Consider the following 204,690-nt stretch of genomic DNA (forward strand, 5'->3'; position numbering starts at 1 on the left):
TACCTTGACAACAGCAACTTAAGCAATAAAGAGTTCGTTTTGGCTTACAACTGAAGAGGGATACAGCCCGTCATGGTAGACAAGACACGACAGTGAGCAGGAAAGGCATAGTAGCAGAAGTAGGGAGGCAGATGGTCACATGCTATCCACATTCAGGAGGCGGAGACTTACCAGGAAGTGGGGCTGGGTTATAAAGTCTTAAGGTTCATCCCCAGTGACTCACTTCCTCCACTTCCTCAACATTCCCCCAGCCTTCTTCACCAGTCACCTGAGCCAATAGGAGACACTTCCCATTCAACCAACAGCACCAGGCTCTCTTTTAGGCCTATGCCTAGACTATTACAACATTTGCCTTCATACCACCCAAGTCACATAGCCTTCTCAAGCCTAGAACTGAAACTGCCACTAGTCACCTTCCCTATGCCAAGTCCCAAGCATGTATAGGTCTGGGGGCCCTCTTACCTTAAGGTAGAGCAGACAACCATAGCTGCTGGATCTACCATAGTACCCCATGGCAATATCAATAGTACCCCATGGCACTGAGCCACAGCTAGGAAATCACTAGGGATCATTCAGCTCAACATCTTCTGCTACCCTGTCCTGCTGTTCCTCTGCCCCTTCTGTTGGGCATGCTTCTGCAGGGAGGTGCTTGCTCAGGAAGCTCTATCTTGGGTGTGCTGGAGCACATTAGGAATGCATGGTATATAAGTGGTCAAAGAGACCAACACCAAGACTAGGATTCAAAGGTACACATCCGGTCAGGCAGGGGCAGAGGAGAGGTACCCTGAGACCTGTGGTCCATGTCACATAGTTATGAAGCTCCTGAGGTCTCCACCTATGGGAAACACAAGACAGGTAGAAAGAGATGATGCCTGCATTGTGAGCATCTTATGATTGAAGGGAGGAGAAGAGAGAAAGCAACTCAGGGTGATTGATGACCAGTTGAGTCAAGTGACAGCATTTAAATATACCCTCACCTCCCTAAACTATGAGAAACCTGGTCCAGGACCTTGGAGGTAGCTGGATTCACAGCCTTAGCAGTACTGAGGCAGAGTCAGGGTCCTGATGGGAAAGGGATAGGCCCCACTCAGAAGATTCCTGGTTGAGCAAAAGGGAACTTCTCTCATGGGCAAAACTTCAGGCAATAGAGCTGGTCCCTCGCTTTGAAGAAGAGAAGACACCCAAGCTTAAATATTTAATTGAAGTAGAAAATGGCTTCACTGTTTGTTTGTGACCTAAGAAACAAGACTGGGTATTCCATAATGTGGCTTTCACACAGTAGACAGAGCCATGAGAGCATGAGAGTAGGTATCATGTGACGAGGGCTCATCTGATGGATGACTACCACTGTTTGTCCTTGGGACGCTAACCACTGTCACACGGGACCTGAGAAGAGTCAGAAGAAGGGTGTGCTTACCAGCAGAGTTGGGGCTGCTAGCACAGTGGGGCTGGCTAAACATTTATCATTGCTAAGGAGAGATATCTCTCTTGCTATCACTGGTCCGAGATCCTGACAGGATCTTTGGAAAAGACCAAACAGCTTATCTGAGTCTCCAGAGGATTCTACAACACAAGAAGAGGGCTAGTGAAATGGCTTAGCAGGTCAAGACGTGTGTGGCCAAAGCTGATGACCTGAGTTGGACCCACCTCATAAAGAGAGAGGACTGACTCCCACGAGTCGCCTCTGACCTCCACGCACATGCTGTATTGTGTGTGCATTCACATGAATTAATTTAATTATTTTATTAGTTAAAAAATAAAACAACAAACTGAATGGCTTATGCACAACAGACATCTGTCTCTCATAGTTCTAGAAGCTGGAAAGTTCAAGATCAAGGTGGAAGCAGATTTGGTGTCTGGTCTTCGTGCTTTGCCAATGGCCTGCCTTTGCACTGTGTCCTACATGAAGAGAAAACTAGCCGAAGCAAACCCCTATAATGATGCTAATCAAATTCTTTCAGGATCCTCCTTTATTACCTAATCACCCCTCTAAGGCCACCCTAATACCAGCATTCTGGGGTTTAGGTTTCAGCCTATGGATATTGTGGGCATACAACATTCAGACCAAATCATAGATCGTAGCAAAGCCTTCAGTAACACAAAAAAGATAGTTCATGCAGGCATGAAATGAATAGCAGCCGAATCAGCAGACTGGAGACAAGGTTGAAAACTAGCGTCTTAGGACTAAGGAGAGGGCTCATCAGTTAAGCACATGAGTTGCTCTTGCAGAGGACCCAGGTTTAATTCCCAGCACCAAGGTGGCAGTTCAAAGCCATCTGTAACTCCCATTCTAGGGGATCCAATGCCCTCCAAAGACAGGCAAAACACCCATACATATAAAATTTAAAATAATGATAATGATTTAGAAATTAGAACAAAAACCTAGAGTATATTGGTTATACAGGAAGTCAGGTTGTCCCCAGGAAGACCTTGCAACACTGTCACAGTTATGTGCTGTAATCTTCCCCCCATAGTTCCTCCCTGTAAATGCCTTTGGCCCTTTACTAGGAATAATGTGCACTGGGATAAGGGAAATGTCAAAATCTTTTAGGGACTTTCAGACATGGGCTCTAAAATGACATTAAGCCTGAGGACATGTTTAGAAAATCCTTAGATGAACAAAAGGTCACCAAGGTAGTTCATGGTAGTCAGGAGGCATTTGCCCCAAGCCTGGAACATTACCCAGAAGTCACTCCCAGTTCTGATGCTTGTGACAGATAGACATTCAAAGCCCCTCACTCTCTCCATAGGCCCTCCCGACCTATGGTCAAGGGCCAGCACTGTAGCGATGCAGTGTTTTTAGTTAGACAAGACCTTTCTCCAAAGCCTTGTTGTATATAACCCAAGATGCCAGACGCTCACAGCCATCAAAATTGATCTAGGACAGTGGCTCCAAGTTCATTGTCTCGTTCCAAAGAAAATTAATAGCACAGCTCTTCGTGGGAGTATGCAAAACAGAACCAGGCTTGATGAAGAATTATTACATAAAAGTGAGAAATTGAGGAAAAGCGAGAAATTAAGTGTGGGAAAAAACTGTGAGAAACTCCCAAGAGTTGGGAGGGGTTTCAAGGAAGGAGAAGAAACTTGGATCCCTTCTGCCTAGCATCTCTATAGAGCAAGGGAAGAAAGTGGACAAAGGCTAAGGCTTTACAGATTGGTTAATCTCTGGACTATCATGGACCAAGCCAGTGGAAGGAAGTGTCCACATGCTCTGCGGTATTCATGTACTGCTCATGAGCTGCCCACTCAGCTAAGAATAGTTGAAGCCATGCTTAGTCCACCTTTGGCTTCAAGGTTGACGTCAATGTCTGTTAGCTCTTAGTCACTTGGCCAGCATTACTTGCCCTACCTTGCAGGTGTCTCAAGTCCTGGTTTCGTTGTCACATTTACGGAACCAGCATGTAGCTTAATCAGGCATGGCAGAAAGTTAACTCTATCCCAGTCTCCAGGATATAGCCTCAGCCCTTCTCGTTATGTCAAATACAGTTCCTTGTCTAGGGGATGGTCAGGGATGGTGTCCTACATAGAAACTTCTTGTTAACAGCCATCCCTACAGTGGAGCCTGTCACCATGAGCTGCATTAGAAGCAATGATGCGTAGAAAGACCAGAGTGCCTAATATATGTCCCTTGGGGGCTTTGAGGGACAGCTGGTCTGTTTACCATTGGCTCAGAGCCCTGTCCCTCCTGTTATCTGTTTAGCTTGATTATCTCACTCCCTGCTATAGTCCTCTTATTTATTTTTCCCAGTGCTCCAGATTCTGATGTTTTAACCCCTAATCTTCCTTTTAATCCCAGCCTCTGTTTGCACTACAAAATATGTGAACAGCTTGCAGCTTTCACTGTGGGCCCTCTTACAGAAAACAAGCTCCTGCCTTGGTAGAAGGGCAGACCAAGGTACCCACCCCCAACCCTCCCACCCCGAGAACACACACAAGGAAGCTGCGGCGATCTCTGTTACTGGAATGAGAATGGTCTGATGTGAGAATGGGCTAGCTGTTCCTTCCCACCTGATTTGGCTTTGCTCTGGAGAGATGTCTTATGAGACCTGGAGAATGACAAGGGACTTCTGTACATTTGATATAACTTCAACTGCACCTGTTGTTACAGATGTGGTTCCAGAACATGCCAGATGCTTCCAGACTACAGCATACAACATGGTCCCTGGCACCTGGTCCGCTTTGCATTACTTAACTGTTTGTTTCTCTCATTCCCTCCTGTGATGGAACATGTGAACATCTTAAGTTCCAAGCAAAACTATAGCTGGGTCACCATGATCATGTCCTGGCTGGCTGGTGGGATTTTCCCACCCTTGGGAACAGCAGAGGGGTAGGAATGAGCTGCACAGGGTCTCTTTGTTATTCCTCTGGGACTACTCTGCCCCCTTTCCTACTGTAGCCATGAAGATGACCTATGGGCTCTAAGCCAGTTGGAGTTTTGCCAACTTGATACAAAGGGGAACCCTCAATTGAAAAAATTGAATACCTCCATCAGATTGGCCTTTAGGTAGGTCCATGGGACATTTTCAGCACTAATTAATGTGGATGGTTCCATCTCTGAGTAGTGTTTCTGAGTTGTGCAAGAAAGCAGAATGAGCAAGTGATGAAGAGTAAGCCAATAAGCATTCTTCCATGAGTCCTGCTTCAGTTTCTGCCATCAGGTTCCTTCCTTAAATTGAGGTCCCACCTTCCTGCAATGATGGATCATGGCATAGTAACCCAAATAAACCCTTTCCTCCCCTAGTTGTTTTTGGTGATGGCATTTTATCACAGCAATAGAAAGCAAACTAGGACAGGCTTCTAGCCCACTGTTTGGTTTGCCTGGTGGGAAATATTGTAAGAAGACAGGGGAATTGAAGAGAGTGGTATTGGGTTTCTCCCTAACTTTTGTTCTTCATATAGAGCACATGAATTGGCCATGTGCTCTTGCTAGCCTATAGACATTGCCCTATAGCCCTTTCCCATAGCTTCCAGTCTCACTGGGTTCCAGATAGAAAGTATTCCCCTTCCTCTCTCCTTTAGGACTTGGGTGCCAATGGCTGCTCAGTGCTGCTAACACCAGGGTGTAGTCCTTTGGGCTTTTAGCTCCAACCTATTTTTGCTAATAATATTTTCACTAAATTTTCCTTTTCTATCTCATCTGAAAGTACCACAGTCTTCCTACTGATACCTTGACTTACACAATTCTGAAGACAATAACTCAATCTATTCACCTAGAATTTATTTGGCATTATTATCTAAATGAATCAGGGTTTTCAGAAAGACAGAGTCAGTAGATAGGAGAGGGAACTGAAGAAGAGGAGGAATAGAAAAAAAGGGAAGGAGAAGCGATATGGGACATATGAGGGGAAGTGGCTCCTGTGACTATGGAGGCTGATCATTCCACACAGGCCAGCTAGGAACCTGGGATGTGGGTCATATCACTGTTAAACAGCTTCAGAATTGTGGAGGCTGAAGGAAGAGTTTCTATAGTGTGCCGTAATTCCTTTTAGTTGAAGTGTCCTATCCTGGACCAAGGCTTATTAAAACTCATACATAAAAAAAGTACATAAAAATAGATTGGCAAAGTAAGCAACTCACAAGTCTCAGGAAGTTCCTGAAACAGCCAAGATTCACAATTTCCATCATTAAGATTATGTGAGCAGTAAGAACTGCTGAGGAGGAAAGATTGTTTGGGCAGTCAAAGTGACTTTGAGTCTTGCCTGTGGGTCCAACAAAAGAGCGTTTGTGAGTTATCATTCATGCTGCAGTGGGCTTTCAGTGATGCAGTTGATCCTGAGTCATCCATGCTCCTCAATGTAGCCTGTGGCCTATGTCCTTGTAGGTAGCCCCTATAAGACCACTGGTTCATGACTCTGGACTCTAGTTGAGTCATTCATTTGATCTTCTATTGGAGACTTAAGTCATACAACGTGTAAGTCTGGATCTCTGGTGCCTAAGGCAGGAGAGTGCTTTAGAGAGCCCAATACCCTTCCTATGTGTGTATTCTCTACGGTCCCTGGCAGGCTGGATGCCACTCACTCACACTGAAGAGATATCTTCCCCATTTAGTCCAGTGACTCAACCATTGTAAATGGACCTTCACAGACACTTCCAGAGATGAATGCCACCTCTGGGTATTCCACCCCTGGTCTACTAGGCACCTGAAATAAACCATCACACCATGCAATCTGTGTTAGGCTCACTGCCTTGAGCTTTGTGGGATAGATGGGCATAAATGCAAAAGTTACTCAAACAGAGAGAAATGACAAATGAGGCAAACACAGGAGGAATGGCTCCATGTTAGGAAGATTCTGGGTGGGAGAGGGGACTGTGCTGCAGGAAGGAGGGACATCATGAACAGAATTGTCCAAAAGTACATCACATAAGGAATGTAAAGAAAGTACCGCATGGTAGAAGCTGGAGAAACTGAAGGGGTGGCGGTGGTGGCCGGGAGTAGGCCAGACCTATACAGCCTTAGCAAAACACTTTATCCTGATGAAGGACATAGGAAGCCATTTGGGCTCATGCCTTCTGAGACCCATGTCCTTCCCTTTGAGTGTAGTGACCCTCTAACTTAATCCCAAGTAATGGAATCTAGCAACAGTGATGGGGTGGTCCTTTTGATTCTGGGTTTCATGAGTGGACTATGGCTTCTGTTTGGGGTTGTCTTCCATTCTCCCCTCTTGCTGTCCAGCTGCCACACTGAGAAAGCACTCAGGCCACATAGGTGATGCCCCCTCTTACGTGCAGGCCTAATGGCATCACGAGTGTGAACCTGATGACCCACATTTATAAGCTTAACTCTCCAGTGGCTGTCACAGCACCCTCTGTGACCAAACTGCCATCTCTTGAGAGACGGAAGTCATGGGCACTAACCAAGCCATGCCCAGCCAAGACAGCCATGGCCAGGCCACTGTCTCACAGAAAATGGTGATAATAAATATTGGTTCTTTTGAGTTGTCAAATTTGGGAGTACCTCTTTAAAAAACAATTTTTCATCAATTCTTTGTGAGTTCATATCATGTACTTCAGTCCACTCATATGCACCCTCTGCCCTTGTAATCCTCCCCAAAATAAAACACACACACACACACACACACACACACACACACACACACACACCAAACAATAACCACAAAGCATAGAAAACATCTCCTCACAGAAGCTGTAGCATGCCCCAGTGTGTCCCAGAGTGTATCCCTCTGTCCACACATCTTTCCTTGCAAGTGTTGATTGCAATGTGTCATTGGTCTGGTTCGAGGTCTCTGGCTTCTGTGACATCGTCAATATTTGATCCTCACAGGGACTCCTACCAGTTATCCTGCTGTTGCCCTGTGTCATGGAGATCCTTTGGATCAGCAGGACTGGCCCTTTTGAGTGCCCCAACGGTTCACAGATGATGTAGATTTTGGTGTGGGCCAACTCAAACCCTGGATCTGGGCCTGGGTGGCAGCTGAGCGGGTCACCCTGCCAATTCTGAGAGCGACATTTTATGCAAAGAATTATGCTGGAAAATAATGGAGACCATCAACTTACAGGGCTGAGAGGTTTATTTGGGCCCAGAGTTTTACAGATTCCACCTGTGACTAACTGCCTCAGCCATTAGGGGCGTGTGGCGGGGCAGTGTAGCATGGCGGGGAGCATGGTGACCACACATGGTTCGTCTCCTGGAGGCCGGAAAGTGAAGAGAAAGACAGAAAGGATCCTCAAATCCCTTGTTCCCAGTAGTACCCTCGGCTGGCAGTCAGGCCTGGAGCAAATGCACCTGAAATCACAGTAGTGGCTAGCTACAAGCATGCGCTCCATAGGGGGAGAGCATGTTGTCCATTCGTCCATTCAACAAATAGTGAGGCACCGTTAAGCGCCAGGTACCTGGTCAGTGCTGACAGCATGTACTGAAATGGCGTGTGTAACGCGTTGGAACAGGTAGCACAGGAGTTTGGTTGGAAGTTCTGAAGGAGCAACAGAGGATGTGATGAGAGGTCTCCTCCCCCTGAGTGACTGGCTAGCTTGTTAGCGCTTTATGTCACCGGGCCCTATTGTTTCCCTCAGAATAGCCTGGTTAAAAGGTATGTAGGTTCACACCACCCTTCCAAAGTTGCTTTTTCACATACCCATATATGGTAAGGAACACAGAGGATGTCTTTGGGTGTTTTTACAGCTCTATAGAATTCCATGAGCAGATGCGCCCTCCACCCAGCACCTCGTGATTCACTGTTAGATTGTTTATACCCACGTGCATGACGAACTGTTGTCATCATCAACACTCCACCCTGTAAGTACCCAGAAGTGGGTCAAGCCATATCAGGATGTGTAACTTGGACCAAACTTGCCAATTACCATAGCAACAGTATTGTGGGCCAGAAACCTTCCCATTTACAGACCATGATTCATAGAACAGTGTCTGCTGACCACTCCCACCCCCTTCCCCCCCACCCCCAACCATCAACAGTGTTATAAAACCATTCTCATCTCTGCCAATCTGGTCAGTAAGAAATGGCAGCTCAGGGTGCCCTGAAGCCAGTCTGCTTCACCGTACGTGAGGCAGAGAATCTTTTGCTCTGCTTCTGTGATGCTGATAGCATAGGCGGGCTTTAGATAGATAGATAGATAGATAGATAGATAGATAGATAGATAGATAGATAGATAGATAGACAGACAGACAGACAGATAGATACACACACACACACACACACACACACGCACGTGCATAACACTCTTTTTGCCAAGTGCAGAACAGATTGTGGGGACCAGAGCGGATGCTGCAAGCCCAGATGAAGGGGGATGGGGAAGATAGCGGATGGCAGATGGACTGAGAGCTAAAGAAAGAGGCCTTTGTCAGCTGCCTCTGTGTGTGTGTGTGTGTGTGTGTGTGTGTGTGTGTGTGTGTGTGTGTGTGTGTGCATGCTCTTAGCGGGAGGTCTGCTGAGGGAGCAGCCCTGCCAGGATTCCTCTCCATTCCCTGGCTTGTGCACTGAGAGGGAAGATGGTGGCCTTCCTGGAGACAGGCAAAGCTGAAGGAGGGCCAGGTTGAGGAGGAGGGTGCTCCAATATGTTTCCATGGTTGCTATGAGAACCCTGAACTTGCATTTACTATATCCTGTGTCTTCCTCCTACACCTTAGTGGAGTTTCACATTTTAACACATGTTTGAGATTTAACATATTTCAAATACCAAGCCAGTAAACCACACACAGAGATCTACCAGGCCATCTATAGTGTATGATTTGCAAGGACTCATTTGCATAAGAAGGCAGTGGGTGGACGTTAGGATCACCAGAGGGACCTCTGGACCTAGATGCAGTAACTCCTGCTAACCGAGGGTACAGAGAGGCAGGCTGCCTGGAATTGGTTTCCTCCATCTCTGCCCACTTGAGATATCTGAAGTTCTTTGATCTTCCTCTTTTGAGGTCCTTCTGAGCCCCAGAGTGTGACATTTGTGTTCTCTGGGTGTCTGCACCAGATTCCAGCTAAGTCCTAGAGTCTACTCCGGGTAGTGAGAAAAACAACTACAGAGAAGAAAACATATCGGTCACAATGACATGGTTTATCTATTGAAACAGCAGGCTCTCGCCTCCCAACAGCGGCAGCTAAGTTAGATGGGTGATCTTGTACCTGTCCATGTGGTATTTCCCTGGAACCCCACACTTCTCCCCATGCACCAGCTCAGATTATTGGCTCTGAGTACCATCCCCAAGTTGGCAAAGATCAGAGCATAAACAATTTCCTGGCTTCAAATTTGCTTCAATTAACGCTTCAGAAATGAAAGACAAAAGGGAAAAAAAAGTGAGCTGCATGCATTTGGTTGCCTTGGTCAGTGCGTTTCACACTGCTTCCCAATCGGCAGCATGACCATCGCCTCACAGCTGATACCACAGACAAAAATCCCAGACCTCACCCCAGAGCTGCTGACCCAAAAATTCTCAGTGCAATGCAATCTTTAACTGGGCTACCAGCCCACTGGTGATTCTGACATAGACTCAGGGCTGGGATACGCTGGTCTTTGAGAGCCTCCGAGAGCCAATGGCTGGGTGCGCTCTACAGACGGCTCACGGAAGAGAAGGATGGCTGCTGAGGAACTAGCTACGGCTGCCATAACCAAGTAATGGAGACTTGGTATTTTAGAAAGAAAATGGGCTCTCTTTCCTCGCGGTTGTTGACATCCAAGGAGGCAGCAAAACCTTCATGGCAGATAGCATCACGCAGAAGGGGAAGCAGGGAAGACACTGTGCTGCAGGACTAGAGAGAAAGTAAGAGAGCAGGGAGGAGCCAGGCTCAGTCATAGGCGCCTGATGTATGGAATTTCCTGAGACCTGCCTCCGTCCTCACACAAAGGCACTTCTATGCAATCACCTACAAGGTTCTAGCTTTTAAAGGCCCCACCACATTTCAGTTCTATCACAGTGGGGACAAAACTTTCATCACATAAACCCTTGGGAGACAAACCACAGGAGGGCTCGTCAAAACACCCTGAGGAGAGAAGCCTGGTGGACGCAGTCACCACCCAGGTGAGAGCTCTGGGTTGAGCACAAGTCGGGGATGAGACATACAGAGATGCAGCAGAAGCCCGGGACACAGGGTACCACAATAGGCACTAGTATGGAGGACTTCGGACAGAATAGACCCTCACAAAGGTGCCGGAACGAGCCCATGGACCCAGCGAGGGCCCAGGACACTGAGCCTCCTCCCCACTCTGGTCTGCATTGGCCCCTGGCCTGGGAGCTGGCCTGTGAAACTTTTCTACTCTATGGAGTCATGAAGTATCTGCTATAGCACAACATTGTGTTCACATAATAAAATCACTCCCTCTAGGGGACAGCAGAGGTGTGGCAAATACAGTTAAAGGAAAGTAGTGATTCATGCTTGAGACTATCGACAAAAAACAGAATCCTGAGGCCAGGTGGGGTGGCGTGCACCCTTGATTTAGCATAGAGGAGGCAGAGGCAGGTGGGTCTCTAAGTGTGGGGCCAACCCTCTCTAAATGTTGAGTTTCAAAACAGCCAGGGCTAGATGGAGAGACCCTGTCACAAAAAGGAGAGGAGGAGGAAGAGGAGGAGGCGGGGGGGGGGAGGTCCTCCTTGGACTTAAAATAGTAATTTTCTTCTTTAAAGAAGAAGATGAGCGGACATGGTGGCACATGCCTGTGATCCCAGCACTTCAGAGACTGAGGCAAGGGGATAGTAGTGAGTTCAAGGCCAGCCTGGGCTACATAAAGAAACTCTCACGTCAGGCAGCTGACAAGCATCTGTAACCCCAGATCCAGTGATCTGGCACCTTCGTCTAACCTCTGTCGACAACTGCACACACAAGGTGCACATAAATGCTGTTGTCTGCTCTCTCTCTCTCTCTCTCTCTCTCTCTCTCTCTCTCTCTCTCAAAAGAAAACAAAACAACAGACAAGACAATGCCTATCAAAATCAGCATGGTCTACTTTCAGTTCAAAATACACTTCACAGATCTCTCCAGGGGACCAAGGACACATAAACAAATTAGCAAATGCAGTGTTTTTAGAATTGGATATTCTAATATAATTTGGTAATTAAGTAATTATCAAATTATACAATTATTAAAGATTGTTTAATTAGTATACCTATTTGCAGATGATACATAGAATTCAAAGACACACACACACACACACACACACACACACACGAGAAGCTAGAGAGATAGCTTAGAGGATAAGACCACTAACTGTTCTTTCAGAGGAGCCAGGATCAACTCCCAGCACCCACATGGCAAAACACAAACACCTATAACCTCAGTCCCAGGGGATCCAATGGTCCCTTCTGGACTCCAAGGGTCCCAGGCCATGGTGCATAGACATATATGCAGACAAGGAACTCACCCATTCAAATAAAATTAAATTTAAAAAATTTTAAGCAGTACATGTTCTAACACTGTTACTTATATTAACAATATAAGGACAATATTGTTAAAAATCAACCATAATTCTCTATAGTATCAGAAACAATTGGGTAAATTTTCGCAATCATTCTACTTTATCTTAAAATGTTTTTTTAATTTTTATTTTAATTAATTAATTAATTTGCTTTACATTCTGGCCACAGTTTTCCCTCCCTCCTCTCCTCTCAGTCAACCCTCCCCAGTCTACTCCTCTTCAGAAAAAGGGAGACTTCCCATAGATTGTAACCGCCTTGGCATATCAAGTTACAGTAGACTAGGTACATCCTCTGTTGAGGCTGGAAGGGACAGCCCGAGAGTGGGAAAGAGACCCAAGGCAGGCAACAGAGTCAGAGACAGGCCCTGCTCCCACTGATAGTGGTGCCACATGAGGACCAAGTTACACAACTGTTACCTATGTGTGGAGGGCCTAGGTCAGTCCCATGCATGCTTGCTGGTGGGCGGTTCAGTCTCCCTGAGCCTCTATGGACCCTGATTAGTTGATTCTGTATGTTTTCTTGTGGTGTCCTTGACCTCTCGGGCTCCTACAATCCTTCCTCCCCGTCTTCTACAGGACTCACCAAGCTCCACCTAACATTTGCTGTGGGTTTCTCCATCTGTTTCTCTCAGTTTCTGGGTAAAGCCTCTCTGATGACAGTTACGCCAGCTAGGCACCTGTCTGTACGTGTAGCAGAATAGCATTAACCGTGTCAGGCGTGGGCTCTCTCTCATGACATGGGTCTCAAGCTGGACCAATAATTGGTTGGCCATACCCTCAATTTCTGCTCTGCCATTACCCATGTACATCTTGAAGGCAAGACAAATTGTAGATCGAAGGTTTTGTGTCTGAGTTAGTATCACCATCCCCTCTTTGGAAGTCTTGCAGGAGACGGCTGGTTCAGGCTCCATGTCCCCCATGGCAAGGAGTCTTAGCTATGGTCACCCTCATAGATGCCTAGGAGTTTCCATTGCCCTGGGCTTCTAGCTCATTGCAGAGAATCCCATCCCCCATTTCAATTGTCAGGGAAATGCAAATCAAAATGACCCTGAGATTCCACCTTACATGTATCAGAATGGCTAAGATTTAAAAAAAACAAAACAAAACAAACAAACAAACAAAAAAAAACCCTCAAACGATAGCTCGTGCTGGCGAGGACATAGAGCAAGAGGAGCGCTCCTCCATTGCTGGTGGGAGTGCTACACAGTCACTTTGGAAGTCAATTTGACAGTGGCCTATTACTAAGCTATTAAAAACAATGACATAATGAAATTGTAGGCAAATGGGTGGATCATCCTGAGTGAGGTAACCCAGACCCAGAAAGACAAACACGGTATGTACTCACTTCTAAGTGGCTATTAGCAGTAAGTGAAGGATAATCACCCTACAATCCACAGACCCAAAGAAGTGAAATAACAAGAAGGGATAATGGGGAACATGTGAATCTCACTGAGAAGGGGAAATAGAATAGACATAGTGGGTGCATGGAGGGGGAGGAGGCTGGGCGGGGGAGGGGATGGGGAGAGAAATCAGGGGGATTGGGTGTGGGGAGGACAGAGGGAGAGAGTGCTGGGAGAGACGACTGGAATAATTCCATTTTTAATAGCATCAACAACGATCCCATACATAGGAATAAACTTGAGTGACTATGTGGAGATTGTAAGCTATAGAGTTATGTGATATCATCTGAGGGATTCAGTAGAATTCAACCAAAATCCAGGTAGTCGTGTGTGGGCGTGTGAAACACACACATGTATACTGACACGCTAGTTATAGGAAGTGCAAAGGGCCAAAACTATAACAATCTGTAACCCAGTCAGCGTGTCAGTGATCGTAAGCACAGTGGATCTGTATGATAGAGGGCAAGTCCAGAAGTAGATCGCACATCTGAAAGCATTCAGTTGTCTCTAGAAAAGAATGCTGCAGGAGATAGTGGGTGCATGGAGGGGGAGGAGGCTAGTGGGGGAGGGGAGATCGTTCTAGTGAAGTCGATGATATTCAGTCAGCTGTGGAAAAGTAAGCTCTCTCCATTTGTACCACACACAAGCATTAATTCCATTTGTAGCTGTAAACCAGCAAACAATAGAAATCATTTTAAAACGTTAAACTAAGCCATATTCCTTTAATCCCAGCATTTGGGAGGCAAAGGTAGGCAAATTTCTCCATAAGGTTGAGTGAGTCCAGCCTGGTCTACAGAGTGAGTTCCACGATATCTAGAGCTAAACAGAGAAACCCTAACTTGGAAAAATAAAATAAAATAATGTAAAATAAAAACAATTCTTCACAGTGTTGAGGTAGGTAGAACCTCTCTCATCCTGTGTACACATAGACAGTTCTGATCATTTGAATGGGAGGACTGGTGTTGGTCAGAAAATCATCACTCAAGAAGAGACAGGCAAGGCACAGAGTGACATAGGTGTCACACTTGAGATTTATAGATAGACTGCAAATTCAAGAAAAAGAAAACAGATACTCAATAGGAAAAACCAGGAAAAAAAGACTGGACAGGCACATAAAAGCAAAAGAATGGTCAAAATATTAGAAACACACAAGATGGCACTTGTGCATAAAAATCAGTGAAGTGTACATTAAAGCCACAATGTCAGGCTGCAGGTGTGCCCCTGTGGTGGTGTGACTGCCTATGTGTGCAAGGCCCTGTGCAGTGACTTCTCCTCTGACACTGCAAAGGCAAGCAAAGCCCATGTTGAGACATTCACTTTTCAGGACAACTAAAATCAAAGAGACAGATAACAAACACCAAGTGCTAGCCAGGACATGAATCAAGTGAAGCCCTAAACCGTACTCGGCTAGAGGATGAACGCCTACAATAATTTTGGGGGTGGGTTGCATTGTGAACATAGGGTGTGCGTGCACATGTGTGTGAGTGTGCATGCCTATGCACTTAGAGAAGCCAAAGGAGGATCCCAGTGTCCTGCTCTCTCTCTCTCTCTCTCTCTCTCTCTCTCTCTCTCTCTCTCTCTCTGCCGTATTCTCCAGAGGCAGGATCTTTCACTAAACCTGGAGCAAGGCTGGCAGCCAGCAAACCGGAGGGATCCTCCTGGCTCTGCCTCACATCCCTTACAGAAGAAGCACATGCATCCGGACCTAACACGTTTGATATGGGTGCTAGGATCCCAACTCAGGTCTTCATGCTTGCACAACAAGTATTCTTACCCACTAAGCCATCTCCCTAACCCTCCTACCGTAGGGCTATTTAATAAATAATTTAATGTTTTACAAAACCGAACTGTTTGCCAATATCTGTGAAAGCCAAAGACTCACATATCCTATAACTCAAACTATGTATGTGTGTGTGGGGGGATGTTGGTACTGTTATTAATTATAATATTTGTGATTTAAGAACAGCCTAAGTGGCGAGTAGCAAGTATTGATGAATTTTCTATCATGAACTATTATACAGGAATGAAAACGGACAAGCTGAAGCGTTACATGGTAACAAGGGTGAAGCCCACAATCATGATGAACAAAAGAAACCATGCACACTGTGTGCTGTTCTGTAAAATTACAAGGAGTTAAAACTCAAAATAAAGCAGAGTTCATGAGTGGTAATAGAAGTCGGTCACCTCGAAACCTGGCGAAGAACCCAGGGAGAACTGGGAGAAGTCATTAGGAGGACGCAGTTGGATTTGCTTTGTGGAATTTCTTAAAGTGTATGATATGTGCATACCTCACAAAAGTGATTATTAAAAATGAAAGTTGTGTTAGAGGACCAAATGTGTTTCTTTCATCCCAAAAATGTGAAGATAGCATCACATTATAAAATTTATGACACAATAAAAGCAATCCCACTGCTGTTATTAGAAACAAAACGACTTAGTGATCAATCAGAATAAGCAAGATTGCTGAGCCGGCGTAGGGCATGCTTCACCTGAAAGCAGCCTTCTGACAGAACTGTGAGTCACTGATATGCTATCTCTCTCCTTTCCTCCTTATTACAGATGAGGCCACCATGTAGTTTAAAAACACTCATTTTCAAGTAGGCAAGAATGCTACCACGACAAAGCTCCAACCAAAAGATGAAAATTAAAGTACAACCGTGAAACACGTGAACTTGTCAGACGGCGAGGAAGCATGCCTATTGACTCTCCCCTTCTCCGTGTCTACAACATAACCTCAGGGGCCACCCTGCCCTCGTAAAAACGGGAGCCCCTAGAACAGAACAAGAACACTGCAAAGCCTCCACAGCCCTCCACACACCAGCAAAACAGACACCCAACCTGTACTTCTACATGACGTTTGAGTGAGTTTCCTAGTCATTTGGTTATGCAGGTCTAACTGATAAACCCACCAAAGATCTATAGCAAGTATCACGCTTAGTGAAAATAAAAATAACAAAAATCTCCATGTAAGGGTCCGTGAGTCACCAAAGGCTGACACCGCAGATTCAAATAGTATGCAAAAACAAAGACATTTATTCTGCATAAATCCAGCGTTCAGGGATCTGCCACTCATCAAAACGGCAACCCTGGGATGAGCTTGCAGGCTCAATTTAAAGACAATTAGGGAAGGTTCAGGTAGTAGGCGATTTTTATCCTGATTGGTTGGCTCTATCCATAGGGGTATGGGTGGCTCTGGGATTGGTCAGGGATTTAGGGGCTTTCCAAAACCATTGCTGGGGGCCTGAGTACTTTCTAGAACCGTTTGCTGACTGAACTATTCTTGCTCAGGCCAGATGGTGAGCTATGATTTTTCCTGGAACTGGTTTGCTCAGTTTTGGGGAACAGAAACTTAGAGCTAGTCCCCTGAACTGGCATTCTGTGATGGAGTCAGACTGACTGGACTCTCTCACCCCGAGTCAGGAATAACGCAGCGATGCTGGTTTTCGGTGCTGTCAACTATCATCGTATTTGTAATCAAGCAAGAAAAGGAGTTGGCGAATGAATATTTGAAAGGAAGGTGGGGAACTTTTTATTATTCACAGGCAATAGCTTCCCTGGAAATCTTAAGAAAACCAACAAACAACTATCAGATGAATTCAGTAAGATGATCCAATACAATACCAGATATGTAATTCAAAAGTATTATGTACTACATGTATGATTAATGAAAAATAAGATAAAAGAAGGCACAGTAATAGAACCTATGCTAACTAAGGCCACAAAGACAGCCTGGTGAATGGCTGTGGTGGTTTGAATAAAAGTGGCCCCCATAGGTTCATTAGGAGCTGTGGCCTTGTTGTAGTGGGTGTGTCACTAGGAGTTGAGCTTTGAGGTCTCAGAGGCACTAGTTACTGTCACTTCCTGCTTCCTGCAGATCCAGATGAAGAACTCTTTAACTACCTTTCCATGTCTGCCTGCATGCTACCATGCTGCCTGCCATGATAATAATGGACTAAATCTCAGAATCTGTAAGCCAGCCCAATTAAATGTTGTCCTTTATAGGAGTTGCCATGGCCATGGTGTCTCCTCACAGTAATAAAACCCTAGTTAAGACAGTGGCCTGGACAGTGGCACTGTGTCCAAGCCAGAAGCATCTGCTTTGTGAGATCAATGGCCTTGGCGTTCATCCACATCTTATTTTTTTAAGATTTATTCATTTATTATATATAAGTACACTGTAGCTGTCTTCAGACACACCAGAAGAGGGCATTGGATCTCTTTACAGATGGTTGTGAGCCACCATGTGGTTGCTGGGAATTGAACTCAGGACCTCTGGAAGAGCAGTAGGTGCTGTTAACCGCTGAGCCATCTCTCCAGCCCCTCATCCACATCTCAATGCAACCACAGTCAAGATTCAGTGGATTTGTGTGGAACAATTTATCTACAGCAGTCACCTTGAAAGTGCATCCAAGAATAGTTGCTCTGATTCTGAGAAATGGGTTTACCAACTTGGTCTCAAGACTCACTACATCCCTTATTGTTGTTGTTGTTGTTGCTGCTGCTGCTGCTGCTGCTGCTCCTGCTGCTCCTGCTGCTTTTGGGAGTCATGTTGGGAATTAAAACCAAGACTTCATGAATGCTAAGCACTTACTATATCACTGTGCTACACACTCTAACCTTATCACAGACATTAACTAAATGCTATAATACTAACTCAGGGACAGGATGGGCCAATGGAAAATGTTAAATAAAACAATAGCAGAGAGATGTTATTATTTTAGCTACTGGAAAGAATATTTGGAATCAGTAGACAAATAACTTGTTATCTAGTAAACAGTACAGGGAAAATTGGCTGAACCACGTAGAAAATAATTTAAGGTGAAATTCAGAGAAAAAAATCCATAGAAGTCATTTTAAATAATTAGAAAAAATACAGGAGAGCGTCTTTAAGCTCATTAAGGAGACAGCTAAACCCAACTGCACAAAGAAAGTGCCTTCACATGCAGGACACTTTGTACGATAACAATGGGAAAAGGCTGCGTTACTGAAGCTTACTATCCCAAAGCCTTAAACTGTGGTCATGAGATAGAGTCTTCCCTTTGCAGCAGATAGAGACCATCTCGGAAATCCACAACTGGCCAAAATGCAGATAGCAGCTGACCGTGGCGTGCCTAGCCCCATTGGCTATGTCTATGACACGACTTCTGCACCAAGGCTCAGGGAACGTCTCAGAAGAGGGGGCAGAAAGACTGTAAGAGCCAGGGTGCCAGGAAGTCTAATATGAAGTTGTGTCTACAAGAAGTGACAGGGAACCCTTCATAATGGTGCACACTGTCAGGCCAGCACTAGGGAGGCAGAGGCAAGCCGATGTCCCCAAGTTCCAAGCCAGCTTGCCTGCATGGTTCCAGGCTGGCCAGGGCCACACAGTGAGACCTGTCTCAAAAACAAACAAACAAACAAACAAACAAACAAACACATGACAGGAAAGCTACATTCATGATACCTGAACAACATGGTTCCCTAAATAAGACCTGAATGGTGACACCACCAACAGACATACTTATGTGGAAGGGGAATGTTACCTCATCCCACCCCTGAGGGACAAAGGTATACGAGCTCTAAAGACGGCTGAAAGAGGTACAACCAGTCTTCCCCAGTATTGAGCCTCCTAAGTGGTTATCCAATATGAAGTGGTTAGCCCTGGAATTATACACACGCACTAACCACACTAGATAGACTCAGCAGATTGAATGTATATATGCATATAACATACACACACATATATAATATATACATATATACGACATATACATTATATATATTATATGCGTATATAAATACAACTTGCTGAGTCCATCTAATATACGCACAACACATACACACACACATATATACTCATACACGTATGTATGCATGTGTATGTTTTTAATAATGATAATAAAATAAAAAGAGGCTATGGGAGGGCTTGGGTGGAGAAAAGGGAATGGGAAAGTGATATAATTATATTTTCATTAAAAATAAAATTCTAAAAAAAATTAAAAAGAGCTTCAGTGTGCCAGCAAGCACACTAAAGTAAATGATAAAAATCACAAACAGAAATACTTCAAAATACTTCCCAAGCCCGTAATTAGGGTGGCAATCACAGCGCTAACTCCTGTCAGTCAGCAGGAAAAGGAAAGCCTGCTGGTGGGGGGAAAATGTCCAAGAACGAGGCTGGTAATTAACAACAACAGCAAAACAAGCAAACAGCCACAGGCCTGGTCAGCAGTCTTACACACAGCAGCTGCTACAAGTGGGGGTAGAGAGGCAGTGCCCAGCATGCATAAGCCTGGGTTTAACCATAACCGGAGCAAAACAGGGTGATTGAGCCTTCCCAGTAATCACAGAAATTAACATTAAAATAAACTGCCACTTCCCGCCATCACAGTAGCACATTAGTAACTCAGGTAGCACCACATCTTGGTAAGATTTTCAGTAAAACAAGTAGTTCTTTCTATCGACGGCAGTTAGGAATGCAGAGGTGGCATTAACAAGAATGTGTATGTTGTAAATTCTGCCGTCGGTGGCTCCTTCTCTGGAGATCTGCTCTAGGAGAAGGAGCTGAGGGTGATGCCCTCTACAGCATTCATGCCACAGAGGGAGCTTGGAATTGACCTGCTGCTTGCGTGGAAATTGGGACGGACTAGCCTAACACCGAGGAAGCCACACTGAGCTCACCCACAAGGCTTAGAATGACGTCAAAGGACCGTGTCTATTTGGGATTGATTTCTTTGTAAAGTCCGTTCCCACATCTCCTTCCTTTGTCTTTCCTTCGCATGTGCAGATGTGGTCGCTGTACAGCTGTGTGCTGATCATGGAGAGAGGCTGGGGAATGGCTCACGGAGTCATGGATTCTCTCAGTCATTGCCTTCAGATGTGTACCTCATGCTACCTGAGACGTTAACCTCCATTTCTGCAAACCCCTTCAGAGTTTCTCTCACCTGCAACTGAAACCATTCCTAACTGACTCAGCGTGTTTTCAATAGCGTGACTGCTGTGGTCTGACTATGAAATGTCCCCCCATAGGCTTCTGTGTTTGGTCCCCAGCTGCTGAGGACCTTTGGGAAGGCCATGGCACCTACAGGACTTGCTAGACGAAATAAGTCATTAGGGGTAGGACTTGAGGCTGTGTAGTCTGGTCCTACTTCCTGTCCTCTGTATGCTTCCAGACTGCTGACGAGTATAACAGAGTCCTCGTGTTCAGGCAGCCATCCTTTCAAACCACGATGGACTGGGTCTCCTAGGGTATCTTTGAGACAAAATAAACCCCAGAGACACACAGAGCCCTGCCTGCTGTCCGGAAGTGCAGTGCTGGAGGAGGAAGAAGCCAGAGACCTGATTGCAGCAGTAGACACACAGCGGACCATCTGCTGCTACATCTCATATCTCTGAGTTTCTAATTTTATGAAGCTTGTTTACCAGCTATTTCTTCTATGATTCATGCATTAATATATTGCCCGAAACCCTCGCTGAGCCCAAGGTCACAGTTTCACCTTAGGAATCTAGAACTTTTATGAGTTTAGATTTTACATTTAGATGCGTGGTCTATTTGAGTTCATTGCCATGTCCTGTTGCAGGATATTTGATCACACTGATTTTTTTTTATTTACATGAAATTATGTTTGGAAGATGGGAAAATGGAATATTGGAAGAAAGGGTGAGGGGAGGAGGGAGTAAGTGGGTGTCCAGGAAGAGATAGAAAGACAGAAAAGGTTACCTTTCACAGTGGGGGCTCAATAGAAAACGCTGAGCATTGAGAAGTGACTGGCAAGGCTGGAGAAAGTCACGTCGCAGCCCGAGCGAGGGACAATACCAAGCTTTTTCACAATGTTCACACCAGACACAATTTCAGACTCAGAAGTTATTTATTTTGGAAATGTTCTATTTACTGTTTTCATGCTGGGGTAGAGTGTGGATAAAGTGATTACTATATTTCAGAAACAGTGCTTATAACAAAGCTTGCTTTTTTCTTCAAGTAACCAGCTAATTAGTAAAGCGTGCTGGTCCATCCCATATCGTTAAACCAGAGCAGTGTTTGTATCTGTTGGAACATGGGCCAAGAATGGAGCCGGTTAAGAATTCTGAGTGCTTGTGAGTAACTCTAACAGACTAAGGCAAGGGTCTTATGACCTCAGCCCCTTCAAAACCATGGAACTGTTCTTAGGTCATGCTTCCGTGCTCCTCCCCGGTGGCATGGAGGACAGTGAGCTTACTTCAGATTATTCATTACACTGGGCATTGTTATTTGTTTATGTGCCTCTATGCAAAAGCATGTTCTTGCCACCTGTGGCTTGCCCTTGTGACTGGACGCTTTACTTGGGTGACTCTCCTAACCTTCGGTGTATAAATTATTTGTTGCTCTGAATGAAGTTGGCTTTGGCATGAGACTTTAGTCTGCCTCACTTATCGGCTCCATTCTCCCAGGTCGCATTGCCTCCCGAGAGCAAGGGACAGTATCAGCGTTGAGCGGGGTGCCTTGCCTCGGGGTACAGACACAGCACGATCTCACTTACATGAGGAGGGACTACAACAGCCAATAGAGCTCCGGAACACAAGGCTGGGTGCTTTATGTTGTCTTAGTTCAAGTGTATTCTTAGTATTTTTGTCAGGGATGGTGGCCTATGCCTTTAACTGGCATTTAGGAGGCAGAGGCAGGCAGATTTTGGTGAGTTCAAGGTTAGCATGGTCTATAGTTCCAAGCCAGCCAAGGCTACATAGTGAGACCCACAAAATAAAAGAAAAGAGTGGGGGGGGGGTAAAAATAAAAAGTATGTTTTAGAAACATGACGAAGCTGACAGAAATTATGCAGGACATAAGGACAGAGAGACAGAGAGGCCAACAAACCCAAATACAGTCCCCATATGGAACCACACATCTACAGGCACTGGTCTGTGTGTGTCCGTCTGTCTCTGTCTCTCACTGTGTGTGTATATCTGTTTCTTTTTCTGTCTATGTCTTTCTGTGTGTCTTGGTTACTTTCTCTCTCTCAGTCTCTCTATCTCTTGTTCTGTCTCTGTCTCTGTCTCTCTGTCTCTTTCTCTCTCTCTCTCTGTCTTTCTCTCTCTCTCTTTCTCTCTCTCTCTCTCTCTCGTGTGTGTGTGTGTGTGTGTGTGTGTGTGTGTGTGTGTGTGTGTGCGTGTGTGTGTGCGCGCGCCCACAGGAGCAAATACAAAGGCCAGCCCTCCTCACCTTATCACCTTATTTCTGAGACACACAGGGTGTTCCACTCTCGAGATGGAGCTGTCTAGTCCAGCCACACTGGCTGGTCAACAAGTCCCCGGATCCACCAGTCTATACTTCCCCTGGTAGATAATGAGTGTTTTACAAAAAAAAAAAATGTGTATCTGGCTCTCTCATTGTTGGTGGGATTGCAGACTGGTACAACCATTCTGAAATCAGTCTGGAGGTTCCTCAGAAAATTGGACATTGAACTACCTGAGGACCCAGCTAGACCTCTCTTGGGCATATACCCAAAAGATGCCCCAACATATAAAAAAGACATGTGCTCCACTATGTTCACAGCAGCCTTATTTATAATAGCCAGAAGCTGGAAAGAACCCAGATGCCCTTCAACAGAGGAATGGATACAGAAAATGTGGTACATCTACACAATGGAATATTACTCAGCTATCAAAAACAATGACTTTATGAAATTCATAGGAAAATGGTTGGAACTGGAAAATATCATCCTGAGTGAGGTAACCCAATCACAGAAAAACACACATGGTATGTACTCATTGATAAGTGGCTATTAGCCCAAATGCTTGAATTACCCTAATTGCACAGAACACATGAAACTCAAGAAGGATGACCAAAATGCGAACGCTTCACTCCTTCTTTAAAAGGGGAACAAGAATACCCTTGGCAGGGAATAGGGAGGCAAAGATTATGACAGAGGCAGAAGGAACACCCATTCAGAGCCTGCCCCACATGTGGCCGATACATATACAGCCACCTAATTAGACAAGATGGATGAAGCAAAGAAGTGCAGGCCGACAGGAACCGGATGTAGATCTCTCCTGAGAGACACAGTCAGAATACAGCAAATATATAGGTGAATGCCAGCAGCAAAACACTGAAGTGAGATCGGGAACCCCGTTGAAGGAATCAGAGAAAGGACTGGAAGAGCTTGAAGGGGCTCGAGACCCCATATGAACAACAATGCCAACCAACCAGAGCTTCCAGGGACTAAGCCACTACCCAAAGACTATACATGGACTGACCCTGGACTCCAACCTCATAGGTAGCAATGAATAGCCTAGTAAGAGCACCAGTGGAAGGGGAAGCCCTTGGTCCTGCCAAGACTAAACCCCCAGTGAACGTGATTGTTGTGGGGAGGGCGGTAATGGGGGGAGGATGGAGAGGGGAACACCCATAAAGAAGGGGAGGAGGAAGGGGATGTTGGCCCGGAAACCGGGAAGGGGAATAACATTCAAAATGTAAATAAGAAATACTCACGTTAATAGAGAAAAAACGGGGAAAAAAAAGATACTAGAACTTCAAAAAAAAAATGTGTATCTATATACAAAATGTATACAGGCTTTAAGAGATATCATGTACTGTACATTATGTTTAAAACAAAAATCTCAATCGTTTGATTTTACCAAGAAGACTTAGGAGCCAGATGCTGGGGTGAAAGCCCAGGGAGGCAGAGAAAGTACCTAGCTGACCCTCCTCCTCAACCACATCCCAGAAGGAAATGCTCCTTCTCCTTCTCCACAGTCTTTAAAACCCTTCAAACTGAATGCCCCTCCTTTCTACTTCCCGCGCATCTGTCTATCCTGCTGACTTCCTCCCACTCTCTATGGTTTTTCACCTCATGTTCAATTCCTGACAACTGCTGGCTTGCCGGTTATTAAAGTCTTGACCTATGGTTGACTTTATTTAATAAACAGAGAGCTCTTGGATTAAAGGTGTATGCTACAGCTGAGCCACACCACACTAGAAACAGTTTTCCAGGATATAATCTCAGGGTTCACAGTGTGATCAAATACCGTGCATCAGGACATGGCAATGAACTCAAATAGACCACGCATCTAAATGCAAAATGTAAACTCATAAAAGTTCTAGATTCCTAAGGTAAAACTGTGACCTTGGGCTCAGCGAGGGTTTCGGGCAATATAGTAATGCACGAATCATAGAAGAAATAGCCAATAAACAAGCTTCAGAGGAACGAGAAACTCAGAGACACACAGAGCCCCGCCTGCTGCCACACAGGGCAGTGCTGGAGGAGGAAGAGTCCAGAGACCTGCCTGAACAGCAGACGAGGACCACCTGCTGCCGCACCACGTGGTGTGGGAGGGGTAGACATTCTTAGACCTGGGCGGCCACCACGTCATCCGGGTGTGCTATAGATAACTAGAGAACCACAAGCTGCCACGCCTTGCTGCAGGGGCAGAGGAGGTCACCCAGAGGCCTGCCAGCCACATGGCCCACCTGCATGGGAGCCGCTGCAACGTGCAAATGTGTGGTGGACAGATGAGAGAGAAAGCGAAGCATAACGGTTTGAGCACTATGAAGCGAGATGAACTGGAGATAAGAGGGATGAGAGGAACAGCCTGCTGTGAGGAGCTAGCCCCGACAGACACCTGAGGCTATGAAGTCCCTGCCACTGGGGTCCGTGTCTGGGTCCGTAGCTATGCAGCAGCAGAGGTCAGTGTAGATGTCTGTGGTTCATATTACTATGAGAGACCTTGGGACGCTCCTGGTCTGGGCAGCTGCCTGGGTCTACATTGATGTCCGAGCAGAACTTGCCTTGCCCTCACTGGAGACCCCATCCTACCTCTCAATGGTGGCAGTGCTCGGGAGAGCAGGCTCTGTGTAGCACCCTGGAGCTGGCCCGGGTGACAGGAGCAAGGGAGAGCCAGCCCCGAAGGTTTGGGTATAGGAGAGCTTACCCTGCCATTCATCTGCTGTGGGGCGGTGGAGGTGTGGAGGTGATGCCCTCCTCACCCTTCTTGGCCCACATCACCTCTGGCAGTAGGGAGAGCTGGCCCTGCCCCTCAAACGAGACTCACCTGGACAGCAAAGCACAGCTGGCCCTGATGGGGACGTCTCAGGTGAGCCAGCCTCAAGGTCATGAGAGCCGGAAAGCTGGCTCAGACCCTTGAGGGCTGCAGCATTTGAGAGAATGTACCCAAGCCTTAACCGGACAGCAGAACAGAGCTAGATCTGGAGGAGTGGGTGCTGGTGAGCCAGCCCTGAGGGCAGGAGAACAGGAGAGCTGACCCTGCCTCATGCCAATGGCAGCACTGGGGGGCCTAGCTAGAGCAGTGCTGGAGAGCCCAGTCTAGTGACTGAGATAAGGGAGAGCCTATGGGCTGACCTTCTCATCTACCACCCAGGCTCAGATCCAGGGCTCTGAGTGTGCCCACCCCAGAGTCTGCATCATCTGTGAACTGTTGGGGCCCAGGAAAGGGCTGGTCTTGATGGTTCAAAGCTGCAAGATCTCCATGACACAGGCCAACAACAGGATAACCAGCAGTAGTCCCAGTGAAGATCTGATATTGATGCTTAGAGCCAGAGGCCTCTAAGCAGACCAATGCAATGACTCATAGCAATGAACATTTACAAGTGAAGATGTATGGACAGAGGGATACACTGGGGGACATACTGGGACACACTGCAGCTTCTGTGAGGAGATGTGTGCTATGCTGTGTGTGTGTGTGTGTGTGTGTGTGTGTGTGTGTGTGTGTGTGCGCTTGATTTTGAAGGGGAGGTTATGAGCATGTAGTGTGGATGTGAGGAGATGGGAAAATCACAAAGACTCAATAAAAAGTTTTAAAAACTGAGAAACTCTGCTCCACAATAGACATTGTTAAGAGGATTAAAAGACAAGACACAGAAATGGAAGAGAAATACTTAAAAATCATCTATCCGATAGGACATTTGTTTCCAGAAGAAAACATACCTATGAGATTATACACCATTTCTTATAAACCCATACTAGTGAAGCTGTTTTAAAATGAATGTTGAAGTTCTGTCCTGACGTTGAAATCTGTGTGGTTAGAAAAACCAGCACTGTTGTAATAATAAAGTTTGAAACCCATAGGTAATGCATGGGGGCTGTGCAACAACGATATCTTCTCTCACCAGATAGCTACATAAGCAGCAAAGAGTACAAAGGACCATGGGAGGAAGAGTCTGGAAACAGGTCAGCAGAGAGCTGAGCACCAGAACCAGGAGATGCAGAAGCTGAGGTGACAGCATTGCTTTCTCTGAGAACATGCAAGGATTTGTCACGAGGGCTGGGCTTCTGCTAAGTGGTAAATCTACGGACAACACCTTCAGTTTAAACCTTAGGAAGCAGGACATGCATTGTTATTAAAGCACAAAACAAACTAACCACAGGATGGGAAAACAAGCCAAGTCACAATGAGGCATCAGAGGTCTTTGCTGACCCAGGGACAGATAACCTGTAGGTCCAATACCCGGGTGAAAACAACCTACTTTAAAAGACAGAGAGTAGAGGGGCCGATGGTGGCAAAGTGTCTCCCCATTCCACTTCAGCCTGACTGGAGCTTTTCACTTAGCAAGAGAAACTCTCACACTGCAGTATAGTTTGGCCCTCAATAAAGTCTCCAGTCTGCTGTGCCTTTGCAATGCACTAGACCACCCTACCAGAACAGCAGGTCAAATTTTCATCCAAAAGTTGAAACAAGGAGCTGGGGGACAGCCCCAGTGGTAAATCACTTGCATCTTAAGCGTGAGAACCTGGGTTCCACCCCCTGGAATCCATGCAAAAGGCTAGATGTGGAGACTGCACTTGTAATCTCAGCACTGGGAAGGCAGAGGAGGTGGATCGCCGGTGTCCTCTGGCCAATCAGATTTGCAGAATCAGCAAGCTTCAGGTCCCAATGAGGAGCCTCTTCCCGGTAAAACAAAGCTGAGCATCTTTTAAGGAACAGCACTGAGGTTAACCTCTGACCTCCACAGAGGAATGAACACATGTGTATCTACATATCAGCGTGCATGCACACCAGTGTAAAAATAGAATCCAAGATGGTGGATGACACTCAAGCAGAGAGTGGAGTCTCCAGGAAATAATCTGGGGGAAACCGAAAAATAAATTATCGGGAAAGTAATGAACACCCCAAGAAGCTGAGGAAAATCTCTTGTCCAGGTCGGCTGCAATAATAGAAGATTGAGAAGTCAAAAATTCCTCCCCGCTGTCACTGGCCACCAAAAAAAGCATACTAAATGACCTCTAAGGCAGCTGGAGACATTTAGTAACCATGCTCTGGAGAAACTCAAACCAAGTGCGAAACTTTAATTATTTTCAAAAGCTATTTTTAATGATGGTTCTTAAATGCTTTAACCTCCCTTGTAGCCCACCACGAACCAGAGGTAGTGGAAAAGAAATAGTATGGGGGTAGGGGTTGGGGGAGAGTGGAACTGTTTAGAAAGGTTCTTTGGAGCACCTCCCCTCTGTGTTGTCAGGAAATTGGAGGTTCAGTTCACAGGTAAGCAGGCAACAGCAACTGGCAAACACCTCCCGGATACTCAGTGGGGGCACTGCCTACCAGAGACAGCCAGGCCTCGGCCTCAGCATGAGTCAGCCAGAGGGACCAGGAGGAATGCCAGGAGAAGTCCTTGGCTGTGCCTCTCTCAGGGAAGTGAAGATCAGGGAAGATGCGAGACCCACGGGCATTACACAGCGAGCTCTATAAACAAGCCCAGCTCGGCCTCCATCACTGTACGCCAAGTCCTATTTATACTCCCTCCAAACATCACATGTCCTCCATGGGTCTTGCCTCAGCATGCGTGTCTGTCTCAGCTGACAGCGCTCTGCCAATCAGCCTGAGTCCTCGGAAGTGGCAAGAAACTGCAGCACACCACCAGAAGTTTTTTGGTGCGTTTCTCTCTCTATGGCATCCTGACAAATGCAGCTCAACTATGCAATGTAAAGTTGACTGATACATGTGTGTCGTTAGCAAAGAATCCTTCATCAGGTGTCCTTATGTGTGCTTGCTTTAGCAGAACATCCTTTCCCCTGTATCTGCTTCAGCCAAACATTCCTTCACAAGTCTTCCTTAGTCTTTCACCCTGTGTCCACTTCAGCTATAAGTTCCTTCATGTGTTTGCCCCCAGCAAAACACCATCCAACCGACTTCCAAAGAACCCTTAAGATCCCACTTCAAAGTGGGAAAGGAGTAAACTCTGAAACCCTGGCAAGCAAAACTTGTCCAGACTGCAGAAAACTATAGTAGGAACCTAAGTCACATGGAACTTTTACACCCGCTCCAATCAGCATGGAGGACAATAGTGAGAGGTGCACAAGGTGGTGCCATCATTGACACCCAGCTCCCAGAAGGAATTTGTAGAGATTCTGAGCCTCCACCCATGAAGCACTGCCAGGGACTGGACAACAGCACTCTATGACCCAAAAGTCAACTCACCACAGAGGTTGCTGGGCTCCAGACACAATCACAGTCAGTCCCACTTAGCTCTCGCTCCATCTGACCCATCTGAATTCAATACCCAAGGCCAAATTGGCCCTGCTCTGTTCTTTGATTTTTATTATTTTGCAATTCCTTCCTCCACTTTTTTCCTTAATCTTTTCCTTTGACTTTTCTCTTCCAAAACAAAACGAAACAAAACATAGTCTGATTAGGTTCTCAGGGTCCCTGTTTCAGCCTCCCAGGATGTTCCATATTATCTCATAACCTCTCTGTGTGTCTCTACTCTGATTTTCTCTGTGTCTGTGTCTCTGTATCTCTCTCTGTTTCTCTCTCATCTTTAGCCTGAATTCCCTCACCTCCTTTTTAAATCTTACAGTTCTGCCTCCTATCCACACCTCCTCCTCTATTCTCTCTCTGTCATCCCAATACTAATCACTTGTCTCACTGTGTCTATTTCTTCTCTTTTCTTTTTCTTTCCACATATGCCCACATAGCTAGTATGCTAGTGTGTATAATGCTATCGCTTTCTTTTCCTCCCTAAAATGATTGGCACTTTGCGGGGCATTTTTGTACAGTTGGCTATTATTTTGCTTTAAAGTGGATTTATCCCCTGGTAGTAACTGTTGTAACAGTTAGGAGGTAGGATGAAGTCCTCTGATACTGGTCTTACAGAGGAAAATAACACCCCAATCCTACTATCACCTACTTCCTACAGAACAGCACAAATACTTCCAACTGAAAGGAAAAAGGTAACTTAAATAATTTTTAAATAATTCATCCAGTGGTCTAACTCCTGACACAACAAATCCTTATCCAGAATCAGAATGAACATGGAAAACAAAGACAGCATGTCACCTATAAGATCTACAGAAGTCAGCGTAAACGTCCCCAGTGAGAACGGCTTAGATAAAAGTACAAAGAATTCAGAAGATGGATAGAAAACTATATTCAAAGACATGAAAGAATTCCTGATTTAGTCTAAAAAGAAAACAGGGAAATAAAATAGGGAAGTCAATGTGGGATATTAAAATAGAGTTCTAGGGCTGGAGAGATGACTCAGTGGTTAAGAGCACTGACTGCTCTTCCAGAGGTCCTGAGTTCAAATCCCAGCAACCACATGGTGTCTCACAACCATCTGTAAAGAGATTCGATGCCCTCTTTTGGTGTATCTGAAGACAGCTACAGTGTACTTATATATAATAAATGAATAAAAAAATTAAATAAAATAGAGTTCTATAAAGAGACAGAAATACTGAAAACCCCAAAGTGAAATTATGCTGAAAATGAAATTTTCAATAAATCAAATAAAAACGGGTCAGAGGAAGCCCCACCAATCAGGGCATCATCGGAAGAAATACTGGGGCCTGAAGATAAGGTGGAGAAACTGGAACATTTCGTCAGGGGCAATAAATTCAAAGACACACAGGAATGCAATATGCAAGAGCTGGGACAAAAGACCAATCCATGAATCATGGACATAGAAAGAGAACGCTATGCAAAAAGTATAGAACATATTTTCAATACAATCATAGCAGAAATTTCCTGAATCTAGGGAAAGGGAGACTCATCCTTGTATTAAGATATGTATAGAATACCAAAATAGGCAGGATCTGAAAAAAATGCACATCATATTATATTATGTATACAGAGTAAAATAGTGTTTTGAGAGCTACATTAGGGAAACACTAACTCACACATAGAGGCAAGTCCATCGGAATAACAGTTGGTCCTCTCAATACAAACTTTAAAAGCCATAGAGGTAATGAAAGATGTATTTCAAGTCCTAAAGATGGCCAACCCAAGATACAATACCCAGCAAAGCTATCACAACTGATGGAAAAATAAAAATATTCCATGATAAAAGACTAAAGGAGCACATAACCATTAAGCTAGTATTCCATGGAAAATTGGCAGGAAATGTTCATATCAAAGAGAATAAAAAGCACATTAAGGAGGGTACACGGAAGAAATAAAAGATGCTAAAATTATCATAAAACAAAAGGGGATTAGGAAAAAAAGCTAAACACTACAAAATCAACAAGTTGGTAGGAATTAACACATACCTTTCTATGATATCTCTGAATATTAATGGTCTCAGTTCCCCAATTCAAAAGTCATAGACTAGGAAAATGGATTTTAAGACAGGAGCCATCCATTACCTGCCTTCAAGAAATCTATCCTGCCTTCAAAAGCAAAAACACCGTGGGAAGAATGGAAGGACAAAGGCAACCTACACAAATGGACCTAAGAAAGAAGCAGGTGCCGCTGTTCTAACATCTGAAGAAATAGCTGTCAATCGGAAACTAGTAAGGAGAGAGAAAGAAGGTCGCTTCATAGCAATTAAAGGGAAGACCCTTGAAGATGGACTCACAGTTCTAAACATATCCACATCAAACTCGGGTCACTCCGTTTCATAAAGCTATGCTGTGAAATACAAAGCCACAGGTTAACCCAGCACAAAAGCAGTGCGTGACATTAATACTCTACACTCACCAGCAGACAGAACAGCCTGACAAAAACTAAACAGGAAATGTTGGTTTTAAATGGATCAAATGGACGTGACAGACTTATATAGACTACGTTGTCCAAACGCCACAGAACATACATTCTTCTCAGCAGCACACCGAACGTTCTCTAAAATTGATCGTGTCTTAGGACACAAAGCAAGCCCCAACACATACAGAAAAACTGAAAATCTTCACATTTACAGAAATCTGGCTCCAAATGGACTCACTGCAGCATTCTGGGAAGGCTTTACAGTGTGAGGTGTTACCTTGATACCAAAGCCAGAAACCGACACTGTTAATCCCACTGGTCAAGAATAAGACATCTACCACAATTTAAAACCAACTTTGAAGCAAGTTTTAATTAAATACTGGCCAGAAGGATGGACTCTGACCAGGTCCATCGTTGGATTCCCAGAAAATAGTCACAGGTCACATTTTGCAGGGGCTTAAAAAGGCAAAAGTATTAGGCCACCATATTTCGCATCAGGTCCACTCAGGAACAAGCATATATCCTGACGTACTTCCTGCCTCTGTACTGCCTACATCCAATCAGGTGCAAGCATATATCCTGACGTATTTCCTGCCCACAAGCCTCCCGCCTACACGTGATTAAACACTTCGGGTGCAGATGGGTCAAACAAACATCGGACAAACAGGAACTTACTCTTACTGGGAAACAGACATCTTAACTTGTAAGATACATGTTTCCCATGTTGGTCTCCCATTAACTTGCAAAGTGTATGGTTCTTGTTCCTGTTTGAGTTTCACAACACAACAACAACAAAAGAAAAATTACAGACCAATCTTCCTGATGAGCGTAGTCATGAAAGTTCTCAGTAAATATATGCAAACCAAATTCAAGAACTAATCCAAAAGATCGTTTCTAAGACCAAGTTGGCTCCATTCCAGAGGTGTAGGGCTGGCGCAGCATAAGGAAATCAGTAAATATAATCCATCACATGAATTGACTCAAAGACAGAAGTCACATGATCGTGTCAATAAATGCAGAAAAGGCTTTTGACAACATCCAGCAGCGTTTGCAATAAATAGCAAGAAGGGAAAAGGAAGAACAGTGTTTCAGTACAGTAAAGGCTACTCACAATAAACCTACAGCCCATGTCATAGGCACAAGAGCAAAGTTCTGGTCCTCGGCAAAGATTGTTCATGGTCTTTTTAAGGTAGATGATAGAGGGGTTTGCTCACAGATCACACTGTTGTTGAAGGGTTTAACAGGCAAACATGGCACTGGCAGGTCCTGCCCTCCCCCTTCCCTCTCCCTTGCTGAACCATTAGATTCCTTCATTAGGCACCTCCACGTGCCTAAAGCTGGTTGGCCTGCAAGGCCCATCTCCTTATTTTTGCCACTTCCTTAAGCCTGACTCTTTCCTGAGGCTATTCCCCAAGGTCCAGCAGTCAAAATTCCCTGTTTGGCTATACTCACTAATGTGTCCAATCAGAACCTAGCTCATCCTAAAATGGACCTTCCCCCTTTCCCCTTTTAAAAAAAATCACACCAGCAAAGCTATTTGCTGATGTTTCTGATTCAGCCATTGTGACTCTGTTTTGATTAATAAAAGATTCCTTTGTATTGTAAACTGGTGTTTTGATGTGGCCTGTATCTAGTTGGGGGTTCAGAAGGGAGCACCCCACAGTGCATGGATCCCTTCAGTTGTTGCTGTAATAAGCAACCTAAAACAGGCTAACTGTCTTTGTTTAGCTCTGTGCTTTGATGATATGAGTTCAAACAGTATGAGTCAGTCTTCATCGAGGTCCCCATTAGCAGCCAGACTCCTGAAGATGATCATAACAGGAAACTGCTGTAGTGTGGAGGGAAGGGATCACCTCTCTTTAGAGTCCTGACATTTTTTTCCTGAGAGAGCACCGGAATCACCCATGGGTCTTCCACTGCACTGAGAACTAATCCTTAATACAAGAACCTTTGTGGGACTAGCTTAAGCCGCCTCTACACTCTAGCAATTTCCTGCCTGTTAAAATTATGGTCTTAAGTGTAAAAAGACAAATCCACTTCAGTTTAAAAAGACAGATTTATAGTATTCAAAAAAAAATCATCGACTGTACAATTGTTTGAACATGTGATTAAAAAGATGCGTGCCAGCCACTGTACACAAAGGTCAGAGGACAGCTCTCTCTGGTTCTCTCCTGCCACCTTGTGGGATCCAGATGGAAGTCAGGTCACAAGGCAGGAGCAGAAGGCCCTCTAAAGGATAAAATACACGGCCAGCTTTTTCCTGGTGGTTTTATGAGGTATGTAGTTTGGAGGCTGCTGTTCCAAACCATATTCCGCTGCTGGCTTTCTGGAGGAATCCCTTACTTGTCTCCGTGGTGCCACAGAGCAGACACTCTCAAAGCCTCTAGGGGCCCTAGCCAAAGTGCTTACCACAGCCACTGAGCTGTGTCTCTGACCTCTGTGCTTCTCCCCAGGGATTCCCTAATGGAGGAGCCCGGCCTCCCCTCTGGCGTTTCTTCTCTCAAGGGGTGTAACCCAGGTCCCAGAGGGTGACATTCTTATTTTCTTTCCGGTGGATCCAGGATTCCCGGTGCCTTAAACAACTGCTTTTTCCTGGTGTGTTCTGGTACTATACCATTAGTACCAGAGAGACACTTGCCGGGAAGACGTTTGAGTATGTTCTGTACCAATCGCTGAGATGGACTGGAGGACATATGAATTCTAGAAGTACCAAGAGCTTTCGTAAAGCAGGAATTTCTTTTCAGGTTTTGCCACCAGGCAAGGCTAGATTGCATAGACTACGGTAAAATAAATGACCTATTTGTCTTTGCCATACATAAGCAGGCATCAGTAGCACATTTTTGCTGAACCGACATCCTGAAGCACTCCTGTAGTATCACCCACAATCACTGCTAATCAAGCATTTAAAATCAGGTTTCAAAAGATAGTATGTAATTTAGAGCCCATTTGCAGACACTACATGAAGCAATATTTCCAGGTTCTTGCCCTTGTTGGAGAACTTTTGACTTAATCAGTATGGGTGATGGGTCTTTTCAACTGGGGTTTGCGTGCTTCATGTTTGCATAATTAGAATCTTTTTAGTTTCCGGCAACAGAAGTTTCAACTCTGGTTGGCTGTAAAATTAAAGAAATTGTGTAGGCCAAATGGCTCAGCAGGTAAAGGCTTTATCCGAAAGGTCTGTGGGCCTCACGTGGTAGACGTCCACAAACACAGCCTTTGTCACTAGTATACAGACACATGCATGCATGCACACCTCCATGCACACAATCAAAAAGCAAGAAAAAAGAGTATCAACGGGCTCGTATAAACAGTAGTTCAACGTTGACTACAATAGATGAGTCAGGGCAACAATAAGTTTTTTATTATAATGTTTTTATTCTTCAGAATACAAAACAATATGTGACTATATCCACCAGCACCCCATTTCATCCCTCAACCTTCCCAATATCTCCCTGAACGTATCCTCCTCCCAGGTTCTTCATGTCCATTTTTTTTTTAAACCCAGTGAGTTCCATCAGTACAGCCCATACAAGGATTGGGGTGGGGCATCTACTGTGACATGGGAATCCTATCGGTGGCCACACACTCAAAGGATAATGGTTCTCTTTCCTCAGAAATTGTCTACAGCTAATGGTGTCTATGTAAGGGGTGGGGGTTGCTGAAATTTGGGCTGGCTTCATCTTTGAGGCCCACCTGAACCTCACAGAAGCTTCAAGCCAAATGAGCTGCATAGTGTAGCCCTGTTTCAAAGTCATCTATTCGGCATTTTTTATTGTATTGTATTGTTGTGTGTGGGGTGTTTTGCCTTTATCTATGTCTGTGTGCCATAGTCATATCTCAGTACTGCAGACTCCAGAAGAGGACATTGAATCCCCAGGAGCTGGAGTTACAGATGATTGTGAGCCACCATATGGGACCAGGAACCAAGCCCAGGTCCCGTGAAAGAGCAGCCAGTGCTTTTAACATCACTCTGGACTTCCAAAGCAATTTTAAAGGTAGTTTAAAAACACATGCTTCAGAAATGAATGATCTAGTGGTATAAAGGGACTTTGAAGACTGCAGACTTCAGATTTTGAAATGAAATGCAGGACTTGGTGCTGCCAGTATACCCTAAGAATCGAAACGCTGAACGAATGGAGAATCCACAAACACAAATGGGAACAACTGAGACAATGTGCAGCCTCCGGAATCCAGGAGCCCTGCTGCAAGGGGCGCTGAGGAACACAATGTGGCTGAAGCCTAAGACGGTGGCCTCAAAACAGCAATTGCGACTGTGCCCGTGGGCCTCAGAGAGGACATGAGCAGACCCCTCAGTGAAGTCTGCGGAAAAAAACAAAACAATCCAAAGCACGGAAGTGAAACCTAACAAAGGCATAGGGTCACTGAGAGAACCCAACCTGGAATAAAGCTGGAAATAAAAAACTTAGGAGGTCAAACAAAACCCCGAGAAGTAAAGCCTCACCAATAGATTACGAGACATGAGTGAATCTCAATATTGAAGACAAGATAGAATAGTCCAGTCAAAGAAAAAAGTATTCAATTTACATTTATATACATATATACACACTTGCACACACACACACACACACATATACATATACATATACATGTGTGTGTGTATATCCAGGCACAAAACAACCAGGAAATCTGTGACGCCAGTGAAAAGAGCAAGCCTATAAATACAAGATGTAGAGGAAGGAAAAGAAACCTAAGTATCTTTTCTAAGTTTTAAACAAATCCATAAAAGAAAATTTCCCCAATCTAAAGAAACAGATGCCTATCAAGGCACAAGAAGCATACAGAAGACCCAATAAACAGGAACAGAAAAGAAATTGTCCAGGACACATAACCATCAGAACATTAAATAAACAGAACAAAGAGAGGATATTAAAAACTGCAAAGAAAATAGTCCAAGTCACATATTAAGGCAGGCCCATTAGAATAACACCTGACTTTGCAATGGAGACTCTGAAAGACAGAGGAGGGTGGATAAGAGGGAGAAGGGATGGATCTGAGAGGAGTGGTGGGAAGGCAAAATATGGTCAAAATGTATTGTATGAAAAAAGTCATAAAATTTCAAAGATAGTAAATAAGAAATATTCAAACCATCCACACCCAGGTAACTAGTTGAGGTGATGGGTATGCTAACTGTCTTGGTTGCAGCACTCATTTCACAGTGTGTACATATGTCGAAACATCGTGCTGCACACCTCGAATAATCTAACTTTATCAGCCATGCCCCAGCAAGGCTGACGGTAGGGAGAAAGAAAGAGGAGTCAGACAAGCTGCTAATGCTATTACCAACGGCAGGACCATTGCTAAGAAAGTTTCAAAGGGTATCATTGGTACCTAAGAAGGGAGAAACTAAGAAAATAGAACTAAAAATGTTTTACTAAAGCCGCAAAAAGTATAAAAATTATAAAAGAGAAAAGTAAATGAGAAAACCAGCAACAAATAGAAAACAGCCTGTAAGGTAGACTGCACTTTCTAACCACACTGATGGTCATTCAGACACACAGCTAACAGACTCAGAAGAGAATAACAACCAACTCAACTACATGTTGTCTGTAAGAAACCTGCCTTAAACGTGCAGAAACCTTCCCAGTCCAAGGAGAGTTACAGAGAAGACAGGCATGCCGATGTCAACCGTAAGAACCCTGAACAGAGGTATTAACTTCAGGCAGCGAAGACTGTAAAGCAAGGGAAACTCTCAGAGATAGAGAGGTCTGTTCAGAATGACGAAACAGCAGGGTAATTCCCCAAGAACACACAGTCTCCATTGTCTGTGTGGCTAAGAGCAGAGCATCAATATGTGAGAGGAAATCTGATTGTTTTAAAACGAGGCCAAAAAGACAAATAATACTATGATAAAAGAGTTTAACCGAGCAGGCCGAACATCAGCAAACATAAACTCGATAGCACTCATCAGCTGGAGCTAATTGACATCTGTCACCCTTCATTCGACAGCAGAGTCCACGTTCGCCCACAACCCGCACGGAATTGTCACCAGAGCATGCTCTGTACCAGGACACAGGGCAGGGCACGTTTAGATGGAGAATCATAGCCGAAGCTCTCAGATCAATGCAAGCTAGAAACCAGTGACAGAAATAATTAGTAAGCACCAAACTGCTTAGTGATTAAATGTGGCACTTCTAAATATCACAGATGGGCGAGGAAATGACAAATTTAAAAATACTCAGAGCTAATAAAAATGCTGCAATTAGGTTGAAATATATGGCATTGGATGAATGTGTTAGGGGGAACCACACCAAAACCTCTAAAACTAACGGTCTACGCTTCCACCTTAGGACCTGGTCAAGAAGAGCTCATTGAACAGAGCAAGCACAACAAAGGAGGAGAACTGGGTTCATTTTCTGCATGGAAAACCAGAAGACAATCGAAGGAGTAAATCTTAGAGCAGAAGTGAGTGACGTCACAAACAGGAGATGGAAAGGGAATACAAAGTCAATCAAGTTAAAAGACGATTCTGCAAGATGATCAACAAAATTGGTGAGTTCTACTCAGACTCGTCATGAGGGCATGGCAGGTGTTATTGATATCAGAAACGAGAGAGAGGCATCACTACAGATCCCTTGGACATTAAAAGTATTCAAAAGGAGGCGACTCCTCTTGTGAGAAGGCCATACCTGCATCAAGTGTGTGTGGACTGTCATTTTCTTATGCATCCTGGGCTACACAGTGAATTCTAGGCCACTGTCAGATCCTGTCTAAAGTAAAAAAATAAAATAAAATATAACAAAGGAGGGAGGGAAGGAAGAAAGGAAGGAAGGAAGGAAGGAAGGGAAGGAAGAGAGGGAGGAAGGGAGGGAAGGGAGGGAGGAAGGGAGGGAGGAAGGGAGGGAGGGAGGAAGGGGGGGAGGAAGGTATGGGGGGGGGGGAAGGAAGGAGGGGAGGAAGGAGGGAGGGAGGAGGGAGAAGGGGAGGGAGGGAGGAAGGAAGGAGGAAGGGAGGGGAGAAGGAAGGAGGGGAGGAGGAAGGGAGGGAGGGAGGGAGGAAGGAGGGAAGGGAGGAGGGAGGAAGGGAGGGGAGGGAGGAAGGGAGGGAGGGAGGAAGGGAGGAAGGGAGGAAGGGAGGGAGGAAGGAAGGGAGGGAGGGAGGACGGGAGGGAGGGAGGGAGGCAGGAAGGTAGGAAGGAAGGAGGAGGGAAGGGAGGAAGGAGGGGAGGGAGGGAAGGAGGAAGGGAGGGAGGGAAGGGGGGAGGGAAGGAAGGAAGGAGGGAGGGAGGAAGGGGGGAGGAAGGAAGGAGGGAGGGAGGAAGGGAGGAAGGAAGGGAGGGAGGAAGGAAGGAGGAGGAGGAAGGAAGGAGGAAGGGAGGAGGAAGGAAGGAGGAAGGGAGGAGGAAGGAAGGGAGGGAGGAAGGAAGGGCGGGCTATGAAGATTTAAAACAATCAGCTGCTAATAGGTTGGACAGGACAGGAGCTGGACAGATAAGCACGGAGGACGTTCAGGCCTGAGCCTTTCTGTATACCTTAGTGGGAGGTACATGTCATCATCCAAACGTCCAATCCATATAACATGGTCCTCACAGAAGCTGGCACTGACTGCTGTCGCAGTGCAGGTGCAGTTGTAAAGAACAAAATTCTCCTCTTTGGGGAGAGGCTGGCAGTGATGAGGCTACCCTGTCGAGCAGAGCAGAGCGAGGCTGAAACTCCTTTCTGCCGAATTTTGCTCTAAGCCCCAAACTGCCCTAGAATGAAAAGACTATTTGAAAAGAAGAAGTATATGGTATCAAAAAAAAAAAAAAAAGAAAAAAGAAAAGAAGAAGTATATGGTATCTATGTAGACAGAGTTAATTATTTAGATATCAACGATTTCAACATATTAACTATAAACTGTCATTAAAAACAAAAATATAAACCATGTTATTTTTAAAGTTATATTCCTGTTGTTGAGAGCTGCTCCTTTTAACATAACTGTAGCCATTTTGTGTTCAGTCCCCATTTTGCTCATGAGGTGAAATTAAGTTCAGGTTCTTAGACTCAGAAGTAATTATCCACAGCTAACATTGATAACTGGGAAAAGTTATGGTTGAATTACTATGGTTGAATTATGCTCTGTTATCTAATGTACCGGAATTCAGACTCGCTGATAATGCTTTGTCTAGATAGCCAAAATGTTGGGCTGCTCCCCTCCTTGCCTTTGAAATTTTTGAACTTGGATTTTCCTATAAAAAGCCTGCTGTCAGGACAGATGGGTGCCACAATTAGGCTTCCGAGTCCTTTTTGTGGTCTGAATGTTCAGTCTTGGGATATGCACTCAATAAACTATTCTTGCTTAACTGGGATTGGTGTTCCTACGGTTTGTGTGGTGATTCCTGAACCCCAACACCTATATTGAATCTTTCAGAAAAGTGTAAGAATGAGCGAACAGGATATGGCTAAGGTACTTATTAAGGTGTAATTATTTTGCTCATTTTATTTTTAATGTTCAAAGAATCCTAATGAAGCTTTTTAAAATTATGTAAATGTATTGGATAATTAGCATTTTAAGAAATGATGTTGCTGGAAATTTTTTTCTTAATTTTAAACATCTCACAAATATAACTAAATTAATTTTCTATTCAATACTAAACACATTTTTAAATGTCAGCTTTTTCACATTACCCTGCCAACAAGGATAATTACTCTCATTTTTTCATGGTGTTGGGTGGTTGCTAGTAGCAACCATAGATATCTGTCTCCCTGTTCACCTCTGATCTGAGAAGCTAACCTCTTCCCCTTCTACCCTTCTTACTTAGGAGTAGAAGAGGGCATTTGCCGATCCTTTTAGGGAATTTTTTTCTTCCCTGTTTTGTCCAGGCATAGATGATCCGATCTTAATTCTACCACTGGCAAGAATGATGGAATTAAAGTTTAATAGGGAGGACTTCCTGAGGCTGCAGATCCGTGGGTAGGGATAAAGATGGGTATCTAACAAATTCATGAAAAGGGAAGGTACTGGGATGCTACAACACTGCGCATACACACAATTTTGTGCATATTGTTAACTAAATTCTATTCATAAAAGCTTCGGAAATTTATAAGTTAACTTATGCATTTTATAAAATAATTGTTGCATTTCCACCTTCATTCATGTCCCATGAATGTTGCTTCATCTCAATGTGTAAACTACTGCAGCATCACTGTTGTCTGCTACTGACACAATTTGACTCAGTTGGAACTAGGATATGCTCTCCCGGCTCTCACTAGCTTCGTAGTTTCACTAATGTGTTGTTGATGATTTCACTAATTCTATGAATGATGTTTGATGATAGCAGAGAGCTCCCTCATGTGCACAAAGGAAAGCATGTTCAGCATCAGGAGGTGGTACAGTTCAGTTCTTTATAGGGTTGTTTGCTCTGCTTAGGGTTTTTATACCTTCTTAGAAAGGATCATTGATGATACAAACGGTTACTACGTTGATATTTTTATCGTGTCGATTTTGAGTTCTGTGTTTCCAGTTGTATCCTTTGGTTTACACAATTTTAGTATTTTGTCATCCTGTGCTTGGAGCATTCTATACCATTACATAATGTATTTTTCTCTTCCTGGTATTTTGTGTGTTCTGAGGTCTACTCACCTTTGCAAGAACATTGCTACTCCAGTCATCCTTGAACATGTGTTTGCATGACAGTTATTCTTCTGATCTTTACTGTTAACCTATTAACATATCATATATTTTAAGTAAGTTTCTTATGGTGGGGTTAGGTTGGGCCACTTGTTGAAGATGATATTTTTCCAGCTTTTTGGCATTGTTGTTAAATATTAAATGGCTGAAGTTATGTGTATTCATGTTTGGGCCTATGATTTTATTCTGTTGGTCAATATGATGGTTTTGTGACAAGTCTCGCATTATTATTTTTACTGCTTTGGTTCTGTAAAATATCTTAAGATCTTCATGATAATTCCTTCAGCATTGTTCTTTTTTGCTTGAGATTGTCTCTCTTGGATCTTTTGTAGTTCCATATGAATTTTAGGATGTTTTCTTTTTCTATTTCTGTGATGAATGACATAGGGATTTTGATTCGGATTTCATTGAATATGTCAATAACTTTTGGTAAAATGGTCATTTTCATAATATTAATTCTACCAATTGATGGGCAAGGGATGTCTTTCCATTTTCTAGTGCCTTTCTCTACCATTCTTCAGAGGTTTAAAGTTTTTATTGTGGAAGTCCTTCACTTTCTTCATTAGATTTGATCATAGATTTTTTTTTCCTTTGAGGCTACTGTGAATACAGTATGTTCATGACTCCCTTCTCTGTACACTTTTTGGTTGATGTTTAGAAAAACTATTGATTTGGGCAAGTTAATTCTGTATCCTGACAAATTACTGACTTTGGTTAGCATTTCTAGAATTTTTCTGTTAGAATTTTGGGGATCTCTAATGTATAGTATCATGGTATCTGCAAGTAGGAATAGTTCAATTTATTTACCTTTAATTTCCCTTTCTTGTCTTATTGCTGTAGGTTGTCCTTAGAGAGCAATATTGAAAAGGAGTGGGGATAGTGGTCATCCTGGGTTTATTTCTGACTTTGTTGGGATTGCTTTGAGCTCTTTCCATTTAGGATGACGTTGGCTGTTTCTTGTATATAACTTTCATCATGTCCAGGTTATGCTCCCTCTAGCCCTTCATCCTCTAGAACAGTTATTGTGAAAATCTGCTTGATATTGTCAAACACCTTTTCTGCATTTATGGACATGATAAAGCTTTTAATTCCATTTATGTGATTTGTTAAGTGTATTTATTGTCCCGTATATGTTAAACCATCCTTGCATTTCAAGGATAAAGCCTATGTATTCTGTTTGCAAGTATTTTATTGAGCACTTGTGAATCTAGATTTGTCAGGGATATTGGCCTGTAGTTTTTGTTATTGTGCCTTTACCTGGTTTGGATATTAGTGTGATACTGACTTTGTAGAAATTCCCCCCTCCCTCCCTCCTCCTCCTCCTTCTCTTGCCCTTCTCCTCTTTCTCCCTCTCCCTCTCTCCCTCCATTCCCCTTCCTTATCTCCCTCTTCCCCCTCCAGTCTCCTACTCCCTCTCCCCTTTTCTGTGATGGTTTGTATATGCTTGCCCTGGGGAGTGGCACTATTAGGTGTGGCCCTGTTGGAGTGGGTGTGGCCTCGTTGGAGTTGGCTTGTCTTTGTAGGCTTTAAGTACCTCATACCAGCTGCCTGGAAGCCAGTACTGCTAGCATCCTTCAGAGAAGATGTAGAAGTCTCAGCTCCTCCTGCACCATGCCTGTCAGGATGCTGCTGTGTTCCCACCCCGGTGATAATGGACTGAACCATCTCAACCTGTAAGCCAGCCCCAATTAAATGCTGTCCTTTATAAGACTTGCCTTGTCCATGGTGTCTGCTCACAGCAGTAAAACCCTAAGACATTCTCAGAAGGAATGGCTGTAAATCCTCTTTGAGTCTGGTGCGATTTTGTTGTGAATCCATTTGGGCCTGGACTTTCTTTTTTAAGCTGGAAGGTTTCTTTTTTTTAATTACTTTTTCAAACTCTTCATTTGTTATGGGTTTGTTCAGGCTTTGACTTCTGATTTAATTTTGATGGTTTGACTGAATCTAGAAAGTCATTAGTTTCTTTTATATTTCCAGCTTAATGGAGGACATCATCTCTTTCTCTTGGTTAGTCAGACTAAGGGTCTGTCAATCCTTTTGACTTCTCAAAACAGTAACTCAAAAGATCCATTGATTTTTTTTTGTGTCGTTCTGATTTTATTTCACTGACTTCTACTCTAATTTTTATTATTTCTTACCAGTAACTGGGTTTGGATTTGACTTGTTTCTGTTTTTCCAACTTTTTGAGTTGTGTTGTTAAGCCATTATTTGTGCCCTAATTTTTTAAATGTGCACATTTAGAGATATGAATTCCCTTCCTAGGACTGCTTTCAAAATATCTCAGAAGTTTTGTCATGTTTTTATTTTCATGTAGCTTCTTGGTTTTTCTCATGTCTCATTCAGTAGTGAGTTAATAATCATGAGTTTGTAAGTTTACTAGAGGTTTGTTGGCTGTCAATTTTAAGTTGTATTACACTGTGAGAAGATTCAAGGAGTGGTTTTAATCTTTTTTGAATTTGTAAAGATTTGCTTTGTGTTCTGAGATGTGATCTATTTCAGAAAAGTTTCTGAATGCTGCTGAGTAGAGTGTCATCCTGTACAAGTCTGTGAAGAACATTTGATGTGTGGTGTCAGTTAATTCTGATGTCTCTGTTTATTTTGTCCAGATCATTTGTCTATGGAGAGAGTGGCATTCTGAAATCACTTACTATTTATGGATTGATGTGAATTTCTGTCCTTAAATCCAATAGTTCTTAAAAATATGCTATTGGGCACCCCTGAGATTGGTGAATATATGCTTAGCATAGTAATGTCTTCTTGGTTAACTGTTCCCTTGATTAGAATGAAGTGCCCCACTCAATCTCTTCTGACCAGTCATAGTTTGAAATCTATTTTGTCATATATTAAGGTAAATATGCCTTTTTGCTTCCTGGTGCCATTTAATTGGAGTACTTCTTTTACTTGTCTTTAAAGCTAAAATGTGGAATTTTTAATAGACAATAAATAGAGGTATTTTGTTTCTTAATCTACCCAGTCAGTCTTTGTTTTATTCTTTTTTTGATTTGAGAATTGAGGCTACTGGTATTTTAAATTATTATTGAAGTGTGTGTTAATTGTGGTCATTATGTTGATTTTTTTTCATGTTGTGTTCTCAGAGCTTTTTTTGTGTGTTAATAATTAAGGTCTCATATTTCTTTCCACTGTCTCTCTGCTGTACTCATTTCTCTTTTAAGCCTGAAATACTGTTTCCTGTATTTTCTGTAGGGTTAGTGTATTAGATATACATTTTTAAAAGCTGTTTATATTGAGGAAATAATTTATTTCTCCTTCAATTATGGAAGATAGTTTTGCTGGGTATATTAGTCTAGGTTGGCAGCCATAGTCTGATAGGACTTGGGATGCATTGCTCCAGGCTCTTTTGACTTTCTAAGTTTTCATTGAGAAATCAGCTGTCATTCTGATGAGTTTTTCTTTAGATGTGGCCTTTTTTTCCTCTCAAACCTTTCAATACACTTTCCATGTTATGTAAACTTAATGTTTAAACATAATTGGCTGTGGGGATCTTCTTTATTATCTTAAGTATTTGGTGTCTGGGTGCTTCTGGTTTCTATATGAGCATCTGTTCTTAGCTTGGGGATGTTTCCTTGTATGATCTTGGTGAAGATATGGTCTACGCCATTGACTTGGGATTATTCTCTCTTGTCTATGCCTATAATTCAAAGGTTTGGATTTTCATGGTGTCCCATTCCTGTGTTCTCCTCTTTTGTTTTTGGATGGTTGGTTTTGTGAAGTACGCATATTCCTTGCTTATTTGGGCTTAATCTTCTACTTTATTTCCAAGTACTGATATTCTGTCTTTTGCTTGATTCACTCGACACGTATGGCTTTTCTTTAGATTTTTTTTAGTTAAAATTAAGTTATTGGGTGTTTCAATTCCATCTTCATTTCATTGAGTCCTTGTCAATGATTCTGTTTCCTTATTCAATTCCATTCTCAAATCCTGGATTGCTGTTGCCCTGTCCATCAGCCTTGCATTAGTATTTTCTTGGGCGTCACTCAGGTTTTTATTCTCCTAAAGTTCTTTCTCTTTTAAATTTGTATCTTTTTTAAACTCCTTAAATTATTTGATAAAGTTTATGGTTGTTGTTCTTTTTTGTTTTAAGATTTATTTATTTTATGTATGTGAGTACACTGTTGCTTTCTTCAGACACACCAGAAGAGAGCAGCAGATCTCATTACAGATGGTTGTGAGCCATCATGTGGTTGCTGGGAATTGAACTCAGGACCTCAGGAAGAGCCGTCAGTGCTCTTAACCACTGTGTATCCTATAGTTCATCTAGGAAATTCTCACTGCTGCACATTTCTACAGGGCCAGCAGGTTATGGAGAAAGGATATTGGCTGGATCTTTCATACTGTTGGTATTTCTGCAATGGAATTTGGACACGTGGGTTTCTTTGGCTACTTGTAAATCTGATATGAACAGAGCAGGTTGGGGCAGATAAGAGGATGTTGGGGGGAATGGTTTTCATAGTTATTGGAGGTGGATTGAGTGGAATAATTCAGGTGGACCAAAGGGACTGGGGTGATTTATGGGATGTTCCTCCTCATCCAAGCTAGTGGTGTGGAGATAGATATGGCTGGGTACAAAGGTTGGATGTGGTATGGGAGGGGCCTGTGAGTTGGAACATAGGCAGGACCATCAAAGCAAAAGCCTAGAAATCAGTTACAGGGCAGGCAGAAGAGACCTGACTAAGTTGAGAAACTCAATACAGGACCTGGGCTGGATCTGGTGGGTTGGGAAGAAGGTGTGAATGGAGACGAACAGGGAGACTCACTGGACTAGACTCTGGAGAAGTATGTGGGAGATCTGTTTGAGTGGAGAGGTTGGATCAGGTGCCTATGAATATGATTTTAACAATGCCAAGTACTTGGTAATTAATATTTCATCCAATTTCAATAACAAATACATGTATGTATATACATGCGCATATAATTAAAGTTTTAAAGTAGTGGAAATAGTAGCCTAATACATCTGATAGTATTGATAAGGGTTACTTGGGCTGATTAATTAAGTTTATCACAATTATAAATCATGCTTGCTCCAGTTCTACAAGGACCCCACCACAGTCTTTGGGATGGAGGAAAATCACGGGTTTCCCATGTGCTCCTATTTTGGCCTCATCACTCAGACTGCGGATCTTCTGTTTCTTCAGATCCATCACAGCTGCATTTATGTTGTCCACCTGGGAAAAGGAGAAAAATATATCTGAGATCACAAAATACCAAATGCTACTGTATGGCTTGAGTTCATGCCATCTGCTTCCTCTGCCTTTGGACTGGACTATGCTTAAATCATCACACGTGCTGGGGTAGGGTAGCTCAGATATGAAGCACTTGCCTCGAGTAAAGGGAGCCAGCTCTGAGTTCCATCCTTAGCACCGAGAGAGAGAGAGAGAGAGAGAGAGAGAGAGAGAGAGAGAGAACAACAACAACAACAACGAAAACAAACAAACAAAAAAACCCAAAAAACAAAAATAAGCCTAATTTTTTTTCTCTTTTTTTTTTTTTTTTTGGTTCTTTTTTTTTTCGGAGCTGGGGACCTTCCCCAGGGCCTTACACTTCCTAGGCAAGCGCTCTACCACTGAGCTAAATCCCCAACCCTGCCTAATTTTTTTCAGTGGAAAAAATATGAAAATTGCAACACAAGATAATTTTTATATTGGTGGATGTTCCTTTCTGGAACCTATATTTCATATATTATACTCCATGGATTTCTTTTAATATTGAACAAACTTTTTCTGAGGGAGTTGGGTTTCTTATCTATAATGAAAAAAAGAGGAGGTTGTTAAGTATGGACTTAAGTTCCCCAAAGATTCCTTAGTAAACACTTACTCCCCAGGTTGGTGCTGTTGGACGATAGTGAGCCTTTAGTAAGCAGGCCTTAGAGGGATGTCTCTGGCCATTATAGCTATGCCTTTGAAGAAGACGGTGGGGCCACAGATGGCCCCCTTCCTGGTGTTCTTTGCTCCTGCCATGGTGTGCTGTCTTATCCTAAGCAAGGAGGACAATAAGTCATAGATGAGGACCTCAAGTCAGTGAGTCAGAATAAACCTTTCATCTTTCTAAGTTCATTGTCTCTGCTATTTCTCAAAGTGAAGGAAATCTACTAGCACAAACATCTACTATGTGAATTGACTAGAGATTAAAATGAGATGACCAATAGGATCTTGGCAGTCTGCACATAGTAGGTACTCAGCAAATATGATTTTCTGACCCCACCCTCCACAGAACTCCTACCCGGTTATGACCTTTGTGATTAAAACTATAAATGACAAAGCTGTTATCAAAATGCTGCTCTCCATCACAGGACCCCAAACTCGTACAGTTCTCTGCTGAGTCTCTCCGATATGACTTATGTTTATTTGCAGTGTAGGAAAGGAGGATCAGACAAGTGATGGGGACAGCAGGAGCTTCACATGAGACTGGATCAAGCTGCAGGTGCCAGGGAGAGTTTATGCAATTTTGAATGACAACTCATGTATTCTGCAGGGTTACATACAGAAATACAGTATGGTGGTTCGAATATGCTTGTCCGAGGGAGTGGCACTATTAGGAAGTGTGGTCTCATTGGAGGAAGTTTGTCATTGTGGGTGGGCAATGAGACCCTCCTCCTAACCATGTGAGAGCCAGTCGTCTATTGGCCTTTAGATAAAGATATAGAACTCTCAGCTCCTCCTGCACCATGCCTGCCTGGATGCTGCCATGCTCCCCCTTTGATGATAATGGACCGAACCTCTGAATCTGTAAGCCAGCCCCAATTAAATGTCATTCTTATAAGAGTTGCCTTGGTCATGGTGTCTGTCTGTTCACAGCAGTACAAGCCTAACTAAGACATATATCCATGTGGAATCAATAATACTTACACAGAAACAAGCACACCCAGAAACAGTTGTGAGCTGAGATGTGGAATAGAAACAGAGTCCAACAGGAGAGCAATCAGTACTCTTAACTGCCAAACAACCTCTCCAACCTCAGGTAATAGAAAGTGTTTTTTAAAAATGGTGTGGTATGTCCACCCACATAGATCTAAGTAGTCCCAAGAGCTTAAGCTATAGCCATAAGTTGAGGTTGATGCAACTTTCTACTTATTAAGTAGGACTTTGCATGACAGCTACTTTCCAAAGAGAGAATGTGGTGGGTAAAAAAGAATGGCTACTTTACAGTGGTAAAAATAGACTGACTTCTCAGGTAGATGGGCAAGGTTAATGTCAAAAATGACACTAACAGTGTCTTGTTGACTGTGTCCTATTTATTGACGTGAGACAGTGAGAATAACATTCATCTTTCCAAATCAACACTCTCAGTCCAACCAGGAGGAAAAGAGCAGGTTCCTCTCAATGACAGACAGTTTAAAAGCTTTTCTGTGTCAAGGCCATCGCCAACAAGCAAAGTCTGAGAAAATGTCATGGACAGGAGGAGTCCAAGGGGACATGGCAGCTAAATTTAATATGAGACTCTGGAACAACAAAAACAAAAAGTACTCTGAAGCCGGGCATGGTGGCACACACCTTTCATCCTAGTACTCGGGAGGCAGAAGTAGGTGGATCTCTGTGAGTTCAAGGCCAGCCTGGTCCTCAGAGTGAGTTCCAGGACAGCCAAGGCTACATAGAGAAACCCTGTTTTGAATAAACAAAAACAAAAGCGAAAAGGGCTCTGGATAAAAGTATGAAAGTCTGGACCAAATCAAGACTTCACTAATAGCGGCTGAACCTTGGTTCATTTAGCCTAACACGCGTATCACACTCACATTAGGAAGTTCCTTAACACAAACAATGTGAAGAAATCAGTACCATGTGTAATGACTGAATCTTGTTCAGAGAAGTCAACAGTAAAATGACATCTATAGCTCGACTTTCTAGTTTGACTTATAGATTGTAGATAGATGCTCATTTCAGAGAGCTGCCTTCAATTCTGATTGGCATAATGTCATCTAACGAGCACCTGTTTGATAGTTAAAGGCGAAATGGCACGGTGGAAAATTACTTTGCGATGGTTTAACAAAGAAACAAGACGTGACGAGATCTTAATAACTGTTAGATCTGGGTGGTAAGAATTTAGGGGTTCTTACAGAGCAATAGTGATAAAACTGCATGGTATTGGTACAGAGACAGACAGATAGACCAATGGAACAGAATTGAAGACCCAGAAATGAACCCACACACCTATGGGCACTTGATTTTTGACAAAGGAGCCAAATCCATCCAATGGAAAAAGATAGCATTTTCAGCAAATGGTGCTGGTTCAACTGGAGGTCAACATGTAGAAGAATGCAGATCGATCCATGCTTATCACCCTGTACAAAGCTTAAGTCCAAGTGGATCAAGGACCTCCACATCAAACCAGACACACTCAAACTAATAGAAGAAAAACTAGGTAAGCATCTGGAACACATGGGCACTGGAAAAAATTTCCTGAACAAAACACCAATGGCTTATGCTCTAAGATCAAGAATCGACAAATGGGATCTCATAAAACTACAAAGCTTCTGTAAGGCAAAGGACACTGTGGTTAGGACAAAACGGCAACCAACAGATTGGGAAAAGATCTTTACCAATCCTACAACAGATAGAGGCCTTATATCCAAAATATACAAAGAACTCAAAAAGTTAGACCGCAGGGAGACAAATAACCCTATTAAAAAATGGGGTTCAGAGCTAAACAAAGAATTCACAGCTGAGGAATGCCGAATGGCTGAGAAACACCTAAAGAAATGTTCAACATCTTTAGTCATCAGGGAAATGCAAATCAAAACAACCCTGAGATTTCACCTCACACCAGTGAGAATGGCTAAAATCAAAACTCAGGTGACAGCAAATGCTGGCGAGGATGTGGAGAAAGAGGAACACTCCTCCATTGTTGGTGGGATTGCAGACTGGTACAACCATTCTGGAAATCAGTCTGGAGGTTCCTCAGAAAATTGGACATTGAACTGCCTGAGGATCCAGCTATACCTCTCTTGGGCATATACCCAAAAGATGCCCCAACATATAAAAAAGACACGTGCTCCACTATGTTCATCGCAGCCTTATTTATAATAGCCAGAAGCTGGAAAGAACCCAGATGCCCTTCAACAGAGGAATGGATACAGAAAATGTGGTACATCTACACAATGGAATATTACTCAGCTATCAAAAACAACGACTTTATGAAATTCAGAGGCAAATGGTTGAACTGGAAACTATCATCCTGAGTGAGCTAACCCAATCACAGAAAGACATACATGGTATGCACTCACTGATAAGTGGCTATTAGCCCAAATGCTTGAATTACCCTAGATGCCTAGAACAAATGAAACTCAAGACGGATGATCAAAATGTGAATGCTTCACTCCTTCTTTAAAAGGGGAACAAGAATACCCTTGGCAGGGAAGAGAGAGGCAAAGATTAAAACAGAGACTGAAGGGACACCCATTCAGAGCCTGCCCCACATGTGGCCCATATATATACAGCCACCCAATTAGATAAGATGGATGAAGCAAAGTAGTGCAGAAGTGTAGATCGCTCCTGAGAGACACAGCCAGAATACAGCAAATACAGAGGCGAATGCCAGCAGCAAACCACTGAACTGAGAACGGGACCCCTGTTGAAGGAATCAGAGAATGAACTGGAAGAGCTTGAAGGGGCTCGAGACCCCATATGTACAACAATGCCAAGCAACCAGAGCTTCCAGGGACTAAGCCACTACCTAAAGACTATACATGGACTGACCTTGGACTCTGACCTCATAGGAAGCAATGAATATCCTAGTAAGAGCACCAGTGGAAGGGAAGCCCTGGGTCCTGCTAAGACTGAACCCCCAGTGAACTAGACTGTTGGGGGAGGGCAGCAATGGGGGAGGGTGGGGAGGGAACACCCATAAGGAAGGGGGGGGGGAGGGGATGTTTGCCCGAAACGGGAAAGGAATAACACTTTCGAAATGTATATAAGAAATATTCAAGTTAATAAAAAAAAAAAAAGAGTTACAGAGACCAGGAAGGGAGACAACATTTGAAATGTAAATAAATAAAACAACCAATAAAAGAAAAAAACAAAAACAACAAAAAAAAAGAATTTAGGGGTTCATTATTTTCCTACTTCCTATGTTGAAATATTATAATGTTAAGTATATGCCTTTTGACAACTTCTATTCAAACTATGACAAAATTTATAGAACATTCTACCCTAGCACAAATATCTACAGTTTAGATGTTGTAACCTAGTGTGCTAGTTAATTGCCCGTAATCCAGGGCGTAATCCTAAACTAAATGCTTTAGTTAGCTTTCGTTCGTTGAGATAAAATATCATGACCAAAAGCTGCTTGTGGAAGAAAGGGTCTGTTTCCTCTTACAGCTCACAGATCACTCTGTTACTGAGGAAGTCAGGACAGGAACACTGCTTTCTAGCTTGCTCCTCCTGCCTTGTTTTCTGGTTGAGACTAATCCAAGTCTTTCCAGAGGCTCTGATGAAAGGACAAAGGGAATAGTAGTTCAGTGTCTGATTCAGCTTTCTGCTGACCTTGGTCAGTTATACAAGACTTCCTCCTCCCAGGTTTGCTTTTGTCTTCTTATTTATTTATTTATATCCTTAACACCTCACTCACTGGGACTCCCATTCTCGAGGGTTTGGGTCATTTTCTTAAACACCTTGGGACTACCTGCCTGGATGTGGCACCATTCACAACGCTCCAGGTCCTCACACATCAATCGTTAACTAGGAAATACTGCAAAGGTTTGCCTTCAGGCTGATCTTAGGGAGGCGTTTCCTCGGTTGAGGTTTCTTCCTCGCAAGTGACTCTAGTTGACGAAAACATAGCCAGCACACTAGCAAACACTTCTAAAATGTAACAGTTACGTTTAAAAGGAATCTTAATATTGGACCAGCATCTATTTCTAATACTAATTCATTCATTGGCTTGTTTTCATTTTAAAGATTTTGTGGTATATCTGTCTATTATGTTGCTGTGAAATTGTCAATTCTTTTTTATATTAATTTGTTTTTAATTATATGTCTGAGTGTAGTATGCGCATGGGCGTGCAGGTGCCCGCAGGTCTTCTGGAGTGGATTTACAGGAGATTGTAAATGGTTCTGACAACCAAACTCAAGTCTTCTGTAAGAGCAGCAAATACTATTAACCACTGAAGCATCTCTCTAGACCAGGAGTTCTCAAGCTTCCTAGTGTTGCAACCCTTTAATAGAGTTTATCATTTTATGGTAACCCCAACTATACAATTATTTTTATTGGTACTTCATAACTGTAATTTTACTTCTTTTATGAATTATGATGTAAATACCTGTGTTTTCCCATGGTCTTAGGCGACCCTGGTGAATGGTCATTCGACGCCTCTGTAGGGATTAAGACTACAGGTTGAGAACCACTGCTCTAGCTCCAAATGTACAATTCTTTACGAATACTATGGATTTGTGTTTGACAATTACAAAAGTGTTGAGGCCTTTTGTTCCACACCTGCTAGCTATTTCATATTGTGGCTGTAACATGCCTGCCGGTCATTGACACAAAAAATAACTTAATTCAGAGCAGGGTCATGCTGACCATGTACCCTGTTATATTCTGTATGTTATGAGGTTTGTTAATCTTGAGAAATCCTACAACTATAAGCCTCACCAAATTAAAGGTCAATATGAACTGTTATGTATGTCTAAAATGGCTTGAGTCAGGGCCAACCAGTGGGCAGCATTTGCAGCACCTGCGTTTGAGCTCATTGTAGTTTTTGTGGTTTTAGCCTTTATAAGCTGGCCCTGAGAAACGTCCAGAGCACAGGTTTGAACTGTTGCCCTGGTCAATCAGTCTTTAGGTATATGTTCGATAAACTATCCCTGTATAACTGAGATCTCTATCCCTGTGATTTGTGGGGTGACTCCAGGACTCCAACAAAAAGAATAAAATAAAACTCTTTTTCATTTTCTAATTGAAAGTACTTGTAGTAACTATGTAAGAAATGTAAACAAAACAGCAATGAAACAAACTTGCTTTGGGAAACGAATTCTTGCCCCATAAGTAATAAAAACATGGTCAATAGCAATGCATTTTTAAAAGCGTCTTTGCTGTCCTGAAAGCACTTGCAGATCTGTCTCAGTTAGCTCCCTGGGGTCCTGCGCGTCAGTACAATAAACCTGGGCTATCTGATCCCCACGTTAGCTTCTTACCGGCAACTGAGTGTGTTAATGTGAGTATGGAGCGGAGGTTGATTTCCCCATTTTGTGCTGAGTTAAGAATGACCATCATCAATGCTTTAAAATGTTTGGGTTATCATAATTAGGATTCAAAATATTCAGGTAAGTTTTCATCACCTTAAGTGCTCAGTGGTCACACTTAAAAATGACAGTGTGGGGCTGGAGAGAAGGCTCAGTGGTTAGAGCACTTGTTCTAGCACAGGACCTGGTTTTGGTTCCCAGCACCCAAGTGGCGGTTCACAACCATTAGTAACTCCAGTTCCAAGGGAATCTAATACCCTCTTCTGACCTCTGTGGTACCAGGCAAGCAAGTCGTACACATACAAACATGCCAGTAAACACTCGTAAAATAAATCTAAAAAAATTAAACAGCAATGATATTTTCTTTCTTTTTGTTCTTTTTTTCTTTTTTCGGAGCTGGGAACCGAACCCAGGGCCTTGCGCTTGCTAGGCAAGTGCTCTACCACCGAGCTAAATCCCCAACCCAATGATATTTTCTTTACCTAGTACCCTTAAGGCGCATAAGTCTCGGTCTGACAAACAAGCAAAATTGTCTGAACAAGTAACAATGTGCCACTTTTAATAGTTCATGTTAGTTTGATCGATTTAACAAGAGACTTCGTTTTACATAAAAATATAATGTTGCTAATTGCTCTCAATAATAAATGAATTCAATCTTCAACCTGATTTAAATCTATTAGAGCGAAGTGGGAAGTCTGGATTAAACATTTATGTTTCAATCCTACCCTAAAGGCTAGATCTAAGTGAAATGCACAAACATAACATTATTCTGACTAGGGCAGGAGTGCTCAGCAGTTAAGAGAGCAAACTGCTTTTCTAGAACTCCCAAGCTCTGTTCCCAGAGTTCGGTTCCCAGCACTCATGCTGGGTGGCTCAGCACCACCTGGAAATCCAGCTCCATGAGACCCAGTGTCCCCTTCTGGCCTCCTCAGGCCCCTAGAATAATCAATGTTTTAAATATCATTTCTGCAGAGGCTTCCTGTGTATTCCTAGGACCACTTCAGATGACGCCCATTACTTGAGCTTCCTTATTTGCCGTAAAGCCTGCTAGAGGCTCTGTACATGCTGAGTCCACCGGTTGACAGCGAAACACTCTTTATGCCTCTATTTAAGGACAGGTGCTACAGTTTTGCTCTTCCCCCCAGAAGCCTGATCTCCAGCACATAGGAGGCAGAGGAACCTGTAGGAGGTGGGACCGTATGGGAGGAAGTTGGCTCGGTGGGGTTATGCTCTTGAGGGATGATGGCATACTGCCCTTTCACCTCTTTCTGTAATAAAATACACTGATAGAACAATGTTGGTATGAAGTGAACCCTCACCAAACTGTGCACCTGTTTGTCTGCTTTGCACCATTCGCTGTAAATGTTTCTGTCCCATGAAATCTCCACATCTAGGAGACTGTGACACAATCCTATTGCGGAAGGATTTCCTGAGGAAGGTTGGTGCCAAAAAGAAAACAGACTTTTAAAAAGCTATTTCACCATGTTGCACACACTATCCTTGAGCGGGTAGGGTTAAGTGATGCTCCTACCTTAGCATCTAGTGTGGATGGGAAAACAGGTGTGTGACACCACTGGACTAGACCGACATTATTATCCATGTGGCCATATGCAGGTCAGAGGTCAATGTCTTCTTCAATCACTCTCTACCTCTTTTTGAGGCAGGGTTTCTTATGGCCCTGGAGTTCACAGATAAGTCTAGGCTAGCAGACCAGTGAATCCCAGGGACACCCCTGTCTCTGCTCAGTATTGGGATGGTAAACAAGCCACACTGGCTTTACAAGGAGCTGGGGGTCAGGTTCATGTCCTCAAGCTTGTGTGTCACACTTACTAAGCTATCTTTCTAGAATTTTTGAAAGTAGACTTTCTCTCTCATTGGTTGAAGAACATTCTCAGGATGTTATCAGGGGTAAGTTATCTTGCTACCCTTTTACATTAAAATCCCATAACTTTCATAAGGCATATATGGTTCAATGAAAAAGGGTCTGTTAAACACAATACATAAATAGGAAAACAGCCCATCTATTACGTGACCATGCCAACATCAAAAGTATAACTGGTGCTGCATATCTTAAGCATTTACCTATCTAACAAAAGTAATAGTTTTCTTATATACTTTTTCTCATCAACCTACAAAAGTAAGATAACCTTTAAATCAAACCTAATATTCTTCCTGAATAAACACCTGGTCCCCATTACTGCCACTCACCTGCCAACCCCTTTGAGGCTACCAGGCTCCCTTCCCCAGCAATGTCTATACCAAACTGCTCCCCCACTCATCATGCTACTACACACCTCCCCTGCATGGAAGCATCTCTCTCTGATAGTGTAGACTCTCCTTATCCAGTTTGTTTCTTCCCAATATCTGCCCAATGAATCTACCCCATGGCCAACACACACTCAGGTGCTCCATACTATGCCAACTCACATGAGGTCACACATCTCATACCACTTGGTCTTTTGCTCCCTAGCTAATCTCCACATCCTCCTGCAATGATCTACACTACATATGACTAGCCCTGAGCCTCCCTGGTAGCCAAAACCCTCCCCAAATACATACACACGCACACACACACACACACACACACACACACACACACACACACACATCTGTCACTGCTCTTCCTCAAACCACAGAGGTTTCCTGTGTGGACCTCTCAATATGTATGGCTTCCACTCACTGTACAGAGCTGTGTCTCATCTGTTCAAGCTGTGTCACATGGTAACAGAGCCTGGACATGTTACAATCAATAGATGTTGACTGCACACACTTCCAGAGCCATAAAGTGTGCCCACATCAGACACTACACAATCAGAGGTTTCAAATGAAGTCCCAGTGAGAAAGAACATATCTGACACTAAACAGAAGAAATCCAATTCTCCAGTGAGTGGGCTGATGATAACAAAAGAAAGGATGGTATTATGAAAGAAACGGCAAAAGACATAGTACACTAGAGAACTATGAACACCTACAGAAGTGTAGTTCTTCACATCCCACCCAGAGTGACTCCATTTTATGGCCAGCTGCTTTAATCTGTCTATAATCCAGACTGCAGAAAAACAAAGGCATCGTCCATGGGACAATGATTTCTGAGGCCAACAGAAGCCCCAGTAAGAGCAAGAACAGACTGCGCGTAAGTCTAACTTTGCTGGCTCTGTGTTCGCTTGTGTCTTGTTATCTAAGCCCACAGTCACTTCTACTGCTTTAGTACTAGGGGGTGCTCTAAGTCTCTGGCATTGGTTCTGCTGTAGAACAATTATTATAAAATAAGGGTTTGGTAGACAGGGTACTGGCAATTTTGCAATTAGATGCTGTTCTCCTTAGCCGTCCGCCACCTGGTAAGTGAACCCCAATTAAACCCATTCTACTCATCAAGGTGGGGTTGGGTGTTATTCTTTGGGCTATTGAAACTCTTGAAGGACAGAAATTTCTTTCATGTCGCCCCAGAAAAGTCATGTAATAAAAAAGACACATATGTCTTAAGGTGTATATGACCAAAATGCTAGAGAAAGCTGAGGGAAAACACGTTGTGATGTGGTGCTTATGAACCTTCTACCTTGTCGAGTTTCAATCCTCTTGAATCTCCTCACATTCACGAGGGCATCTAAGGGCATCTATTACGTTCACAAGGGTCATCTATGTAGCTGCTTCGTGTCTATGTGAATACTGCTGGTCCCAACTTCCTCTTTTCTGGTAATTTGAAATTCAAATCATTTTAGAGCTTTGAAAATTTTCCACATTATCCTTTCCCTCAGAACACATTCATGGTTATAGCTCTTTGAAAACATGGCTCTTCCCATAAGAGTCAGGGTCTGGGAGCTAGCGAGATGACTAAGCAGTTAACAGTTGGCTACTCTTCCAGAAGTTCCATTTCCAGCACCCACATGGCAGATCACAATCATCTGTAATTAAAGTTACAGGGGATTCGGTGCCCTCTCTGCCCTCTTCTGTCCTCTTTTGTTACCAGGTACATATATACATATGTAGGCAAAACACTTATACATACTTTAAAAAAAATAATAGTCAGGATCTAGGGCTTGGTCTCAAAAAAGGCCTGCTTTAAACCAGCAGGCAATGGCAGAAGGCTCCATCAGAAGGGACCACAAAGTCATCCCTGGTTTTGTGCAGATAGACATATATATACTCAGAAAGAAAGAAATCCAGCTATCCTCAGGACTACGCTTAGCCTGCCAAGCCAAAGAGGTCTCCAATAGGCCCTCCTATTAAAAAAAAAGTTCAGCTGAGCTCCCAGATGTAAGAGTGCCCTCAGATAGTCACATGAGTGAGGCATCTGGGACAGCACGTGTGTCACATGAGAAACTTCGAGCAGGAACTGTGCCACAGAGCTCCAGCTCCCTGACTCATTCTCCTGGGCAAGCTAAGTACTGCCCATTCCACTCCACACCATGGCCGGGGGAACTGGACCAGTGACCACAGAGGAGGCTCTTTCTGAATGGACATTATCACATTTTTATAATTTAGAAGACAGCTCAAGACCCAAGTCCTTCAGCCAGAGTAGACTGGCTATAGTCCTGTGATACACTGAGTGAAATCTCAACATTTACACTCGCAAATATGCTTTTTGTTCAAGGAAAGGCAAGAACTTTTGCTTGGCATTCTCTAAGGAACCAAGCGCCTTCCGCCTTGCGACACCACTATCTAAGAATGCCACAGCTCTGAGAGAAATAAATAACGACCCTTCAACATCTTCACCTTGCAGTATCTGTCTATTCAGAAAGAAGGGGAGGCTGTCTTTGCAATTCCTCTTTTCTAAAACTGCCAAGTTGGGGCTGGAGAGAGAGGACTCAGTGGTTGCTGCTCTCCCAGAGTCCTGGAGCTCAGTTCTCAGCACTCGTGTTGTGGTTCACAACTATGAGCATAACAACCCCAGTCACAAGGGATCTTATGCCCTCTTCTGGCCTCCACAGGCACTGCAAGCATGCATGATGTAGTGCACAGACATACATGCAGGCAAAACACCTATACACATAAAATAAATCCTAAGACATAAATAAATAAGAGCAGAGACATAAATAAATATTGCAGAGATTGATAGCCAAGTCTGGCCCAGATGGATGCTCTCCGTCTTCCTTCCAGAAGTCTTTCTTATTTCAGCAGCACATGGAGCTGCCTAGACATAGACTACATATCCTAGTTTCTCTTGTGGTCAAACGGACCATTGGATTAAGTTCAGGTCAGTGGGATATGAGTTGAAGTGACAGATAAATGCCTAAGTGACCTCATAGTCACTGGCCTTTTTCTCGCTCTGATTTCCCTTCCTGTTGGCTGCTGAACAACAATTCTCGAGGCCGACCAATACACCATGAGTGACCATTCAGGACCAGAAAATAAAATCCATGTAATTAAGCCCCTTTAGTGTGTGGCAACTTCAGGTCAGCGGATGAGTGTCCGACTGTAGTAGTGACTGAGTACTTTCTACGCTGTCACCTACCTTCATTTTACGCTCATAACATTTCTATTCCCCTCTTCCAATCTCCACTTGTGAATCTGCTGCTACTTTACTGGACTCCCACTTTACTCTGCTGAACTTCTGACTCACAGCTGGCCTCCTTTGATGACATGAGCTCCCTTGATGTGGAGCGTAGACCACACAGTGTAGGAGAAAGGAGAGTAGACTCAAAGGCAGATGGTCCAGCTTTTCATCCTGGGGGGGCTTCCACCATCCACTGACAAAATGTACAGCCAAAGTAATCTCCCAAGAATGAAAGAAATGGTAGGCATCAGGCCTGTGTAGTCTCTGGTCTCGTGTAGATGGCTTCCCCAACCTCAGCTTATAAGATCTGATCATACAATAAAGGCATCTGGCCTCATGGCTAAGATCGCACTCTGGAAATAGAACAAATCTGGGTTTGAACCCAAGCCCTGCCCTGTACGTCTAATGTCACTGTGGGCACGTTAACCAAGTCTTGGTTTTTGCACCCATCATATGGGTCAGTAGCATCCTAACAGAGCAACTATGAGAGGGAAAGAAAGGGGTGTGCATAAGTACGTCATATATGCCAAAGGCTATGTCATATATTTTCGAGCTCTTAGGAAGGCTCTCAGCCTTTTCCCCATGCTAGTCCCTCTGTAGTAGCAGCTCTCTCCTCCTAGCCTCTGGGGAATTCCTTCAGTCACATAGCAATGCCCCGTGATACCATCTAGCTCCTTGACCTGAGCAATCACCTTCAACTCACTTGCATTACCGAGAAGTCACACATCTTAATTCCCATATCATAGCACAGTCCTCTTGACTGTTCAAATACCCCCTCTTCACTGGGGACATGCTATATACTTTGCTGAATTCCAGGTACTTGGCAGAACATAGACACTCATGTATGAATACATCCTTGACTTCATTCTAATCAACCTAGCCCTCCTCTGCATTAGGACTGGGGTTTTTACCATTAACTTTCTGATTATGTTCAGCCAATGAATTGTCCTATCAAATTATTTTAAACTAAAACCTAATCGGCATCGCTGGTTAGTCTAACAGTCAACTATCCAAACACGATCCATCTACAGATAACTATTCTTTAATGAGAATGCTTTGGTCAAACATCTCTTCGTGTTTTCTCAAACACTGTTGGCAAAGTGCAGTTTAAGAGATATTAAAATTCAGGGCCCCGGGAGACAGTGCAGTGAGTCAACGTGCTTGTCACTGGTCCTGATGACCTGAGTTTGAATCCCAGAGCGCACACGACAAAAGCAGAGAGCTGATGTGTGAAAGCTGTCCTCTGACTTACATATGCACGGCATGGTGTTGGGAGTGCGGTCATTTAAAAAAAAAATGTAACTAAAAATTATTTTGTTTTATGATAAGCAATAAGTTATTCGGCTTTTTAAGGATAGGACAGAATTATAAGTACACTTTGGCTGGGATGTAGCTCAGGGTCTAGCACAGGCTTAGCCTACATGAGGCCCTCAGTTCAGTCCCTGGCTCTGCAACCAAAACCTTGCCAAGTTGATGAAATTCCTATTTAGCAAACTTTCTCCATGTGCCTAATTGCCTCACAGCGACGGTGAAAAAGCACTTATATTCCTGTAAGAATAGCCACAAGAGAGGCCACATTCAATCCCTACAACCACTTCGGTGGCCTGTTTTACATCTACTGGATCTAGTTGTCCTCAAAACTCATCAATACTATTGTTATAGTTTCCTAAAAGGAAAGAGAATGAGTGTGTGTGTGTGTGTGTGTGTGTGTGTGTGTGTGTGTGTGTGTGTGTGTGTGTGTGTGATAAGAGTACTGTTCCTTTAAAAATGCAATAAAAGATTCTGGTCAAATGTAATCTTCAACAGCACAAAGAGCATGTGTGCGTGAGAGATTTCAAACAGCAGACATTAAGATGATAGGCTACCTCGATGCAGACGTGATGCATTCCTCCAGCCTTGTTCTTCTGCAGGAAGCCTGCGATCGGACTATCACTCCCCAGTGGATGAAGCAGTTCCATCTTGGTATTTCCCAGGTTGACAAAAACCACAGATACTCCATGTTCCGGAAGAGGGACCGCCTCACTCACCTGGGCCCCTAGAACATCCCTGTAAAATGACGAGGCCTTTTCCAAATCTGGTACTGCTATGGCCACATGATTGAGTCGACCCAGCTTCCACACAGGACTGGATGCTTGATGCTGGGACGGTGCTGTGGAAAAACTTCTCCCTGCTGCAACTGGAGTCTGGACTCTGGAGAAAAGCCCTGGAAAACCAAACAGCGACGGATAGCTCTCTTTTGAGAATTAATGTCCTTCTGAATATAATTTTAAAAACTAATCAAAGGGCTGTAAAACCCATTCTTTACGCTATCTATACTTTTTATTTGATGTTAATTGGAAAAACTTGTGTGAAAACAACTCGCCCTCCTCTTCCAAGAATTAAAAAGCCATGCAGTCACCCAGGCCTGGGGGCATAGATCTATAATCCCAGCTACTCTGGAAGTACCGGCAGGAGGGGGGTGGAAGCTCAAGAGTAAGCTGCAGAGTGAGTTCAAGGCCAGCAGGGGCAGATTAGTGAGACTATCTCCAAATTAAAAATAAAGAGGGCTGAGACTACTCAGAGGGCTGAATGGTAGAGTGGTTACTTATTAAGCATGAGGCTTTGGGTTTAAACTGCAGTTGGAGGGGCGGTTATTTGTCTAGAATTACAATCTAATGCTAATTTAGAGGTTAGAGTGCACTCGCTGCCCTGGTAGACCTAAGTTCAGTGTCCAGTACCCTAAGTTCAGTGTCAACTGTTGAGCAGTTAATAACTACCTGGGATGCCAGCTCCAGGGAGATCCGATGCTTCTGACCTCCAAGGGCACCTACACAAGTACACAAACCCACAACCAGATCCAAACACATACACATAATTAAAAGTAATAAAATACATTTTAGAACTCCAGTTCTGAGCTTCGCTTTCACTCGGAATGAAGAACGCCAATTTTCATAGTAATGTATGTGTATTCTAACGCGTAGTGGCAATGGTATACTAGGCAACTCAGTGATGCTCGCGTTTTACATAAATCTGAGTGTGACAGTGAGCAACACACACGCAGTGAGAAGGACGGGCGGTTTTCTTCTCAGTCTGCACACTTTTTGTTTGTTTGTTTCATGCCATGGAGTGGGCTCACAAAAGGCACATGCCTTTTGTGTACATTTTATTAATGCAGCTTTTAAAAACCTAACTTTTGGCGGAGAACTAGATCAAGTTGTATGCAACATGTTGGGATTTCTTCCGAGCCAGGGTTTTACATTATTTCTTTATATAATTTGACAGAATAGAAGCAGAACTATTCCGGGTGGTGAAGAAACCCTCTTCGGTGTGCTGGATGGTTTTATGACAACCTGACATATGGTAGAGTCATTTGGGAAGTGGAAACCTTAATTGAGAAAATGCTCTCACCAGATGGGCTTTTGGGGAAACATGTGGTCCATCTTCCTAGTTAATGACTGATGTGGGAGAGTCCAGCCTATTGTGGGCTTTGCCATTCCCCAGCTAGTGGTCCTAGGTGCTATAAGGAAGCAGACTGAGCAAGCCATGAGAGGCAGGCCAAGAGTTCCTGCCTTGTGTTTCCTCTGTGATGGACCATTACCTGAAGGGTAAGATAGAATAAGCCATTATATCCTCAAGTTGCTTTGTGCCGTGGTGTTTGTCACAGTAATTGAGACCTGACCAAGACCTTCAGCAACTGAAGAAGAATGGCGTTATTCTGAAGATGCCTGTCATTCTGCTTCCGTACTTCCTAAACACTAGGCTTTAAGAGCCAGACTCGACAGAATGAAAACTGTATACATACGATGAGGTTACTGAGTTGTAAAAATACACTACTTGATTTAGCTTAGGAAGGTCTCCTTCTACATCTTGGTTTGCGTGAAAATTACTAGAATACCCAAAAGTGCTCCTCATCAACAGTTAATGTGGTCCAGTGCTATGCACTCTATGTTATCATAAAATCCAAGTGTATAAATACCCAAGATACACAAATAGAAGTGTACAATTAAAACTCAATCCCTGCAAAGAGAACATCCAATCTTTACAATGTAAAAATGCCCTGATGTTTTCTATTCTATCTGTTTTCAAAACATAGCAGGCCCATCAACTAATTATTTAATTTTCTGGCTCAGTGTGAAGAGTATACAGATGGAGCCAAAACCATAACTCACACAAACACTTAGAGGGGGCACAGAGTGAATTCTCAAATTCTCACTGCTCAGTACTGGGAACCACACCAACCCAAGGCCTTCACACAGGCCATTATAGAAGGACAAAGGGATACTTGTTCTATGTCCTTGTCCAGAGGCAGAACTGATGAGATCTGGCTCTGGGACCAGATTCAGTACCTTCATGGAGTTCATGTTTCAGTCCTGGAACCTGAATTTCTCCCCTGAAGGGTTGTGGTTATTAGTCCTTCTCTTTGTGTTCTCTTACTCAATATTGTTTGGTGAACTTTCTGCTCACCATGGCCCGTTCTCACCCTAAAAATAGTACATAATATTTTGTACTTCTTCATAAGCTTCCTTGGCATAAGTTATCAGCTTGTGCAAGGCCTCCTGGCCCCAGATCCCTGTCTTCTGTATTTTCTCATCCCTGGTCCTCCCTCTCAATACCTCACCAGTTGGGATACTTACTCAGAATTGGGTCAGCTGAGGACATACACTGATGGCTTGCCAATGAACTGCATGAACATTTTCTATAAACCTACTTCAAGAGGGCACAGTATTACAAATGTGTGGTGGATGGAATGGAGTCCTGAGTAAATGTGTTTTGTTGACATGGGCACAGCCATGTCAAGGACCCCAATGGTGACCCATGGGGATGACCAAGCCTTCCTCTGGTCCAACTAGGAGTGTGTTTAGGAACAACTGACCAATGTGTGCCAAATCTAGCAACAGCAGCTGCCTCCCCCCAGATGACTGCAATCTCAATCTGACCCCTTATAGAGACCTCCATCTACCCCTTTCTTGCTGTAAAAAAAAAAAAAAAAAAACAAAAAAACACACGCTGAGTTTCCAGGTTGTGTTGCTGCCCTCCATCAGAGCGAGCACAGTCTACTCCATCCTAGTTTTTCTGTATGTGTGTCTGTCCTTTCTTTAGTCCTGAGTCACCCCCGTCAGGTTCCCAGGATCAGCAGAAGAGGACAATGCACATAGGCTAGCAGCTTCTTTAGTCAAACTTCTCCTCCCCTTCTGTGCACATCTCCTGAGGGTACTAGTTCGCAATGGGTTCAATACAGTGGTTTTAAAACAATATAGATGGATAATGTCAGTGAGCTTTCCAGATAGTGTGTGTAGTAAGAAACTATAGGGAAGGTAAAAAAAAAAAAAAAAAAAAGTCCACATCCCATCTCTGATGTCCTACTGAAATAGGAGCATACAGAAATGTCAAGGGAGCAAATGATAGAATGGTCAAGTGAAAGCACCCTTTAATAACCCATACATTCTGCTCTAAGGACAACACGCACTCCGGCTGCCAAAGGAAGCGCAGGCAGCAGTTACTGGAGCTCTCTCTGGAGCTCCTTCTCTGTCATTTGGTTCCACAGAATGCCTCATTCTTTTGATTCTATAGAAACAAACTTTCTTTAATATGGGAGAAAGACAACAGTATCTTTATGTTGTAGTTGCTAAGCTTTTGACACTATCTTTTCTCTAGAAATAAGTGACAACTGGATTCTCTAGAGATGAGAAAGCTAATTTGAGGGGGAAAATTTTCTTTTTATTGGCTTTCTCTGTTCCTTAAAACATATATTTTAGGAATGTTGTAAAAGGTCACCGTGACCCCAGTGGAAACTCAGTGACAGAGTTTACTTAAAAATGGAGACAGGGATGGCATGAGGAACACTCCTTCAATTCCGACACTCAGGAGTTCACAGCCAGCCAGATCTACATAGCAGTTCCAGGCCTGCCAGAACTACATAGCAAGACCTTACCTCAGATAGATAGATAGATAGATAGATAGATAGATAGATAGATAGATAGATAGATAGATAGATGGATGGATGGATGGATGGATGGATGGATGGATGGATGGATGGATGGATGGATGGATGGATGGATGGATGGGTGCTGGATGGATGGATGGATGGAATGGATGGACGGACAGATACGTAAGTAGACAGACCAACAGAAAGGATAGGATACAAAAATAGTCAACAGGTACATCAAATGCTCAGTGTTGGTGAGTAGCATCTGTGATTGTCAGGGAAGGCAAGTGAAATACACAGTGAAATGCACTGCTTTACATCCAACGAAAGCAAGGGCAAAAAGAAATTGAAAATCTTGTACAATGTTGAACAAAGGCTAAAATGGTGTAGCTGTCATGCAAGGGTTCGGCAATTCCACAAATCAAAAATTAAACACAGAATTATCACAGCACCCAATATCTACTCCGAAGTACTCAAGACAAACAAACAGACGGGCCTGCAAAGTAAAACTCAAACAGAATGCATACCCTGATGTTCACAGCAGCCATGTTCCCACAGACAAACCACGGTCTATCATTGAACCTTACTGACGCTCCAACAAGGAAGAACCTCTAAAGGAGAAGAGCTGGACATACACAGTATGATGCCATTTATATCAAGCATCGAGAAGTTCACAGCACAGAGACAGGCAGAACAGGATTACCAAAGGCTGGAAGGAAGAGAGACTGGGGATTGAGGGGCTCTGAATGAGAATGGCTCCAATAGGCCCACATATTTGAATGCTTGCTTCCCAGTTGGTAGAACTGTATGGGAATGGTTAGGAGGTGTGATCTTGTTGGAGTTACGCCAGTGGGAGTGGACTTGAGGTTTCAGAAGTCTACACTGTTCCTAGTATCTTTCTCTGCTATACTTGCTGATAAGTAAGCAAGCTCTAAGCTACTGCTCCAGCACAGTGCCTGCCTCCCTGCCTGCCGCTAGCCATTGTATCCTTATTATAATGGTCGTGGACTCACTCTCTGGAACTAAAGGGCCCAATAAAGTCTTTCTTCTCTAAGTTGCCTTGGTTGCGGTGTGCTATTTCATAGCAATAAAAATATAACTGAGACAGAGAGAGACTGTTTAATACATGTGGGCTTCCTTTTGGGTTATAAAAACACTTACAGGATGACCAAGGTGACACACCTGTACAGCATGACGAATCTAATAAATGTTGTATTTTTTAAAAGTAATGTGAACTTTATCAAAAGGAGGAAAAGGTATGACTCTTCAGTAAGAGTCTGTGGATAAAATCTTGTAGGCTGAGCAACTGCAAATAAAAAGTTTAAATTAATGTGATTCCTCTGCCAGTTTTATTGAGGTATGATCGACGAATATAAATCGTATAAATCGTGTACAATGAAAATTTACAATGTGATGTTCTGATATCTGTGTGTGTATTATGGATTAGCATACATCAAGCCAAGTGTGTGTGTGTGTGTGTGCGTGTGTGTGTGTGTGTGTGTGTGTGTGTGTGTGTGTGTGTGTGTGTGTGTATTCACAAAGACCAGAGGATGAAATTAGGTATCCTCTTTGTTATCCTTATATATTTGCTTTTGAGACAAGCCTCTAAATGAACCCCAGGGCTTGACTGGCGGGTGAGCTCTGGAGAGCTGCCTGTACTCCTTCCCCAGTGCTACAACTAGGACCTGTGTGTGCGATCATGCCGGACTTTTTTTTACACGTGTGTGCTGGGGACCAGAACTCAGCAATCACACTTGTAGATGTTTTACTGACTGGGCCATCCCCCAGCCCGAAGCTCACTTTTCAGAGATAAAAATTGTATTCAGACTCTTGGGAAGTCACAACAGTTTCTCTGCCTAATCTCAATCTCAGAAGGTATAACAGAGTCTCAGTCCTCTGACCTACAGAATACTTAACTTGTTATTATTCCAATAAGGAAGAATGGCTTTGCTAAAATAAACTACAATGCGCACTTATCCATGAATAAACCTGTTAGACACTTATAAACCTGAGGGTAAAAGACAGGAGTGCAAAGATGTCTACAAGAGATAGAAGCTGGTAGCATAAAGCATTAAAGGGGGAATAATGACATAGGAAGGGTTAAAGTGACTGGGGTGGGAGGGAACATGGTGAGAGGTAATGAGCACTAAAGAGCATATAGAAACCCACTACTACAGAAGCTTCCATGTACATATTGTATGTTCATACACAACACACACACACACACACAAACACACACATACTTCTTAATGGTGGTATATACTTCAGTGATACAACATTTGCCTAGCATTCACAAAACTCTAGGTTTGATCTCCTGCCTCACAAGAAAACAAAGCACCTCTTATTCATGTATATTTCTCATGACCGTTTCTTTAGTGGGGAAACTTCTTTTCGCATCATCTAGAAATGGAAACTAAACAATAAATCTGTCTCTCAGCAACCTATAAACCAGTTTTCTCCCAATTCTATATGCTAGGATATATATATGTGATATTATATATATTATATATAATAATTGAAATTATAAATGTTATACATATATGATAATTATATATGTATATGATATAACTTAATTGGAATTGCCCTATGATGGGGCAACGATGCCTTTACTTGATACATAGGATAATAAGCAAAAAAGCCTAGTGCCAAGAATGGATTGTCCCTTTTGGAACTGTTGGCCCAATAAATACCATAGATTCCCCAAACTATGAGCTATTGCCAATGCTACTAGTTACCCTCCAGAACTCCTGTTGCTGATGATACCACATACTTAAGGCACAGGACATGGGAAACTGAAGCTGGTATTCACTGTGAGCTTCATCAGTGCTGGCTATCTTTCATACGCTGGAAGGTGCTATGCACACCACTGGAGGAGGAAGGTAATCTTCACATCTTACCTAAGTGTGAACTCTGGCAGGCACATTCACCACCTTGATAAGATACGCCCACTGATGCAAGAGGGGCGGAAATCAACAGCGTTCTGATTGGATTTAAAGCCCCACTCCATAAGTTCAGCCCATACACGACATCATTATCAATGAATAAAACTGTGGCTAGATAGGTCATAGGCCCTACTACTATTAGTCTGCTAAATGGGCTTAGTGTTAAAGTCACTTTTAATGACTTATTATTATACCCATACATTAGTCCACCTCTCAACCCTCATCAGAGAAGCTTCTGTTTAAGTAGATGTTGTTTAACACAGACTTGAAAGTCGTCAAGGTACAGAAAGGAAGGTACTGCTCAGTCCTAAATAGAGCATATATATTATATATATCACATCCCCTCCTCAGGGATTACTGTGGGGGGGGAGTGTAAAAGCCAGAAGCAGTGGATGACTACAAAGAATATGGCAGTGCAGCTCACATGTTAATTCCTTAGGACAGCGTACAAAAGACCTGCAAAAAAGTCAATCCAGAGAAGATCCCAACTTGGATAGCAAGGTGGGCATGAAGTCCCACCTCTGGCTGACGAGTATTGGTGACTGATAGCGGGGAGGAGAGGGACTGCTATTTTTCTCTGAGGGTGTCACCCTGGGACCTCACTCCAGTGGCAGGCCACATGTCCTCTTGCCTCCACCTCCCAAACTTCTAAGATCCCAGGCACTTCCCACCAGTCCCTAACTGGTCTTTTCCTTTTGGAAGATGTATCCTGAGGGGTACGGTTTTAGAAATGGCTGAAGGTATTCAAGAATTTTCTGACTCCTGACATGTTGATGGAGTCCACCTCTGTGTTTGCTTTTTGCTAAAGGGACACACATTACAGTTTTGGAGTTAAAAGCTGCTTCTTATAACCCTCCGGCTCTGACAGGGTGGATAGCTCAGCGACAGAGCACTTGCTTAGCATGAGAAAGCTTTGCGTTTGGTCTCCAGCCTCACGACAAAACTGTTGTGACTCACATATATGACTTATGACCATTTTATCACATGGGGACCTTTCCTAGTCTACAGAAATGGAGACTAAACAATAAATCTACTTTTGAGCAATATATAAACCAGCTAGCTCCTCCTACCCACTGCTCAGTTACTCTATGCCTCAGTTATAGAAATCCCCGCCCCCAATGTTTTCCCAACCACTACGATTCAACAGCAGAGGACAGAATTGGAAGACTCATGTTGGATTCTACCCTTTCCCTAGTACAGACCTATGGTTTTATTTCACCTCTATATTTACACATCAATCGTTATGAAACCTTGCCATAGCCATTGTCCTTCCAAACTACATTGCAAAAGCACAAATGCCAAAGTGGGGGAGGGGCACGGTACCATAGCATGGCTTTGCCTTTTAGTCTGCGTGACCACAAAATAGAGATAATGATACAGGCACCCTGAATACCTGTGTTATTTAATCTTTACTGTGACCCTGTGGGTTGGATAATATGGAATTAGGCCTCTAGAGACTAGGTTCTTTTCCTCAACATCACTTTAAGCGGCAAAGCAGGGCCTTGAGCCCGGGTTTGACAGACATCAGAGTTGATGTTGAGAAACTATTATGTTCAGCTCATTCCTCTACGGCGCTCTTCCTTTCCTTTTTCATCCATGATGGGAATCGAACTTACGGCCTTGCATATGCTTGACCAGTATTACTCCATGAAACTATACCCAGAATCTTTTGCAGCTCCTTTCTTCTCAATTAAAAAGAATCTTACGTTACTTTGAGATAGTCTCATGAATCTTGGGTGGCCCTCAGACATGGTTGTGCCTGAGGATGGATCTGAACTTTTTGATCCCGTGTCTACTTCCCAAGTGCTGTGATTACAGGTGTGTGCCACTCTGCTGGTTCATGTGGGAATGAAGACTGAACCCAGGCTTTGTGTGCGCTGGGAAAGCGCTCTAGCATCTCTGCTAGTCTCAGCCCAGATTCTCAATGTTTAATACCATTAGTAATATGTCTGACGAGCAGGGCCTAATTTCTAAGAGAGAGCTTGATAAGGGAAAATGGGTGATTCTGCTATAGTATTTACATAATAACGACGTATGATGGGTGAGCTAAGAAGGTGGCTTCTATTTGATCTATTTGATCATATAGAAAACTATGACAACTGGGAGTGCTAGCAAAACTTCAGCATTAACTGTTAATCAGAAAATCATAGGGGTTGGGGATTTAGCTCAGTGGTAGAGCACTTGCCTAGCAAGCGCAAGGCCCTCGGTTCAGTCCCCAGCTCTGAAAAAAAAAAAAGAGAAAAAAAAAAAAAAAAGAAAGAAAGAAAGAAAGAAAGAAAAAATCATTTCCACTTTTGTGCTCTGGCTTTCACTACTATATTTTCTCTCTTACAAACATACATACACACAGTTGTACTAAGGTGTTATGTTGTTTTGGGGGGGTTGGCTTTTTTTATTTTTTGGCTTGTGGCTCATGATTTTGCCTTGGGGCCTTGTTTGTTAGGGCAGACAGGGAATTTTGTGATTGGCTGGAAAGACTGGAGGGTTCCACAAAAACCAAATTCGGTTTGAGAGCAGACTTTGAAAGATGACTAGTTTCAATAGAGGAGCAGACAGAACTTTCCAGGCTAATGGATTTGTCACAAATGTAACAGGAACTCTGGAATGATACTGCCTTACACTTTCTTCCAAGTTGAAAATCTCAGAAGGAGGGCAGTAACTGCCACCATGAAGAAAGGAAAGAAAATGGAAGAGAAAGTGAGACAGTTAGAAAAGTTGGGCATTTGTCATCAAGATTCTGCTTCTCGATTAATGAGATGGAGGTCGAAAGAACTCAAGGAACTTACAAATCCTTCTGCTTGCTTCTTTCCTGCTCATGTCAGATGAAAAAATTGAGTGTGGTACGTGTATAAAACTGGCTTGGACTGAGACTTTCAGGACTCGCCACTTTGCTCTTTTCTCCTATCTCTTAGAGTAGGCATTTAATAACTCGAGTCTCCTCCAGCTTTATTGCAAGTCCTGCCTTGCCTGTGCTCCTAGGCAGATTACCTGTCTGGTCCATGTTTGCCAAGGGCAACCCTTGAGCACAGAGAAGGACAATAAGGAACTCCCGTGCTAAAAGGAGCGCAGCTCCAGGAGCCCAACACTTCAGACCCAGGCCTTGGCCTCCCGCAGCCTCCCGTGCCCCGCACCCGGCGCCCCTGATGGTGCCCGGTATTCACCTGTAGCGCCTGCAGCCAACGCAGCGGCCTTCACTACCCGCCTCATCTCCTGAAGCTACAAGCTTGCACAGCGACCCAGGGCAAAGACAACTAGGAGAGTGGGCCGGGGGCGGCCCCGGGCGTGTCAAAGCTGAAGTGGGCGTGGAAAACAGGACAGGGGTGGGGCGCGAAGGCAGGGTGCCCCAATACCCTTTAGGGAGCTAGACGGCTGAAGGGAGGTGGGGATGTGGGGGAAAGAGAGCAAGGGGCGGGGCGTGAGGCCTGGGGCGGGGTCACAAGACTCGGAGCTTGACTGACGGCTACAGAGGGTGGGAAAAACGGGGCAGTGGCGGACGCGGCATAGGGCGACCTTCTTTTCCGTTACATTAAAATACTTATTGTATCGAATGCAAAAGCAGAAAGCGACCACGCGACACCACTGCGGTTCTCTTAGAAATACAAAACATTTGGAGAAAGAGCCAAGACGCTTGACATGACCAATAGCCCTTTTCGGTGGTCGGCTCCACCCCTACGCATGCCCAGTAGAAGCGTTTGCTGCTTAGGGGCCGGAACCTGTGTGTGGCGGAACCTTAGGCTCTGAGCTGCAGGTTGCTTAAGGCAAGTGTTTGCGGTACGACTTCCGGCCGGTTCCCAGCCCTCGTGTGGCGCCGTAGTGTATAGCTATGGCGCCCCGCGTGTTTCGTCGACAGACCCTTGAACGGTGTCTGAGGGAAGTCAGGAAAGCCACCAACCGACCCGAGTGTTTCCTCACGTAAGTGCAGATCCAGCTCTGGCAGAGAGCGGCCCGCATCACACCGGTGCTAGGCCGGCCGGCATCCGTCAACTTCTGAAAGCCAGGAAGTGAAGTACAGGTCGCTCAGTCCCAACTTCAGTTTTTTAACAGTAAAAGCGGTTCAGTGTAGATTTCCTAGTTGTGCACTATTGAACTAAGTGCAGTTAATTCGCGTCCAGAGAAGCGTATTGCGTGCGGAATACGCTTTCTGAATTTGTGTCCCCCAAATACACACCGCTTACCTGTCATTGAGCTTTATTGAAAGTACGTACTTGTTGCTTTTCAGTGTATTTTCACAACTGAGCTTGCAGAGACCCAAGCAGTAGAGGAAGCTCGGAGAAGCCTGAGGAAGGGGGTTGGGGAATGACTGTAGGAGGCATAGGGGTCCAGGACACCACAAGAACACGGCCCACCTAATCAACTAATCAGGGTTTATGGAGGGCCCCACAGAGACTTTATTGGCTATCACGGAGCCTGCGTTGATCCTCTGCATATATGTTGTGGTTGTTTAGCTTGGGGTTTTTGTGGAACTCCTAACAGTGGAATAGCGGCGTTTCTGATTCTTTCACTCTTGGGGCCCTTTTACCCCTCCTGGGTTGCTTTGTCTAATCTTGATATGAGAATTTGTGTTCGGTTGAAGCCTACTTTTTTTGAAGGGAAACCGAGGAGCAGTGTGGATCCGGGGGAGGTGGGGAGGGAGAAGAGGCTGCAATTAGAATGTTTTGTGTGAAAGAATAAAAACAAATTAGGAGAGACTTCTTTCTTCCCAGCATTTTGATTAAGTTCTGTAAAATTATGACTCTGACTTATATTGAAAATTTTAGCAATAGCATCACATCATTATGTCCAAAATAGAGCTCCCCTCCCCTCCCCTCCTGTATTCTCCTCTCCCCTGAAGTCATTTCCCCGTTTCCATTACCTTAGCTTACTTTTACTGCCCCACTAAATGGCAGTTCTATCATTTCATTTATTCAGATTCAACTAGTCTACTTCCTTGATGCTTCCTTTTTGTCGTACTTTCTCCAACCCTTTAGCATCCTCAGAATCCTATCTACAATATATTTAGACACTGATTCCTAATTGTCATACTTCTGCCGTGTCTCTGACATAAAAATCCTTTGCGTCAGCTTTCTAACAACCTTTAACATTCTTTCTCTCTCCAAATTGTAAATCATCATCACATATTACTCTTTTAAGTGACAAATTCCTATCTCAGAACCCAGTTTCTATAACCTCAGCCACCCACTGTGCCTCCTCAGCCACACTACAGCTGTCTTGGTCTTTCTGTTCTTCGCATTGTCTGAACTCATCTCTTTGCTTCTAAATATTTCTTATAACCAGAATATGTGTTTCCACATCTGTACTAGACACTCTGTTTTTTCTGTAGGCCTCAATCTGTAGATCCCATTTCGGTTATCATATCCTTAGAGAATTTTCCTCAAACTTAAAGCCAAGTGGCAATCACTTGCCAAATGACTAATAATTGCAGAGTGTGTGTAATGCAGGTTTGAGGATTTAAGGCTGACTTCAGAGGAGTAGTGATCCAGCCTTTATATATACAGAGCAAAGTCAGATACCTATGGTCGGACTCATCAGCAAGATACTGTTGGGAACAAGAATCTGTACTTAAAACTGATGTCCATTTACATTTTAATTTGTAAATAAGTTATGGCTTTTATTTCTTCTTTTATTTAAGAATGCTTGATGTTATTGTGTATAATTCATCTCACTTAATCTCCTTTCCTAATAGGATTCAAAATGGACTAGCATCAAACCTCACTTCATTAACAAAAGTTCTGTATGATTTTAATAAAATATTAGAGCATGGCCGAATCTCCGGAAGTCCTTTGCAGAAACTTGAGATAAAGAGTTTTGATGATGAGCAGATTTGGCAACAACTAGAACTGCAGAATGAACCAGTCTTACAGTACTTCCAGGATGCGGTTAGTGAGGCGGTTGAGGATGAAGATCTCAGCCTTCTCCCAGAGTGTGAGGATGAGGAGTGTGAAGAGGATGCCTCAGAGGTGGAGGCTGACAACCAGGAGAACGTAGAGACAGACGTGGAGGATGAACCACTGTCAGACGAGGGTGGCGATGTTCCTAAAGGGAGTGACAGAGTCGAAAGCTCAAGGAAACCTGACCCGAGGAAAAGTCCTGCTTTCAGCGATGAGGACTCTGACCTTGACTTTGATATTAGCAAGTTGGAGCAGCAGACCAAGATGCAGATCAAACCACCTAGAAAGCCAAGGGAAAAGTCTGTAGTAGATGATAAGTTCTTCAAACTATCCGAAATGGAGAGCTTTTTAGAAAAAGTGGAAAAAGAAGAGGAAAAAACACCTGATGGTGAAGAGGAGGAAGAGGAAGACATTGACCTTTTTGAAGACATTGATTCAGATGAAAATGAGGGAGGGCTATTTGGGAAGCAAAAGATTAAGGTAAGGTTTTGGGAGAAGAAACTGTTTCTTTAAAGTACAAGTCATGTTTTCCTAAGGAGAAATTTAATGTGCCTCACTTATTTGACCCCAAGTGACATATGGAAAAAGGAGCAAACGTGAAGAATCGGACTAAGAGCTGAGCCAGTAGTGCAGGAGTCTAGTAAGCCTCAGGAGTGGGAGGCTGAGGCAAGAAGATGTCTCCTCAAAACCAGCCTGGCCTACATTTGCTTTGGTTGTCCTTAGATTTCTATGGTGGTTAACTAGTTGCCAGTTTCCCTAACAACTATTTTTGGCTGGCGTAGTGGTAATGTTAGAAAACAGTTTGTACAGGTGTATAATATACCTATGTATATACATGAGAATTTTTATACAATTTTCTATCTTTAAACTTCAAAATGTTTTTATTTTAGTCAAATAAAAGTAGCAGAAATCTGAAATACAAGGACTTCTTTGATCCAGTTGAAAGCGATGAAGAAATGACTGGTGTGGAAGGCGAGCTGGGGTCAGACGAAGAGGAAGGGCTCCCTGAGGAAGCAGCAGAAAGCATGTCTGAAACGTGAGCATTTCAAATCCATCTTGAGTTTGTAAGCAGGAGTGATCCATTCAGAACTGTAAGGTATTTCTCAGGGTTGTCAAGTACGTAACCAAGTAACTTCCAAATCTCGTAGAGGGTTCTGTGCTATCAGCAGCTAGAAAATGTCTCTGAATTTCAAGGACATTGGAGATCATTTAAAGAATAAAATTTGCACCACCAGGAGCAGCTTTTTATTTTATTTATTAGTTTTTCTGAGACAAGGTTTCTTGTGTAGCCTTGGATGTCCTATAACTGGTTCTGTGGAGCAGGCTGGCCCCAAACTCACAGCCTCTGCCTCCTGCGTGCTGGGATCAAAAGTGTGCATTATCATAGACCAGCTAGTCTTGCTATTAGAAAGAAGGAGCGTGCATGGGTTTTTGCCAATAAAACATTACTTTTTTTAAAAAGTATTTAAAATTTGAATACTTTGTGTGAGTGTTTTGTTTACATGTATATTCGCACACCACATGTGTGTTTGGTGCCTGCAAAGGCTAGAATAGGGTGTCAAATCCCCTGGGGCTCTATACAGAGCCACCAGACAGTTGTGAGCCACCATGTGGCTTCTGGGAATTGATCCTCTTGTAGAGCAGCCAGTGTTCTTAGCAATCTTTCCAGTTCCCAGTGTTCTGTGTGTAAGTAAGCATTTGTGTATTTGGTATAAGTGCTTTTTTTTCCTGTTTCCCCATAGCAGGTATTTCACCTAAAGAATATCTTTCTTAGCCAGGTATAATGATGTATACCTTTAATCATATTGTACAGCTTTAGTCATAGCACTTGGAAGGCAGAGGTGGGTTTCTGTGAGATTTAGTCCAGTTTAGTTGACCAGCAGTTTGAAGACAGCCAGGGCTACATAGAGAGAGACCCTGTTTCAAAAAAATACTTAAACTGTAAAGGGGGGGATGGGAATCTATCTTCCTTTTGGGTCAGTGAGATGGCTCAGTAGATAAAAGGACTTGCCGTATGAGCCTTGTGACTTAAGTGATCAGAAAATTTGATCCTCTAAACTCACTGAAATTGTTCTCTGACCTATACATTTATGATAACCTCTACATTGTGGGCTACACTTATGCCCACACATGTAATGTATGGAAAATAACAGTAAATAAAATTAAAAAAACAAAAGCATGTCTTTTGTTCCATAGAAACTTAGTGCTATTGAATGACAGAAGGTATTAAAAAGTACTTTATTATTGGATGTTTATCTTTGTGTTTCTAGTGCCCTGTAGTAATTTTCCTTTGATTCATCTTGGTATTATAGGGATGAAGATAATGACTTCGAAGAAGATGAGAGTAGTGGTCAACAGAAAGGCTTGAAAAGAGTGACATTTGCTTTGCCTGATGATGAGGCTGAAGATACGAGTTCCTTAGCTGTAAAGCAAGAATCCGATGAAGTTAAATCCTCTTTTGAAAAAAGACAGGAGAAGGTAAGCCTCAGGAATGGTGTTGTATTTTAACACGGTAGGAACTCAAACAACTAACCTATCCTTTGAAAAGCAGAGACCTTGCTCCCTGAAGATTATGTATACTGAGCTAGGCATTATGTTGTATTGCTGTAAACCCAGCATTTGGAAGGCTTAGTCAGGAAGATTATGTCAAGTTCAGGGCCAGTTTGGGCTACATAGTGAGCAGCAAGCCATAGCTGACCTTCTCTCACAAAGTAGAGATAGTAATAGCAGCACTGTATGCTGTGTTTAGATACCACATGGAGAGAGTCCCGTGACGTGGATAGGCTGGTAGCCTTCATTTGGAGCCTGCCATGTAAAATCTGTTTTCCTGTCTGTGTGTGCTTCTGCTTGGCCACACTGTGACCCTCTTACCTGTGTGAGCTGCTCTAGGAGGTACTCTCTATTGAGTGCCAGACAATGATATTATGCAACTAATTGTAGCAACTTTAGTTTGACCCTTGTCCTTTGGTTCTGTCATTAATTCATCTTAAAGTGACATCACACAGAAGTGAGAACAAGTAGAAAGTGAATATTACAATTACCTAAAGAATTATTTTTCAAAAGTAATTTAAACTAAGTCCAGGATTGACACCTTGTTCCTAGAAGAGATAGAAAGTCTAAAAGAAGTAACTTTATAATATGTTGCTACCTTAATGTCTTCCCAACTCACTCCTTCTCTCCATATCCCAAAAAATATTTGGTTTCACAGAGGAATTATACAGAACTCTGAGGAATAAATAATTAATGTTTAGTTGATAGCCACATATAAAGAATAAAGCAGAATTTATACACGGGACTAACTAAACCTCACTTAGCACATAAGTAACTACATCGTCTTGAGCCTCATTCTCGAGTAGTGAAGCAAGAATCCAAAATAACTTGGTGAGAGCATCGCCACAAAGTCACATGGGCCTCATGCTTTTAAGTCAGTATTAGGGAATCAAGCATAATCCTTATTTTAGAGATTTAGGTCATTTTGGTAAAACATGGTCTGCTGCAGGTCTGCCAGGGAGATTTGACCACAGTTTACTCCTTTTTGAATTCAGTGAACTACACATGTATCAGGTCAAACACTGCCATCGTGCTTATTGGCCAGATTCTAGAAACACTGCCTTAATAAGACTGGGACAAAGTGTCCACTGTTATAGTCCCCACTGTCACCTAACTTCCAGTTTGGACTTGTCAGTGTAGCAAAGAAACAAAAGGTAAGGTGAACGTAAACACTTTATTTGCAGAAGGTCGAGTTGAGACCTGTCAAGTGAACAGAGGACGAGTAAACAATTTTATCTTTTCTGTAAGATAAACTTGCATTGTGTCTGCCAGTGTCTTTCAAAATGTCTGTTATGGAGTCGAGATGAGAAAATTGGGTATAGAGTCAAGAGCCAGTCTCCATCAAAGCTAATATTCCAGACAAAAATTACTTCAGGAAGTTGTCATAATTCAGCATACCAGTGGCTTGTGAAGACTTAGATCATTTAAGTAGAACAGAGTCCCCAAATAAACTTCCCCCAATGCTTGTAGGGAGCTTAGTACATTAATGAGCATAGCAGTTCACACTGACCCCTCCCTTGTTTCCTAGATGAATGAGAAAATCGCATCTTTGGAAAAAGAGCTGTTGGATAAAAAGCCTTGGCAGCTTCAAGGGGAAGTGACGGCGCAGAAGCGGCCAGAGAACAGCCTGCTGGAGGAGACTCTCCACTTCGACCATGCTGTCAGGATGGGTATGGTGTCCGCTGAGCTCCTAAACAGCGTGTCTACTTTTGTGCTTTTCTGTAGTTTGTTTCAGAAAGATTTTAAGTGCTGGTCGTTATTTTCCCTGATTGTTTTAAAAGCTTGCAAACATCCAGAAAAGTTGGAAAAATAGTACAGTCTGTGCTGTTTAACCGAATTCACCAGTTGGTAACAGTTTGCAATCTTGGCCTTTGGTCTCCTGAGCATCTTGTGATTGTGTATGATCTTCACCGTTAAAAAGTAATTGTTAGAGCTGGGGAGGTGGCCCAGTTGGTAAATTACTTGCTCTGCAAGCGTGCGTGCGCACCTCAGTTGGGATCCCCGATGCCCCCCACCAAAAGCTCCTGAGATTCTAGTGCTGAGGAGGAAGCAGTGATGGGGAATGGCTGGAGATTGCTGACCAGCTAGCTTGGTAGAATTCATGTCAGAGGTTCAGTTAGAGACCCTATCTCACAAGGTAAGGTGGAAGGCATTCCAGCAAGGTACCCAGTGTTGACCTTTGGCCTTTGTGAAACATAATGCATGTGTGCACATCACTCACTCACGCAGAAGGAAAGTGCCGGTATCATGGCACTTAACTGCTAAGAAGGGTGTCCTAGGGCATTGGGGTGAAGTGTCATCATTTACCAATCCACTGAAGTTTTATGCTTCTGAAACTTGGGAGGAACATCAGCAAGCTTGTTAAACCTCAGGTGGGCATAGAGTTCAGATGGTAGACTATTTGAATTCCTGGATATGAACCTATGTACCACAGAAACCAGACATGGTGGCCTAGCCTAGTACTTGAGAGGATGAGGCAAGTATGTCAGAGTTCCACAGAAGTACAAGGCATCCTCAGGTTACTTGGTTAGTTTGAGACCAGCCTGGGCTATGGGAGACTTTCTCAGTGCACACACACACACACACACACAGAGGGTGGGATGGAGGGAGGGAGACAATGTGTGTGTAAGGAGAGGAAAATTTTTCTTGTCCCCCCCTCCCCTCCTTCAAAACAGGGTTTCTATAGACCTGGCTGACCTTGAACTCAGAGATCTGACTTCCTCTGCCTCAAGTGCTGGGATGAAGGCGTTCACCACCACTCCCAGCTTTGACCATAATGGCTGCAAGAAAGAATTTGATGATGTAGCCAGGGTTACAGTGCAACTGTGAACAATTGAGTGGACTGTGCAGGGTGCAGGCTTACAAACAACACTATAAGCAGTTCTCCACTGTCGGATTTAGAAGGTATAGGGTTGGCCTGAGACTCTGTTTCTTTAGTAAGTTCCCAGGTGCTGCTTCTGTTGTGGGTCCAAGAAGGATTTGAGAATTCTCGGTCTGATAATTTGTTGTTCTAACAAACATGCTATGCTTCTTTTAGCCCCTGTAATCACAGAGGAAACCACCCTCCATCTAGAAGATATCATTAAACAGAGGATACGAGATCGGGTCAGTAAGAACAGAGTGAATTGTAACTGCAATTTTTAGAAATGATGCTTTTTAAGTTTTATGGATATGTTTGCCCTCACTGTTTGTAGAGCTGCTCTCGTCTGCTCATACCCAAGAAAGTAGGGTGCCTGGTAGGAAGGGTGGCCAGTACCATCTGTTCTGATCTTGTTGAATGGGTAGACGCTAGGGCATCTGGCCAGCTGTGGACAATCCAAGACCCTTCTTCAGTCTAGACACAGTATCTGCTGTAGTCAGTTCTGGGTCCATCTTTTCAGATGCTAATGACCTAGGAAAGAATTTTTAGGACTTGATCTGTTTTTGTAAACTTAGAATAAACATAGGCATTCTATGGTAAGAGATGCTTCCTGGGAGCTGGAGAGATGGCTCAGCAGTTAAGAGCACTGACTGCTCTTCCAGAGGTCCTGAGTTCAATTCCTAGCAACCACGCGGTGCCTTGCAACCATCTGTAGTGGGATCTGGCACCCTCTTCTGGTGTGTCTGAAGACAGCTACAGTGCCCTCATATATAATAAATAAATACATCTTGAGAGAGACAGAGAGAGACAGAGACAGAGAGAGAGATGCTTCTTGAACATGTCTGAAATGGATGAGCAAGAGCAAGACAGTACCATTACCATGTGAGAATGTCTTAAAATTTGGAGTGAAGTACAAAAACTAGGGTTATTTGGCCACGTAGTAAGGTGGGCTGGTGGTATGTCTCTAAATGAATCTTAAGGGCTGGTAGTATGGCTCTGATAGACCCGTATGAAGCTCTGGCTCAGTTCCTAGCAAATGGTGGCGAGGAGGCTAAAGTTGGTAACAAGAGAAACTGATTGAAAACAAAAGCAGAAGAAGTATTTAAGCTAATGTCCTCTTTGCTCTTCATTGTGCTTTATTACTTGTGACTTGAAAAAAAGACACTTGTTTTTTTGAGACTGGCTGGCCTGAAATACTGTGTAGACTGGGCTTGTTTAGAACCCAAAGATGTACCTACCTCTGCCCCTCAAGCCCTGGGATTAAAGGCATGGCCATTACATCTAGCAGTCGTTGTTGTTGCTGCTGTTGTTGTTGTTGTTGAGATAGGGTCTCATATACTCCAGAATGACCTGGAACTCACTAAACAACCTGGGGGTTCTGGGCCTCCTGCCTCAACCTTTCAGGTGCTGGTATTGCAGGCATGGACTACTGTGCCCCATTTTCGTGGGGCTAGGGACTGAACCCAAGGTTTCATGCAGGCAAGACAAGCATTCTACCACCTGAGCGGTAGCCCCAGCCCCATATAATCACTTTTGAGGTTAAAAATTAATTTCTTTGCTATAATTATTGCTGAGCATAGAAATAGCTCTTTGATTCTATTAACTTATTTGCATTTCAGGCTTGGGATGATGTAGAACGGAAAGAGAAACCTAAGGAGGATGCATATGAATATAAAAAGCGTTTGACGTTAGACCATGAGAAGAGCAAGCTAAGTCTTGCTGAGATTTATGAGCAGGAATATATCAAACTCAACCAGGTAAGGTGACATCAAGGTTGTGACACTAAAGGAGGATGAGTGTTCAGTCAGTCCTGAGCTAACCTAGCGCTCAGGTAACTGTCTCCCAGCACGGATGGTGGGAAGACAGCCCATAATGTTCCCATTGAGTGTGGTCAACTACTGACGTCCCAGCAACTGCTTTGACATTTGAAATAATTGATGTAATTTATTTCTTTATGAAATGATCTCCCATAGGCTCTTTTTGTTTGTCTTGTTTTTTAAATTCTAAGATTAATTTCTAGTTGGATGGCGAGAAGACCATATCCTGGGGAAGACTTATTTCCTCATCTGGGTTTATTGGAATGAGTGCTAATGACATATGTTATCTGACTTGGGCCACAGGCAGAGCCAGTCGCTTCTTACTCATGTGGGTGCCCCCCTCCCCACCTTCTGCACCTCTACTATACCTTAATTATGACAAATAGAAGCAAACAAATACCATCTTACCTTTCAGAGTATGTATTTGGTGCTAGGGGAAGAGCAAACATAAATAAAACAGCCTGACTCTAAACTCAAGTGGCTGTCATTTCCTTATCAGTGTGAATAATCTGAGCAAACCTTGAACAAATTACATTCACATAACACAAAATTAAACATTTTATTTTACCTAGACAGATTGTCAGACACTCCTGAAATGCTAGGACTCAGACTAAAATGAACATATTTTGTGATGGCTCTGTGCTACATAGCGAGACTGTCTTGAAAAACCAAGAATAAGTAAATGAATAATTGGGAAGCACTTAGTGTAGTTTTAAGCAAGTGCTGCCTGTTTGTAGTTCCCCGTCCTTGCTCAATAATCTACTGCTTCCTCTTCCTTCCCCTCTCTGCTGTTACACCCTAGTTCTGTGAATTTGCCTGTTGTATAAATGAAGTCACGTAATTTGTGACTTTTATTTAGCATTATGTCTTTATGTTGGGCAGCATATATGAGCGCTTCATTTCTACTTTATTGCTGGATAGTGTTCCATTTATACATGGGCCACAGTTTCTTGATCTACTTTCCAGCTGAACATGTGTACTGTTCCCACCTTCTGGGTATAGGAAATCCCACTCTTAAGTGTATGGTGTTTGTGTGTGTGTGCGCGCATGTGCATGCGTGTATCTGCTTTAGTTTCCTTTGGGTCCATATCTAGGAGGGAAATGCTAAGTCTAACCTTCCGTGACCTGCCAAGCTTGCTGCCGCTATGGCTACATCATTTCACTTTGCTACCAATAATTCCCAGGAATCTAATTTCTTCATCCTCACCAACATCCATTATAGCCCTTAGACTTTGGTCCTGCTTTGGTTAGCTTACCTTTTGTTGGGCAATGCCATCGGCACTGTACTGTTCGTTCTAAATGTCAGAGGTAATGGGTACTAGAATGTGCACCCTTGTGGTCTTTGGCAGGCACTGGCACCATCATGGTGCTGATACCTGCAACTTTACTTTTGGGACATTCTTCTTCTCTCCTACCTTTTACAAACAAGGAAACACTATGTAACCCAAGCTGATCTTGAACTTGTAGTACTCTGGCCTCCGTCTCCTGAGTGTTGGGAATTACTGTACCATCATCCCACAAAACCATTGTTTTTGCTTTTTTGTTTGAGACAAGATCTCATTGTAGCCCCGTGTGACCCCAAACTCACAGAGATCTGCCTGCCTCTGCCTCTTGAGTGCGGAGACTAAAGGCGTGGGCTACCAGGATGGACTAGAGTTGCTGGGCAGTAAAGCTGTGGTTCTGTACAGACCTTCACTGTCTGTACTGTTTTTTCTGTGATACAGTTAAGCTACTTCATCTAACGTTGGCCTTGCTCATTTAGCAAAAAGCTGAAGAAGAAGACAATCCAGAGCATGTAGAGATTCAGAAGATGATGGATTCTCTCTTCCTAAAACTGGATGCCCTGTCAAACTTCCACTTCATCCCCAAACCGGTATGTGAATTTACAGTGTGTGAATGCTTACAAAGTAGCACATGTGAACTGAACAGCTCTGAGCTCTGGAGAGCTTCTTCTCAGTTGGTGTCAGGACACAGCTGCAAGTTACAACAGGGCTTCTGTAAGGGAGGGTCACTTTGTTCCTGGCTTAATTCTGCCTTCCATCCTGCTGCAGCCTGCTCTCCAGCAGGCCCCTGGTCACCATTAGCCCTGAGCCTCAGTGATTCCTCCTCTCCTGGCCCTCAGTTGTGCTTAATTGTGTGATGGTGTCTCCCTCACATTGATTGGTGGCCTCTGCAAGTCGTATTAGGTCCTGGGCTTACGTCACTTTCACTGCCCAAACACTCACTGTTTAACTATCCATTTAGCAGATGAGCACACTGAAGGCGGGAATGTGGGAGGGGCAGAACTAGCACTAGGCTCTTGTGTTCTGCACTGCCTAATGTGCTCCAGCCAGTCCCAGACCTCTCAGTCTCCTTTCCAGCCTGAGCCTTTCCTGGGCTGGCTGAGATTCTGCTGACTCCTTGGAAGCCCATCTACTTGCAGCTGTCTGTAGTTCCCTGAGATGGGCTTGAACCATCATGTTGGTGCTTGCTCACAGGTTGCCCATTGCTGTCCTCTTGACCGTTATGAACTAAGGACTAGTCTAGATGCAGGCATGCAGAGGCCAGAGGGAAGCATCAGGTGTCTCATCAGGTCTTTCTCTATTGCTCTCCAACCTATTTCTAAGACAAGACCTCTCCATAGAATTAGAAGGTCATTGTTCAGATAGACTAACTTGTCAGTGAGCTCCCAGGTTCTACCTGTGTCCTCTTCACCAGCGATGGACTTAGCAAGCCTATGCGCATTTTACATGGAGACTGGTGATTTGAATTCAGGTCAACTTGCTTTCATAGCAGTCACCTGATCCCTGACCATTTCCGCAGCCCCTGCTTTGCCAAGGTCTAAAGGATTGTCAATGTTTCACACTTGAATCTAGGAATGCACCTGGCTGTTACAGGTCTTTTAATATTTTCGTTTTCATATGTGTGTCCCTAGTTTACACACTGTCTCTGCAGACATGAACTGTTCACCAGCTGCCATGTTGTATTGTATTTTGAGATTTCCTCCCTATTTGTTTTTGACTGTAGGGGAGCACAGTATTTCTCATAATCTCTGGACAGTGGCCTGCTTGACAGGGATTGTTTTCACATTCCACAGTTCTTCTTGCTTAGGGTCTGGGCTCCTGTCCTCTTCTCATGTGGTTCTGCTCTTATGACATTTCCCCGAACAGTGTCCTCTGTGCCTGGCTGAGACACTGGTATCTTGAAATGACAGTGCTATACAGACCCATATACAGCCTCTCGAAAGATTGAGCATATTAACATTCCTTCATATACGTTATGTTAGTTTTATAAATAGTTTTGTACCATTTCATGCTAATATATGAAGATAGGTTTCTAGTAGCTTAAATAGTTTGTATTTTTCTCATAAGCATTTTTTGTATATCTCTGCAGAGAGCTTAGATTTGTTTCAAAACAAAAAGCCACGTGATAATTAATCACCAAGTTTTATTAAGTACATGGAATTGCTTGAGAATGCCCACATAGGTGGCATGGAGTACTGTTTTGCTGAGGTGGAGAGGTGTGGATATGTAGGTATAAATGCTACTGGGATGGCTCTGATGTTGCCTGTTGTCAAGGTCATTCCAGTCAGCCCAGTGATGGATGGATGGATGGATGGATGGATGGATGGATGGATGGATGGATGGATGGATGGATGGATTTATTTATTTTTAGTGTGTGATTTTAAAAAATTCTCCTTCTTCTCTCAGTTTACCACCCACCTCCCCTCGCTCGCCCCAAGATCCACCTCCTTTCTCGTCTCCCTCATCCCAGGGATCTCAGCCCAACACAGCACTAGATGGAATAAAAGTAGTTACAGATCCTCACATAAGGCTGGGCGAGGCAACCCAGCAGGAGGAAAGTATCCTGAGAGCAGGTAAAGGAGTCAGTGATCAGGGACATTCCCGTCCCTCCTCACCCCCCCCCCAAAAAAACCCACCAAGCCAGCAACCCTAACAAGTGCAGAGGAAGTCAACTCTATAAAAAAAAAGTTTGTGAGGTTGGAGATTTAGCTCAGTGGTAGAGCGCTTGCCTAGCAATCGCAAGGCCCTGGGTGCAGTCCCCAGCTCTGAAAAAAAAACAAAAACAAAAAAAAAAAAAAGTTTGTGGCCAATGCTTGCCCCACTTCTTCTCCCCCACTAAATGCCTTATCTCTTTTCTAGCCTGTTCCTGAAATTAAAGTTGTATCGAATCTGCCAGCCATAACCATGGAGGAAGTGGCCCCAGTGAGTGTCAGTGATGCAGCCCTCCTGGCCCCAGAGGAAATCAAGGTAAAAAGGCAGTGTGGGAATGTTTAGTGACTCCCTCTAAGTAAGTTCATTGCAGCCAGATGCGCATTTATTTAATGTGACTTCCTTTGAGGTTTAGATCTCTGTAATTTCTATGTATATTCCCCCCCATACTCCTATAGCCGAGTTGTACATCGATGGGTTCAGCTAACTGCACTTTGAAAATATTCAGCAAAGAAAGTTGAATCCGAATTGATCATGTGCAGAATTTTTTATCAGTTATTTGTGTGTAGTGGTTCCATTGTCCTAGGACTTCATGTAATCTGCACAATTTGAAGTGTATGGAAGCATGAATGCAGGTGATATGAATGATGTATATACAAGACTTGAGCATGTAGTAACTTGGAGTATCTGCAGGGGCCTGGGATTGATCCTCTGGCTGGATGCCTACATAGTGAGCCAAATGATTATACAATACTTAAAAATCAATCTATATACTCAAGCATCAGTCAAAGTTACAGATAGGAAGATTATTAAAAATGTTTGGGGAGGGGGATGGGCTAAGGGGCTTATGGCTGGGAAACCGGGAAAGGAATAACATTTGAGATGTAAATAAAAATACTCAATTTAAAAAAAAGAAAATGTTTTAAAATGCCTGTTTCAGTCTTGTGAAGACCAGTAATACTTTAGTATTAGCTCATCCCATGTTGGTTTTGACTGTAATAATCATGAACTGCAGTGTAAGCCTAGTGAGTGCTGTAATCTAGACTCTAGTAGACCATTTGGACACTGGAACACATTGGATAACCAGGTGCTGGCATTCTCTGACTCGTGAACATGGAAATTCTTTCCTTACAGAAACAGTGGCTTCAGGCAGGCCCTTATGTGCTCTGTTGGGGTAGCACCAGAGTCTCTCTGTCTGTCTCACTCGTGTTGTTACATGTATAGCTACCATTTCTGTCAGAACCTCCGCCATCTTAGGCCAGTGATAACCCGGTATGATGAGCTGACAGCTCAGGAGAAATGAGGAAGTCTGTCTTCACTGGATACAGGATTCTCTGCTTTCTCTCTTTCTTGATATCTGGGAGGTAGTGATCCAAACCCAGAGCCTGTCATTCACAGCTTAGAGCCAAGGCTGAATCGGACATGTCCTGTGACCCATGTTGACCAGTGCTGGGGGGTTGAGAGCTTAGCTCTTTTTCCTTTGTGAGTTCATGTAGAGCTGAACGCTTACTCAGAGTCAGTTCTGGCAAAGAATATAGTGTAGGCTTTAAAAGTTACCAGAGCTCACTGGAACCAGACAAGGCTCACTCTGAATCCTCACACACTGCCACGGACACTCAGCCATTGGCCATTGTGTGCTTTTCATCCCTCAGCAGACGATAGACTTCATTCCAGGTATAGTCAAGTTGACAATCAAGAATAGCTATCACAAGGGTTAAGGTGTTTGTTTGTTTATTTATTTATTTATTTACTTTTAATAGGAGAAAAATAAAGCTGGAGATCTAAAAACAGCTGCTGAGAAAACAGCTACAGACAAGAAACGAGAACGGAGGAAAAAGAAATATCAGAAGCGTTTGAAAATAAAGGAGAAGGAGAAGCGGAGAAAATTGCTTGAAAAGAGCAACCCAGATCATTCTAAGTCCAGCAGGGCAGCAGCTTCCGAGAAGCTCAAACAGTTGACCAAAACAGGCAAAGTGTCCTTGTTAAAGGTAAGTAAGGAGAGGCCTGAGGGGGAAAGGGAGGATGCAGGGCGGGCACTGGGCTGTTTCTCAATTAGGGTGTCAGAGCTACCTCGGCCTTCTAGAGACATACTACTCAAGAGTGGCCTCAGCACCCTGTAGCCTTTCTAGAGACCTTTACGATTACAGGCCTGGCAGCAAGTTTTCTTCTTTCTGTTCTTCCCTTAAGATACAAGGTGCTATAACAATGGAAAATATTTGTTAAGGTAGCTGATTGTAGTGGCTTTTCATGTTTATACATTTATTCATTGTTGTAATCATAATGTACTGTTAGACTTTGGATTTTTTCATAAAACCACATTTTGTAACATCTGTTTTGTTTTAACTGCAGGATGAACGAAAAGATAAGCCCTTAAAGTCATCTCAGGCATTCTTTTCTAAATTGCAAGATCAAGTAAAAATGCAGATTAATGATGCAAAGCAACCTGGAAAGATAAAGAAGAAAAAACAGGACATTTCTGTTCATAAATTAAAGCTGTAACATATTTAAAATTATTGTATAAATCTGTAAGTTTCTCTCTTTATTCTGTTTTGTAATAAAATTCCTGAGACCTTAGTTTGCTTCATGTTGTTTTAATAAAGACCATCACCAAAGCCACTTGTGCAGGAAAGGGCTTATTTCCTCTTACAGCTTACAGTCTGTCACTGAGGGAATTCAAGACAGGAACTTGGAGGAGGGAACTGAATCAAAGGCCGTGGAGAAACAGTTTACGTACAGGCTTGTTCTCTCTGGCTTTTCCAGATTACACATGTAACACAGCACTACTTCCTAAGGGGTTGTACCACCCACAGTGGGCCAGGTTCTCCCTTGGCCAATCATTAGCCCAGGAAATGTCCCGCAGACTTCCCTATGGGAGTCTTTAGAGGCATTTCTTAGTTGAGGTGTTTTTTTCCCCAGATGATCCTGCCTTGTTTTAAGTTGACAAAAGTGGTCCACATTTGCTTCATAGGAACTATTTGAGATTTCACAGTGCTGTGGCAAACTTAATTGGAATGCCTCTCTGGGACCAGGGGTGGCACAAACCCATAATCTAGCCATTCAGAAGATGGAGGCTGGAGGCTCAGAAATTCAGGATTTGGGGTTGGGGATTTAGCTCAGTGGTAGAGCGCTTGCCTAGCAAACGCAAGGCCCTGGGTTCGGTCCCCAGCTCCGAAAAAAAGAAAAAAAAAAAGAAATTCAGGATTTTCCTTAGCTCCATAGTGAGTTAGACACCAGCTTGGATCACACTAGGCCCTAAATGAACAAAAACCAAATAATAGCCCTTCTGGGTTTCTGGGGGTGTCTCACAGATCTGAGCTTCCATACCCTCTTCCTGCATTAGTGCTGTCTGAGCTGATTCCACTTTCTCACTACTTTCCTGCTATGAGAAGCTCCCAGAGCAGCTGCTTTGCTCACAATCACAATGCAGTCTTTCGAGTTCTTTTCTTCTCCAGGTATTGTGTCTTATTTCATGAAACAGCACTTTCATGTGTGTGGCTTTCAGCTTTCCCTGTAGTGAGAGTTTTGGTTTCTTTAAGAACCCAGTTATGTTATATGAATGTGTTTTTGTCTTAGTCCCAGTGTGGGACATGGGGCTGCTTCAGTTTGTGCACAGCCGTGACGTATTATTGTCTCATGCTGGGGTCTGAGGTGATTTTTGCCAGTTGCAGATAGTTTACTTCTGGGGACTCTGGAGAGGGGCTAAATGCCAGAGCCCTGAGAGAGCCTGTGGCAGCTTCTCCCCTTGCTGCTGCCCTTGCTACTGTTGGATCTGTTATTGCTGGGTTGCTAGACTGCTGCATATTCTCACAATGAAGCATGGACTTGCCCCACAGATTCCAGTGACCCTAAGCAGCAGGAAGTAGCCTATAGAGGTCTATGCCTCCTTTCCCCTCTAACATTCTTTCTCTCCTCCCTAGTGTTAGGGAGTTGGAAGGGATGAGAGTGGAATAAGAGATGGAAGGGAGGTAGAGCTATAAGAACCTAAATAAAACAGATATGCCAACATTTCCCCTTTGGAAAATCTTAGCACCTGAACAAAGGGAGACACTGCAGTTTACAGTAAGCTACGGAGCAGACAGATGAAGTCTAGAAGGGAATCCAGAGGCAACAGGCTCAGTACAGCTTTGAATGCAGACTGACAGTCTTCAGATTCCTGGTGGTCATAGAACAAGGTCCTGTGGGATTAAACACTGGTTCTCTGAGTCTACAATGTTGCTACAATGAACTGAGTTAACAGTTTAGTTTTAGTTATAGTTAACTGTTACAGTTAATAGTTTGAAGAATGTGGTGTCTGGTGAGGGCAATGTCGGGAACAAAATGGCATTTTGTTGCTTCATCCTTGTTTGGTCAGGTAGAAGGGCAGGACTCTCCCCAGCCTTGATGTGTACATATGAGGGCCTGCATATATGCATGTGCCCTGGCCCCTGGACCTGAAGTTGCAGGTAGTTGTGAGCCAACTGATCTAGCTGCTTGTGCTGGACCCAGGTCTTCTGCCAGAGCAGTAAGTACTGGTAACCTCTGAGCCATCTCTAGTCCCTATCCCCATCCCTTTTTACAATGATGCTAATTGTATCCGTTCTCTGAAGGGCTCTATCCTCCTCATGCTTCAGCACAGGTGTGGAGGTAAGAGGACAACTTTTAGGAGTTGGTTCTCGCCTACCATATGAATCCTGGGGCTCAAATTCAGGTTATCAGGCTTAACCTGCTGCACCATTTCTCTCTAGCCATTAGGTTTTAACCCATGAGTTTGGGGGACATTTTCGGACTATGGCACCACTAATAGGACATTTTAAAATTTCCCCAAGTTGGTATGTGTTTTTGAAAGAGTCATACTACGCAGCCCCAGGACACCTACCTAGACCAGGCTGGCCTGCCACCCAAGTGCTGGCATTAAAGGTGTGTAACACCACATCCAGCCACTTTCCCAAGGTTTATTCAAAATAGGATTTATCCTTTTCCTCTGAATAAAGTTTTGAGTAATCCTATGGTCTCCCTACACTTAAAGGTGTTAGTTTTAGTAGTGATATGATTATTCATAGTCCTAAGAATTTGTATTTTTGTGGAAAATTTAACAATTTGCTATATCAGACTCTTGTATGGACACCTTGTTAGGAACTACATTTTAAGTCCAATACGATTAGTTTTTTACCTTTAACGTACATTAATCAGTGACCATTTAATGTCATTATTGACCTGATTTTATTTGGTTTTTCTATTATTTTCTCTTTGTTTCTCTAACTTTCTCTGGTCATTCTTTCTTTCTTTCTTTCTTTCTTTTCTTTTCTTTTTTTTTCTTCTTCTTCTTCTTCTTCTTTTTTTTTTTTTCCGGAGCTGGGGGCCGGAACCCAGGGCCTTGCGCTTGCTAGGCAAGCGCTCTACCACTGAGCTAAATCCCCAACCCCTGGTCATTCTTTCTTAATCAAGTCAAATTAATCATACTATGTTATTTATGTGTACTACTTGTAAAGCTCTTGAGGTAGTAGAGTACAATCACGTCACTGCTTGCATAGTCTATCTACACCCTCCAGTTCTCCATTGGTCTGCCCTCTGCTCGATCACTCTGGCCTCCACTAGCTGAGCCTTGGAGCGGAGTCGCGGGGATCGGCTGGGGATGCCTGTAGCTCGGTGCTCGGGCTCGTGGGGCCGCGCAGAGCAGCTGCCCGCCTTGTGGCCCTTTGAGAGCAACTGAGCCGGTTCCGCTGCAGTGAGTTCCGGAGAGTCTGAGCGAGTCAGCGTCCTCTTTTTAAGACGAACGGTTCTTAGAAAGGTCCTGAAAGTAAGTGCAGCTTGGTCCTTCCGGAGCGAGGGACACCGAGCCTGCGCGGAGCTGCAGGACCGCTCCGAACTGTATCCAGTTCAGGGTTCTCATTCCAGAAGTTGCCATTCCACGGTCCAGTTGTCGCTTAATCCAGTTAATGCATAAAAATATTTTTAACTCATGTATTTTATTTTGTAGGGAGAAGTTGAACGAATAACGACATCAAATGTTGTTCCACTTTTATTAGTTAACGGCGAGCGTAAAAGCAAACCTTTAGGATCCTTCACCCAGGGTGGCCGCTGTATTAACTGATGAGGAGGTGGCAGGATCCTTCTTGTTAATTCAAGCCAAGTGAATGAAAGTAAAACATTTCGGTCCTTCACCTGAGATTACCTGATTTTGTTCTCGGGTCGCCTACTTTTTCTAATAGTCATGATGTCACAAAAGAGCTCACCTGCTCAAAAAAGACCCTGTAGAAGCTTATCTACCGGCAAAACTACGAAAAGCCAGTCTCATTCCATTACCTCGTATTTTAACAGTGCACCACCTGCTAAACTTGCATGTTCAATTTGTCATAAAATGGTGCCCAGGTATGACTTAATCCGGCACCTTGATGAGTCTTGTGCTAACAATGGTGAAATCGTTCAAAATGAGCCTGCTCAGGCTGGTTTAATTAACCCAACTGTGCCTACATCGGATTTACCCAGTACTCCTTTAGAAGATATGACACCTCAGAAATTATCACCACCAAAGAGACGTTTAATCTCTGCCCAGTGTGGTTCAAAACTGGGCATGCGACAGCAGACCAGTCCCTACTTTAAAGAAGCCTTGGTGTGCAAAAATCAAAATGAGCTTCCAAATCAGAGTGTGGAAATTAGGTCTTTGGGAAGTCTGTCATCAAAACTGTCCAGAAGGTACGTAAAAGCTAAAAAATCACTCTCTAAGAACGAGGGACTAGCCAGTCATTGCCCACCGACTTCTCTGTCCCCACCTGGCACCAGCCTGGTTGATAACTGTCCAGAGATGGAAAACAAAGATGAGATTTTGAACAGTTCCCAGAAGGAAAACATTTATTCGTGTGCACCTCTAGAGGAAGAGACCGATTCAGAACAGAAGGTAAAGAGCAGTAAAAGGATGGCAGATGAAAGTCAGAAAGCTTCCGGTGGGGAGCCGGCCCTCACGCCTGCATCCCCAGAGCATGCCCCCATATTACTGTCCTCAGACTTAACTCTTGTCAATAACACAGATTCCTCTTCGGGAGACGCTCTCCAACAAGAAGATGCCGGAAGGATAGGTGTAGGGGTTGATGAACAGCTTGCGGCATGCAGCCATGAAGAAGTACAAATGACTGTTGATGCTGAGGTGGGAACGCTGGTGTCAGGGGAGGCGGAATCAAATAGTCCTGCTGACAACGATGATGATGATGATGCGTCTACATGGACTAAGAACCCAGAGCTTAGGGAAGCTGGCAGTGCCTTAAAGAGACAAGGGGCTTGCAGTCCACTGGAGCAGGGCACCAGTTGTATTCCCAGTGTGACAGCTCAACCCCAACCGAGTCACCCGTACTACCTGAGGAGCTTCCTGGTGGTTCTGCAGGCCATCCTTGAGAACGAAGAGGACATGAAGCTCTTCGATGACCAGGAGAAGGGCGTTATAGCTAAGTTTTACCAGCTGTCAGGTATCTTCAGCTTTCTTACCTGATTTGTGTGTGATGCAAAGGGCAGGAGTCTAATGACCATGAGGAGTCACTAGTGGTAGGAGTATTGTGGACAGGCTCTGTGTCGTGTCGAGGATAGGCCTGTTAAAAACGAATTCTTGTGCCTGGTGATGTCTGCTATGCAAACAGTACTTCAGTTATAATGGCAGTAGCTTTCCTTTCTTTTCCTTTTGTGTCTAGACATGATTTCTTTTTATAGACCTGGCTGTCCTGGAACTCACTCTGTAGACCAGGCTGGCCCTCAAACTAAGAGATCCAGCTGTCTTTGCCCACCAGCTGGCCAATGTGTATATTTCTAATAATTTGTATTTACTGGGAGCTGGAGAAATGGCTCAGTGGTTAAGAGCACTGACTGCTCTTCCAGAGGTCCTGAGTTCAGTTCCCAGCAACCATCTGTAATGGATCATAGGCCCTCCTCTGGTGTGTCTGAGGACAGCAACAGTGTACTCGCTTGCATAGAAATAAATAATTCTTTAAAAAAAATACATATTACCTCATATCTAAAAGAAAACGGAATAAATATTCATGTTAGAAGAAAGCTAATAAATGTTTTGCTTCTTTTCTCAACCTTGTTGCAGCCAGTGGTCAGAAGTTGTATGTGAGGCTCTTCCAACGTAAATTAACCTGGATTAAAGTGAGTAAACTGGAGTATGAAGAGATTGCCTCGGACTTAACCCCTGTGGTTGAAGAATTGAAGGACTTAGGCTTTCTACAGACAGGTACAACCGGTTAGAGGGAGGACCTGAGAGGGAAATGGGATTTAAGAAATGGCTTTCAGGGTGGATGATGGCACATGCCTTTAATCCCAGCACTCAAAGGCAGAGGCTGCTGGATCTCTGAGTTCAAGGTCTGTAGATCCCTGGTCTATAGAGTGAGTCTCAGGACAGCCAGGATGGCACAGAGAAATCCTGTCTCAAAAAATAGGTTCACTTCCAGTGGACTAAGGGAATGCTGGTGTGGCATCACCTGGTTAGTGTCTACTAAATAGTGACTGCTTTACAAAAGATCTGGATGCTGTTAACTTAGGACAATGGGTTATCTTGTGACTCAGGGCCCTCGGGTGCTTGGGTGATAGCTGAGAGGGCCATGAAGGGTGGACTGCCATTGCTTTCCTGGTGCAAATTTAATCACCTGGAGATGGGATGTGACAACATTCTTCTTGAGCTTTCACCTTACAGTGAGCACTTGATCCATCTTGCTCAAACTCATCATCTCTGACAAAATAAAGCCAGCTGGAGTGAAACAGTGTTCCTCTCACAAACATCTGTCCCCACCATGCCCATACATGCCACCTCTGCATGTGGATTGCCCATAGAATTTAATTAGAGTTTGGTTAGAGCTGTTTGAACACTAAAGAATCTGCCTTCTCTTGTGGTACTCTGAATTATCCTGTATAGTATGGGGTACACTTGGGCCTAGGGAGAATGAGGGGTGTGCACCCAAGGTGGACACTTTTGACAAAATAAATAGTCGCATCGGGTGGCTTCGACTGGAAGAGTTTATAGTGGGAACAGAAGGTAAAGATGTTGGGGTGATTGCCAGGTAGGGTTGGATGGGGTACGGGCAGAGCATGCTGGGTGAACAGGTGGAGGTGTGGCACCTGTTTGGCTTGAGTGGTCCGCAGTATTTTTCATTCCTCCATGGAAGCTGATCTTTGCTTGCTCCTGACTTGTAAGATGCAGTGCATATAGATTAACATGTCTGACAGAGGGCCGCTCCCTTTGACTTGGGGGGACTTTCCTCTAGACCTGAACAAAGCCAGGGCCCTGACGGTTCACCATGGATGCTTCATGGCTGAGCCTCTGCCTCTTGCTGCCACAGTGCGGCCCTCTGTGGTCTTTGTCATGGTGAATGCATTCCTATTGCAGAACCGTGGACTTTCTTTTCTGCATGGGATAGTGTGTATAGTGTAACCACATCACATTTGATCGTCAGAAGACGGCAGCGTGACTATCCTGTGTAAAGTAGCCACCCTCCCTGGCAGGCTTGGTTGGCCTCAAACAATTTGTTTTTCTTTAAAAAAAAAAAAAAAAAAAAGAAAGAAAAAAGAAAAAGGCTTGCTTTTACTTACGCGTCGCTGTGTAGCTGTGTTTGTCTTCACTTGAGTGCTTGACAGGACAGTACAGGTGAGAGGCATCAGGTCACTGGCAGCTGGAATTAGACCACTGTGCTGCTGGGAACCGATTCTGGGTCCTCTGGGAGAACAGCATATGCCCCTAACTATTGAGCCATCTCTCCAGCGCCTAGCTCTGTTTTTCTTTATCACCTTTTACTGCCTGGCATGAGTAATTATGTGGTAGGAGATGAACTCCCTTTGGTCAAGGACCTGGCTTATCGCAGTGACACACGGCCGGGTCTGCTTTGGCCCAGTGCACTCACCCTGGGGTGCACCACAGCAGGATGCTGGAGGACTGAGCCCGTGTAAGGCTCCCCAGTCTGCAACATCTGAAGGCAGAGGGCGGAGTGGAGGAGAACTGAGGGCCACTTCACCCTGTGAGCTACTTTGGAGAGACCCCTCACGTAGATACAGATAAGGAAGACGGAAGATGTATCCCAGTGAGCTTTGTTCATAGTCTGTTGTCTGTAGTAGGGTTGGTTGGTTTGTTTTTGTTGAGGCAGGGTTTCTTTGTGTAGCCCTCGCTGTTCTGGAACTGACTCCAAACCAGGCTGGCCTCCAGCTCCGAGATCCACCTGCCTCTTCCTCCTGAGTGTTGGGATTAAAGGCGTGAGCCACCACCCTGCTGCTGACTATAGTCTTCAATGGAAAGAGTTTGATGAACACTTGATGAGCTGCATCCTTTTAGAAAACTTACTACAATTTCTATAGTAAAGTTTCTTTTTATTTGCATCTAGCGAATTCTATTCCTACCCCGAGTAAATAATGCTAGGTAATGGTAAATCCTATGAAACTACTTTTAACTTGCCTTTGGTTGTCGTTAACTGTCGCAGAATCTGAGTTGCAAGAACTCTCCGATGTACTTGAACTCCTTTCTGCTCCTGAGCTGAAAGCCCTGGCCAAAACCTTCCACTTGGTGAGTCCCGGTGGGCAGAAGCAGCAGCTGGTAGACGCCTTCCTCAAACTGGCCAGACAGCGCTCAGTCTACACTTGGGGCAAGACTCAGCCTGGAATCAGAGCGGTGATTTTAAAAAGGTCTGTGTTCATTGTACCGATAAGCACATTAACTCGATAGCCTAGAGAACGTAACTTTCAGACTGTGGCTGACTGTGGCAGCTGTGTTGGGATTGACAATGGGAAGTCTTCACTCTCCTGTCCTCAGTGCTTTATCAGTGCTTTCTCCAAAACCCTGTGTAAGACTGTGCTGATTTCTAGAAGCAAGGAAAAAAATCAGTACACTGCAGGGGTCCACGAGTCACCCCATAAACCCCACAAACACCGATCTCAGTCAGACAGGGAGAGATTATTGATCAAACACCTTAATACTGATCGGATCAGGGACATAGCTCAGAATTATCTCAGGCTACAATGACTAACATTTTTCTCTGTCAGTTTATAAAGGGGAGGAAAAAAAACCCACAAAACCCTCAGTGAGCTCATATGCAAGTGCAGGAAGTGCTGCCCAGTGGGCTGCCTCTGATTCAAGCCATTTAGACATAACAGTTCCTACTGACCTTTAATTTGATGGGTCCTACATAAAGCTTTGTGGAATTTCTTACGATTAGCAAATCTCAAAACATGACAGGATTTGTGATCGGCATGACCTCGCTCCGAGTTAAGTTATTTTTCTGTATCAGTGACCGGTAGGCATGCTGCAGCAGCAATGTGAAATAGCTGGCAGGCGTGGAACAAGAAGGCTACAGCTGTGCTGCCGGGGTTGGGGGCAATAAAGTAAAAGCCCGTATTGGTGCATGTTCATAACCTGTTATCTAAGATGGGCCACAGAAGAGGACATCCCATAGCTGTAACTCCTGTTCTTATGGACTTTGGGGCAAGCTGTCAGCCATACTTTTAATTTAGTAAGCTTTGTATTGGAATGTTGCAAACCAGGCTTAATACACATCTTTTTTTTTTTTTTTTTTTTTTAAGTTTTACCCAGAACTCTGGTGGTTTCTTTAATCTTTAAAAAGCACTTTAGGGAAGGCCATAAAAACCTGTGGAGTTCTTTTACCATGAAGGCTATAAGATCAAAGTATATCTACATTAGCATGGGGCCCATTATTCCAGAGCAGCGGAGGATAAAATGAGATACTTCTATATTTCATATATTATAGATGACTCCAGTTTAATAAATCATCTGTAATAAGTATAGCCCAGTGGTCAAGCACTTGACTAGTGTGTGAAAGACCCCAGCCAGATCCAATCCCTAGTACCAGAAAAAAAAGTATATTTACCTAGAAAAGTATTAAGTCTTTATCAGATAAAAGAGCCCATCTCTAAGGACCTAACTTTGATCCCTAGGACCTGTGCGGTAGAAGGAGAGAACCAACTTTGACCTCTACACATGTGTGGCATGTGGGTGTCCACACATGTGTGTGCACATACCCACAAATAGAGAAATACATGCACTTTTTTTTCTAAGAAGGCCTATTGTAGAGGCTGCTGGGGAGCTTGGGGTCTTAGAATTCTCTGAGTCGATTTTGGTATTACAATAATGGACACCATGAGAAGGTAAATGAGTGCCTCAAGGGAAAGGGTCTGTTGTTTATGGGGCTGAGGACCAATCCCAGGGGTTCCTAGTCTTCAGATGGTCATTCAGATCAATAAATGAGAATTGCTAATATCAGAGGCAGTAAGTTCTTTTATGAGTTTTCCCTGGTGTTATGAGTGTTCATGCCCATGGTAAACTCTACATAATGTGTGGCTAGGGGAGAAAGCACCATTACGAGTAAAACCATTTGGAGGTAAACATTTATTTTTTTTCCATGTCCCTAAGTAAGTCTCTGAGCTCTGAAAAGGCTAGGTTAATACTCCACTGTCACAGCAGGGAGTGCTAAATGCTGCATGTTTAGAACAATGACTGACATTTCTCTTTGTTTTAAGTGAGAACAGTTTGTAAAATCTCGTATTCAAATGCTCAAAAGCTAGAGAGGTGACTGCGTGTTGTATGTATTTTAGAGCTAAAGGCTTGGCTGGCCCGTCCCTTCGAGTCTGTAAAGGCCCTAGGGCTGTGTTTTGCCGCCTCCTGCTTCTGTTCTCGTTGACTGATTCCATGGAAGACGAAGAAGCTGCGTGTGGGGGTCAAGGTCAGCTGTCTACTGTGCTATTGGTCAATCTGGGCCGAATGGAGTTTCCTCAGTACAGCATCAGCCGGAAGACCCAGATCTTCAGGGACAGAGAGGATCTTATCAGGTGGGGACATGATAAGTTTCAGTCCACAGTGCATCCACACAGTAAACTCACAACCAAGGACATAAACCGCCCACCTAGGTAAGATAACTCTGCCTACAGAAATCCATCCCAGCTACCTTGGCAATTCCAGACCACCCGGATCTGGGTCATCTTTCTCCATCTCCATCTCGATTCTCCTTCCTTCTCCTTCTCTCCTGCCTTATTTTTTTACTGTCCAATCATGGCCTTGACCTAACTGGTGCCAGCCCTCACCTGCATATTGACATCAGCCTACACTGTTCTCCTGGTATTGGGAGGCAACTGAAGGGGATGTTCCATGTTTTTACCCAGAGCAGCCTATGGAGCTCAAGTGGGAGGCGGGCAGGAGAGCGGAGGGAAGGCTGGTTTGACTTCAGTGGAGGTGTAGGTGACAATAATGGCGACATTTGGATAGGTGGTAGTGGAGACAGTTGAGTATATCAGAGATAGTTCGGCAACAGAGACGACTTGATTATTATTAGATGTAAGGGGGCAGGTGAGTGAAGTGGAAACTTAAGGGTTCTGTGGAGAGTCAGTTGTGTTGGATGGTGATTTGCTGGGGCAAGCACGTGAAGGGATGTTTTCTGAAGCGGATGGAGGTGAAAGGCTAAGGTAGACTCGTGAGGGAATGTGTCCCTGAAGCCCAGGTGAAAGGACGGTCTGCTAAAGCAAGCACGTGAAGGGACATGTGATGAAGGAGTGTCCTGGAGACTGATGATGACACGCATGTATTGGTCTGCTGTACAGTGCGTAGTTGAGCTCATTTGTTGGGACTCATAGGGAGAAGCCCACCAAGAAGCTTCAGGTGCTGTGCTGGGGTTTCTTGCTGCTTCCGCAGACTTGGGCTGATGGGCAGAGTGATGTCAGCTGAGACAGACACACATGCTGAGGCCAGACACATGCTAAGGCAGCACTCTTGGAGGACACACGCGTCTGGAGGGAGTATAGAAAGGACTGGACAGATGATGGCAGAGGCTGAACTTGGCTTGCTTTCGTAGCTAGACGCTTGTTGGTCTGGTAAAGTGCGGTGGGCTTGGTTCAGGTGGGAGTTGGATCAGTTGTGATACTGAATGTGAAGAGGCTACTCCTGCCGTGGTGATGGTTTGAGGTGGGTAGGGTATGCTACCTGCCAACCCCAGCTTCCAGACGCTTTCTCCTGCTCTTCCTCCTCCTCCTCCTCCTCCCCCTTATTTATTTGTTTGTTTGTTTATTTATTTGAGAAGGGTCTCTTGTAGCCTAGGCTACCCTTGAGCTATCTGTATGCTGGAGGATGACCTTGAAGTTCTGAATCTTTTGTTTTGCTGTGAGCCAACAGAAGTGAGGCATGCGTCTCTGGGATTGACCCAGGGCTTTGTGTGTGGCAGGCACCGGCGCTATCTGTCACTGGGCTACAGCACCTGGCCGTGTTTATCTGTTTTCTTACCGACCTTGGAATCTAGTAGGCTGTCCTAAATAACTGGGTCTGTGGGTTGGTGAGCAAGCTTGATGTCTGGGTGCAAGGCGTTTTCTTGTTAATATGCGTTTTTGTGTTTACTGGTATTGCATGCTGTTCTCCAAAGTACAGTGGACAGGCTCTCAGTGTTTCAGAGTCTGTCAGTCACGTCTTTGATTTCCACATATAAGGAAGTAATGAAACACATCACATTTCTTCCACTAAATAGTTAATAAAATTTCGGCATTGCTTTCTCCCCGAAGCGTTCTCAATTTGGAAGTACACTGCCATTCTATGGGCCTGGGGAGTATCTCTATGGCACCTCTGACAACATTGCTTACTGTGTAAACTGCCGTCTTGCTATTCCGAATTCAGTTAGGCATTTGCTTGGTGGCTCTCACCTTGATGAGTGGGTGAATGTAAGGACCCAGGAGTACTGATTCAGTCACTATGGAGTTTATATAATGGGGCCAGCTTTGTAATCCTACAGTGTAAATGCTTCTGTCTTCCAAGTAGGACAGACTGAATCAGTTCACAGCCATTGAGCAGAGGGGAGAACTCTATTAGCTTATTGCTAGGATGCAACCTAAATATACCTTACACTTTGTGTTTTGCATTGTTTAACTTCTGAGACAGGATCTGGCTGGCCTTAGCTAGCCTGGAAATCACTGTAGAAGTAGAACCCAGAGATCCACTTGCTTCTGCTTCTGCGAGCCCCACTGTGCCCTGCACGTCCCTCGCATGCTTTTATCCTTCTTAGATAAGCCCAGTGGCCAGGATGTGGGGACTGTTACGGAAGTACTCCTCCACTAAAGACCTGGGTGGCATTCTTTTTAGATACGCAGCCGCCGCGCACATGCTGAGTGACATCTCAGCTGCCATGGCCAGTGGGAACTGGGAAGAAGCTAAGGAGCTTTCTCAGATTGCAAAGAGGGACTGGGACCAACTGAAAAGCCACCCTTCCCTGAGGTGGGTGTTTGTTTGTTTGTTGTTGTTGTTGTTGTTGTTTTGCTTTCCTGTGATGGTGGTGGGACCCATAGCTAGAGCTCAGAGCTTAGAGGAAGTTGGAAGGACAGAAGAAGGTAATGGGGGGAGACTATGAGGGAGGAAGTTAAGCTCTGTGTGTGTGTGTGTGTGTGTGTGTGTGTGTGTGTGTGTGTGTATGAAATAGTCAATAAATTAAAAATATTAAAAGCAAAACCAAAAACCAACGAGAAGGCCTGAGGAAGGCAGACAGTGTCAGCTTCTGACCCCCTTGTACACATGCGTCTGCACACACTTGAACACAAACATCACATAGCCTCCCTCCACTGGCTAGTTTTATGTCAACCTGACACAAGCTGTGGTCATCTGAGAAGAGGGCATCTGAATTGGGAAAACACCTCCACAAGGTCAGGCTCTTGGCAAGCCTGCAGGACCTTTTCTTGGTTAGCGATGATGGGGAGGGCCCAGCCCATTGTGCGTGGGGCCATCCCTGGACTGGTGGTTCTGGGATCTTTAAGAAAGCAGCTGAGCAAGCCAGTAAGCAGCACCCCTCCCTGGCCCCTGCATCAGCTCCTGCCTCCGGGTCCCTGCCCTGCTTGAGTTCCTGTCCTGACTTCTTTCAGTGAAGAACAGTGATGTGGAAATGTAAGCCAAACAAAAGCTTTTCTCCCCAAGTTGCTTTTCTTTCCTCCTTGTAACACTGAGACACTGCCCGAAACCAGAAGTGAATATGCCTAATGTTCACCCTGGTTACAGTGCTGGCCTGTATTAGAATATCATGCACTTTCTGTGTGTTTATATGTCAGTTACAAAACGAGCTTAATTTTAAGTAGTCAGGGCAGCATATACAGAAAGGTCAGCAGTAGAATGTATTTTAAGAATAATGTTTAAAGAAGGTAAAACTCACCATTTGCTGCAGGTCTTAGGAAATTTGAAGACTTGTCCGGGTTTGTGGCTGAGGTTTAAATGCTGACCTCTGTGTTAAATCCTATTAGGTATATATACTCTTCCCACCTCCCCGAGCATCCTGGGGCAGGGGCTGGGCTGTGACGGTCTAATTTCATTGTGCAGAAAATGGAACACACAGCCCAAAGTGTTGAAATGTATCACTTTAAAGTTAGAAATTCCACATTTTGTCATGTCTCACAGTTCGTATGTGCCCAGTTATTAAACCACTGGCGTTTGTTTTCCTTTCAGATACCACGAGGCCTTGCCACTCTTTCTGCGCTGTTTTACTGTCGGGTGGATCTACACAAGGATTTCCTCTCGGACTGTTGAAGTACTAGAGAGACTTCACATGTATGAGGTCAGAGCACCCTCCTCCACCCTTCACGGAGAGGACTTCGGTACACACGGGAGTGGAAACCTCTCGGGCTCTCGGTCTTCTCACTCTTGCATCAGCACACATGATCTGACGAAAGCAGCCCTTGTTTTGTTCACTTGTAACTTGATGAGTCTGCATACTGGGAAGGCTGTGGGTCACGAACAGAGCCTGGGAGGAGCCCGTTCAGGTTACCCGAGTCTTGGAGCTTGGTGTAAGACCCGGCAGTTACCCTATATCTTGTGGGTAAAACTCTCGCACCCCCTTGTCATCTGTGTATTGCCGAGATAATTCATAGACAGTACACAACAATATAGATAATATTAAATTTATTTGGTGACATCCTTAGATTAAGACATTGGTTAAGATTGGGCCTTAGACTTAGCTCTCTTGAATCCCAGGAAGATCCATGGACAAGATGTCACATCTGTCATTCTGAAGCTTTTAAAGCTCCATTTCACAAAGGATGTGTTATAGTTGACAAGATTTAAAGGTAAAGCAAAGTTGAAAACTAAGTAAGTTAATTCAACATGGTTCACTTACCTTAAAAAAGATTCCCTTTGAAATTGTTAGGTGGCTTTGTTGGGCACCCTGCTGGGACAGTGTGTCGGAGGGCTCCATGACCATGGTTTCGTTGTTTTTATAAACTCTGGAAGACAGGAGCAGTCCCTGGGCAGTGTTTGCTTTATTAGTTGTGTCGATGTTTCTGACTCACAGCCAGATCCCAGACTGAAGGACTTTTCTCCCTTCCTGTGTCCCTTTCCATCTGTCCGTCCTGACAGCATGCTGAAGTTTGAGAATCTCAGAGGGGCTAGGGCCTGCTGACTTCCCAGCGTGTCAGGGTGTGACAGCACCAGCCGGTGTTTAGGTGCCTGTGCTCAGCAAGGGCCCTGGGTGGCCCTGGCTGCCAGAGGTGACCTGGAGAAGACCAGCACAGGCTCACAGACCCTGAGGGCTTAGCACCACTACGCAGGGACCTGGAGTCAAGTACAGATGCTCAGGCAGCTGTGGTCGTGCAGGAGAAGACCTCAGACTGCCGCCAGTCGGGCCTGGTCCGTGGCCTTCATCGCAGGTGGACCTTGGCAACCCTGTGGCCGTCTGACTATAGTTAGAACCTGTGTTCCAGCATCTGACAACCTTTCTTTTCATCTTTGCTTGTAGGAAGCTGTCAAGGAACTTGAAAACCTCCTGGCTCAGAAAGTCTATTGTCCTGACAGCAGAGGCCGCTGGTGGGACCGCCTGGCTCTTAACCTGCACCAGCACCTGAAGCGTCAGGAAGAGGTACTCAGCAGCAGGCCCAGGCCGCTTTAATTTGGTTTTAATAGGGACCTCCAAGTACTTCAGCGGGCATGGAGCTGAAGGCATATCCAAACACACACTCTGCCACCGAGCCACCGTAGCCTAGGAAAGAGCCTGTCTTTAATTCACTTGTTTGTTTGTTGATGGGGCACAGGTTCACTGTGTCTGTCTGTCCATCTGTCCGTCGGTCCGTCCATCTGTCTGTCTGTCTGTTGGTGGGGACAGTTCTGGCTGTCCTGGAACTCACTATGTATACTAGGCTGGCTCAAGGGCTCAGGGTCTACCTGCCTCTCCTCTGCTTCCCCGTTGCTGATGTCATGGCCTGCGCCATGCCCGCCATCTTTTTCTTTAATTAGTATGTAATTGCACCACTTCCCCTTTCCTTCTCCTTTCCCGTTAATTTCTGTGTTAATGCTATCATCAAAGAAGTAGTTTATGGCTCTGAGAAAATAGTAAAAAGTATGACTTTTATTAATAGTGATGTATTTCTATGTAATACATGGAAAAGTTACTCCAGATAAAACAAAAGCCTTTAAATATTTAGTTTTTATAAAAACTTTAGAAACCACTAACAAATGTGATAGTCAAATAAAAAACTTAATAAATGAAAAGAAACTTCTAAATATAATTAGAAGATAGTTTTCCTTTGGTTAACATTCTTTGATTTCTTCCAGCCCCATCCCCCACCCCAAGATAGCAGGGCTGGTTCTAACACTGGCATTAAATAATGTCTGCTCTGCCTGGAAGAGGAAAGCGGTTGATAGTGGGCTCCAAGAAGTGGAATCAAGGAGAGAGAGGGTCCGGTGTGTGTCAGCTGTCTGCAGGTTCATAGTCACATACTCCTTCTGTCTCTCAGTCTCTGTCTCTCCCCGTCTGCCCCTCCCCATCTCTGCCCCTACACTCTGTCCTGGAGACGCTCTGTCCTGGAGACTGTGGCTTTACGTACTTGTTGCTTAGAGCTTCTAGTTAGAAAGGCTGATGGGAGTCGTCTCTCTTATCTTAGTGCAGGTGCCTGAAGAGTATCTCTCTGCTTCTGCAGGGCATTTCCCCACCTTTGAACAGGCCACCTTCTCTGGCAGGCCCCAGGGACATTGGGGACTTGAAATAGATTTTGTCACTTCTGTGGCTGGGCAGGGTGGGGCCTTTGAGGCTGCTGCCTCTGAGCCAGGCTGGTAACAGTGTCTCTTTGTGTGGGTTCCCTCCCCGCCTGTCTCCACTCCAGCCTGTGTTTGAACTGAATGGAAGGGACTGTGTCTCACAGAGAGTTTGTTTTTCCAGTGGTACATTTAGTGAATCAGGGGGATTAAGGGCTGGAAAAAATCGCCCATGGCATGTGGAAGTATGATGTAGTATTTTTTTTACTGCTTTCTACTAAAACGGTGCCTTGTTACCTCAGGTGCCCACGAAAAGCCAGCGGAAGCTGTTTTCTGTCCTGGAGGTGGGCATGGTGCCTCTTCCTCCTGCTGCATGCTGAGGCTTAAATAGCAAGGTGGGGCGCTTGCTGGCCCAGCCCAGCCTGGCAAGGAGAGCACATGTGTCTGTGCGACCTCGAGTCTTTCACTGGCCAAAGACGTTACTCAGTCCCCCTTGTTCAAGTTCTGCGAACACTGCTGTTGTCACGGGGCCGGGCAGGCTGGTGAGCTCACTTTTCAGCGATGCTAAGAAAGTTCTAGTTCCTTTAGCCTTTTCCCAATACTCAGTGCCATTCACACAGCCCTTGTCCTGTCCCCGAATCCTCCATCTTCTGTGACTTACGTCTATCTACAGGACACATGCTGCAGGGAGAGACGCACCCCTGGGACCCGGGGCCACATGGCCACCCTTCTCCAGGGACAGCGTGCTCTGCAGGGTCCTGCTCCCCCTTCTTGACTCCTTTAGACTCCTCAGCTCCTCAAGGCTTGAGGTTCCATTCATTCCTCGGGTTTTGGTTTTGGTTCATTTTTAAAATTTTCTTTAAATTTTTAAATTATATTTAGTATGTGCTTGCATATGCATGTGCACATATATGGGTGAGAGATGAACTTGTGGGGAGTCATTTCTCTCCTCCCATCTTTTAGATCCTGGGATTAACTTCAAGTTTTCAGGGTTGGCTGCAGCGGGCTTACCTACTGAGCCATCCTGCCAGTTTTGCATTTTTGTTTTAGTTTTTAACTTTTCTGTCAGGATAGAAGATGTGCAAAGTTTGCCCTTTCAGCCACTTTAGCTACGATTCTGTGGTATGCATTATGTACATTATTGTACCCCGTTTAATTATTTGTGCAACGAGAAGTCTGTGGTCATTGCCCATTCGTACCCTTCCCTTTTGGGAGTCACAGGCTTCCCGCTTGCCTCACTGTTTCTGGAGTAGAGTTGTACTTAGTCTCTCTGTCTCTTTTACTCTGTGTGTGTGTGTGTGTGTGTGTGTGTGTGTGTGTGTGTGTGTGTGTGTGTGTGTGTGAGTGTGTGCTATATCTGTGCATATGCATTATCTGTGTTGCTATGTGTGTAGTTGTATCTCTGTGTATTTATTTGTGTGTATGTGTGTATCTATGTATGTATATCTGCGCATATGTATGTGAAAATCTGTGTGTATCTCTGTGTGTGTCTGTGTATGAATTTGGCCAAATCTCTTGCAGTACCATTGGCCCCTGATTTGGAGATGGAGGTGATGACGATGTAGGAGATTGTGGGGATGATCATGATGATCATGCTGAAGGGGATAAGGATGATGGTGAAGTGGGGGGAGAGAGGAGGAGCAAGGAAATGCCGAACACTGATGGAGTCTAAGCCTTAATGTTTTTCTTGTTAATTTTCTCCAGTCAGGAGGAGTAAAAGTTCTCCCCTATTCTGCTCAGTTGCCTTGTTTTAAGGTCTCTCAATACCATGGCTCTCCACCTACACAGGGAAACACAACTTAAGCAAAATGCCATGGGAACAGAATCCCCACTTGTCTATTCTGAATTCATCCGTGTCCTTTCTTGCCTCATCACAAACTATGTGGGACCCACAGCATTGCTGTGCCTCTGGGAAAACCTGCTCCCTTGCCTGGCCAGAGGCTAGCGGGTGCTTGGCCCCTTGGCAGCTCGACATAGAAGTGCAGCTTTCCCACCTTCTGTGCTCAGAGACTACACCGTGTCTGTGTGAATGTGAACAGTGCTTACCAACATACATCTATTTCCTCACACTTCATAAGAAGGGAAAAGTTAAGTGTCCGAAGGTCAGCAACGCGGGATTTGGGGTGTCGGCTATGTTAGGAGTGTTTTGACTACAGTTTCTCTTCAGCTTGTATAATTGTGGTGTTTAATAGACAGTGCACTTCAAGATGACACTCAAACTCCTCTTGTAGATTTATTTCATATGTGTGAGTGCTTTGCCTGAATGTATGCACGCACCATGTGAGTGCCTGGTACCCATGGAGGTCTGAAGAGGGCATTGGATCTCCTGGAACTGGAGTTAAGGGTGGCTGCAAACCATCATGGTGCTGGGAACTCAGTCTTGCTGGGTCCTCTACAAGAACACTTAAGTGCTCTTAACTACTCTCCAACCCTCTGAGGTGACACCTTTAAAGTAAAATTCTCTCCTAATGACGGCTGGAGCCCTGCCACTCAATGCAAGACATCAACAGAACCTGTGTAGTTGTATTTGAAGTCAACTTTCCTTGTGATTCTTAAAGTTTATGGGTGCTTTGCATTTGTGTCTGTGGACTACATGCATGCAAGGCCTAAGAAGGCCAGAAGAGGGCATCAGATTTCCTGGAACTAGAGTTACAGACAGTTGTGTGTCACTATGTAGTCACTGGCAGTTGAAACTGAGACCTGGAAATGCAGCCGGTGCCCTTCTTCAGCCGACTCTCCAAATCACTGTCATTTTGTTTATTTTAAATTTTTTTCCCACTTTGGGGACAAAAGATGATGCTCAATTTTCTAAGTTAAAAATGAACACATTGCTTTGTTAAACTGAATGTGTACACAAAGGGAAACAGACAGAGGCCAAGAGGCCCCAGAACCACACAGTTCTGGGCACAGTGTGGCCCTGCCCATGGTGGACTAGCCTTGTCTCAGCTCCAGCCTCTCCTGCAGGGTGGTCGGACAAGTTGTCAGGACCATGTGCAATCTTGTCTCTTTTCTGGCCAGCCCCAGGGCCTCAGCCTTTTCTTCCAGCGTGAGACACATGGAAGAAATGTTAGTTTCTTGGGGCCCACTGTCTCAGTATTCTGATAGAGGAAGGGAAGGGCACAAGTGTCTCACACAGTGTCTTCCTGTAGCTGGCCATGGTGCCGCACACCTCCCAGCCCCAGGGAGGCAGAGGCAGGCGGTTCTCTATGAGTTCAAGGCCAGCCTGATCTACAAATCAAGTTCCAGTACAACTGGGACTACACAGAGAAACCGGTCTCAAAACTAAACAAACCAAAATCAAACAAGAATGTCTTCACTCCTGCCGGGTGGTTCTCTTCTGGCCACTCCTCTGGCCACATGAATAATGGCTGGTCATTGTTAGGCCATCACTAAGAGACCTAAGGAGGTAGCCTAAGGAAGTAGCCTGGGTTTCTCCAGGCACTGTTTACCCAGTAGAGAAAATAGAATAATTAGTCTCCAGTAAACTAAATCGAAGGCTGCTGCCTTCAGGACTTTGGGGATCCTGACATGTGATCTGTTAATTGCCAGGCAATTCGGTGCATCAAGGAAGGCCTGGCAGATCCACAAGTGAGGACAGGACACCGACTTTCTCTTTATCAGCGAGCTGTGCGCCTTCGAGAGTCTCCGAGCTGTAAAAAGTACAGGCATCTCTTCAGCCAGCTGCCAGAAGTCGCTGTGGGAGACGTTAAGCATGTAGGTGTCCTTTGGGTGCTTTGGTGTTTGTTGTGGGTTAGACCCAGGCATCCAGTTCTCTGCTGCGCTGTCAATTTAAACCCCAGATTCTTCTGTGTGCCTCCCTAACCCCGAATCGTTTCAATATGGAGCTTCCTCTTGGCCTCAGAATGGTCTGATTCTCATTCGGGACAGTGGTGTCACCATTGTGTCCACTTCATCTTAATGCCCTCTTCTCTGCTATATCTGGGCTAACCCCATATGGCCACACCAGGGCTGGGCGACAGAGCTTCTGGGTGAGAATGTGAACATCCACTGCTTTTGCCTGCTTCTCTTGGGGCTGGGGTCATAGATGCGCTACAAAGGCTGGGACAGTCACACCCTTCAGAGTGTGCCAGTGTGGGTCACAAACCATTCACTTCTGCTCTGCAAGAGTAGGCAGGTCTATCCCCAGGCTGCTGCACGCACGTTTCCAGGGGCTAATTGAATGGGTTTGTTTTATTTCTGGTTTTGAGAGAAAGTCTCACTGTGTAGCCTTAGCTGGCCTAGAACTTACTATATAGACAGGCTAACCTCAAACTCAGAGAAATCCACCTGCCTCTGCCTCCTGAGTGCTAGGACTGAAGGTATGCGCCACCATGCCCGATTTTGATGCTTTTTGCTACTATTCTAGGTGACTATCACAGGCCGGCTGTGCCCACAGCATGGGATGGGCAAGTCTGTGTTTGTCATTGAGGGTGGAGACCCCACCAACCCCACCACAATCCTGTGTTCTGTGGAGGAACTGGCGCTGGATTATTACAGGCAGAGTGGCTTTGACCAAGGTAAGCTGAGCAGTGTTTCCTGCATCCCAGCCAGTCAGCATGTGGGGGAAGCGTGTTGCAGGGTGGCTCATCCTCTCTGACCTCAGTAGCAGCCACAGCTGGCCAGGGGTGTGCGGAAAAGAACCGGGTTGTTCGTTAGGGGCTCCTTGTTGTTTAGCCAGTCCTGCTACCTGCTGGCTGTGCGATGGCTCTCTGTGCTGGGATGATTGCGGGAAGTAGCCTTTGCTACCAGAGGCTTGTGGTGGGGAGAGCTGGGGAGAGAGGACAGGTTTGTGCTGTAAGAGGCTGCCTGGCAATGAAACTGTCCTTGAGGGCCAGGACCAAAGCATCTGAGGAGCACACACATCTTAGTAGGCACACAGTAAGGTCGTAGGTGTGAGGAGCTTGGGAGGAATTCTGTAGCTTCTGAGAACACAAGTGTCAGAGCCTCGTGGTCTTGGCAGCTGCCGCAGGGTAGAGGAGCGATGCTGGAGGGCCTGCTGGCTTGCTCATCAGTGGGAGTGTCCAGTGAGAAGCTCATCAGTGGGAGTGTCCAGTGACAGGCTCATCGGTGGGAGTGTCCAGTGAGATGCTCATCAGTGGGAGTGTCCAGTGAGAAAGTGCTGGAGCGTGCTGACCGGTGCAGAATCGAGAGAGTCCCTAAGTGACTGGCTATGACAACAGCTGCACGGCCACCACAGGACTTGGACCCTGAGTCCTTTGGCCACAGTGCCCCTCACAGTCTCTTGTCCTCCTGCTATGCTGCCCTTAGGGTGCTTCAGTTTGTGATACGCATGCAGCCCCAGAGGGTAGGTCTGCCCCTGAGCACTCCTCCACATTCCTGACTTGGTTGTCCCTAGACCTTCTGGGCCAGGCTGTCAGCTGGTTAAGGAGTTAGCTCTCCTCTTGGAATCTCATGGCCTACGTATAGGAGGCTCTCGCAGGGCCCATGGCTGCCATGATGCCGCCCAGGACTTGGGGGCTAGTGAGCCTACGAGTGTCGAGGTTGGGCCTGCAGGGCACAGAGCTGAATGTCCATGCAGTCGCCCATCATGACAGCTGCTGCGGCTTTCCCTGTCAGAGTGGGGGCCCTGCTGCATTGCAGGGGTAAAGAGGCTTTTGCTTTAAATAGTGAATTTCTTATGTCAGTTGGCAATTCCTTGAGTTTGTACATTTTCCGATACCTGTTTTCTCCCCGTTTTGGGCTTTCTTCACAGTTTGTGAAGAGAGTATACTATAAGTAATTCTCTAGCTACAGCCCAGAGAAAAGTGGAGGCTTGAGCACACGCCTTATAACTGGGAAATCACAAGTCCCCCGGTGCCCCGTCCCAGGCACCTTTGTGAAATGGAGTAAGGAGGATATAAGTCAACCCTGGAGGAAATAGAGCAGAAGCTCCCTGTCAGGTACCAGAGACAAGGAACAGGGTGGGCCGGTTATCTTGCTTGGTCTCCCTGTGTATCCCTGGCTGGCCTGTGTCGGTCAGGCTGACCTCAGACACACAGAGATCCACCTGCCTGTCTCCTGAGTGATGGGATTAAAGGCATATGCCCCCATGCCTGCTTGCTTTTTCTTTTTAGGACGGCTAGTGTTGTGAGAAGGTAGAGAAGAGTTTGCTGGCCACAGACCCCCTCCCCTTCTTTCATCTTTCTCCTCCCTCCTGCCTCTCGCCCTGGGTCTAATTAGCCAGTCCGTGGTGTCCACTCGTGGTACTTGCTAAGCAGCTCTCATGGGTCTGCCCTGGGGACAGCCAACTCCTGTCCTTGTGCTCGATGCCTGTGCTCCAGGGTTATTGGTGTGAAGCTACCCCAGTGTCATCAGATGGTGGCATTTTGTGGGGGTCTTGGTTAGTTGGGCTGTGAAGATAGAATTTTGCGGAATCAGGTTTCTTCCCACTGAGTGTTAAGATAAATTTGCTCACGGCTGGCTTTCCTGCTCGTAGGGAAGTTGTTGCTCTAGGGGAGAACCACCAACACGGCTGAAAACTGTGAGATGCAGTGAGACTGAGAAGCTTAGAGATCACAGAGCAGAATGGAAATCCCAGTCCCTAGATGATGTCGCAGGAGACCTGTCAACTGCCCCGTCTCCTGGCTAGAGGGATGCACACAGAACAACGTTTCCAGTTTATCCAGGAGCCTGAAATTCAGCAGGAAATTCTTTTTCCAGAACATAAAATATTTCCACATAAGATGTTTTAAATTTATATTACATTCTAATATATCGGAAAATTGATGTGACTTGCTGCTGGGTTTTATTGTAGAGGGATTTATGTAGAGGAAATTTCAAACCCTCCAGGGGAAGCTATGTCTGAATGAGGCAGGAGGATTACTCCAAAAATGACTGCAGTCAGAATTCAGAGCACAGCGGCGGCCAGGAATGAGTCTGACCTCCATGTCAGTGATGGAGTGACATTCACACAGGCACAGAAACCCGGAAGTCAGGTCCTTTCTTCCCAGCAAGCCAGAGCCTGGATTCCTGACGTGATGCTCCTGGTAGCTGGAGGGCTTGTTTCAGCCGCTGAGCGAGCCCTGTTCACTCTGTCCTTTTGTACCATGGACATAGGCCAGAGGGACAGGAGCCAGAACTGGGAGGGAACAAACAAAGCCCTGCACGGCTCTGGAGGTCAGGATAGAAAAATACAGCACAGGCTACAGCCACCGTCTCCCGGTGGACAGAAAGACCGCGTGCTAGAAGCCTGAGCACTTGACCCACGTTGCTTTCTCCTCTGTGCCCACTGGGAGCTTTATTGCCCGTGTGAGCAGGATAGGAAGGGAGAGCGATGACCACATAGTGTCGTCCTTTGCTGGGGTGTTGGCGGCTGTGCAGAGACACTCAGCTTAGAGAGAGGAGCTTGGTAAATCAGTACCTGGGGGACACAGGTCTGAAGTCTGTGCCAAGATTTCATCTCTCCAGAGCCTGCTGCTGACTCGCAGTGGCCCTAGGACTCAGTGAGGATGTCTCCCAGTGATCGTGTCTGCAGCATGAGGAGGGCACTAGAACAGGGTGGTCTTTACAGATGACGGTTTCTGTACAGGCCTTGCATATCGGGAACACTGAAATAACCTCATCAGGCCAAATCGGCTTAATGAGTGGGTGAGCCCAGTGATGGAAGGAGCGTTGGTAAATCTGAGGTTACGGGGCTGCCCTGAATGTCTGGCCTGTTGTCATTCGCTGTAGGGGGATCATTTCTTACAGGTTGCAGGAGGCCTGCACCAGGGCCTGGGCCAGAGCCTGCTTATGAATTTTGCACACAGCCTCGTTTGCCCACTCAGTTAGAACCTCCAGAGGCCATGTATGAAGTCTGCGTTGCTAAAGCAAACTCTCCCCTAGGCTGTCCACCACCATTGAGAACCACTGCTCTGTGACTGTCCAATGCCCATGTGAAGTTTGCCCCTCAAATGAAACTTCTGTGCACAAAGAATATCATGTGACGAGAGGGCTGGAAATAGCATGAAAATGGCATGACTCTTAAAATCAACCGTACCCTCGGTTCCTTCCCTAAAAAAGAAAAACGTACATTACGTCGTCACGATATTCTTAACAACCAGATAAAACGAGTCTCTTTCTCTTCATGTGACATTGCTGTAGGGATTCACGGAGAAGGGTCCACCTTCAGCACCCTGTGTGGCCTCCTGCTGTGGGATATCATCTTCATGGATGGAATACCAGATGTCTTCAGAAATGCCTACCAGGTAACCAGCTCACGCCACCACACCAAGGCCTGTCCTGTGCATGCCTGTGCTTCACGCCTTCCTCTGCACCAGGGTCTCAAGCCAGCAGCCTGGGTCTTGGTGATCCTTGGGCTCTACCCTCAGTAGTGCTAACTGCATAGGAAAAGGACCTTTTACTTTTAAATGGGAACTCGCAGATTTTAACCCCAAGTCTAGTTTCCCTTCAACGTCACTCTTTGACTTTAGTACCGAGCACCCTCAGCTCAAGGGCTCTCACACAGTCCTGCTAGCACCAGCTGCAGCTCAAGCAATCCCACTCCGAGCAAACGAACACTAAAAACCCAGAATAAGATTGCTTGAATCTGATAATTTTAACTCACCTCTCCTGAGGGAAAAAAAAAATGTGTCAACCAATTGGCTGGCTCTCAGGTCTCATAGGACTCCAGCATCCCTTGTTTAAATGCCCTCCCCAGGTGTTAGGTGTTAGGAAAGTTTCCTTTCTCTTCCACACAGGCCTCCCCCCTGGATTTGCTCACAGACAGCTTCTTCTCAAGCAGGGAGCAGGCCCTGGAAGCCAGGCTGCAGCTGATCCACAGCGCCCCTGCTGAGAGCCTGCGGGCCTGGGTGACTGAAGCATGGCAGGCCCAGCAAGGCAGGGCGGCTTCTCTGGTCAGCTGGGATCGCTTCACTTCCCTTCAGCAAGCTCAGGTAATGCTTTCCCGCCATTTCCCATCTGGTCCGTCATCCCTTCACAGTGCTGCCTGTGTTCTGGCAGTTGTATCAGAATGCGCATGTGTGTTTGTGTGTGTGTATCTATGTGTGTCTGTGTGTGTCTGTGTGTTAGTGATAGACACGTGAAGACACTCAGAAAGCCCCAGCTTGATGCCTTTCCCACAGTTTCCCTTCCTTTTGCCTGTCTTGTGGCTGCAGCGGGGAGGGTAACTGCTGTGCCCTGCAGCTGCTGACTAAGGCTTCCTCACTCCTCAGTCCTGACTCATGCTCCCTCTTCTTCAGATGTGTCAGAGGATGCCCACATCAGGCAGAGGTTTGTAACTGACCATGACCAGCTCTTTCCTAGATTTTGCCTACGGGGTTCAGCCAGGCACTCTGGAGCACGGTCCAGCAGCAGAGCTCCTTCTGGTGATCCTGGAGCCATTGTTGAATTGTGCTGGTGTTCTCTGATGGTCATGCAAGCCCATCTTGGGGTCTCTGTCCTCAAGGTGGATAACTCCTTTTGTATTGTGTTTAGGACCTCGTCTCCTGCCTCGGGGGTCCTGTCCTCAGCGGTGTGTGCAGGCGCCTGGCTGCTGACTTTCGGCACTGCCGAGGAGGCCTCCCTGATTTGGTGGTGTGGAATTCTCAGAGCCACCATTGCAAGGTCAGTAGAAAACACCATTTGTAATCTCATCAGCAACTATGTCACAGTTCACGTGCTGGGCATTTTCTTCCTGGCTTTTGAAAGGATTGAATCCCTCCCTCGGTAACCACTAGACTGAGGGCTGGGGTTCTCAGAAGCTTCTCTGAGGAGCTGGGATGTAAGCAAGACAGGCAGTCTCATGCCAGTACACCATTCTGTGGTAGAACAAGTCACCATCTGCAAGGCACACTGAAGCAGGGCTTTGCACAGTATGTGGGCCCTCAGGAGTCTATAGGAACCACATACCCTTGTGCCCATGGCCTTCACCGATGGTTTTATCACACACTGCATATGCGCCCTTACTCTCTCAGTCTCTCCTGTACAGCACCCCCCTTCCCTCTCTTCCTCGCCACTCTCCCCTGCTTTCTGACTCAGATTTCATCCTAGTCTGATAAATCTTTTTCTTTTCATAGGATCTTTTGATGACCCGACATTTTAAAGTTTGATTAAATTCAGTGGTCTTTAGTGGATCATACCTTTGGTGTGAGATATCTGATCTGAAACCAGAAAGAGGTTCTCTTGTGTTTTGTTCTAAAAGTTCTACATTTACGTTTTGTGTTTATTTTGTGATCTGTCTGTCTTTTCTATCTGCTCTGGGGTGTGGGTTAAAATAACTTTGCTGGGGAGTAGCTGACTGCTCACTTCCATTAGTGCCGTCTCTGCTGAGAATATTTTTGTTTCTCATAGAACTCCAGGGTTATGGAGTAAAGAGCTGAATTTTTATATTCTCCGGCCTGGGCCTCTGTTTCTCCCTTAGTGTTTAGCTACAAAAGTTGCTTAACTTCATGGCTCCTTTAGAGCTGAAATGTTTGCCCATTCCACTCTGCCAGCCCTACACGCTCGGGCATACAGTCCCCATGAATGCCAAGTTGCCCGAACTGGCTTTGTTTCTGGTGTCAGACCGAATCTGACTCCATGACCTTGAAAGAATGACCTCCTTGCCTAGGGCCACTTACTCTCGTTTATGTAAGCTTCTAGGTCAGAGGCGAGGGCTTGCACTCAGCAGCTCCCTGTGGACCCAGAATAAGGGAGATGGGTTATTCTACATCCTGAATCTTCTTGGAGCACTTGCTGCCCTTCAGTCGCACTACCCCTCACACAGCCTGGAGATCCATATCCACCCGACTCCAAGCACTGGGATACCAAGTGTGCACCACAATGCCTCGCTTTCTTCATGGGCTCTGGGGATCAAAATCAAGTTGTTAGGCTTGCATGGCAGACACTTTACTGACTAAAGTATTTCCCTAGCCAAGCAGCCTATAATTGAGTCTCATGTGTGTGTATATGTGTTGCGGGGGAGGGGTGCTCACATGTATGACTGTGGGTATATATGTGCTCAGATGAGTGTGCCTATGGAGGCTTGAGGTTGACACTGGGTTTCTTCCTCAATGCCTTTCCACCATGTGTCTCTTCACTGAACCAAGAGCACACCGATTTAGCTTGTCTAGGTAGCCAGCCTGCTCTGGGAACCCCATCGTGACCTCCAGCATGTTAGCATCACAGGATGACTGCCACCCCTCTGGTCCCGAGTTCTGTAAGAAAGCAGGCTGAGCAAGCCATGAGAGCAGTCTAGTGAGCAGCACCCCTCCATGGCCTCTGCATCAGTTTCTGTCTCCAGATCCTGCCTTGGGTTCCTGCTCAGTGGGTACATGGTTGCCACCAAGCCTAACAACCTGAGTTAAATTGCCAGACTCTGGTAACTCCCTACCTGCAGTCTTTTTAAAACACCCAGAAAAGAAACAGTTTGGCCGTACAGTAAATGAGAAAGTGTACCTCTGAATGAGATTAGCGGAACCCTGAGTCATAAGAAACAATGCATGTGAGAGACAGAGAGACGGGTCTTCAGCAAATGCATATGTGGTCGTGGGTGGGAATAAGACTGGAGGGAATGAAGCCTTGGGACAGTCTGGCAGGGACCAGGTCCTTCTTTTGCATTGCAATATGAAGTTTATGTTCAGATGCAAACATAACAAATTGGGAGGTTAAAGTAGGGAGCAGCAACCCAGTGTGCACCTTAAAAGCACTTCAGTTGCTAGTACTCGGTTTCCTTAAGAACTGTCTGGTTACCACAGAATAATTTGCCCGGGAATGTCTTAGTTCCATGTCTATTTGTTGTAAATGTGCACAGTGCTGTAGACTGACCCATCTACATAGGCAACAGTTTAAGCGACTATAGCTCATTGGGTCCCTTTCTGTAACAGTAAGATGTTGATGAGTCTGAAAACTTCTCTTGCAGCTGGTGGAAGTTAAAGGCCCCAGTGATCGCCTGTCATGTAAGCAGATGATCTGGCTGGATGAACTACAAAAGCTGGGGGCAGACGTAGAAGTATGCCATGTGGTTGCAGTTGGTGCTAAGAGCAAAGGTCTTGGCTGAAAGATGTCACACAGGGGACATCTGGCCATCTACTGGGACAAGATCTTCAAGTGGATAAAAATGTCACACTGAGGACATCTGGCCATCTACTGGGATAAGACCTTCAGTCGGATAAAAATGTCACACAGGGGACATCTGGCCATCCACTGGGACAAGATTGTCAAGAGGATAAAGCTGTTTGCACTGTCTCCACTTTGGCTTGCCCGACACCTGAGATGGGCGGGTGGACTGTTGAAAATGTAGAAGTCTGCATGGGCGTTGTAGGAGCTGACTGCTTCCATGTTGTTAAGCTTTTAAAAAAGCCAGAGGGAAAATGAACATGGTGGACTTTAGTTGACACTTGAGCTTCTCTACTAAATGCATTGGTAGTGCAACCCTTGAACTGGGGTTGTCTCATGGTTATCCAAGAAGGGCAGGGCCCGTAGGAAGTTTGATTTCCTTAGGGGGAAAAGTAAGAACAACCAAAACCAAATTCCTTATTTAAAGGGAGGAAGGATCCAGAGTATTTCAGGTGAGGTATCACAATCCGTATCCAGCTTCGAGCTTTTGGATTATGTGTGATTAAAAACCTGTGCCAAGATGTTAGAAAAAAATGCCCTCCTGAGGTATTCTGACTTGGTCAAAAATGCCCTCCTGAGGTATTCTGACTTGGTCAAAAGTTGGTCTGGAGCCTCACTCTGCTCTCAACTGACTGTGAGATGGTTTACCTCATTAAAAAAAAAGAAAAGCGAAATATCCCATTCTTGAAAGTGAAGTCCGCTCTGTACTGACCGTGCTTCCTCCTGCTCACCTCGCTGAGCCCAGTCCCAGCGCTCACATCAAGACCTGTGCTCTGCCGGGCATGTGCCAAGGAGCTGCCTATCAGGTTACTTCATGAGCTGACTGGCTCCCGAGTGCCAGGTATAGAAGTTTAAAAGCCAGAGAGGTAATATGTGACTGTGGCTCCCATGGTCACTAGGAAGCTTTGGGGGAGGACGGGAATGTAGAAATTACAGTACAGTTACTACAGGATGGAGAAGGGGAGGCCTTCATTTAGAGAGTGAAAATGTTTCTGCTAGTCAAAGCACATTATGTAGCTGGGAGTGGTGGCTCACACCTGTAATCCCAGCATTTGAGAGGCTGAGGCAGGAGGATTACCTTGAGTTTAAGGTCAGACCAGGCTACAAATGAGACTGTCTCAAAAAAAGGAAAAGAAGCTCATGAGTGCTCTGGCCACTCTGCACTGTGGAACAAGCAGATGATAAACACTCGGGTTCATGTGTTGGGGAGGCACAGGCCCTGGTTCCCAGGCCTAGTGAAGCCTGAGACCCACACAGTAGGGAACAGACTCCGAAATTGACCTCTGAACTTCACCCGTGTGCCACAGTATACACATGCTCATCTACACACAATAAATAAAAACGTGTTTAAGACATTAACAACACTCAGTGGGCTTTGTTTAAATTTGTGTGATGGCTGGAGGTGGGCATTGCAATAATTCTATTGGCAGGTGTGAAAGAAATAGCCACTCTGACTCCCAAAACTGATCTCGGCGGCGGTGGGGGTGAAACAAATTATTTCAAGTGAGGAAGGACCCGGAATATTTCAGTTGAAGTGTCAGAAATAGTTTTCAACAGCAAATGTATGTATGTATGTATGTATGTATGTATGTATATATGTATGTATATATGTATGTATATATGTATGTATATATGTATGTATATATGTATGTATATATGTATGTATATATTTTATATATATACACACACACACTTTTTTTTTTAAAAGTGATACCGGTTTTTCTGATCGCTTACATTAAAAAATAAAATGCAGCTGTCTCAGATTTTCACCTCCCCTCTGTGCAGAAAGGTCCTAAGAAGGAGGCCCTCACAGGCAGATGAGGAAGAGTCGGAAGCCACCTGGATCCAGTGTCTGCAGAAAGAACTTTAGGAGGGTTCAGGCAGCATGACAAAGCCAGCTGTCTGTCCCTGCCTGCTGGCAGCTGGCTTTTGCTTGATTGACGGGCAGATTTGGAGCAGGGCTTTAGGTCACCCATGCTGGCCTCGAACTCCTCTACCTTCAACTACCAAGTGCTGGGTCTCAGGATTCTGCCACACACCTGGCTAGCTTATGACGCACTCTCCGCCATTTGAGCTTCCTCGTCAATCGTCCAGTGTGTAGATCTGTGTCTCAGTTTTTAATTGTGTCATCTGTTTTCATGAACCCTTGTTTTTGAGTTCTTCCTATATTTTGGTTCTTAGTCCGCTACTGGATGTGAAGTTGGTAAGGCACCTTTTCCCTTTCTCTCGGCTGCCGCTTTGGATAGCAATGTCCTTTGCCATGCAGAAGCTTCTCAGTTTCATGAGGTCCCATTTGTTATATTTATTGTTTGCTTGCTTATCTTGGTAAACCGATGAATTTTTATTGGGGTTACTAACAGAAGTGTGGGTGATAGAACAAAGATGACTCACAAAAGCAGCTGTACCCCCTGAAAGCCCACCTCCCACCCAGGCGACACTCCTGGGAGCTGGAACCCGGACTCTGCACAGCCTGGGGTCAGGCGGCTCTGCACAGAGTCTCCTCTGACAGCAGCTGTTTACCCCATCTTAAAGTACTGCAGAAAGGATTTTGAGAATCTTGTAAGCACTTTCCCAGTCATGTGGCATTTTGTCCATTTCCTAAGTCCCCTGAACCTCCCAGGCCCCCAGAAATGATTTGATTCTCATATACTGCTATACCACACTCCATACTGCTCACCCAAGTCCCCCTGACCCATCTGTCTCTCATCAGCTTCCTTCATTGAAGGTCTAGCGATGAATGGTGACTCACCCAGCCACTTTGCCTATTTAGAGAGCTGAGTTCAACAGAAGTTATTACTTATTATTAAGGCACCCGTCTATTCATCTTACGATGATACATTCAATATTTTCTCTGGCTTATTATGCACCGATGTTAAATGCACTTATGATGAATTTTTTAGTATTCTTTTTAGTATGTTTTTGAGGTTACCTCCATTATGTTTCTAAAATGTCTCTTAACATTTTATTTAACATTATTTTATTTTATTTATTTAACATTATTATTACTATGATTTAAAAATAATGCAGTATTATCAGAATAACATGGATAAGCCTGAAGGATATTATGTTAAATGATATATATAAGAAATGAAATATATGAGTTCCTGTTTATTAATTGTTGAACTTAGTGACTGTGTTAACAGTGTTCTGTATTAACAGAAAGCCTTTGCAAAGAAGTTCAAGGCTGTTCCCAACTTTTTCCAGACTCTATGTAGAAGAACACAAATAGGTCCATACTTGGCACCAGTGTTGTTGTAAAAATAAAAAATAAAAAAGTAAAGTTGTCTTTTTCCTTGCTGCGTCCGCACCGTGGTGCCCCAAGATATCTGCTAGATATCTTGGCGGAAACACATCCCAGCCGCACACTTTCCTACACTCAAGCCCTCACATAAAGGAACACACAACACAATAATCTTTGACCCAATTGGTAAGATATAATTGCCCACTTAAACATACAAAGCCCAGTACCATCCATCCCTTAGGAACATTGATAACAACCTGTAAATACACAGAGCAGAATCTTCTATTTTTTTTTTTCCTTTTTTTTCAGAGCTGGGGACTGAACCCAGGGCCTTGCACTTGCTAGGCAAGTGCTCTACCGCTGAGCTAAATCCCCAAACCCCACAGAGCAGAATCTTAACATCACCTGCCATGGCTTCTCCCCTCTCTCCCCTCCTGTCTCCTCTCCTTCCTCTAGTCTCCTCCTCTTCCTTCAAACTTCTCTCCCGCCCATCCTTCCTTCTCCTCCAATGACAGGCCTCCTTCTATCCTGTACCTGCCCCTCACCTGTACTTTACAAATTCAATGGGGAGGTGGTTCTGGTGAAGTCACCGGAGTTCTGAGTCCTTGACTAGGCAGCTGTCCTTGGGGCAGTGGAATTAGCATCAAAATACAGATAACTTCAGGGCAAACCACAACACACTGGGAAAGAAAACTCAATTCCAAGTGGATAAAAGACCTCAACATAAAGGTAGAAATGCTGGGGCTGGAGAGATGGCTCAGTGCTTAAGAGGACGGACTACTCTTTCAAAGTTCATGAGTTCAAATCCCAGCAACTACATTGTGGCTCACAACCATCTGTAATGGGGGACAACTACAGTGTACTCATATATAATAAGTAAAATCTTTAAAAAAAAAAAAAAGGCAGATATGCTGAACCTAATTGAAGAAAAATTATCCATTGTTCTTTCTGTTTCTATTATGGGGAATAAATTGAGAAATATTGGTATTAATTTTTATGGTGGGGGTTGGGAGACTTTTAATATCTGCTTCTATTTCATTAGGGGCTATAGGTCTATTTAAGTTGCTTAACAGTTTTTTATTTAACTTTGGTAAGTGTTACCTATGGAGAAAATTATTCATTTCTTTTAGATTTTGCAGTTTGTTGGAGGGCAGTCTTTTAAAGTTTGTCCTATGATTCTCTGGATTTCCCAGGTGTCTGATGTCATGTCTCCTTTCCATTTCTGATTTTGTTCATTTGGATATTCTCTCTTGACCTTTGAGTTAGTTTGGGTAAGGGTTTGTCTGCCCTGTGGTTTTTCTCAAAGAACCAGCTCTTTGTTTCACTGATTCTCTGACTTGTTCTGTTTCCATTTCAGCCCGAGTTTGATTATTTCTTGCATCGACTCCTCTTGGCTGTGATTGCTTCCTATGTTCAGGTGTCCTGTTGCGTTGCTAGGATGATGTCTCCGATTTTTCATGTGGGCACTTAGCACTGCGTACTTGCCTCTTAGCACTGACTGACTTCACTGTGTTCCATAATTGGATATGTGTATTCATTTTCATTCCACCCTGGAAAGCCTCTCTTAATTTCTGTCTTGACCCCCTTTTTAGTCAGTAATGAGTTCAGTTTCCGTGAGTTGTAAGTTTTCTGTGGTTGGTTGTATCTAGCTTTAATCTATGGTGGTCAGACAGGATGGAGGGTATTAGTTCAATTTTGGTGAGATTTGAGTCCGAGTATGTGGCCAATTTTGGAGAAAGTTCCATGAGTGCCGGGAAGGTGTATTCTTGTGTTTTAGGTGGAATTGCTCTGAAAATGTTAGGTCCATTTGCTTTATAGTGTCAGCTAGTTCCAGCATTTCTGTTTAGTTTTTTTTTTTTTTCTCTTTTTAGTTTTTCTGGATAACCTGTCTACTGGTAAGAGTCAGGTATTGAATTTATGAATTTGGGTGTCCTTGAGTTTGGTGCATAAATGTTAAGGATTTCAGTGCCTTCCTGGAGCATTTTTCCTTTGATGACTATGAAGTATCCTTCCCTGTGTTTTCTGAATAAATTCAACATCTATTTTGTCAGGTATTAAAATGGCTGTGCTTCATAGGTCTGTTTGCCTGGAATATTTTTTCCATCCTCTTACCCTGAGGTGATAATGTCTTTGGTATTAAGGTGTTTCTAGGATACAGCAGAAGGCTGGAACCTGTTTTTGCATCCATTCCACTAAGTCTTTATTGATGCTGAGTGATCAACAAGCAGCGCTTTGCTGATTCCCTACTGTGTGGTGGTGGTGGTGGTGGTGGTGGTGGTGGTGGTGGTGGTGGTGTGTGTGTGTGTGTGTGTGTGTGTGTGTGTGTGTGTGTGTGTGTGTGTGTGTGTGTTTCCCTCTTTTGATTTGCTGGTCTGATTATTTATTCCTTTTTGTTTTTCCTGGGTGTGGCTAACTTCTTTAGATTGGATTTTTTTCCTTCTAGCATCTTTTGTAGGGCTGGATTTGTAGATGGACATGGCTTAAATTTGGCTTTATCAAGAAATGTCTTATTTTCTGTATGTTTCTTGTACCTTGATAGGCATCTGCTTTAGGTTAGGAAATTTTTCTTCTATGATTTTGTGCCTTTGACCTGTGAGGTTTTTTTTTTCCTCTGTCCTCTGTTGCTATTATTCAGATTTGATCTTTTAATAGCAGCCCAGATTTCCAGGATGTTTGCTACCAGGGTTTTTTAATTTAACATTTTCTTTGGCCAAGGTATCCTTGTCTTTTGTGATGTTTTTAATGCATGAGATACTTTTCCATCTTGTCTTCTGTTGGTGAGCTTTGTCTCTGAGGTTCCCACTTGAGCTCCTAATTTTTTATTCCAAGATATCCTTCAGCTTGGGTTTTCTTTTTATTTATTTACACTTCAAATGTTATTTCCCTTCCCATTTTCCCCTCTGAAACCCCCCATCCCACCCCTCCTCCCCTGCTGCCTCAGTGCTCTAGCATTCCCCTATGCTGGGGCATCGAGCCTCCACGGGACCAAACTTGGGTTTTCTTTATTGATGCTATTTCCACATTTAGGTCTTGAATGGTTTTTGCTCATTTCCCTCCAATTGTTTGTGTTTCCATAGATTTGAGATGTATTCATACCATCTTTAAGGACCTCTATCATGTTAATAAAGGATATTTTAAGGCCTTTGTCTTGTTCTTCAAGATTCTCAGAGCCTACTGTTGGTAGGGTTTCTGGGCCCCCATAGATACATATTATCCTGGCTATTACTGGTTTTATGCCTATGCATAGGCATCTAAGTTTGAGATGATCGTAATTCTACTTGCTGGTCTCATCTGGTCTTATCTTTGTAGGCCTTCGGATGGTGTGGTGACTGTGTGCTGCCTACTAGGGAATTCTGGGATACTGCTAGGTGTGGCCATTGGGGGTTCTGGTAAAATATGATTCTGAGTATTGGGAGCTCACACTTAGGAATGGGGATGAAGTGGAGGGGGTAAGTGGGGTTCTCATGAAGGAAGAAAACAGGGTATTCCACCAAATTTTGCTTAGCATCCTGAAAATAGGGGCAGAGACAGGAGAGGCCATAACAGGTAGTTTGCTAGAGACCTGGGGATGAGCCTAAAGGATTGGATTTGGAGGAGAGGAGGGAGAATGGAGATCTGAAGCTCACTTACCTGCTTCACTGGCCTACTTGCTTCTCTAGCAGGCTTGGCAGGTAGGATCCCAGGGAATGCCTGCTGGAGTTGGTGGGTAGGGTAGCAGGCTGAGTGGGGAGGAGGGCTGGAGAAGAGCTATATGATCCACTGGAGATGGGAGCAGAAAAGAGACCACAGAGGGTGGTCAGCTACACAGTGAGGGATGAGGCAGGGGTGTTGGATTTAGGGGAGAGAATGGAGAGGTAAAAATCTGCAGTTAGGTACTTGGTCCCCAGGGAACGCTGCTGGCGCTTGTGTGGGATGGGACAGTGGGATGAGTAGGGAAAGGTTGGTTGGAAGAGAAGATCTAGATGAGTTAGTGGAGATGGGGCAGAAGGGAAGAGCAGTCTGCAGCAGGCGGTCTGTCCCTGAGCTGGGGGTGAGACTGGGGGATTGCATTTGGAGAACAGGGAGAAGTGAAGATCTGCAGTTAGGCTACCTGCTTCCCTGGCCACAGTGGCCTTTGAGAAACTCCTTGTTAATAAAACATCATTGCAAAATAAGATACGCCACTAACTTCTTATATCACTATTCTATAAGCTCCTGATGCTGGATTAACAAAGGCAAGACCAATGCCAAGGCATTTGTACTTTCCTCTTAGGAACATCCCCATTGGCTAGATCAGGTTAATCTGATACATTGTTATTGTAATAGGGCTGCTCACTACCACTGCTGGAAGAGTCTCAGGTTAGAGAAGGGATCTAGAAGGAGGTGACAACTGTACCTCTGGCTCAATTCAATGTGGGGTCCCAGTCTCCAGGGACTCGGACACAGATGTCCCCTGTTGGTATTTAGTAGATGGGAAGAACTAACTGCAGTTCTGAACTGATGTGAAACTTGTTACTCCATCCCATCCTAGAGAATATTCAAAAACAGAAAAAATGAATGGAGGGCACGTGAGTACAGGGGGTGGCCAGCCTCTTGTGTTCTTATGGCTTCATACTGGTGACTACTACAAACGGTTTCCATGGAAATTTTATTTAGCCGTCAGAATTCCCTTTACATCCATTCTGTTGAGCAGTATCCAGTCAACCTGCTCGTCCTGCTTCAGCTCATCAGTTGTATTTAGGCACAAAGGTTTTAGTTTTGTCTCAACACCAAGTTTTAATTGCTTGAGGTAACTGCTACAGCAAGAGGACCTTGTTGAAAAATGTGCTGAACACTTTTCATCTTCTGTCAGTACAAATTAATGTCCTTTCCTTAAGTAGAGTTAGGCATTTTTGGTTTTAGAATTGGTTCCCATCATAAAGCAAAACACCTCACCTGTGGAGTCAGCATTAGAACACCCAGTGTCGGCAGCCCCTGCATGGGCGCGGCCAGCACAGGCTCTGCCCTGTGGCCTTGGAGACTGTGCTACTGAGCTCTTTGGTTTGCTGCATGCAGCCATGCTTACCTCTTCTGCCACCACAGGGTCGCTTTTGTCAGCAGGTGCCAGGCCGCTGTCCCATAGGCCACACTAGGACTCTGGGGCTGCTTCACATATTAGACATAGTAAGCTGTAGCACAGTAATCGTGATGGAACAACCACCCAGTCAAAATAGAAAAATTTACAACTTTACCATACAAAAATATGCAATTTCCATCATAAAGTAGTGTTAATAGTACCTGACCTTCTTGTAAGTTACCAAAAAAGTTCTGAAAGGAGTTGAAGTCAATGTTAGGGATGAAAATTACAAAGAAAGGAGTTCTCAACCACAACATAAATTTAGAACAACTTATAGAAGTAGCAAAGCAGCTTCATGAAAATGGGAGATTACTGTCTGGCTCCAGTGGTGACACCCTGTCGTGTCTCAGGGACCAGGGCTAGCTGTGTGTAGCCAAGGGCCGGCACATCCTCACTGCTGATAATGCTATTTGTGTAAGTTGTCAAGAGCCCTCATTTTATAGGCAACGGATGAGTGAAAACATTAAGTTTAGCCATAAGATAAGAACTTGTTAAGACATGAGAACATCTGCTCTGTTAAATGCAGAGACATTATTAAACAGTTAGAAAAGGTTAATTAAGTAGAAATGGCTACACAGCACATACAAGTCAAACTATTTTGAGAAATTCTGCTTTAGAAAAAGAAACAAACTAAATCAACACTTTACTATAAAGTATCTCAAAATCCAAGGTGGCGACTGAAGACATGGCATCGTGCACAAGGGCATGGCCACCTTTAACAGGGAGAAGAAGCCCATGAGCACTCGAGAGGACAGGAGCACAGGGCTTTGTGACGTTGGCCAGGTTCTTACCAGAATCTCAGCCTCTTGGCATTGCCCCCAAGCCTGGAGGGGGTGCATCTCTGTGTATTAAAATGGCAACTGTGGAGGTCTTCCTTTCCAGTCAGTGCATGTGTCCATCTCGTGACCCCCGCCAGTTACTTCTAGGGAGAAGTGTCGGCTTGTGTCAGCATGCCAGCTGAAGTGCTCATGAGGAGGCCAGCACTCCCTCGGCCTGTGGTCAGTATGGCACGCTCCTGCCCATGGCCTGGGCACCCTCAGCCACAGCTGGAGCTGGGCCTCTGCTACCTGAAGAGCCTTGAAGATTGCAGGGCTCTAGAGACTCCTGGCTGTTGGTGTAAGCTTGTTGGCAAAAAGCTATTTCCAATATACAGTGGGGTCTAAAGACCCTAACTTTTAGAATTATATTTCCTTCTTATTCTAGCTTGTCACTTTTATCTTAACGTCAAAGGCACTTCTAGGTTTAAATAGCTACAGTGAATGCTTTAAAATTACAGTGCATCTTTTAAAAGTTAGTTGTATGGAATTAAAGCAAATTCATGATTTGGAAACACAGTGATCTTAGGTCCTAACTGAGGTGAGCTAAAATAATAATATCTAACCCCAGAACACAAGCTAAGATATTAGCTAAATACATGGATGCCAACTGAGGCCTATTAGGAGTTTTCTCAGATGATCTGGAAATGCAGTAAATACACTAACTTACTAACTTCCCTGTCCACCGTCTCGGGGTTGTAATCTGACTATCAGACAACCTTCAGTAGGTGGTAGGAACGCAGATGTTGGCAGAATCCGCAGAGAAACCCGGGCATTGTGATCACAATGGGGAACGCGTGCTGCAGTGACCCACGTGAGCCAGACCCAGAGGATAAAGGACAAAACCCACAAGTCACACTGCCCTCAGGAAAACTGAAGGCAGCATGACTAAACATGATTTAAATATTAGTGCAAATTCCTTACATATAAAATGGCCAGTTTTCGACGCCTCAGTTAGCAATTTCAGTTTGGAGAGGGACGGATCCAGCTCCTCTCAATATGTACAGAAAATACCTTAATTTAGTCTTCATTTGCTAGTGTCTCAGTAGATAACCATATTTTGGCCCCACTTAAAAATTTGCTTAATGGTGTTCCTAAAATGCTTCGTCTGCACAGATTTCCTACAGGAGAAAATGGAAATGAAGAGGAAAGGAACTCCGGTGTCCCTAGCGTGTCGTGTGGCCCTGTGGCCCTGAAGTACATCCTGCTCTGGTCCAACTCTGCGTAGCAGGCTTCCAAGGGGCCGCTGTGATGCTGCCTCAGCATCCTGCTGAGCTTGTCCACCTCGTCAGCCAGGACAGACAGTTTGTGGAAGGCCATGATGGAGCCCCCAAGGTTGATCTGGGCCTCAGGGACCCAGCGGAAGTAGCACAGTTTCCACAATTTTATGTGTGTTCCAGAGAGACGTGGCAGGATAATGCCGTGTAGATTGGCTGGTCTGGAAAACCACTCTTTAAAATACTGCTCTGCTCCACTGTGCTGGCTGTCGCCATGCTGAGGCGGGTCTGGCTTCAACTTCAGTATCAGTGAGTTTCTCCGAGGAAGCAGTTCTTGGTCACTGATGAGTCCATTCTTCAAGCATGAGGGCATTCCTCTCAGTGTGGAGCTGTAGCTTTTCTGCACACAAGACAGACACGGCATTACCCCACTGAGCTGCACTCTACTTCACACTTCTCCTGGAGGTTACTCTGCAGGAGTTCAACAGCACTCCTGGCACTATGGCAGCCAGCTGGGGTAAACAGATGATGGGAGGGTTCAGACTCGGAGGGCATGGTCCCTCTTTCCCTGGTGGTGATTATGCTGGTCTACTCTGGAACCAGATTTTTCAACTGACTCTCCCAGGTTACTACTATGCCAGAGGGAGTGTGGAAGGCAAGTACAGCCTGTCTCTTTGTTCGTCTAAGTGCATGCTTGTAAGACTTTGGGGGGAAGGGAATTCTGAACCGGCTCATTTTTTAGGAAGAATGGGCAGACTGGCTAGAAGTCAATTCAGGGCTGCCACCTGTCAGCTCTTGTGTGACTAGGCTTTAAGAGCCTCACTCCCCAAGAAAAAGTCAAGATATTGTCACACCAGTGGAAAGCTGCACTAGCTGTCTCCTGGCGAAGTGACTAACACTTCCAAAGACACTGACTGGTGCTGCAGCAACATGGGTCTCTGCTGCTAGGATGCTGCTGTCTACCGTTTACCTTTGTGCGCTTAAAAGACTTCCTGGAGCCATTCTGTATGCAAGGAGTGCTCTTGCCAATGTAGTAGGGGTTGTGGAAAAGAGTACGGTCCTTTGCTGTGAACTGAAGAGACCAGTCCCAAACTGAGGGGAATTTCAAGCCCTTTTCATCACCCAGCTGAATGTTTTTGCTGATAGCAAACTCCTGCAAAACAAAGCACATGTGTGAGAAGAGGCACACCCCACTTTTTCTCGCACCTCCACCCTCAGGGGAGTTCTCTGCTAGAGCACACAGCTTTCTAGAGCGCTCGGCTTTCATGGGAGCACTACCCTGAAAAGGTGATGATGGGCACTTTGTCTCTCATCCCTGGACGTGTGCATGTGTCACAGTTGGCAATGCCACTATACACAATGAGGCCAAAGGCACTTTGCAGATGTGGAGCTAGGACTACTTCTGAGAGAGCCGTGGGCATACTGGTTTCTAGACGGGGACAGAATTAAGAATTTGCACTCTGAGGCTATACTACCTAGACTGGGGTCCCAAAGCTAAAGCTGAAGACCAGAGAACAGATGATTCCTGCTGAGCTTCCCCCAAGCCTACAGGAGCTACCCTGTGGCTTCCCTGCACAGCCACTGCAGCACTGCTGAGCTCTTCCCACTGTGGGTTCCCATGGATGAGACAAACCAAGAATGCTCTCACCAGTAGTCGGGAGGACTGGGCTCCAGTCAGGCTCCATAGTCAGTCCTCAGTCTCCGTCCTGCAGCTCTGAGAACTGTCACTACAGATGAGTCCCACCCACGGTGGCTGCCATGTGACCTGAGGTACTCTGCCAGTATACGTGGTAATAGTGTTTGCAGAGAACTCCAGTTTAACTTTGTGTCTAAACTTCCTATTCCACCACTTCTTAAGAAACCGTTGACATACAACTTTTATTCTACTGACCTATCAGGAAGTAAATGTTTTTAGTTGTTGATCGACAACTCTGATGTGCAAGGAGCAACCCCAGAAGTTTAAGTGAAAGCAGGCGGCTCGGTACTGTGAGTCCAGCTACGCAGGAGGCTAAGGCTGAGGGATTGCCAGGCAAGGCCTGTCTAAGTAGATCCCAGATATTGTCTCAATATTGGAAGAGAAAATAAGATGTCAATGGGGAGGTATTGAGCTAGGGCTGTAGGTCAGTAGCACACACAAAGCCCTGTGTTTGATGCTCCATCAAAAACAAAAATCCAACAGTATATTTAAAGTGGATAAACTAGTTGATATCTTTAAGCACATTTATCATGAGCAATTTATAGACAAAAAATAAAATAATTATTAGTAAAAATAAAGTTATTATATTTTTTAATGCATTTTGAAATTTTTGAAAGGTAATTTTAAAGTACATATTTTAAACATGCAACTAACTGTACTTCAGTTACATTTTAAAGTTGTAAGGGGTGGGGGCGCTGGAGAGATGGCTCAGTAGATACAGTACTGGCTGTGCAAGCATGACGATTTGGATGCCAGAACCCATGTAAACGTGGGCAGGTATGGTAGCAGCCTGTGATCCTCAAACTCAGGAGATGAGAGAATTCCTGTGGCATGTTGGCTAACTAGTAAGACAGAACTGGAAACTCTGGATTCTATAAGACCTGCCTCAAGAAAACAGAGTGGAAAGTGACTAAGGACGACACCAGAATCAACTTCAGGCCTTCATATGCGCATACAGTTGCACATACACGTGAACACATGCATACACATATGCTACCCACAAAAGGTACATACATACATACATACATACAGACAGACAGACAGACAGACAGACAGACAGACAGACAGACAGCAGCTGCAGCCAGCGTGTCACTCACTGTGCTCTGCTTCACCCGCTGATGAGGAGAGTTGAACAGGAAGGTCCCGAACAGCGAGATCCGGGTACTGTCACACAGCACTGCTAAGTACGTCTCGGAGAACTCGAAGGCAGCTGGATACTGCTCTAGCAGCTGCCACGTGGTATCCAAGAACAGCAAGAACAAAGGAGACTGGCACGGGCAGACAGACAAAGGGATCATTAATGCTGTTCTCTGATGGTCATATTTACTCCCAGATTTATTGCTGGTTCAGAGGCTAACAAGAAAACATCTAAGCCTCAAATACTTGGCAGAGCTGATCTAAGGCATCCAAACAGATTAAACCTATCTATGTCAAGACAAACATTTAATTAAAAAAAAAAACTGTGCTAGGCAAGTGTGGTAATATCAAACAAGTGAGTATGTGGACATGTACGAATGTAAGAAAGCAAACATGTTAGACATCCTGTAAGCGGTTCTATAGAACCAGCACTCAGCCAAGCGCTGTAACTTCTGGTCGATCTGCACGCTCACCATCCTGGGAGTCCCCCAGGCTTCATGGAACAGTTTGGCCTCAGCCCGAGGCCATATGGAGCGCCCTGGGAAGCAATGCTTGTGGCTCATTTGGATGCACTACCACTTGTCAAGGGTGCTTTGCAACCTGGCTGCCTGGCCTCCTGCAGCCAGACAGGGATCCGAGGAAGCCGCACAGGTGTTAGAAAGATGTTTCTCTCAAACTCTCACTTCCCAGCTCTTATGGTCTATTTTCAAGACATGAGACACTCCAAAGTTGATTTACTCTTGGGTTACTCTTAGCACACAACTGTGTATGATAGGGGACTGCATAATGATGTTTCCATGCATATGTGAGGCACCATGATTGTCTCCACCTGCACTCTCACACATTACTCCTCCCTGTCCCCTAGCAGTCCTCCTGACACACGAGACTGTGTGCTGTCTATCTTCCCAAGCCTGCTGTATTTTGCTTTTAGCATCATGATTTCCAGTTCCCTGGATGCTCCTTCTTTTTCATGGTGCAGTACTATGTCTTATATCCATATGCTGGGTTTTCCTTACCTGTTCAGAGGATGCCACAGTGAACTCTGTGTGTGAGATCATAGGGTGGCGCCTGTTTTAGATTTTTAGGAACCTCCACACTGACTCCCACGGGCAGTGCACTGACTTGCACTCCTGTCAGCACTAACAGTTCCCTTAGCACTCATCTGAATAGCACTGGCTCTGTGCCTATGCCGGCACTCCCTCTACGCTTTCCTCTAGTGGCCTCGTGCTTATGTCTTATACTCTAAGGTCTTTGGTTCATTTTGAATTGATTTTATTTACAGGGAGAGGAAGGAATCATGTTCCAGTGTTCTAAATGTGGATAATTTGGTTTCCCCAGCAACCACTTATTAAAGAGATGATCTTCAATGTATGTTTTCCATACTTCTGAAAAATCATATAGCTGCAATTGCTTGGACTTATCTCTTGGTCCACTGATACTTTCTTTCTTTTATTCCCCTTTGTGCCAGCCCTATGCTGGTTTTGTTAGCTCTGCTCTACACTATGATTTGAGGTGAGGTATCGTTGTACCGCTAGAGATGCTTGTTCTACTTTATTAAGAATCCTATGTCCTGGGGCTGGAGAGATGGCTCAGTGGTTAAGAGCACTGACTGCTCTTCCAGAGGTCCTGAGTTCAAATCCCAGCAACCACATGGTGGCTCATAACCATCTGTACTCTTCTGGTGTGTCTGAAGAGAGCTACAGTGTACTTATATATAATAAATAAATAAATCTTTAAAAAAAAAAAAAGAATCCTATGTCCTAAAGTAGGATCTATCTTGGAGAAAGTTCCATGAGCTTCTAAGAAAAACGTGTATCCTATAGCTGTTCCATGGACTACCCTGTAGATGTCCTTCTTTGATCTGCAATGCAGCTTAATCATGATGGTTTTGTGTGTACTCTTCTCAATGACCTATAAATTCAGACGTATGTTAGCTGCTTTTCTCCTCACTGAACTCAAACACCTGACAAGAAGCCATCTACGGATGGAAAGGTTTAGTTGGGCTCACAGTTGGAAAGTGTCTTGTACATGGGAGGAAAGCATGGTAGCAGACAGAAGTGACAGTTGTGGCAGCTACTAGCTCTTATCTACAAGGCTCAGGAAGCAGGAAGCAGACAGGAAAAAAAAACAGTTCCAGGCTATGAAGCTCAAAGTCCAACACTGCACGTCACTTCCTATACTGAGGATCCAGCTCCTACAGGTTCCAAATCCCTCCAAAACAGCAGGGCAGCTGAACCAAGTGTGCAAATGTATGAGCCTATGGCAAACACTCACTTTCAAACCACATTGCTCTGCCAATTGTGCCCACAGGTTCATGGCCAGCTCAATGCAAAACACATTTAGTCCAGTTCCTTAAGTCCCCTCATCTTACAGCTCTAACATTCAAAAGTTTAAAGTCTATTCTCTTCTGAGGCTCAAAGTAAACTTTTATTGGTGAGCCCCTATAAAGTTAAAGAATAAGTTACCTCCAACATAGCCTGGTGTAGAATAAACATTCCCACTCAAAAGGCAGGAATGGACCAAAGCAAAAAAAAACATAAAAAAGAAAACCAACAAAAAACAAGAACCAGGAGCTGTACCAAGGCAAGGCGGAAAACCTGCCTGGTACCTGGAACTTGTGATAGGTCACGTGTTCTCAGACGGGCTTCGGTAGGCCAGCCTCCAGCTGTGGTGCCTTTGACACACATGGCCTCTCTCTTGGGTCAGTTCTATCCAATGTCTGCAGCTTGTTGGCATCTCCAGTATCTTGGAGTACTCAATACAACTTAGGTATCACCTTCACAGCTTAAGGCACAGCACATCTAGGTGTTCACACAGGAAACCCAACTCTGTTACAAGGTTTTATGGGAAACTGGTGCAAACCCTCATCTAACAGCCCACTCCACTGTTGCATTTTTCATGCCTGAAAAGCCTTGATCATGTGGACAATGCCAGGTTCACTGACAGCTCAGGGTGTCTTTAATCCCTTGAACCATGCTGCAAATTGGGTATTTTGGTGCTAGTACTGAGTACCTTGCCAGTGAACCTAGGAAAGCACTTTCCTGGCTGCAATATGCTATGTGTACTCTGAAGCTCAGTCCTGTGAAATAAATTTGCACTGGGTGAGCTTTGCCCCCAAAGTACCTGTCTGTCTTATTGCCTTGAAAGGTCAAGGTTTATCCTTCCTGATACTAATCTTTCTAAGAATCATGGCCATTCTCACCAACTTTTATCTGGTTCAAGTTCTTTTCTTCATCAAACTGCACATTTCTGTTCACAACTTTAACCAGATACACCCCCTTCTCTTGCCAGAACATTTTTAGTATCTCACCGCTCCACTCTCTGCTCCTACTCATTGTAAATCCAGGTAAACAAAGTGCACAATAGTCATTCTAAGCCTGAATGGCCTGCTGCTGTCTTGACATTTCCTCTGCCAAATGAAATAGCCCATCTCTTCGAGCTCCACCTTATTCAGGTTCTCAGGACCTGAGGATGGCACTGCTAGACGATCTGGTAGACATGAATGGCTGCTAGTCCTTGATCACTTGAAGTCCTTGAAGCCCTGTGAGCACGGCTTTCACTCTCCATGTCTTTCCCACTCACACTAGAGTGGCCTGTCAGGCTGTGTCTAGAGAGATCTGGGGCTATGTTATACTGAAGCTCCAAATGCTTCAGCATTCCTCCGGCACACGCACCAGCTCCAAAGGCCTATAAATTCAGTCAGGTAATGCCAGCAATGACTCCACTTATTGCTATCAAATTTCTGTTTCTTAATTTTCCCATTGCTGTGACAAATACCTGACAAGAAGGCAACCTACAGGAGATTGATTTTGGTTGGTGGTTTGAAGAAATAAAATGCATTATGGTAGGGAAGATGCCAGCCAGGTGACTGGCTCTTCAGTACAAGCTGGGCAGTGACTTATCCCATGGACCAGGAAGTAGAGGGCAAGAGGCAGTCAGGTTAAAAACCTCAAAGCCCACCCTAGTGACTCACCTTTCAAGTGAGGCTCTACATCATAAAGATTCCATTAAAATTAAAAAAATAAAGTAAAAAAACTAACCTGTTATTCAGGGACTAAGTGTTCAAACATACAAACCTAAAGGGGTCATTTTTATATCCATGCTGTAACAAAGGGTTAGGCCATTCATAATTGTTGTATTGGGGTCAGCCTTATGTCCAGTAACGTTGTTGGCTTTGTGTAACTCCAGAATCTGATGCATGTATGTTTATAACTGTTAGGTATTTTTATGAATTGTCCACTTCTTGAATGAAGTGATTTTATGTCTCCTAACTAATTTTGAAGTCTGATGGGGGTGTGAATAGTTAGTTCTGCTTACTTAAAGATTTGATTTGCTTGAAGTATCTTTTTCTATCCTTTTACTGCCTGTGAAGTATATTTATTGCAGCCAGCAAACCTTTGGGTCTTGGTTTTTAATCCAACACTTGTTTGCGACTTTCACTTAAAGACTTGAAATCTTGAAGGGTTGGAATTACTATTCATAAATATGGACTAGCTCCTGTCATTGTTGTAGTTCTTGTCAATCTCATGTGCTATCAAACCTTCTAATGAGACATAGTTTCCTGCTTGTTTTCTCGTCCTCTTCAGTGTGTAGGATTCCTTTCAGTGCCCTTTGCAGTGACTGCTTAATGAATTTTAATTAACTTAATGAATTAAGTTTATGATGAATGGTCTTTACTTCTCTTTTAATTATGAAGCATAACTTTGCTGGTATCAGTAACCTAGGTTTATAGTTTTGTTTGGATTTGGGGGGAGAGGTGTTTTGTTTGAGTTTCTGCTTAGAAATTCATTGCTATTACAATGGGCTTGCTTTTCTATGTAGCTTGACATTTCTGTCCTGCAACCTTCATTAGTCTTTTATTTATCTATACACTTAGTATTTGAAACTATATTACTATATTACTATGGGGCCAGAGTGATGATCCAGTGATTAGAAGCATTTGCTGCTTATGTGGTTAGTTTTGTCAGCCTAGGAAGAGAGAAGCTCAATTGAGGAATGGCCTCTATTAGACTGGCCTGTGGGGACGTCTGTGGAGCATTTTAAATTGATTATCATTATAGGAGGTCTCAGCTCACTGTGGACAATCCCAGCCCTAGGCAGGTGATCCTGTGATATAGAAGAAAGCAAGCTGAGCAAACCATGGGAGGCAAGCCAATAGGCAGCATTCCTCTATAGTTTCTGCCTCGACTTCCTCAGTGATCAACTGTCCCCTGGAAGTATCAGATGAAATTACCCCTTTCCTCCCCAAGTTGCTTTTAGTTATGGTATTTATCACAGAAACAGAAAATCGAACACTATTCTAGAAAAGGACCCGCCTTTAATTCCCTGTGCCAACATCAGGTGGCTCCATCGTCACTGATAACTCCAGCTCCAGGGGAGTCTAATGCCCTTTCGAGGCTGCCATAGGTACTGCATGCACATGCTCGCACGCGTGAGCGCGCGCGCACACACACACACACACACACACACACACACACACACACACACACACACACACATGCTCTTTAAAGCTGTATTATATCTGGGGGTCCTTTTTCAGTAATAAATGCTTGAGATTCTAAAATCTCCAAAATCTGGATGATAGCAGAAATTCCTCCAAATCCTTAGCATCATGATTTCCAGTTCCCTGGATGCTCCTTCTTTTTCATGGTGCAGTTGAGTTTCTGCTATTATTTTACTCTGTAGTCTCTGGCCCATTTCTCTTTTCACTCTTCTGTGTCTATGAGTCTTAAGTTGATGCGTTTGTTTGTTTGGTTGGCTGGTTGGTTTTGAAAGACAGGGTTTCTTTGTGTAGCCCTGGCTGTTCTAAAACTTACTCTGTAGACCAGGCTGGCCTTGAACTCAGAGATCGGATGGCCTCTGCCTCTGAGTGCTAAACTAAATGCATGTGCCACTGTATGCAGCTTTTAAATTGTTTGGTTGTTTTAAATTATATTCCAGATATTATATTCCTACGTTCTACTTTTAAAAACTTACTGTGTGAATGTTTTAATTCATCTACTACAATTTCACATCCTGATAATCTGTTTTCACTTAATATAAACTATCAGTGAGGCTCCCAACAAGTTTATTCAATTTATTGTTTTGTTTTCTAAAGTTCAATTTAATTTTTTGAGACACTTGACTTCCTCTTTCACATCCTGAGCTGTCTTTGCTGTTACTCCGGCCAGCTGTTTATTTGTACTCTCTCAAACACTCTGGAGTCCAGTCCTCTCCATGATTCCATTGAGCTTCTTATAATCATTTTTTTGAAGTCTTTGTCATCCACCCCATTGTCATTAGCTCAGTTACTGTGGACTTACATAGAGGAGGTCATGTCGCTTTGCTGTTTCCTGTTTCCTGTGCTCCTTACATTAGGATTCAGTTGAAATACTCACTGTTGCAAACTAGGTTTTGATTTTCTGACAACTGGGTGGCAGATGCAACTTGGTAGCCAAACACTGGACCCATGTGTTTAAAATACAGGGATAAGGAAACAAACCGCAACACACCCCACAGGCAAACTGCTTGATGGGAAGTTGGTCTGGCTCTGTTCTCTAAGATGCAGAGGTTAGGGGTCATCTTTGCATCTATGGTAATTTTCTACATCAATTTGGATTCCAATCCATTAGTTAGCCTTCAACAAAGCTATGAAGTGTTAAATCAACACGGAAAAGTCGAAGGGGCCCTTGTCATTTCCACAATGGTAAAAATTTATCTCATGCATATTTGAAAGGTGCTAGTTTGGGGTCTATGGAATGGCTCAGTGGCTAACTCCACTTACCACATGAACATGAAGCCCTGAATTTGACCCCAAAATCTTTTTTTTTTTGACCCCAAAATCTTATGATGGAAAAGACCTCCACAGGCATGTTCTGGCATGCCCTAAGTGTTAGCTTACAGGTGACTCCACTGGGCTCCTCCCAGGGGCTTATGTCAGAAGCTACCACCACCAGGTGCACCAGGTGCAGGCTCCTGGGAAAGGGTTGCCAGGTCCTCCAGACCCCAAACTCTCTGCTCCCAGGTTTTCTCTCTCTCCCTTCCCCTTTTCTGTCCTTCTCTGTGCCCCAATCTCTTCTCTGCCCTCATGGCTCTGCTCACATCTGTCGGCCTCTACCCTTTCCCAGGTCCTTTCCCCAGTAAACCTCCTTCATGCCAGATCTGTAGCATGGAGTAATTTCTCAGGGGCATACCTTGGCATGGGCCTGACAGGTACCCCCTTGCCACACCATATTTTATAACACTAATCACCCCCACACACACACACACAAATAAGTAAATATACTTTTAAAGAGTGCCAGGGAAGCAACAGGACTACTTACCTCTTTCTCTGACCTCTTCAAGTGGTTACATCTGTCTAGGAACGGGTACCCTGCCATGACCCACTCCTTCTGTACCAGACTCTGAAATCCAGTAATTGTCCTGAAGTATGGATCCATCATCACTTGAACAAGAGATGCCACCAGACAACTCAAGTCTCTGCCTTCCTCCTCTGTCAATAAAATGGGAAGAAAGTGAAGACCAAGAGAAACCCTGACTGTAGGTTAGGTAATTCAACATTCTATACTTAAACTGCCTTCAAAATAGTCTATGCGAGAACATTTTACTGGATTCCAGCAGCTCTCAAATAGAATAAACTTATTTTTTACAACTCATGTTCTATTTTTATTGGAGATCTATGTGAGCTAAAAGAAGTACTAAAACGTCATCAGAAAGTAAAAGATAAAATGACAATCCTTTACGCTAATTCGTCGGACTACCCTGACGATGTCGCTGCACCCTGAAGCACTGACCGGGGTGGGGGTGGGGTCTTGGCAGCGAATGGACTTCCCTATGTCACTGTCTGCTGCTAACAGCAGGCATTGCTCACATGCTTCCTTTTGATATTCTCTCTCATCGATTACATCCCAGCCACAGGTTTCCCTCATCTCCTGTCCTGGCCGCCCCCCCCCCCTTCATCCTTTCAGAAAAGGGCAGGCCTCCCAGGGATATCAACCAAACATGGCATAGCAGGTTGCAAGAAGACTGGGTACTTTCCCTCATATTAAGGCTGAACGAGGCAACCCAGTAGGAGGGAAAGGGTCCCATCAGCAGGCAAAACATGGCTGCTGTTTAACTTCTCAATACTTTGTGATAGAACATATTTCTAGAATGTATTCTACTACTATTTTGTCAAAGATACTAAATAAAACAAAATCTTTCACTGGGCAGTGGGCATATGTCACCCAGCTCTCAGGAGGCAGACACAGGTGGATTCCTATGAGTTTGAGGCCAGCCTGGTCTACAGAGCAGTTCCAGGGCAGCCAGGGCTACACAGAGAAACAAACAAACAAAAGACAAGAGCCCACGCACGGTCTCTCTAGAGACATGCAGATGACTCAGAAGTGAATGACAGGGTGGAACTGTCTCCATCACATCACGTGGAAAGGCAGCAAGCATTTCTCCTGCCTTTACAGCTATCTTCCTTTTCTTCACAGATCTTTTGTTTTTGAGACAAGGTATCAATGTAAGCCAAACAGGCCTCAAATTTGTAATAGAGCCAAGGGTGGCAATGAGCCTCCATCTGTGCCCCAAGTGCTAATATCACAGTTGTGTATCTTGTCATACAACTATTGTCCCTTTAAATAAATTTAGAATTACCTTCATATCAAAACCTGGTAAAAGGATGAGAAAACTACCAACCGACAGTCTTTGCAAATACAGGTTCAATATTCATTAATAAAATATTAATAAGAAAAATTACTATAAAAAAACAGGAATTTTCTCTAGAAGGCAGGATGGATTGCTTTGGCATTTGACAAAATAACATAGTATAATTACAAAATAAAATTTAATAATATTATCTAGAGGCAAACTACCATCTGATATACTTCTATATCTATTCCTAATTTTAAAAAAACTAGCAAACTAGGAATTAAAGGAAACCTTATCAGAGGCTTCGCCCAACCCCTACAACTAATACATCATGACTAATGGTAAATTTTCCCCCCGAAACCAGAAATGAGATAAAGATGTCTACCATCCATACTTCTACAGCACGCTGTACAAGAGGCTTGAGTCAAAACAATTAGACGGAAGAAAAGAAGTAAAGGGCAACAGTATCAAAGAGATTAAAAACTGTACTTGTCAGAAACTGCAATCCCTGTGTGCTAAAGATCAAGGGTGAGGGATAGAGGGATGGCTCAGTTAGTAAAATGCTTGCCATGCAAGGATGAGAACTTGAATTGAGACCCACAGCACCCACATGAAACGCTGAGTGAGTGCCTATCGGCCCAGTGCTGGGCAGGCAGGAACAGGTGGATCCCTGATGCTCACGGGCTAACCAGCCTAATAAAATCTATGAGCTCCAGGTTCAATGAAAGACACTGTCAAATGGAGGTGGAGAGTGGTTTTGACAATGACATTTAATGTTGACCTCTGGTCTCTACACCATGAACATGCACATAATACACCACATATATACAAGAAAAATTTTAAGGAGTCCAGAAAATAACTACCAGAATAAAAGAGTAAGTTCACAAGAACTTTCTCTCTATAAAACAATGAGTATACAAATAAACCTGAAAATGCAGTTAAGAAAACACTGTACTCACAGAAACATAAAAGAATACCTTAAAGTTACTCAAGAGATTTAAAACACTCTGTATAAGCCTTGTGCAGTAAAACCTGTAACCACTACTGACAAATGAAGGGAGAACAGAGTAAATGGGGAGGCATTCACTTTATGGTTTTGCCACTCCATAGAGATGTCATTCGCTTTAAACTGATCTATGAACCAATATACACACTCCAGTAGGCCTTTTTTCTAACACTAGAAACTACATGGAAATACCTAGAGTAGTGTTTCAAAGACAGCGCTGTGCAGTTAAATGTCTCTATTTTAAAGCTTACTGAACAACCATGGCACTCGAGATAATGTAGTAAGTAGCAGCATAAAGAACTGACATAATCTGAATGCAGTAAAATAGTTAAAAATAAACTTTTGCCATTTATACTCAGTGATTTCATAAAAGCACCGAGGCAATTTAGTGGAGAAATGAAGGTCTTTTCAACAAATGATCTATAACATCCACAGAAAAGGGATAATTCAACCTCTTACTGCTCCCCCCAATGCACATTCATTCAAAATGGATCAAAGGACCAAATTCTAAGAGCTAAAGCTATAAACATCCTATAAAATAAAACACAGGGAAATGTCCCTGTCTGTGTCCTTGAGTTGGGTAAATAGTTCTTAAATATGATAAAGAAAATTATGATCCATTAAAAAATGGAGATATTATGCTCAAAAAATTTAAATTAGTGTTTCAAAAGACAAAAGAATGAGCTGACGGAGGAGAAAATGGTCACAAACCATGTAGGACTAACAGAGTGTACACATAAGTCTTAGAACTCAACGGGGAGATGAAACCCCATAGAGAGATGTAAAGGGAAAGCACAGGGATCCACACCACTTCACCTGTGCCTGAGTGGTGACAAGGGGGACGGTAAGGATGTGGACGGACAGTCAGCATCCTCCTCATGCTGAAGCCGGAACTGGTCCAGCAGATGAAGATATTCTAAAGAGACATTGTGTCCCTAGACCTAAGTAAGCATCAGACCCCAAAGAAATGGGAATCTGCAGGACTCTTGTGCGAGTCAGAGGGCGACCTTGTTCCCCAGGAGGAGACTTCGCAGAGTTCTAGCAGCTTGTCCCACTGAGGCCCAGACAGGGCTGGGTCGGAGCACACCTTGACTGAACTGCTTAGCTGTGCACATCAGTGTTTAAACACGGATCTCACTTCAGGACTCAGTCTCATGGACTTGAGGGGTGGCTGGATTTCTCTGGCCCTCTTCCCAATATGCTCACACTGAGTAAGTCCCTTTCCTGACTTTCCACTTTTAATTTGACTCTTTACTGGCTCATGGAAGATGAGTGGCTGGACCTGACTTGGAGCACAAATTGTGATCCCCAAGTGCAATTACACAGCCACTTTAGAACAGTTTGGCTGTTTCTTAACAAGGTGAACATGCTACATAACTCAACAGCATAAAACTATCCAAAACACCTTTCTGTGATTAATGTAAGCAGCACACTCTGTCAATGTCCCCATATAGAAACGGCCTAATGCCCATCAACAGGTAAATACATAAACTGATTTACAAAAGATGTGATCCATTTTTTTACAAGTCAGTTTTACTTAAATCAGGGCTGTCCAACAAAAACATTGTTAGCCATTCATGATCTGAATTTGGTGTATGAATTAACTTTCTGGGATTCTAGTCCATCAGGGCATCCTCTCCCCAGGTGATGCCTTTGTTCTTGTTGGCATCTGTGTAAGAGAATCCAGCAGCCTAGCCTGTCTTCCGTCCAAACAGACCCTGGAGGTTTGCTCCAGTCTCATGCTTGCCTCCTTTTCCACAGTGTGACACTGGACACACTTCTGAACAAAAATCTTCTTGCCTTTTTTCAACATCGCCCATTTTAAATTCACTTTGGGCTGGTGAACACCACAAATATTCAGACTCTTAGACAGACATCCCATTCTCTCCGGATCTAATTTTTAAAAATCGCTCACACACATGACCTGAACAAACCTCATAAACACTTGTTAGATAAATGAAGCCATAGACAAAAGACCACATACTGTGTGATTCGAATTAGATAAACTATCTAGAAAAGGCATTTCTACAGAGACAGAAAGTACCCTACTGATTTGGTGCTAAGACACAAGCAGATCTCTGTGAGTTCAAGACCAGCCTAGACTACACAGCAAGTTAAACCAGTCAAGTTTATATAATGAGACATGGTCTCTACTGTTCTCAAAACAAAACAAAACAGCTGGGGAGATGGCTCAGTGGGCAAAGTCTTGCTGTATAGACTGAGCGATGTAAGCTCACATTGTGGGAACCCATGTAAAAGCCAGATAGAGTACTAGTACAAGCATCTGTAATTCCTGTGCTCCCCTACTGAAGGGTGAGTCTGAAGCAGCAGGGTTTGGAAGCCTGCAGGCCAGTTAGCCTGCTGTGCACAGCAACGAACAAAAAAAGCCTTGTCCAGAGTAAAAGGCAAAAACCAACATTCATGGTTTTCCTCAGATCTCCTGGGTCACGCTGCATTTGTGTGACCACAATCACAAACAAAATGCCTAGGCTCTCTCTTTTTTTTTTTTTTAAGATTTATTTATTTTATGTATGTGGGTACACTGTAGCTGTCTTCAGACACACCAGAAGAGAGCATCAGATCCCATTACAGATGGTTGTGAGCCACCAGGTGGCTGCTGGGAATTGAACTCAGGACCTCAGGAAGAGCAGTCAGTGCTCTTTTTTTTTTTTTTTTTTTTTTTTTTCCGGAGCTGGGGACCGAACCCAGGGCCTTGCGCTTCCTAGGCAAGCGCTCTACCACTGAGCTAAATCCCCAACCCCAGTCAGTGCTCTTAACGGCTGAGCCGTCTCTCCGGCCCCTTTCCTAGGCTTTCTGTTTATTAAGTCATTGATATGCTCATGTGCGTTATACCCCATCTACATGGTACTGAAACAGGCTCAGTGCTCCCAACGCCTACGTACATGGGGGAGAGCAGGGCTCATTCCCAGTAAGATGGGAGCACGAAGTGGGAAAGAGGAGAAAAATCACTGGCTGCTTCATTTGAATTTGTAATTTCAAATGAGTTTCTTAGGGTCAAAGTTAAACATGAGTAAGAAAGAGCAAGATTAGAGAGGATGCCTTGGCCAAAGTATCAGTCATGGATGGGACCCACCCTCCCCGAAAAGAGGAAGGATGTATACATGGGAAAGTCTGCCTTTGTGGCGAGCCAGCAGTGTGAGCCAGCGTGACAGCACACAGTCACATTTTGCAGTGTGCAGGGTGGTACTGCAGCACTGAGAAAGAAGAGACAGCTAAGACTCAAGTTAATGCGGGCAGTCAGGAGCCACAGTGGGCTCCTGTAGCATTCTCAGCAACTATTTCAATTACCTTGCAGGACTACAGAGAGACGCTGGCTTTCAAGAATGTACACAAGTTCAGCTGAGTGTTTAAGGAAAGCCCTGAGGAGAGAGAAGAAAAAGCACTGTTAGTCATCAAACCCTACCATATATAAACGTCTTTGCCTGCTGTGACATCTTGTCCAGCCGCATAAGGATATTTCAAAAGTGCTTAAAATCAAGCAAAACTCATCATCCACTATACACACATACTTTCAACTTTTATGAAGTTCTCTGGCATTAACAGGAAATTCACACTTTAGGGAATAATATCAGGGAGATTATTATATTATAATATTATACTATAATATAATATATTATAAAATAGCGCCTTGTTTACATAATATTAGGGAAACAAAGCTTTAGAGGCAACAGTGAAGCAGTGGTTGTCAGAGGGCAGGGATGAGGGGAAGATGGGGGAGACTGAACTGTGACAAGGTGGGCACTAAGGAAAGCTGCAGATGGTAGCAAGGCTGGCTGTCTGGTTAGATGCTACCCTCCGGTTAGATAGAAGCTACCCTGAGGGAGGCCAGCTGAGGGCTTGTGGCTCATTCTAACTTTTACTTCATGTGAGCTGATAATTATTTTTTAAAAACGTTAAAAAAGAAAAGTCAACAAACCTGACATATTCTAACCACCGAGTACTTTCCAGTGAAGACAACCACTTCTCTTCAGTTTCTTCAAAAGGCTCTGCATCACATACAACAATGCTGTTAAGCTTAGCTTTACACAATCGACATCAAAGTAAGCACTACCCACACTTACTACAGCAAGCACTTAGGGACACATGCTTATGATGCTTGGGTTTTCTGGTTTTGTTTTTTGTTTTTTAAAGACAGTGCCTTGCCATGAAGCTCAGACTGGACTTAAAACTCTGGTCCTCTTACTTCACCTTCTCAAATGCTGGGGCCATACACATGGGCCACTGCACCAAAGTGACATGCTACAGTTCTATATTAAAGCAGAAGAAAGCGTTCCCTTGGATCTTGTCTTCTACCCTCTGGCCTTTTCAAGGAAATCCTGGAAAGTCCAGCAAGAGCTAACTCTGTGTCCTGAGGGCTGGTGAGTCCTGGCTCCACAGAAAGTGATGCCTTGACTAGATCCCACGTCCCAGCACTGCTGCCCCAGGTCCCATCTTCCCCATGTCTCTTCACCTTCCAGCTGCTAAGGTCTCCTACCCTAATAATGCTAGTCAGCACCCAAGACCTGCCACAGAGCCAGGTCCCCACACCCAGGAGACACAGGGCCTCTAGTCCAAAGATGCCTTCATGAGGCATCCTTCTCAGAGCAAAGGGCAACCATCTGAGGCCAGTAGACGGAGCTCTAAGGTCACACATACAATCCACGCTGAGCTGAGCCACCAATCTTGACATCTAAGCTTTTGCACTGGAATCTCAGTTACATCTGTCTACTGAGCAAATGCTTCTAAGGTAGTCTATATCTTTCATGATTTGGGGGAAGTTAACAGGTTTGTTTTATTTTCTCTCCAAAACCAAGAGTTTAGACTTCATTTTCTAGGGATTGGGTCTCTCTTTATATGCCTCTACTATATTTTTAAGGGACATCACCTTTCCTGGTTGTTATGACACAATTCTTTATTCCTATTCATATGTTATATAGGCATATAAAAATAAAAATAAAAATGTCATTACCATTGACACACAGTTGCTTAAGTTTTACAAATGCCGCTTGTATTTCTTGGATATTGGGCAAAGTCTTATCCAAATCTGACTTGTAAACATCACTTCTCTGTGGATGACTTTTAGTTATAGCATTGCAAATCCTAGTAAAGATAAAATCCTTTAGTATCTGTTCATACATTCCTCCCAAAGTGGACATTTACATTCAGAATTATTTTATACTTCCTGAGATAATTAGACAATGGTGTCAGCCTACGGGGTCTAGTGAGGGTGACAGGCAGTCATTAAATGGCCATCACACCTAAATCAAATGGAATGTAAGGTGCCTCAGAAATGAGAGGTAGATGAGGCCAAGTCGGTGGAGTGAAGAGTGTTCACCCCATGAAGGAGGAGCATGAAGAAGGTGACCCAGGAGGGAACAGCCTTGTTGGGAGAGTGAAAGGACCAGATAACTTTCAGGTGGCTGGAGCACAGGAAATGTGGCATAGAAAAGGAAGTGACAGCACCAATAACACACATGGTGTGAAGCTGGGGCAGGAGGATATGGGTTTATAATGGTTCTGAAATACTGTCAAAATCATGAGGGGTTACAGATAGAGAAAGGGGAGGAAGACAAAGGCATCTGGCTGGGAGACATGGTGGCTAGACCCTGGAGTTCAGTTTTAGATATAAAGTCTAAAGGGCCTTGAAGGGGTCCACACAGAAGACATCAAGCTAGCTAGAGACAATATCAATGTGCTGGTTACTAAAGTCATAGTTGCCAGTGACCTTCTGTAGAAAGGAACACAGATCAAAGGGAGGAAGAGGCATTAGAACCAGCCTGTGGAAGATGCCGTCCCAGCACGGAACAAGGGCAGCAGTTGAGCACCCTGGGCACTGAGAGTTGGTCACTGTAAACTTACAGCTACAAGTGCACCAAAGAGAAGCTTCCTCCTAGTGACAGGGAGGCTCCTGCTGACTTTAGCAGACATTGCCAAATTTGTATGTGCAGACCCATTAAAACCATTTTCTAAGCTATTCTGACTTCATAGACCTAAACAAGACACATAAAATTGAAAGAAGTTTAATTTATCCTGAAGTTTCTAAAATGGAAGTCACTGGACTTTCAATGTTGAAGATAAGAGTTTTATCAAACAAAGATAATTTTACTATATTCACTGTTTCAAAATGATAATCATTGAATATAATATTTGGTGATGCAACTATTTCCACTTAGTAAGAGGCTCACTGCTTTAGTTACACGGACCAACACCCTTCCCAGTTACCTCTGGTCGATCTTCCTCTGCTGCAGCACATCTTTGATGAGAGCCATTCGCACAAGAGCACTGCCGTTGGAATGGCTCCAGCACCAGCACTAGGAGACAAGCAGAATCCTCACTTAACTGGATAGAAACTGTGGACATTAACATCAATGACATCCAACAGAAGTCACTTACTGGCATTCTTCTTCCAACAAAAGAAGGGGAAAAGATCTTCAGGTCTTGGTCTGCTAGTGAACTTGGCACGACAAAGTATTCTGGAAGGCTAGAAGGGAGAGAAACAGGTCGTACCTGAGCCCTGTGCTCACCTAAGTTCACTCTGAACCTCAACTAAAAAAATGCACCACCAGATTGGCCTGCAGGCACACTGTGGGGCATTTTCTTGACTGATGATTGATATGGGAGGACCCAGCTCACTGTGGTCAGTGCCAGTCCTGGAACGGTCATCCTGGGTGCTATAAGAAAGGCTGAGCAAACATGAGGAGCAAGCCAGCAGCCACATCCATCTATGGCCTTGGCCTCCATTTCTGCCACCTGGGTTCTGCTCTGATGAGTTCCTGTCCTGACTTCCTTTCCAAGGTACTTACAGTCATGGTGTTTAATCACAGCAAGAGTAACCCTAACTAAGATACTGCCCATCGCCGATTACAAAATAATAAAAATGGGATTCATATACACAGTAGGATTTCATTCTGTAGCAGGGAAAATGAAATCATGACATTTGCAGAAAAATGGATGGAGCTGGAAATCATTTTGTTAAGTGATATAAGCCAAACATAAAAAGACAAATACTACACTTTTTATGTCAAATCTAGATGTAAATTTATGTTTGCCAAGGTCAGGAAACTAGGAAGAGGAACATGAGGGAATGGACATGTTAAGGGAGTGGGGAAGAGGGAAAAGGTAATAGAACGCACACAACATGAGAACAGAGATGCGGAAGGAAACCATCAAGAGGGGGACAGAAGGACCTGGAGAGGAACATGGGGGCTGAAGATGAATCAGAACAAAATACAGTGGCACATATGTAAGAAAATGACATTATGAAACCCATTATTTTTAAACTAAAAACTTAATTTCAAGATCTGGGAGACAAGTCAGGCAGCAAAGCTTCTGAACTGAAGCTCAAGGACCTGAGTCTGAGCCCCAGAGCCAGGCTGGCACAGGGGGACCTACTTATGATCCCAGGGCTGGGGAGCCAGAGGCAGTGGGTTCCGGAGCTCACTGGCCAGGCAGAATCGCCTAACCAACCAAGACCCTCCATCTCAAAATAAATGGTGTACAAATCTGAGGAACGGTACTGGAAGTTGCTGGCCTCCACATGGACGCATACACCCCACAACAATTGGCTTTTTTAAAAGGGAGAGAAAGTCCCGTACTTGAGACACGGTGATGTTCTATGGCCCTCATCCAGAACGAATCACATTTATCTCCACTTAATGTGCACCCCACTTAGTTGGATGGCACCGAGTTAGTCCATCTAAGGAGGCACTGATAATCCTGTCCATCTCCATGTATGTGTGTGATGTGCACGGTACCCATAAAATTAAATTTTGACCATGAGCAAAATACAGAACAATTTAAAGTATTTCCTAGAATGATTATCAAACACACACACTGTCTAGGAAGCATCTTCCTGTGTAAATCCACATCTTGATAGGCTGTGGGGAGAAAAGATGGCAGGCAAACAAAACCAAAGCCCTGTGTGGTGGTTTGAACAAGAATGGCCCCCAAAAACCCATATGTGAATGTTTAGTCATCAGGGAGTGACACTATTTGAAAAGGATTAGGAGGTGTGATTTGTTGGAGAAAGTCTGTCACAGGGGCGTGGGCTTTGAGGTTTCAAAAGCACACACTACGACCAGTGTTGCTCTCTCTACATCAGATCAGGATGTAGCTCTCAGCTATTGTCCTGTGCCTGCCTACATGCTGCCATGGTCCCCACTATGATGATAAACTGAACCTCTGGAACTGTAAGCCAGCCCCAATTAAATGCTTTCTCTTACAGTGAGAGTTGGCTTGGTCATGGTGGCTCTTACAAAGAAGCTCACAGCCCTCCATGTCTTCCCCTTCTGTCCTCTTCACCCAGATACTCACCAGACCACAGTTACTTGTGGGAAAGCTCACTGCCCTTGGAAACACGCTCCTGTTTTCTTTCCTCCACACAGCCCAGCAGGCGGACAGAGGCAGGCCTAGCCAGCCAGGCTGTGCCTGCCATGTGCTTCTCAGGACATACAATGGCACATGCATGAAGAGTGAAAGGCGAAATCCAAAGGAAAGAAAACATGATCCAAAGTACCCTTCCCAGACACGTATACTGAGGAAGTCCCTGGACAGTACTCACCAGTAACATGGCAGCACAATCGACCCCAAGAAAGCTGATCATAAACCTATGAAGACTTCAGTGGTCTCAAGGCCACTTCAGTGGTTCTCAAAAATCAGTACTAAATTATGTTAACCAAAGAAATAAAAATTCCTAGTCACTTTTAAAGAATTCTAGGCCACCAGCTCACTATTCTAAACTGATTTGTCTTGTTTTTTTTTTTTATTTGAACTATAGTTCATGATACTTGGAGCTGAAGGAGTAAAGTATGACAGAAAGTAGACAGATGGCAGACTTAGGATATAACTAGCAGTAACCATTCATGAGATAACAGACTTAGGCAGCCATCCTTCACGGTGTGGAAACTACTTGTGTCACTGAAACCGTATAAGAAATGGAACTTTACACTAGACAGATTAAACAGACAGATGTATATGCCCCTGGATCCTGTGTCCAATTTTCTGAGGAACCTCCAGATGGTCTGCATTTGCTGTCACCTGAGTTTTTGATCTTAGCCATTCTCACTGGTGTGAGGTGAAATCTCAGGGTTGTTTTGATTTGCATTTCCCTTATGACTAACGATGTTGAACATTTCTTTAGGTGTTTCTCAGCCATTCGGCATTCCTCAGCTGTGAATTCTCTGTTTAGCTCTGAACCCCATTTTTTAATAGGGTTATTTGCCTCCCTGCTGTCTAACTTCTTCAGTTCACTATCAAGGATTGGTAAAGATCTTTTCCCCAATCGTTGGTTGCCTGCTTTTGTCCCTAACACACTTTACAGACACAGTGACTGAGGGGGAGACACACAGCAAAGGCTAGAGACTGGATGGGATGCCCAGGGGACAGAGCACCACCTGATGAATTCTTGCAAAAGCACTTAGGCTTGATCCAACTCCTCCTCAAGTTGCAGAAGAACATATTAAAGGACATCACAGAAATAAAATCAGACCAAAATGTGGGAAACTCCATAGAACAACAACGTAAGTATAATAGAGGTGAGACAAGGACATTGTATGGTAAAATAGGACACATCACTCAAACTCAGAGTGAAAGATCTGTATCCCCTTGACCTCCTTTTTTTGTTGTCCTTCTTTGTCTAGTCCCTGATTTTAACTCCATTTAGCTATGGATGTGTATATGCTTTTTATATTACAAAAGGACTCATGAAGTTGAATTTTTTTTCTCAGCATTTTAAACCTCAGTTTGTTTTTAAAATATGGTTTTCTCAGATATTGAACCATCCCTGCATTAACTACTTGATCATGGTGGATGAAACTGGGCAAGTATTTTTTTATCAATGGAAAGTAGAAGTTGGATTATTCTTCAGTGCTCCAGAAGTCTTTTCTAGGGGTGAAGGTCTGGAATTTCTGTGTGTGTGTGTGTGTGTGTGTGTGTTCCTGATTTAACCGGTACCTGGTATCGTAGGAAATTGTCCATTTCCCTTAAATAAGAATATACTTACCAAGATCTGAGATATCATGTAACCTTTTCATTTCTGATTTTTGTTAATTTGGATAGAACAAAAACTTTTTGGTTCTGTTGATTCTTCATGGTCCCCCTGAGATTATTTCCTTCCTTCTACCTCCTGGGTGTATTTGCTTCTTTTTGTTCTAGAGCCCTGCTGACATATGCTCTTTCCTGTTTCTCTCTGTCCCAATGTGTCCATAAGTTTGGGTATGTTGTATCTTCATTTTCATTAAATTCTAAAAAGTCTTTAATTTCTTTCTTTCTTTCTTCTTTGACCAGGTTATCATTGAGTAGAGCATTGTTCAATTTCCAATATGTGGGCATTCTTCCTTTTTTTATTGTTATTGAAGACCAGTTTTTTGGGATTATTTCTATCTTTCTGTACCTGTTGAGGCCCGTTTTGACCAATTTATGGTCAATTTTGGCTGCTGGGACTTTGCTTTAGGGTTTGTGAGTCTTTTTAGTCTGTCTACGTCTCTGTTTAATTTCTCTGTTTCCATGATCTGTCCCTCCCATACTCCTCCAGGTGCCCTCATAGATATTTGATTGAGAGTTCACCCCATTAGTGTCCTTCCTTATCTTTTTTTGATGACTTTTTTGAATGGCTTCTCAGCTTGCTTCTTCTGACCATTTTGCCTTTTCACTCTGAGGTAGTGTCTGTCTTTGTCTCTGAGGTGTGCTGTAGGCAGCAGAGTATCCAGTTTGTTAATCTATGTCTTTTTATTGGGAGTTGGGTGTATTGATGTTGAGAGATATTACTTTGTATTCATATTTGAAGGTTAGTCCTTTCTCTTAGTTTCTTGCTTTTTCTAGGGGTATAGCTTTGCCTCTTATGTTGGGCTTACCATTTATTATCCTTGTAGTGCTGGATTTGTAGAAAGATATTGTGTAAATTTGGTTTTTGTCGTGGAATATTTGGTTTTCCATCTATGTTAATTGAGAGTTTTGGCAGGATACAGTAGTCTGGGCTGGCAATCACATGACATCAGTCCAGGATCTTCTGGCCTTGGTAGTTTTAGGAAGTGATAGGTCTGCCTTTATATGTTACTTGACCCTTCTGCATTCTTTTCTTTATTTTGAGTGCTTAGTGTTTTGACTAAATGGTCCAATCCATTTGGAGTTCTGTCTTTGTATGCCTATGGGTATCTCTTTTTTTAGGGTTAGGAAGTTTTCTTCCTGGTCCTGGGAGCTCTTCTATTATCCTTAGGGCTTCATTGAGTCTCTGCATGTTTTGCTTTACATTATCTTTGACAGTTGTGATTTCTATGGCCTGTTCCTCTTCCATCCTTGTATTCTGCTGTATCTACAGCTCCTTGTCTCTTCTTTTTGGCAGGGTTGTTTCCATGTTCTTTCTTGATTGCCATTTTTAATTCCTTCAACTGTTTGATTGTGTTTTCCTGAATTCTTTCGTTCCTCTACTTGTTTATTTAGGATTTTTTGTGACTTCCTTCCACGTGAATTCTTTTTAGCAGTGCCTGCTGCCCATTTTTGTCTCCAACATCGACAAATATGATTTTGAAACTAGATCTTGCTTTTCTGGTGTGTTTACTTTTCAGTTATCTCCCTGTTGCTTGGGTTCCTCCTTGCCCATCTATGGAACTGACATTTCTGAACCTTGATAGTCTCACCTGTTTTCCTCCAAAATGGGGGACAGGGGTAAACCTGTTCCAGCCTGTCTTGAGTTTAGGCAAGTTTTCTCCACTAGGGAGTCAGGGTTCGCTGATTCACCCAACCGTTTTCAAGTCTTCAAAATATCTTATTTTTCTAGCATCATTTCATCTGCTCACTAAATGATTCTTGGCTCTGTATGATTATTCAACCTGAGAGGCTGGTCCGGGGAGTTGGCAAACACGAAGTGTCCGCCCCAGAGCTGCTGTGTTGAGATCACCACTAGCAGAAAAGTTTGTCTTACCTGTGGTCCCCTACAGCTTTGTCCACGGCCTCCAGCCAGGATGTGTCAAGAGAGAAGGTCTAGACTTCACTTCTGAAGGTTTTAGCAAAACTGTTTACGGTCCCTTCAGGTCGTGTCTCAGACGCAGGGATCTACTGCTCCTGGGGTAAAGTATGACAGAAAGTGAACAGATGGCAGGAACATATCTACAACCTGGAGCACCTGAAAACCAGCAGGAGAGGAGCAGTCAGTCAGCACCCTAAACACACTAAGACACAAGACACAGTGACTGAGCGGGGAGACACACAGCAGGCTAGAGACTGGATGGGATGTGCCTTGATGAATTCTTGAGGCATGGCCCTCTTGTTAAAGGACACCAGAAATAAAATCAGACCCCAGGGTCTTACTGAGACAAGGACACAGGTGTACAGCTGACAGTCCTCACTATGGATGTGTACAAAAGGCTTAGTTGTTTTTATTTTACACAAAAGCACTCAATGGTGTTTTCACCCACAAAATAAAGATATCATGTAACCTTCATTGATAGACATTGGAGTCTCTGTCCCTTGACCTTCCTTTTCAAAAGAAACCTAAACTTTGTTGGCTGAGTAACTTTGTTGGCTGTGGAAAGGCAGTATTATTACTTTGTTGAACTAGTCCTTCAGCCTGCTTCTGTGGAACACAGGTGAGACCCATCACAAATACCTGGCTGTAGTTCACCACTGTTTGCAGCTTTCTTTCCTGTAGCCATGCAGATGCCTAATTACCACAGGAAAATGCTATGCCTCATTCTCAGTGACTAATTAGTAAGTCTTGGTAGGAGACAGACATTTCTGAAGAACTTATGACTAAGCTAAGCTTTGTCCCCAGGAGGCAGAAAAAAACGTTCTGAACATATTATTTGAAAAGCCAATGCCAGCATGGCCCTCTTGGCCCAAGACAGTAGGGAAACTAGAACTTATAAGCACTGGTGTTTTACCTCTGACATTGGAGCAATAAAGATGCTGTGGAAAAGGATGACCATAAGTAAACTGTCCTGCCTTGTCAGATGCATCTGAAAACAGAATGACCTGAGGGAAGAACAGCAAGCTAAGCCCCGAGAGCAGAAAGGGGCCAGGTAAGGAGGAGGTGGACATAAAGATGCAGAAAGGATGACCAAGAAAGCTGTCCTGCCTTGTCAGCATCTGAACAGAATCCTGAGGGAAACAGCAAGAGTGGCCAGGTAAGGAGGAGGTGGACATGACAAGCGAGACTGGGACAGTGGTAGGGCTTCCGGAAATCCACATAATTAGAGCAGGAAAGCCAGACATGGTGGAAGAGTAGCTATAGATTCTTTGAGGCCTAGATTTTAGATCTGTGCTACCTGAGAATGGAGTCATTCACCAGTCACAGTGTCCATTTAAATTTAAACAAAAATGAAAACGAAATAAAAACAAATGCTAATCATCGCCACGTGGAGCTGGTGGGTACCCTACAGGGCCCTGCAGAAGAAGGGATGCTTCCACCACCTGACTGCACGAGTCTAGAGCACCAGGGGTCTGGTGTGCTGTTAGGAAGCCTGGCTCTTACCCCTACATGGCTCCCTTTTTGAGCTGGTGAGTCTGACTTCAAGGATGTGGCAAAGCCGATAATGCTAACTAGCCTGCATCCTCGCACTCCACCCCACGGCAGCACTTTCTGTATGGAACACACATACTGCCGAGAGACTGTGCTGGCTGACTCACAGGCTTTTCGGGTGTCTAATCTAGTATTCTAGAGAACCAAACAACTTATATTACTAAATGCAAAGGGGAAATCCATATGCCAGTTCAGTAAGTACAGAAAATGTTTTGTTAGGGTCCATTTCTTTAAAAGATGTCTTTTCCATCTTGATAAGGAGTTAACAAGTTTATCCAGAACCTGCAGCAAACAGCATTAATGTTAAAACCAAGGACAGAGGTGGTGCCGGCCTTCCAGCTCTGCTGTTTCTTAGCACTGTAGCACAGACTTTGGCCACTTACCAGGGCAGCCACCACAAACCAAAACAGAGATATAGTCACACTCATCTGGGATGGGGTGGGGGAGAACTTCAGCAGCAAATCCCCAGCTGAGCTCTTGTTTAGCTTTCTGAACTCCTGAGACTACATTGAAGATGCTCTATGGTTTATGAGGTTAGTTTTTTAGGTCTATTTATGAGTATACAGGCTGTTGTGTACATAAAGGGACAGCTCTTTGGGATCCTATGTGTCTGTGCTATCTTGCAGGTTTCCCAACAGCTGGAACTGCACTGTCATTAGCTCTGAGTCTCCTCTGGGAGAGTTCATTGTGCAGTGGGTGATAATAACAGGATGGCACAGACTGCAGATTCTACTGCTTCCTAAAAAGCCCAATGGGCCTGCTCTGTCCATGCGATCACAGCAGCAAGCTGGTCCAAGAGAGTCATTTTAGACCTGGAGTTCCTGATGGCTACCTGAGTGAGGTTTTACAACACAGCTCTTCAATAGACTAAATGAACCTAGGCATTAGGCATTCTTGATGCTGGCATTTTCTACGGTATTTTAGAAATCTAGCCTGGAATGATGACATTATTTTAGAGCTTGTATGTAATTGACCCCACTGGCACTCAGACTCGCCTTATGTAACAAGAATGATAGTAAAAATGAACAGTCTATGAAAAGAAAGCCTACCAGTGTGATGGACAGTGGGAATTAGAAGTCACAAAGAAGAGAGAAGGTAACTCAGAATACTGAGGCTGTTCTTAGTGGAAGGCTGTGACCCTGAGAGCCTGTGAGGCAGCCAACCTGGCTCTGTTTCTAGAGGCTCCTCCAGTGAGTCTGCTGCTTTGGCAGCTAGCATTCAAGAGAAAAGATTGATCACATCATCTACAGTCACATGGAGACCTCTAGTTACCAAGTAACAAACTGACAATTCCTACACTGTTTTAAATAGTTGCATACTCCATATTTTTCAAATAAGCATTTAAAACAAATGCTAAAATGCTACTCCTAGAGGTGATAGATTTCATTACTAAAGGTGCACACGTTTTAATGGGGCAGCTTTGGAGTGCAGGACATGCTCAGCTGTCTGTTGGAATGGAAGGCTGCTGACACCGAGGCGCACTTCACTTCAGGTCTTCAAGGCTTCTGGCCCAGAAGCAAAATCGGACATCTAGACAGCTTTGGAACAAGGGTGAATCTGCACTTTTCTAGAGCACTATCTGCCTAACGACAATCTGACTGATGATGCAGAGCCCTCAGCTTCTGTGAAAATAAGAGGAGGCAGAACCGTGTTCTCCTCGTGCTATTGTGCTGCGGTGCTTGTGCACTGTAACGGCTCTGAAGCCTGGCGCTGCCCTGCCCTGTGCCTCAGGCCACTCGCTGAAGTGAGTGTATGGATGGCTACTGATCCTTTCAGAAACAGTTCTTAGTCATCTGATGCTGGACATAAAGAAAACCTCACTACCTAAGACAGTAGGAGACTCTTCTCCAGATAATTGCAGGGGACAACCTCAACTTCAGATCCTATTGATGGAAACACCTTTGTCACCTACCTGCCTGAAAAAGGGGCTTCTTTAGTCCAGCCAATGAGTCAAGGTGCCATCCAAGGGTAACTGAGCCTCTTTCACTCACAAATTAGTGAACTGTGACTGCAGTGTATGCAAATTTCAGGCTTCTTTGATCTTAGGGATGCAGTTTATGCTTCTGTAACAGCACGGAAGGATATTAAAGCGTGTTACCCTCGGAGGAAGCTGAGTAACACTTTGGCCAGAACTGTGCTTAGGAAGGATTTGCTGAAGGAGAAGTTAGAAAGGATGAACTATTAAAAAGTACACCTGATTAATTTAAGTAATTATCAATCAGCCAGTTACAAGAAAATAAGAGGGACTAGTTTATATAAGAAAACATGAAGCACATCAAATTTATAGACTGGAGATGTCCACAAGAAATGAAGGAGGTAGGACTCAAAAGTAACTTAGGCAGGCACTGGGTTACCAACTGCATGGCTGTACCTGGACAGCCAGCCCAAGCTGTCATGTTTTTACAAAAGTTATAACCTAGCCACCGAATCATTGCTATCAGAAAAGTAGTGTGAAGAAGTAGGCTGTGCCACAAACAAACTGAAGCAGGCTTTCAAGACTGACTGTGGAAAGCTCCACACTAGCTGCTCTTTTGAAACTGGGTGTCTTATAAAGAGCTTGGTGATTACTGCTCTGGGGCTGACTGTCAAGGATTTATGTTTGGTTTTTAGATAGGAAGTGAATTTACATAATATATCAACTTAAATAACTGTTGTTCAAGCCTAAGCTATAATTCCTATACATATGGATAAGACAAATTAAGCCACAAATGCTGTGGTATCTGGTTTCTGTGAAGCACAAAATGAAAGCTGTTCTGAGACATTATTTCATGTGTCCCCCTAGAGTGTGACAAGTGATGAAGATGTACTTGAAGCATCTGTGTCCCAAGTGCTAACACCACGTTTCAATGCAACACCACCACAGTGAATCTGCAAAATGCCTGCATGGTAAGCTATTTAAATCACTACCATGTGTTATGAGGTAAGAGATACAAAAGTTCAGTACAATTAATAATCTATAAACCTCAGATCAGTGGTTCTTAACCTTCCTAATACTGCGACCCATTAATACAATTCCTCATGTTGTGGTGACTCCAAACCATAAAACTATTTTCATTGCCACTTCATAACTGAAATTCACTACTGTTATGAATATAAATAATTTTGGAGGTAGAAGTTTGCCACTGGGGTTGCAGACCACAGGTTGAGAACCACTGATCTAGGCCATGTTGGGGTAAAAAGACCTTTGATTAATTTTCTTTCTTGAACACTGGTGGAATGTGTGCTTCAGGCAGCTGTCACTGTGCAGTCACTAACCTACCAGGAGGCTAACAGGAGATGCCGCGTCTCTAGGAATTATATTATTTAGAAATACTATTTAAAATGTAATTACATGACTAAACCTAATTTTTCTTGATAATGACATAGTTAACATAGATATGTGGAGAAAACCATTTAGTTACCTCAGAAGTGCCTAGAATGCATCTAGTTTTTGACAAATGCTCATCTTCCTTCCATTGGTCTTACTCAGAACGGAAAGTCAGAATTTTGGAAATCTTAACAACGTTCTCTAAAAGGGTTTAACTATTTTAGCTTTTTTATAAAAAATCATATTTGCCAGAAATTGTGTGGTTTTCAACTATCTTTAGGTTTTCTGCCAGTTTTAAAATTCAAGCTATGGAATAAAAATAGCAGAAATATTGAGCATAAAACACAAATTGCCTTCAGGTAAAATAGGTGCTTCCACTCCTGCAAACTGGTGCTCACGCTGCCTGATCATTCCTCAACAAACACTGAGAACGGCTCTTTTATGCACTGCGTTTATTTCTCAGCAGCTACAATGCTAATAAATCTACACTCATGAAAACACTAACAAATACAGGAATAAAATGGACACATGTAAAGTTAGTCACAATACTTAGTATTTTCATATTTACCTGAATTGTGGTATTTTTTCCCAACATATTCAAATGCAAAGAGTAGCTGCAGGTCTGTTGGCTGGGAATAATGAGCTATTGCAAGGCATACCTAGGAAAAATTCTACATTTAGAATTTGAATTTAACAAACTTACTTAAAGTACAATAAGGCCTTGGTCACTGGGAGAGTCATCCTGGGGCAGTAATGACAGATACTATTTACATGCTTTTCTGTTGACCTAGAATATGAATGAGCTACTTAAGCCAAGTATCTCTTTCATTGTTCTGTCCCCGAGACAATCTTTAACTGGTATGTGGTAAGCATTCAGTATTTGCAGAGCTCCATTTTAAGTGGAATAACTTTACCCAGTAACTAAAACTTGAAGGCTAAAGAAGCACTCTCCAAACTGACAGCAACATCACATCCACTCGACAACAACAAAACCCAAGTGGACTGTAAAACCTAAAGCTAGCAACATCTAAACCTACAGAGATAAAAGACCGGCTATCAGAGAAGCACAGTGAGAAAGCATTCAAGTGGAAGGGATTGAGACTGGAAAGGCATGGGCTAGCAACCAGCACACCACGGTGTAAGTCACAGCTCTAGTAAGCACTTGCTAGGACTTGTGTGAACGCTCTCCTTTCTCAGAGCCTTGCTCTCCTAGTCTCTGAAATGATGGAAACACCTGCGCTGTTTTAAGGACTAACAACTGAGCGTGCCTTGCCTCAAAGAACGCTGTATACAGAAGTGCTATTATTCTTGAAAACTACTGGATAGAATGAAAGACAGTGCCCCACACTTAAAAGCCATGAATGAGACTAAGAAAGAAGCCATCCCCACGTGAATAAAGAGGGAAATGAAGTCTGAGACATGTGCAGAGCAAGAAGGGTAGATGGCCTTTCTTAAAGTGGTTGTTTCTGACTTAGATGTGAAGCACTAGACTAGAATGATACACTTTTGACAATGAGCAAGCAAGGAAAGTTAGCTGTTAGCTCCTTTCTTATTAGTGATGTCTGGAATGAGTTGGTGCAAATTCTATTAACCATTTATTTCTGTCAGCTTGTTGCTTAAACTGTATTTTAAAGCATCTTCCAGATAATAACATTTCCTATAATAAAAAATTAAATCATATAACCAAGGAGACAGAACTTATCATTAGATTTTTAACTAAAGGAAAAGCTCCCTAAAACATTTCCTGCCTTGATTTCTTAGTAGCTAACCACAGAGCATCCTGTAAGGACCCAGTTAGAATTTTATAAGACTACCTACTACCTATATTCATTCCTCTTTGCAATCCTATTCTGTCCATCGACCTGTGTTGTGTCGTGTTAGCTGTCATTAACTAGGAGACGAGACTCTAGACACGCCCTGATGGCTAACAGATGTGGGAAGGTCCATCCTAACTGTGGCAGAGTCACTCCCTAGGTAGGGGTCCTGGAACTGTGCAGGTGCAGAAGCAGGCTTCTCTGCTCTTGTTACTACGGTAGGATGTCACCTGATGCTTGCTTCCAGCTCCTGATAACTTGACTTTCCTGCCATGACAGACTGACCCAGAACTGTGACCCAAATAGTCCCTTTCCTCTTAAGTTGCTTTGGTCACAGGAGTTTATCACAGCAACAGGAGGAGAAACTAAGACAGTCCTCCTTGAAGGACTTCTAGCAGCAAAACTCTCCATCTATGCCCATGACAGAGTCTGCCTCCCTTCCCAGTCCTCTGGGCACCCAGTTTCATATACAAACCTACTGCACTTCTCACTATGAAGCTTTCGTGACGGCTCTATTTACCAGCCAGGTGTATCTTATGGTGCCTCTACAGACTTCTCTGAATTCTAGAAATTTATACTTAAGTATTGTCTTCTAAAATGTGTTTCTGGCTAATTATTTGGCTATCTTAGCAATTTGCTCAGTAAACTTGGTTTCTATGTATTTGCATAGCTGTCTTCACAAGAAAACTTCAAGGTTCCCTTAGTCACCTATGGTCAGTCTGCATCATTCTGTCCGCTCCTCTGTATGCTCATTGCTCCTCTCAGCTGGTCATACTTATAAACAGCCATGTCTAGTAAATACGATTCTTACCATACTTTCCTGGTTGGAGCCCAAGAAGTCAAAACTTGTGCATGCTGTAGCATCACCTGTGACTTTCTAGACTGGCACTGTGTCTAGTGATGACAACACTGAACATGACAGTAGACAGATCAGTGACTGGGATGGCCATGAAGGGGTCACCCTCCCACCACTAACTAGTCTCCTGTTTGTTCTAAAAAAAAATTAGAAAGCTGCATATGCCCAATACACAGAACAAATTCACAGATCACTAATAGTGGAACAAATGTTTATGAAGCACAAGAGCATAAAGCCTGTGTGCAAAGCAAAACCCAACATGGCCTATTTCTAAGGCTCCTTTTAATTATACAGTGGCACACTAGCTTAGGAAGCAGGTTTGTCATATAGCATGTACACTTAAAGACAATAAACAATATTGTGAAATTGAAAATTGGCTCAGAGACTTCCATGACAGCTGCTTTTCTAATCAGGCCAAAGTGGATCTGCTGTTGAGAAGCGTGATGACAAGCAGGCATAGATTACTGTCTGCCATAGGTATATGCTTGCCTATCTAGAGGACAGTCATGATGCAAAGAAGAGAGAAAGTCAGATGTATGTCACTTGGCACTTTTCCCAACACACTGTTTAAAAGCCTATGCCTGAAGTCCTAGCTTCTACTGGTAAGGGACTTTGAAAGGCCTCATAAGATCTCATTTGCATGTAAAGTTATTCTTATATAAATATTCCCTAATTAATACTTTTTAAAGGAAAACCCCATGGTTGACTTCAATTGAAGCAGAGCACTGGAGACATCAAATGTAGGAGATGATTAACCTTCAGCCCTATCACATTTGCAAACAAACTAAGCTCCCTATATTCCTGTGGCTTAGTGCCAAGGAGTGTCAGGTTTCAGGCAAAAATGACAGCCAGTCAGGTGTCCTCACACCTGCAATCCCATCAGCATTTTGAAAACTGAGACAGCATTACCACTTTAAGGCCAACCAAGGCTACAGAGTGAGACTGACTTGGGAAGCCTGGGCCAGTGGAGTAGGCTAGTTCATACAATGCTTGCTGCTCAGACATAAAGCCCAGAGTTTGATCTCCCAAACTACAGCAAGAGAGGAGGCCCCTTGTCACAGAGGTGGGGAAGGGAAGACAGGCAAGCCCTTGAGTCTCACTGGCCAGCCAGCCTAGTCTGCTACTTGGCAAGCTCTAGGCCTGTCTCATAAACAAGGTAGTTGGCTCCTAAGGTTGACCTTTGGCCTACACAAACAAAGAGCAATATTGACCGCTGTAGTCTTTTGTTTTGATTTTTGGTTTTAAAGAGTTTATTATGTAGCTCAGGTTGCCTTTAGATTAAGTACTTTTCTGTCTCAGCCTTCTAAATGCTGGTGTACAGAACTATGCTGGCTGGCTCTCCAACGCTGTTCCCCCTTTGGTGTTTTCGTTTGTTTGTTAATTGCATGTGTGTGTGCTGGCCATGCTCACACAGACCAGAAGACAGCATGAGGTCCTAGAGCTGGCGTTACAGAGTCAGGAGCTTGCCTCATGGTGCAGAGGTGAACTCAGGCACTCTGTGAGGGCAGAGGGACATTTTAACTGCTGAGCCATCTCTCCAGCCCCTCTCTTTAACTAGATGAACGAAATTAATTTGCAACTGAGAATAAAAATAGAGACATTAGATATTCAACTCAATTACCATTCATCCATTTATCTATATTTTAAAGTTATAAATCATTAAAGATAATCTTAGATATTTTAATTAAAAATCCTTTTATACCTCAGTTTTGAGCAAACTTATATTCAAAGGAAATGGTGGTTCAAAGCTGCTATGAGGAAAATGTCAAATTATATATCATCACACTCCTTTCTTTGAATAGACCTTCACCAAACATCATTGTTTCCCATGAGAGCACAAGGATAGGAAAGATGAATAGAACTATGATACAGTTGCACAAACTAACCTAATTTAGTCATGATACAATTGACAGAGCCATTAGACAGCCAGCCAGTATTAGAGCAACATTTGACAAAATGTGAACCAGTGAGTCAATATTCTGAGCCTTCTCATTTCAAACAAAAAGCAGAAACACTTTCAGTGTTTCAGAAATGATCCATGGTTCTCGTATCACAGATTGCCAGTGTGCATCTGATCCCTTTAAAAGAACTTAACAAAAGCCAAAGCATTCCCATAGGGAACTCAACGTTAAAGATTCCAGGAGTCAAATAACCTGAGCCTTCACTTCCCCAGTAACGCTCAATGCATTCTGACTTTAGAGACGGTATTGCTGTACTGCTTACCTAGCCCTGAACTCTGGCTGTGGTCAGGTAATCCTGCTTCAGCCTGTCACTGGGACAGTGGATACACACAGCCATGCCCAGGTGAAAAATGCAGGGTTCCTTGTTTTTCAGGGGTAGAATGTCAGTTTGTAACATAGGCTGACCTTGAACTGAAGAGCAACTGGCTTCATGCTGCCAAGTAACTGGGACTACAGGTATATGCCATGGTGTCAGCTTCCACTGAATTGACCCACAAACTGGCTGGCTGTCTAACTGGCTCTGTCAATTGTATCATGACTAAATTAGGTTAGTTTGTGCAACTGTATCATACTTCTATTCATCTTTCCTATCCTTGTGCTCTCATGGGAAACAATGATGTTTGGTGAGGGTCTATCCAAAGAAAAAAGTTTGATGATATATAATCTGACATTTTCCTTCACTTGAGATTAAAACACAAGGGCTGGAGAGATGGCTCAGTGGTAAAAAGCACTGGCTGCTCTTGCAGAGGACCCAGGTTTGATTCCATTCACCACATGGCAGTTCACAACCATCTGTAACTCTAGTTTCAGGGGTCCAATGCTCTCTTCCACCCTATGCAGGTACCAGGAACACATGTAGTACACAGACAAATATGCAGGAAAAACACTCTACACATAAAAGTAAAATTTAAAAACCTAGTAAGCTCTGATACCCACACAACTCTATATTGAGAACATGTAAACCAGATTAAATTCTCTGGCTCCACCCCTGCTTCCCTTCTTCCCTTCATTTCTCTCATCTCTGCACAGCAGACAAGGAATCCATCTCTCCAGCCTCAGGTAAGACTTTTTTTTTTTTTTTAACAACACTGGCAAAGGATTTTGTTAGAAGCTAGACTGAGAAAGGATATATGAAGTCCTGGACTGTTTTGGGTGGAGGGTTCAGTGACCACAAACAAGGGATGGATACCCTGAACTTAGAAGCGCTTCCTCGGCTTGTTCACCAGTGACTGCCCATGGATACAGTATCTTTCATGCTGTGACTGTCCCTCCACACTCACCCATTCCTGTCCATCTTGACTGGACTTGCTTTAGGGAAGCAAGCTACAGCCTTCCCTTCTTTCCTAACTTGAAAATCTAGCACACTGTGAAGGAGCCATTTGCTCCCCACCTCCCCCCCCCACGCTCCCCAGCACACACACACACACACACACACACACACACACACACACACACACACACACACACACACAGAGTGCTGGATAGTTTTATGTCAATGACACAAGCTAAAGTCATCTGAGAGGACAGAGCCTCAATTAAGAAAATACTTTCATAAGATCAGCTTGTAGGGAAGCCTATAGGGTACTTTCCTAATTAGTGGTTGATGGGGGAAGGCCCAGTCCATTGTGGTTAGGGTAATCCTGGACTGGTGATCCTGTGCTCTATAAGAAACCATAACCAACAAGTACTCTAGAACAACCCAAATAATTCTAAGAGTGGGAGTGCTTTAAACTCTCTGAAAGAAAATTAGGCCATGTCTCTGGATTTCTAGGTAAAACACTCTACTTGACGTCATGAGTCCTGTGGTAGTCCTACTCTCAACAAGGTACACATTGTGGTGATAGAGTTTTCATTGCTTCTAGCTTCTGTGGTCAATGAAAATATGAGTATGTATTTAAGTTGAGAAAGTGACTTGGCTAAATATTTTACATGCAGTGTTCTACTTAATCAGTCCTAAAGTCTTTCTACATAAGAACAGGCACACTGAATGTAAAATGCCAAAGTCATAAACAGCATAATCCAACCACAGAGAAGACTCTTAAAGTTACCAAGCCATCATAATAGATGGCTATGCTGACTCTGGATAAAAACAATGCTCAGACCCACTGCTATCACTTAGGTCATAGTACCAGCAGTCATCCAGCCATTCTTAGCAAGCTCATGCCTGCATTCCACAAATCTACCACCTCCTCATCAAAGGCTATGAAGAAGGCAGCCAGCTGCCTTGAGATATTTCTGACAGCCTTCACTGGCAACAACAGGAGTTTTCCTGCTTTCTACTGAACGTGGAAAACAGATGCACCCATGGTAAGCTAGCTCCAGTCCTCGTCAATCAGGAGGACACTGCTGCTCTGTCCCTGCTGCAGAGGGATTCTCTTAGCTTTCTACGTCTTCTGCATCAGACTAAACAGAGGGGCAGGTGGTCTACCAGCTTCATTCTACTGGCAAAGCTGAAACAAGGAAGCAAAGAAATGGTTTCCGCTCTGGACTTTTACTCCATGAATAAATATGAAACATCCCCCAGAAATCAAGGGGAAATTCATCAATTAAAAAGTATCTGGCTTTGAGCTGCCCCTTCAGCACTTATTTCAAATTAATTCATTAAGGCTTCTTTAAAGCACTAATAATCATTAGGCCCCTCCTATAGCTACCTATTTACACAATTCTTATGTAGTCTGCTTTTTACTCTGTCCACAAAATTCTCTAAACCTAAAATAAAAGCCTCACTAATTGCAATGATAGTAGATCTCCAACTTTTCAATGTTTTTTTTTTTTTTTAAAGAAAGGACTTGGCTGGTCATAAAGGAAAAAATATACTCATGTCTATATGAGTCTCTAATATATTTACAGCTGATAAGAAGAGTACCCAGATTAAAGTAGCTATGAACTTATACAGGAAAATAGTCCCTTTAATATGTTTGACTTCAGTTTTACTTGAAGAGATAGCTAATGATAGCTCTCCCTATGAAAAAGCCTAAGCAGTTAAGAAATGCACGCAGGCCTGGGAGAGGCTTCAGCAGGTAAGGATGCTTCCAGCTTCGCTCAACTTGAGTTCTATCCTTAGGACTCACGTTGTAAAAAGAAAGCCCATCTACAGTAATTGGCCCTCTGACAGCCACATGTTCACATGTATGTATATTCACAACAAATACATGAAATGAAAAATATTTATATTAAACTATCACTGACTAAAAATGGCAAAGTATGGAATTCGATAAAGTTTAACAGCATTACCTTCTTGGCACTTTCAGGACCCGACTCATCAAAGCGAAATCTGACAATTCGGAAATCTTTACAATAAATAATTAATTCTGTTGGATTGAATTTCAGCTTCTGGTTGGGACCTAGGACTTTCTGTTTCCTCTTGTGGTCATTCACTGAAGAAGAAGTAAAGTGACAAGGTTCTTGTTAGCATTTTTAGCAGCTTCCCAGCAGAGGTGAGTACCGAGCCATGGCTGCTGGAGCAGACCCCACTGCTGGGCTCCTGCCTTTTCACAGCCGCCTGTGGCTCCTAAAACTTTGGGAAGCTGGCTCTAACTTTGATATTGGAGATATTTTAGAGTCTTTAGGTTGAGATAGTTAATGATTTAATTTTTAACTAAAAAGAGAACAACAATTTGTAAACTTAAAAAACTCTATCTCCATTTTACAAGAATTTCTTGACTTCTAAGTTGAGTTCTTGGGACTTAAAAAGGACTATATATAAAAATACATCTACAGAAATAAAACTCCAACTCAAATATTTGAGACTATGGCCCTTTAAGGAATACTTTTGGATTTCAATCAACTTTTAGAGACCCGTTCCATTTTATGAAATTATCTCACTATGCTTCCCAGGCTAGCCTTGAGCCTTGGAACTCAAGTGATCTTCCGCCTCAGCTTCCCAAGTAGCTGAGGCTATCCTATATGCGTAGTTATCACACGCAGCTTCAACTTTTAGAGAGAGCACGTGCAAAATACTACATACCTGTGACAATCTGTTCAATACAAGTCAAAGGGACATCATGTTCTCCAAGGAGAAGGTTTCTGTAATGGAATTTCTGAAATAAAAAATGATATTCATATGAATTCTTTTCTCGATGACATCAAAATGGGAATAAGAAGCCTTATGTTTAATGTGATAAGGAATTCAGTATATCATTGCCTGGGCAGCAAGGACCGTCCACAGGAAAAGGTGTCCGGTGGACGGCACAGGTCAGCTGGAAGCAGACAGAGGTATGTGCTGTGATTGTTGAGACAGGGTTGTACCTGGCATCCCAGGACGGTTTTTAACTCCTCAGAACTCTTCAGCCTCAGTTGCCTGAGTGCTAGGATTATAGGTACACATCACCATACCTAGCTCCCACACTTTTATTCTAAGGAAGGAAATTAAAATATATACCACAATGCTACTACAATACCTGAGAGATGTAATTAGTTTATAGGCAAACAAGTGCAGACCTAATTTTAGATGAATCTGTCATAAAATAATGAAAGAAGGGGGCTCTTAGGTCATTAGATTTTAAAAAGTAAAATCATATTTGACTTTTATGATACAGAGTTAGTGTGGGAAATGATTTCCTAGAACATAATGACCACTATTTAAAAAAAAAAAAAAAAGATTTGTTTTGTCTTGAGATAGGATCTTGCTCCGGTTCACCTTAAAACTGATTCTCCTGCCTCAGTGTAAAAGGACAATAGCCTTAGGAAAAGCTTTGGGGCTGGGAATGTAGGTAGAAGTCCTGGGTTTTATTCTAAGCAACACATAATATTCTGGCACAGTGGAACACATCTGCAATTCCAGGATTCAGGAGGTGGGCCAAAGGGATCAGAAGTTCAAGGTCATTCCAACTACACAGAGTGTGAAGCCAGCCTGGGGTGCATGAGAGCCTGTGAGGCAGTGAGAAGGGGGCAGAGAGAAAGCAGGAAAGAAGGCTTTAGTGAGTGGGAGCTCACTGTCTACTCCTCCTAGCAAATACTTCCTGACCGTTTTCAAACTGAAACCTTAACTGTTGACAGTACAGCGCTGGTTCACCACCGGTCCTGGATTTAAGCTTCTCCAGGACTAGGTTTCCCCTGCTCACTGAATGAATTCTGTGGCCAGAGATTCTTCAATGAAGCCAAAAGCAAAGGGAAAACTCACATCCACATTAGATAAGCTAGCATCCCTGCATGCCACAAATTGTTAATGCCTTAAATTTAGTCTAAATGTAATTCAAGAGATTAACACATAGATGAATATACAGAAAATATTGAAGAATTAGTGAATAACTACATGAAATAAAATACACACAAAGCACTCAAAGAAATGCTTGGGTTATTAGACATTTTATCAATTTTTTCACTCTTATTATACACTAGAAGTAGAACTTAAATTTCTGAAAAAAAGAGCTAATTAGTTAAAAAAACAAGCAAACAAATAAATCAGTAAAATGTTCACCATTTATAATATCATATGCCAAATAAGTAAGTTTTTCTCATGATTAGTCAAAGAGAATATTTTTAAATGCATTTCTAAAAATGAAGAGAAAAAAAACCTCCCCTATTGAAAAAGACATAACCAGTAATCCCAGAGGGTAAATAAAGCAAAGTGACTTAAAGTCGCACTAAGTTTAATGTGAGGTATAATCACGTACTTGGGAAGCAAAGGCAGAAGATCAAGAGTTCAAAGGCAGCCTGAACCATACAGGGAGATTCTGTAAAGTGGGGATATAGTCCAATAGCTGAGTATGTAGAAAGACCCTAGTCTAGTCTCTAAGATTACACCAAAGGATCAAACCAACGATCACAAAACCCACTCTCTCTATTCCTCAAGCAATGTCTCCAACATTCAGGACTGTTGATCTTTTATTTAGATGATGGTATATTCTAATTACAGTTAAAGCCCTAACATAATTAAACAGTACATAGTAAATACCTGCAATGGCATTGGGTCATCTGTAATAAAGGAAATTTTGAAGTTACTGCATATCAACTTTCCCCATAAATCATACTGGCTCGTGTCTGTTGCAATGCATTTTCTCACAAAATTGACTTCATTTACAACAATTTCTCCTAAAAAGAAAAAAAAAATCACAGTAAGCCAAACAATACACGACAATCCCCAAACCCCTTTGTGACCTTGTTGGAGGCCTTCATGGCTGCTGGTGGCTGCAAGAATGATTGTGAAGAGGAGCTGTCACAGGCTGCTGGCATTGGTGGGCACTGGGGTATGCACAGAATGAGGCCCAAAAAGCTTTGGGGTCTGAGCCAACAGAACCAGTAAGGTGGCCCCAGCTGATCTGCTGTCTCTAGTTAGCTAGCCGCAAGGCATTCCTGAGACATTTGTGATGGATATCTGGGTTTATTAAGATGTGACACCACTAACACTCATGTCTTTGGTCATTCTGTAAGGGACAAGAACCAGCACCCAGTTTTATCTGCTTTAAAGTACACTTCACGAGACCTTTGCGCTCAAACTGTACAGAGTAAACAATACAACTTTAAAATCCAGCTTGAGTTAAAAGGAAAGACTGGAAAAACAAATATTAGAAACCCCAGCAAGAGCTCTCATATGCCTTGGAAAGGAGTAATTTCTCAAAGGGCATTTAGGACGTGATGATCATTTTAAGATTTACAACACAATTAGACAAGGCACGTTTTAAGCTATCAGCCTCTTTGGTCAATAGCAGAAAGCCAGGATACAATCTGCTTTGTACTTTCTATTATCAGAAATCTGTTTTCATAGTAATGCCCAGAACCTGTTTCCTGACAATCCCCAAACACCTCATTCATGAAGAATGGAACTTTAGTCTCAAAACAACCCTCTCCAACAAAAATGTTAACAACAAATTGTGTTAACAATAAATTTTACTCAAAGCTCTTAAAAATTCATAAGGCTAATTTTAAGAACAGCCACTAATATTTACTTGAGGATTTAATTCATACACTCATGTCAAATTCCTGGCTCAAATCACTTGAGAAAATTTCCACCCTGAATACAAGCTTCTTTCACATGGCTTAAGCCCTGAATGCCAAGTCCTGCTCAGCTGTCTTCCTCACCCTCCCGCTGCGGCCACAATGGCCTTCTATGAACCCCTTTTGTATACCACAGTGCTTCCATCTATGGGTCTTTGAACACACTCCTGTCTTGGAAGAGTCTTTCAGACAGTGACTGTGCTAAAGAATGCCTTAAAATAAATCTCCCTGCCTAGATTAAACCTCCCTAATCACAGCACTATACACACACGTACACTTTTTAAGTTCATGCTTGCTTCAGTCAGGATTATATATCCAATGGTGGCAGAAAATAGACATTTTGTTGAAACTGCAGGGCATACAACAGTATCTAATACATGTTAGTGGCTGTTAAGAAAGTGCTGAACACATGAAACTCAAGAAGGATGACCAAAATGCGGATGCTTCACTCCTTCTTTAAAAGGGGAACAAGAATACCCTTAGGAGGGGATAGGGAGGCAAAGTTTAGAACAGAGACTGAAGGAACGCCCATTCAGAGCCTGCCCCACATGAGGCCCATACATATACAGCCACCAAACTAGATAAGATGGATGAAGCAAAGAAGTGCAGCTGACAGGAACCGGATGTAGATCTCTCCTGAGAGACACAGTCAGAATACAGCAAATACAGAGGCGAATGCCAGCAGCAAACCACTGAACTGAGAATGGGACCCCTGTTGAAGGAATCAGAGAAAGGACTGAAAGAGCTGAAGGGGCTTGAGACCCCATATGTATAACAATGCCAAGCAACCAGAGCTTCCAGGGACTAAGCCACTACCTAAAGACTATACATGGACTGACCCTGGACTCTGACCTCATAGGTAGCAGTGAATATCCTAGTAGGAGCACCAGTGGAAGGGGAAGCCCTGGGTCCTGCTAAGACTGAACCCCCAGTGAACTAGACTATTGGGGGGAGGGCGGCAATGGGGGGAGGATGGGGAGGGGAACACCCATATAGAAGGGGAGGGCGAGGGGTTAGGGGGATGTTGGCATGGAAACAGGGAAAGGGAATAACAATTGAAATGTAAATAAGAAATACCCAATTTAATAAAGGTGGGGGAAAAAAAGAAAGAAAGTACTGAATAGAGGACTGAAATCAACTCGGTGCCTCTGGTTTACAGAATAAAGTCAGCAATCTGAGTAGATAAAACACTATATTACTTATAATCACCTCACTGAATCAGATATGGTGACAGAGGGATCCAGTGTTGAAGACCAGCCTGAGTACACAGTGAGACTGTCCCTAAAATGCAACAGCTGGAGACACAGCTAGGGGTTAGAGCATGTACAAAGACCCTAGGTTAGATCAACAACAAACCAAACCAACAAACAAACCACTAAACTTTCTAACTCTATTTTTCTAGTAAGCTCATTCTCTCTAGTTTTTAACATAAGTGAGAGACATTCCCAGCAGCCATGGAACTCAAGCTGTTCTGAGCAGAGCGGGACCAGTAATTCCTCTGGTCCAGCAGCTAGCTGAGTTGGAAGATGAGGGCTGTTTGGGTATGCAAAGGCAGAATGTAGTCACAGATCTACCACAACTGTCCCCAACATACATGGAACAGTATAATCTAGGATTGGTGGCTTCTCTGTGCTTGTCCTGATTGATTCTTTACACAGTCTTATGAAAGGAGGTCAGGTGCTTGGCACCCAGAAGGTTAAATCACTTTCATACTCCTAAGACTTTAAAAACAGAAATAAGTGTGAAACTTATCAAGTTTCCCTCAGACCCATGGGGCATTGGTTCTCAGACCCTGTGAAGATAGAGTTCCTTATATACATGGTGGGGCATACAACTTACGCACAATCTTTAAAGCATCTCGGATGACTTGAAGTACCTAGTAAATCAAGTGCTGTGTGGCTATGCAGTGTTCAGGGAATAAGGACAAGAACACGACTCTGTGCATGTTCAGCACCATGATTAGAAGATTTGCCATGAAGAGTTGGCTGATTCGACAGATATGGAACCCAGCCACAAAAGTCTTCTGGCCTTGTTTCTACAAACTTTCATAAATGTACATGTGTTGTAGTGACTTAGAACAAGTACTAGCATTGAATTAAAGACTCACTGTTGTTCCTAACTACATTCTAATGAGAAACAAATGAAAGCTTCTACAGTTCCTTCCACAGAGAGCCTATCACCTGCCTTATCACAACCTGGGCTATCTATCGAGTAGTCAGCCACTTTCCCCAGTCTTAGCTGTCAACTATAAAAAGACTTACATGACCGAGCTAATTACTTCACTGCAGACAGAAGTCACCTTTTTGTAACCCAAACCCACATTGCCCACCCCCAACCAATTTACCTGAAATAGGACTCTGAAAACAATACTACAGAAAGTCAAGAGCTGCCCCATTTATGACTCATTCATATTTGTATGCATGTTACACTCAAATAAAAACCACCTATAAACAACAGAGTCAAGTCACATTGCAGGATTTCCTGGGAAGGGAAGCAGAAGTACTCACGGTAACAAATGGACAAAGGGCTTCTGGACTAGGACACTGTAGATGAGCTAGTATCACTTGCCAATACTGTCTGTCTGTCCATCCATCCATCTGTTGTCTATCTGTCCATCTGCCCATCCATCCATCCATCCATCCATCCATCCATCCATCCATCCACACACCCACCCATCCATCCACACCTAACTGCCTGCCTATCTCTCCTCAGCCCCACAACAGCCCTTCTCTAGCCACTGGATTCCTATCCATGCAGCAGGAGTAAGACATGCACCTGGGAATGCAGTGAGGACGAGACAAAGGAAGAGACCGATGGCTCCATGGGATAGTAAACCACAGCCGCTGGGCTACACAGATGCCTTTGTAAATGCTCTTTCACTGAAGTTTTATTCTTGTGCTGCTTCTGGCTGCTTCATAGGACAAGAGCAAGACTAAGTCCTTGTAACATAGACTTAGCCCAGAAAACCTACATTTATTGTGTGGCACTTTACAGAAAGAGAGAGAGAGAGAGAGAGAGAGAGAGAGAGAGAGAGAGAGAGAGAGAGAGAGAGAGAGAAAAGAAATGTAAATAGACTAGTCTCCAAATGGTATAGAGAGAGAAAATTTTAATCTCTAAGAACAAAAATGATCGTGTATGTTGTCTTTAATTCCTCGTGTGATTAAAAAGGCAATATATGTCTGGTAAACAAATAAAATTTCTCATAAATTGCAGTCTGGAAAATAGTTCAGGGCAAAACCTTCTGTAATTCAGCATATGGCTCAAAACAAGGGGACCAGTTCTTCCCAGTTCCCTGATGCAGAAAGGCTTCCCTGTCCATGGGGCTTACGGCACTAAAAGAGAGTGTGAAGTGAGCTATCACTAGTCATTCGCCCTAGCTTTAGAAGTTGTGACTGCAAGTCTGAGCTGTGCATTAGCTAAACAAAATGTGTGGTGCTGCCACTGGTGGTGACCCTACAGGGCACACACAACACACAAAAAGACCTATCATCAGGTGTCACAGCCAGTAAGGACAACACCTCGTAAGGGCAGCACACAGTGGGGCAGGACCAGGGTTCCAGTGCAGGCCTTAGGAAAGGACCAGGATGAAGTAAGGAACAGGAAAGTAACAGTACAGAGTATGTGGCCACTGTAACAAAGACCCAAATAATGAGTAAAGTATCTGGGAGGCAGCAAAAAGCCAGACTGACCGAAGCAAACATTAGAACCTGGAGTCCACACGCTAGTAAGGTAGAGTTTATTTAACAAGTTACTAAGCGCCAGTGGGGAGTTAGCATCATGCTGGTCTGAGGTCCTTAGCCGGAGCATAAGAAGTGGACAGCTATAAACACGAGACACCTCCAGGTGCTGCTCAAGCCTGATGCTCCAGTACTGTGGTTGGTTACATCCTCCAGTTACGAGGGAATGCTACCAGCCCTTTGATCTTCGAAAACACCGTATCTCAGAAGTAAAATCCTACCAAACTCAGTCGTCATCTAGGTGACCATCTTTAAATGGGTATTACATGAAATCTTTAAAAGACAGTTTTGTTTTATGTTTTGCCAGAGAGTAACTTACAATCCAACAGAGGAAATGAGACTTAGGGTGAGGCAGAAGACAAGAACAATACCGAAATGGCGCAAACAATGAATATGCAAGAATAAATTATGATAGCTACATACCAATGGCTATTCTCAGCTTTGTGGATGCCCTGATCTGACTACAAGAGAACTGATAACTAGGGCATGCGTTATCAGCCTACTAGCTAACCTCTGGAACTGAAGTGCTGCTGGCTTTGTATTAGGCCAGGGGAAGAATGCACTGAGCTGACACAGGGCTTTCAGAACAGTGGCCTAGGCTTAGCTGACACTCAAAATCCAGATCACAAACATGACACTTCCTGGGACGGTGTGCCGACAGTCCATGATGAGACCCAAATCTGGCTTAGGTGACTATCCTGAGTCCTCACAACCTTTGTTATCCTCTTCAGCACTTTCCCCAGAGATCTGAAATTGTGTAAGGGCAGAATCTACCTGCCCTACCACCTTCCCAAAACAAAAACAAACAGAAACCCTCTGCCAAGCAACACTGGCATACATTCCATACCTGCCGAACAAAGCAATCCGTTATGGTTAGTCACTGCATTTCAACCTTCTCCCTCCTGCCTCCAGGATCCCTCAAAAGTTCCCACCTCAGGGAGGGAAGAGAACAGAGGTCATGGAGCCCTGCTCGCTGGAAATCTCACATCCCAATCACAAAGCAGCTGGCACTCCACCAGCCTCTCCTCAGCAAGGCCAGTGACAGGAAATCACTACCTCTTAAGACATTCCACTTTTCGGGCAGCTGAAATTGAAAGTTTTTCCTCTAGCTGGGTCAAAATCTGTCACTGCTGTGAAAAAAGCAGAGCCAAAGACATGGCTCTTTTTAGGTCACTAGAGAATTTTCTCTTGACTGCCATTCAACCTGCCCTCCACAGTTGCAAAGCGTGAATCTGTACGTGAGAGTCACCAATGGAGTTAGGTGGGCCATGCTGCTTGATGGCTACATACAGTATGGGAGTCAGGCACAGCAGCCTCTCTCTCTACCTTTGCAGGTTATGCAATGCTGGGCAGCTTCCTTAATTGTTGCAAGGGATTCTCTCACCTGTCAAATGAAGGCAGATCAGTGCCTTGCCTGACAGGGCTCAGGTATCAGAAGCATGCCTGGAGCCAGGTTAGCAACGAGGCCATTCTGCGGCTCTGTGTTAACTGGATATCGAGGACAATAAAGCCCACAGACCTGTGCACTGTCATGCTATCCCCTCGGTGTTCTTCATTTGTTGGTTTCTGGAACTGCAGTACAGGTAGTGCCACCAAATACTTCCCTTAGTATGAAACTGGACACATGCGGGAGCAGAGCTATACCGGGATGACTGAATTCTGGCTGGTAGAGTTGGGTTAGAATAGTTTGTCAAAAGGAGGACATGGTTTGAAAGATGGACACCTATACAGACAAAGTAACTGGTCATCTCTGCACGGTGCTCACTAAGCTCTACTGACAATAATCTCATCCTGAAGTTTCCAGTTTATATCCAAACCATGTCTACACATAAAAGAAATTTAGGGGACAAAACAGAGTTCCTAACTTTGTATTTTGCCAAGTTAATTTTTTTTTACTAGCAAAAGAACATATCCTATGTCGAAGAAATTAGAAGGTAATCTCAGCACGATTTTTAAATCAAATAACTTCAAACTAATATAAAAAGCTCCATATTTCTAACTTTTCTTTTGACCATGGCCTAACAAAAACACCACTTGAGACTGAACAAAGTAGCCTGGAGGGCCACCCCTTGGGAGGTAAAGCCAGGGGATCACTGAACCCAAGGGTTTGAGACCAGGCTGGACAATATGATTTCAACCAATCAGACAGATAGATAAATAGGTAGATAGATAGATAGATCGATAGATAGACAGACAGACAGAGATAGATGAATGGATGGATGGGTGGATGGGTGGATGGGTGGATGGGTGGATGGGTGGATGGGTGGGTGGATGATTGTCTCAAACATCGTTTAGGCCCTGCCTGGAATTTAGGAACCACTTATCAGATCACAACCTTCTACTTGTCTGGGAAGCTTGGAACCCCCTCGGGGCCCTGTTGTCACCCAGATTCACTGTACTTCAGGAACCTTTTTCTTTTATACAAAACCCAGATAGTCTTCATATGTTCCCATACATAAATACATACAGAGTTGAGTCTTGATTGTAATACTCTCTACTTTCTAAAAGCATGAAATGACTGGCATCTATACAATAAGAGAACAGAATTCATATAACAAGTTAATGGCAAAGTGAATGCTGGCTCACATGGTAACTAAGCTGACACAGTACTTTACCCCAATTACAGGTTCAGATGTAATTCTCTTGTGATGTCTAGAATGAAATAGCAGTGTTTCTCTTGCTCTTAAATCCAGGAGTTGGTATCTGCATGCAGGCATACCTAAGGTAACAGTTTCAGCAGGGTGGGGTCCTTCTGTTCAGTCATTCACTCAGTGATAGCACAATGTCACATTTCAGGCACTTCGAAGATATCAGGATCACAAAGCTATACTTGATACAATCCCCATCTCAAAGAACTTCATGAACCAGGAAAGTTGAAAATTACTAAGATAAACCAGAATCTGAATTCAATTACTCACAATTTTCTTCAATTTTCTTTACTTAATAAATGATGGGGAACATTTTAAACTTGGCACTAAGGCCCAATGAAGCACATGATCAAGGCACACAAGTAAACAATTGATTTTGTGTTCTAATTTTCATCTGCTCATTGAATTAAAAGTTCAAACTTGGGGCAACTGAAGTAGGATATCCTTGGACCTAAGGCAGTAAGCCAAAATGTAGTGTATGATACTATATCACTGAACAATTCCTTCTTGTTCTTTGTACCTGGGTAAAGAAAGCCACAGCAGACTTGAGAACATTTTTTCTTGCTCCTGACGGCAATAAAGGCCAGAACTGTATTAGCCAAGCCCTCAGTAAAAAGTGCTATTCTAGCTTAAGTCTTTATGGTTTGTTCACTGTCATTTTGTATGGTGGTGGTGGGGCAAACCCAGTGACCTGTACATGCTAAGCATGTTAAGCACATACTCTACCATGAGCTACAAACCTCATCACCCAGTCTAGGTTGTTACATCACAATACTTTCTAGTTTTCCAGATTACGTGTGTAGAGTACCATGTTGTAGGCTGAAGACATACAACTGGGGTTTTAGTAATGATTGCAGATTTGGCATTAGAGTTAAGGCAGGCAAAGGAGACCAGAATGGGATGATCAGCCAAAACACAACCTCAAAGAGCATTGGGAAAGTGAGTACAAGACGGTAAGAACAGCAGAGGTTAGGCAAGGGGCAAGCCTTTATAGTCAGGATCAGCTCAGTCTTCTGTAGGAATAAATAAGGAGCAAAGAGAAACTGGACATCAATCAGTGTTACCATTCATGCACGTATAGTTTAGATGTAACATGAGCTTTCATGAAAGAAAAATTAATACAGGTCAGGAAGTTTCTTAACGGGCAACTGAACAAAAGATACTTACATCTAAGAAAAGTTTACTACTTACAGTCAGAAACTGGAGTTGAAACCTTCCCCAGAAATGGTATTATTATGTTTTGTTTTGTTTTGTTTTTTAGTAATTTCAAAGATTAATTCTTCACTAAGAAAATTCTTCAACCATATTCATACTCACATTTTTCCTAAGCATAGCTTAAGTTTAAAAGCTAGTTTTAAAAAATAACAGAACATGAGTATAGCTAAGACTATATTGTTTTTTAGTGTCACAGCACAGACTTGCTGAGGAGGGGACTGGCTGTCTAAGAAGCAGGCCAGTTCAAAGGAAAGGCAGAGTTCATCGGCTCCCAGGCCTCAGTCAGCACACATACTGCTTCCCTGGATGTCTCTAAAATGCCTACAGTGGCGAATACCAACATGGGGCCTGCACAGGGCAAGGGTTACTCAGTACTGCTTCAGCTCACTCTCAGAACGGCAGAAAGGGTTCGTTAGTCAATGCCGAGAGAAAGACCAACAAAGGCCAGAAAAAATATAACTCTCGTAGTCTAAAAGAACTTTTAAGAATTGGCATCTACCATACGGAACCAAAGGCTGACACTTTAATCATCTCTACTTACTACACATTTTAAGTTTCCACATTTGTTAAGTTACTATCAATGAAGTCTTAACTCTCTTATTTAAGTAATGGTTTTGAGGTTTTTTTTTCTGACATAGAAAACTGGTATTGATCACAATTTAAGCTGAAGATAGATAGCCCTCCCTGAATGTCTGGCTATTTGCCCCAGTAACCTTATTAAAAAAAACTGATTTTTCTTTAGTTATTGTGTAATTGCTACACAATTCAAAAATAGTAACCAAATAATAGTTTTTCCACATTGTAAAATGGTTTACTATGAATCCCTACTTCTATTTGTAAGGTCTCTAAGGTAAATGTGTTCTTAACAAGTGATTTCCAACCTGAGAATGACCCTTAGAGGCACACACACACACACACACACACACAGAGAGAGAGAGAGAGAGAGAGAGAGAGAGAGAGAGAGAGAGAGAGCAATGCCTGGAGACATTCTGGTTGTACCTAGGACATGACAGCTAGCTAGCAGAAGACAGGGTACTACTGTCATGGAACAGATAGAGACCAAGGATGTAGGGGTGGCTGTCAGCTCAGGACAGCTCCTCACACAACAAAGAATTGCCCAGCCTGAAAGGTCAATAGTGTCCCTACAGGGAAACAAAGTTCTAAACTGAAACAAGCAAATTTGCAGACAGCTGACAACTTCACAAACCAATTACAGAGTAAGTCAATGTCTGCTAAGCTTTGTCATTACCTTAGAGACACAATCATGCTTTTCATACTATCACAACACATTAAGATGATGATTTGATTATTAATCACGATTTCATTAGGTGGCAGCACATATGTAGAGCAAAAGAACTTTCACGACTCAAGTAGATACTTCTTTCAAAGCTAACATTTCAGAAGACAGAAAAGAAATGAGATGGTCACGCTCTTGAAACTCTTCTATTGTACTTTAAACTTTCCGAGACAAACATCAATTATGTCTAGCCAACTCCTTCTCTACTCACTTAAGTTTTTTAACTGGAGAAAGCTAAAAATAATAGAAAGGGAAAGATAACTACATAATACTATAACGTACAATCTCAGTCTGTACACATTCAAATTCTGAAATTTACCTGGCAAAAGGACTGGCTCCAGTTTTTTAATCTTCGGTTCGGAACTGATCTTATCGTCAGTCTGAAATACAGGAACAAAATAAAGAGAAATCCAAATACCGCCCTGTCACAAGATACTAAGGCAAATTTTCTAAGTGATGACACATGCGACAGACATATATCCCCTACTTAAAACTCTTTCAAGTCCAAATAGAGATCGTTTTAAGATCTACGCATCGACTTGAGAGCCTCACAATAAACATATTTACAACAGCCCAAGCCGCTTTCACGAATTCACAGCTACTAGACAGGTAAGCTCTGCGAGGTGTCCACAGCGCAGCAACCATCTGGCAGTCACAGCAGGGTCGGTGCCCAGCCCCGAAGGAAGGAATGAAATGTAGCTCGGGACGGTCCTTACGATCTCGTCACAAGGCAGGACTAGGGACCGCAGGACTTCGGCCAGAGAATGGCCGCCGCGGAGCTCTACAAGTTTCTACTGCGCCCGTGGCTGCCCGGAGGCGCGCTTGGCTCCGGTCTAAGTCCCGAGCAGCCCGCAGAGCCGCGAGCGCTTACCTGGGGCGGCGGTAGGAGGTAGGACCTGAAGCTGGGTCTGGGCGGCTTGAGAGAGAACATGGTGCCACCGCCTGTGCGTCCCGGCCCTATGGCCGGCCAGATGCCTCCCGGTTCAGCGTCCCCCGTGCAGCTGCCCAGGCCGGGTCTGTGGCCCGCCCCACCGGGCGGACTGACGGGCGGGGACCGATGAAGACCAGTGCCCGCCCGAGATGGGCGGAGCTGGGCAGAGCCACTCCCATCCCCGGAAGCGGCGCGCGGAGTTGTCTCTAGGCCGCACTGTCGCGGAGCGCGACGCTAGAGTGGGGCGCCACGGGGCCCCGAGAGGCCATCTTGAGAACGCGCTTCTACGGAGGCCCGCAGGGGTCATGGCGCCTTTCACGGTCCTACTGCGACTCACGAGGGTCATGCCGGCCACGCGAAGCTGCAGTGGCCCGTAGTGGGCAGTGTGCATTGTAGCTGCTGTCCCAGTACCCCAGTCCTCAAGGAATCTGAGATGGCTGAAATAGTGTTAGTCATCCCTCCTGAGCTACTAGCATGGTGTGTGTGTGTGTGTGTGTGTGTGTGTGTGTGTGTGTGTGTGTGTGTGTGTGTGTGTGTGTGTGTGTGTGTTATTCTTGTTCTTGTTCTTGTTGTTCACCTAACTACTGGTTTCCTTGAGGTGCTTGAGACTTGACTTGTGCTGAGTGGCCAGTGGCTAGCAAACCAGAATCCCCAATTTACTGATTTTATTCTTCTCGTTAAACTTTAAGTGAAACGGGATATTAAGCAAGTTGTCTTCTCCCCCCTCCCCCTTTTCCATCCTCATATATAAAGATGCTATTTAACAGCTAAGTCATCAGAATCCAAGAGAGAGAAGACCCCATCGCTGGTGGAGACTACACACTCAAGTCTCAAACCCTGGGACTAATACCTCAGGTGACTATTTAACATACAGCCAGGTTCTTTCAACATCTCTCAGTCCCTACCTTTTATGGGACTTCCTGTTAGGGTTTGCATGCCCAACCCTCTACCCTTGAACTCTCCAACCCAGGGACTGGGCTGCCCTTCCCCTAGAGGCTCTTCCCTATAGAATCCAGCCGTTTTGGTTACCTGACCTTTTTTTATCTTTTGCCCTCTTGGCTGCTGCATCTATTTCCTGGCTCTCCTCACTCCCTTCCTATCCCTGTTCTCACATAGCTCCTGGTCAAGCCTGCTCTGGACTCTGCCGGATTTCTCTGCCTCTGGTTATGTTCTCCCTTTTACCTACAATAAACTTTCTCCTCCACCATACCAGAGAGTAGCCATGTCCTTTCTCTTTCTTTCCCTGCCCCCACCCCATTCATACACTAGGTTGTGGAAATGAGAATCTGCTGCTTAGTTGAAAAGAGCAGCCCAACTTCAGCATAGTATGGGGTGTGTCTAGATTTATTGTGCCTCCGAATTGAAATAGCCTCCAGATTGAAGAAACCTTTGGTGAGAGGGAGCCAGTGGTATTCCATGCCCCTATACGTTGAAAAATAATGGTTAAAACCCAACATTGTATCACGAATGTCAGAGGGAAACTGATGTAAGCCCAGAAAGCACAGTCATCATGCAGACAAGTGTACTCATGACACTAAGAGTGTGTGTGTGTGTGTGTGTTGTATTCCAGCTTGTCCTAGATTCAGAGCAAGCCCTGAATCTTTTCTGACTAATCTGTTTATAACACTTGACTACTTTGACAAGTAAATTCGATTAAAGTACTCATGAAAAAACGCTGCTACATATTTAACTTTTACAGCTATTCTGTTACTTTTCTACCTGAAATTGATTTACCCCCTAATAGTCTTCAAACAGTTGTGCTCCTTTGGGGTGGGGGCATATTTTCTTAGAATCTGTATCTTTTATGCATGCCAGCAAAAACTGAAATGTGGGAGAACTCCAGATTTGCTTTCTTTCTGGATACTTTTTAAATAACATATTCTGCATATCCAGTTGTATTAGTCCGCTTAGGCCCTTGGGTTATTATAACAAACTACTACACTGTCTGGCCTGCTGCTACTGATCCCTCTGTGGCTGGATTAGGCTTCTCCAAGCACCTTGATCAAGATAACAGAAATGTATTATCACAATGATAGAATCAGGGCTCAATGGTAGAAGCACAAGATCAGGACTCTGTAAAGACCATTTTGAGTTTCCCTCCCCTTCCTTTTTCTTGCTGTGTTAGCAATTGAACTGAACTCCAAACCCCCATGTATTTAGCAGATGACTTATCACTAAACTATAGCCCCCCAATTCCTTTATTGATAGGATTTTACTGCGTTGCTGGCCTTGAACTTGGGTCTCCCAGTAGATCGTATTATGGGCCTGTGCTATCAGACCCAACTTCAAAGATGTTTCCCACCAGGGCTCCAAGTATCTTTAGCTGTGTTAGCTTCCTTCTTGCTGTGTTCTCACAAGGTGGGGCTTTCTTCTTAGAACATTAACCCTATCTGATTAACATCCTGACTTTTGTCTTAAGGCCCTGTCTCTGGGTACATTCTCAGTGTCAGTGTTTCAGAGTGTGTATTTGGGAGTTTGGGGTGACAGAAGTCAGTTCGTTGACAGGTTTCGCAGCCTCTTCTCAGATCCTTGTCTTGACTACTGTGTTTGGTTTATTAGACCATCCCCTGCTTTTGGCTTTTGTGTCAATGTTTTAAGCTGTTTGTTTAATTACACATGTATTTCCATTGTTGATTTTTCTATATTAGAGAACACTGCATTGTCTAGAGAGGTCAGTTTCTTTTCCTTGACGGAAGAGAGACAGAGACAGAGATGCACAGAGAGAATTTTTTTCTTGAATACCTATTGGGTGCTGGATACTTTATGTTTTATTTAGTCACTCATTCAATCAGTTAACAGATTCCTATTGAGTACCAGTTTTGTGCTGGACCTGAATCAGGACTCGTAAGAGTCCAATGTTCTTTATGTTCATGGCATTTTTATTGAAATGAATAGAAAGAAATATATATGCATAACATGGTTTAAAGGTACTGTAAAGGAAGTTAGGAAGGGCGGGGAGGAGGTAATTGTATTTGTCAGTAAAAATTTAGGTGAAATCAAGGATGGCTTTACTACATAGATGACATCTGAGCAGAGACCAAAAGGAATAAAGGAGGTGAAACTCAAGGTCAGCAACACAAATACCCTGAAATAAGTATTTGAGGCCAGAAAGCCTGAAACAGCCTAATCTAATCCAATGGAAAGGAGGTCAGAGGGAAACAACAGGCCAGGTTCTAGACCTTGAAAACTAGAAATTAAGCTGAGAAGTGACAGTGACCTGACTGAATATTTTAAAACAGCCACTACTGGGGTGGCACCGTGTGGGTGAGAAGCTAGGGCTGTGATAACAGTGTACACACAAGTAAGAGACATTGGTAGCTGCAGACATGGCTAGAGGTGTTGATACTTGATGGCTACAAAATGAGGCCTTTATCTGGGTATGTGCTTTTCAAGATCATATTTAAGCATTTTAAAGAGTATTAGAGGTTAATTCAGCGAAGGTGACAAGCCATAACAGTTATTTAGTCCTCATACAAAACAGACAAAACACCACCATATTAAAGCAGAGCAAACAAACAGAAAATCCCCAGAACCACCCAGAAGAAGCATCGATAACATATCTGAGGGAAATTATGTCTTCGGGCTTTCCAAGAGCAAATGACACTAATAAGTTCACCACCCTGAAATGTTTGTGGTATCAGTGTTAGGAATCAGTGAGGCATCCAGAGAACTCCAGAGTAGCCCAGGGTGTTTACTGGAAGATCCAGCCAGTCCGGTTGAGGACCACATCAGAAACAGGAGATATTTCTTCCTTCAAAACCTGCAGGAAGCAAGAGGCTCCTCCTGAGATGTGTGCTGGCAGAGGGAGAGAGGCTGAGTGGCGGGACTGAAGGAACTTTGGAAAACAGTGTATGGAACCTTCTCTTGCAGGAAAAGGTCCACTCTGAGGACAACAGCTGAGTATGAAGCATACTGGAGTAGACAAGAAGAGAGGCAAGAGAAAGTCAGCTGAGAATATAGAACAATTGGAACACAATGTGTTGGAAAAGCTGTCTTACACCAGATCAAAAATGTAGGAAAACACATTTTACATGAAAACAGTCTCAGGAAAGTATATGAGTCATGGTTTGAAATAAAACAGGCAAAAACCCCACCACCACCAACAACAACAGCAAAAACCAATGCAATGAGAAGGCTGGGAGATGGCTCAGTGCTTGCTACATAAGGATAAGAACCTGAGCTTGATCCCTAGCACAGAAAAAGCAAAATGCAGTGGGCCTTCCACATGGATCAACAATCAAGAAAATCTTCAACACACTTGTATACAGCCTAATCTAACAGAGGCATTTTATCTTTTGAGGTTTTTCTTCCTAGCTTATATCACGTTGACAAGAAACTCACCAGTACAGTTGACTCCTTGTCAATTTGACACAAACCTGTCACTATTAAACCGTAAACTTTCCTTTCTGTTTATCCCCAAAATGTTGGGTTAATATGAAATATAACTTTAAAAGTCCCACAGTATTTAAAAAGTTCAAAAAACTTTAAAAGTTCAGTTTTAAAAAAAAACCCCAACATCTCTAAGTCAAAAGTCTCTCAATGTTGGGTTTCTGTAAAATAAAATAAATAAATTAAATACTTTCTCATTACAAGAGGGATAACCAGCGCAAAGCAAAACCAATATCTAGTAGGGTAAATAAAATTGTGTAGCTCCTTATCTGTCCTCTCGGATTCACTAGTGATCTTCAAGCTTCCTGTCAATCCTGCAGTTTTCATGACACCAAACCCAGAACCATATGAAAGACTCTTACCAAAATTGGCTACCAGCATGATATGTAGCCATGACCACCATGGATCACAGTTTCTGTGTGATCATCCCAAGGAAATACTCTCAGATTTCATTTTAATGATTCTGGCCAGTCTTTAGTAACATCAGATTTCTTAGTTCCAGCTAACCAGCATCATTCATTATAGGAAAACTAACTTTTCACTTCAATGGAGATGGTCCCTTGTTAACCACAGCTGATTCTTTAGCCCTAGCTGACCAGAAATCATCAGAGGAACAGTCTCAATGAGGCCCCAACTTCCCTTTGAGAGGTCACAAGGCAGGCCTTCAATGTCTGCATGTCTCTCAACATTCTGGCCTTCCAAGCTCCCATTAAACATCCCACTAAGCATTGAGCACAAATGGCTTTTAAAATCTTCCCCCCAAACAACAGGGACAAGTTTGTCACAGTAACATCCCATTCTCTGGTACCAATTTCAGCCCTAGTTTTCTTTCTATTGCTATAATAAAGATATCATGACCAAAAGCAATTTTGGGAGGGAAGAATTTATTTCAGATTACAGTTTGTAGTCCATCATTGGACTACATCATTGTCAAGGCACCAATCTGGAATCAGAAATGGAAGCAGAGATCATGGAGGAATGCTGCTCATTGACTTGCTCCTGGCTTGCTCAGCTTGCTTTCTTACATAATCCAGAATTGGTACAGTCCACAGTCATCTTAGGCCCTCTTATATAAATCACTAATCAAGAAAATGCCCCCCCAGACTTGCCCAAAGACCAAGCATTGTCTCAATTGAGGTTTCTCTTCCCAGATGATCCTGATTTGCGTTAATCTGACAAACAAAATGACAAAACCCAACCAGCACAAGGATGAAGTGGCAGATATTTAACATAGACAAAAAAGATCCAGTATATAAAGTGTATATTATCCTTGAAGAGGAGGAAGGTTTGAAGGGTGTAAGTTATGGAAACAACACAAATACTACCAACTGTAGTTCAAAAGATGTCCTTCTTCCAGGTGAGATGGCAGGCTAGAAGCAGCCTCCATGTGACCCACGGAAAGAGAAGAGTTAAAAGAAGAAAAAAATGTAACAGGGCCCCAGACTTTAGTACAACTGAGGCACATGCAAAACTCACACTATAGACAGACCACCAGCTGCCAGAATTAAAGCAAAAGCATAACCCATCAAAGTCCAAATGGCTCTAGGAAAGTCTCAAAACGTACTGGCCTTGCTCTTTAGCTTGCGTAGCTTCTCTTCTAACTAATTGTTCTTGTTAACTGAAGTATGCCACCCAGGACTTCTTCTTTGTGCTTAAAATCTCACACTGAGAAAGGCTCTGTGCTACACTAGGATCCCGAACACCCAGCTTAATCGCTGGCTAGCTAATAAAAACCTTCTATTGGCTTACACCCATGTCCGAGCAGTCTTCTCTGATGAATACCAAACAAGTATTCTGTCACAGGGACAAGAAAAAAAACTAAGAGAGCTGGCCTGGAACTTGCTATAAAGAGATCAGGCTAGTCTTGAACCCAAAGGGATCCACCTACTTTTACCTCTGCAGTGCTGGGATTAACAGTGTGTACCACCAAACCCGGTTTGGTGTGGGTTTTTTGTTCATTTATTTTCATTAAAACTATACTTCATGTTCTACATTGCAATGCAGTTTACATATTAAATAACCCTGTTATAAAATGATTTGGAACCTAAAGCTGTCCCACAGCCCTCTGTACCCAAATTCTGCCCAGAGAGAGAGCTGGTTTCCTAGGAGTGCTGTCACTCCTAAGCCCACAGGTGAGACCTTTAACCATATAACCATCCAATAACCATCCAAAGAGGAACCGGGCAGGAGCAACAGGGCACAGGAACTGGGGACAGGATACTGCCAGTCTCCTTTTGACCCTGGAGCTAAGGCTGTCTCACGACCCTCCATACCCAAATCCTGCCAGGAGAGAGCTGGTCTCCCAGGAGTGATCTCACACCTAAGATCACAGGCCCACAGGAGGGACAAATTCTACTCAGAGACAGCAAGACCAACTAACACCAGAGAAAACCAGATGGTAAGAGGCAAGAGGCACTAAGCAACAGAAACTTAGGCTACTTGGCATCATCAGCCTAGTCCACCAACCACAGCAAGTCCTGGATATCCCAACAAATCAGAAAAGTAAGATTTAGATTTAAACTAACATCTCATGATGATGATAAAGTACTTTAGGAAGGATATAAATAATGCCCTTAAAGAAATACAGAACACAGGTAAACAAGTAGAAGCCCTTAAAGAGGAAACAAAAAAACCCTTTAAAGAATTGCAGAAAAACACAACCAAACAGGTGAAGGAATTGAACAAAGTCATCCAGGATCTAAGAATGGAAATAGAAACAATAAAGAAATCACAAAGGGAGACAACCCTGGAGGTAGAAAACAGGTAAAAGATCACGGACATAGTTGCAAACATCACCAACAGAATATAAGAGATAGAAGAGAGAATCTCAGGAGCAGAAGATACCATAGAAAACATTACACAATAGTCAAAGAAAATGCAAAATGCAAAAAGCTACTAACCCCCAAAAATTCCAGGAAATCCAGGACCCAGTGAAAAGAGCAAACCTAAGGATAATAGGTATAGAAGAGAGGGAAGATTCCCAACTTAAAGGGCCAGTAAATATCTTCAATAAAATTATAGAAGAAAACCTCTCTAACCTAAGGAAAGAGATGCCTATGAATATACAAGAAGAACTCCAAATGAACTGGACCAGAAAAGAAACCTGCCCTGTCACATAATAATCAAAACATCAAATGCACAAAACAAAGAAAGAGTATTAAAAACAGTAAGGGAAAAAGGTCAAGTAACATATAAATGCAGACCTCTCAGAATTACACCAGACTTCTCACCAGAGACTATGAAAGCCAGAAGATTCTGGACAGATGACATACAAACCCTAAGAGAACATGAATGCCAGCCCAGGGTACTATATCCAGCAAAACTCTCAATTAACATAGATGGAGAAACCAAGATGTTCCAAGCAAAACTAATTTACACAATATCTTTCCACAAATTCAGCACTACAAAAGATAATAGATGGAAAACTCTAACACAAAGAGGGAAACTACACCCTAGGAAAAGCAATAAAGTAATCTTCTTGCAACAAACCCAAAAGAAGATACCCATACAAACATAATTCCACCTCTAACAATAAAAATAACAGGAACCAACAATCACTATTCCTTAATATCTCTTAACATCAATGGACTCAATTCCCCAATAAAAAGACATAGACAAACATACTGAATACCTAAACAGGACCCAGAATTTTGCTGCATACAGGAAACAAACCTCAGTGACAGGGACAGACACTACCTCAGAGTAAAAGGCTGAAAAAAATGTTTCCAAGCAAATGGTCCCAAGAAACAAGTTGGAGTAGCCATTCTAATATCAAATAAAATCAACTTTTCAACAGAAAGTTATCAAAAAAGATAAGGAAGGATGCTTCATACTCATCAAAGGAAAAATCTACCAAGATGAACTTTCAATTCTGAACATCTATGTGCCAAATGCAAGGGCACTCACATTCATAAAAGAAATTTTACTAAAGCTCAAGGCACACATTGCAACACATGCAAGAATACTGGAAGACTTCAACACCCTACTCTCAGCAATGGACAGAGCATGGAAACAGAAACTAAACAGAGACACAGAGAAACTAACAGAAGTTATGAACCAAATGGAGTTAACAGATATCTATAGAACATTTCATCCTAAACAAAAGAATATACCTTCTTCTCAGCACCTCATGGTACCGTCTCCAAAACTGACCATATAATAGGTCACAAAACAGGTCTCAACAGATACAAGAAGGTTGAATAGTCCCTTACATCCTATCAGATCACCACAGTTAAAGGCTGGTCTTCAATAAAAACAAAAACAACAGAAAGCCTATATACACATGGAAGCTGAACAATGCTCTACTCAATGATAACTTGGTCAAGGAAGAAATAAAGAAAGAAATTAAAGACTTCTTATAATTTAATGAAAATGAAGGCACAACATACCCAAATATATGGGACACAATGAAAGCAACGCTAATAGGAAAACTCATAGTTCTGAGTGCCTCCAAAAAGAAACTGAAGAGAGCATACACTCACAGCTTGAAAGCACCCCTGAAACTCTAGAACAAAAAGAAGCAAATACACCAAGAGAGTAGATGGCAGGAAATAATCAAACTCAGGGGTGAAATCAACGGAGTAGAAACAAAAAGAACTATACAAAGAATCAACAAATCCAGGAGCTGGCTCTTTGAGAAAATCAACAAGATAGATAAATCCTTTGCCAGACTAACCAGAGGACACAGAGAGAGAGTATTCAAATTTACAAAATCAGAAATGAAAAAGAGGACCTAACAACAGAAACTGAGGAAATCCAAAAACTCATCAGATCGTACTACAAAAGCCTATACTCAACAAAACTGGAAAATCTGGATGAAACGGACAATTTTCTAGATAAATACCAGGTACCCAAGTTAAACTAGGATCAGATAAATTATCTAAACTTATAAACCCTAAAAAGAAAATCATTAAATCAAAAAAAAAAAAGACAAGATATAACAGAATTCTATCAGAATTCAAAGAAGACCTAATATTCAAACTATTCTACAAAATAGAAACACAAAGACCCTACAATGAAAGAGCACGTCAGACCAATTTCCCTTATGACTATTGATGTAAAAATACCCAATAAAATTCTCCCAAACCGAATCCAAGAACACATCAAAACAAGTATTCACCATGATCGAGTAGGCTTCATCCCAGGGATGTAGGAATGGTTCATTATATGGAAATCCACCAATGTAATCCACTATATAAACAAACTCAAAGAGAAAAAAAACCACATGATCATCTCATTTAGGTGCTGAAAAAGTATTTGACAAAATTCAACACCCCTTCACGGTAAAAGTCTTAGAAAGATCAGGAATTCACTGCCCATACCTAAACATTGTAAAAGCAATATACACCAAACCTACTAGAAACATCATACTAAATTGAAAGAAACTTAAAGCAATCCCACTAAAATCAGGGACTAGACAAGGCTACCCATTCTCTCCCTACCTAATCAATATAGTACTTGAAGGCCTAGCCAGAGCAATTAGAAAACAAAAAGAGGTCAAAGGGATACAAATTGAAAAGGCAGAATTCAGAATATCAGAATTTGCAGATAATATGATAGTATACTTAAGTGACCCCAAAATTTCCACCAGAGAAGAACTAAACCTGATAAACAATTTCAGCAAAGTGGCTTGATATAAAATTAACTCAAACAAATCAGTAGCCTTCTTCCACTCAAAGGATAAACAGGCTGAGAAAGAAATTAGGGAAAGGACACCCTTCACAATAGTCACAAATAATTAAAATACCTTGGTGTGACTCTAACCAAGCAAGTGAAAGATCTGTATGACAAGAACTTCAAGTCTCTGAAGAAAGAAATTGAAGAAGACCTCAGAAGATGGAAAGATCTCCCATGCTCATGGATTGGCAGGATCAATATTGTAAAAATGATCATCTTGCTAAAAGTGATCTACAGATTCAATACAATCACCATCAAAATCCCAAATAAATTCTTCACAGAGTTAGAAAGAGCAATTCTCAAATTCATTTGGAATAATAAAAACCCAGGACAGCCAAAACTATCCTCAACAATAAACGAACTTCTGGGGGAATCACCATCCCTAACCTCAAGCTGTATTACAGAGCAATCATGATAAAAACTGTATGGTATTGGTACAGAGACAGGCAGGTAGATCAATGGAATAGAATTTAGGATCCAGAAATGAACCCACACACCTATGGTCACTTGATCAAAAGAGCTAAAACCATCCAGTGGGGAAAAAAACAGCATTTTCAACAATGATGCTGGGTCAACTGGAGGTCAGCATGTAGAAGAATGCAAACCAATCCATTCTTTTTTGAGCTGGGGACCGAACCCAGGGTCTTGCACTTGCTAGGCAAGCACTCTACCACTGAGCTAAATCCCCAACCCCAAACCAATCAAGCACTCTACCACTGAGCTAAATCCCCAACCCCAAACCAATCTATTCTTATCACCTTGTACAAAGCTTAAATCCAAGTGGATCAAGGGCCTCCACTTAAAATCAGATACACTGAAACTAATAGATGAGAAAGTGGGGAAGAACCTCGGACACATAGGCACAGGAGGAAATTTTCTGAACAGAACATCAATGGCTTATGCTTAAAGATCAACAACTGACAAATGGGACCTTATAAAATTGCCAAGCTTTTGTAAGGGAAAGGACACTATCAATAAGAAAAAACAGCAACCAACGGATTAGGAAAAGATGTTTACCAATCCTACATCTGACAGGGGGCTAATATCTAATATATACAAATAACTCAAGAAGTTAGACTCCAGAGAACCAAATAACACTATTAAAAATGGGGTACAGTGCTAAGCAAAGAATTCTCAACTGAGGAATATCGAATGACCAAGAAGGACCTAAAAAAATGTTTAACATTCTTAGCCATCAGAGAAATGCAAATCAAAACAACACTGAGATTCCACCTCACACCAGTCGGAATGGCTAAAATAAAACTCAGGTAACAACAGATGTTAGTGAGAATGTAAAGAAAGAGGAACACTTCTCCATTATTGGTGGGATTGCAAGTTGGTACAAATACTCTGGAAATCAGTTTGGAGGTTCCTCAGAAAATTGTACATTAAACTACCTGAGGACCCAGCTATACCTCTCTTGGGCATATACTCAAAAGATGCCCCAACATATAAAAAAGACACGTGCTCCACTATGTTCATAGCAGCCTTATTTATAATAGCCAGAAGCTGGAAAGAACTCAGATGCCCTTCAACAGAGGAATGGATACAGAAAATGTGGTACATCTACACAATGGAATATTACTCAGCTATCAAAAAACAATTACTTTATGAAATTCTTAGAGAAATGGATGGAACTAGAAAATATCATCCTGAGTGAGATAACCTAGTCACAATAGAGCACACATAGAATGTACTCACTGATAAGTGGATTTGCCCAAAAGCTCAGATACAATTCACAATCCACATGAAGCTCAAGGAGGTAGACCAAAATTTGGATGCTTCTTTCCTTTTAAAAGGGGGAACAAAATACCCACGGGCAGTAGAGGGTAGGAGGGACTTGGGAAGAATAAAGAGGGGGAGGAAAAAAGGGGGGCAGGATCAAGTATGAGAGGAGACAGGGATGATATACAGAGGGTCAGGAATTTGAACAGAGGTGTGTAGCAATGGGGGATGCCGACCTGGAGGTAGCCACCAATTCTCAGATGCCAGGAAAGCAAGAGACTTCCAGGACCCAGCAGGGATGAGATTAGCTGAAATGCCCAACTAAGGGAAGGGAGAACCTGTAGAGACCATATCCAGAGGTAAGGCAAGGCCCCTGGTTGGAGGATGGGGCTGCCCACCCTTCTCAAAATTTTAATCCAGAATTACTCCTGTCTAAAGGAAATACAGGGACAAAGAGTGGAGGAGAGACTGAAGGAAAGGCTGTCCAGAGACTGCCTCATCTGGGAATCCATCCCATATGCCACCACCAAACCCAGTCACTACTGCTGATGCCAAGAAGTTCTTGCTGACAGTAGCCTGATATAGATGTCTCCTGAGAGGCTCTGCTAGATCTTTACTGATACAGATGAGGATGGTTGTAGCCAACCATCAGACTAAGCACGGGGACCCCAATGAAGGAGTTAGAAAAAGGACTGAAGGAATGGAAGGGGTTTGCAGCCCTATAGGAAGAACAAAAATATCAACCAACCAGACCCCCAAACTCCCAAGGACTAAACCAACAACCAAAGACTATACATGGAGGGATCCATGGCTCCCATCACATATGTAGCAGAAGATGGCATTGTCGGGCATCAATAGGATCCTGTGAAGGCTCCATTCCCCAATTGTAGAAGAATTCCAGGGCAGTGAAGTGGGAGTGGTGGTGGGGAGAGCATCCTCATAGAAACATGGGGAGGAGGAGTGGGAGCCAGGAGCCGGGAAACGGGATAACATTTGAAATGCAAATACTATACCCAAGAAGAGGCAAGAAACTAATCGTTTGGCAACAAAACAAAGAGAAGAAAAGCACACAAACATAACACATCCACGTATGAATATAACAGGAAGCAATAATCACTATTCCTTAATATCTCTCAACATCAATGGCCTCAACTCCCCAATAAAAAGACATAGATTAACAAACTGGATACATAACGAGGACCCTGCATTCTGCTGCCTACAGGAAACACACCTCAGAGACAAAGACAGACACTACCTCAGAGTGAAAGGCTGGAAAACAACTTTCCAGGCAAATGGTTAAAGGAAGAAGCAAGCTGGAGTAGCCATTCTAATATCAAATAAAAGTCAATTTTCAACTAAAAGTCATCAAAAGATAAGGAAGGACACTTTATATTTATCAAAGGAAAAAATCCACCAAGATGAACTCTCAATCCTAAATATCTATGCCCCAAATACAAGGGCACCTACATACGTAAAAAGAAAACCTTACTAAAGCTCAAAACACACATTGCACCTCACACAATAATAGTAGGAGACTTCAACACCCCTCTCATCAATGGACAGATCATGGAAACAGAAATTAAACAGAGCGAACAGACTAAGAGAAGTCATGAGCCAAATGGACTTAACGGATATTTATAGAACGTTCTACCCTAATGCAAAAGGATATACCTTCTTCTCAGCTCCTCATGGTACTTTCTCCAAAATTGACCATATAATTGGTCAAAAAACGGGCCTCAACAGGTACAGAAAGATAGAAATAATCCCATGCGTGCTATCGGACCACCACGGCCTAAAGCTGGTCTTCAATAACAATAAGGGAAGAATGCCCACATATACGTGGAAATTGAACAATGCTCTACTCAATGATAACCTGGTCAAGGAAGAAATAAAGAAAGAAATTAAAAACTTTTTTAGAATTTAATGAAAATCGTAGGTACAACATACCCAAACTTATGGGACACGATGAAAGCTGTGCTAAGAGGAAAACTCATAGCGCTGAGTGCCTGCAGAAAGAAACAGGAAAGAGCATATGTCAGCAGCTTGACAGCACACCTAAAAGCTCTAGAACAAAAAGAAGCAAATACACCCAGGAGGAGTAGAAGGCAGGAAATAATCAAACTCAGAGCCGAAATCAACCAAGTAGAAACAAAAAGGACCATAGAAAGAATCAACAGAACCAAAAGTTGGTTCTTTGAGAAAATCAACAAGATAGATAAACCCTTAGCCAGACTAACGAGAGGACACAGAGAGTGTGTCCAAATTAACAAAATCAGAAATGAAAAGGGAGACATAACTACAGATTCAGAGGAAATTCAAAATATCATCAGATCTTACTATAAAGCCTATACTCAACAAAACTTGAAAATCTGCAGGAAATGGACAATTTCCTAGACAGATACCAGGTACGAAGTTAAATCAGGAACAGATAAACCAGTTAAACAACCCCATAACTCCCTAAGGAAATAAAGCAGTCATTAAAGGTCTCCCAACCAAAAAGAGCCCAGGTCCAGACGGGTTTAGTGCAGAATTCTATCAGACCTTCATAGAAGACCTCATACCAATATTATCAAACTATTCCACAAAAATTGAAACAGATGAGCACTACGAACTCCTTCTATGAAGCCACAATTACTCTTATACCTAAACCACACAAAGACCCAACAAAGAAAGAGAACTTCAGACCAATTTCCCTTATGAACATCGGCTTTAAAAATACTCAACAAAATTCTGGCAAACCGAATCCAAGAGCACATCAAAACAATCATCCACCATGATCAAAGAGGCTTCATCCCAGGCATGCAGGGATGGTTTACTATCTGGAAAACCATCAACGTGATCCATTATATAAACAAACTGAAAGAACAAAACCACATGATCATTTCATTAGATGCTGAGAAAGCATTTGACAAAATTCAACACCCCTTCATGATAAAAGTCCTGGAAAGAATAGGAATCCAAGGCCCATACCTAAACATAGTAAAAGCCATATACAGCAAACCAGTGGCTAACATTAAACTAAATGGAGAGAAACTTGAAGCAATCCCACTAAAATCAGGGACTAGACAAGGCTGCCCACTCTCTCCCTACTTATTCAATATAGTTCTTGAAGTTCTAGCCAGAGCAATCAGACAACAAAAAGGAGGTCAAGGGATACAGATCGGAAAAGAAGAAGTCAAAATATCACTATTTGCAGATGATATGATAGTATATTTAAGTGATCCCAAAAGTTCCACCAGAGAACTACTAAAGCTGATAAACAACTTCAGCAAAGTGGCTGGGTATAAAATTAACTCAAATAAATCAGTAGCCTTCCTCTACAAAAAAGAGAAACAAGCCGAGAAAGAAATTAGGGAAACGACACCCTTCATAATAGACCCAAATAATATAAAGTACCTCGGTGTGACTTTAACCAAGCAAGTAAAAGATTTGTACAACAAGAACTTCAAGACTCTGAAGAAAGAAATTGAAGAAGACCTCAGAAGATGGAAAGATCTCCCATGCTCATGGATTGGCAGGATTAATATAGTAAAAATGGCCATTCTGCCAAAAAGCGATCTACAGATTCAATGCAATCCCCATCAAAATACCAATCCAATTCTTCAAAAGTTAGAACAATTTGCAAATTCATCTGGAATAACAAAAAACCCAGGATAGCTAAAACTATGCTCAACAATAAAAAAGGACTTCTGGGGAATCTATCCCTGAACTCAAGCAGTATTACAGAGCAATTGTGATAAAAACTGCATGGTATTGGTACAGAGACAGACAGATAGACCAATGGAATAGAATTGAAGACCCAGAAATGAACCCACACACCTATGGTCACTTGATTTTTGACAAAGGAGCCAAATCCATCCAATGGAAAAAAGATAGCATTTTCAGCAAATGGTGCTGGTTCAACTGGAGGTCAACATGTAGAAGAATGCAGATCGATCCATGCTTATCACCCTGTACAAAGCTTAAGTCCAAGTGGATCAAGGACCTCCACATCAAACCAGACACACTCAAACTAATAGAAGAAAAACTAGGGAAGCATCTGGAACACATGGGCACTGGAAAAAATTTCCTGAACAAAACACCAATGGCTTATGCTCTAAGATCAAGAATCGACAAATGGGATCTCATAAAACTACAAAGCTTCTGTAAGGCAAAGGACACTGTGGTCAGGACAAAGCGGCAACCAACAGATTGGAAAAGATCTTTACCAATCCTACAACAGATAGAGGCCTTATATCCAAAATATACAAAGAACTCAAAAAAAGTTAGACATGAGGGAGACAAATAACCCTATTAAAAAATGGGGTTCAGAGCTAAACAAAGAATTCACAGCTGAGGAATGCCGAATGGCTGAGAAACACCTAAAGAAATGTTCAACATCTTTAGTCATCAGGAAATGCAAATCAAAACAACCCTGAGATTTCACCTCACACCAGTGAGAATGGCTAAGATCAAAAACTCAGGTGACAGCAAATGCTGGCGAGGATGCGGAGAAAAGGAACACTCCTCCATTGTTGGTGGGGTTGCAGACTGGTACAACCATTCTGGAAATCAGTCTGAGGTTTCTCAGAAAATTGGACATTGAACTGCCTGAGGATCCAGCTATACCTCTCTTGGGCATATACCCAAAAGATGCCCCAACATATAAAAAGACAACGTGCTCCACTATGTTTCGCCAGCCTTATTTATAATAGCCAGAAGCTGGAAAGAACCAGATGCCCTTCAACAGAGGAATGGATACAGAAAATGTGGTACATCTACACAATGGAATATTACTCAGCTATCAAAAAACAACGACTTTATGAAATTAAGTAGGCAAATGGTTGGAACTGGAAAATATCATTCTGGTGAGCTAACCCAATCACAGAAAGACATACATGGTATGCACTCACTGATAAGTGGCTATTAGCCCAAATGCTTGAATTACCTAGTGGCCTAGAACAAATGAAACTCAAGGCGGATGATCAAAATGTGAAGGCTTCACTCCTTCTTTAAAAGGGGAACAAGAATACCCTTGGCAGGGAAGAGAGGCAAAGATTAAAACAGAGACTGAAGGAACACCCATTCAGAGCCTGCCCCACATGTGGCCCATACATATAGAGCCACCCAATTAGACAAGATGGATGAAGCAAAGAAGTGCAGACCGACAGGAGCCGGATGTTGATCGAACCTGAGACACAGCCAGAATACAGCAAATACAGAGGCGAATGCCAGCAGCAAACCACTGAACTGAGAAGCGGGGACCCCCGTTGAAGGAATCAGAGAATGAACTGGAAGAGCTTGAAGGGCTTGAGACTCCATATGTACAACAATGCCAAGCAACCAGAGCTTCAGGGACTAAGCCACTACCTAAAGACTATACATGGACTGACCCTGGACTCTGACCTCATAGGTAGCAATGAATATCCTAGTAAGAGCACCAGTGGAAGGGAAGCCCTGGGTCCTGCTAAGACTGAACCCCCAGTGAACTAGACTGTGGGGGAGGCGGCAATGGGGGAGGGTGGGGAGGGGAACACCCATAAGGAAGGGGGGAGGGAAGGGATGTTTGCCAAATGTACATAAAAATACTCAAGTTAATAAAAAAAATACTTAAAATATCAGTTAAAAAGAAAAAAAGGGTTGGGATTTAGCTCAGTGGTAGAGCTGCCTAAGGAAGCAAGGCCCTGGGTTGATCCCAGCTCGAAAAAAAAAAAAAAAAAAAAAAAAAAAAAGAGCACCACTCTATAACTACTAAAATAAAATGATTTGCTGTAGTTCTGAACGGTAAAATCAGCTTATAAAATCCCTCCCCCGAAACACGTTTTTAAATTCACTTTTCCCAGGTAGGTCAGGACAACTCAATGACGAGTCATGCCTCATTTCTATTGACTGATGATCAATGGAATTTTTAAAAAGCCCAACTTTCACAATGACTGCATCAAAGGTGTAACATACATGTTGGGTGTTTTGTTTTTGTTTTTGTTTTTGTTTTTGTTTTGAACGCAAAATGGTTCCATACACAAAAAGTTGAAATCACATATCCATCATGGTGTAGGGGGCACTAACAGCGTTGAAACTAGGAAAAAAAATAGTTTTATGTCAAGAAAGGACTTTTGGAAAAGTTTTCCGATTGCTTATAAAATAACTCTGGGCAAATAGAATTGCTTGAAACTTGAAAGGTCTTCACAGAGATGATGAGATGTCTCAGTAGGTAAAGGAGATGTGCATCACCAAGGCTGACGACCTGAGTTCAGTCCCGAGGTGCATGTGATAAAGGAGACAATGTGCTCCTCCAAGCTGTCCTCTGCCCTTACACATGCATTATTGTACATGCACGCTCCTTTCTTCCACACACATCCATAAACGGGTAAATGTAACTTCAAATTTAAAAGACCTTCTGCACAACAAGGGAGACAATAAGCACTGTAATGAGGCTGCTTAAAGAATAAGACAGTGTTTTTCCAGCTATACTGACCTAGAATCTAGAATCTAGAAATACAAATGGTCCATACTCCCCTAAATCACCCAAACTGACTAACTGAATGGACATTTCTTTTAATTTTTTTTTAAATTAAAACCTATGTGTCTGGGTGTTTCGCCTGCGCATATTTCTGTGTGCCACATGTGTGCCTGGTGCCCACAGAGGCCAGAAGATGAGGACGTCGGATTCTCTGGGACTGGACACTCATCAGCTGTCACTTAGGTGGTAGGACCTGACTTCTGGCTCTCTGGAAGAGCAATAAGTGATCTTAACGGCTGAGCAATCTCTTCATGAACAGACACCGCTTAAAGACACATAGATTATTAGAACATCCTATATCCTTGGCTATCAGAGAAATGTGGTTCAAAACCGCTTGGAACCTCTGTCTCAGCCCAATCAGAATGTCTATCACCATGAAAACAAATGACAACAAATGCCAAAGAGGATGTACAGAAAGAGGAACACTTCTTAACCTCTGGTGTGAGTGTAAACTGGTGCAGTCACTATGGGAACCAGTGGGGCTGTTCCTCAAAACACAAAATGTAGAACTATCGTATACTTCCGCTCTATTACTCCTAAGTCGGCCCCCACAGAGCTGTTTGCACGTTCATGTTTATTGGTGCTCTATTCATAATAGCCAAGATATGTGTCTACCCTATATATCTACCAACAGGTGGATGAATAAATTAAATGGTATATACATAAACAATGAAATATTAGTCAGTTGAAAAGAATAAAATTACGGCATTGTAGGAAACGTAGAGAACTGGAGATCACTATGTTAAGCAAAATAAATCCGACAAAGGACAAGTACCTTCTCTCATATCTGTACTGACATGGAAGGAAGAAGGAGGAAGTGTGAGAGGGGAGAAGGAAACAGAAAAGGAGGGGAGAGGAAGTGAGTGCGGGTATCAGGATACACAGGACATAAAAACAGAAGGGGAGAGTATTTGGGGACCAGTGGGAAGGGGAAGAGGTTAGAATGAAACTGTCCAGACTAAAAAAAGAGCAAAACATAATGACCTGTATGTATGGAAACGTCACAATGAAACCCATCACTTTGCGTATTGGCTAAAATAATTAAAATTATTCTTTCTTGATAAGAATAACTCCACTGACATTAAAATATGTGCTTGAAACTACAAACTGAAGGAACATATTTCATTGAGAACACTAAGCTGGACGTATCAGCATTAGGACACACTCCTCTAAAACTCTCAGACTCTTCAGAAAGAAAAACAATAAAAATGTTTTTGTAACTAAACAAGCAAAGCAATGAGTTTGGGGTGAAAGAAATTAGATTGTTATCATTTTTTGGTGGCCACATTCTATGCCAGAAGGAAATAAGGTAGCATATTTAAACGGTGAAAGAAAGAAAAGATGAGAAGAAAATTGGATGAACTCTATGTACAAAGCCCATCGGATCATGAATGCTTTAAAAAAAAAATGGGACTGGCGGTCTCTCTTTGTGAAGGCCATACATACAAGGGACCAATCACCCAATCCTGTTTCACAGAATGAGCCATCCTTCTGCTCATAGCCAGTGGATCAAGGCATGAAGCATTCAACAGAGAAACCAAAAGAATAATAGCATTTGGATATTACTATATTTTTACATTAATTAATTAAACCCGGGGGCATACATATGTGGAAGTCTGAGAAAAACCTATGGGAGTCAGTTCACTTCTTCAATTGTGTAAGTCTCTGGGATCAAATTCAGGTGTCAGGTTTGCTATCAAGTGCCCTTAACCATTGAGCCATCTTGCCAACCGATGTTATCTTGTTTGATCTCCTAGGAATGAAGGAAGCTGGGCGTTGAGCATCAGCACCCGCTGAGGTAGCAAAAACCAAGTACAAATGGGGGCTCAAGATGAGTGGGGCAACACTACCTTGCCAGCAGTTTCAAACCCTGAAGCCTACTGGGAGCCTAGGGAAAATGAGGTGCAGCATCGCTGCCAATAGCCTGGGAAGCTCCCCCTACCCACTTAGGGACCTGCAGTCAAGTGAAGTGTGGACTTTGACGAAGCCCCAGAGAGACATTTCAGGTTGAGTCAGGGTAAAGCAAAGTCGATTAAGTTTATTATAAGGGCAAGAACACGCTTTAGATTTGAGAGAGGATAATAGGAGAGGCAGTTACACAACCGTGCATATACAACACAAGGCCAGATGCGAGCATTTTAAGAGTCACGCTTAGGTATCTTTGTGATGGCTAGACTCATGATTCTGTGACTTTCTAAGGTGTGTCGCTGAGAGGATGTGACTTACAACAAGGTTTAAAGATTAAGCAGAGCTAAAATTAAAGTAATTTAAATTACTTAAGAAAATTAAGGAAAGAAGACCACAGGAGCCGATTTGCTTAATTTGCTTAATCTAAAAGAAAAATGTTGTCGGCTGTAAGTAAAGTTATAAGGTGACCTAACGAGGTGTATTGTTTAGGCGTAAGGATGAGAGAGGCGTGGCAATACTTGGTAAGCCACATGGTAACATGGATTCTGGCCCTATGTACACATGGTTCATTTGCTGTTTTTAACGTCTTTATTTGAGGTGTCTTTAGGAAAACACACATCTCTGAGGGCGATTTTTGGCTTTATCGGTGCTGTTGAAGTCTTAGTGAGAAGGAAAGCCAGGCTGGATTCCAAGTTCCGGGCTTCTTTCTCTTCTCCCGTCCCTTAATTTTCTTTCTGTCTTGCTGCAAAACACAAGCAGCAAGCAGTCCTAGGAAGTCCTCTTCCCGTTGTGCAGAACAGAAGAACACACCGAGCTGCTTCTGATTACCAAAAGTTCTAAGGTAAAATTTAGACCAGAGGGAACTGGGCATATATGATCCATGCTCTTTAACAAGTGAACTGTAAGGGTGGGAGAGCCAGAGGGTCAGCCAAATTGATACAGATTTCAAAGACCTTCAAATAAAAGCAAAAGGAGATGACCACGGTTCCAGGAAACAGCCAGGTCATGACTAATGACAAGTCATTCGTGTCACGGGCAGTGACAAGCACCGTGACTTTAAAAACCTGTCTGCAAAACTTTCAGCCAATTCCTGTACGTGACCCCACCCCTTGAATCTGAGCTGGCTTTAGTCACCGACTCAGTCGTAGCCAACAGAACGAGCTGGAAGTAAGTATGAGTGACTTCTACCACAAAAATGCCGACATTTCCTCCTTGCTTGAACGCACGCTCACTTTTGGAATCCGGAGTCACCATGTGAGAAATCTGATTAGTGTGACAGAGCCTGGGTCTCCCCCAAGACAGCACAGAGAGGTGCTCTGTTCTGAGATGGAGATCCCCATCAGAGTCAGGCTCAGCTTTCAGACGTGTGACTAAAATTATCTCTGCCCTCGTTCAGCCCCCAGTTGTTGGGTCAACTCCAGATGCCACATCTTCCCTGAAAGCCATGGAATGGAGCTTGTAATGTGCCATTGCAGGCCTAGGCTGACATGTAATAGGCAATTGTTGGCATCGTCATCCAATGCTACACCCAGGGTTCCCACGTTAGTAGTTTGAAACTGGTAGGGCTACACACCACAGGAATCACCAAGCAAATTAGTGTGTTAATTACTGGCTGTGCCTTTGAATTTTTGACCCCCAGAATCCATGAGGTATATGAGGTAAGCCACGTGATTTTATAGTCATTCATTATGGATGGAACATAGTTAATGTGATTGGGACAACAAGGAAATGGTCCTTGTGAATAAGATTACTGTCTTGCTTCTTTCGGGAGAAGAGGGGTATTGTGACTTCTGGAGTGAATGGCAAGTTCTCTGTTTTTCTAAAAATGCGTCATAGTTTTTACTTGATCATTATTGTTGGTGGTGGGATGGGGGCCTGACTGTGCTGCCCCATGATAGTCTCAACCTCGCAAGGGATCCCGTTTCTAGGACTGCAGATGCATGTCACCACCAAGTTGATAAATTCTCTAAAATTAGTGATAGTTGCAAGGATAGTCTTCATATAATAATTATATCACACAGATTTTACGTGGTTTTCCTGTATCCTTTATAATAAACCATTTTTAAAAGGAATCTTGCTCTTTATTTCCATTGTAGTCAGCGAGATGTATCTGGATGTTCGATAACATTAACAATTTAAGTGTAAAAGCTGAGACCTAGATTATGGAAGACTGTAGAGGGCACTAGGCCCTTGTGCTCACAGACAAGCGCTAGGGAAACCAGGACTGTTAAACACCCAGAGTTGTCTCTTCAACAGAAGATGCGTACACCTGTTTTTCACCCAGAAAGCACAGCTTGACAACCTGTGTTATATGTGAGGCCAGGCCATGCCTGACTTGCCTGGACTTTTTCCCCAGACTCCTCCTCCTTTAACCTTAATCCTCAGCATTGTTTTCCAGTTGACTGAACCCAGCCTTCAGGGAAATGTCATATGTTCTTTATAGTTTGGGGACTGCTAGCTTACAGGCGATTCCATGGCCACCTCCTAAGGACCTAGCAACGGCTTACGTCATCATCTGCTGCCATTACCTGCCTCCAGGTGCGGGGCCAACTTATAAAAGGACCACTCGCCACCCCAGCTCTCTCTCTCTCTCTCTATCTCTCTCTGTGCCCATGTGTTCCCAGCCCATCTCTCTCTCTCCCCCTTTCACTTCTTCTCCGTGCCCCATCCTCTTCTCTATCCTCATGTCTCTGGTCCCATCGGTCTGCCTGTCTACATGTCCACTCGTCTACCTCTACCCCTTCTCTAGGTCCTCGCTCCCTTTCTTTCCCCCAAATAAAATCCCTTATAGCAGATCTGTTGCACGGCATGATTTCTCAGGGGGGGGACACCTTGGCATGGGCCCACCATACACCCATGATGTATTATATTTCACAGCAGGAACCTCTCTACAACAGAGACCACACCAGATCCTCCCCTAGGCCCTTGAGCTCTAGGACCCATTCTTATGGAAGAGGTCACATGCACTTTGCAAAAGAGTTTCAATTTAGTCATGCCTTAAGCTTTACTGTGCACATAAGATTGAGATAATTGTCACCAGGAAACTTTTTTCAAAATGTTACTGTCTGCCTAAAGTAAAATGCTAGTGTAGGACTAGAAGCTTGAACTAACACTGGCTACTGAGTTGTGTTGAATTGGATTTCCTCCTTGATTCACATGAAGCATTACTCTGCCAAAACTGGTGTTGGCAGAGATACCTCCTCCCACAGAAGACCAAGGCATTGAAATAGGGGCTGGAGGGATGGCTCAGAGGTTAAGAGCACTGACTGCTCTTCCAGAGGTCCTGAGTTCAATTCCCAGCAACCACATGGTGGCTCACAACCATCTGTAATGGAATCCGATGCTCTCTTCTGGTGTGTCTGAAGACAGCTACAGTGTACTCGGATGAATAAAAATAAATAAATCTTTAAAAAATATGAATTAAAAATATAATCAGAATTGAAACAGTTATGTAGTATCAAAGAAGAGGTGTTATTGTGTGGTTTTTTGATCCTCTGCATTCCTAGTTCCTGTAAGACAGTTTAAAACAAGTTTAATGTTAGGATCATAAGGAAAACCATTTTGTGTGACTTGGGATAGTGTAATGCTTGCAAATTGGAATCAGCCACAAAGCAGCTTGCTATGAGCTACACTTAAGGTAGGCTCAGATAACCAACCCCAAGATGGCTCCAAATGTTAATGAATCAATCCTAAGTTGTGAGCCCAGGTAGCATACGTAACGTCCACTGGGACAATACATAAAAAGCTGGAACTTTGGAGACTGCACCAGAATCCCACTACTGTAGTCCAGAGACAGGGTATCTGGAGCCTCTTCACGAATTCTTGTTGGCACAGGGACTTTGAGACTGGCTATTGTGACTCTGGCTTTGGTGACCACTGCTGGGTTCATCCATGCCCACCTGTCAGGGCTAGCCTCTGTCCAAAGCTCTTAAGGACCTTCTGGAACTTCCAACAGTGTTGTCATCCCCACCTGTCACAGCTGGAGGACTTCCTTGTAGATGCTAGTGAAGTTTGCTCCCACAGCACCCTCACTGGAGAGGACTCCCAAGCAGAAGCCAGCAGCATTTCCTGCCTGCGTGGTCCCTGCTCTGTATGATGTCTTTACACGGGACTACTGTAGTAACACGGTGTTGTAAGGAATGTCTGTGTGAATAAGTTGAGCATATTCTGAAGGCAAATCTCACGTGGACATCCTAACTGCCGAGGGCCTCACAGCCTACCAGCTCAGTTCATCACATTCAGTACCTACCAAATGTCATAACGTATAGGTGAACCTCACAATCTGGGAGGATATATGTATAAAAATATCACCATATCTCACATTATATTTTATATAGGACAAAAATAGAATTTGTAGAATCTGTATTTATCTGCCAGTATAGTTCAACATATGCAGTGTTCTTATTTGAATGTTCTGGATGATGTCAGATATGTGATTACCTTGACTATTTGTTCCTAACTCCTGACTCCTTGTATTTAGACAAAGCCATGATTACAAAAGGAAACAGTAACAATGCCATGCCAAGTAGTTAGGCCCAGGCCTGTAGATAAAATTCCCAGTACCCGAGTTGTACAGTGTTGGGAAAGTACGTAAGTATAGTACGATTTAAGCTATGTAAGAAAGCTCTTAATATTTGGCCTGCCACAGGTTCTCAGATTTCACCATTAGTAGTATTCATTTGTATCTGTAATACAAACACCCCGAAAAAGTGTGATGTCTAAGGATGCTTTTAGGCAACACCTTAATAAGATATGAGTGCCACCATTCTTAGAGAGACTCACAGGGATGGGACATGTAACCCACACCTGAGGTAAGGTGGAACTCTCAGCACATGTGTGCATACGTGCGTGCCTGCGGTGTGTGTGCTGAATTGGAACATTGTGTGTGTGTGTGTGTGTGTGTGTGTGTGTGTGTGTGTGTGTGTGTGTGTGTTGAATAGGGACATGGAGAATTTGGGGACAAGCATTCCCTTCTTCAGACTAACTTTGTATGATTACTGTCTTAGTTAATGTTTATATTGCTATGAAGAGACACCATGACCAAGGGAACTCTTATAAAACAACATTTAACTGGGGCTGGCTTACAGGTTCAGAGGTTCAGCCCAATATCATCATGACAGGATCCAGCCAGGCATGACGATAGAGCTGCTGAGAGTTCTACATCTTGTTCCGAAGGCAGAAATGAAAAGACTGGCTCCCACGTGGCTAGGAGGAGGGTCTCAAAGTCCACCTCCATAGTAACACACTTCTTCCAATAAGGTCACACCTATTCTAATAAGGCCACACCTCCTAATAGTGCCACTCCCTGGGCCAAGCATATACAAACCACCATAGTTACAGATATTCATGCTGTCCTAAGAAATCTGTTCTTCTCTTGAACTTGGCTAAGGCTAAGCACTTTTGTTACCAAAATACAGAAAAAGGAGAGAGAACGGTAAAATAGCAGTAAGGATAGGAATTGCATGATTACCTAAAAATACCTGTAGCACACATGAGTCGGTGTAGAAGTGTGTTGAAGACACCATACACTTCAGATGCAGGACCCAGAGCTAGAACTGACCTGAAAGCCTCTTCTCTGAGGACTAGCTTTCATGGTACCAGCAGGTGCCGTGGAAACACTCAAAGGAAGCGGCTAACCATCCTACCCAGGTACGATGCCGTGAACCACAACAACATGGCACGACAGCCCTAAGGGTGCAGTAGTGGCACACACGCCTGGGCAGTAACCATCAGCTCTCTGATTGCACTTAAGACCCACTCAACAAGATGGAAATCTAGGACTGGAAACCTAGTCAATTACCCAGGGCTAGCAAAACCATGGATCTTGGAGGAGAGTCTATAACCACTGCTTTACTAAACCAGCACAATTCCTAACTACACTCTAAACACTTGTCCTTATACCCACGGGTGAATGTCGCCTCACCCCCCCGCACCACACACACACACACACACACACACACACACACACACACACACACACCAAGGAAACTTATCTTTGTTAAAAGACAGTGACCACTACAGAAAACAACCAACCAAAATGCATAGTTGTGGAACCCAATCCCATCTCTAACACATCTCCTTTACCTAAGCCTCGGGAATCAAAAGGAGGAGGGAGGATTATAAAAGCCAGAGGGACAGGAACTTTACTATGACATTTTTGTCTCTGGGGAATGTCAGAAGGCACAACCCCCAAAGTCTCTCCAAATCATGCCTAAACATGAGCAGAACAGGGACAATGGATATGCTAATGAAATGGAGGAAAGCCCAGGAGGCCCAGTCTTACACAAAGGATAGCAGGCAACTCAGGAATGCTGAAAGCAAGAGAAAGCCTTCTCCAAGGAAGAGCACACACCAGTTGATTATTCAACGACCAATGGTCAGCCCCCAACATGCACACATTAAAGTTTTTAACATTATACAGACTTATCAGGTTATACTTGCATATTTAAGGGTGTGTGTGTGTGTGTGTGTGTGTGTGTGTGTGTGTGTGTGTTTGTGTATGTAACAATAATTAAGGAAAAAGAGACCATGGAAGGAGGAAAGGGAAAGGGAGAATTGATGTAATTATAGTAATCTAAAAAAATAAAAGAAACATATATGTATATATGTATACACACACATATATGTGTATATATATATATATAAACTTTTTTTGTTATCAAAAGGAAAGCTTTGGAAATATGAGAAGATGCAGTATGTGAAATAAAATGACCAAAGTGTCCTCTTTGTGTTTGCTTAGACAGTTCTCAGCCTTCTACCTGCCTCCTCCCAATGGTCATGTCTGCCTTGGCAACACATTTGAGATTTCCATGGCCTTGACCATGGTCCAGATGTATTAATTAAAATAATTAAAGCAAAGTAAAATAACTAGAAAAGATATAAGTAAAAAATAATTAGAAGGTTACATCTAAAATAATTGCTATGCTCTGCCAGAAACGAACATTTCAGGGGACTCTGGCACTCATCTAACTTTGATGTAAATTATGGTTGTGGAGGTTTTAAAAACTTTTAAAAACTCTATACCCCTGAGCTTGGGCACCAGTAGACTTTGCAGAGGCACAAGGCCACTGTTGGCGTGGCCATCATTAGAATGACTTAAAGCTTTGGATTGGCTTAATCAGCATGGTTGTCAATGGTTATCGTGTACAGATCATCTCATGAAACATGGACTCACATATGGACACGTAGCAGAAAATAGGTTCCATGTCACAGTATACAAACAAGTAGTAGTTTTGTTTACTAAATAAATGCTGTGTATTACATTTCAAAGACCTGCCCACTTCAGTGCTAGATCAGACCTTTTGGAAAAGTTCATCCAACTTCAGGAATTCTAACCTATTAAAATCTTGGTCTTATTTTAGGAGGGAAAAATTCAGTCTCCTTCCTGTTTATCACCGTTGCTCACTTCCTGTGACACCACTGTGGTGATCTTCAAATGGAAAGCAGACCATAGACTTCTCTACAATGCCCTGTGCTTCTGCCTGTGTCCCCTTTTTCCTCCCACCCCCTCAGAGAAGGAAATTGACTTGCTCATCCCCTTTGTTCCTTTTTAAAAACAAACAAACCAACAAACACCCTTCACCTCCCATTTTCATCCGTCATGGTCCCTTATCACCATTTGTTCTTAGATCTTGGGTCTTCTAGCCAATGGTTCTTTTTATGAAGTCCTTGGCTTCAGTGGGAGCCATCAATGATTCTAGGCAGGAGATGGGCTCTGTTCTGCATGTGTGAGCTGGAGACTTTCTTGGGTGCTCTGCACTTAAGTAACCTCCGTTCTAGCCAGAGAAGTTCTCTTTCTGTTCCTTTGTGTACAGTTGGATGGTGACATGCCTAGCTGGTGCCCCACCCCTTCCCTCCTGTGTCAACAAGATCTGTTGACTTTGTGAGAATTCATTGTATGAAATGGACTCATCCTGCCACAGCTCAGTGAGAGTGTAAAGGATCAGCTGATGGAAGCACAGCTGTCCCAGCGAGACGAGACGAGCCTTGCACGGGGGCTACACCCGCCAGGCGCTCAGCACCTGCCTGCTCCTGCCCACGCAGGAAACGCCAGTGAGCCTTCTTTTGTAAGAGTGTTCATGACATTTCAGTCTTAAAACCCTAACCTTCCTTTTGTTCTCAGAGCATACTATATTCCACCCTCCCCTGGAC

At 43.6% G+C, this 204,690-nt stretch overlaps 4 protein-coding genes across 5 annotated transcripts; 2 read left to right on the forward strand and 2 right to left on the reverse strand.

Moving 5' to 3' along the window:
- Nucleotides 1–45,690: 45,690 nt before the first annotated feature.
- On the reverse strand, nucleotides 45,691–70,662 carry Mcee (methylmalonyl-CoA epimerase). Of its 2 annotated transcripts, XM_032893468.1 has the most exons (4): nucleotides 70,476–70,588; nucleotides 69,500–69,535; nucleotides 60,333–60,670; nucleotides 45,691–45,965 (listed from the first exon to the last, which is right to left on the reverse strand). In XM_032893468.1, the coding sequence occupies exons 1-4, from the start codon at nucleotides 70,519–70,521 to the stop codon at nucleotides 45,813–45,815; spliced, it is 573 nt and encodes a 190-aa protein (XP_032749359.1). In that variant the 5' UTR covers nucleotides 70,522–70,588; the 3' UTR covers nucleotides 45,691–45,812. The 2 variants fall into 2 exon arrangements, with proteins under 2 accessions (XP_032749359.1, XP_032749360.1); XM_032893469.1 differs by lacking the exon at nucleotides 69,500–69,535 and having other exon boundaries at nucleotides 70,476–70,662.
- Nucleotides 70,663–70,849: 187 nt separating this feature from the next.
- Nucleotides 70,850–86,973, forward strand: Mphosph10 (M-phase phosphoprotein 10). The gene is made up of 11 exons (XM_032893470.1): nucleotides 70,850–71,226; nucleotides 72,998–73,682; nucleotides 74,093–74,238; nucleotides 75,515–75,680; nucleotides 77,281–77,422; nucleotides 78,790–78,857; nucleotides 80,232–80,369; nucleotides 82,192–82,302; nucleotides 84,572–84,679; nucleotides 86,122–86,349; nucleotides 86,711–86,973. Exons 1-11 carry the CDS (start codon nucleotides 71,138–71,140, stop codon nucleotides 86,858–86,860), a joined length of 2,031 nt encoding a protein of 676 aa, XP_032749361.1. The 5' UTR covers nucleotides 70,850–71,137; the 3' UTR covers nucleotides 86,861–86,973.
- A 3,000-nt stretch (nucleotides 86,974–89,973) lies between these two features.
- Fan1 (FANCD2 and FANCI associated nuclease 1) lies at nucleotides 89,974–116,669 on the forward strand. Its single transcript, XM_032893471.1, has 14 exons — nucleotides 89,974–90,137; nucleotides 90,318–91,797; nucleotides 92,415–92,555; nucleotides 94,786–94,987; nucleotides 96,911–97,144; nucleotides 99,432–99,563; nucleotides 100,776–100,884; nucleotides 102,061–102,180; nucleotides 106,842–107,006; nucleotides 107,659–107,809; nucleotides 111,375–111,478; nucleotides 111,971–112,165; nucleotides 112,707–112,835; nucleotides 115,111–116,669. The coding sequence occupies exons 2-14, from the start codon at nucleotides 90,552–90,554 to the stop codon at nucleotides 115,246–115,248; spliced, it is 3,066 nt and encodes a 1,021-aa protein (XP_032749362.1). The 5' UTR covers nucleotides 89,974–90,137; nucleotides 90,318–90,551; the 3' UTR covers nucleotides 115,249–116,669.
- A 6,487-nt stretch (nucleotides 116,670–123,156) lies between these two features.
- On the reverse strand, nucleotides 123,157–176,535 carry Mtmr10 (myotubularin related protein 10). Its single transcript, XM_032895117.1, has 16 exons — nucleotides 176,283–176,535; nucleotides 175,731–175,791; nucleotides 165,475–165,611; nucleotides 163,546–163,618; nucleotides 162,813–162,955; nucleotides 155,516–155,606; nucleotides 150,595–150,644; nucleotides 144,521–144,673; nucleotides 144,350–144,438; nucleotides 143,097–143,227; nucleotides 142,065–142,134; nucleotides 141,437–141,507; nucleotides 135,810–135,979; nucleotides 128,469–128,639; nucleotides 126,646–126,828; nucleotides 123,157–126,075 (listed from the first exon to the last, which is right to left on the reverse strand). Exons 1-16 carry the CDS (start codon nucleotides 176,340–176,342, stop codon nucleotides 125,479–125,481), a joined length of 2,250 nt encoding a protein of 749 aa, XP_032751008.1. The 5' UTR covers nucleotides 176,343–176,535; the 3' UTR covers nucleotides 123,157–125,478.
- Between the last annotated feature and the right edge of the window lie 28,155 nt (nucleotides 176,536–204,690).

The sequence above is a fragment of the Rattus rattus genome, chromosome 2 (assembly GCF_011064425.1).
Source record: "Rattus rattus isolate New Zealand chromosome 2, Rrattus_CSIRO_v1, whole genome shotgun sequence".
NCBI lineage: Eukaryota > Metazoa > Chordata > Mammalia > Rodentia > Muridae > Rattus > Rattus rattus.

Bases quoted from the DNA above. Each gene is read 5' to 3' on its own strand.
- Mcee (XM_032893468.1), bottom strand. From the start codon at position 70,521: ATGAGGCGGGTAGTGAAGGCCGCTGCGTTGGCTGCAGGCGCTACAG. The intron at 60,671-69,499 runs GCAAGTGCTCTA...TTGGTTTTCCAG, and splicing joins GAGGGCCTTGCGCTTGCTAG to GGCTTTTCTCCAGAGTCCAG. The intron at 45,966-60,332 runs GTAGCCTATCAT...TCCTTTTCCCAG, and splicing joins TGCATCACGTCTGCATCGAG to GTGGACAACATAAATGCAGC.
- Mphosph10 (XM_032893470.1), top strand. From the start codon at position 71,138: ATGGCGCCCCGCGTGTTTCGTCGACAGACCCTTGAACGGTGTCTGAGG. The intron at 75,681-77,280 runs GTAAGCCTCAGG...CTTGTTTCCTAG, and splicing joins TTGAAAAAAGACAGGAGAAG to ATGAATGAGAAAATCGCATC. The intron at 80,370-82,191 runs GTAAGGTGACAT...TTGCTCATTTAG, and splicing joins AATATATCAAACTCAACCAG to CAAAAAGCTGAAGAAGAAGA.
- Fan1 (XM_032893471.1), top strand. From the start codon at position 90,552: ATGATGTCACAAAAGAGCTCACCTGCTCAAAAAAGACCCTGTAGAAGC. The intron at 107,810-111,374 runs GTAAGCTGAGCA...ACATTGCTGTAG, and splicing joins GCAGAGTGGCTTTGACCAAG to GGATTCACGGAGAAGGGTCC. The intron at 112,836-115,110 runs GTCAGTAGAAAA...CTTCTCTTGCAG, and splicing joins CTCAGAGCCACCATTGCAAG to CTGGTGGAAGTTAAAGGCCC.
- Mtmr10 (XM_032895117.1), bottom strand. From the start codon at position 176,342: ATGTTCTCTCTCAAGCCGCCCAGACCCAGCTTCAGGTCCTACCTCCTA. The intron at 143,228-144,349 runs GTAACTGGGAAG...TATCTTTACTAG, and splicing joins CAGAGGAAGATCGACCAGAG to GATTTGCAATGCTATAACTA. The intron at 141,508-142,064 runs GTTTGTTGACTT...CTCTCTCCTCAG, and splicing joins CGGTGGTTAGAATATGTCAG to GGCTTTCCTTAAACACTCAG.